Source organism: Pteronotus mesoamericanus, unplaced genomic scaffold, assembly GCF_021234165.1.
Source record: "Pteronotus mesoamericanus isolate MK-2021 breed Mesoamerican mustached bat unplaced genomic scaffold, CSHL_Meso_final contig_20, whole genome shotgun sequence".
In the NCBI taxonomy this organism is placed as follows: Eukaryota; Metazoa; Chordata; class Mammalia; order Chiroptera; family Mormoopidae; genus Pteronotus; species Pteronotus mesoamericanus.
In genome coordinates this window covers 65,760,944-66,049,301 of record NW_026555085.1, presented here as the reverse complement: position 1 = coordinate 66,049,301, position 288,358 = coordinate 65,760,944, and the positions used below count along the sequence as shown (strand labels likewise).

The 288,358-nt window shown below is 38.5% G+C and overlaps 5 protein-coding genes and 1 pseudogene across 6 annotated transcripts; 2 read left to right on the top strand and 4 right to left on the bottom strand.

The window, feature by feature from the left end:
* Positions 1 to 17,201: 17,201 nt before the first annotated feature.
* RFPL4B (ret finger protein like 4B) lies at positions 17,202 to 21,648 on the bottom strand. Its single transcript, XM_054568642.1, is given in 5 exon segments — positions 17,202 to 17,482; positions 17,485 to 17,652; positions 17,655 to 17,807; positions 17,810 to 18,052; positions 21,612 to 21,648. Coding segments are annotated over 5 exon segments (882 nt in total).
* A 44,023-nt stretch (positions 21,649 to 65,671) lies between these two features.
* LOC129066911 (claudin-10-like) lies at positions 65,672 to 69,363 on the bottom strand (annotated as a pseudogene).
* A 15,838-nt stretch (positions 69,364 to 85,201) lies between these two features.
* LAMA4 (laminin subunit alpha 4) lies at positions 85,202 to 216,994 on the top strand. Of its 2 annotated transcripts, none has more exons than XM_054569844.1 (39): positions 85,202 to 85,340; positions 85,543 to 85,887; positions 120,838 to 120,939; positions 125,259 to 125,383; positions 130,701 to 130,781; positions 139,693 to 139,907; positions 141,460 to 141,534; positions 143,330 to 143,481; positions 145,334 to 145,444; positions 151,035 to 151,146; positions 154,113 to 154,280; positions 156,532 to 156,725; positions 160,785 to 160,901; positions 165,235 to 165,383; positions 168,579 to 168,720; positions 169,556 to 169,652; positions 173,987 to 174,103; positions 175,727 to 175,906; positions 178,643 to 178,782; positions 181,815 to 181,988; positions 182,877 to 183,022; positions 183,463 to 183,625; positions 184,453 to 184,586; positions 185,054 to 185,225; positions 187,757 to 187,888; positions 188,985 to 189,127; positions 190,721 to 190,859; positions 191,320 to 191,457; positions 193,133 to 193,266; positions 194,175 to 194,339; positions 195,138 to 195,291; positions 205,414 to 205,601; positions 206,807 to 206,996; positions 207,778 to 207,933; positions 209,138 to 209,297; positions 210,935 to 211,065; positions 212,108 to 212,201; positions 212,691 to 212,810; positions 216,550 to 216,994. In XM_054569844.1, the coding sequence occupies exons 2-39, from the start codon at positions 85,693 to 85,695 to the stop codon at positions 216,693 to 216,695; spliced, it is 5,451 nt and encodes a 1,816-aa protein (XP_054425819.1). In that variant the 5' UTR covers positions 85,202 to 85,340; positions 85,543 to 85,692; the 3' UTR covers positions 216,696 to 216,994. The 2 variants fall into 2 exon arrangements, with proteins under 2 accessions (XP_054425819.1, XP_054425818.1); XM_054569843.1 differs by having other exon boundaries at positions 141,460 to 141,555.
* A 7,188-nt stretch (positions 216,995 to 224,182) lies between these two features.
* On the bottom strand, positions 224,183 to 225,625 carry FAM229B (family with sequence similarity 229 member B). The gene is made up of 2 exons (XM_054568899.1): positions 225,501 to 225,625; positions 224,183 to 224,300 (listed from the first exon to the last, which is right to left on the bottom strand). The coding sequence occupies exons 1-2, from the start codon at positions 225,623 to 225,625 to the stop codon at positions 224,183 to 224,185; spliced, it is 243 nt and encodes an 80-aa protein (XP_054424874.1).
* Positions 225,626 to 237,681: 12,056 nt separating this feature from the next.
* On the top strand, positions 237,682 to 253,491 carry TUBE1 (tubulin epsilon 1). Its single transcript, XM_054568898.1, has 12 exons — positions 237,682 to 237,721; positions 237,821 to 237,894; positions 238,511 to 238,563; positions 240,575 to 240,629; positions 243,626 to 243,741; positions 245,042 to 245,163; positions 248,688 to 248,875; positions 249,091 to 249,266; positions 250,074 to 250,214; positions 251,768 to 251,908; positions 252,818 to 252,992; positions 253,333 to 253,491. The coding sequence occupies exons 1-12, from the start codon at positions 237,697 to 237,699 to the stop codon at positions 253,489 to 253,491; spliced, it is 1,425 nt and encodes a 474-aa protein (XP_054424873.1). The 5' UTR covers positions 237,682 to 237,696.
* A 1,584-nt stretch (positions 253,492 to 255,075) lies between these two features.
* CCN6 (cellular communication network factor 6) lies at positions 255,076 to 270,323 on the bottom strand. The gene is made up of 5 exons (XM_054568897.1): positions 270,270 to 270,323; positions 266,402 to 266,696; positions 262,243 to 262,485; positions 256,362 to 256,555; positions 255,076 to 255,357 (listed from the first exon to the last, which is right to left on the bottom strand). Exons 1-5 carry the CDS (start codon positions 270,315 to 270,317, stop codon positions 255,076 to 255,078), a joined length of 1,062 nt encoding a protein of 353 aa, XP_054424872.1. The 5' UTR covers positions 270,318 to 270,323.
* Positions 270,324 to 288,358: the final 18,035 nt, after the last annotated feature.

Here is a 288,358-nt window from a genome sequence, read left to right as displayed (position 1 = left end):
CTTGAGTACCTGGTGAGGTGAAGACGGAACGACAGGCTCATGTTGTTCCAGTCTTGCTCTCTGCTGGAGATTGTGGGGCAACCAGAAGCACTGGGCGATGAGAGACTCGTGGCTAATCCCCTTCTCAGCCAGCAGTGTGTGACAGCCAGGAAACCCCATCAAGGTCAAGCCTTAAGGTGCTTTCTTTCTCCTGGAGGAATGGTTGGCTCACCACTGCATGATGTTATATTGGACTTCGAACCTCTAGAATGATGAACTTTTACCTCTTAAAATGTTTGGGGCCACCTAGGATTCCAGCCCTCCAGCAGGGACTCTAGCCCACATTTGCTCACTTCTAGTTAAATCAAATAGATAAGCTTGGAAATTTGGACACAAAACATACAGGTCGCTTCTATTACCTGTTAAACTTTTAAAATGTTGCACTCCCCTAAATTTGGTAGAATAGGGCCAGTTGATGATCACACAAGCCTTTAAGGGAGTGTTTATTCCTTCTGATACTCAGTTTACATATTTCACTAACATTGGACCTTATCCCCATAAGAAGGCATTGCTCGGGTTCTTCCAAAGACACAACAGTACCAACATATAGTCAAGGTTTACTCCCATTCCCATATCTTTTATATCTCTTGTCTTTGTCACTACAAAGTTGTAACCCAGGAAGCACCCTAAGGCATCTTGACTTCTATGCCCACCTGTGTCAAATATCTGATACTATCCACTCTAAAAGCTTAATTCTGAAAACCACCATCTCTCAATTAAATTGTCTTGAGTATCCTGCACTCACAACACAGGAAACCGATGTTACATCTTCTGTATTTACTAACCTGAGTTAAATCATGCTTGGACTCGTTTAGCCTAGTTTCTTCTACACCTTGGCAACTGAATATCCATAAAGACTTGGATGAACAGTTATAAATAATTCTTTAGTATAAACAGTCAAATTATTTCTCTCTTGTAAGTCACTGCTTCTGAAATTCTTTCTCCATTGTCTGGTATAGTGTGCCTTTATTTGAAGTCCCTCAGTTTTAACACAGCTCACATCCCACTCAGGGAGGTAAAAAACAGTACTCCCAGATTATAACATCTCTCTTAATCTCTTCTTCCACTCCCTGGACACTGGAAAGCCACTAAATTTAAGTTGCATCTTCATACATTTCTATTCTCACACCCACCTTCTGTTTTATCCCTGAATGTTTTAAATTTCAATCATTTTAATGTGAGTTGAAATGAATAAGATCCTAATGACTCTATCATCTCCATTTATATTAGACAAGTATACAATTCAATCTACATAAATATGCATGATTATTTAAAAGAAAATACTAATGTATTATGCTAAAGAGAATATCTCAAAATGGATATTTTTAAATTTTGTACCTGAATTTGTAACTACATATCACATTTTACACATAGGTGAAATTATCTGAAATCATCAAGCACTCTCTATATTTGGGGTCAGAGAGTTTCTGAAATTTTGAAGTAGAGTAAATCATAACAGTAGGGGGTACTTCTAACTATTCTACATTAATGTTTTTAAAATCCACATCTATCAACCCAAAGTATGCTTTCTTACTTTTTAAATCAGGCATTGGTTCTCAGGAGACTTCCAATAATTCCTAAGCTGTGTTTTAAATTTTGAATATTCAGAGTGCTTATTTATGACTGACTATCATTACCAGCAATGTCAGGTCTGTGGTATCTGCACAGATACACAAATTAAATAATTAAATCTACTTATAATCAGAGTGCAGGAAAGTATAATTCAGTCTTGAGATTTTAACTAGAACAAGCTCTCAAGTGTAAAGGGTAATTCTTATATACGAGGTCTGTCAGGAAAAAGTCCAGCCATTGTTAATATAACAAGAACAATTTACATGACATCGATGTAATCTGGCAGCCAAGGAGGGTGGGCTGGAATGTGCATGGATGAACAATGACGACTGCATTGTAGTCAGTGGGGGTGGTCGATGACGTTGAGTGAGCATGTGTACTGTGTGGCCGTCACATTCAAAATAACTGAATGGGTAGAGCAACGAATCTGCATCAAATTTTGCATTAAGCTTGAACATTCCTCCATGGAAACTATTTGAATGATTCAGAAGGCAGCAGCTGTAGGCAGCTGGTGATTGGCAGCTTCATCAGGACAACGTGCATGCTCATGCATCACTTGTCGTGCAGTGTTTTTTGGCAAAACATCAAATCTCCCAGGTGACTCAGTCCCGCTACAGCTCAGATTTGGCGCCCTGTGACTTCTGGCTTTTCCCAAAACTAAAATCATCTTTGAAAGGGAAGAGATTTCAGACTGTCAATGAGGTTCAGGAAAATATGACAGGGCAGTTATAGCAATTGGGATAATTCTGTGAGGTCCCAAGGTTCCTAATATGAAGGGTACTGAGGCATCACTGTCTTATGTACAATGTTTCTTGAATCTTGTATCTTCTTCAGTAAATGTCTCTATTTTTCATAGTACATGGCTGGACACCTTCTGGACCGACCTCATATGTGTGCATTTTAAATGTGATGAAGCAATTACTTAAACTACTACCCATCATTTCTTAGATTCATGTCAAGTGACCACTGTCTTGAGCCTTAGGAAAATGCTGTTATCCCTATCATAGGGCATTGGCTACTTTTTTTAGCATTCTTAAAAATGAGTCACAAAGACACAAGGTGACTGTGTTGCAGCCTCTCTAGGTGGGACAGGTCCGCTCAGGGCTCAGGTAGACAGAAGAAGATGCGTGGAACCTTGGGGATGCTTAACATGCCTTTATTCAGGAGAGTCACACAGGCACAAGCCCAGTCTGGGGAAATCACACAGACCACAAAGCCTGTATCCGCGCTGCACACAGGCCACGAGCCCATGTGGAGGGAGTCACACAGATCACAAGTCCCTGTCCAAGTGAGCACCCCAACTCCCCACCCCGTCCAAAGCTCCTATTCCTTTTATACTAGCCCCAAACAAAGCAGGCAATCTGGCCAGAAGGTGAAGTAACTATCATGAGCCGCACATGCGAGCCTACGGAAGGCTACAGGCCAGTTTATCACACCCGGGGCTCAAGGCCGTGAGACCCAGGCAAAAGCCTGTGGAAACACTGCTTTATCAGATTCCTCCAAGGTTGTGAGGAGTTGCTCCCTCCGGTTACCCACGCATCTAGGTGAGGGAGCCAGACCGCCTCCACATACCCTACAGTGACTCATCTGAAAGTTGACAGAGAACAAAAAGACAGATGATATAGTTCTGTTAAAGAAAAACAGTTCTCTATAGCCACCAGTAACCTGAGGCCTCTGAAGATCAGAAAATGATGACCTGATGAGCTGCCACGAACTGCCTCATCCTAAAGTGATGAGCTGAAAGACAAAACTTTGGCTCCCAGCAATCAGAATGGGTATATTCTAGAGGTCCAGGGTTACAGACAATATCTGATTTGTTGATATTTCCTATGTACCTACTACTAGAAAAAGACAGTAAAGCCTCGAATAAAAAAAAAAGTGAGTTCTAGTTAATCATGGCAAATCAACTCTAGGCTCCTCTTCCTCCTTGAATCCCACTAGTTGAGAAAGATAAAAAGATATAACCTCAAAGGCAAAGGGAATAGGGGCCAAGATAACCTCAGAGGAAGATTTTTAATAAAACTTTGAAGGTAAAAAATTAATGGATTCAGCAACTAACTGATTTAGCGGAGCTGAAAATTTTTTAAGTGCTTGTAGAAAGAGGATACTGACAGGAAATAAGCCAACATGCCACCACGGCACCCCAAAAAAGTCACAGGGCTTGGTGATACCAGGTAAGTGGTAGGTGTGAAATTGTGCACAGGAGAATTTGTTGACAGTTTAAAGAGAGAGTAGTTGGACTTCCCAGCTCTCCTCTCCAATCAAAGAAAACAAGTAACTGTTATCACTTCACTAATTTCCCAAAAGAAAATGAAAGATTTATTCTTTGGAAAAATGTAAGCATAGAGGGTCCAGATTGAAGAATGCAAGACTGTGGCAAAGTATAAGAATTAACAACAGTGTACATGTTGAACCGTTGGACTCCAAAACTTTTTATTGTGACCAGAAGTCTCTGGAGAAATTGAATAGCTTGAGATAAAAGATATCTACATAGTAATTTTTGGTCTCCTCCAACAAAAAGACTCAGAGATGCCCACAGGGTTCTCAGGTCCTGCCATGTATCCCAGTGGGCTTCCAACTATTTCACACTCTTTTAACTTTTGAAAAGATATGTACCTCGGCATTTAATGTTAATATTAATATTATTAATTCATTCATTTAATTGACATTTAATGTCTTTCTTAATAAGTTTAAACTGTTGCAAGTAATATAATCCATGGTATACTGTAAATATTGACACCCTAAACTAAAAATGCATTATTGTCTAAGATTTCCCATCATAAATTTAAATGGTTAAAATAATCTAATTTTTAGCATATTGCCAGTATTGATATTTTGATATTTTAATATAAAATAAAACTGTTATATTACTCTTAACTGTATCCAATAATAGGCTGTAAAAACAATGGAGGTTTTATATCTATCACTCATTTAGAAAAATACATGAACATGTCCATCTTTAATAGCTAGAAATTTTATGTTCCTTCTCTCCTTGAACTCATATTTCACTCCATAGAATGGAAGATATTTGTGATATATTTATCCAGTAAAAGGCCTGTATCTAAAATGTATAAATAACTGCAAACCAATAAGAAAAAGAACTCAAATGAAAATGGGAAAATTACTTAAATAAGCACTTAAGGTACAACTTGACTGGGCATCAAGAGTGTACAAATTAAACAAATGCAATACCACTGTATACCCTCAGAGAAAGAAAATGTCCACTGTTGGCAAGGAGTAGAGCAATAAAAAGTCTTATACACTGATCGTGGGAGTGTTAATTGATACAAATACACTGGAAAATTATTTGGCAACATCCATTAACACTGAACATATGCCTATCGTATAATCTTATGTACACAAAAGATGTGTGTACATATGTTCACTAAAAAAAAATCTTGTACATAGCAGCACTTTTATAATAGCCAAAAATTGGGAATTACCCACATGCCCATCAAGAATGGGATGAAAAATAAATAGTTGTTATATTCACATAACAGAGTATTATTTAATTATATGGATACTATTCAGAAGGGTCCACAAATGATAGCAATACAAATAATTCCCAAACATAATTCCAAGTGAAGGAAGCCAGATATAAGAGTAAATACTGATTTCATTTATACTGAGTTCTTGATTGTTTCTTATCTGGGTGTTAGTTTACACAGATGAATTTATTTTGACAAAGCTTACAAGACACTACACTTGTAATTTACACACTTCTCTCCATGTGTATTAGGCTCAGATTAAACATTAAAAAACAACTCTGCCCCATGGAGAATGTCTGTAACCTTAGCAGAACATTATAACACATTCTTGAATTGTTTAACATTATCTCTAACAGATGAGTTGAGAGTGTGTGTTTGAGTGGGTCTCCCCATGACCCACAAAATAGCCGTTATCCTCAATTAAGATCGCTAATTCAGGTAAATCAAATATTTAAAGGATCATTATCTGCTTTCCTGATTGAAATCTACAGAGTTGGAAGGCTAATAGCATCAATTAATAGCATCAAAGGTAATAATTTTTTTTTTACCTTGCGTCACCTATTCTTGACCACATACTGAATTATATCCAGATAAGAATGGGAAAGCCATTTTAGGATGTGAGTTTATAAAATCAAATACATTTTTAAAAGTTCTTAACATTTTCAAATATGAGAAACTTAACCTTGACCTTAGGCCCTTTCATCCAGGAGTCTTTTTTTCACATCCAGATGTGGCTATTGCCTGTCCACAGCCAGGCAAAACAATTGCCTGTCCACAGGGGCAAAACAATTCGGCCACTGTTCATTTTCAAGGTATTCATACCATTGATCATCTCCATCCTACACGCTTTTCTAAGCTTGCACTCAGGATTTAGTCATGAACCTTGATTATCTATCACTAAAGTTTCTGGAGTTTTCTGAAAAGCAAGCAAGATATCTGACCCCTTAGCTTTTGCTCCATGCCCCCACAGGGACACTGCAAGGGTTCAACCCAGGCTGAGGTGGCAGTGATGTAGGCTGTGAAGTGCCTTTGGCCACTGGTGGTTCAGGGGTTTGGCTGGGGAGAAAAAAAAGCAGAGAGAGACAGACAGACAAACAGTCAGAGTCATTTGACTCTGAGGAAAGCAAGAGTCTCTAAGGTAATAAGGCAATGGTGGACCCAGGACCAAAGCTTCTAATGCCTGAGCATTTTTGGTCTAGTTGTCTAAACTATATGAGATATATCATTTCCTCATTAGTATATTGGTGGTAATAATACCCAATTGTATCATGACTGTGAACATTTAAACTAAATTGACAAACTTTCTGAACTTATATGAATGCTCCATAATTATTGCCTGTTATTATTCAGTAGATTGCAAACTCCTCGAGACATGGACCATGCATTCAGTTTTGTCCTCAATAACCAGCCCAATCCCTGGCAATCATAAGTGCTGAATAAAAAGTTGCTAAATGACTTAGTTATGAATTAAATTTAGTCTGTGCAACTTACAAACACACACACACACACACACACACACACACACTCTCTCCTCACTTCTGGCAAGGTTCTTGAAGAAAAGTTGGAGGAGTAGAGATAAATTTCAGGTCAGTAACTAAATAGAATAGATATGACAAATACAATGCCATTTGACCGCAAGAGCTCAGCTCATTTATCGTGGCCCTTTCTCTCTGCTTCTGTGTATCAGAGCAGGATGGTTGTTTTCGTAAGTGTGTTAACTCAAAATTAGGCTTATTTGTCAATGATGAATCAGTAGGGTAAGTTCTTAACTGTGTATCTTGCAATTTACCACATGATCAGCAAGAGTCAGGCATTAGTGTCAGAAGGTCAGCGTGCCTATTACTCCACACAACTTTTCATAAGGAGAGCTGGGGAAGGTAAAACACCAAGCTAGACAACTGAGATTATTGATACTCATTATTAAGGAAATATAAATAGGCTTTGTTCTCAATAGCAATTTTAATATAATGCTCACAATATTATTCATTCAGTATATAGTCATGTCTCACTGAATGATGGGCGGATATTTTTGAGAAATGTATTTTTAGGTAATTTTACCATTGTATGAATGTTTATAGGCCATGATGAACAAAACAACATGAAAGTAAATCGAACACAAAAGAAAATTATACAATCCAGACAGGAGGCAAACACCAAATGTATGAGACTGTTACCTATATAACATGGCTGTTGTTTTACAACAAACCTTTTTCATAAGTAGAAAAAGTACATTCTCAAATTACAATACAAAGTATAGTAAATACACAAATCAGTAGCATAGTTACTTATTATCATGAACAAGTATTATATACTGTACATATTGTACATGCTATACTTTTGTATGACTGGCACGCAGTAGGTTTGTTTACACCAGTGTCACCACAAACACATGAGAAATGCATTGCTCTAGGATGTTAGGGCAGCCATAGTGTCACTAGGCCACAGGAAACTTTGAGCTCCATTATAATCTTATAGGACCACTGTCTTATATATGGTCTGTTATTGACTGAAATGTCATTATGAGGCACAGGACTGAATTATCTTCTCTTCAGTGGAAATTCATGTGTTTAATACAATTGTCTTTCCATAGTCTGTGAGCACCCTGGTTTTTTTAAAAAATAATATTATGAAACAAAGTCTCCTGTATAAACACAACCTGTTTAACTTTATGATAGTGACTTTTATTTGTCATTACTTGTTCACTTTTACAGGGCTGGTCTCTCTTGCCCTCTCAATACTACCCCAGAAATCTCTGAGATCATCAGTGTTTTCCATCAGCTAAGAAGTTCCAGACCAATCTTGCATTTTCTGACCCATATTTAGCAGCAGCTACCCTCAACAAAGACCTGATTCATTTTGGAGAGAGACAATATAAAGTTTGAAATCTGGGTTCTAGTCTGCATTTTATATCATCCATACCATCCTCAGCAGTAAGATACCTAATATTAGAATCTGTGTAAGTGATTTTAGTAACACAGGCTTATACTCTATAAGTCAGTACTTTAGCTACGTATGTGAACTAACTGGTATCCATTAAGATTATTATAACATTGGTGTTCACCGTAACATGTTGATTTTCTGGTGGTAGGTACTTAAGTAGGTTCAAATACAAAAACTGCTTCCTCTAAAATGGTAGAAACTCATAGTGTGTCCACATCTACACATAGCCAAATACTGGTCCATTTCAGGATGATTTTTTCCTACATTATCAAGTACAGTATAGAAAATTTTATTTATAAATAGACACTCTGGCAAAATGCCTCTTGGCTCTTAATCTCAGTTAACAAAAAATTAATTCAATAAAATAAAATCCATTCATTTCACTGTTCTTACTAGTACTGGGATGTAATGTCTATTCTGTCCAGTTGACAAATGTATGGAGAGGTCCTGGGTTTCCTTTGACTTTCACTTTGTCCAAAGTAGGAAATTTTATTACAGCCTTCTTAAATATTTTTTAAATATCAGTTATAAATATAGTGGTGAAATTCGTTATTTCATCCATATTTTACACACAAATCCTCTTCTCTATAAAGAATATCTTTTTTTAATTAAGCTGTTTAAGTTGATTCTAATACTTTATACCAAAGGGCCTTAATTTTTAACGTTGGGCTTAGGTAAGTGGCTATTCTACAATAGAACATCCTTAGCACTTTAATCAAGGAAGGTCATGATTAGAAAAGCTGCTGTTGTCTGACAAAAAGCCTACAGGAATAAGAATTCATTGGCACATTCTCAGCAGGGCAAATTGAAAATTTTAATCAGAGACTGAAAGTCTGACCATTCCCAAACAGTAGAGAAGTCAAAGGTAGAAAGACCTTCACCTCAGCTGGGCTCTTTATGGTCTTTTAACTGAATTATTAATGAAGGGAGAAGATATTAAACTCTTATAAAAAAGTTTTTTCATGGATTGTATTGGAATTATTTCTCTCAGACTATCTGAATCTTCTGAGGGATCCTGCTTAGGGCAAATATTGACCTCAGGGTCTGCAAAATCTTGCAAGCTCCTTTGTCTTTGGGATTCTCCCCATCCAAGCAACTTATCAGAACAGCATCAGCTTTTGGAATAAATTAACTCACCCTGTTAGGCTTACAAAAGAGGTCCATTCCCACAAAGTTTTTTGATCCCAAGACCCCTATTAGGAAAAAAATTCTGTAGAACAGAGACCTTAATACAAATGCTTGTAGAAGCCCATGGACAACATAATGGCTATGGTTGGCTATTGAAAGACAGTGGGAAGGGAAGCTTTGGGGAATTGCTTCACATCTGTCCAATTCCTGGCTCCCACGGAGCCAGATCTTAAGTTATCAAATCTTCCTATTTCTCAACAGAAACTTGTTTGTTAATTTTTCTTACTGTAAAGATGTCAATGAACAGAATGGAACTGATCATGCTCTCAGCTCATGACACATGATCATTTGTTCTTTATTTTATTGAGTTTTATCTCCTTCATCCTGTATAATCCAACGTACCTCTCCCTCCCTCCATAGGCTTCCAATCTAAGGTAGTTAATATTTGTACTTTTAATCCACCTTCAATATTTTATTTAAATATGTAAGTATGAAAGTGTCTTTAAAATACAGACACTACTGTTTGTGTATTTTACATTTACATAAATAGTACTGAACTACAAAAATTATGTTTACTCATGTGGCTAAATAATTACTTAGCTCATTCCTTGTGATTGCTGTATAAGAGTACATTTAATCTAATTACTACCTGGTTCTTTGCTACCATAAATAACTCTGTGAAAAACATCTTTATAGCTCTGGCTGGTGTGGCTCAGTTGGTTAGACGGTTGTCCCGTAGACTGAAAGGTTGTTGGTTAAATTCCAGGTCACAGCACATTCCCATGTTGGAAATTTGATCCCTGGTCAAGACACATAAGAGAAGCAATTGTTTGATATTTCTCTCTTGCATCAATGTTCCTCTCTCTGAAAGCGATAAAAAAAATGTCCTCAGGTAAGGGGAAAAAATATATTTAAATATCTCTCGGCTTACCCTTGTGAGAATTTCCATAGTGTTTATGTCCTATCCAATAATTATTTAATTTCACTAAGTATTACCTTATTCCTTTCCAAACATACCAGTTTACATGGCCACCAGCAGTGCATGAGGTTCCTGCTTCCCTGCATCCTCACCAGCATTTGATATCCAACTTTCTAATGTTTTTACTCCTCAGCGAACAGTATATCCAGAGTTTTAATTTGTATTTTGTTGATTATCATGAGGTTAAATAGCTCCTCTCTATATTTTTAACCATTAGAACATCTCAGTCATAATCCTTGCCATTTTTCTATTGTTTCTTTTTCTTGCTTATTTATAAGAATTTATTCTGTTATTCAAGATAGTAATCCTTTGCTGTCACTAAATTTTCTGTCAGTTTTCTTCCAAACTGTCACTTATTCCTAAATTTTGTCTATGGTGTCCTTTATTATCCTGTATTAAGTATTGACTGGAAAGCTAAAATACACATTTTCTCAGACTCTGTTGCAGCTGGGAGTGCTCTGTTAACAACACATTTTCATGTAATGATATACATTATCTTTTCCCTTTATAGTTTATGTTTTGAAGGATTTGTTTTAAAATCTTTCTACATCTCACATCACAAAGAAACCTTTTTGTAATTTCTTATATTAGCTTTACTGTTTTCCCTTTCACATTTAATTTTTTAATCTACTCATTGATCCAAGTTAATTTTTTACTTATCTATATTGTACCTCTTCTATATTCTGCCCAATTTACCCAATATTATTTATTAAATAATTTATCTATTTTCTAAAGATCAAATACCAAGCATTTTGCATGCCTGTCATAATTTTTTTAAAGATTATATTTATTTTATTTTTAGACAGAGGGGAAGGGAGGGAGAAAAAGAGGGAGAGAAACATCAATGTGTGGGTGCCTCTCACATGCCTCCCACTGGGGACCTGGCCCACAACCCACGCTTGTGCCCTGAATGGGAATTGAACCAGTGACCCTTTGGTTCACAGGCCAGTGCTCAGTTCACTGAGCAACACCAGGCAGGGCTGTTTGTTATAATTTCTATACTTTGAGTAATGTCTTAATATCAGTTAAGATTTTTGCCTCCTTGCTGCTCATCATTTTCTAAATTGGCTCAGCTATTTATAGACCTTTATTTATCTATATACAGGGTGGACAAAATTAGGATTATAGGTATGAGTGTGGGAAACAGTGTGTTTATTCTTGTATTATTATTTATTAATTATTGTATTATTTTTCCAACAAACAACTGTAAACCTGCTTTTGTCCCACCCTGTAAATTTGGGAATGACCTTGTGAAGATGAACTCTCAAAGTAATTTTGCTAGGATTTTAACTCAGCTGCCTTGATTAAATTGTCTTATCCATGAACATGATTTAGCTTTCAATTTGGATGGTTTCTTTTATATGCTTTACTCATATGGATATGATGCATTTAAATTAATTCCAAGGTACATTATAAATTTTATTACTGTGGATATAGGAATTAGTACTCAAAAGTATTTGAAATAACTTTTTCACTTTCCTCTATGGTAGAGGTGAGAAGCTAAAACATTCAGCTTTCAGACTCCACTACAGCGTGAGGGCCAAAGAGAGTCTCTGTGAAGGGTTTCCTCCTCCCCCACCTCCAAAAGGCAAAGCCTGAAGAGAAGACACCAAACTAATATCCACCTGAGACACTGCAGCCTTTTTATTAATAATAACTGTAGTTAATATATTTGGACTATATGTTTGATGTAATGATGTATTTTAATGACAGCAAAATCCTGACACTAAGATTTCTTCAACAAAAGAAACTCAAAGGAAAGAGGGGAATGGGAATTTTAGAGCTGTATCAGCTAATAGCAATGTTTGGGCCTTATTCAGATCTCAACTGAACAGAGAAACTGAAAAAAACAATAAATAAGATGATCGAGAAAATGCAAATATTGAATATTTGATACCATTAAGGAATATTTTTAGGTGTGATAATGGTATTATATTTATTTTTTAAGGGTTCTTACATTTTAGAGGTATATACAATGAAATAGTTATATATGAAATGATAAGGTTTGGGATTTCTTCAAAATAATCTTGAGGCCACATCTTTATAATTATTGAGCTTGGCTGATAGGCACATTGTGTTCTTTAAATGCTATCTTAACGTGTATGGTTGAAACTTTACATTCAAAAGGTTATTTTAAAAGAGAATACTAATTTTTTGTTATTTGTATCTTCTGAGTTACAACTATTCTTTCAGGCATCAGTTTTTTTTGTTTGATTTTCATGGTTCTTCTTTTCCAAAATGTTAATCTTCCTCAAAAATGTCTGGTGACCTTCGGCGGCTGTCTGTTTATATTATTAATTAATGACTAAATTGATAACTCAAGGTGCTTGACATGAATTTCCTCTGCTGTTGGTATATCTGGTTAACCTCTTTTCAACACCAAAGTGTTATTCCCCAACTTCATTGATTACATTTATAACCACAAATCAATAACTCTATACATTTTTATATAGAGTGCCAGGAAACTTGGGAAATAAGCCATTTGCACTGAGGGTGTTACAAGAGCCCTATTGATGCAAGAAAGTCCCCTCATGCAAAACATTAAGGTTTCTGAAAAAGAGGGTGTGAAGACAGAGAGAAAACCATAGTTTTTCCTTTATAGATCCCCTAAGAATAAATAGATGATTTAATTAAGTAAGCTGGTTATGGACGAGATGAAAGAAACCTCAAAATAATCTGGCTTAGACAAAAAGTTTAGAAGCAGAACACAGTAGTGTGTCTCTTCGCAGAAGCAGGAGTGAGCAAAGTCTGGATAGAACCGGGCCCTGGACTCGTAGACTCTGGACCTTGAAACCAGCAGGATTACTTTCTGAACCAGGGTCACTGCCCCCCTCTCCTGCTCCCACGAACTGCTGACTTTTTTCTCCCTCATGCTAATCAGCCTTCTCCGCCTGATGGAAGTCATCATAGATGCTAAGTTCCAAGTTTTATTATTTGCAAATTTAATCAATACCATAGGAGGCTTGCTCAGTTTCCAAGGGCTGGATAAGTGGCCTGGCTTGGATTTTTTTTTTTTTAAATCTTGTGAATTTTGGGAGTGTTTTTGCCCCTAAAATTTTCAATGTAGGAAATCACATGCCCTTCAGGTAATGATGGTTTTATCTACCCTTTTCAATAGTTAGCTTTGTTACTAGCTCGTAGATTAGTGCTGTGACACTATGCTTAACATCCAGGTCTCAAAAAGAAAAAAGAAAAAGAAAAAAAGGGGGGAAAAAAGAGGCCTCAACTGTAACATTTTCCCAGTCGGCCAGTATAAATACCTCCACCATGGCCAAGCTGAAGTTACCAATGTCACATTGTGGAAATCAGACTTGGGAGGAGCTGCACACAATCAGTGGTCTCAAGCCCATGCTAAGCGGCATGCAGCACAGTGCTGCCTATGATTTATTTCTTTGGCCTCTATTTGGATAACAACATTAGATAGCAGTGAGCAGCAAGTAGCCTTTTCTTGATTCTGATGCTTTGGCATCCAGTAGCAAAAAGCTTGCATCCTTAATGCTACACTTAATTGTCAGTGAGTCCTTGGAGCTCTGTGTCAGGACTTAGAAAGATGGAGTACCATGTCAGGCAGAGATGCTGGCCAAAGGCGAGGAGGACGTAAATGGCTTCTGCAGTACCCACATCTCTCAATTAAGACTAGTGGTCTCTGACCCCAACTGTTTAAATCAAATGTCTATTTTTATCTTTTTTGCCAAATGCCATAATGGAGAAAGGGGAGTTAATAATTAGGCAACGCACTTAATCTTTTGCCTTTAATCCTCTTAAGTCTTATTTATCCTTTTGCTTCTGTTTCCTGATTATTAAAATAAGGGTATTACAATAAATGCCTCATATGACTTCTGTGAGTTTTAATGATTCATTTACCCAATGAGTTCAGTGCCTGGCACACAGTAAATTTCCAATAAATGTTTTGACACCCACTTAAATATTTGTCTCTATTCTTAAATATTGTGTTAACCAGAGAGAGCATCGTATGGGTTGGCCAAAAACTTCATATAGATTTTTTTCCATAAAATAAAAGACACATTCTTCTTTTTCACCAATAACTTTATTGATCTTGATATTTTGAGTATGTTGGCTATCTCTCACATGGTATAATATTGATTGTTCTCAATGTGTCATTTTAATCTCCATCAACTTCAACTGGTCTACCCGACCATGGAGCATCACCCAGTGAGGAATCTCCAGCACAAAATTTCACAAACCACTTTTGACACATGTGATCAGTCACAGCATCTCCTCCATACACTGCACAAATCTTCTTTTGTGTTTCAGTTGCATTTTTCCCTTTCTTGAAATAATAAAGCATAATATGCCAAAAATGTTGCTTATTTTCTTCCATCTTCAATATTAAAATAGCTACACAAAAATTCACCAATTTTAACGTTTTGTTTTTTTTTAATGCAGACTGATATGACCTCTGTCACAATACAATCTAATGAAATTGTTTCAAATGAAGTTAAAAACAATTAAGCACTACTAGAACCATCTTACGGAAAAAGTCACAAGAACTTTTTGGCCAAACCGAATATCCTATGGTCTATGTCACATTTTAAACATATCCTTCTAGTACTTGTTTTCTAAATTCTCTTGGGGAAAAAAAAAAAAGAAAGGAAGAGCTGTTAAGTTTTGTCGTTTTCAGTGTCTACTGTTTGGTTTTTCGCATGGAACTAAGGAAAAGCGTCCAGTTAATCAACATAACGCACAAAATTAGCACCTTTACCTATATACCTCAAATCCCCTTTCTCCTCAAGGCCTGGCCTTCCAGCCCAGGTGCACACCCTACACAGCACCATGGCTCATCATCAATTCTCTTTCTGGCCACGCCTCCCATTATCTTGCTGACAGCCACTCCTACTTGCTCTCCATGGAAACACCCTTTCAGCCAATACAAAACACCTTGATCAAAACAGTGTACCTCAATTTATGATTGAGGAAAAAAATTAAGAAGACAAACAAAAAATAATTTAAACCCTTCATAGATTGCTGAATAGGGTAGCACTATTTGAAACCGCAACTGACGGAAGAAGCTTCTCCCTCCCAAGAAAATATAGACCCCCCCCAAAAAAAAGACCTAATTTGCCCTACATAAAAAATAAGAATTTGCATTTTCTGAATTTCCTTGGAAGAAGAGGAAACTGTCTTTCTGGATGGATGGGCAGCAGCAAGGTGGTCAAGGAAAAGCAATGGCTACAGTCAGGAGATCCTGATCTGGGCTCAAGCTCAGCTAGAATGATTATGAAATTTTTACAAAACCTCTATTTAATATCCAGGATTTGGCTATATATCCCATAAGTCACCCTAACAATGGAAAACCTGCTATACTCATAGTATTATGTTCTGAGAACTTTAGAGAGAGAAGAGCACATACTCAGTGGGTTTCAATGTTGCCTTCACCTAATTGTGTAGTGAGGGAACCATTACTAACCTCAGAAAACATCCTTGTTCTGCCCTGACCAGTGTGGCTCTCCCACAAACCAAAAGATCACTTATTCTACTCCCAGTCAGGGCCAAGTGTTTCAGGCCAAGTCCCCAGTTTGGGGGGTGTGCGAGAGGCAACTGATCGATGTTTCTCTAATATTGATGTTTCTCTCCTTCCTTCTCCTTTCCTTCCTCTTTCTAAAAATAAGTCATTTCCCTCAACTCATTAGCTAGGAAAATTCTCACACAGTGGAGGGAAGGGCCTGCAGAAATCCTGGCCTGTGCTCCGGAGCTGGTTTTCTTAAAGGGTTCTGTGATCAGAGGGCCGGCAGAGTCCCAGAACCCAGTCCTCTCTTCCACCTCTACCTACCAGCAAAGACCAGAGGGGAAGCAGGGTGCTCCAGGACATGGATAGGAGACTGAATAACGTGGGGGCATCAGCATTCACCAAACTTGAAGACAAAACTTTGGGACCTTTCAAGGTCAGCAACCTCTTAAGAAGCAAAAAACTTCCACTACTTTTTCCTGGTTGCTTCCTAAGAAAAAAAATTGGCCTTTTTATTACAGAAAGTTCCAGAACCAAATATAAAGAAAAACACAGACTTAAATCATCATAGTGAGCAATCCTTTTAACATATACTTTTGGGTATGATCAGGGTATCAGAATTGATGAAAATCAATGTGGGGAAGTGGGGGAAGGTAATAGACAAGAATATCCATACTGCTCTGAGTTTTGTTAACATACTGATCTAATTCCAACTAAGATCACCCATCTTCCTTCATTCTTTTCTCCCTTCTCTTCAGTTATTCCAGGGGTTGTTTGTTTGTAACATAGACATTTAAATTAAATTAAATTGCTTTAAATTAAAATGAAGACAAGAATAATTTTAATCAATTGAAATTTAATTAATTGATTTAAAACAAGAATTAAAATTAAAATACATATGTCCTTTAGTCCACTGGCTTCAAAGTGTTGTCCCCACCAGCATTCAGTTGAAAACTTATTACAAATGCAAATTCTCGGACTCCATCCCAGGCCTACTGAAGTCCTCCAAAGATTCCGTTGCACAATAAAGTTTTGAAATCCGTGTTCCAGTCCATTGTTCCTTAATCCTGGCTGCACATTGAAATAAATCACCTAGAAAATAAGAAAAGTATCACTGTCTGTGTCCCATCTCCAGAGATTCTAATGTGAGTGGTTCGGAGTATGGTTATGGATGTGGGAACTTTTTTAAGTTTCTCCTGTGCTTGTAATTGGAAGTCAGGCCTGAAAACCATTGGTCCAGCTCATTTAAATCATCTGGGCCTTTATGGTCAAGTGTAGCCACTCAAGTGAAATATATTCTTAGGAGTGTGAGGGTGGGAGAGGGGCTAGTCTCCCCGCCAAGCAGAGATTTTTAGGGCCCCTCGCACACTCCCTTTCTGATGCTGGTGGGCAGGATTGCATCGCTCTGACTCCTGTGGCCTTGGTGCTCAGGCAGCTCTCTTCTTCCCTTGTATCTCCATGCCCTTTTCAGGTTCCCCTTCCTCACCCAGCTGTAGTTTTGGCCCCTTATACCAACTGAGATGGGTTAGGATAGGTACTTAGTGGTTTAATCCAAGAATTCTGTGGCAGAAAGAACATCATGAATTTCTCAGGCGCAGAGGCTCAGTGGGCCACCGCTGTCTTCTTCCCCAGGCAACCCCGGACAGAAGAAGGGACGCACGGACTCCAAAGAGATATCACTGTGTATATCGATGATGGCATCATTTCTAACATCAGAAAACTTGATTTCTCCTATCTCAACATCTAGAAAAATTCCTGCAAGGCTAAGACCAGGGTTTGTAGGAATTCTGGTATCTGGGATGGAGCCAAAGTAGACTGCTACAGCCTTCGTGCTGATGGTCCAGAAACCATGCTCTGAGGAAAAAAAATCTTCTTTCTGTCGACTGATTCCTTGCAGACTCCCAGAGCCCACTCCTTCCCTTCTTCCACTTCTACTTCCCAGTAATGGCGACCAGAGGAAAAGTACGAGGTGCTCAGGACACAGGCCACATAGGCAAATCTCTGGGGATCTTCCAATGAGTTGTGGCAGATTTTCCCCAGTGGACTTTTCTTAGGTCATCAGAGAGAACTAGGTGGGAGTTTGCAGTGACTATATCCAGGGTCATATCCTCTTGGATCTTCGGGAACTCATCTCTCATGTGCAGACTTTGGTCCAATAGGAAACAGTGCTGTTTAATGAGAAGTGTGAGTGATCTTGCCATTCTTCCAAAGATGTGTTCTTATTTTCTTCTCTACATATGGGGCAGATTAATTTCAGATCTCTCCCTTCCTGCAACCAAAGTTGTATGCAATCATAGCAGAACGTGTGCCTACAGGAGAGAGAAATGGGATGGGAGAAAAGTTCCAGACAGACTGGAGAGATTGCTTCATAGTCTTCTGAACATGGTTTCTCAAAGTCACTCCTTAGCAGTAAACTGAGCTGAAATGGCCCTTTATTACCTTCTGGGAGCAATCAGGAGCCATCGGTACAGTATCTTCTCTTCAACAATCAGGATGTACCTAAACCCAATACAAAAATTAAATAACATAAGTCTTTCTATAGTTCATACATGAAAGTGACACTAAGTCACCAGAGGATCACAGTAAAGACAAAATCTGTGAGAAAAACTATGAAAACAATCTAAAATCTAGGTGGTCACAATAGAGAGAAATAGGAAAGTGGATATTACCTTTTCAAGTAGGGCAATTTACCTTGTCTGGAGACTTCCAGGTGAAGTTTAAGAGTTAACTATAACTAGGAGCTGAGTCCAATAGGTTCTAGGAGTGCAGTCTCTGGCCCCAGTCAATATTCCTTTGTAGGTTACCTGCAGTTCAAGAAAAATAATTTCCTCATTTAGATGCAATCATAAAGCCAATTCTACCCTACTCATCACAGAAAAGTGACTCTAAGGAGCCCTCAAAATTTCAAAGAAAAGTACCCTATCTGAATAAAACTAACCAAAACCACTGCAAAATGAATCTTATGCCCATCATAGGATCAGTTTTAAGGACAAAAAACTGGGTTACTAGAGCATCCTGGAACTCATCTCCACCCAAAAAATACTTATTAGCCTTCCATGCTTCCAGCCTCAGCTGGACTCTGGGGATACAAAGTTGTATAACCATAGAGAGGACATCTGTCCAGCGCAATGTGGAGTCTTCGGAAGCCTCCCATTTCCTGGTGTGGCCTGGCTGAGTAGCAACAGAGATAATCTTCTTTCTCAAATCCCCTATCACCATTTCCAAAAACACACTGACAAATTGAAATGGTGCTTGCAATCTAAATGTGCTTGCCTAACCTACCTTTGAAGATTATCTAAGAAAACAATTTTGCAGAAGAAAAAAATGCTACATCATAAAAACTTCTGCTTTGCAGTATTATCTATGATCCCAAATAATCTGAAATGATCCAACTATATAATAATGAAAGGATTCAGTTAATTATAACACAGTGATTGAACATTGTAAGTATACTAAAGTGAAAACCCAGAAAAGCCTTGAAGAAATGTTAGGAAGTAAAAAGGAACTCTTTTTAAACCATATACAGTAGCTGAAAACACAGAAAAATACATGTACATATAAAATTGACCTAAAGTTAATATATAAAAATTTAAATGGTGATGTTAGAAAGGAAGGTGAATAAAGTTCCCTGACTCAGAATAAGATGAATTCTTTCTCTCCTGATATCCAAAAGTAAAGGCATTGGAAAGATTAGTTGTAGCAAAGAGAGAGAAATGGAGCAGGGGAAATAGCCCAGACAAAAGAGATCCCTTACCGTGAATTAACAACCTTCAGCTAAGGTGCCTAAGGTCCAAACTCTGTACCTCCACCTCTCCTGTGATTCACGACCCTCCGAAGTGTGTTTGAGCTCAGACACTCCTCATCTTTATAGTCCTGGGGACACAGCCTCCATCCACAATCAGGGTTTGACCCCACTGACTGGACCAACTAAATCAGCAGAATCCAATCAAGTAAACTTAATCAACCGTATTTCTTGGAGAGCTTGGAGCCACTATCTGTAATATGTTTTTTTTTATTTTTCAGTTACAACCGGCATTCAATATTATACTCGTTTCAGGTGTTCAGGATAGAGGTTAGACGTTTGTATAACTTATCAAGTGACCCCCCCCCCATTTCTCTAGTACCCATCTGACATCATACGTGGTTATCGCAGTGTTATTGACCATATTCCTATACTATATTTCACATCGTTGTGATTATTTTGTAACTGCCAATTTGTACTTCTTAATCCCTTGAACTTTTTCACCCAGCTCCCCAACTCCCTCTCTGTAATATCTTAATACCCACATTAGAGCATAGTAAAAGTGAAAATATTTTTAATTTTCAGAATACTTTTTAATTTTCATTAATGCTTCTACGAGGTAAGATTAAATCACAAAACAAGTGTGATTCCCTAGGTTCCTGATTAAAAACAAAATGGACTTTCACACATGCTAGTGAGATAAGAGTCTGCCTCTGGTGGGGCAGGGGCACATGGTCCGCCCTGTCAGGAATCTAAGATCTTTACAAGAGGTGATGTGTTTTTGCTCAAAACACAGTAGGTATTTTTCAAAAGGCAGCAGCTGTAGCGGGGTGGCCTGGCAGCCTCCTCTTCTCTCTAATCCTCCCACCCTCTCTGCTCGCTGGTTGTACATTACAGTGGACACCTCCGTCTGCCTGAGAGAAGGTGGAGGGCCCCAAAGCCTGGTGACAGCACCCCCACTCTCTCCTGTCGAACTCCAGGAAGATAACATTTTGGGCATGGGGAATATGCAGAGTGTTCCACTTCTTCATTTGTTTTATTTTTATTTATTTTATTTTTTATTGTTGACACTATTACAGATGTCCCCATCCCCCCCCCCCTTCCCTTTACCCACTCCCTCTTCCCTCTGGCCATCACCACACTGTTATCTGTATCTCTGTGTCCTGTCTGTCTGTTCTATGGCTAATCCCTTCACCTTCTTTCATCCAGCCCCCGCCCCCCGACTCTGAGGGCTGTTAGTCTGCTCCATGTGTTCATGCCTCTATTTCTATTTTTTCCATTAGTTTATTTTGTTCATTAGATGTCACATGTAAGTGAAATCATATGGTACTTGTATTATTTTTCTGACTGGCTTATTTCACTTAGCATAGTACTCTACAGGTCCATCCATGATTATTTTAAAGACAGACTCTCTACAAAAACAGTTAGGGATGAGTAGATTGTATAGTTATATATTTGCTTACATATAATTTCTACTCCAGTCCCACTAGCGGATCACTTATTTTTTTTTCTTCTGAATTGGTCAAAAATATTGATAGAAAAATTAAATAATATTTACATGTTTTATTGACAAGGTGTGTTCCTATATGTATAACGACAGGCAACAGAATTCTTTACCAGCAGCAAATTATCTGTAAAAATAACAGGCTCCAACCTGAGTCTTTATATAAGTTTCAATTACCTGAGGCTACTCACTCTCAAATAAAGTAGTAATGCTTAGTCACACTGAGTGGGACCACCCTTCTTGAAACGTGCAGGACCAGACCCTGAGCAGAACCCGTAGGGGAACAGCATGAATTTGAGTGACTGCTTAGTGTGCAGAAATAAGGACATACATGTGACCCTGCTCCTGGTCGGTTTACTTAGCAGTTTCCAGAACCAAATAAGTGTTTTCAGATTATCCATATGTTTTCTCCTCTGTTTTAGGGCTACTGAAATATTTTTGTGTAGGTAAGAAAGTCAGAGTCGAAATAAATTTCCTTTCCACCTAATAATCTGACATTTAATGTAGTATCACTTAATGTAGCTTGTAAATCTCTCAGCCAGTGTGAGCTTCACCCCACCCTGGGAATAGAGGTACATCAAGGCAAACTGCCTCCCATCCTGCCTCAGGGTTCTCAGCCTCACGGAGGTCAGAGACTGCCCATCTGGCTCAAGTGAATAGGCAGGGATCCCGGCGTCGGCGTCGTAACTCCCTCCTCCACCAATTTATCCGCGGCTGCCCATCGCTCTTCAGTTTTACACCAAAACCCCTACCACGTCCTTCTGGCTCCTCCCCGCTCTCCAGCCTCATCTTCTGAAACCCAGACGCAAGCCCCCTTTCATTCCTTCCCCTGCGCTCCCACCGAATTCAGGACCGGCTGGTTCTCTCTGACTGGGACCAGCCCCAGCCAGCCACCATCTATCTTTCGGATACAGCTGGGGTGTCAGGTCTTCAGGAGAGTGTTTCCCAGACTAAGGTCAGAAATCCTTATTATACCATCAATTTACCCTGCATCCTTCCTCCATGTAAATTATCACAATGTTAGTTATACATTTATCAATGTGAGCACACAATTCACCTCTGGCTCCCTTACATTAATAAATCACACCTACTAAGCACTTACTGTGTGCCAGGAATTTTTCTCATTTTTCTTACATGTTTTCCAGCACTGATTCCTTGTTGCTTAATGGAGTAAGGTGCTATTATCATCTTTAACTCTTAGGTGATGCATTTAAGTCTTTACTATCCCCAAGCTGTGTGACCTTGGTGTGGTCCTAAATCTCTCTCGATTGCCTACCTGTAGTCATCTTTCACATAACACTGAAAGAAACTTCTACCCTGTTGAAATCAGTCAACTTTTGCAGTTTTCTGTTTTATGAATTCAATCCAATCCTATTGAAGTCTGATTAAAATAGGTGTTAAACTAATTCTTTCAGCTTCTGGAACAATGTATCCATACTATCTTGATAATCATAGTAACATTCAGGGAATGAAAACCCTGGATCCAACCTACATTTTCCATCATATTTTGCATTTTACTGATAGTTTATCACCTGACTGAAGAGACAGGTGTGATTCATTTGATCTTCTGCACTTTTAAAAATCCTTGTCAGAAATTATCAGCTGGACATTAGCTTTTCAGTTTTGTTGTTGTTGTTGTTGGTTGTTGTTGCTGTTGTTTTAAAATTCTATTAGTGAGCTCCTTAGCATAGCATCATTGCATAACAAGAAACAACAATGACTAATTAGAGTCAGCAAAGTCCTATAAACTCAGCAGAGGACACTTCACACAATCAAATCTTTCAATTAATGCTTCTACGAGGTAAGATTAAATCACAAAATAAGTGTGATTCCATAGGTTCCTGATTAAAAACAAAATGGACTTTCACACATGCTAGTGAGGTAAGAGCCTGCCTCTGATGGGGGGAGGGGCGCATAGTCACTCTCATCGAAAGACAGCATCATCTTAGCAGCATGCTGACCATTCTCATAGGGTGAGTTGAAATAAACTAATCAAAATAGCTATCCAGTCTTGACCAGTGTGGCTCAGTAGGTTGGGCATTGTCCTGCAAAGCAAGGTCACTGATTAAATTCCCGGTCAGGGCGCATGACTGGATTGTAGGTTCAGTCTCTGGTCGGGGCACATACGGGAGATAACCAATCGATATTTCTCTCTTCACATTGATGTTTCTCTCCCTCTCTTTCTCTGTCCCTTCCCCTGTCTCTAAAATGAATTAAATAAATATTTAAAAAAATAACTATCCACCTCCATACAAGCCAGCAACACCCCAAGCCTTCCACACAAACATCTATTGAATGTCTACTATTTTTGAGATTCTCTGTTAAATATTGAAGGGATTAAAAAAAAATAAAAGAGTGACACAGTCAATGTCCTGTATGTTACAGCATAATTAAGGGAGTTAAGAGAAAGCTATGAGAAGCTAAATAATGTCACAAAGTAGACAAAACAGCCTGTGGTATGTAATGGACTGCTGGTTACACATATATCTTTTTAGCCACATCTCCATATAGAAAACAAAGGACAGTATCTTTTGGTCTGTTTTTAAATGTCCCTTTTTTTAGAATCCTTATACATTTTAATGCTCATTTCTTAAAATAGCACCAAAGACCTCTGAAAGCAATGTCAACTAATCTACATGAAATTGGTATAGCTTTACTTTCATATGTAAGCCCTCCTCCCACCTAAAACAATTCCAATTATCAATGACTATCCATGACTATCTACAGGAAGTGTCCAAGTATGAGTTGATAGTTTGTAATGAATTTATTTATTAATACAGGTATTCCTACCACAGATAATGTACCCCATGCTCCTACTATAGGTGCCAGCAAGACATCTAGGTGTAATAAGAGGTATCTGTAGTTCTGAAACTCAGAAGGATCTCGGCTACAGACACGGACACGAAGAGATTAGCATGTAAATGTAAATGGTAGCTAGGAGACAGACAAGTGGTTGGGGTGGCCCATGAAAGCTGTGCAGTGTGAGAAAGGAGGGACTAGGGCAGAACCCTGAAGAACACTAGCATTTAGAGCAAGGGGAAAAGCAATCCCCAAAAGAGGTTGTTTCAAAGACAGGAAGGAAAAAGACCCCCTACAATCAATAGCCCAATTCTGGAATCCGAAGGCCCCCAGTCCAATGGAGACAACTCTGAGAATGCCTAGTGATGCAGCCTTATGGGCCTTGGGTGCCAGCAGTGAGTCAGGCCAGGGAAAGCCAAAGCTAGGAGTTCCAGGAGATTGTGGAATTGGCCAGAGTTATGAAATCTAAATGGACAAAGAAGTTTGAAAAAATAAATATGATGTAGTATATTTATCCAAGTGGGAAAGGCCAGGCAGGCCACACACACTGCAAAATAGAGGTCAGAGCAAAGTTCCCAATCTAAGGACACAAATCCAGACAAGAGGGAAGGTTGGCAAAGTGTGAGTGTAGGTGTGTCAACTTAAATTGTATAATCTCAGTGTAATTAAGGGCTGTACACAATTTACATATAACATCTCTTTTACTCTAAGAACTCCTATTCTAGGGAAGTTCTTTTTTTAAAAAATATCTGTTTCTGTTGTAGACCAAGGTCTCCTTTGCTAGTATTTAATAATGAGCAGTATATTAGAAATCATTTCTTTGCTTACTAAGTAATCACTGTTTTAAGAGCTTTAGGCAAAACTACCCAGATGCCTGTCTCTTCTGAAATTAAAAATTTAGCTTATCTTGCATACCCTTTCAGGCTATTGGAAAATGATAACTAAGTTTCAGGTGAAATATTATTCAAAATTATAAAAATGTTTTGTTTTTTAAAAGATTTTGTTTACTTTTAGAGAGAAGGACCTGGTCCACAACCTAAGCATGTGCCCCAGCCAGAAATCGAACCAGCAACCTTTTGGTTTGCAGGACGATGTTCAACCCATTGAGCCACACCAGTCCAGGCAGAATATTAAAATGTTTTAAAGTAATCAAAAAACACAGTAACTAAACATGGCCTTGCAAGTGTATGCCAATGCTCATATTAGTGTACCCATGATGTTGAAAAGTCAAACCACAAAGCCCTGCTATATTCAGCATGTGCTTATGAAATGTCCAGAAGGCTATCTGTAGGTTGCCCAGAGTGATCTTGTTCTAAGGATTAAAAAAATATGAAGCACATGGAGCTTATAGCACATCATATAACTGAAAGATTATGCCATGGATTGCAGAAAACTTTTGAAGTACGTATTTTTTATACTGCATTTTAAAAGCTTAACATTCTTTGGTGTCAATTTGGTGTCAATTTGGTGCAGTTCAAATTACTGCAGTTTACTGTACTGATTCAGCAAAACCAAGTTCTTCCTCGGACTGCTCTGGAAAAAAAACATTCTGGTCCAATGTTTTCCCAGTCAGTAGCCCCTGAAAGACTGAAATACTCAGGAATCTGTGTTGTATACTGCCATCTACCGAGTCTTTTCTGGAACTGCAGCCCCATTATTAACTGGTGGCAAGTAGAAACCCAATCAATAAGCATGACTTTCCTTTAGCTTGTGGGAGGCTTTATAAATATCATTAAAAGATAAAAAATAATAGATTCACACTTATGCTGTCAGATTCATTGAGAGCCACAAGATTATTATTTTAGGAACTTTAGGAATACTAGGGTAAAATTAGATAAGAAATTGTTTCACTGGGAGGAAATCAATTTATAAAATTTATAATCACCTTTCTTGGCATTGCAGAGAAGAGACAGAAAAGTATTCAGAGTTTTTTTAAAAATCAAACTCAAAAGAATACTTTCATTAAGATGACTGAATTATGTATATGTGAAAAGAAAGAAAATATTCATCCAAGTCTGATTTATTTGCTCTTCTACTATTATCAGGCAGCAGTTGTTCAAATATCAAGAGTCTCCAATTGTTCCACTTTCTCCTATTTTTCATCAACTTCTGGTTATTTCTCTGCAATAGAGAAGCCAAAGGAAAGGAGATAACACATAATACCAAATTGTCACGCACAGGCTTCTTAGTTGAGCTTGCAAGCAATTCTGATAGGTCACTGGCGGAAGAGATTTTGAAATTCAAATAGAATTCCATTATGGATTTAATTCACTAAATCACTACTGCCACTAACTGAATACTGGGTTTCAATTTAATCGGGAATTATAATCTGCACCTACTACATAGTCGACACAAACCCTGTACCTAATACTAGTGACCACTGGGTAAGACCAAATTTGCAAAGTGCCAGCCAGAGGCTAAGAAGTGCTGTGCATTAACAGAGAGCCTGTAATGCCACAGTCCTAAATGCATTTTTTTTTCTGATATGATAGGCATGGTCTCATAAAAATTGCTCAGGGTGGAGTAATAATGTAGGATGATTCCTTGAGTGGACAAGTAAGAACTTGGTCCCTGGGAAAGAGGAACAGTGGGGAAGAAAGAGTCACAGCTGCATGGAGCGGGGGACAGCAAGGGTTTGGAAGAGAAGGGAGGAGTCAGTCTTGCTGTATGCTTTGTTCATATTGGTTCTTTCTCTCTTGTTCCTCCGCCTAAAAGACTGACAGGTCTTCATTACGGTTTTTTAAATTTGTTATATCAAAGGAATGAGTTGTTTCATTTTGTTTTTTTGTAAAGAACTTTTACAAGAAAGACTTATTTTTGAGCCTTCAGATCTCTACAGATCTTCCAAAAACCATCCGAACTCCCACTGGAAGGAAAGCTAACATCTGCAAAGGCAGGGTAATCCCTTAGGTAGGGGAGAATAAGGCAAAAATTCGGCGCTGCGGCTATTCTAGCCATTTGTTTCCCCTCCAGACCAACACAACATTTCAGAAAAACCAGCTCCCGCAGAGTTAGAGGAGGCTTTGGACCTCTCCCTGTGACCATCCACAGGTCTCATTCCTCAAGGGATGGAACAAAGTCACCTGACGTGAGATGGGTTTGTAAACAAGGGAAGTATTTCATCCTTTCTCATGCTACAAATATTTATTTATGGCATCTTTCTGAATCGTTTTCAGGAAAGGCAAGACAAAGCAAAATGTCATTTGGGCTCCTAATTTTAAACATCTGCCAGAATTGTGCTCCTACAATTCTGAAACCCTCCAAGCCTCCTGCCTCCCCCTTCGCTCTGCACGTTGCTTGCCCAGGTTGCTCAGCTCTCACAGCTAACCTCATCCTCTGACCACTCCACCGCTGTCCCAGGCTAACGCACACTTTTTCTGGCCCCAACAGCCACAACAACCTCCTAACTGATGGCCTTGCATCTACTCTGTCCCTGTTCCGGTCTTTCTGTTACTGAGACCCACCATTCCCTGCCCCTTGGTTAAAACTCTACAATGGATCCCCATTGTCCTTAAGATAAAGGACACAGTCCTTACCTAGGCCGTGCATTGCCCAGTGTCTGGACATTATCTACATCTTCAGTCTTAGCTCTACCATTCTCCCCTTTTATTCTCCATACACGGTCCTGCATTCATTTCCATGACGTGCCCAGTGGTGCCTCCCAGTGTCTGAGCACGTCTCAGCATGCACTCATTTGGCCTGAGAGGCCCCTCCTTCTCCTTGTCCCTGGTTTATTTCTCCTCATCCTTCAAACAAAGCTTCCCCTGAGCCCAAGCCTAAGTTTCATTCCTTTGATAAACTGCCTCATAAAATCTTATGGTTTTCCTTTGGAGCACTTAGCATGTGATTATTATTAATATTGCATTTTTAATATTACCAAGTAATAAAATTATTTAATGTGATTGTTTATAATCTGTTTCTCCTAGTAGACTATGAGTCTCATGAGGACAAGCGCAGTTTCTGCTTACCTTTATATACTAAGTCCCTGGCCACGGTCAGTTTCAAAGCTGTGTTACCTGTGCAGTCGCATAGGAGGCCTGGAAAGATGCTATATCTGGTTTCATGCTTTGCTGTTACTGTCTTAAAATTCTTAATTTTTTAACATGGTGCTCTCCATGTTTTTTCTTTGAACTGAGGTCTGCAAATTATGTACCTGATCTTGCAACCAGCATAATGCTTGACACATAGAAGGTACTCAATAAATATACCTTCAATAACTAAAGAATAATTATATTTAGAATGATAAATATCCAGGTGACTATGCAACCAATCTTACAAAAGATAGAGACTCATGAATTTGATGTGCAATGGGAAGGCCCTTATCCCTGGGTTCATAAAGCAAAATCAGTAACATATTGAAATCAAAGGCCTCCAAACCCTGAAGCTTGTATCAATCTGAAACTGGAAGAATTTATAGATATCCAGGCTCTTTTGATAACCACTCATCACCTAGCCATCCCTCCATTCATTTTACATAACAATAATTTTCAAAGCTCTCCTATGTTCCACAAAGTTTGATAGATGCTGAAGGTATGATATACAATGTCATAGAATTGGCTCAAGAAACTTACACTCTAAGCTGGTAACCCTACTAACCATAATTTTAATGTGTAGTTGCACTACTCTTTTTTTTTTTTTTCCAAATACATTTGTCTCTGCCTACTGCACTACTCTTGATGTAGGGGAAAAAGAACATTTGAATCATGAGAAGGGAGCCTTTAATTATGCTCAAATAATAAGAAAGGAAGCTAACACAACACTTTGTTTATAACTCTGGTATGCCATACACCATACTTTTTGTAACCTAAGAATAACATGTACGTGCATTTTCTGCTCCCTGCTGGCTCACAGTCTCCTTAGAAACCAAGAAGGCACATTTTACTCTTCCATCCACCTCCCTACTACATGCACAGCACAGTGCCCCGCAACGCATTGTTCAAGTTCTGATTGAAATGAGTTGAATTAGAGATGCTTTTTGCGAAAAAAATATTGATACTTCAAATACAAGAGGCAAAAGACTGAGTGATGGACAGAAAGGAGAGCCTTTCAAAGGTCTCAAAGAGTTGAGGCAAAACTTTAATGTTACCTATCTTGCCAAAAAGCTGCTGAAATCAATTTTTATGGACCCAGGTACTGACTGTCAGATACTCGAAATGACGACCCAACAAAAGAATAGAATGGTCAAATTTGTGACTGAGGATTCTTTTTATTTTTTTTTAAAGTGAATTTATATCCTACTACACTGGATATTTTTAAAGTAAGACACTCTAAAGTTTTGCTTTAAAACCATGTTAAAAAACTGCCACTTGTGAACAGGCCTGGTACCCTAGGCTATTTGACCTATTAAAACACAAAGATTCTCCACTACTTCAGATAGTCATGGAATTTTTCTTTCAAATTTATGAATCAAGGCCTTACTGTGAATAGACAGTGAGGGAATTTTTTAATGAATTGCCTCCCTATTATCATGGTTCATGACTTTTTACAATGCAATTATTGTGGCACGTATCATAACATAATTGAGATTCTAGAAATGGAAATGAGAGGTAATTGAAAGGACAAAGTTACTCAAGAAAATGCAAATGCCATCTTATTTGCAAATTAAATTAAAAATAAGATGAAGTGGGTGTAGGAATTGATTGAAAATTTAATTGAGAGAAACAAATTCGGAATACTTCTGTGAGGGACATCTGTAAGAAATTCTTCTGCCCTGACACACCTTTTCAGATAGTAAAGCTCTTCTTCCTGTTCACTAAAACTTGAATGGGAGCCAGACTAAAGGCAGATCATCAGAACCTGTCAGAATAACCAGATTTATACTCTGAGGCCAAATGGTGAACTTGCGGACTTGCCTGTCTTTGAACCACAAGCAACAGGGAATTTTTCCAATATGAGCTTCTCAATATTTAGGCTAGAGTGTGCTTGTTTGTTTAAACTTTACCTTTAGTCTTTCTCTCTCTCTCTCTCTCTCTCTCTCTCTCTCTCTCTTTCTCCATCTTTGCTGATTAAAACAAGTAAGTTAAAGACTTTTGTCTCTAAATGCCTTAGCATGTGGCTCTTAAGAAAAAAAGCAATTCTCTTTCATATTCATAATATCATCATCACTATCAAGAATCAAGGTGTAAGGGTCTACATTCTATTTGCTTGTCATATCTTTTAAAACTCTTTTATTCTAGAACAACCCAGTACCACTACCACTTTTTTAAAAAAAAGTTTTCCAAGACACGGGCATGTTGATGAGCCTATGCCAGTTGACTTGTAGGCTGTCCCCGCTTCTGGACTGTGTCCTCATGATTAGGTTCAGGTTAAATGGGGTCATCACTTTTAAAAATAGACCACAACAGTGTTTACTGAGCCCTGTATCTTTTAATGACACGCAATTCTTAAAAAGAAATAAAAATTATGAGTTGATCTATTTGAATATATAAAGTATCAAATGGAAGAGGTAAAGAATTGCTGATTTGTTTTAGTACCAGACCCCTCAGGTTAGGTTAAAATAGTATATTCATGAGATGTATGTGAATCTTGAAATTTCCGAGCATGTTTTTAAGTGATTCACCCAGATTTACTCAAAAACTCCCTTTCTTCTTTTACTGAGAGATTTTTGAACTTCAGAATTTAAAAAGTGATTGTTCAGTATCCAAACTCATTTAAAAGAGAAATAGGAGTAGGCGGCACTGTAAAGGAAGAATCTTCATTGCTGGAATAAGAGACAAAATTTATGACTCTCCCACTGAATCCTCAGCCAATTCTGCCCTCCCCAACCCCCACTTCTCCAGAGATTAATACATGCTTGAATTGAAGTAGTCGTTTCCTTCCTTCTGCTCAGTGCCAGTTCTCAGAGGAAAACATCCATTTTGCTCTTTGATTCTTGTAGCCCAGAGACAGCAATGAAAGAACCTGCTGCTTCCTTGAGTATAAGGATTTTATTTGGGGGGCTGCAGGGTGTGTGTGCATCAAGCGTGGGTGTGAGAATGATTTTCCCCAGGGCCAGTTAGTTGGCCTGAAGCCCAGAGTGAACCATTCATCCACCTTAAATTGCACCATGAAACAGAGATGGTTAAGGGAAGTCACTAAATGGCCCTGCCACTTGCTGCCAGTTTTCATTTTGCCTCCTTGATGTGGGATGTCCTAGAAACTGATGCAGTTTTCAGTTGCCTTCTACAGGGAGAGCAAAAAATGCCCTTCTCAGTAGGTCAGTAATCTGTAAGTGAAATAAAATAAAATGTGAATAATTTTACCATAAAAAGCCAGGGTTGGATAGACTCCCATACTCCTATGGTCCTATATTATGAGATGCAAAGATGCCCTCCATTTTTAATCATCAGTCTTATTACTAAGACCTGAGTGAATGGTATAGAGGAATGTGCTTTTGATACAGATGGAATCTATTCTGACATCTGATGTTCTAAACGTGGACCCAACTTGATCCATTTTGATCTAAAAATGTTTACTTTTAGCATTCAAACATCAAGTTGTAAGAAAAAGAAAAGTGAAATAAAGCACATAAATAAACCTTAAACATGAAACCAATGTCTGGAACTGTTTCTAATTATGGACACATGAGTTGAATGCCCAGAGTTGGTGGATTTTTCTTTATGTTTTGTTTTATTTTCTGTTTTTGTTGTTTTTTTTAAACAAGAAGAAAATTTTGATCAGGCCACATGGTAAGGATTTGGCCAAGTGTTGGGTGGCCCATTGGCCTGGTTGCCTGGGCCTAAGGAATTTCTCAGGACAAGAGGTTTTTCAGGACTAAAACCCAGGTGGTCCTGGGCAAATCAAGACAATTGGTCACCTAGCAAGCCTAAAATGTGCACAGCCTTAAAACATGGACTGCTTGCCTAATCAAATTGATCTGATGTTTGGACCAAAGAATTTAGAGAACCAAAATACTCATTAAATAGTGAGCTATTTAGTGAACAAAAAATTTACTAAACAATATCTTAACATTCTGAAAGATTAATAAACCTTTAGAAGAGTCTGTAAACTGATTAAAAATAGTTAAGTTGTACACTGGCTGGTATGGTTCAATGGATTGAGCATCAGCCTGCCAACTGAAAGGTCTCCAGTTTGATTCCCTACAATGCAGCACATACCGGTCCCCAGTAGGGAGTACATGAGAGGCAACCACACATTGATGTTTCTCTCCCTTTTCATCTCTCTAAAAATAAATAAAATATTTTTTAAAAACAGTTAAGTTGTGATTTTAGGGAAAAAATGTTCAGTAGGAATCTGAATATTGACAGAGGTTTTTAATTTTCTAGAATAGCCAAACAAAAATAAAAGAGATATCATATCACAGTTATAAGATTTTACTCATGTATCTGAATTTTATGAACATTTGAGTGGTGACTTGCTCTAATTTATGATGGGTTCCACACATAAGTTTGAAATCAACCTAAAATAATTAAAGTATATATTATTATATTTGTATATAGAATCCACTGAATCTCTAGTAATTGTATTAATTTATGAGAAATAAAGTTTGAACTTGCCTATTTTTTAATCTAATAATGGCTAATTATAAGTACAAGTTAAACCAAAAACTGTGAGTGATTCTAAAAATTTAAGTGCTTTTGAGATGCTTGTGCAGTTTCATATCTTTTTAATTTTAACATCTTTTTTAAAAGCCTCTGTTGGTCATCAAAACTAGATATCCAGTCATTTTAAAACAGCCTTAGATGCTCTAAAACCCTGCTGAATGTTACTGTATAACTAAAAATTTGAACTGGCTCTATTATGACAAATTCAGCAAAGCACATTCTTTCATTTTTCAAATACAGGTGCTTCTCGACTTAAGATGGAGTCATGTCCTGATAAACCCATCCTAAATTGAAAATATAAGAAGTGGAGAATGCATTTAATATATCCAACCTACTGAATATTATAGCTTTGCCTAGCCTACCTCAAATGTGCTCAGAACTCTTATGCTCGCCTGCAATTGGGCAATTATCTTGAGTTTCATCTTAAGAGTAATTGCTTTCCTCTTCTCAGAAGCAATAGATACAGAATGGCATTTTACAAACCTTATTGGATGCTAAAACACAAAACACAATATGCAAAAATGACTGGCAACACAGTACACTGCACACTGTCCACTGTGTACCCTTGGGACCACCTGGCCACACAGGGGCTGTGGCTGGGCTGCCACTGCCCATAATCACAAGAGAGGGTCATACCATCATGTCATTAGTGTAGGAAAAGGCCAAAATTCAAAATCTGAAGTATGGTTTCTAATGAATGTGTATCACTTTTACATGACCATGAAGTCAAAAACTTTTAAGTCAAACATTGGTAAGTCAGGGAGCATATATAGTTCCCAGTGAATTTACAGTTGGAAGTAGGATATCAGTGATAATTTGCAATATCAGCTATTGCAAATTAGAAACTTAATATTTAATTTTGGAATGTGTCCTTATATAATTAAAATAGCTTATAACAATTAAATTTTCCCTTTGAAATGAAAAATCCATACTAAACATTTTTACGTATATTATCTGATTTAATCTTCATAATAATGTGAAATATTACGAATCCCATTTAAAAGACAAGGGAACTAGGGCATAGAAGGGTTAAGAATCTACAGAAGCACAAACAGTAAGAAACAATCTAACTCAAAAATCCTCCCTCTTAATTACCATTCAATCCTGTCTGCAATAAATTTTAAGGGATGGTAGAGGGAAGGGAACCCACATGGAAGGGAAACACAACCAGAGTGGGGTGGAGAGAACCAGGACACAGTGTTGGAGAAACCAAAGGAATTAATAGAGTACATGAAGTAAGAAAGAATAGTCAACTCTACCAAGTGCAACACACAGACCCAGATAGAAGAGGACTAAAAAGCTCAATTGCATCTTGGTTATGAGGGTAGTTTTGATGACTTTAATGAGACCAGTGGGAATGAAAGCCAGATACCTGTATGAGAGAAGAAAGCAGAGCTAGCAGTCTAGCCTAATTTGAAAATTTTAAATTCTCGAAAAGAGGAGAGAGATTTAATGGTGGATGAAGAAAGAAAGGGCTGCAAAGCCAATTTACTATTTAGGAACCTAAGGAAAGGAAGAGGTTTGGAGAGATGGAAGAATTGGAACAATGACTGTAGAAATGAGAGTTCCGGGTTGGCTTGGAGGTCTTGACGTAGGTCCATGGCCTAGAGGACTTGAACTTGAGAAAGATGCAAGATATGCCCTGAAGCAGGAAGACAGGTCATGGAAATCAGTGTGCGCGTGGACAGAGTGGAGCACGTAGGTACCTAGTTAATGGCCGATGAAGGGCTTACCTAGAACCTTAGTATCCTTGGTGCAGGGACATCAAGGCCATTCGCTGAGATAGAGAAGGCACACGAAGCGGGGTCTGAAGAATCCCAGGAAGTATATGGGAAATCTTTGGGGGAGCTCAAGAGGACAAGAACTCTGAACAAGTAAAATCCTTGACAGGAACTTTGTGGACCCAGCTAAGACTGGAGACCAATTTTCGGCAGTGTCCCTGGTCTGCTACATGATGTGGCTTTTCATCCAGAGCGTTTATTGTTCTGAGCATGAGAGCAGAGGAGGCAGATAGATTCAGGACTCAGTTCTGTGCAGCAGTGAAAGGGTGTAGTAATCAAGAAGTAAGATGACTGGCAAAAATCATTAAGATTCTCAACTAGGCTATTCAGGCCAGAAATAAAATGAAATCCTTGGACCAGTTATTAGTGAGGTTCTTTCTTCTCATCCCACATTTTCTAATGCCCCCATTCAAGACCTACTCAGCCAGAAGTGAAATCATATGCCTAGAATATTTCCTAGTGAGTTCAAGTATTTCACAGTTTGGAAGCTTGGCCTACAAACACTGCTCCTGGTGTGTGAGGAAATGAACTTTTAAATCAGATCCTTACAGCAAAACATGAGAAACCAAGAAATGTGCACTAACTTCTACACATCCCACAAAGAAAATGGATGGATATGAGTCAGAATTCAAAACAATATCTGTAGTGTGGTCTTCAGAAGGAATTTCTCCCCCGCGAATGTCGCAGTCAAGAGTGTGTCCAGTTTTGACAAGCACTCGAATGTCACAAGGTCCTCTCTTGGTTCACATCGTTGACACATATGTCATATTTCCGTACCTGAAACAAAAGAATCTTCAAGGTGGAAGAGACGTTTGAGATCATTTAAGCGACCTCTTTTCATTTCCAGAGAAAGGGACTGCAATCCAAGGGGGTAAAGCATTTTGTAGCAAGAGTGGCGGTAAGAATCTAATCCTGCTCTTGTATCCTCCTGTCCCTCACATCAGAATTCAACCACTTTTTTGGTGGTGACGTTTGCTTTCTTTAAAATTACTTAATGATTCTTAATCTGAAAAACTTAAATTTAAGCATTTTAAAACATTTTAGAAGCCACCTAGAGACATCACTCATGAAGTATTTGCAGGCACTGACAACTTAGACAAAAAAATTGTGATTTGCAGGTTTAATATAACTGAAAGCAGGGATTTATAAAGAGGCAGAATATCAGACTAACACCCTTTCTCCAAAACTCACTGAGTCACTAAATTATTAAGTTAACCTCTCTATATCCCTATTTCTTTTTTTGCAGAGTAGGTAGAATAATACTATTTTACAAGGCTTTTATTAAAAATTGTAGGCAAAGTAACTAACAGAGAATATGAAATGCAGGGAGTACTTAAAAGAATAGCTATTACTGTTCTGTTGTTATGAAAAGACTTTGCTTAAACTCTCTGTGAACACAGAGAAAACAAACAGGGATTACTTCCCAGATCAAAAGCTTTCGGGGGGCTCATAGCTGGCTTCCTCTGAATCAGCAGGGAAAACATCATCGCTGAGAATATATTCTTTACATTTGAGACTCAAGGACATCGAGTCTGCAACATCTCCAAATGCTAAGGTTTAAGTTGAAGATGTTTTATTTGCCTTTTAACCACCAGCGCGGGTTGGGGGCGGGGGGCGGTGCAGGGTGCTCCCTGCACTTACCTGCCTCTCCTCTCTGCACCCCCCATCAGGAGTGAGGTGCTCCCAGCCCACCCCACGTCCTTGTAATGCTCACAACTTGCCTCTCTCATAGCACCTAGCACAATTGTTGATTTCTATCTGTCTTCCTCAATATATTATGAATGCCTCAAGGGCAAAAAAATTAATCTCACTCCTATTAGCATTCCAGTCCTTAGACAGATAACAACCTTTTGTTCATGATGAATTAATAATAGCAGGTCCTGCCCAGCCTCGCCTGTGCTTCAGGTCTTTGGAACACTCAGCTTAAATTCTCGATTAGCTAATGGGCACTTCAGCTGATTGAGCTGAGGCCTCTTCACACCGCTCATTGAGGAAGGTGGACAGACGGTCGCACTCTGCTTCTCTTCCATCCAACGTGTCCTGATTCCCATAGCTCCTTGAGCTTCCCTGTCCAGTGAGAAGAAGCTTTGAATAAGAAAGGAATTATAAAGAACCAGGCTGCCTAGCACATATCGCAGTAAAACTTAGGTGTTTTATAGCAGTGTTGAAGAATCTCAAATCCCTCAATATTTCAAAAGGTAATTAAGTTACTAGGTCAGCATGTATTGTACAAGCTGACTCAGGATAAGTTAGCAGAAGGAAGGAAGGAAAGAAGGAAGGAAGAGGGGGAGGGAGGGAGGAAAAAGAAAAAGAAAAATCCAGTTTCTGCCATAAGCGACTTCGTACACATAGAAAGGAAAATCTTCAAAGGCATCAGTCTGTCAGGATCTGTTCTGGAAATGTAAAAAGGGGACACTACTCTCATCTGTAAATAAAGAGTCAGGTAATAAGGGAGAAATGCTACATTTTTATTTTTTCCTAAGGAGGAAAACTAAAGAGAAAGGAATCTTACATGTTGGAGGCGTGAAAAAACTGGAGAGAGGCAGGGGCGGGAAGACTGTGAACTGTGCTGACTTCCAGTCCTGCTGGGAACCCACACGTGGCCCTTTTGCTGCCAGATGTGCGCACCTTTGGAATGCAGCTCTTTTCAATCCTCGTTTTGGACCAAGTTTCACCCACACCCTTTCAGGTGGTGGAGGAGGATTAGAGTTGACACATTGGACCATGGCCTCAGGGCCTGTGGTGCAGCTGAACAAACCCAAACAAATGGGGGGTCGGGTGGGGCTGAAGTGTCAGTTGCTTGTAAGGAGGCCACAGCACACACTGCAGGTGGCTAAGGAGGAGGGCGTCTGCTCACTCTCTCAGAGCAGCCTGTTTAGGTAGTTGTCTTCTTATCTCCCTAACCCTGTCACAGTCCTAATTTTACATTTACCCCATAGTAATTTTTAAATCACTTTTGGTAGTATAGATCATTGGCGTCGCTCAAGGGATACTTCTGGAAGCCTTCTAAAGTCTCCAAAATCTGTAATACAATTAATTACAAGTAATTGTTTCCTCTCTCTCTCCTCCATGAGAGGCTAAGGAGATGCTTGCACACCACCTTTAAATGCCATTGACAGGTGCCCAATTAGGCTCACCCTCAACTAAGGGATTTGCTCCCACAATCCTGCCTTTGTCAAAGCCCATGAAATTCAAATTGATTATAAATTTCGACTTGTCATTAGCCTTCAAAGGTAACTCGTGAATACTAAAAACCTCATTGTTGCCGCCTGTCAGGGCCCTGAGTAATAGTCACCCGGAGCAGAATGGCTGTCTTTGTGTCCCGTGTATCAGGTAAATGCCAATATTTCTGCTCTTCTTGTTTTCTGCATTCATTTATTGATTCATTGTTCAATAAATTGCTTGCTGAGCCCTGACTGTAAATGAAGCTCACAAGATACAAAATTAAATAAAACACAACTTCTTGTCATTACAAACTTTGCAATGTACTGAAATAAGATAAATAAAAATATATTGCAGCCTGGTGAGCGAATTGCTATGGACCAGACTCTTTTTTTTCTCAGGAAGAACAACCTTTTTCTAAGTTATGAGCCCACAGACAAAATAGATTCGAAGAGCAAAATCCTGGACATAAAGTAGATTTCTTCCTGGAACCATGATAAATTATTTTAGAGAAACTGAAAATTGGAAAGTGTTCACCTTTACAGCATGTACCACTGAGTGAACAAACCCATCAGGTGCCAGTGAGTGTGGACTCCTCAGGTGAGAAGCCCTCCTGGGGGACTCCACAGGCAGATGCCAGTCTATGGGCAAGTCACAGACATTAACATTCACAGGGTTTTCCTACAATTTTTTGCAACAAAACTAAGTTGATGTGATTTCTTTGTAAAAAATTAACCCAAGAAAATCTTTTGATAGAAGAATTCACAAGAAATTTATAGCACATTTTTGTCTCTCGCTTAGAGCTCGAAGCTGAGAAGCATTGGTGCAATCTGATGGTTGCAGTAAAGAACAAATACAAATATTAGAATAAACTGTTAGGATGACTTACACTGTACAGTACTTCTTAAATAACATCTTTATTGAGATATAATTCACATATATATACCATAGTTTCACCCGCTTGAAGTAAACAATAGTTTTTAGTATATTCCCAAAGTTGTGCAACTATTACAACAATCAGTCTAGAACACTTTCATCACCTGGAAGAAAAACCCCGTACCCATTAGCTGTCATTCCCCAGTTTTGCCCAGCCCTTCAGTCACAGGCAATCCCCAACCTACTTTCTTTCTTTCTTTTTTTTATTGTTCAAATATATTTGTCTCACTTTTCCTGCTGCCACTTTCCCCTGGCCCACCCACCACAACCTCCCACCTTCAGTCCTTCTCCACTTTGGCTTTGTCCATGAGTCCTTTATATATGTTTCTTGACTTGACCCTTCCCCTTCTTTTCCCCGTTACCCACCTCCCTCCTTCCCTCTTCTTACTGTCGGTTCATTGTTCCTTTCAACGTTGCTGTTTATATTTTTCTTGCTTGCTGGTTTTGTTGATTAGATTCCACTTATAGGTGCTATCTCTATGGATTTGCATATTCTGGATGTTTCATATAAATAGAATCACATAATACGCGAGGGGAGAGGGACGGTTCAGGCAGTAAGAAAGTTCTTGGCAACATGACTTCATTGCTGGCAGCTAACCCATCCCTGCAAAGATCTATATCCTGAATCAGGGATACAAACCTACAAAATTTACACAAAGCAGTATTAAAGGGAATTGAATTCTGCATTTTCTTTGCCTTCCTAAAAGAACCCATCACTCATTCCTTCAACAACACCTGACATGATTTGTCCATTTCCCTCTATTCTATTCTTTATTGAATGAGGGATGGTAGCTATACTTTATTAATGGCACAGCTTGATGGAAACTTGTCTTTGCAATGCTGTCATCAGGACTGGTGTTAGGGTTCACACACCCACTGCGTTCCTGGGAAAAGGAAGGCTTGTTCCTGGCTGACTCCCTCAAGCACAGGGAGGATGGCCCACTATTTAGGGCTCTACACGAGGAGCTCAACAGGTTAATGAGAGTTTTTTATGGAACCTGCTCTAAAGAAGTTTAACACAGTCCTAAAAACATTCCAGAAAGAAAAAGATGGAACCTAAAAAACTGACCACTGACTGATTTTTACTAAAGTTGAACACAGTATTATGTATGTTATATTTATACTTTCTCATCTGTGATGTATATGTTGTTGACATTTGTCCACTTATTGTGCCTTTTATTCTTTTTCGTACTATTTATAGGTTTTAATATGAGAAAAAAATAACATCATTGTCAACTACATAGCAAATACTTTCCATTTTTGTTTGCCTTCTTTTTGTTGTTAATGAAATTACTGATATAGAGACACCCTTCACTATAATGCAGTCAAACCTGTCTTTTCCATTGCAACCTCTGTCATGGACACATCTCTCTCTTTCATCAAACCTTATCTCACAGGTCTACTTAGTGACATCTCATGCTCCAGGGAGGTCTAGAAGGATGAGGACTGAAGGGTAGCTGTTTTATCAAACAACTAGAATGTCTTCGATCACATTTAGAGAAGAATTTCTGAGTTTTGATTCCAGATTGCTAAACAGTAAATACAAACTAATATTTCAAGAACATCTGTATGAATGGAGTAGACACTATCAAGTTTATGGGTAGGGGTGGATAAAGACCTGAGTTGAGGATACTGGCCTCAATCTTTTACTTTGGCAGATCTGATATGTCTTCAGAGAGACAGTGTCCTTTTCTCATGTGGCTATGACCATCCTTGGTGATTAGTTTTGTCCTCAGAAAGTCCTTGACCCTATATTATGTGATTTCTCAAAAAAAGAAGTTATACATCATCATTAGTGGTAACAAATGAGTGTAAAGACTTTGAACCATTTATCCACATCATTTCATTTTAGCTTCAAATGTCAAAATGAGATAGAGAGCTATCATTACCTGCATTTTACAGAAGAAAATGAATTTCAGAGCATTTAACTAATTGACCAAGCTCAGTGTTGTAGAAACGTCAGTGTGAAATATCAGACTATATTCTTATCCGCAGAAATGTATAGTCTTGTGAGTAACATAGACATATTAAAGAAACAGCTAGAAGTTTCTGAAAGAATACACACTAGCATCAAATTAAATACAATAAAATACTATAATGTATGGAACTAATAATAGATACTGAATAGGTAGCTGAGAAAGGGTCATATCAATGTTGGCTGGATATTACATAAGGTTTTATGGAAATATTATTATTTCAAATGAGAGTTGTATTTTAGAAAGAAACATTTCAGACAGGAATATAATTAGAAAGAATTAAGGTAGGCATGCAAGGCCTGGTGTAGGGAAGAAGGGGAGGCAATGAACAAGCTGGCCTGTAGGAATAGGATTGTTAGGAGCCAGATATTAGGCTAGAGAGGTAAAGCCAGAATTTGAAGGGCTTGGAATATCAGGGTGAAACGTTCGAAACTGAATGTTTAAGTGACAGAGAATGATTGCAGGTCTTTTCAAAGGGGAAGGGAATAATTAAAGAAGCGTTTTTTAGGAAGAATAGTATGATAAGATCATGCAGAGCAGATAGAAGGAAAAGAAGGATAGTGGCAGTGAGAAGGAGAGTTAAAATGCTAAAACCACCATGCAGGTGTGAAGTGATGAGGTCTGTGTAATGGCTGTGAAGATAAAGAGCACAAGAATGAATTCAGGATCACAGAGTCTGAAAAGCTACTTCCCAAGAATTGAGTGCCAGAGACTGAAGATAGTCTGATGCCAGTGAATGAGGAGCAGCAAAGAGATACATTTTATATCTAGTTTTATATTTATATTTTCTATATTATATACAATATACACTTTATATGTCATATAACTTTCCATATGTTGGAGATATATTACATTGTATGCATGTATGCGTACACACCGCAGAGCTCCTGGAGCAGGCTCCCGGTAAAATGCTCTTCTCCCCTTCCAGGGCCCAGGAGATGACACAGCTTAGAGCGTAGACGTGGTGACTGGGACTGTGAGAACCGACAGGCCTTCAGATGCAACGAATGTAGGAAATTTTTTTAAAAATTAAAGGCCCAAGAAGTAAAAATCCAGGAGTATTCACAGCTAATGAATAGGAGAAAATAACAAAGGCGATTAAAGGAACAGGGGAGGGTGTAGTTTCCTCTGACAACTGCACAATTACCTCCTAAAGCATTAGGTTTAAAGCCTCATATGCACTGTAAAGGGTGTCAGCGGTGAAGTTAATCGAGAAAGCAGAGTTATTCTGCCAAAGAGACCCATTTGAAAGTGAAATAGAGGTCAAAACCCCACTCTGACATGGAAATTGGAAACTGCCAGATGTTCCCGTGCTATGGTTTAGTTCAAAAAGGGCAGAATTGACAGATTATTAACCATACCAGCTGGCATTGTGGGATTTATGTTTTCTTTGTTATGTGAAATGTACAATCATAACAGAAGCATTAAAAACCTGAATAGGTTCAAGGAAGGGTAAAACAATGTAAATCAAATTTTACTGTAATAAATAAAACTAACAGCAGAGGGCGCCCTTCAACGCCTGGCAAATTCTCTAGGTAGATACACTCCAAACGGAGGAACTTTTTATTCTCTGGTAATTTCTGCCAGCGGTTGAACATTTTCACACACAGGAAGAAAAAAACCAACTACGCATTCGTAAGTAAATCACAAGCCCAATATTTAGACTATCAGGTCTTAAGGCTCCATTCTTTCTTTAAATTTTTTGTACTTTTTGCTAATGAGAAATGTCATCTGAAGTTAATACAATTCAGGGTGATCTAGTTATAAAATGCCTCAAGACAGTACAGTGATTTCTACGACCTTTCTAATGTATTTCAGACTCTTCTTCTGATGACACAGACAGCATCCTTGTAAAACTGCAATATTTCAGCCTATAATCTCTTAATTCAAGCACACAAAGTAGAAAAACCAGAAAGCGGCACTCTGCAACCAGGACTCAAAACAAATCAGGGCCTGGAAAAAAACGACGTCTGGCTGAACATCAAGATGGATTAAAATTAAATCAAAATCCTATTTATATTTTTATAAGATATGTTTAAATTAAAGTACCTTGATTTATAAAGCACACTACTCACGGTAGTAGACTATATAGTTTGTCCATATTTTCAGACAGCTATTTTCAATTTATCATGAAAAATATGGGTAAAAGTAGGCTTTGCCTCAGAATGTTGTCATTTGATTTGAAACTCGTCCTTAGAAAGTACAGTGATTTTTCAAAGGACTGTTTTACTGCTAGTCAAATAGGGCACTCTTTTGAATGCTGATGTATTTTTATTTAAATGCACACATTTGATGGTTTCCTTGGCTTCCAGAAGGTATGCCATTTATTATACCAGGAGTCAGTAAATTTCACCCCTTCAACTCAGGGGCCAAAAACAGCTCACTGCCTGTATTTGTATGGCCTGCCAGCTAAGAATAATTTTCACATTTTAGGTGGTTGAAAAAATAAAATATGTTTTGCAACACAGAAATTATATGAAATTCAAAGTTCAGTGTTTACAAAAATTTACAATTCATTAATAGGAATTTTGTACATATTTATCTTCTCTCTTGTCATATACATACTTATATAATATCCTCAATTTTGTCTCTTGGCCTGCATGGTCTAACGTATTTTATTTACTATCTAACTCTACAGAAAAAGTTTGCCAAACCCTGAACTATTCCAAAACCTAAAACCACTATTTAATGCTTTTTTAGACTCTTTATAAATAATTAAAGACTTTGCCCAATCAGTATTAGAAGCAAACAGTCTACAGTAGGGGTTCCCATTATTATCTGTACTTTGGAATTATCTGGGTAGTTTTAAAAAGTACTGACACTTATATCCCCACTCCCGAAGACGGTCACTTGATTGGTTTGGGGTATCCCCTCAGCAATGAAAGCTGTAAAAGATGCACAGATGATTCTAATGAGCGGGGTGGGAGCCACATGAGAACCTACCCAGCGTGGCCTCGGCCCTCCCTTCTGCAGACAGTTGTTCCTCTTGCTGGTTCCTCAGCACATGGCCCACCAAGCTGCTCCAAACGCTTCAGGCTCTTCATAAGCCTTCCATTCTCGCTCCCCCAGGCTCCATTTCTAGGAACAAGTGACCTCCTCACCAACTTGACTGAGAATATCAAAGCCAAGTCATCACCAAATCTGCATGTATTACTTTCTGAATGTAATTCCTTCCTTAAATTCATTCCCTTCTATTTAACCCTTCTAGAAGGAATATCCTCTAGTCGTGAAAAAGAGGTCTGGAATCAGGCAGACCTGAATTTGAGTCCCTGTTCCTCTACTTACAGGACATGCAACCTTGAATAAATTATTTAATCAGCTTGACCATTAATTTCCTCATTCATCATTAGGACTAAAAACAACACCCACCTCGCAGGGATCTTTGCGAGAGTTAAATGAGATTTGCTTGCTACTTAAAGAGTGGTCCTCAGACTAGCATCATCAGCATCACCTGAGCACTTGTTAGAACTGCAGGATCTCACCTCCCACCCAGACCTTCTGAATCAGAATGTGCATTTTAATGAGATTCGCTAGTGATTTGTATACACATTAAAGTTTGAGAACCATGGTGCTAGGAAGCTTTTCATGTCACTGCACACCTGGGCTGAGTCTCTTCTTAGCCCTCCTACAACAATAGCCGATAGAGATGATGCCAGTGATGGCCTTGATGATGACTTTTATGTACAAAAAAAGATTTTCTTGAGTTAAAAAAAAAAAAATGTTTTGTCAGCCATGAACACGATAATTTGAAGTCAGAAGAAACTAGGGTGTGGAGAGAACTGGTTAAAAAGTGCAGGGTTACCTTGATGCAACTTAAAAAATGAGACTCCCCCTGAGTGTTCATGACCTCATAGCCGCACACCTGGTGAGCTAACAGAGTCTTGTGCAATTTAGAAAAACATATCTCTCTGGGCTCCTGTTGTCTGTTTCAGAGTGCAAAGCTTGCCAAATGCATCAGGTCCTCAGCCAGTTGTCTTTAGGCAGTATGTGGCAAATTCAGAGATAAGATTTGATGAGATCTTCAACTAGGGTGTTGTCAATTGGAATGAAAAGCAAGGATGGATTCCAGAAAATGTCAAATGGTAGAGGACAATTGGGAAAAAGGTAGAGTAGAAAGTGGGCATTATGTTGTTAAGGAAGACTTCTGGGAATAAGTGGGATTTGACTCAGACCCCAAAGGTTTGTATAACTAAGATATGGGAGAAGTAGAATCAAATATTAAATATGTTCTGAATAGTACTGGCATATGAGAGAGATAACATCTGGCCAGGGGCACCAGAGAGCAAAGAGAACAAAGGTCAAGAAGGCAACAGTAGGGTACTGAGGAGTCTGGACTCATTAGGCTATGAATACAAAACCATTTTCTTTTCTTTCAATAACTGTACCCAGCTATGCTAGAACAAGACCCTCCCCCCAAAAACATCTTAGCCCTACTCCATGGTTTTTAGTCACTTTATTTGATTAAGATTTAATGTTGTATCCAATTCATCATGTTCTTCTCCCTTTTCTCAGCCAGGGGCATGGTCTTTTGCAGAGGCCTTGCCCCCTCTTTCTCTTCCCTTTAGTGTAATACCTCATCTAGAGTTGGGGCAGGACTGAATGAGGTTGTATATTTCCCCTTAATCACCACCCCTGCTTGACTGTGGCTCCAACATTCTTCCTTCTCACTAACATGCTCTCTCTAAGTCACAACTCCAAACACTGCCAGGTCCTTACAAAATAGGGTCTCATCCCTGGCTGACCCCAGATGGCATCATTGTGTCACGTTCTTTTGTCCCTCACTGAGAGATTCCTCTAGACACAGTTGCCCTTAAACTTTCTAGGTCATTTCCTAAGCCTGTAACACACACATGTAGGAGCCATCTCAGTGTCTCTGGAAAAGGGGCACATGTCAATGCAGACCTAGTGACCTCTCCATCCAACAGACTCTTTTGCAACATGCAAGTGCTTTTACATGCACGTTTGTAAACACACATATACGCAATGAAGAGCAGAAATGAGCACTCCTCAAAAAGGCTTTTCTTCTCTGATGTTTGATATCAGCAGGGAGTGAGAAATAGTGGAGAGGTAATGCCAAGTCTGCTGGAATAACCCTTCTCAATGAGATTTGCAAGGAGACACCAGGTCCCAGAAGATGCATTTCTTAGAGCTTAGAATTTGGGTCGCGTTCTCAGTGTTGGGTCTTACTAATAAGTCTGGGACAATATGGAAAATCTCACTCAGCCTTGATGTTGCGCTGCTACAAAATCAAGAAATCTTAGAGCAGGGAAGACATTTGCCCAATATCAAATAAAAGATGAGTTTAAATACCAACACCATGATCTTTCCACTGGTTCTTGTTATATCAACTTACCTATCTATAACTTGGAAGCTTTGAACTAGTTGCCTGAAGGAGAGTAAGAGGGGAATAGCCACATCAGCACAGCCACCAGTTTTTCCCGGTGAATACTACAAACTGATACAATTAGTCATAGTGCTGAATGATAAGCTTAACTTACTGGTAAGTTACAAGCACATCAATGTGTTTATGTTGGTTTAAGACAAAAAGTAAAATCTGTTCCCCATTATCCATTGCATCTGTTACCTCTGTTGGTGGCGAAATAACACCAGGTGTTAGACCAGTGGAGTCAGACCAGACCTTGGTTCAGCAATCTCAGTACTTAAGTTCTGGATAAGATAGGATTCAGAGCCAAGATTCAAGCTGTAAGAGAAAGTTTGTTTAGAAAATCACAGAGGTGGAAGTGAGCTGTAGAAGAAATGGGCTCAGGAAACAAGTTCCAAAGGCAAAAGAAGGGCCCTAGATCTTAGGAGAAAGAGAAAAACAAGGAAAACACAACTGAGGGAAGGAGTGGAGAAAGGTGCAGGCTGGCTCCAAAGAAAGAGCTGTGCTGTGTCCTTCATCCTAAGGGCTTTTTTAAAATAAAGATTTTATTTATTTACTTTTTTAGAGAGAGGGAAAGGGAGGGAGAAAGAGAGGAAGAGAAACATCAATGTGTGAGAGATACATGGTTGCCTCATGCACGCCCCCAACTGGGGACCTGGCCCGCAACCCAGGCACGTGCCCTGACTGGGAATCGAACTGGTGAGCCTTTTGTTCTCAGGCCGGCACTCAGTCCACTGAGCCACACCAGCCAGGGCTCCATCTTAAGGGCTTTCAAGGTCAGGGATTTTAGGAGAGTTTCTAGGGGAGGATCTCCATAGACTGTTCATCAGCTTTCCAAGTGAGTCCTCTCAGGGTCAATATCTACTGATTGGTCGGCACCAGGGCAGGGGGTCATTAGTCCATACACCTTTGGCCTCAGTTGTCGAGTTTTGCTGCTTTTCTGGACCTGGAGCTGAAACACATTGAGGCCTAGATGTATTTGATGTGGGTCAGAGCCTCATTGCCCTGGGGGCTTGATGCTGAAGGGCTGTTCTCCAGCCCCCCTCTTTGCTCCTCCCCTGAGGACATCCGGCCTGCATGACTGTTGACATCCCAGGGGATGAAAGGTCAGGGGAGGGTCTGAACTGCCTAACCAGCGACGTGCCGGGGGCGGAAAGGTTACCCGGGGGGGTGAGGTCCTTGTTTTCCCACTTTTGCCCATTACTAGGCACCTGGGGCTTTCTGCACTGGTGACCTTCTGTACCTGGCTCATTGTCCTTGTTCTGCTCAAGTCTGTCTAACTGCCCATCCACCCTCCCCCTTCACCCCCACGCGCCCCCCCGCCCCCCCCCCCCCCCCCCGCCACACACACACAGATGTTGACTTGTTGAATACTAGGGCAAGTGTTAAAAGCCATTAACATTTTGAACAACTAGTAAATGAGAAAGAACTCTCCTTGGGAACACCATTCTACCTACATCAAGACATTCCAACCTATAGCCATGGCGAGCTCTACTAAAGACAGCTTCCTGTCCCTTCAGAAGGGTCAAGCTAGAGATTATCTTAATTAAACATTCACTTTTAAGTTAGGCCAGATCTATACAAGCAAAGGGAGAGAGAATGTTCCATCACTAGCTAAAGCATTTGGTTTATTTCCAATGAACAAACCAAGAGCGTTTGCAGACACATTTAGAGGTAAAAAGGACACTGACTATTTACATACTTAAATCTTTAAGTTACTGAATATTTATGCAATTTTTCATTTTATTGGGGATTAGAAGATTTTCTTGTATGGGAGACATTAGTCTGAGAAAGCCAGTGCAGTGTGGTGTTCAGAATCTGGTCCATAAATTCCACTGGGTCAGATGAAGGTGCTTTAGAGGCAATGCAAGTCAAACATTACTTCAGCAAGCAAGTATTTACTGAACACCTGCTCTGTGTGGAGCTCTGTCCAGGAATTGTACTTTATTACTCAATATAACTTTACCGTGAGCCAGAAGTATTTTCTATCCATGTTTTCTAATAGCACCCTGGAGAGAGATGATGGTTTGGCCAAATTTTCAATGCTTTGTCCATCCTGTTTCTGCACTGGTCCATGCTCAGTAGGTCCAATCTTTGGTGCTTTCCAGATAGAAAATCTCCTATCCCTTGCTTGATATAATTCATTTTGAATTGGCACCAGTTGGAAAATTCTTTTTTGCTTCGCTTAATTCAGTCCCATCTAGATTTTTCAGAAAGGAAGGAAGGAAGAAAGAGAGGGAGGAAGGCTAGGGTTAATTCAGCCCCTAGGTTTATAGCTCAACACATGGCTTTCTGAAGTGGAATTAACATGCCATTTTACACATACTCAATTCTGCAAAGGAAGGAGCCCCAGAGAAATGTTTAAGCATTGCTGTGGAAAGAGCCATCATTATGTATCTCACTGTTGTTAAATGATGCGTTTCCCTCATTTTTATATGTGTCCTCTTCCCCTTGACAAGTGGGGATCAGTAAATATATAATGGATGAATTAAAGAATAAACGTCCAAAGACAACCTGAGCATTTACGTGCCTATCTGCAAGCGCTAATGAGCCATGATACTTGGTAAAAGGAGAGAAAGGCACCAAGAAAAGGACCAGCAGAGTGTTGGTGCTACCCAGGTGAGGCATTTTTGACCAAGAAATATCTTGTACATTTATGACATTTGAAATTTATAGCAGAAACAGTAGAAGTTGCTACTGTAGAAGGTCTTTCTTATGACCTAGAATAATGAAAATTTATCTTTCTTTTTAGAAGTAGCTTAGTCCTACAAAGAACCTAGCAATCAAGTATCTTATTGGGAGAGATTTTTTTTTAATTCAGGAAATAGAAGGGAGAAGATAAGCAGTAGCGAAAGAAGAGAGAAAGATTAATTTCTTGCTTTAGAGCTAACCGGGGAGTACAGAGACATAAAATAAAGAATATGCCTCTAACTTGAGAGATGGCATTACATTTGAACTAATGCCATGTACAAAACATTAATTTTCTCCTAATGTCACCGAGAAAAGACAAAGAGCTTCCAGTGGTTTGGGGGCAGCTCAGTGATGACCAGGAGGCTCCAGTTCATTTGCCAATTTTATTTCAGAAACGAGAGAAGAAGGAAATGAAACAACAAAATTTATGTTCCCACTTGGTCAACAGCTGAAACATCAAGCTCCAGTGTGAGAGATTAATACAATATTATTCTCTGAAGTGTTTTGTTTTCAAATGTGTGTTTGTCTGCTCCGGGGGCACTGATATCTAAGAGAAAATGCAACCATATACAATCCAACTGATGGGCATTGCTATGGTGTCTGTGTTTTTTCTTTAAAACAATTCAGCATAAATAGCATGTGTTAAGTAAAGCCTCAGGTGTACTCTGTTGTCCTAAGCAGAGATCCCCACCCCAGGGATGGTTAGTAAGCTAGTTAGTTAGTAGAGAGTTGGGAGGCCTGCACTCCAGAGGCCAGCACAGGTCTTCAGGTTTCTTTTATTCCACTCATACCAGAGGATTAGGAAATGAGCATAAAGAGTATTGGGAATGGGCTGTTGGTGAAAAACTTAATGGCACTCTAGATATATGGAAGAGCTCAAATAAAATAGTTTCAAGATACTTCCTACCCTAATATAAGAATTTAATGTGACCTCTGGCCTGTGCCCCCTGTCCTATATCCAGTGGAAAGGTCAGAAGACCTCTGTTTGCTTGATGTCAACTCTCAGGGTAAGAGAACCCTCCTTCCAGGAAATCACTGTGTCTGCCTCAACTAAACATCCCATGTAACATGTAGTTGATTAACCTAAAGACCCAGAGCTAGGACCTCCTCAGCCTTCAAAAGCAGAGAAAGGAGCTAAACATCACCTGCATCATACTATTGGGATTTCCTATTACCTACCAAAAATAACTTCAGAGTTGCGCCTTTCCAAAATGGCCTGAGTCAGTTTACAACAGATAAATCATTAACTTTAATAGGAAGAGCTGCCTCTGCTTTCTAATTTGCTTTTTGAATGTTGAAAAGTACAGTGCAAAAGAGTGTTCCTTGAGCACCAGGCCTCTCAAGCCTGACCATTGGCAGTCCTGGCGCTGATTACAGGGACTATCCCTGCTGTGACTTTGGTCTAGTCTTCGTGATCACTGACACAGTTTGCTTCATGCTGCACTCGCCGTTTACTCCCACTCGGAATGCTGCTTTCAGCACTTCAGCCTTCGCTTTTATTTTCCATCCTGCACAGTCTATATGTTCAATATATCTATATATTAATATGCCTAGGATATTAATATGGAAGATTAGTATAATGAGGAACATTAGTGAACACTTTAGACAGAACATGGTCCACTAAAGTGAGCATTGACTTCCAGAAATGTCAAGCATGTAATCAGCAATTCAGCCTTAAGCCGTATTAGATATATGGCATCAACACAGTTTGTGTTCAGCAAATTCATTTTCAGCTGAGACCAAATTGTTTCAAATGGACCAAAACTTTGGGATAGAAAAAAACTTAGACAAAGAGTATTCGATTCAATATTTAGAAGGTTTAATGATGGCAAATTGGCCCATCGCAACAAACACTTTTAAGCATATTTTTTGAGAAGGTGTTAAAACATTTAACCAAGAGTTTTTATTTCTTAATTTTTAAAGCATTGCTGTGCTCACTTAGCAGATGAGTAAACTAAAGAATAAAAATTCCTATGCTCAGTCCTCCAATAACATGAAAGGACAAAGACCAAATGAAAGTGGGGTCTCTGAGTTTATCTTGTTTAAAATCCAAATCATATAGGTAGATATTCTTTAAAAATTAATTAGTGCTGCAGAAATTATAAAGAAAAATATTAGTAACCTGCCTCACCCTTGCCAATAGCCATGCCTGCTTTTCAATGTCACCCACTTCTCATTCTTTTAACTATTTTTTTCTAATATTGACATACATTTTAAAATAATATATACATGCTACTATTTCTAGTCTGTGCATTTGACACAGTAATTTATTGGTTTTCTATTATGGAAGCTGAAGTTTCTACCAGACTCTTGAGCCCATCAACAAGATTAAATTTATAAAAAGAAGTCAGAATAGGAAGAGAAAGAAGATTTGAGGAGAATTCTTTGAAGAAATTTACACTGTGACAACGAATTCTTTTTTCACCCAAAGGGCAGGGGTGCAATGTCAGTTTCAACTTCCTTTGCTTCAAGTCAAAAGACAATGGGCTTCAAAGTAATCATCAGAAGGATTCACACCTGGTCCCTGCAGTGGACCACAGAAAACACGTCTCTAACTTCTGTCCAGGAAATCCTGAAGGGAAGAGAAGCCAGCAGGCTGCTTTGGTAGCAAGACATATAGAGAAAGCTGAGTCTATGCTGGGAAGAAATTGTGCTCCTTTATGACAATGGGGCAAATGTCTGTAAAACTGAGGGATGAGGTGTAGAACCTGTCAGGGTATGGTGGGTAACAACCTAAGGTGACCTCCAATGAGTCATAGTCCCGTACAATCCCCTCTCACAGAATGTGGGCAAAACCTGTGACTTGCTTCTAGCTGATAGAATATGGTGAAAGTGTTTGGATGTCACTGCCTTGAATATGTTGCAAAGGAATGGGAAGTCACTACCTCAATTCGGCAAAGATGATGGAATAGTCACTCCTGTCATTATATTACATTAGATGACTCCCTCTTTGCAAATGGAAGGGAGAGATTCTCCTTCTGTCTTTGTAAGAGTATGCAGTCAAAGGGCCTGTGATAGGGAAGCAGGGCAAGGAACTGCAAGTGGCTTCTAGGAGCTGAAAACGGCCCCTGTCTGATGGCCAGCCAGAAAACAGGGGCCTCAAATCTCCAACCACTCAGAACTGAATTCTGCCAACAATCCCATGAGCTTGAAAGAGGACCCGAGCTCCGGAAGGGAACATCGCCCATCTGACACCTTGATCACAGCCTTGTGAGCAAAGGACCCCATTTCTGACCTATGGAAACTGAGATAATAAATGTATGTTGTTTTAAGCCCCTAAAGATTCTGGTAATTTTTTTATGCATCAGTGGAAAACTAATATAATAAGAATGCTGCTCTGAGGTGATATCAGAAAAGTTCCTGTCCAGAGAACAATGGGCCCTCGAAAACAGGAGGGCTGTGGGGTAATCATTTAAAACCAGAAGCTTATTAAAAATTCTGATTAAAAATCCTGAGTGTCTTGCCACAGGACAACATGAAGTGCCCATTAACCCAGAGGTACCCGATGATGGGAGTCCCCAGGCCAGGGCAGGAGGGGTGAACTGTCTGACAAGTACAGAGAACTCAAACCCACCAAAGGCCGTTCCCTAACCCAGAGTATGTTAATAAAACAGCTACCCTTAGCTGGAAGAGTCAATTTACAGCATTTACCAATCTCTATGATGTAGATACACCTTCCATAACTGATCTCAAGCTACCAACCACTTAACAATCAGCTAATTATTTTCCTGCTATTTAACAATTGGCTCTAGGAGCCAGTGCTCTAGCACCTACTGCTGCCTCAGCTTCCTCCAGCCCCTCCTGGTCCCCCTGGGGGGCCCGGCCAGCCTGAGAGGAAGGGGTGTCAAGGAGGGAGCAGGTACTAGACTCTCAACCACAGGTCCCTAGTGGCGGGGAGGGGAGTGAGAAAAAACTTAACCTTGAATGGAGATTGATTAGTACCTCTGACTGGTCTGTCCAAGAGTTTAGACTCCATGTTTGTGACAGAAGAAATGCAGAACTGCCTATTATACAAGGGTGGGTGAAGGGGCTCACAGGGGCGCACACACTCATACACAAACACTTACAATGTGTGCGATCAAAATAGATTTTCTCTGTAGGTTAACTATTTGAAATAAAGATAAAAATACAGTGCTATTGCTTTCTTTTCTTCTTACTATTTCTTAATAGTATTCTTTTTTCTCAAAATGAATGAGGTTGCTTGTACATTCCAAAGTTCTAAATAGACGAATGAACGATTAAATGGAAAGCTGATTTCCTAAAGTGTTTCTGTTTAAAAGTGCTGCCACTGTGCCAGGAAGCCCCTGCCTAGCACTGTTGCCCCAGGTAAGCCCTGCCTAAAGACGTACCGCCCTGAGACATCTCAGGAGACACCAGGAGAAAAACCGTCCGACTTTAAGGCAGTGAGAAGTGAGTGCCTTCACACACCTAAACAGACCTGACAGCTAAATGGGAAGACACTTCGGGTTAAGCATAAACATTTACTTCAGGAAACTCACAGGATGCAAAAGAGAAAAGACACTTAAATATTGGGTGGATCTGGACCTCTGGAGTCAAGATGAATCTGTGCTATTTCCACCGTATTTCCACTCCTAAATTTGCTGGTGAGTTATCTGGAGCAGTTTGTGCAGCTGCCGTGGGTTTCTCTCCTTTTAGGACATCCGTCAAGGGGTTAAAGCCCTGAGATTTCCCTCCATGTATGCTGAGTTCTGGAAGAGTACCGTTTTGAGTTATATATCAAACGGCTGGATAGGAGCTGTACATGGCAGGTGTTTTTTGTACACATTATTACGGTACTTCCCAAACTAAACTCCTGCCTCCATTGATTCCACTGCTAGATAGAAGGAGCAATGAGTTTCATTGAAATACAGGATCTGGCACAAATAACACCCCTTTTTTAATTACAAGCTCTTTTATTATAAAATCATAAGCATGTAATTCTGTAATATCACAATAGCCCACTCAAACACACCATACGACATTTTAAATGAAATTTTCTAATTAAAACTATAAATTATTACCCCCCTAGTATTACCCTACCAACCATACTCAAGCAGGTGTTACTTCTGTTGGACCCCATATTTATGTCTTCACAGAATTTTTGGACTATGCTTGCTTTAAAATGCTGAGCTTAATTCTCACTTCACTAATAAAATAGAAGCCATTAGAAGGACATTTCCACAGGCTTCTACCAAAATATCTACTACCCATGTTCTCTGTGTTCCCACCTCCCCCATAGATGAAGTTTCCATTTGGAGCGTCAGCCCCTTTCTCTGTGTGCTAGATCCCACCCTTCCCGCCTACCCAAGGATGCCAGCCCACCAGTTCCTTTGTCTATCTCTTCGGCCATTAATTGTTCACTGACTTTTGGATCATTTCTATCGGGATTCAAACATGCTATTATTTGTCCCGTCTTAAAAAGAAAACCATTGCTTGTTTTGATCCCACTTTTCCTACCAACTCCTTTCCTTGGCCCTCCTTTGCAGCAAATTTCCTATCTGTCTCAGCCTCTTTTCTTCATTGTGTCTTGAATCCACTCAATCAAGCTTTTGTCCTCACCCCTCCACAGAGACTGTTCTTGTCAAAGTCATCAGTAATTTCCAAGTTACTAAATCCAATGGTCAATCCTGCCGTCAGCCCAGCATGTGACAAGATTGACCACTCACAGTCCTCTTTATGTGGTTTCCAGGATGACACACTTCCAGTTGTCCTTCTCCATCACGTGTTGCTCCTTCCCAATTTCCCTAAGTGAGTCTTCTACTTTTCCCTGAAGACTTAGAGTTGGAGAGTCCAAAGCTCAGTCCTCAACCACTTCCTTCTCCATCTTCCTCTACTCCCTTAGAGATCTCATTAAGTCCCAGGATGGCCTCATGATTTATATGTCAGTGACCTCCAAATGTATATATCCAATGCAAACTTCTCTAGTTCACATAGACAGCTGCCTCCTCCATATTTTCACTAGGATGCCTAACCTCTCAAATTTAATAGATCCAAAACTGAACTCAACCTTCTCCCAAAATCTGCTCTACCTGCAACCTTCTCTATCTCGCTTGGGGGTAGGGGCAACTTTGTTCATCTATTCATTAAAGCCAAAAACATTCAAGTCATTCATGGCCCTTCTCTGTCCCCGACATGCCTCATACAACCATTCAGCAGATTGTGCTGGTTTTACTTTCAGACTATATTAACACTCTGACCACTTCTCATCAACCGCATTGCCCCTAGATGGATCCAGTCGCTTTCCTCTCTCATCTGAATTACTGTGATAGCCTCCTGAATAGCCTCCTGGTATTTTGCAATACAACAGGCAGAGTAATTAATTTGAAACATAAGCTCTGTTAGTCATCTGTGTAAAGCACTACAGCCCTCAGCTTTCCCCCGGAGGACAACTGCCTCAAGGGAGACACTGCAGGTTCTCCCAGCTAAGACTCGCTTCCTGAGTCGGAGAGGAAAAGCTGCTTCTACTGGCGAAGAAAGCAGAATTTAGATGCTTAATTTCTTCAGCTACATTAGGTCCACCTGCATGTTTCTATCCCAAGTTTCAGGATCTACTACTTCCCAATCAATGTCCTAACTTTAACATAAGAGATCCTGAGAGGTTTGGAATTCAATTTACTGCTTCTGGTTAGCATATTGATTATGTCACATAGGTTTCAATATGCAGTGTTTTGCTTGTCATTAATTGTTGCCTAGATTGTAATTGGGTTTGATATCCTTGTTGAACCAAGCTATCCTGGTTAAATCCTTGTTTGAAAGAGGGCTTTTAAATTCTAAATACATATATATATATATATATATATATATATATATATATATATATTTATATTTTAACTATTCTATTCTTGTTAATGTCTGTTTTTGTTGTCCTGCTCTGAGATAATATGTATGGTTTCTTCTTTCTTGACTGTATTAAGATTTAATTTACATGATCTCTCTGATTTCACTCTCTTTTCAGTATTTTTTTTTTACCAGTACCTTTTTCTTTTTTAAACTTTCTGCCATATGTGACCGACTTTGTTTGGGTTTGAAGCATTGGGTTTTGGTTTTTTTTCTGTTTATTGAAATAACTTTAGAGTGTTTCCGTTTCACAAGAAGCTTGCAAGTACAAAGCGACCATATGAAAATCTTGCTGGAAATGTATAATGTGTAAATTTTCACTTCAAAGCAAAGGGAATGCAACATGAAGATGTGGAAATAATTTTCTCATCTATAAATATTTAATAAGCTTTGGGGTTCATGATTGTCAAGTGGACAACTTACAATATTGTATTTGTAAATAAAATGCACAGGGTTTATGCAATTCTTTGTGTGAAAAGCTGCTCAACTTAACAATTATATTCCTTATAATCAGAACCATTTATGTCTTATTCACTAGTATGCTTTTAATTTTAATTGTAAAAGACAATTATGTCTATGGTCCCTGAACAATTGTTTACTACAAAAAACTTAAAGGTCTGTGTAGGGGAAATGTCATAGGCAGAATCTGCCCTATAAAAAAGTGATTTTGTAACACTGGGAGTGGAGGAAAAACTCCTATGTCACAATTACGCAGCTTCCCTGACTCATTGCATCAGAAACTCCCAGGTGGGGCCCAGGAACGTAAACAGAAAAACTTGCAAATGAGTTTTTCAAGACAGGTTGATAAGCGCTGCACAGACAATGGGAAGTCATACTTTTTTCTTTTTTAGCTTTTATTTTGGAATAATATTTGATTTATGGAAAAAACTGCTAAAGTAATACAGAGTTCCCATTTACCTTGCACCCAACGTTGCCCAATCTTAACATTTTACATATCCATCGAACAATTGTCAAAAGTAGGAAATTAACGTTGATACACTACCATTAATCAAACTACATATCCCATTCAGATTTCACCAGTTTTTCCACTAGAGTTCTTTTTCTCTTCCAGGATCCAATCCAGGGGACCACATTTAGTTTAGTCATTATGTCTCCTTAGTCTCCTCTAATCTGTCAAAGTTTCTTAGTCTTTTTTGTTTTTTATCACTTTGTCAATTTTGAAAAGTACTGGTCAGACATTTTGCAGAACGTCCCTCAGTTTCAGTTTGTCTGATGTTTTCTCGTGATTTTTGGAGAGAATGCTCCAGAGGTGACATACTGCGCTCATTGCATTGTATTAGGGACATAATGTCAAAATCACTTATCACTGGCGATGCCAACCTTGATCATCTGGCTAAAGTGTTGCTGTCAGCTAAATTTCTCCCCTTTGCAGGGATAATCTCTCTTCTCTTCTAATGACAGTTTGTTAGAGCAGAATCACTAAATCTAGCCTACACTGAAGGCAAAGACAGTTAAGCTAATTTCCTGGAGAGGGATATAGTATCTACATCTATTATGGGAATTCTTCTCTAAGAATGATATGCTTCCTCTTCTTTATTTGTATTTGTTTATGTATTTGTTTATTCAATCAGTTCTTTATATTAGTATGAAACCAGGGATTTTCCTTTTTTAATTTTGGGAATTATAATTGATTTTTTTAATTACTCAAATTGTTCCACCTTTGGCCTTTTCAAGCTTCTTCAGGTTGGCTCCTGTGTTCTTGTGACATGCTGTATCTTTTTTTTTTTTTTAATGAATTTTCTTTTTTTTTTTTTTTTTTGTCACTACAAATGCTCCAGGATTTTTCCTTACCCAGGACTAGAATCAGATGTTTCTCCTTGTGTCAGAAAATAACATCTGGAAACCAAGGTCAACATGATGGGTGTGCTTGTTGCTATTGAAGTTTTACTGCTTCTAGGCCTTCCCCAACGACAGAGCTAGAGAATATATACATGTATACTAATTCATGTATACACACATATTTATAATTATTTTTGTATCTATCTGCTTGTTCAAAGACTAAACTAAACATGAGTTTCTACTGATGTTTCCACTCCAATCCTGCACCATAGGGTTTATTCTAGTGTTCTCCACTTCTTCATTTGTAACTGCTATCCCTGACAGTAAGAAACTGGATTTCCATCACCTACAATTATTTACATATTTATTTAGTCCTTTTGTACTTGTAGTTTCAATTACTAATCCATAATTCCATAAGAAATAAATTTACCCACTAAAGTACAGTGTTTATATTCAGTTGTTTTTAGCTTTATGGAACCTAGTAAAAATATTATTTTCCAAAGTTTCTTAGGTCATTTTTTGAACCTCATCAGTTTGTTTTTAAATAATATTTTTTGCCTTATTACCCAAGTAGCATGTGATCCATGCAGAAAATAAGGGCAGATGAAAAAGAAGGAAATACAACTCACCTAAATGCTATGACTCAGCAATAACCTGTAACCACTCTCAGTTTACATAGTCATCTCCTGATAAGATTCGTATTTAAAAAGACCACTCCAATGGCATGGAGAGAATACAGTGGAGGTAGAGCAAAGAAGGGGGCTATTGAAATCGGAAGAGCGAGTTAGACAAATAGAATTATTAGCTGAGAGATGATATGTGACATATTGAGAGTAACAGCAGAGGAGAGTAGATGGATTTGAGAGACATTTTGAGATAGAATTGCCAGGATTTAGGTGAATAATTAAATACTGAAGGGAGGAAAAGGAAGGAGTTGGAGAGCCCTGACATTTTCGGATGGAGTAGATTCATCAACCATGAAGACATTTACCAACGTCCATATAAAACACAAAGCAAGACATAGGTTTTTTACAAAGAAGACAGTAGTTTTATTTTTGGACATGTCGAGTTTGAGGTACTCCAGGTCTTCCAGTTGGAGTAGTTCAGGTAGTTCATGCCCAGTACTCAGATGAGAGAATCAAGCGGGATGAAGAACTCGTACAAAAAAATTAAAATATTGTAGTTCACTCCAGGAGACTGGGTAAAATGACTCAGGTTGATATGTAAAGCTGAAAAAAAGTACAACTAATGCAACTGTAAGCTTTGATAACATTTAACATTTAAGTGGGCAGAAAAAAAAATCAGCAGAGAAGACAAATGAGAGGAAAAAGTGATCCAAGAGCTAAGAAGACAACGGAATGTAAGTGGTGTCTAGAAAGTAAAAAGTGTAGAGAGTTCAGAGGATGGAGTGGTCAATTGTGTCTGTCAATGCCACAGTCAAAAATGATGAGGAGGTGTCTAAGGACTGGAAGAGGCAAGGGATGTTAAAGTAATAAATCAACTCACCTTCCAAGAATATGAAGAGGAAACAAAGCAGAAACATAGTATTGTATCTTGAGAGGAAGTTACAGTAGGTAAGAGATACTGTTTTCTTTCTTTCTCTCCTTATTAGGATGGCAAGGCTGAAGGCCCAAAGGGTTGGAGGTGAGAAAGCTCATAGAAATCTGACTGGGCCAGTTGGGTCTCTTGCCCTTTAGGTTACCTTTCTAGCCCAGAGGCCTAGTGAGGAATTATTGTGAAATGTGAAGAAAATGAAAGTTCTTAGTGTGGGTTAGGTGAGAGCAAAGCTGACAGAAAATATTGTGAGCTTTCACAATTTACACAAGGAGAATGCAAGAAGAAATAGAGATGGTAATTTCTTTAAAATGATGTTTGGGGGAGCTGTTGTCATACATAATTAAAGCAATAGTTAAAAATTCTGGGATTACCTGAAGAAAACTATAATTATACAACATTGTGCATTTTACCTGTGATATCATTTTTTAACTCAGCCAATCTATGAAGTCCAAGTGGCTGAAGAACAGTAATACATTGTGTTTCTTGTAGGTTTCAGATATGTAAGAACCTTGAGTATGGATGGAAATCCAGTTAACCACTGCAGTACTGTGAGAAACATCTAACCTGCAAAAAAAAAAATCTACATTTCATTCTTCACCTGGGAGTAAATGTTCTAGATTCATCTAAACAAACAACTTCAATATTTATTCTACATTTTATAGAAAAAATGTATTGAAAACATAAATAACACTGAACTGAAATATGGGTGGTTTATTTTTTTGAATAACTCTTTAAGAAGAAGAATAATGTTAGTCACAGAAGTTAATTATTTCCTTTTGGATTACAACCTGAAATTTCTTTTGATGTGAACAAAGATACACTATTTACAATTAAAATAAAAAGAATCTTTTAAAGTAAAATAAAAACACTGCTTTGAATCCAACTTTCAATACATATGGAAATTCTATTCTACACTCTGTACTTAGTATACTACTATACTATACCATACATATTATACTATACTATACTCTATACCTACTACAATGTAAATATATTCTGTAGAAGAGCCTTAATGGTAAGGAGTGAGAAACAGAGTCTCGAGTCCCAATCCAAGCTCTGATTTCAAGTGGCAAAATTTTGCCTTCCCCGGATTTCTGTAAGAGTACATTCTGCGCATTCTTTGATTCCATTCTCCTATATTAAAATGTGTAAATCCATTTCCATCTCTGGAAAGCAGAGTGATACAATCTTTTGATGAAGAGACGAAGGCAAAAATAAATTCATTGACTTATCGAAGATAAAGAACAAAGACATCAAAAGAACCAGAAGTAAAATAAAAACTCCCATTTGGCACAAGCAAGGTACAGGGGCTAACGGCACAGGCTGTGAACTCGGAGCGTCTGGGCTCAAATCCAATCTTTGTCACTTACGAGCTGGGCCCCTGGGGCATTATGTAATATAACATCAGTGTTCCCATCCTAAAAAATGGGCTAATCATGGGCCTCACTGCTTAGGGTTCTTGTAAGGATTGAAGGAGTTAATATAAGAAAAGGGCTTAAAACAGTACCTAATACATGTAAGTCTCAAGAAACGTTAGTTGCTCATATTATTTGCATTTTTTCATATTTAACTGTTAAGGCTTTGAATTCCTTAAGTCAAACATGGTATAGAACTTGTGTTCAAAGAGTCATTCAGCCAGGGATAGATCCAGATTTTAAGTGGCCTGAAAATTATACAGTTTGGGAGGCCTTTTTAAAGAACTGGAACACAGAGCACAACTATGAATTATAAATGCAGCAGAGCCCCTGTTAGAAGCCAGGCATTGAAGGAGCCTGTAGTATAAGCATCATTAGCATCCTTATATGTCCCCTGCTGCCCTCCATCAACACATTATAGAACATAGCATGTTCCTATGACTTGGAAACTCTCTTAGTACTCTTGTTGTAAAACAGAACAAATGTAAGAATTCTTCTATAAATCAGCCACAGCATAGTCCTGATTCTCCTGAGAGGTTCTTGGATCCCCTACAGCTCAAGGCTGAGAGACTCACAGAATGCTTGCAGTTGGAAGAGACCAACTCGATGTTTTTATTATTAAAGCATGCTTTATGTGCAGGCCCAGAGGCTAGCTCTGGAATTGCTGGGTCCTGAGAACCAGGAGGAGCAGGCGGGGAGTTGAGAGGCTGCCAGAGAGCAGAGCCCCAAGCAGCTGCGTGTGGTGTGTGTTTAGAGCCAGCATTCTCAGACAGTTTTCTGGGAGGGCTCAAGTTACTGAACGCCTGGTGAAGGTGGCTGGTACTTATTCCAAAAGAATAGAGCTGAGGAAGGAAAAGGGAGAAGATAAGGGTAAAAGAAAAAGAAAGCAAAAGGTATTTCCTGTCTTTCCTCTTGAAAGGCAATGAGGCATGTTCCCTAATGGCTTCCCTCTGACAGGATAAGACTCCCTTGAGGATGTCACCAGCCAGCAGTGAAGGGAGAGCCAGGCCATTGCAGAGCAGGAGCAAACGAAGGCAAACAATCAGGGAGAGACTTTTACATGGGGTTTTTTTGTTGTTTGTTTTCCTTGCAAACCATCCATAACCCTGACAGTTGTCATTATTTATGTACACTAAGCAAGCTTAATCATGAATACACTGATAGAATTTCCTTTCCTTCATAGGGAGGGCAGTGTCAGGAAGGGGGTGGTCTTGTGGAAGAAGAGAAAGAGTAACACTGGAATTATCTTTTATAGCTTATCTGTAAAAACTTCTCCTTTGAAGAAGGCAGTATAGTTCATGATTAACATGGCCTGGCTCCACTACTTTATTAGCTTTATCCTGGACAATGGGTAAACCTTTTTTTTTTTAATCCTCATTGGAGGACGTTTTTCATTGCATTTTAGAGAGAGAGAAACATGGATGAAAAAAGAGAAGCATCAGTTGTTTGCCTCCAATACACACCCAGACAGGTGATCATACTGACCCTGGCCAGGGAGCAAACCTGCAGCCTACATACGTGCCCTGACCAGGAACAAAACCCACAACCTTCTGGTTACAGGATGACCCTCCAACCAAGTGAGTTACACCAGCCAGGAGGGCTAAACCTTTCTTAATCTTAGTTTCCTCATATACGAAATGAGGAGAAACATGGTGCCTGCCCATAAGAATGGGGAAGAGATTGAACGAGACTAGACAAACCAAGCTCCTAGCAAGGCACCTACACCTACTAAGTGCTCTAAAAGTACAGCTATTATTAATATGACTGTCATGCATTATTTGATATTTTCTTAATCCAATGTAGCAATTACTTCACTGATTATAGGAAATATGGTTTAAAGTTTTCTTGAAACTAACAAATACTAAAACTTTTTATTCTTTTTCTTTATTATTGACCTTTTTCTCAAATTGTAGACTTGTTCTTTTAATTTTTTAAATGTGAAAAGTCACTAGCTAAAGGCCCCCAAGTTGACATTTCTCTGGAATGTAGTTATTTCGGACATTTCTTTAAGGAATAATGCTCTTGATAAGAGGATAATGTTTGGAAACTTATCGTTAACATCTGATTAAAGCAGTAGTATATGTTGAAGTTTCAGCCTTCCTGAAATCTACTCTTGGAAGGGCATCTAGACCAGTTATAAAAGAAAGTGTGGCACTTGGACCTGAGGAGTTTATAATTTAATAGAGGAACTGGCTGTACACAGTATCCAATCAATAAATGTAACAGAAGCACATAAGCAAATATTTATACATAGCTGAGCACAGCTGCTTAGGTTTACACAGGTGCAAAATAATGTATCAGAGAAAAGAAAAATTAAGAAAGTAGTGGTTATTACAGTGCTTGGCAACGAGAATGCAAAGCAGTGTAAGTTTTGAAATTGCATAGAACTACATACATGGTCTTCATGGTTGCAAAATAGTATGTTGAGTTTAAGGAAGCTCAGAGACTAGAAAAGAAAAAAAGGAATTCCAAATTACGGGAAAAGCAAGTATAATGGATCAGAAATGAGTGGAGTTGAAGTATTGTTGCTGACAATTATTTATGACTAACATTTGAGCACTTTTGCTTCACAGGAATAGGGCTTTACGTGAATCATCCCATTTAACTCTCACAGCAACCAAAAAAGTCTTGTATTCTTGATACTCACATTTTACAGATGAGGAAACTGAGTCTCAGGAAAAATTGACTTGACCAAAATGTGGATTAAGAGTCAGAAGCTGCCTTTACTTGGATTTGAACCCAGGTCTGTCAGATTCCAAACATGCCTTCTTAACCTGTGTCTCCACTTCCTTGATGAAAAGATAAGAGAGGTAAAAGGGACCATTTTAAAAAGAGATAGGGGGGATGGAAAACTGTTTACTAAGCCCCTTAAAGCCCTAGATGAAGATCATAGGTTTTTGGCCTCTTCTACCAAAGCTAAACTGCGTAGAAAAGGTCAAAATTGTAGATTTGGGGAAGAGGAGCCTTGGATAAGGAGAAGTCAGCAAGAGGGGCACCAAAGGCGCACATCCATCTTTCATCAAAGCATTACTGACAAATTCTTCCTCTACTACTATGAAAGTTGCTTTTACTTGAAAATTTTATCTCCATAACAAACACTGGCATCACGATACCACACAGTAGAAAGAGGGCCATCTCAAATATGCATGTAGATAACCAGAGAGAGCACTGGTTTCCACTTGGTACCTGGACACTTGGTAACTAAACTGGAAAAATACCTGCTCCCCTAATAACTACTCTATCAGGTAATCTGCTCTCAATGAGTTCCCTATACAGCATTCTGTGATAACCTACCTATTAGAATGAGTGTGAGTCTCTGGGGAAGGATGGACCTGGATTCGATAGAGTCAAGGTGTGGACACTTATTGGCTTCGTGACCCTAGACAAGCTTCATAAGTACTGTAGGCATCGTTTCTAACATACACATAATAATTCTACCCTAATATTATGAAGTGGATTAACTGAGATGATACATGTGGAACAGTACAATGCTTGGCCCACAATAAGTGTTCAAACATATTAGTTGTTGTTATTAAAGATACTATAAAACAAGTAATGCTCTTTATAAGCTCTTCAAAGCAGTCAGAGGCTTTGCTTTCTCTTTGCTACTGAAATCAGCAATGTTATTCTTATGTAGGGGATACAAAAATCTGCCATTTAGGGCCTTTGTATTAGACAAGCACTTTTTTGCCATGGGTGCATTTGAGGTCTGTCCAGAAGGAATCCAGTCATGTAATCTGAAAAATAGATACATTTATTGAAGAAGATATAAGATAAGAAACATTGTACATAGGACAATGACAGTCCCCTTCAAAGTGGGCACCTTGGGACCTCACACAGTTCTCCCAGTTGCCATCAGCTGCCTCATTGTATTTTCCTAAATTTCATCAATGGTCTGAAATCTCTTCTCTTTCAACATGATTTTAGTTTGGGAGAAAGCCAGAAGTCACAGGGCAACAAATCTGGCCTGTAGGGAGGCTGAGTCACCTGGGTAATTTGATGTTTTGCCAAAAAACTCTGCCCAGGACATGATGCATGACTGGGCTTGTTGTCGTGATGAAGCTGCCAATCACCAGTTTCCCATAGCTGCTGCCTTCTGAATCATCCAAATAGTTTCCACAGAGGGATGTTCAAGCTTGACACAAAATTTGATGCAGTTCATTGCTCTACTTGCTCATTTTGAATGCAATGGCCACACAGTACACATGCTCACTCAATGGCATCTACTGCCCCTACTGACTAGTACAGTAAAGTTGTCGTTGTTCACATGCATTCCAGTCCACCCTCCTTGGCTTCCAGGTTACATCTATGTCACACAAACTGTTCTTGTTATATTAACAATGGCTGAACTTTTGCCAGACAGACCTTATATAGTATATTGAACTCCAGTGGTCAAATCCTACAGCCTCAAATCCTACAGCCCCAAATCCTGGTCGCAGGGGAGGGGAGTCAACCGCTGCTAATTTGAACATTTCCTCTTAGGCGTTTTTTTCCCCCTTGGCTTCCTGTGATACTCACCAAGAAACAATTGCAACCAGGATCAACAGCACAATTTAATGTTTGGGTGCTGTTCAGTCAAAATGCTGTGGGGGCGCAAGGGAGTATAATCTAGTGCAGCTGTTCATCATTACCCCAAAAAGATGGAGAAGCCTCCCAATTAACCTTCTCGTGTAATAAAGCCAATCAGGACATGAAAACAAGAATTTCTCATTTACTGAAATGATATTTAGCTTGTAATTACTGTCTGGGAATGTTGAACCAGTAGAAAACATTAAGAAAATTGCCCTCCTCCCCACAAATTTAAGCTTGGTGATTTTGTTTTAAAGAAAAAGACCAAGAATGTCATTTGGTAGCCTACGCTATTTTGCCCTGATTTCAAGGTAAAAATAGAAATACATATCTTTTTGTGCAAAATAATATACTTAAAACATATAACTTGGAATCTGAAATAAATTTATGGAGCATATAAATATTTTCATCAGCCTTTGTGGCTTCACAACTTAAATAACAGGAATGAATTTGGAAAATGTATTTTCCTTACATATATGTTTCATTGTTTCAGACAAAGAAAACAAAGTAAATAAAATGCACTGCTTACATAAATAAGGGACCTGTCACACATCACCATAAAAAAATAGGTAAAGCCAGTCAAATGACAGCAGTTTTTGAGATTTTACTGTGCACATGTCACTGTGCAAGGCTGAATGGTGAGAAGATTAAACCTCATTAATTTTATATCTAATAGGCCCTCAGATATTTATTGGAATGAATTGAGTTTAAGGGCATTGAATTGAATTGGGACAATTATGAGACACTGTTACTATACTTAAATCTCTAACCTAGCTAAGGAATTAAAATATAAAAGCATGAAATTTTAAGTAATACAACTAATATTGAAATAATAGTAGACACAGAGGAAGTTGCAAAAATAGTACATGGAATTCCATGAACACTTTACCCTTTACCCAGCCTCCATGGTGGCAACTTCCATAATTGTGGTACAATATCATATTCAGTTTTCATCACTTTTCACCTGCCACTAATTTGCATGTGTATGCCTGTGTGTGCATGTAGTTCTATACAAGTTAATCCTGTGTGTAGATTTGTGTACCTACCACAATAATCAGCATACAGAACTATTTTGTCATCACAAAGAAAATCCCTCAGGCTGCCTCTTTGATATCACACCCACCCCATTCCTGTCCTCTGGCAACCACTAATCTCTTCTCTATTTCTATTGTTTTGTTTTGTTTTTAAATAACCTCTCTATTTTTTTTTTTACAAAACATCACAACAGAAAATGATTAGTATATAACTAGGTAAGAACATTTACATCCATACAATCAACAAATTCTTCAAATTCATGTTTAAAAATTGTTCGAGTGTTAATTACAGGAGGCCCTCAATGGGATTATTTGTGACTGGTTCACCTTCATAACAAACTCAAGACACAGCTTGCAGCAGTGCTCGTGTTAGAAGCATTCTTGTCAAACATTTTCGAAGGGTTTGAGGTTTTAACATCTGCTCCACCGTGATACTTTGTCCAAGAAGACAGAACAGATGTGCCCCCGTTGTGCATGTATCCCATTCTGGGTGTTTTATTGTTGTCACCCAGAAAACAATATTTTGAAAACAACATATTGAAAAGCAAAATATGATGCCACCTATTATGCAGAGTGAGGCTCTCAAGCATCCAGGGAACAGAGAGGCTTCTAATTTATACTTTTGATCAATATAGAGAGGATCAAGGAATTCTGTTGTGATTTTGTCTGCGTACAGGGAAGAACAAGTCATTGAGCAAAGCCCTGACAGTATGAATACAGTCCCAGCCAAACAAGCACTTTTAGCTTTGGCTTTCTCTAAGCCTCTGACTGTAGCGTTCTTCATTCCAAATAAGGCAGTTATGGAACCATAAAAGCCCAGGCTGACAGCAGCGATCCTAAGTCCTCTAAATGCCTGGATGCAACCAGTCACCTTGTGCTGAAGTGTTTCTCCTGTCTGTCCGTGGTTGTAAGGCTTCTCTGCAGCAAGTGTGCACTTGGTTATTCAAGATGATTTCTCTACGATTTAGTTGTAATTCCAGATTGGTCCTGGGAGGAGGTTGGTATAGCTTTCACTTGCCCCTCTACCATCTTGGATCTCCTCTACTGTTTTTTAATTTCAATAATACTATATAAGTAAAATCAGAAAGTATGTAACTTTTTGAGACTGGCTTTTTTCACTAAGCGTAATGCCCATGAGATCCATCCAAATTTTTGCATTTGTCAACAGTTTATTCTTTTTTACCCCTGAGTCATAGCCCATGGTGTACACATATCAGTGTCTGTGTAACTATTTACCCATTAAAGGACATTCAGTTTGTTTCCAGCTCGGGGCTATTACAATTAAAGCTGTTACGAACATTCATGTATAAGTTTTTTTGTCAGTTTAAGTTGCCATTTCTCTGGGTTAAATGCCCAGGAGTACAAATACTGGGTTGTACGGTGGTTGCATGGTTTATAGGAAACTGCCAACATTCCTATTCTCACCACCTATTTAGGGGCGATCTAGTTGCTCTGTCTGCTCTCCAGTATTTTTTTTTTTTATTTTAGCCATTATAGTAGGTGTATAGTGATATTTCTCTGTGGTTTTCAATTTGCTTTTCCTCAATACAGAACTACAATTTAAGAGATGTTGCGGAAGAGTTAACGGATTACCAAATTATGTGGACAAATTTTCTCTTATATTTTGGTAGCTCCCAATACTAATTTTACATAGATAGAATCACCTTAAAAGTTTTAAAACCATCTGAAAGCCCAGACCGTACCTTAAACCAATTAAATCCAAATCTTTCAGGGTAGACCCAGGCATCATTACTTATTTGTTAAAATTACCCAGGTAATTCTAAAGGCAGCCAATGTTGAGAACCAGTGTGGAATGTAATTACTACGTAGACACGGGAAGTCTAATCACACCGAAAGCCCTTTGCTGGCTTCATAGAACATGCACTGTGGATAAAACCAAATCTCATCATTAGACTCCTCCAGATCTTACTTGCTGCCTATTCCTCAAGCCTCATCAATAGCCACTTTCTGTCTCCCATTTTAGCTCTGATAGTAACAAATTATTTGTAGCTTGTCATATATGTTATGTTTTATGCAAAATTTCTTGCAGTTAGAACCTGAGGTGTACAGTTTTATCAAGTAGTCCAAATGATCCTAAAAGACACTGTATTTCCACAAATTACAAAGTGATTTACTTATTCATTTCTCTATTCTCCACTCATTCACTCATCCAACAAATACTGAGAACCTCGTATGTTCCAGGCATATGGTGCAGCGGTGAAAGGTCCTGGCAGAGAAGTAAAGATGTGACAAGTGGGTGAATAAAGACAGGGGTTCAGAGGTCTCACAGAGGTGGCACACAGGTAGAGTCTGTAGATACAGCTTGAACTTGAAGGATAAGTAGGAATTAGTCAGGCAAAGAGAAGCTCAGGGCAAGAATTGAGTTTTTCTAAGAGCATGCTTAAAGGCTAACAATAAAATGAAATGTGCAGAAAAATTTTAAGACTTTTGGTATGGCTGAAACAGGAAGTGAAAGGAATAAAGATTAACAACGAATGTTCAAGTGCTGTAATTATATAACTTTCTCTCATAAAGTAAGGGCAATAAGTAAGAATCAATGGCTGTGATTGGGTTAAGTCACTTTTTTTAAGCAAACAGGAAATGCTGATTGTAGCTTCAAGCGTTTTTTGAAGATTCAATTTGGAACTAGTTCTCACTTCATTAAAGTCTATTAACAGCATTTTTTTTTTAAAGCTTCTGACCCTGGCCAGAGGTGGCTGGCCTCAACTTCAGGGTCAAGAGATTTGCTTTAGGCACTTATTTCAGACCCTAACTTCTGTGGGAACCAAGTAGTCCTCTTAATCCAAGTGTTCATCTCTGATGGAGGAAATTACTCTGCTCCCTAAATGACACTAACACTTCACTTTTCATATACACGTCAGCTGTGCTGCTGAGCATCCACAGCAGATGTCATTTTGCTGCCTGAGTCAGGGACTCAGAGAAGCTGCCCTGGGGATTCAAACATAACATCCAAATTGAATCAATTTAAATTGCTAAAATTACCACAGTACTTTATGGGAACCAAAAGGAGACAATTTCTTCAAATGAATTGCTGAAAAATTTGTCAAGGAAACCAAATAAAATAAAATTTCATTTTCAAAGTATAACTTTTTTTTTTAAAGGCAAGTCTCATCTCACTGGGGAGCTTCATTGATCCAAAATGAGTTTAAGTTCACTTAGGGATATTTTAATTTTATTCAAATTTTGGCAAAATTTATGAGCTACAGATCATTTCCTGCAAATAGGTCATTTGTGTGCAGTCACCGCCAACACTGGGGTAAATTCCATTTTATCAAGCAAAGCTGTCCAGGCTCACGACTTAAAAAAAAAAATTATTCCTGATGCTATGAAGGGACTTTTCTCCTGCTGGCTCTCTGAGAACAATGAAAACATGGTGTCCACTTATGGGAGCAGTTCTACAGCATGAGACCCTGACTTGGATGTCACCAGTGACCAGCTACAAATTAGGGCTTGCCTCTACCATCGCCACTGCTGACATACGGGATGTCCAAACTGGCAAGAATTCTTAGGAGTTTTTTTGAGCCAAACTAACAATTGCCAAGAAGCAAAATCTTAAAGGATTAAGAAAATGCTACAGAGAATGACAGTTTTGCACCCTATTTTACACATTGCAATCAAAGGAGAAGGCGCAGGGAGGGTTACATGAAATTCATTGGTAAGAGATTAGGGAGGTGGGAAGAGCAAAGCAAAGGGTAGTGAGGGGGCGGGGTCCAGGGGTAGAGGTTGGGAAGGGTTCTCGGAGATTGGATAAAAAGTAAGATGAAGAAACAAATACTTCTTTCACATTGGTAGGTACAGGGTAGTTAACAATTAACACAGTAACAGTAACAATGAGAGGTTTTGTGGTCTCTTCTGTGTGCAGTGACTATACCCTGCAGGGGTCTGGAAAAAGGAAATTAGCCTGACCTTCCTAGAGTATGTTATCATAGTTGCAAAAAGACAATAGGCTAAGTTAAGGTAAAGACTGACCTTTGTCAATAAAGAGGCTGGCCCGGGACATCACTACTCACTTTGACTCACTGTTAGAAAGTTTTTTGTTTTTTGTTTTTGTTTTAAGATTTTACTTATTTTTAGGGAGGGGGGAGGAAGGGAGAGAGGAACATCGATAGGAGAGAAACATGAACAAGCTGCCTCCCCAAGGCCCCCAAATGGGGGCCTGGCCCACAACCCAGGCACATGCCCTAAAGGAGAATTGGGGGCAGAGGTGGGGCTGGGCAGCACTCAATCCACACCAGCCAGGGCAGTTAGGAAATTTTTACTTCAGACCATCCCATGTGATTACTTTAGGTCTCTGAGTTTGTAAGACTACCATGCAGGCCTCGCCTGAGCTTGTCGTGTTTAGTATGCAGCCTCTTTCTATGCGTACCACAAAGCTTTAATTAAGCACATTTCTGGACATGAGGCCATGTAGACAGTGTAGCAATGGGGCAGGTCTTGTGATAAATTTGAGGGCCACAGAGCAGAACATCAGAAATCAGGACTATTTTAGGAAATCTAGGGCATACGGTTCCTGCTGCTGCCCTCAACCAATTTACAATCTAAACCATGTTGACATGGATAAGATAAGTTGAAAGGAATATTAATCCTTGTACATGTAGTAAGCCTGGTTAAGAATTTATATTCTCAACCAATTATCTTTTTTCCCCTGTCAGCAATTTGTAAAACCTTTGAAGGCTCAGAGCCGTGATGGCAGGAGACATCAAAAAGGTCCCTCTAGCCAGCATTTCAAGCTGTTCATCTTTGCCACATTATATAACAAAATGGAACACAAAACTCTCTTAACGAGAATTGAACTAGAAAAGGGCGTCTGTGTGTTGCATGTATGGGTGAGTTGGGAGAGGCCAGAGCTTGAATTTAACACTACAGATTCTACCCCATCCTGATTAAGTATCTTAAGCCAATATTCACTCCATTCCTGACTGCCTTTTTCAGAGGGTGACTCTGAGAGGCCAGCCCTTAGAATAGCAGAAACCCTGGTACTTCCCTGAGGACAGCCTGAGAGTAGCAGGGTCTTTCTCTCCTGCTTTTAATACCTGTTCACACAACTTTGGCCTTTGGTTAATATAAAAATAAATAAGAATATCTTCCAAATCACTGCCAACATTGAGGTAATGGGTCTTCCCCAAACTCCTACATTTTGTTTCTTCCCCACCCATCTCAAAAATTAAATAAGACAGGCAGAGGAGTAGCAAATTTCAAACTACCTTTTCCCTTCCTTCCTCCCCTCTTCTCTCACCCTCGACAGTTTTTGAGTCTTCATCCTCTGCCCTAAAAGTGTCTTGTTTCCTTCCCTCCTCCATTGTCCTCTGGCAGACAAAACTATTGAATGTGACTTGAAGAAATAACCTTATATTATGGAAACATCCTTTTATTATGACAGCTGACAACATATGTTAGTATGTGTATTCATTCTTTAGATTGCTATGCCATTTTTAGGACCGAGAGAGGGTTTGGATGCAGTCTTTGTGATATTTTTCAAATTGCATATGCTGGGGAAAAAAGGCAAAGCTTGCCATTTTCCATTTTTGCAAGTTTATGAGGATTAGGGAGTATTTTCTCCACCCATGATTTAATGTGACTTTGAAAATTGCCTGTTAACTCCTAACAAGATTTTGATATTATAAAGCACTACTAATCTCTGAAAAGAAAAAAGCAAAATATGGCTAATTAACAGGATCCCTTTCAGTGAATGGCATCGTACCTTTCCAGGGTCTGGCACAGCAAAGAAAGGAAAAGTGTACTCGTCAATGTGGCCAGTTCAGGCCTTTATGCACCATTGTCTTTCCTCAAGTGTGAGCTTTCTTTCAAGAAAAGGCGTGTTTATAAGCTGTCTGTACTTCTCTGGCCTTCCCTCCCTTTCTCTTTTATAGCCCTAACTCCCCTCTTCCAGAAGAACTAAGCTGCAGGATGGTAAAAGGAAATGATTTCATCTGGGTGGAGAGGGAAAAGATATAACTTTCATCCCAAATTGTGTATGTGAAATGTGCTGCGCAAGCAAAGCTGCTGCTGAGCAGCGAGGGGGCTGTCTCTGTAAGTGGCAGGGCCTTGCTGTTGCAGCCTCCCTGAGGCTTGGAGCAGCTCAGGGTGGGAAGAGGCAGGACTGAGAGCTCACGGTTCCCTTGGTCCTGCTGTCCTTTCCCTCTTGATTCTAGCAGCAACACTTCTCTCTAGAGACCTACAGTACTGCTCTTGCTCCCATAACTTATCGCTCATAAACGTTAGAGAGAGATAAAAAGACTGCTAATCTTCTCTGCCTTGGTCTGTGCAAAATATCTGATTCTTAGATCGTTGCATAATGTCCTGATTCTGAAAACTAATCTAGGAATATATTCAGAAAATGAGATGCTTTTAAAACCTTAGATTTGATTCATTCTGCAATGAGAAAAGCACAGTTAATCCTCAGGGGGGAGAATGTGGCAAGGCATGTGCTATAAACTCACTCTTGCTCTTGTCATCCTTTATCCCCAGCATGCTTCGCAGAGGGGCACATGCAGAACACATCGAAATCGCCTGGGTGTCAGGGCCCCAGGCGCACCCACAATATATGTCAGTGGGATCCCGATGCGCAATAGGGGACACGGAGTCAGCCTCTGGGCTCATCACACCAAGCTTCTGGGGAGTGCAAACTCGGGAATAGCTGTGAACTGACTACTTTAAATAGCAATTTTGTTTGGGTGTGTCTGTGAATCCTTTTTGGATGGAGATTTTTTTAATATTTGCATATATCTCTGTCCTCATAAAGAGTACATTTGGATTATTTTAATTGTTTAATGACCATGGTTTTTACTATAAAACTTCACCTTCTTACCCATCTCTTTCCCTCGGTCAGCCCCTTTTTCCCCCTGTATTTTGTATGTTGCTGTAGAAGCCAGAAGAGGAGACCTGAGAAAAGCTCACTGAATGTATTGATGTGAGGCGACACGGGGCCTTTCAGAAAGCACTGTGACATGCTGAGGGCCATGCCTGTTTTCTTACCCTCGTGTGCCCATGTCCTACCATAGAGTTTGACCCCCATAGTAGGTGCTCAATAAACAGTTGTTGAATGGAATGCTGCATTTTGAAAACATATTGCAGAATAGCAAATATAATGTTAAAAAAATTCACATTTGTTTTATGTATTTATATATTTGTTTAGTATATATGCATATGTTTGTATATGCATGGAAAAAATTCTGGAAGACTACTCAGCAAATTACCGTCATTGCCTTTGGGGAGTAAGATTGAACGGGAACTAGAGGAAGAGAAGTACATGTGCTTTAATTGTAATTACTTCTGCATTCTTAAATTTTTCTAAGCCTTCATTTATAAGCTAATTTCAACATCAATAAAAGAGATAAGATTGCTGGAGAAAAAGGAAGAAGAATGCTGTATGGTGAGTCAGCCTTGGCAAGGATCAAACCCTCTTCTCCCAAAAGGTAATAGTGAGTACTGGTAAAGTTACATAAAAGAGGAAAAACTAGGGAACCCAGCTGTGTGTCCCAATAAAGTAGGAACCAGGGTCATCCATGAGACTGAGAGTAGAGGTGACAGACTGGCATCTGTGAAAGGTGGAGAGGGGTCAGGACATAGATTCAGCTTTAGAGCCAGGAGACCTTGGAGCCACTCACTTCACAAAAGGCTTTGCCAAAGAACACACAGTTTGTGAGTAATGGTGTCAGTCCAGTACAACAGCTCCTAAAAATATGCAAGAAGGATTCAAAACAGATGAATAAATGGGTTGCTAAGCATTTCTGAGGAACCTGGTAAGGTTAAAAGGAAGGACACGCAGTGTAGAGTCTGCACTAAAAACTATGGTGGTCCGTGTCATGCAAAGTACCCTGTGAGCTGGGGCAGAGGAAAGGAGAAATAAGCAAGCTGGTGAGGGGAGATGGTGATGAGTCTTGAGAGGCAAAAAGTGTTTTACAACAATAAATAAACAGAATGAGGAGCTGGAACTTGTCAGCTAATGAGGAAAATTCTGAGCTAACAAAAATGACAGCAAAATGAGAGACTGTTGCATTGACGATTGACAGATGGGCCTTTAGACCGACTGATTCAAATGAGGGACAGGCCTCTCCGTTGCTCCACTTTCATTCAAAGAATCATAAGTATGCTAATGTTATGATTAGGGAAGTACACAGAGGTATTGCTCCAAGTGCAAAGGCAATACCCACCAGCTTAATAAGGCATGGAATAACAAGGGTGAAGCAAAATGTCGGCTGGTTCCCAAAATCATCGGGATGCATCCTGACCTACTACTTTGATCAGGTTTATCCATAGCCTCGGCCCTTCATTAAGGCAGTGGTTGATTAAGGCTAAACATCTTGGCAGTTGTTTCTGAAATAGAGGCTCAGCCCCTTGACCAGCCTGTTGGACACCCTGCTTATATTGCGCCTTCTGCTCAGCTCAAAATGGCTTTTCCCAGACTAATGTCCTGCCATGATGTCCAGCCAGGACAGGGGGTGGACCACAGCATATGATATTGTCCCAAAAGAGATCAGAGGCAACTGTTTAAGTTATTAAAAGGGTTGGGACTAGGGAGACGGAAGGCACAAACAATGTTTTTCTGATCTCTCTGTGATTGCTTTGTGTTTGTTTTAATGTTCCTGGTCTTTTGCCTTTTACTTAAAATTTTCTTTTTCTTTTATAGTTTATCCACATGTCTGCGTCACATGTAGATCAGAAGAGTTGAGTTTGCCTGTGTCCTGTTTTGACCATATGAGCTACTCAAAACTACCTCATGGTCTCAGATTCATTGCTGTTTTATTGGGTTAAATAAGAACATTTTTCATGAAGGCTGAGTTCTACTTAGTCTATGTAATAGATTACATAAAATCTGTGAGTAAATAAGGAATCCAACATCCCAAATTTTGTAATACTAATTCCCCATGATCCTCACCATCTTGCACATAAGCAGGCTGCTCCTTGTTCTATTCAATTTAGTCAGGTTTATTTCTACGCTAGGCCTTGTGCTTACGAACTTTACTACATTTTGTCATAGTTTGCCCTTTTGTTTTTACCAACTGTATTTATACATTTAGCATCTTCACAAAGAGCAAGGATAAAATGATTCACATCTAAGAAAAAATAGGGGCTAAAGGAAATGAATGAAATTCAACTTTTTGAACATTATAACTCAGTAAATATTTTTTTGAATGGCCCTGCAGGTGACTTAAGGGCTGGAAGCAACCTCCCTTTTCTGCCAGTAGAGTCACAATTTCCTGTTGCAGTGTCCTGTGACATTCGCCTGGTCTTTTGCCCTCTCCAGCACTACATGATTTGATGGCCTATTGTTGTATAAGGGGCCAGTGAAGGGCTGTTATAATAGGAGGGTGAATCGAGGACAGAAGACGTATTTCCAAATTCTTTTCCTTTTGTGGTCTCCAGTGGCATTATTTTTTTCTGGGCTACAGTTCAGTATCTGGCAGAGTTCAGAATAATAACTCAATTTCTTTTCCCTTGGTTGCATTTCATTTGTTACATGAAAAAGCCACAGGTTTTCCTAAGGCACCTAAAATATCACTTCAGGCACAAATTACCAGACCGTAGACTTAATTATTCCAGCAGGGGAGGCTGCGGAATAGTCCTCTCCGTGTTGTTTTCTCAACCATCCATCTGCTCCTGGCCATGGCCAGAACAGTCAGAGTGCCTGGGGATCCTTTCTTCCCTAGAACAGGAGAGTCTTGAAGCCGAATGGGACCAGGGCTAAGAAAATTTTAAGTAAAAAGCAAAAGACCAGGAGCATTAAAACAAACACAAAGCAATCACAGAGAGATCAGAATGAAGCTCATCTTGTCTCACTTTTCATTTTATAAAAGGAAAGCATGAAGGCCAGAGAGCTTAAGAGACTTGCTCAAGGTTGTGACTAGTGAGGGACCGCCCTGGGATAAGAGCACCAGGTGTCTTTTCTCCACCTTGTGCCCTTTCCTAGGCCCTCCATGGAACTGATGGTCATCACTCATCATAGTATGTTAAAAGTCACACTAGACATTTCCCAAAGTATATCTAGCTGTATTAAGTATAGCAATGTCAGAGGGCCCATGTCTAGTAGCCAGCTGAAAGATATGCTTATTTCAAGGTCTTTGGTACATAATCATATTCACCCAGGAGACCTCTTCTCTTAGAATACAAACCTGAGTCACAGCAAGCTTAGTTCTTAAATTGTCTGTGCTCAGGTATCCTAGTGAATAAAGAGAGAGAGAAAAGAAGCCTTCGTTTTTATTCGGTTTAATGAATTAAATGTCTCCTAAGTATGCTCCTTCTTTCCTCCTATCCCATACCAATTTTTGTCATTGGTATTTTTGTTTTCTAACAAATATTAATTTAAGAATAGTAAGTAAATTACATCTCAAAATCTGATAGATAGTAATTTTGAATGCTACTCTCTTTATATCCTTGTGACTCAGCTGTGTCTTAATTTAGGTTGTACAAGTAAAAATGTCACAGACTGATGACTCCACAAGCCAGATGTAATGGGAAGAAATCACACCAGGCTGAGAACTCAAAGGTCTGCCTGTGGATCTTGGTCTGCTACTCACTAATGCTTCCGTCTCCCTCAGCTTCAACTTGGATGATGATGTTCACCCCAAAGAGCTGTCAGGGGAATTGTTTGGAACAGTGTAGGTGACAGCATCTGCATATTCAAAAGGATGGAAAATGAAGACCAATGTAAAATGCCAGAGTATTAAAAACCTTTAGCAACTATAAAGTCTGAATTTGAGTGCCTGAGAATACCAGACAGGAAATTGTCCCTTAAGTTATAGTCTAATCCCCTCGACTCATTTCTAGGTACTAATTCCTAGCAAGTTTTACTAAGTCTGAGTTTACACATGAACATTGAAATAGAGGTCTGAGTCAATTGAAAACAGGATTCATACTAAAATCACTTTGGACTGAAAGAGCCAAGTCATTAAGGACAGAGTAGTTGGAGCTGTGAATGATCTGGGGGTGCTAAGGGTTAAGATAAAACCTGTAATAAAGGGCTTAATATTGTCTTAGGCTGGTAATAAGGCCATAACCACGCGATAGCCTGGGTAGCAGCCTCTGTGAGAAATAACAGCTGTTAAATACTATATTGATAATAAAGCGTCTGCAATTAAGTTATAGCTCTGAATACTAAATTGACCGAAAGAATAGTAAAAAATACTTACTGGATTATGCTATAGATAAAAGAATTATATTAATCTTATAATCACTAAATTATCTCTTCATCTTCTAGTTTTCTCCAGGACATATCAGTCATGTAACAACAGCAATAATATGAAAATTAAAAGTAATAACAGTCACAGCAATGAGACCCTCGCACAGGTACTGCATGGAGGAGGTGTGAATGCTCCATGGAAAGTAAGAGTAGTTTCCAAGAGTGCTCTTCAAGTGCACCAGTGTTCCTCAGCAACTCTGGGTCCCAGTGATGCTAGGTTGCAAATTATCTAGGAATTCCCATCAGGAAACCTGACTGTATTCAAAGGTGAGAACCTATATTTATGGGTTAATTTATTAGTAAGAACCTGCATGGATTACAACCCCAAATAGCATAATTGTTTGTTTTTGCCTATGTATATGTGTATACACACATAATACTATTTAATTACTAAAAAGAAAAGAGGCCTTAAGAGCTGGTTTAATAGAAAATATTATCTTTTTATTAAAGAAAATATGTTATGTGCTTAGCTTGAGATAAATATAATTGAAGTCAATGTAGGACTTTTGAGAAAACACATGGGGGCACAATAAAGAAGAAAAGAAGGTGAGAGAGGCAGGGGAAGGAGAAAACCACTAGGGGGTTATTTAGAAGTAGTCAGAATCCTCAAAGTAGAACTTTACTAAGTAATAAAGCGTGTAGTGGATAGAAGCCATCTCATAGGACTTACTGTCTGGCAACATCTACCACTGGCAAAGGAGCCCAGCGGGTTGGGGCTTGGTAAACTTGTGACAGCATGTGTTGGCTGAGAAATACAAGGATCAAACATTGCTTCCTTTCCAGGTCTATCCTGCTCCTCCAAAAGGAAGGGATGACCCTGCTCAAGCTAAAATTCACTTTAGCTTCAAGTAAATATTGGTTTTACAAACTGAGATGTCTGTGTTGCATCTGAATTGCCCCAGGGATAGGAAGCCACGTTTGGGGGACATAATGATGGCTCGTAAGTGTTATCCTGTGTTTGTCATCTGAGCCTAGACTGTTACTGTAGCCGGCGCTAGCTGCGCCCTCTAGCTCCAGCCTCTCCACTCCGGCGTCCCCTCCACATGGTTATCCAATTAATCCTTCTTAACTCTCCTGTGATCTTCTCTCTTCTAATAGTAAACTCTAAAGTGGTCAGAACCAAACCTACCTATTCCATGCTCTCTCCCATTATTCACCCAAATGAGCTTTGGGCGATGCTTCAGTCAGGCTGTCCTTGCCCTGGCCTACATACTCATGTTTTCCCACTCTTATGCCTATGCCCATGTTGGTCCATTTGCCTGACATTCCCTCCCCCAGCGCTCCCCACCTGTCTCCCCACACCTATTTCCTATACCTGTGTGGAGATCCAGCTCCAATCTATATGCAATACCTTCTTTTCTCATTGAGCTCAAAGGGATCTTTTTCTGCTTCTGCCCCCAAGAGCAATGGATATGTGCCTTTCCTGAGCACCAAGTTGAACTGTAGACATTGCTATTACCTACATGTTATAAATCTTCCTTGCTAGGTTATAAGGTCATCTCGTAGTATTGTCCATAGTGTTATGCACAGTACCTTGCACAGTTTGTGCGTTATGCATTATGTAGTATGGATATATTCTTTTTCAAAACAAGTCTTTTTTAAAAAGTAAGGAATACAGTGTAAGAATATGATATAAGAAGAATCTCAAAAAATAAAAACTTGTCCAAAACTAAACTTTTCGTTGTCTCCATTCCCTGCAACCTGCTCTTCCCATGCCCTTCCCATTCTAGTAATGGCAAATCCATTATTCAAGTTTGCTCAGGCCAAAAACATGGACATCAGCCTTGAGTACTTTTTTCTCTCATTCCTCTATCCAGAAAATCTCATTGGTTCTACATTCAAAATAAATCCAGAATTTGATGGCTTCTCACATCTCACATCTAACTAATATCCTGGACGAAGCCACTATCATCTCTTACCTATATTATTGCAAAAACCTCTAAATGGTCTCCCTGCTTCCTGCCTCCTCTCTTTCCCTACAGTCTATTCTTCACATAGCAGACAAAATGAGTCAGATCATGGCACTCCTCTGCACAGAACCCTCCAAGTATTTCCCATTTCACTCAGGGCACATGCCAACGTCTTTATAATTATCTCAACGGTCCTACATAATTTAACCACACAGCCCCCTCCCTCCATAACTTTATCTCCAACTACTTTTCCCCTCCATCAGTTCCTTCAAGCCTCTTCTTCAAGCCCCCTACACAAAGCAGGTTAGAACACATTTTAACCCTCCATTCTGATTACATACCCACCATGGTGACAGCAATTCTTCTCTTAACCCTTCTCCCAAGGAATCTTCTCTTCCCTTTGTGGTGCCATTTCTAAGCTAGTTTCTGAGCCATCCTTTCTTGAATATTGCCCGATTCTTTTTTTTTTAAAGAGTTTATTTATTTTTAGAAGGATGGGAAAGGAGAGAGAGAAACATCAATGTGTAAGCGAAACATCAGTTGGTTGTGTCTCACGTGTCCCCAACCAGGGACCAAGCCCACAACCCAGGCATGTGCCTCGACTGGGAATCAAAACCAGCGATGCTTCAGTTCACAGGACAATGCTCAACCACTGAGCCATACCAGACAGGGCTGCTGCCCAATTCTTAATTTTATCATTTCATTATCAAATTCCAGGAAGTCCTGTTTTATAGTGATCTCATCACTGAGCTTACAGACATTTACACCTCTGTCCTCTGTTGGTTACATTACCAATAAGCATCAAGCATTTCCCTTTAGCTTGATGAAGTAATTATCCCATCGGACTGAAAGAATGGCTGTAGCTGAGGTCATCAATAATCCTGGTTAGGGCCATTCTCTTTCATCTGTGTGTTTCACCCCTTTCTCCATCAGGCTGAACCACTTAGATTGGGAGGCCCTAATTGCAATTATGATTCTCACACACTATTTGAGCTCCCCCGCAACAAGTATTGCCCCTGACCTTGGGGTTGACAGAGCTAGTGTGAGAAGAAAGGGCTTCCCAGCTTCCCACTGGTCTCCTGGCACTGCCCTCGGGCCAGGCCCCATCCACACCAGAGGATCGATCATCTCAAAACTCGAATCCGAATGCTCAGAGCTAGTCACAGCGGCATGTTGGAGTTCCATTGACCTGAAGGAAAAGTACAAAATATTATGTACATTTGATTCATTTTTCTAAGAAAGTAATAGATCCAATGCATAAAATGGACTATATAAATATATTTTATATATACAAAATATATAAACACGTAAAAATAGACGAAACGCACTGGGATAGTAATGTAACCGAAGTCTGAAGATGTTCGCACTCCTACATTCTCAGTGTGGGGAGTCACTGCCCCAGGGTGGTAGGACTCCTAGTGACCGTTATTTCCCTCTCTTTTGATATCCAGGATTTCCAATTACACTATAATTAAAATATCTGGTACATTTTAAATTCTTTAAATACAAATATGATCGTGTCATTCCTGGGCTTAAATTTCTTACCTTAAAAAAAAGTGACAACACGTGTGCGAGGAGGTTGGTCAGAGAAGCAAGCAGCGGAAGAAGGGGAGCCTCCCCTGCCCTGAGGCCTCTCGCTGGCAGTCCAGCGGCGGGAAGGTGAGGCGAAGAGGCCGGCTCTTCCTGCTCGCACACCCCTCCTCTCAGGCCCGGCTTCTCTGTGAAGGACTCTGGGGGAGGTCCGGGCGCCGGGGGAGGGACAACAGCAAGGGTGCTAGGTGAGGATGGGACCACCTAAAAGCTGTTCTTTGCTGTACATATTGTGCCTGTTAATAGATAACACTACCATATTATATACTTTAAAACCAGTTAAGAAGTGTATCTCATGTTACATGTTATGGGTTTATTTGTTAATTAAAAAAAATTGTTCTTCCCTCCATTAGTTTTCTCAGGCTTTTGTTCAGGATGTAACGATGACTGTGACTCACTCCCCAGTATTCAGATTCCATTTTGGGAGGATCCCTGGGTAGCACAGGGGCCTGGACTGCAGGGCAGCCCCGAGAGGCCAGTAGGGGGCTGGGAAGCTTTCTCTTCTCACACAGCTTCCATCACCCGGCCGGGGAGGCATTGGCTGTGCCCTGAGGAGGAGGGGGGTGTGCTCAGCAAGAATTTGGGAATCACACGGCTTCCTCACCCCTCCTGTGGCACCTAGTCTCTGATGCCTTTGTTCCTCTGCATTAGTGGTCCCCTCCTGGAGCACGGTCCTTCCCTCCTCCCATCAGATAGGACACAGCACACTTGCCCCCCTTTTCTGAAACTTTTCCTGACTCCCTCTAACCGAGCCCAGGTAAAGGGCTGGTTCTGTGCATTTTCTTAGCAGCATGCCAGGACTTTCCATTTGAACTCCTGTTAATCACTTTGCATTCTTTACAGGGTCTATTTATGGTCTGTCCTACCAGACTCTTAACTCCTTGAGAATTAGGATTGTGATTTTAATCATCTTCCCCTCAGCATGTAACTTGCCATACTGTGTTTAATAAGAGCTAATTAACTAAATGGATGGATGGATGGATGGATGGATGGATGGCTAGATGGATGGATGGAATGCAGGAAGCACATGCTCAAAGACAAATGAGGCTGTGACAGGCGTCATAATCAGGAGAGGAAGCATAGATAGCTACACACTACCCACATCCTGAACAAAAGCCTGAGAACTGAATGAGCAGAACAACTTTTAGGCACCCTTGCAGGTGCTCCCCCTCAGATCGCCTGAACTTCTGCCAGAGTCCTTCACAGAGAAGCTCGGCCCGAGAGGAGGAAAATAAGGAGAAAAGGAGGCACCGTCTTCCACCTTACCTTCCTGCCGCTTGATTGTCAGCAAGAGACCTCACGGCAGGAAATCACTCCTGCTTGCTACTCTGACCGATCTCATCATGACATTGTTGTCACTAATACACAACCACCTCCTCCACAATCCTCTGGCTAATTATGTCCAATATTAGCACCTAAACATCCAAAATAGCACCTGACTTGACTTTCTATTTACAGAAGGGCACACGGGATGCATTAACAACACCCTCAGTAGGTTCCTGGATGCTGTGGACAAGCCCAACCACCAAGTGCTGAAGGGAATGGGCAGACCTGATAGTCATCTGCTGATAACTGCACTGGGAGACTCAGAAGGGAATTCCAGAAACTTCTTTTGATAAAGGCTTCAAACCACCAGAACTGCTCCTGCCAAAACTAAAAATAGCTTGGTCTAGCAGGGAAAGAATTGGTCTGGGAGTCAGAAGATGTGGGGCCCTCGTTTTGCATGAACTGGCTTAGCGTCCTTGCCAGTTAACCTCTTAGCCTCTCTGAACATCAGAGCTGTCTTCTGTGCACAGGGGATGATGGCGCAGACTCCCTGGGTCCTGCAGTAGGTGGGAGTCCCAAAGAGATACGGACATAAAAGTACTCGGTGACTGCCTGGCCCCAATCTGGGGAAAGAGAGGGAGGGTCACGATAAGACAGGGGCCACCCTGGAGATACTCCCCAGTTGCAGTTTCAGCAAGGATAAAATCCTCCCACTCTCAGGCCTCTGATGGGCTGGGGGTGGCCCTTTGCTGTAAAATAACCACGCTCTCCCTTGCCTGCCTGCCCTATGGCTCTGTGATCTGTGACTGCCTCATTCATGGTTAACACAGGGAAGGCCCACGTAGCAGCCAGAAATACGAACAGCTATTCTCAGCAAGTGGGAGGTTACCCAAGTCACAGGATAAATAAACATGGCTGTTTTTCTTCTTTAAATATAATTATTCTGTTCTTTTTTAAGACTTTAAAAGAAAGTCTATTTAAAGAGTATATAATGAGCACTATTTGCCAACCTGTGTTGACATTTTATTTATATTATTTCATTTACTATTCATTATTAACTCAGTGACAGAAGTATCATTATCCCCATTGTACAGATAAGGAAACTGACATTTAGAGAAACTAAGTCATGTGTCAAGGTTCCAGAACTTCTGTAAGCAAACCTAAGGTTTATTATTTCATACAAAACCCATACTCCTATATATTATGCTGTTTTGCCTCAAAAATAATGATAGTATCTGCAGGAAGAAGATGAGGAGGAAGAGTTAGAAGCATATATTTAATCAAAAATAAAAGTTCGTAGGTCTTGGACAAATATACTGCTATGCACAGTGCCCAAGCCTCTCATATAACCGAGTACACTGCCTGTCGAGCAGAGAGAGGTGGCCCTGGGTCAAATACAAGTGTGATTAACTGACAATTAACAAAGAAAAGGACATTATCCTTCAGAAAACAAAACTGGGAAGAATTTCTGTGTACTAAAGATGTCTGCGTTTGAAGTCAGAACATGATGTATACATTTACCACCATCATCATCATCATTACTGCTTAAAGTTCTTTTAAAGGCAGAGTGGGGCAGGATGATTGAGAATCATTTTTCCTCTTCAGAGTCTGGCCATTTGTCTCCTAATTGTGGATGAAAATGGGGCGACACACTAAACCTGACAAGCTCAGGGGAGGCCTGCACGGCTGCCTTACAAACTCAGAGACTGAAAGTAACCACATAGGACAGTCTGAAATAAAAATTCCTAACTGGAAGCTGGTAATCACATTTTAGACCTGCAGCTTCCTGGACAAAGGTCGATCTTAACTAGGTGAGCCTGAGTATTGTCTTCTTGCATCTAAGATAACATACCTTTGAAATGTCAGTACTCTTTTCTAAACCCCTCAGGGCACACCCACCCAAGTGTCTGAACGGAGACCACAGAACCCCTCATTGTTACCTTATTCCCGAGTACCATCTCTGTGTGATAGAGATGTTCATTATTAAGAATCCCATACCCACCAATGTAAAAGAAGTGTCTCTCCATTTTACTTTTTATCCAATCCCAGAAATTTCCCCACCTTACTTTCTCCAGCCCCGCTAATCAACCACCAATAGATTTCATGTAACCCTCCCCAAGTCTCCTTTGATTCTAATGTACAAAATAAGCTGCAAAACTGACATTCTTCAGAGCATTTTTTTTCAATCCATTAAGACATTTGTTTCCCGGAAATTGTTGTCAGTTTGGCTCAAACTCATAAAAATTCTCTATAGGCTTGGACATTTTTTATAACCAAACCAAACATATTTTTAAGTTCTTTAGCTTAATTTAGTCATTTAACCAGTTTCTATGGAAGCAAATGATCATAATTTGGCCTACTGCTTCATTGCGATACTATTTTTATATCTTATAATGAAAACATTACAAATATTTTGGGATATATGGAAACTTTTGGCTTGTTCCAGCTTCAGCACTTTTGTATCACACTACTTTATCATTTACAAGTAACTTTAGCATCAGATTTACCTGGGTTCTGGAAGTACTATTACCCCTTACCTAATGTGTAAACAATACCTATCTCATGGGAAATAGTGAAGATGAAATTAAATGAGATAATTTATGGAAATTTGGCGTGACATAGAAGGTTGTCAAACATGAGAGTGGCATCTCTCCTCCGTCTGAATTCATGGCCTTTATTTTGTGAGTTTCGAACGGTACAGACGTGAAAGATAATTTAGAATCAGTGAGGTCTGGGTTCAAACCTCAGGTCAGCTTCCTCCCAGCTGTGTGACCTTGGACAAATGTCCTACTCTCTCAGAACTTCCCTTTCTTCTGTGAAAAGAAAATAATAGTCCTCTTTTGCAGGAATTTTGTCAGATACTTTGCAAATTAATGTACAAAGTATGTGACATATGGTTGGTACAAAATAAATGGTGTTTCCTTTATCCTTAGATAAAATGACTGTTGCCCTATAAAATAGAGCTAGTGATTAGGTTTTCCAAAAATGTTTTATTGCATAATTGTGGGTGATGTCAAACACCAGGAAACTTACTTGGGCAACATTATATGGTTGTCTCATCTAATCCTTTTTGTTACATTTCGGTCTGTGGGAATGTTTAAAGCTCTATTATAAAGTCAATGTAAGATGAGATACCCATCAGCTGTGGTGGCCACTGACCCATCCACAGGGGTACCCCAGCATAATTTCACCCCAGTTTCTCCCCCAAAGTCTTGGAAATGTTACAGGGCTCAGACATATGTAGTAGGCATGAGATTACAGGCCAAGAGGAAGAGGTCGGGGCTGTGGGCAGTATATTTGACAGGCTCATACACTGCAAGCCTTGTTCCGGGCTCCTTACAAAGCACCTCTTTAGGACGAAAACAAGATGTTCTTTGTAAATAAAAGTTCATGCATTTGAGTAATGAAGTCATTTTCCAGCGCTGCAGTGAAAGATATTCTTCTCCCAAGCCCTCTGGGTGAGGACGGTCAGGAGGAAGAGGGGTTTGAGAGAAGATACTAGCACAAAGAGTGCAGAAGCCCATCTCTAAAAAATGAGAAACCTTGTTCAAGAAAGTGAGTGTCTCCCCCCGCCCCCCCCCACCCGCCCCCATGTGAAATCATCTACCTCTAGTGCCTGCCCTCAGGGTCCCTTTTCCACCTACTTTCCTACTAACTAAGGGTGGGGGTAGCGGCCCAGAAAAGATCTATAGAGATAAGACATCCCCGGCACCTCAGCTAAATAAATAAGAGATGTGAGGAAGCACTCACAAAAAGCTGAATATTCATCTGGGTTCCTTGGAGGGGCTCCAAACTGAGAGGGGAGGGAAGGCCTCAAGGGAAAGCCCGACCTCAGCGTGTGAAAGGCCAAGTTGGAGTGGGAGGGCCTGAAGTAAAAGGTAAAAAGGGAGTGGTGAGAATGGGTGTGGGAAGGAAGCCAGGACGGCACAGCCCTCAGTCAGACCCGCCGCCGGGACAGGAGGTGGCCGGCACTGGTGGGGCTCGCCCCATTCAGTCTGCCTTTTGATGCTCAGCTTTGAGTTTCATCCATCTGTATGTTCTTCAGCCAGAACCTCTGGGAAGAGAGAGAGAGGCAAAGCCTGGGGAAAGAGAGGAGAGAGTAGGAGGGAGGGAGAGAGGGAGGGAGGGAGGGAGGGAAAGAGGGAGGGGAGAGAAACTCACGCTGACTCTGCTTACTCTCTGCCTTCATTCCTTTTTTTTTTTTTTTTTTTTTTTTTTCCTTTTTTTAACTAAGTTGGTCCTTGGGCTGCCTTGAGTTCCCACATCTGGATACTGCAAATGCAGAGAAGGCAAAGTAAGTGAGGCATCTTCGCACCACGGAGGGTCCCAACGAGGACCGACAGCTGCCGAGCCCCTGAAAGCCCTGCTGGATGTCAGCGGACTGATGGCTTTGAGCTCAGCTTGGTGCTTAGTCCTGCCTCTGGGACTCCTCTGGGTCGCCGCCGGCTCCCGCGCTGCGCACGGGGACGACAACGCTTTTCCTTTTGACATTGAAGGGAGCTCAGCGGTTGGCAGACAAGACCCGTCTGAGACCAGCGAGCCCCGCGTGGCTCCCGGAAGGCTGCCGCCTACTGCCGAGGTACGGTGTTCCTGCCATTGTCACTCTGCTGGGGCACCTGGGCCCTGCGGGCTGTGTGTGCCACACTGCTGTCCTTCTCTCTCCCCTCTTCTTCCCTCCCCCCTCTGCCTTGAATTTCATCTGGATCAGGTCAGTTGAGAAACTTGAAATAAAGAGTTTTACTTTGTGAGATGGATATAGATGTTACGAGTTGAGAATTGAGGCTTTGGAACATGTTACTGTTCAAACTGGTTAAAGTGCATATGTCCTGCCTATTCTGGTTCAGCTTGCTAGACTGTCTGTCACCTGGGGCTGCAGTGACACCTCTTTGACTTTCTGCCACTTGGATGCTCCAGTAGAGTCATTTTTGTCAAGCCACGACACTTAATGCATGTGGCCTGTCACTGGCTTCCTGCTCCTCTGTGATGTTAGGATAGTGGGGACAGTAAGGCAGTACTACCACTCTTTTCGTCACAAACTAAACAGAAGGTCCTCTGCAAGGGGGAAGAGTGAAAGGGTGCCTGTGGGTGATGGGGCACTTAGAAGCTGCTGGGAAACTGCAGGGCAGATCCCTTAAATAGACCCGAGCCGTTATATTCTAGGAACAAGACTTACAAGGAAAATCGAGCCCCATCCCAAAAGACATGCCGTGGATGATCTGTTTAGTCAGAGTTGCTGTTCATTGTAATACCTTACAATAGCTTTTATGTTGAAAACATATGCAAAGTATAGAGACTGGGTAAAAAAGGATGAACCTAGAGTGATTTAAGAGCCCCTGAGGTGAAAGGGACGACAGCATGTCCAGGGCGTGGGAGATGCTCAGCAGGAGGAAAATGAAGTCACCTAAGTTCATGGGAAAGGAAGGAGCAATTGACCTAACAACACACACACACACACACACACACACACACACGCACATACACCCTATAGGGATGTTACATAGGGATGGTAACTACAGAACCAAGGCGGTTATGTGGATGGAAAACATTTCTAACAACATGGAAGTCTGAATTATTGCTATCAATTCTACTAATTATTAGTATAACTGTAGTCATTAATTATTACTGATAAAATAAGGTGCATGAAAATGATCCTTGTCCAGGAATGAGCTCTACCCACACATCCGAAAGGGGAGCACGTGGGTAGGTCCAGAGCATAACAACTTCCCACCGTGGTAGAAAATGCACCCATCATGATAAAGGGAGCAGGGCTCCTGGTCACCATAGCGCTCAGACGGGGGGCCCAGCCAGAGGCTCCTGCGGAGTCCTGGGAAGGCATCACTTCTTTTCAGCCTTGGAATTCACCCTGGGAGGCATGGTCGCCACCTGTCGCTTTGAGCATAAAGAGTCCCTGAATGCAATGCTTGACTTAAGAGTAGAGAGTTGCTAGAAACAATACAAGCTACTCAATTAAACTTGAATTTCAGATAAACAACAAATAAACTTTTGGTTATGTCTCAAATATTGCATGGGACATATTTAAACTAAAAAAATTACTCATGGCATATCTGAAATTCAAATTTATCCAAACATTTTTGTCTGCTAATTCTAAAGAGATAGACATACATAACGTTTTGTAACTTTCTTCCCACAAAACCTAACAAAATAATTATTAGGGAACCTTGAATTTATTAAGACCTTGAGCAATTTCTTATATACTTGTATGTTCAGTAAAATAACAGGAAGGTAGCATGCCAGAGAATTTACTTGCAGATTTTGCAGTTTAATGATCCCAAGTTCAAATTTCGACTTATCTGCTCACTATGTCGACAAATTATAGATGCACAAGTTGCAGTTAAAAAAACTGAGGAGTTATGGGTGTCTACATTTCATACAGTTATTGTGATGAAATCAGGTAAAATATAAAGAATGCTTAACATAGTGCCTGACAGAGTATAAATGCTTTATACATCCTGAGTATTGTTATTATTATTATAAAATACATGGATTATTGGATAAAAAGAAACGCGTGTCTGGGAATATTTCTCAGAACTTTACTTTTTCCTTGCTGTTTTACTTCATAATGCTTTATCTCAGTCTATATCCTTCCAGCAAGGAAGAATGCCCTATAGTGAGTTAAATTTGTAATACTGTCAGAGACTTATATGTTCAGAATGCCAGTTGAGGCCTTTGGTTTAGGGAATCAGAAAGAAACTATTAATCATTCCATGAGGGTCGAAGTAGATGAGGTAGAATGGGTGGGACTGGGGTAATTATGTTCCCGCTGCATAGTTTCACATAACGCCTCCAGTTAGCCTGCGGTCCCACAGGATCCCAACGCCCCTCCATCGGGTTTCCCATGCTCTTTATAGCCAGTGTGGAGACCTTAAGCCAAATATATTCTGGAGATTTAACAACATGATACAACCACCCTACTGAATTGGTTTGGGAGATTGTATTTACATCTACAGAGAATGAGAACACAGACACATATAATACATTATCTGTGAGAGGCTGGAGGTGTGAATGGAAGGATATTCTAAAAATACGTTCACTTTATTTGAATTGGATTTATTTGAATGGTTATTCTTCAATTTCCCTTCAAAACTGAGGAAGGAAGAAAAGTACTAAAGCAAACATGCAGCAGGGGGAGGCACTTGGCAGGAGGCAATCCTAAGGCTCCCAAGCTCCTTGAGAGCAGAGCTTGTGTCCTCTTCACTTTGGGGTCCTCACTCTGTGACATGGATTTCAGCACATTGTGGTGCACAGTGACAGTTAGAGGAACAAATACAGGAAACATGCATTGAATGAAAGATCGGCGAGCACTGGCTGTCCAAGGAGAAAGCCTCCTCCTTTCCTCCCAAAACCAGCCCAGCTCCCCCAGGATGCAAAGAATTTTATAAGAGTAGCACCCATGGGTATGACTCTGTGCTCACTGGGACGATGTTCTCACCTTCTGCTTTTTCACAAGCAATTCACTGAGTCCATTATTTGCTGAATTTATGGTGAGAATAGTGATTCTTAGTAGATGGAGGTAGGCAAAGGAGAAAATAGGCAGTATCAAAAGTATATTCAGTATTCTGATACTGCACATTGAAGAAAATAAAGTCTTTATTATGTCATAATCACTATAGCAAGTAAAACTAGGCAAAAGTCTTCTTGACCATATGAGTGTGCAAAAGAACTGGAGGCGTGGAGATGGGAACAGTCCCCAAGGAGTGGTTGTCAAAGTGTCCTTGGAAGGAGTGACAGTCGGGTCTATGAAAAAGAAGCAGAAGTTAGAAAGGAGGTCAAGAACACTAGGCTAGAGGTCCACACTGCATGGCTGCGAAGAAGCCACACAAAGACTTGGAAGGAGAGTGCGGGGACTCTGCTGGAAGGGCAAGGAGGGAGGCAGGCGGTGGAGGGAGGCAGGCGGTGGAGGGAGGGCCACAGTGCTGTGCCTGCCTTTGGTAGATAATTGAAAAAATAAGGGATGTAATTGACAATATGAGCAAACTTCCCCGAGAGGGGAAAACTGTAATTTATCTCCTGGTAACCTGATGGGTGTTGCTGTTGTTGTTGGCTTCCGTCCAAGACAATCTATTTCACCGTGAACTGATTGTGCCAGTGTACCCCACACTGGACAAACTGACCTACTGAAAAAGAAGCACTATAAACTAGACTAGTTCGGAGGGACTTTTCTTTGGACTCTTTCCACTGTTAATATGTGAGTCCCATGCTTCAGCACATAGGCACCCAGCCACTAAAGCATTGCAGAATGTTTATTGAGAGCCACTTTAGATCTCGTTCACTATCTGCTTCCCTTTTTCTTATCTTGGCCCCTTACTTTGAAAAAGGCCTTGTAGAATCATACTAAGACCTTCAGTCACTGGCCTTGGCCTTCATTTTATACTGCTGTTCAACAGAGCAATTAGGTAATTTGTACCTCTGCAGGCAGTCATTATTTCATTCACTTAATACTCACCCAACAAGCAGGTTTCGACCCTTACCACATACAGAGCAATAAAGTAGGTGCCAGGAGGGACAGAAAGAAGGCACAGTCACTTTCCTACTCTCAAGGAGTAAGCATTCTAAGAAAGAAAAATATATATATAGCCACTATATAAAGCAGAATGAGTCAACCTTCTGTGAGACTGGCTACAACCTCAGTGCCATGATGGTAACATGGAAAAAGTATTACTCCTGCTCTGTACCAGTAGGGTAAAAACCTACTCACCAGAGACCAAAGAAACTTCCTGGAATCATTATTTTAGAAGGATGAGGATATAGTCGTGGTATTGGTAATAACAATAGCATGGCTTCTAGCTAACACTCATTGAGTATTTACCATGTGCCAGACACTGGTCTAAGCACTTTCCATAAGTTATTGCCCTTAACCCTCATGACACCTCACTGGGACTGATACAGTTATTTTCTCATTTTGCAAACATGGAAACTGAGGCACAGAACATTTGCCCCGACACCCTATCCGGTAAGTAACACAGCTACAAAGGAGTTTGTGAAAGTAACCTTGTATAGGAGTATCTAAGAAAAGGCAGTTAGGTAAATAGAACTCTCTACAAACATAATTTCAGTCAAAGTTTTAGGAATTTCTTAAAACGAAGATATATAAAATGTTATTCAAAAAATATTTACATTGTGCTCGCTGCATGAGTAGCACAAGTAGCATAAAATCTTAGGATTACCAAAGAATTGAGGTAACTCACCTTCCTGCCCCATCTAGTAACTACTTTTTAAACTACTACTCAAATAGAAAAGGAAACAATTAACACTTATAGACCTCTACTATGTCGCATGGACCTGCATGTATTACCTTATTTAATACTCATAGTGAAAATTATACCAGTTTCACGATGAGCAAATTGACAGAGATGGCCTAGCAGGCATGTCCAACCTTTTGGCATCTCTCAGCCACACTGGAGGAAGAGTTGTCTTGGACCACACATTAAATACATTGCAACATGTGTAATCACAAAAAAATCTTATACCATCTTAAGTAAATTTATGATTTTGTGTTGGGCCGCATTCATAGCCATCCTGGGCCATGGGTTGGACGCCCCGCGACAGCATGGATTGCTGGTCTAGTCTGCAAGAGACTTACACGAATGTAGTCATTATTGTTGTGGGGTTTCCAAATTCCATTCTCTTTTTCCAGCCTATCATTGGGTCTCCCTGATAGATTTCTTTTTTTTAATTTTTTAACTATAGAACATTCTTATATCTTGTTTTCCTTTTATAAGCATGTTCTAGTATGTTTCCCAGCATGATGCTACCGTCTACATTAGAAGCTCTTGATTTAGATTAATAGGTAGAGAATTTGAAACAAAACCACCTACAGCAATACATGCTTGGTCTGTCTTGCAGAATTTATTATAACATTCCTGGAAAATAAAGAATAGCTTCTGCTCTAGTTCCAGAGTTCTCTGATTTAGCCAAAAGAAGTTTTTTTTTCAGTTGTCATAAGTATCCATAACATAAAATTTACCATTTTAACCCTTTTAAGGGGCACAGGTTACATTCATGCTGTCGTGCCACCATCACCACCATCCACCTTCAACACTTCGTTCATCTTTCCAAACTGAAACTCAGTCCCCATTAAACAAGACCTTTTTATTAACTCTTTCCCCCAGTCACTGGCCACCACTTTCTATCTCTACGGATTTGACGACTCTAGGTACCTCTTATAAGTGGAATCCGCAATCTTTGTCCTTTAGTGCCGATATTTGTCTTTTGTTGGCTTTATTTCACTAGGTGTTGTATCTTCAAGGCTCATTTATGTTTTAGCATGTGTCCAAGTATCACTTCTTTTTAAGACTGAATAATAGTTCATTGTCAGTATATATCATATTTTGTTTATCTCTGTACCTGTCAAAGGGCATTTGGGTTGTTTCTACCTTTTGGTCAATGTGAACAGGGCTGCTCTGCACGTCAGTGCCCACATCTAAGTTGGAGTCACGGCTTTCAGTCCTTTTGGGTACATACCCAGAAGTGGAATTGCTGATTATATGGCACAGAGAAAGCTATAAAACTCAGATTTTATAGAATCCAAAAAAAAAAACAACAAAAACCAAACCTCAACTGGACAGTGAAGGAAACACATCCTGTGCGTGATGGAGCCCAAACAGGAGAGGAAGGGGCGCCTCTTCCAGAAGGGCAGCCACCTCTCCGTGTTGCCAGGTCTTCTGTTTTTTTTTTTTTTTTTTTTTTTCAAGAGCAGAAGGAATCTGGATCCTTAAATGAAATTGTTGATTCAGTTTTTTAAAAATGCTCTGTGGGAAGTACATCTGATGGCCCAATTCAGCCTGAGGGCTGTTTATTTGCAGTCTTTGAATTAAAACGTTTGAAACTCACCTTTCATCAAAGCGCAAGGTGGGCATCTAGCCAGACAAATGTACTGTGAACCCAACTCCAGTGCTTTCTAGCTGTTTGACTTTGGGCAAATTTATTCATCTTTCAGAGGCTCCATTTGTTTGATTGCAAAAGGAACAGGAATGTATTTGCCTTGCAAGATTGTTGTGAAGTTTAAGTGAAATAATACGTCTAGAAGCTGCCTAAATCAAAGTTTGCCCTCAGTCCTTCCTCCCTTCAGCTCCTCTCACCTCCCCTATCTCTTTCTTCTACTTTGTTTTTATCAATCTGCAAGTTAAGATTTGTAGTATCAGTCTATTTTTATTTATTCTGTAAATTGATTACTTTCCATTTTTTTGCTTACAAATTTGTGGATTATCCAACACTGGAGAAGAAAGAGACTGTAGTTCTACATAGTTTTAATTATGATTGTTTCCCTAATGGTTCTTTGAACATAGCCTTCCCTAGCAACAGGGTGACCTGAGCTGTTAAGAGAATTGAGTTTTTCTAAATTCTCAAATATACCTAAAAACAAACAAACAAAAACAAAAATAAAAAACAAACACAAACTATATTTGATATGACAAGGACTCTAATTTTTTTTCTTTCACAATTAAGTTCTCAAATCTGACTTGTCCCAGTTTCTTGAAGTATATAACGTCAAAAACACTCCTCTCCTTTGGGGTTTTTCCTTGCTCAAGCTAATTATATAAATTTAATGATGGCCAGGTATAATTTTGAGACTTTTGATCAATTAGAAACCATTAAAATCAGATTGCCAATACAGGCTTTCGGTTCCAAAACTTAGTATTTGCGAACAATTACTTATCAGATTTCAAAAATAAATCTGCTAGTTCCTCATGGTACAATGACCACATGGAAGAATATTTATATATCTACTCCAGCATTTGCCGAAGAGCAGCACTTTTTTTTCAGAGGTTTCTCTTTTTGCTCCTAGTGTGGTAAGGTTAAATTCTGGGAAATGCTTTACTAAAGGGAAGTTTAACCACAGATGTTTGTAATTCCAACTTAAGTTTCCCATCAAAGTCTTAATGAAATTCAGCTGCCAGCAGTTCGGCTCTGAGTTGGAGTCTTTTTATCATGAGAAACTTGGGAAAAATGGCATTCCAAGCCTGAATGGTAGTGGGAAAATGTTCATCTACAAACCCAAATCCTCTGCATAAATGAAATAGTACATAAAGAGACAAATTCTGTTTAAAAAACAAAAGGAGAGAGGGATGGTTAGATGTACTTTGAGTAATATGCAATATGACCCTTTTTTCACTTCCAGAACTCTCATAGTTTGTGTAATATATTTGGGTGGAAGCTAGCGAGCTAGTGTTTACCTAAATGGAGTCAAGTATATCCACTTATGACCACATGAGAACTGATGAGTTGGAGAAATCCCATAACAGCAACAGCTGCGTTAGCCCAAGTCTCTTGCCTCCTAGCCCTATAATCCACGCTGTATACCACAGTTAAAAAGACCCCTGAGCATAGTGCAGATTAATATTTATTTTGAAATTATGCCCTCCACTATATGGAGTGGCATGATTACTTTAACAGAAATCAGGGAATCCAGAGATCAAAGGTGTTCTTGCTAAAACTCACTTCAAATGTGACTGTTACATGCAATACTTTTGTCTATTTACAGAGTGAATTGCATCATGGCATACTGAATTATTAAAGCTCTGTAAAGCCACATGTTGGCCCCCCAAAATGTGTAATATAAACACCAGCTGAAGGCAAAAGAAATGTCTAGTGAGCTTCATACACTGGGATGCTAGGGCTGTAGAACCATCTAGAATCACAGCAAGAGCTAGCACATATGCAGAACCTTAGGCTTAAAACTGTAGCTGGCCTCTTCTTCCAAAGCAGTTATTCCACACTGCCTTCCCAAGCTTCACAGACACAATGGGTGTGATTCCCCTTGGCCAACGGCAATGTCCTTTGACAAACTAAGAGCACACTCAGTGTAACCCTCCTTCCTGCTGATATGACAGCGGTCCTGGGAGGGTCAGAATGCCTCTGTCATCTGTGATTCTGTCAATCTTCAGGCCACAGATGAGGTGCTAAATGCCTGTTATCTGAAGAATGAACGGAGTCTGAGAGCCAGGAGGTGAACCAGTGTTTTTCTGTGGTGCGTGATGAATTGCCCCTTATGTTTTCTGCCCTTGGAATTGCTGTCTGTCATGATCCATGCCAGTAGAAACCCTGAAGTTCCATTCATGAGAGACAAGCCCTGAAGCCTCTACTGCCTCACAGAATTCAGCATAAAGGGGACCTGTTTGAATGCAGAGCCAGGGGGTGGTTATTATTGGACGTATAACTCTATTGCACCTTTCAGGTTAGAAATTCAATCCCCTGATTTTGTAAGTGAGGGAACTGCGTCTCAGAAGGGGGTAGGGGTCCTTCACTCAAAGACACAAAGCTCATTAGCAGCAGTGCCAGGAACAATGTCTTCTGACTTCCAGCCTCATGTTCTTCCAAATCGTTTCAATGAACATAATCATCCTTAGCTTTAGAACTGGAGATAATTAAATGAAAATATATACACATATTTTTTAAAAGAAAAATTGTTTACTTCTAATATACTATTATTCACTTTACCCTTTATCGTTTCTACTTACCCCTAAGTTGATTTATCAGTAGAAGAGTCTCACTGAATAGAGTGAACGGGACAAGCACTGCACTGTGAGTCTGGAACTACCCAATCTGGTTCTTGGCCATGCCACTAACAACCAGATCACCTTAACCAGTTAAAGGAACTTTGGCAAGTCCCTTCACTTCCCAGGGCCTCAATTTTTACATATTAAAAAGAACAAAACAAAACAAAGGTTACTACTAGCAACAAGGTTCTATAATTGTCTAATAAATAGATCAAAATGTATACTAATTAAAGGGAAGCTGGCTTAAGAAGCAGAATTACTCCGAGTCACAGTTGCTATTCTAGTTAGAACCCAAAGATTTCGGGGGCCAGAGTCTGAGGGAAACAGGCCGATCTGGAGGGAGATGGGGTGTGCCTGTTTCATAAAAATCCTGTTTCCTATTTCTTCACAACCCCAGGCACAGGGCGGAGGATATGGTTTGCCAGTCAGAGCCCTGGCCAAGCCATAGACATGAGCCTCTCCAACATGACACACCACGAGGCTTCCCACACAGCATGAGCTGCAGACACCTAAGGGTGTTCAATGAGTGTCAATAGTCTCCCACTCCAGGGTTCCTAGGTGCTATCAGCCGCCCTATCCAGACCATTCAGGGTGACCCTGAACAGGAAGCTCCACAAAGAGGAACAGGAAGAATGAAAATAGAAGAGGTAAGGGACATGGAGAACTACTGAGAAGAGGCTCATGTTATGTGTCTCATAACAGTTAAGTGGCTCATGACAGAAGGTCCAGAGGGGAGGATATATTTCCATGCAGTGCAGAAGGAAGAGAAAGCTGGTGATGGGTTACTGATTCATTACATACATCCACTAAAATCACTACATTATAGTATTCACAGTACAGCTGTCAAATGAGCCTTCATGTAGATTGGACAGAAAACAACATTTGGGAGCAAATATGTTCAAGGACCTTCCCAGATGTCAGAATTGTGAGTAAGTGAGGGAACCTGCCATGTTGTGTGAATGCCCTGATTTCTACTGGGGATGGGGAAGAGGAGTCTAAACTTCGTGGCTCAAAGTGTGGCTCAAGGATGGCAGCATCAGCACCACAGAGCACGTGTTAGAGACGCAGACTCAGCTCCCACTCCCAAATCAGACTCTGCATTTTCACCAGATCCACAGGCTGTTCATATGCACATTAAAGTGTGAGAAGTGTTAACCTCTAAAATGCAGCTGGACTTGAACTTTAATGGATTTATGGGAAATTAAGAATACAGGAAAGGGAAGCTATTTTGATATACTGTAATTATAGGAAGGCCTAAATATAAAACCATATCAAGGATGTGTGAAGCTAGTGAGGGACTCACAGGCCCACCCAGGTACTAAGTTCTAGTCTCTGGCCTGAAAAGTTATACTTTGGAATTTAAAAAAAAAAAAAGGCCAAAAAACCAAACTTCAAAGCAAACTGTTCCTTCAATGTATCTGAAGAATCTGCAAAGGCTATGTCACTTATTGGCCTGCACACAGTAGGTACTCAGAAGGGGTTTTAAGGAAAACATGAAATGACCAGGAAGATCTTCTACTCCGACCTACTTCCCAGCACCCCTAAACTAAAATACAACCTCGGGAGACCATGTGTCCTTGAGGAGGGGCAGGGCAGGGGCAGGGGAAGAATTTATTTGTGGAATCTGCTTGAAAATAGGGTGTTGCTCAGGCTCTTCAGGGCATAGTAGGATTGTAATGTTTTTCTTGTTAACAAGGGAGGCTTTTTGATTCAAGTTAATGTGTCCTTAGGGAGTGAGGAGTGTGGTCTGTGGTCCTAGGCTAGAAAGACAATGTTAGAAGATAGGGAACAGCTAGTTTCTCACAATGAAGGTTGCGCACGCTAGTCTTCAAGCTGGTACTTTTCTAGAGGAATTGAGATCTGCAGACAAGTGCTCTGAAGTCAAGGTCTGGGCCTCCCCCGCCATCAGAGGAGGCCTTGCCGTTCTCGTGGGAGACCCCAGGTCTCCTTGACACAGCCTCAGCCCCGAGAGGGCCCCTTGCTATTTTATAACAGCCTTAAGAAACAGCAACTATCCTTGAACCCATTCAGAACTGCTAACTGGCTGATTTCAAAGATCCTTTTAACTTTAATTCCTAAGTCCCTGATGAGCACTTGCGGTGCCCAAGGCATTGTCCTAAGCACTTTGAGTATTACTGATTCATTTATTTCTCATAACATGGAAAGCACTATTATCAGGACCATTTGACAGAGAAGGAAACTGAGTTACATATAAGTCGAGCAACTTATCCAAGACCACAGTTGAGGAAATTTGGCTTCAGGCTCTTAAGCTTTGTCCTGTAATGACTCTCTAACATCTATGATTTTCAATCGCAGGGTGCCTTAGACTAGGTAGGCTAACAAAGGTTCTCATCCAGGATTGCAGGGGTCTTAGTAGTTAAGGAGTCTATAAAGAGCATTTAAATTAGTGCTAATCATTAGTCATTTCAGTGGAATCCTGAGTTTACTTTAGAGACTTACTACTTAAAAGAACTTAAGAGAAGGATAAGAAAAGAACTTGAAAGGGAGGAAAAGCAGGACCTCAGGGGACATGGTTAGACAAAGTATGTCAATAGTAGGAAAAGTGAGTGAAAGTTTAGAAACAGTTTTTTTTGAAGTTCTTTTTCTATAAATGACAATATATAGATAAAAAAAAAAGTTTAGCAACAGAAAGGGTTTAACAGACCTAAAAGAAACACAGGCTGTTAACTCCTTTCTTAGGAATTTTTAAGCACTATATAAAACAATATGTCTAAAATAAATGAGTTATAGATTCATTGCACAATGACTAAGAGCTGAGTGCCTAGAGGCACCAGGCAAGGCACCCACGATTCCATGTGGGTCAGACCCAGGAAGCCTCTGCCCTCCTGGATGAGGACAGTAGCTACGGTAGCAGTCAAGGCCGTTGTTAACTGGGGAGGAGGAATGTATTACAGGAGTGGTTCGCCCAATTTTTCATGCCCAAGAATTGCTACTATTTTTTCTATTCCTCTAGGCTTATGTTTTGAAATATTTTGCCTCATGTATAAGTTGGCTAGAACTGCCATAATAAAATACCACAGACTAGGAGGCTTCAACAAGTTTATATTCTCACAGTTCTGGAAGCTAGAAGTCCAAGACCAAGGGGCTCTCGGTGTGGATTTCTGGTGATTTCTCTCCTCCTGACTCCTGAAAACAGATACCTGTTTTCTCTCTGAAGCCTCACATGGCCTTTCTTCTATGGATACGCAGAGAGGGAAAGAAATCTCTGGTGTCTCTTCCTCTATTATAAAGATACCAGTTCTATCGGAAAAAGGTCTAACCCTTATGACGGCATTTAACCTTTATTCTCTCCTTACAGTCCCTATCTCGTACACTGGGCATTAGACCTTCAGCATAGGGCTGGGGGTGGGGGGAGGTGAATACTGGAGTCCATGCCTGTCAAGTAAATTATGTTAATCAACTCATTCTTTTTTAAATGAGGCAAACTAATTTATAACTGCAAAAGAGAGCTTCTGGTAAAATAAGATAATCAGTGTTATTCTATATTAACTTGGATCAAAGAGTAAAAACAAACACAAAATTTCGCATTTCATTTTAGTTGTACATTTTCAAAGAGCATGTCATAATTAATTCTCATTAGATATTTTAAAATAAGAAAAATTGTATGCTGGGCCCTATATTGTCACTTCATATTCCTTAGGTGTCCAGGGACGTTTGATTACTCAGCATTAATTCTCTTATTTTAAAAAAGCTACTACTCCTTTTTTAAAGCAAGTGCCATGTATTCTACAAAGGTGAATAAAAATTATCAAAGAGATAAAACACATGTGTTGATGGTGTAATACAACTAAATCGATGTGTCATAAAAAAAACTTTCAGAGGATTTAGAAGGAAGGTTCACTCCTGGTGGGAAGTTTACAGGTGACTCATGGGAGCGGTGGTATTTTAGCTGAATCTTCAGACTGAGGAAAATTTAAGCTGAGCAAACTAGAAGACAAAGGACACAGGATTTCTTCTAGAAAGGCATGTAGTCTCAGTAGGACTGGACAACAGGGGGCCATTGAAGATTTCAGAGCAGAAAAGAAACTCAATGAGAATTGTGTTTCATCAGCATTAACCTGGAAACCGGCTGTTGGATAGGCAGCGGAGAGCTTTGCATCAGGGTTAACCTATGCTGTACTCTGGAAAGGAAAAAAAGATCCTGGAGTCGTTGCAGAGATTCTGTCAAAACGACTTGCCATATATTTGGAGAGCAAAGATGATGGAGAAGTCCAGGTGTTTGTAGAAACATATTACATCATGGGGGAAAAATCTCTTCAGAGAAATTTTAATGTAAGACCTACTAAATCACTGGCTTTCAAGTTAAAATTTCATGGAAATGCCTCGAGTGTAACTTGGGGTGGAGGAAGACTGAGCACTAGGAAGTTGGGGCTCTGCTTCCTTCAACCAGAGAATCTTTTAAATTTTTGTTACAGATGAGTTCTACATAAGGTTTCACTGGGGTAGGAGGAGGTGGGGGAAGGTAGGGGGAACATTTCTTTGTTCTGAAATGTTTGAAAACTATTATGCTGGGAGCCCGCAAGTTGATACTCTAAATCATGACAGGTCTCCAAAATGTTACTCGAAATCTTGTTCAGATGAGTGTCTCCAAGGCCATTTCCCCAAGGCCAGTACACACACTGCCTCGGGGCCAGTACTCAGTTCTGGTAACTCAGAGCTGCTGATGCTCTGAGCTCCTCTGTTGTGGCTGCAAATATGAGCTAGCAATCTCTAAACAATTGTTGTTGCTCTCCTGAGAGATATTTTTATGCTTCCTGTTCCCTGTCTAAGGATATTTTTGGCCCTTTCCTAGGAAATTAGGAAATTCTATTTTTGTCTCAGTTATTACCTGGGAGGGCTGAGCAAAACAACAAAGGAATTTTGGAAAAAGGATAGGGTGTTAGTGAGTAGACCAGACAACTGCTATCTTTTGATCCTCATAGGGAGTGGTCAGATATTTGCTTAGTTGTTATTTTTCTAAATCAATTGGTTCATCACCATGAACATCATCTTATCCTAAAACCTAAATCACAGTTTCTTACCTGTACCCTGAGCTAAAAAAAAGATTGTTCCTAGTCTCTTTCCCCTCCATCAATACAGTATTATACCTATTTGAGGTCCTTTATCTCCAAAAGTCAAAATGCTTCCACTATAAATGCTATGCCTATTAAAAGGGAGAAAATAAATATTAAAAGCAGTATTTTATTTTTACATTTTCATTTGAATAAAAATAGTAACACCTTAAGCATTTTACAGTGTCTGGAAGGCAAGCTGCAACTTGTTTTATTTTATGACATGTATGCAGAACACCAGGGGAGAACTGATCTTTTGATGAATTAGGAAAGCTTTCTTTATGTCTCAACCCATAGCTTGAAGTATTTAGCATTTAAAAAGCTGTCGATATTGGACAAATGTTATTTACAACTGTCAAGTATTGGAACTTGCATTAACTACTAACTCAGTTGAAAAATAATGTTAATACTTATAAAGCTCCCATGGATTATAAGGTATATTTCTACATATTCCCACCTTCATTCCTCAGTCTTCTCACAAACCAGGTGGTTATTAATCTAATTCATGAAAACATGGAGCTGTTAAATCATTTGCCCACACTCTCATAGCATGTAACTTTATTGAGGCAGCAGAAAAGTTTATAGAATCCTAGCGTGTTAGTATGAGAAGAGCCTAGAAATCATCATACCACTGATGCCATTGAAAGAAGAGAAAACCAGAGCCAGAAGTTTAGTCACTTCCTCAATGTGGTTAGAAGTGGAACCAAAACCAAGTCTCCTGGTGCTTAGATCAGTCCTTTTGCCTTTCTGCATCATACCATGGATGCAGAACAAGTAATAGGGGTGAGGAACACCTGGTGATCTATGTGTCGGGACAGTAAACGAGCTGGAAGAGGCAACAGTATATCCATGTTTACCTTCTTGTTACATCATATGACACCATCTGTGCCAGAGTCCTAAGTAACTTAACTACTAAAATATTAGAAGCTCTCTTGGCCTTTGAGTCATTATGTTTATCCCAATTTTCGATCTAATTTATAACCATATCATTCATGCCTTTTCTTTTATTTCAAAGATTTTTGTTTTGGGCCTCCTATGGCTATTGACCCCTTAAACTATGCTTTGAGCACATCTACTTAGACAGAAAGCTTTCAAGTGCCATAAAATTTTAGAATTTCCGGCTAGAGTTTTCTCTTGGTCATGTAAAAATAAACAACACATCCTGGATTTTAAAAGGAAGAAAGGAAAACAATAACCACTTCAAAAATGAACAATGATGTTTTTGTTTTAAAACAATATGAAGAACTAATTTCAAAAATTCCCCAATCACATCAGGCCAGTTATTCCCCCAACACACCGTCATCTTTTAGGTTTCCACATGAGTTCAAGAAACTCTCCTATCACGTAGCAAAAAAATTGAAACATGAGAAATTAATGAGGAATATGAAATATGTGATAACACCAAATTGGTCCACTCTAGCAGTCACATCCCACTGAAACCTTCCCAACCAGCTTTATGACAAGCCTGAGTTTCAGCATCTCTATTTTATTTGTGGAGCTTTTCCACTGCTGATTTCAAAGTCAGGTCCACTAACTCTTCTAACAGCAAGGAAATACATGATACCTGTTTCTCAAAGAAAATCTGCCTATTCCCAGCAAAGCTACTCATATAGTTCATAAAATCCAGGGACTTCCCCATGAATAACTCCTGCTTAGGTGTTTTCTGAGTCCAATAAAGAATAAGAAATAAGGATTTCAGGGGGTTAGGGCAGCCCCCATATGGTGAGCAAAGCAGGGAGGTTTTTGGAAGGCTGGGCAGCTCTAACGTGCTGCCCACTCAATGACTCATTTTCAAAATGGCAGGCGCTGCCATTCCTCGTTCTCTCCTCTAGTCTCTGACGTGAGGAGGAGCCTCAGTGTTGTGAGAGTACTACTGTATATTTACAGTATTATAATTATACAGTTAAATTATATTATATTTATATATAAAATTATATGTATTTATATAATATATAAAATTATATTATAAATATACAGTATTAAAGGAAATATAAATATCTTTGCAAGATCAGAGTAATAATCTCATTAGGGAAGAATACTCTTTGTAAGGTGCTTAAAATCTCTAGGTTTTATTAAAGGGCTGGGCTCTTTCTACTCTCAAAGAGTATTTGTGATTATTTTGGCAGATGAAGCGCATTTTTCCTGTGACCTGTGTTTTTAGACCTACAATATATCAAAATGTTCAGTGGAAATAAGCATTTCATTGGGTTTGTTTTTTTTTTCTGTAGAACATTTCTTTTTGTCTGCTCTTCCATTCAGTTATTTTGAAAACTAACAAATGTTGGATTTTTTTTTTTTTTTAGTTTTAAGATGTTATATCTTTCTCTCATATTATTTAAACTGTTTTTATTTTCCTTTGATTACACTCTTCTTTAATCTGCTAACATAAGCTCATGTTTATATAGAAAATGTGCTTTCTCCTTGAAGCCATGAGCCATTATGGATTTCCTACGAGGTTAGTTCAAATCATTCTAAGAAATTTATAAATTTTGTCGTGGATGGTGTGGCTGAGTTCGTTGGGTGTTGTCCTGCAAACTGAAAGATTGCTGGTTTTACTCCCCGTCAGGGCACAAGCCTGGGACGTAGGTTCAGTCCCTGGTCCAGGTGCCTTCAAAAAGCAACCCATCAGTGTTTCTCTCTCACATCGATGTTTCTCTTCCAGTCACTCTCCTTTCCTTCCCCTAGAAAGAAAGGAAGAAAGAGAAGGAAGGAAGGAAGGAAGGAAGGAAGGAAGGAAGGAAGGAAGGAAGGAAGGAAGGAAGGAAGGAAGGAAAGAAAGAAGGAGGAAGGAAGGAAGGTTTAAAAGATTTTATAAATTTCAAGAAAAGGAAAAAGACTGAAACAACAGTTGAAGCTTTAAATGAGGACAGTTTTGTGCTCTATTTCAGCTGTTCAAGAACTGGGCTATTGACAATACATAATTTTAAAAAACCAAGCACCAGGTTCTTGTTTTAATTCTTGGTAGGTGCTAAGTCAATTAACTCGATTTTGTAACTACTCAGAGAGCCATAAAACTAAGTACCATTCTTTTGCTCATTTCACTTTGGACAACATAAATTAAATAGCAGAATAAAAAAGGATAGAATAAAAATATTTTCTTTTTATAGTTGAATGACATTCTTTCTATGCATAAATTATAGTTTGGAAATTATTATTGACTTCCAAATTCCTAACTTTTAAGCTATGTGAGTTTCTCATACATCCTGGTGACCACAAAGAACTAATGTGGCTCCTAAGCATATCTAACTCTTATTTTGGAGATTAGGGCATGTCTTCAATATTATCTACAACAGTACAGAAAGAGCAGTGGTATCTCTTCATGAGTATACTATTAAGTCAGAAGGTTACTAAAGAAATCGAACAAGTTTAATTGCTGATGTTAAACTAATCCTTCCAAGGTGCCAGCATATAGGAAAAAAACTTAGGTCCATCTAGCACCTTTATTGAAGGAAATTACCAGGAGAAAAGAATGAAATTAAACAATTAAAAATGCCTTATGCTTTCCAACCTTTCAGCTTCAACTTTCCTCCTTCCAGAAAATCCTGCTAAAATGTCACTTCCTCCAAAGAATTATTCTTCACCCAACCACCCCCATGTTAAAAGTAATATATTATCCTTCTTACTCTCTCAGCATTTCTCTGTGCCTCTCTTACATCACAATCCTTAGCACTTTCTACCTCATATTACATATGCACCTTAAGGCCCACAGCATCCATAATTCATCTTCTGGTTCCCCAAATTGCCTGGCCAAGTGCTGTCAGCATCATAGGTACTCCAAAAAATAATTTATGCATTCCCCAGTTACTTGTTAAATGCTTGCTCTGTGCCACACCCTAAACCGAGCCCCAGGTGAACAGTGGTACATGAAACAGAGATAGAATGAATGTGTGACCATACCAAATACTGAAAGCCAAACAGTGCCGAATATTCTGTTTGTAGAACATATACTACATTCGGACATAATTTTGTCATATAATTCTGATGAACAAATCAGTTCAGCTTGACACCAACAGTGAGCTCTGCACCACAGGCAAGGACGCCTTTTAAGCTAAAAGTGTTGTCTTTCCCACTGTATATGGAAAAATTGACTGTGCACTTTCATGGAGAAGATCTAGCTAAGAAATGTTTATATTGGAACAAGCCCCATCTCTAAATCTGGGCTTGTTGCTGAATGGTATTTTGTTTCCTTGGATCAGGGAAGGGGTCTGGAAACATCTGTAACTAGAGTATTGTTTTAAAATCAGCACACTTTCCCCCCCTCAAATGACAGATAACAGAATTACTTTAAATCAAACACTCTCAGCCTTTCCTATCCATTTCCTTTCATAAATGTGTATTATTTTGTGGTCATTAAAGTGGCAGTGCATAGAATAGGTTGGTAGTACCCCAGGCATTGCCATCTCCTTTGCAGTCATTTTCTTTTCAGTTCAGTGTGTGTCTTTCAGCTTCACTTTTATGAACATTCTGTAACACAATAACTATCTGGATCACAACAGTTATTTGGGAGGAGGGGGAGATTTTAAAGCAACAAACAGATAATATCAGATTGTACAGTGATTCTGAAACTATCCTCCAGAATTTTCACTGAAATGAAATTTGCAGATTATTTACGACATTCATAAAACTGAATGAAATAAAGATGTAAATTAAATCGTATTTTACCAGAATCACAAAATGAAATCTTAGAGGAAGGAAGTTAGGGAGAAAAATTACAGGAAATAATTGCAAATAACAAGAAAAGAATGGAAATTCTGTGCCAGTTCTGAATATCATTCATGTTCTAAAAAGAATGGAAGTAGCTTATGTACACTTCATCATATCGTAGTTAACATTTTGTTAACATAGATTTACCGCTTGTTGGAGAAGCTTCTTTTTTTTTAATATGAGTTCCCCAAATTAAGGAACTTGGTATTCAGAATGGCAACTCATTTGCTTTGCTTCTGTAAACAGTTGGTGTTTGATGTATTTGTTTATGAGCGATTTGACAATGGCCCTGTCAACAGAGACCCTGAACAGACTGCCACTCGAATATGTTGATCTTGATCTGAAGATTCATTCTTCTGAGACTTTGAGGTGTTTGACACATAATAAAGATGTACAATGTGTGTTGAATGAATTCTACTGCTCATGTTTTACAAATAAGAGCACTTGAAGTAGAGTCTCATTGTCATTCGTCTCATAAAATACACCCCTGGCAGTGTGGAAGGTCAACGCACAGTCCTGTTTTGAGCCCAGCACCAACCCTCGGAGGGATCTAGCCTCCCTTGGTGTTGAAGGATGAAGGAGTTAGTTTCATGGCTCAGTCAAAATTGTAGTGATGGTATTTTATTAGTGCAATTTATGGGTCATAGTTTTCCTGTTAGGTGGGACCAGACATGTGTCAAGTCGTCATACATTCTGCCTAACCAGACATCTGCTTCTGATTCATAAGGGGAAACACCTGCACACTTGCTGGTGTATATTTCACAAAGGGGCATCCTTTCCCAAGACTCATTGTCAGATCCCTTAGTGGAACAAAGGAGGTGGCAGGAACATAGCTGGATGTCATATAATCAGCTTTAATGAGGCTTGCCTTCTCTAATGAGTAATTAACATTACTTGCTTTACAGTCCACTATGTCTGCTCTACATAGAAACGGTTAAAAATGGAAATGTTAGCTATAAATTATTATATTTAAATTAAGAATAATTGTCATATGCCAAATCAAGTAATTCTGAGGGACAATGTTTCCTGCCTTGACTGAGCCACGCACACAGAGCAAACCTGAGCAAGGCTTAAAAGTGTTTCCTCTCCCTTTATTCACCCCCACTTTTTTGTTTTTAACCCTCAACCAAGGGTATGCTTATTGACTTTAGAGAGAGAGGAAGGGAAAGAGAGAGACAGAGAGAGAGAAACATCAATGTGAGAGAGAAACATTGATTGGCTGCCTCCCGTACACACCAAGGCCAGGGAATGAAACTGCAACTTAGGTATGTGCCCTGACTGGGAATCGAACCCACAATCTTTCAATGTTCTGGGCGATGCTCAAACCACCTGAACCATCTGGCTAGGACAAACCACTTTCACTTTTTCACCCCCTCACTACCATTTCCTTACCTCTGTGTCTGAGGAGTGGTATTAGACCTTTTGATGACCATGACGGCACTCATCTATTTAAAAAAGGGGAGATGGTAATAATGGAATAACTTTAATGATTTTTGATAAATCTGATAACCCTGAGCAGAGTTGATGTTTATCCCAGATGTGCCTGGGGAAGGCAGAGGCAGACAGTGGGCCTGCTTGCAGCCCCAGAAGGGATGTGAGCTACAGCATAACCCTGATAATTCTCAACATCATTTACTTCTTCCTCATCATCACAAAGTGTGGTTTAGTGGAAAGTGCACGAAGAGTGGCATTAACCTGCTCTACGTAAATGACTTGGTGAGTTTCTTCTCTAGGTCTCAGTTTTCCCAAATTTGAAATGAGAGGTTAGACAAGGTAACCACTAAGATCCTGGCCAGCCATGGAATCCGGTGATTCTGTGATCCAAGATACATTCCATACATATTCACTAAGCACTGGCTTTGCAAGACACTGAGGATATAGTGACAAATCAGACAAATTTAGTTTCTGTTCGTTCCAAGTTAAGTCTTCTGAGGAAGAAAAACAATAAGCCAGTAACCTCAGGGGTCGTTGTGAAGCTGGGTACTGTAATGAAAGAAAGAGTTACAGCTCACTGAAGAGCTACTAGTTAAAACAGATGACCCTGGCACAGACATCCAAAAAGAAGAGAAGAAACTAACAGCTACTGGAGCCCTTCCAGGCCCTTCTATTGGACTGTAGTTGCACAACATTAGTTGATCCTCACAGCCACTTTAGGAGATACTATAATGATCACTACTAGTTTTTCAGAAAGGGAAACTGAGACCTAGAGTTGAATAACCTGAACAAGGTTACCCAGTGGTAGAGCTGGAACTGGAATCCAAATGATCTCATGTTTTCCCCTGTTCTAGTTGACTCCAAAGGATGTAACCCTAGGGAATTATGGCTGCTGTGAGGACAGATTGTAGTGCATCCCATCAATGCACATGGGAGAGGAATCCATGAGGTCTAGAAGCTGAGGGCGGTATATCCTAAATTCAAGCATATTTGGAGAAGTTGATTCATTCATCCAACAAATATTTATTGAATGGCAACATACATAGTTGACAAATGGGGACTTGAATATAAACACACATGCGTAGTTTTCTTAAAATGCCAAAGAGTATAATATTCATTATATTCTGACAATTTGGGGTGCAAATTCTTAAAAAAAAAATACCTGACAGTATGCATTACTGGGGCAGGGAGGTAGAGGAGAGGATTTGTAAACTGTTAGAAAAATAAGAAAAAGAATACATTTGAAAGGCAATTTTCCTCCTGCCTATTTAATGCTCTTAATTTCCTTGATTTAACAATGGATTTACTACATTATATTCAGAAACCTATCAAAATTGATTATTTGAAAGGGATCCTGCCTTTGGGTACTCTGTCAACCGAAGAAGGGAAATATGCAACTTTCAAAAAAAATGTTATAAATTATGATAGACGAACCCAAATATGGTAAGTGTAATCCATCTTTAGATCCTGCAATTTTAATCTGCAGATGGATAGAATTCAATTTGTTAGCTCTTTTCAGTCCCTTATAAGCTATTCCAAAAATATGTCTTATAAGAGGCACATATCTTCATGCTTTGTGCAGACTATAACCCCTAATGAAATTACTTAAAATTCTGTTGTCACCTCCAAATTAATGTTTGGAATAATTGTAGCTGAAAAAGATTTTTTGACTTCAACAAAGAATAGTTATCACCCAAGAGTCAATTAAACTTATATGAAATGTAAAGTTCAGTTCAGGATGTCGGAAGAGGTAATTGGTATGGGTATGGTTTTGCCTGTTTTCAGAAGCTTGTACCTGAGGAAGGCTGAAGAAAAGGACTCTCTAAGGAGGCAAAAAACACAAAGGAAAAACTCCACTCTCCACCAACAAAGAGTGCGAGGACTGGGGCCAGGAGGAAGATGTGATTAAAAAGAAGCAGGATGCAAATAATCCTAAACTTTAGGCCTAGTTCTAGCTTAATCCACAAGCCACAGGAATGTCCGATATCACCTTGAATAATATTCTAACAAAAGTTGACTTTGCTTCTGTTTCAAAGTATAAAACTATCCTAATTGGTAAATTTAACACTTTTTTAAATGAGCCTTCAAAGATTTGGTAGAAGCAACCTGATTATTGGGAAGAGGACTTAGTCTAGGACTGTCTTAGAAAAAAAGCCAATCAGATGTCATTTCACACATCTATAGGACCACATGATTGTCCCCAGATGAACAGCTGGCAGATCCATTATTCCCTGCCATTACTTGAGGATCCCCTCCTGCCACACCCCTGGGAATGAGGGCATGCTGGTTACTCTGCACGCACCGCGGTCCATTCCCACTAGATCCTAGCTTTGCCTGCCTGCCTCTCTTCCTTGCTCTGTCTCCAGAGGCTGACCCTGCGGACTGCAGCACTCAGGCTCCCCTGCTGAGCCAGAAAGGAGGCAGGAGAGGTGGGCCATCTGCCCTGTTGCCTCTCTGCCTCAGCTCTGCCTCTTGGGCAAAAGTTGTAACCTCCCCAAGACTGCAGCTCTCCTGGAAGCCTCTTCTCTACACCTCTGCCCTCTCCCTGCGTTTGTGTAACAAGTGTCCTTTGCTCCCTGGGCCCCAGGAATGGTAGGCCTTTGTCCCCTTTGCTTCTCTACTCCTTGCTCCAGGCTTCTGCAAAACACCCGTTCGTTCTCTTTCTTCATCCTCTTCATTTGATCCCTCTGAAGTCAGTTCTCTTTCCTGCAAGGCTCCTGACTGACTGATGACTGTGTCAATGACAACTCCTCTTTCGAAATCCATGGCTTTTTCCATTTCCTTTCTGGTGGGGGAACCCTTTCCAAAAGCGCCTGTTGCAACCAGCTGTTTCAATTCACAAACTATGTTACTTTTGTGTAAGGGAATAATGGGAAAAGATTATACCGAAAATATTTAGCAAACTATAAGAACAAAATGTTAAATTCCACAATTCAGCTTCATTTGGTTTGAATCATTGCACAGTATTTCTCTGTTTCCCCACTTCAGTTGCAGACCTGCTGGAGAGGGCAACCTCTGACCGGAGCTTGTGGGTCACTCTGCCATGTTCTGCCAATGTAACTGGGGATGGGTGGGACTCCCATTATGCCTGTCTTTGTCCCTGAGGAGACAAGGCTTTCTGAATTTGGACTCCAGCTCCCATCTTAGGACAGAAATCTAGCCTGTAAACCTTCTTACTTAGATTTTAACATTTTAGTTTCTCAGGCATCAGATAATGGGAGTATTGTACACTCTTTTACCTTTGCTTAAAATTAGTTAAGTCCCAACTAGAATAAATAAGTACCCCAGACATTCTCCAGATTGCACAGGTAGCCTGATACATGCTTTCACTGAAACAGATACAGATATGCAAAAGGCTTCCACAGGGGATGAGGCCGCTGCTAGCTGTAAGATGAAAAACAAAGGAAGAACAAATTAAGAAAGGAATGTTCTCATGTTTGCTTTTTTTAACTGTGCGTAATGATAATAATACATAAAGTGAATAACAAGGAAGTTAGGGAAATCATACACAACATCTGAATCTATTGTCAAGACCACATTAGTCACTTCCTAGACATGACATTTTAGAGACCTCACCAGGTCTAGACATGGAAATCCAATATCCAGCCAACCTAAGTGAGATCTCTTGTTTTCCTTTTCTCTTCTCTTCCTTCTTTCCTCCTTTTTGTAAGCATTTTTATCTCCTCCATGTAACTTAAGAAATAAAATATTGCCAATATAGTTGAAGCCCATATACCCTTCTTCAGTCTCATTCCCCTCTTTTTCCCTCAAATGGCCTGATTTCTCAGATTCCCATTTATTTCATTATACTTTTTTTATATGTGTGTATCCCTATGCAATGTATTGCATAGTATTGTTTGGAATGTTTTTGAATGCAATGTAAATATTGTATTGTTTCTGTTCTACAGCTGGCTTTTATCCCAATATTATACTTAAAAGATTCATTCATGACTGGTGATCTTCATTTGTGAGATCTGCCAAATCGCTCTCCAAAGTTTTTACAAGATTTGCCCTCACTTGGCTCACTCATTATAGATTCAAATACATTTTGTCACATATTTTTGCATTTACTTGCTGTTTGCTAATCACTATGATAGGTGATGAGGATACAAAGATGAATAAGACATTATCCTTGTTCTCAAGTTTTTCACAGTGATTTCAGAGAGTCAGGAATGTAAATTAAACATTGTAATAGTGTGTTCCATGTGCTCTGATGAGGTATGTGCAAAGTGCCATGTGAGCACAGAGGATGTGCAAGCAAGTCTGAGACTAAGGGAAGGATTCATAAGTGGTGGAGGGGAGAAAGACACCATAAGTCTCTCTGAAAGTGTGTGCAAATTCAGGGTGGGCAAGATAATGGCTTATTTGGGTGGGGGAGAGGGTAGCTGGACTAATTGGAGCAGAAACAGTAGAGGTTGACCCTAAAGAGATAGATCAAGTTGTATTATAAAAAAGGAGCCTTGTAGGTCATGAAGAGAAGTTTTTTTGTACTCATGTAGTCAATGAATAGAAAACCAAGGGGAGATTTGAAGCAGAAAAGTAGTATAATAAGGTTTTTAAAAAAAAAATTTTGGTAATAAAGATTAGACTGGAAGAAAGAAAGTCTGGTGAGTGGAGACAATTATAATAATCCAGAAGTAAAACACCATTATCCTGAACTCAACTGTGTATTGGGAACAAGAAGAAAGAACTATCTTGGCAAATATCTCAGAGGTAGAGTATAAACTCTATGAGGTACTGGTTTACAAAGGATGACCACAGTCTAACCTAGGAAGAGGGAGTGAGGAACACATTGTGTGTAGAGAGTTTAAAAACAATAATAAAACTTACTAAACTTCAGTCTGCCTTTTATTATCACCTTGTGTCAGCAATTCTAAACAATGTCAGTGACAAAATTCTCCTCCCTGAAAAATCATTTGTTGTCTAAGTTCTAAGCAGTTGTTGTGGTTACTGTTGAATTTTCATAATACAACAAATATGTAAGTTTCAAATGAGCACATTCTGATTACTTAACCTTTAATAAACATTGGATTCTACACAGAAATTAATTCAATGAATTTATAATCCTACAGTCTGCCAACACAAATAGAGGTATGAGTTCAGAGAGTAAATTTATAACAGCTCAGGACTATGTAAGATTTTTTATGACTTAAAACTCTACCATTTGAAAACCATAGATTTGAAATAAACGATGATAGTACCATATTGTAAGTACTTAAATTTTGTCATTCTATGTGCAAACTATTCTTTGATCCCTTCAGGGTTCACTCTTTTGGAAGTATTTTCCAAAACTACATTAATGCAAAACACATTAATGAAATGTAAAAGTATTAATCTATTACTTTTCCCCTTTATAGTCTATAATCTTTATCAGTAACTGGGATATAACATAAAGAGAGAAGAGATTGGGAAGAAAATATGATAAGGTCAGTGTGGGACACATTCAATTCCATGTGCCTAGAGAACTGGAGACAGACTTGCCCAAATAGCAAACACTGGAAACAAGAGTAAGACATAAAAGAGCAAGACCAGGGATATGTGGACAGATTTGGGAGTCCCCAGAGCATAGGTGGAGGGTGAAACTGTGGGAGAGGTCAACATCACAAAGTGCGTGCCCCAAATATATAGAGAGAAAAAAGGGACAAAGAGGTTATCTTGGAGAACACCAAAAGGACAACAGAGGAAGAGAAACAATCCTCTCTTCCTCCTCCCACCATCCTCCCCAAAATACTGAGAAAGATAAGCAGGAGAAAAAACCTAAATTGACATTTGTCCTAAAAAACAAGAGAAGTGAGACTTTTATGGAAGGACTTTCAATAATGTTAAGTACTGGAGTCATAACAAGTAATATTAGAAAAGCTAAAACCACAAAGACATCAGCCACGAGTTTGCCAGGGCAGTTTTGGTGGCACAATGGAGGCAGAAGCAGGACAATAGACAGAGGTGCAGATTGGCATGAAGGGAGCACCACCAGTGTGACTGCGTTCGCACTCAAGAGGCTGGGCTGGGCAAGAAAGGAGAGAAACAAATGGCAGGCAGAGCTGAGGAAAGGTGTTCTTAGAATCTGAGCCCAGGGGACAAAGTGTTATCCAACACTGTATCTAGCACCTAATCGTATTCTGCCTCTTTTCACACTTGTGGTGCAAAGAGATGGATGGTATGTAAGGAAGGCGGGCTAGGTGATGGAACCGGGCCTGCGGCCACAGGTGCATGGGTCCCAGAGCACTAAGAGAGGGTTAGTCTGTCCTAAAATGAAGCACACTACCTTCTCGGAGATGGGCAGAAGACGTTAGGATGAGTCAAGGTGAATTTTGAGAAGAAATAGTGTGTGATCTTACATCCAATGTCCTTTATTTTCTCACTAAAAGAGAAAGCAAGACTACCTCCTGAGAATAGTGGGTGCAGCAGAGATTTGGGGTGCATTTCTCCTTCCTGCTAATGCACAACAGCATCTCTTCAGTGTTGCATAAACGCTGAGTGAGAGCATAAGGAGACAAAGACCCATCCTGACACTCACTTTTGGCTTTGCATCTTGCATGATCCTGGGTGGGGGGAGCACTGAAGTACATGAGGGTTCCACAGGACAGAAGCAGGTGCATCCACTACTGGAAACTAATAGAACACCCCAACCAGAGAAGCTGCCCAAGGAAGCACCGCTGCCTGCCCTGGGCACACTCAAGAGAAGCCATTGTCAATGGACATACAATTAAACACCCCCGCAACTTCTTTTAAAAAAGAAAGGTAATTTAAGCAGATATTTACAATAATATGGCCATTAAATGGCCATGATCAAATTAGAATGTTTATAAAAGGCACTTAACTCGGTGCCTAGTGTCTGTCAATAAATATTAATTGTTATTATTCATTAAAACCCAGAGGAAGATGACAGATGTCTGTTGTCTCACAACATTGATTTGTGCTCTAAGTGGTTAAGGAGTCATATCAAAATCCCTTAAATGCTTGTAGCTCTGAAGCCACATCTCTTCCTTTCTTGGAAATGTGTCCAGGGCATTTGTACTAGTAAGTTAAATTAAACTGAGTCACTTTTCAGATGTTAAAAAAAAAAAAAAAAAAAAAAAATCTGGCAAAGGTTATGTTGTGTAACCATAGCTTGGAAGGCGAGGAGTGAAAAGAACAAGCCAGTTATGTGAGGTGATGTGAGGAAGACCCGAAACAGAAAGCCAGATGTTAGAAGTTGTTTTTTTTTCAGGGAAACAAGACACCACTAAAACCCCATTATGTTATATAAGGGGCAATCATTACTATAAACAGGCAATTTATGTGTTTTAAGTAACTTTTCAAGGAGGAAATTTTAGAATTTTTCATGAGAATTTATTAACATAATCCCGCAAACTCAACATTTCATAAGGGAAGTCTTTGTGGCTTTCCAGCCTTAAACTTTCTTGTTTGACCCTTTTAGCTATACAACTAGAGATAGCTATTTATTAGCAAGCATGGCAAGTAGTTCATCACAGGCTGAGTCTGTTGGTATCTATGGTCCAAAGAAGCATTTGATCAAATACAGGGTTTCAGAGCAGTTATTTGAGATCTTGGAGTGGAGCACTGGTTTTCATGCCTGAGAGAACATACACAAGGCCCATAAAAAGTGCTGAGGAATGTCCACATAAATACAACATAAGTGCCATGATAAATGTCTCTCTACTTTTCAAAATTAGGGGACCTGGTTTAACTGTGAAGGCAGCTCTGTACTCTTCAGAATTCCTCAGGACCTGAATTATTCTCTATTTCATTTAATGATTAAATTGAGAGCTGGAGTGTTTGTGCAAGCTGACCAAGGCATGGCAGACACAGTTCTGAAGCAATGAGCACAAAGGAAGTTGCAAGAACCAACTAGGAGAAATTGGCACCATAGTTTGTGTTTAGCTGATGCCCTAGCTTTACTCTGCCAATTCTAAGAAGAAATACCTTTGAACAGGATAAACCTCTGAGAAATGTTGAAACCACTTTCCTAATCAAACTATGGTGAAATCACTGTCAAACTCTAAAATTTGACTTCATCTATTGAAATGTGGGGAATTTCAATTGTGCAAACAAGAGCTTAAAGAGACCCAGGGGAGATTACGTGAAGAAATTCTCTCAATATTCAAGTAAAATCAATCAAGAAGCCAACTTTTTACTAACTAGAGAATGTTGTGTAATACATTTAACTTATTTTGGCACTTTGAGAACAGCTTTGTATATGAACAATCAGGGCTTGTTAAGCCCTACCTGAAAAAAATATAGAGCGAAAGTTATCAATAGCTTAATTCAAAACTACTTTCCATCCTACTTTATCTTTATTTTTATAAACACAGAAAAAATTGTCTGTGACATGCCTACCCAGTAATAAATGCATATGTATGTTCTGAGAAGTCACTCCTCTCCAGCAAAGGCTAAATTGATATTTTTGAGACTAAAGTGAACTATGGGGCCTACTGGAAGATTCCTAAATACTAGATGAAAGTCAACATTATGCAGGACTCATGGACTCTGAGTAAAGGCACAAAGCTTTGGCTCCTAACTGAACATAATATTTAATATTAACATGCCTAATTTTAAGCTAGCTCATTTAATAAAACAAAAAATGAAATTCGCTAAAATCATTGTTTCCTGGGAACAAGAGAAAGTGGATTCATCATATACAAACAAAAACCTAAGCTTGAAAATGAAAGTTAATCGAATGTGTGTTGTCAAATTTGAAAAATACTAATTTGGAAAATAGTGATAACTCAGACACAACTGAATGAAATCAGAGGGTTGTTTTTTTTTTTAATGCTTTTCACATCGAGCCTCAGTAAATTAAAGCAAAAGTTAATGAATAAAAATTCTAGAAGTCTAATTGAAAAGGCAGAATGAGTCAATATTTATAAAATGTTTGTAGATCCTTGGCTGAAAACACAATGGAAATATCTATTCTAATTATAGGTCAAATCCTATCAGAATAGGCACCAGGATTGTAGAGTATGCTCTTTGCAATGGAATTTCATTTTAATTCATTGTTGTCTGTTGAAGCTGGAGATTAGGGTCTGATAGTCTGGGACATTAAGTACCTACTTAGAGATCTCCGATGTGTCTCACAACCTCAGAGGACAACTTTAGACTCCTCCTAAATCTGGTCAATTTTTGCCACTGTCAGTTATTGGCTAGCTTGTTTAATGAATGACTGAGGACCTCAGATTTCTAGAGAATGCTCTTAGAGCATTTAAGTTATTCAGCCTATCAGACTTTTTAACAGAAATTCTGAAAAGCTCTCAGAAATTTATTGTCTATGCAAATGTAATGGCTTGTGGCCAGTAAAATGGCCCCCCTGTGACAACATGTGGAAAACACAGAGATTTCTGTGAAAGTTTTCCATCTACATCAGTATTACATAGTTTGGTACTCACTTTATTTAGTTACCCCAACTGCCTTTTATAGTTTGCTACACCTAAAGGGTGAATACTGTAATACAAAAGTGCACAATTTAAGAAGGATCAAGCAAAAAAGAAAAAAACAAGAGAAAGAACTCAGGGACATCCACAACAATGTGGTTACTGTAGAGTGGAGAGGAGTAGGCAGAGGTAGAAGAGGAGATGGGAGATAAATTGTAATGGAAAAATACAATAAAATTTTAAAAATCTGTAAAAAGAAAATACAAAAATGTTCAATACAATGACAGTATTATTGGTTTAAGTCTAGTGTCCTCAAGAGGACTTCTTTAAATGAGGACAAAAATGATCAATCATTTCTATAAATGTTACTCTCTTTGTTAAAAAGCAACCTTATTTCATTATAATTATCTTATGTGGAAAAACTAGTCAGCTTTCGCAGGCCTCACAGATCTTAGAATTACTTAGCGAAGACATTGTTAACCAGGAGCAAAACTAAAAAGGTCTCTGCTTTTATTCCTGAAAATATCTACCTTTTAAATAAAAAAGGCCAATTTTACCAGTTCCTATGAAATCTCAAGATGAGATTCAGTAAAATTTAAAGAACTATCTGAGGGGAAAAATGATGGCATTTCTACGTAAAAGAAACAAACTTTAACAGTTCTTCCTAGAGAATACTCAGACTTTCTTGAACTACTTAACAATTGACCACTCTCAGGAATACTCTAAAAGTTCTACAGCACAAGGTTATAGGAATTCACAACAGGCCTTCCCAGAATGTGACACTTGCATGTAAATTCTTTTGAGCTGAAGGCAACCAAGATCCTGCAAGTTCATGACAACATATTACCTCTTCGTCAAAGAATTTAAATTAAGAACCTTTCCCCTAATAAGAATTACCAGCAGAAAGAACTTTTTATATGGCCTATCTATAGGGCAGGGCAAACCTCTAAATGCTGAACACCTATTCTTCTTTTTGTTCTGCGCATGACCTTCCTTCCTTTTTAAGTCCCAAGGCTCTTACATCCTTCCTTAGCTCAGGATATCATTATTGCTTCACTTTTTTCTTTCTGTCTCTGAACCTCTCATGCATGTTGGGGTCTCTTAATCTCATGTGTATGTGGGGTTCCCATACATATGAATGCAATTAAATTTGGTAATTGTCTCTTGTTAATCTATCTCATGTCAATTTGATTGTTAGACCAGCCAGTAGAACCTAGATGTGTAAAGAAAGTTTCTCCCTCCCTCACAAGGTCCAAGGTATCCAAGTGATGGGCTCTAGTAATGGTATCAGAAGCTCCCCACGACTAGGGTTTCCATTAGTCTACATGGTGCGTTTATGTGAATTTAAAAATGGTGACTTACCTCTGGATAGATGAGTTAGAAAATACGATACTTTCAGGTGTACAAAACCCAGCAGGAAAGGAGTTGGCTAGGTTTCCACCCCTCTGCCTCACCCTCTTGGCAGAAGTTGTGTGCTTCACACAACCTTCCTCCTGCCTCCCTTTTTCTTCCCACCTAATGCAGTGTAAGAAACTGGAGCTTTGTCCTCCTTCACACAAGGTCAGAGCTTTAGCCTGGGGAGTGGTTAAGTGGATAATGACAGATTCTCAGAGTAAAGTCTCCTCCTAAACTTAGCATATCATAAGGATTTCATCTTGCACACAGTCCAGTCTATGCAGTCCAGTGGCTAACTGGGCTGTGTTGAGAAAGATTGGAGACCAAATCCAGCACAAGCGGTGAGCAGTGGGTAGATTAGCAGTATAAACCATTGGTTTCCAAAGGCACATATGCTTCTAATTTCTTATGCTAATCCAAACCATTCAAATCACAAGCATTCATTGAGCAATTAACATGAACAAGTCACTGTGAGTGATGCTTTGAATCAGTTCTTCCAAATCTGGTTGCACATTGGAATCTTTGAGTTACGTTTAAAAATACAGATCTTTTGGCACTGATCAAGGTGGCTCAGTTGGTTGGGCATTGTCCTGCAAAGTGAAACATCATTGGTTCGATTCCTGGTCACAACTTGTGCCTGGGACCCTGGGTGGGTTCAGTCTCAGGTCATGGTGTATATGAGAGGTAAATGATTGATGTTTCTCTCTTACTCAATGTTTCGCTTTTTCTTTTTATCCCTCACTTTCTCTCTCTCTCAAAATAAATAAATAAAGTCTTTAAAAAAAAAATACAGGTCCATTGTTTTACTCAGAACTTCATTGAGGTAGTTTACCTGTTGGAAAACTTATGTTCCTCACACTAAAAGCACCAGTGGTATCAGAGTTACTGGTTCAACACACCTGCATCTGCATACATTTGTAGCCATTGTATTCCAGGTGATTTGCTGGTCTCTGTCTTCTATAGTCGTGCTCTGGCCCTTACATATTGAGATATGATGCAAAACCAAACAATTTTCCCTTGATTTATGTGGTATTTGTGTACTTGGAAAATGCACTGCATGTTGAAAGCTTGCAAAAACATTTTGTGTTTAATATGAAAAATGAAGTTAGGTTGTGGGTTCAGAGAAGCAGAAACTACAGAAATATCCTGCCAGACATTCCCAAATATTGAAGGGTGAAAAATAACTAGTTATTGTGTGGGGCTCTCATACACTGCCCCTTGCCCAGCATGCCCTCCCTATGACAAACCACAGTGCCCCACATTCTTCAGAATGTACCCTAGGGCCTAAAAAAACAAAAAGATCTTTTTTAACTTTTCATAAACTAAAGCTATTCTACAATAAAAAAACTTACTAATTATTTGGTTTCTTTTTTTTTTTTAATGTTATTTTTAAAAAATAAGCCTGGATTTAGCCAGGGCGTCAGGGATATAAGGGATTAGCCATTGACATACTCAAAATGATGCATTTATTCAGGGCAAGTTTTCATTTTCTTTGTCTTCTTCAGAAGAAAAAGCTGCAGGAATGCCTAAAAGACTGGAGAATTATCAATTTAAAACAACTTTACTGAAACTTGATTCCTTGAGCCAAAGGAGTTGATGCTCCTCGCTGTAGTTGATGGTACGAGTAGATCTCATGGACTGTTCCCAGGCATCACTGCCAGACTCCCTGCCACCACTAGTGTGCTCTTCTCCTAAAAATATACCTCCAGTCTCTGACCCACTCATTGGAACTCATAGACCAGAGACCAGAATGGTGCTTACAAAGGTTTGTGGGTAGAGGAAATGGAGAGAGGTTGGTTGAAGTATACAAGCTTCTAGTTAGAAGATTAAAAAGTTCTGAGTTTCTAATGTACAGCATTATGATTAAAGTTAATAATACTGTATTAATTACTTAACGGTTGCTAACAGAGTGAATCTTAAATGTTCTCAAAACAAACAAAAAAAATGGAGATTATGTGACATGATAGAGATGCTACCCAAGGCTGTGATGGTAACCATTTTGCAATATATACATGTATTATATTAGCACGTTGTACACATTAAGCATGTTGTGCTTAAATCCACAGAATTTTATATGGCAATTATATCTCAATAAAGCTGGGGCAGAAGAATTAATTAAAATTTAAAATTTTAACACAATATTTATTGTATTAAAAAATACTGATTCTTTGGCTTTTACATCCAAATTACTGAACCAGAGGCTCCCTAGATGTCTGTAAGTTGGTCATTTAGAGAACTTCAAAGTCACTCTTTGGCAGCTACTGAGATGACTAATACAAAGCTGCTCGCTACTTCTATTCGTTTCTCTTATAGTTAAAACTCTTCGAAAGTCAAACTTCAAGAAGAAACATAGTTAACATAATCAAATTACTTTGTGTTTTATGACCAGGATGTATTTTTAAATAAAATAAAGATAAATGTACTTAAACAATAAAAAAAGAGAGAGGTTCACTTCAGATTCCTTCTTGGACCCTTTTCTCAATAACCATGTTTTTGTAAGTGACCTAAATTTTGTCAAGAATAAACAGGGTACAATGTAATGCACTAAAAAAAAAGAAGAAGAAAAAGTTTAAGATACATATATAGTATGTATTCAGAGAAGATACCTATGTATGTATATATACTGCATAACAATGAAAACCTGTGTTTTTATATTTTGAAACAAGTCAAAAACATTAAATTAGATAGTATAAATTAAATGCTTCCAGCTGCAATTTTAGCACCTATCCCTCTCTTTTGTTCTCTGCTGGAAACTAAAATAAAGGATTACTGTCACCCACAAATTCTCCATTATAAATTATAAATTTGTTCTCATTCTTCCTTACTGCCTCTCACTTAGTAAAACAGCATCTCTTTGTCTTTTCTTTATGAGCTAATGTCATTATATTCTATTAAACTTCTTCAAATGGAATATATTAGATTTTAGTCTTAGGATCCAAACTGGTGGTGTTTTCATACTGTGAATGGTGTTTAGTGAATTTTGGGTTTTTTTTTTATTTACAGAGAAAAAAGTAAGAGGAAATGGGTTTGCTCAGCAGTCAGAGGGCCTTCAGTCAGATATAATGAAAAACTGTCCGGTAGCCAAGACGGTACAGACTACAAGGGCTCCACTGGGGGTGGGAGGGTGATATGAAATCTCATACTTTGTAAGTTTGAGGAAACAGCCCAGATTCTTATCAGTCTGGAATTCCTTAGATGTAAATCTGTCTGGTGGGCAGAGGGTAGGCTTCCAAGCCTATAAGGCCATTTCTGCCTTATATCAGTGAGACATTCCAAAGAAACATAAAATATATATCTATAAACCAATTGCATCAACCAGGAACAATCTCACAAAGTTTCTCAGCTGGAGCCCTAGTGACCTTCGGGGAGGGCGAGTCACGGTTGTGCAGGTCGAGCGATGCCCTGGGAAATGGCTTAACGTTGCCACAACCCAGCTGGCACCTCCGGGTCTAATTATCTCATCACTAGAATGAAGGAAGATGGTGTGTGCCTCACGGAGTCATGAGGATAAATGAAATACATGAACAGCATCCACACAGGAACCACCGTTTAAAATTCTAGGATCTGAAAAGATAAAAATTTATAAGAGCACAAGCAAAAAAGAACCCAAGTCTAAGCTGTTACACCATAGCCAATAATTTCTGAAAACACAAATTTTTATAGGGCGCATGATGCAATTCCTAATAGTCATGATTCTGTTTCCTTTTTTGTTTCGTTTTGTTTTGTTTTGGAAGAAAACACTCACATTTCTTCTCTTTTGCTGTTACTTGAAGTCTTCTTGTTCTCCCTTACAATGATGGGATACTGTTGAAGTTACTCCTATCTTCCTGCAGAGCGAAAGAAGAGATGAAAAAATAGGGAATAAAGAAAATTGATTATACATATCTACCACTGAATGTTAGCATATATATTGTAGTATGTTTTGTAAAGAAAGGTTTGGCTCATTTCATAATCACCTCTTCTTATTCCTCTCAGAAAATATTGACCAAAATTGATCTTCTCAATAATGACAATGTTTTTGTTGTGTCTGTTTCAGACATGTGGTGCTGGATTCTTTCTCGCCCACTCAGGAGAATGTTTGCCCTGTGACTGTAACGGGAATTCCAATGAGTGCATGGACGGCTCTGGGTTCTGTGTGGTAAGTCCAGGCCACTTACCACATCTCACATGCTTCACTGGCCCTTTGCATCTCGGGTGGGAATAGAATATTCCTCTTGGACATTGGAGCGACCTAGGAACAAAGTACTAATCAGGCTCTTTTTTTTAATCTTTCGCCTTTGCCTGTAAAACACCTCATATAAACTGCTTATGATTGTAAGTGGCCACCAAGACGTGTGACTGAACATGCACTGTGCACCCAGGGCAACTGCCTTACCACCCTCAGCAGCTGGCTTCCTGCTGTGGGCCAGTGAGAGACTGAGAATAACACACATAGGAGGAAATCGCCCGTCCAAATTCCTCTGTAATAGTATAGTTTACCATATGTTTGGCTTCACTCCACATAAACTGGGAGAGTAAAACAGTTGTTTCATAGGCTATTTTACAACTTATGAGGTAGTCAGGCCTATAGATCAAAATTTTAAAAAATTAGATTTGAACCAAATTACTAATAAAAATGAACATTTTGGCCTTGTGGTCTTTGTAATTCTGTGATCAAGCCCTCAGAAGACTTTGTTGTTGTTTTTTTCTTCACTGAAGTGAATTCTCCAATAGACTCTTCTTCAGAGAACTCTAATAGAGACTTTTGAAGGAAATTTAGAAGGCTTCTAGAAAAAAACTACTGCTACATATTTCCAATTTTCACTGAATGGACCGATAACTTATTTAAAGTGGAAATTTAAAATTTTACCAGAAACAGCTTCTGTAGAAGTTATAGGAGGCATTTTTTAAGACTTGTGCCCTAAGATGTTTTCCTTTGTGAGCTACATAGCAGGAAAATTAGGTTCTTCAAGTTCCTATGAGGCAAGAGGCTTTCCAAAATGGCAAGAGTGTTTTTGCATAAAATATAAGAATAATTAAATATACCTATTTACCTCAGAATTAACAGAATTGCTCTGTTAAGCAGATGATTTTGATTATAAGTGGTCTCCAAGGTATGTGCATGAAGGTGTTATTTTACTTATGATTTACATTAAGATGCAAATGAAAACATTTTCATTTATTTTAAACCTAGCAGTTGCCATTTTTTAGGGACAGAGAGAGTAAAATGGCAAACACTCACCGTTGCTCTTTTTGTGATGTTTGTCTAGTCCTGGCATTTCTGTTTTCCCCTTCCCCCTTCTTCTTAAATAACCATTACATCCAGGATGTCCTCTGTAGCAGTGTAGGCACTTGCAGCTGCCAAAATCTACCCCTTTCTAATGCTTCCATCTCCGGTTTCCTGTTATTTTAATCCCAGTGACATTTGAGAAGAAAATCCCATGGATGCACTTGAACTAATAATGTACAGCTCTGATAGTTTGACTAATTAAAGGCTCTTTGTTATCTGGTTTATTAAAATGCAAGTCAATAGGGACTGGCAAGTCCATTGTCAGGCAGTCAATAGGATGGAATACAAATAAATTAAAAGGAAATAAGTTCCTCCTGCCAGTCCTTATGGAGAGCTATGATAAAGCCACTCCTAACTGACAATGACATTGTCAGAACAGGAGCCATCATGATTTTTCTGTAACTAGACATGACCTTCTGAAGGGGACAGTCATCACGCGGTTCCTTCACAGCACCTGGGGCACATGAGGTCCTAATAAAATTTGGAGATGGGCTAGGGTGCAAACACTTTTATGCACACTCAGGGAAGTTGCCAATCTTCCTGCAAGTTGTTCCAAAGCAGAACATTTTTAAAAAGAGAGAAAGAGAAGGAATAACCATCCTATTCATCCTAACGGTTGTTCCTCCACCCCACTCTACGTGGAGGCAAATACTTTTTCTTCCAAGTTAAAGTAATATATGCCCAATGTAAAAAAAACACACGCACAAACGAAACAACTATACAAATATACACTGTACATGAAATTCAAAGGGAAGAATCTTATTGCCCAGAGCTAAAATATAAATATATTCTTATAAACTTAATTTAGAAAGACTAAAAATGTAATTTGTGTTTAAGCACAAGTGAGGGACCAGAGGAGGCTTGCCAATACAGTAAAACTATGGTTTAAGAAAAATTATTTTTTATTGATTCTGGGTCAGGGGAAAGGAGGAAGAAAGAGAGGGAGAGAAACATTGATGTACGAGAGAAACATCGATCTGTTGCCTCCTGCACAACCAAGCCATATGCCCTGAGCAGCAATGGCAATTGAACAAGTGACCTTTTGGTTTTCAGGACAATGACCAACCAACTGAGCCATGCCAGCCAGGGTTAGAAAGAATATGCTGCCATTTAGTTAGCAAATATATTGTCTATGATATCTGTTTCCTTTCACATCCCTATTCCGGCCATCTGGTCAAGCAGGGCCCATTTCTCAGCCCCTAACTTGTAACCCCAGCTCATTCTCAGTTCTCAGGGAGCCGGAGAAGTTTGACACTTGCTTCTCAAAGTACAATCAAAGCCAGAAGCATTGACGATACTTGGAAGCTTGTTAGAAATGCAGATACCCAGGCAATAGTCCAGACGTCCTGAATCAGAACCTGCATTTGCACAAGATGCCCAGGGCATTCATGCACACACTAATGTTTGAGATGCACTGATCTAGACAGAATAGCTTTTCTCAAACTTCTTTGCCTCATGAATCCTTTACACTTGCAAGAATTATTCAGGTTGCCAAATGGCTTTTGTTCATGTGAAGTATGTCTACCTATATTTCCTGCATTTGAAAGTTAAAACTGAACACTTTCAGTATTTTCCTATTAATATATTTGAAAATATTAATTAATCCATTGCATGTTAGTATTTTATAAAAAATAAACGTTCCAAATTGAAAATATATTTAATGTCTGGTTTAATGGGAGGCAGCTGTATCTCATGTCTGCTTCTATATCAACTTGTGGTGATATCTCCTGTCTTGTATCTTCAGGAGAACTCCACCTCACACATGTGAGAAAACCAGAGTGCAGAAGAAAATAAAATCTTAGTATTATTATAAAAATAGCCTTCACCTCCCTGCATATACCTTGAGAACCACAGATCTAGATGTCTCAAAGTATGTGACAAACCACACCAAGACTGATCCTTCAGGCCTTCCTCCTACATTAAGCTGGTATTGTGGCCAAGTCAGTAAGAAACATCACTTTCTACGTGAAGGAGACACAGCTAGTATCCAAATGTCACCCCTAATACTAATATGCAATCAATTGCCTAGACAGTAGCTTTCTTAACCGCTGGCCAAAGATTAGAATGCTTTCTTCATGTTTGTGAGGTGAGTTTTATTTAAAAATAACTCTTCTCCAACAACATACTTACTGCTTGTTGACATTTTGTTTTCCATTTTTTAAAAGGCAGAGCCTTGAAGGTAAAGAGGTATTTGCAATATCGGAGTCAAAAAATTTCAGAGCAAGTCATAGGCCATCTAGTCTAGATCCTCATTTTACAGCTAGAGAATAGGGATCCAAGAAAGTCAAGTGACTTGTTCAAAATCGACCAGCTAGAAAATTGAAGAGCTGGTCCCTGGTTCCAGCACTCTCTCTGCCCATCTCCCAAACTGTGCATCAATCAATGCCTTTTAGGGAATTTCATTACAAGCCCTTTTAAAGGAGGCAGATGGGGGAAGTCAGTGTTTGTACTCTGAACATTTAGAGGTCAGGGAGATTCCATAGCTTTGCCCTTGAGGGGAATTACCCTTTGTGGCTGCCTTGGCAGAATTAGAGCCCAGACAAGGAATCCAAAGCATCTGTTGAGCCATAAGGGAAAGAATTGGGAGCTAGCTCATTTTTGCAGCCTAATAGGCTTTTCAGGCACAAAACATAGCCTGCACAGATGGGCTTCATCTGTCCAACAAGGACTCAGACAAATTTGACCCCAGTCTACGAGTAGCCCTGCTGGATTGCTTATGGCTTAAATTTCTAGTAGTTGGGCAAGGCTCATTGGTTTTCCCTGTGATGAGAGATTGCCACTAGTTTTCAGTTGCCTTTAGGTTCATATTAATTTCTTTTATTTGCTCCAGACACTAATTGACCAATTTACGCTTTTCCATTTTTCTTTCATTTTTTTCTTCCCCAACAAATATTTATGGACAACTGACTTAGCACAAGACAAACACAGTATTAAGAACTGTGAAGGAACTATGTTAACATCCTGTTGTTTGCATACCATACTTTATTTTTCAGTGTTTCTTATTGATCTATCAGGCAATTTGAACTATCCCCTAAATTCCATTCTATGGTGTGACTTGTACCAACGCACACCATCTCTTCTGTCAAGCCTGACATCCTCTTTGCTAGAAGTATCACTTGGTTAGCAGATTTGCTGTCTATAAAATTTCTTCTGTGTACTTTTCAATTTTCCTATCTTTTGTCTCATAGAACTGCCAGCGGAACACGACAGGAGAGCACTGTGAGAAATGTCTAGATGGTTATATTGGAGATTCCATCAGAGGACCCCCCCAGCTCTGCCAGGCATGCCCCTGTCCCCTACCACACTTGGCCAAGTAAGTCCTAAAGGAAGATAGTCTCTTCTGCTGCTTATCTCCACCCCTTTTGTCTCTATCCAGAGTTCTAAGGTTTTTTTCCGTAGTTAAAACTGTGTACCTCATGTTGATATGAGACTGCAAAAGATATGGGAAAAGTCTCTAGCTGAAATACACTTTCAGGGAAGCTTAAGTATTTGTATTGTAAGTGATGGCTCCATTTCCAAAATATTAGGATGCATAATATAGTTCATGAAATGTCCCAAGTTTTATAAGCAAGGTTAGTCTCATCTTTTCTTGACTGTCCCTTGACCTAGAGAGATCATAAGTGCTAATCCCAACAGATTCATTATAATCCAAAATTTTCAGTGGCAGTGTTTCTTCTGACTCTGACAGAGCAGACATTTCCTTACATATTTCAGCCAAATAGGCTTTTCAATAAGAATTAGAACACAGATAAACAGAATGCATGCTTTAGGCTAATTACCTCATAGAAGATCTCCAAGAAAACTAATTTTCACCTCTGGTTACGTTTTGACCTGAGTGAGACATTAAAAAGACTAGGTATATATCTTAATGGGAATAATGGATTTTTTTTTCAGATACCTAATACATATAAACCTGCTAGTCAAGTCACAGCTAGCTACTGTATTGGCTTAAAAATGATCAAATGTTGAATTAAAATGGTGTAGTAGTGTTTGGTTTTCCAAATAACAAATTCTTCAGTTCTCTGATACTAACTCAGTATCCTACAATCAATTCAGTTCTGGCACTAACGGCCCAGAGTTTGTGCAGCCCCAGAATTTAAGGACTCAGTTCAACTTTAGAAACGAGCCAAAATGAGGTCCCTGGCTTTTCATATTTTTTTTTCCAGTTAACTACAAATTTTAGGGATCCCTCAACCCCACTTAGGTTTAGTAATCATCTAGAATGACACAGAACTCTGGAAAACGAGATTTATTGTAAAGGCTATAACTCAGGAACAGTCCAATGGAAAAGATGTATAGGGTGGGATATAGATAAGGAGACAGGCAGAATCAGAGCTTCTGTGTGTTTACTCTCCAGGGGCACCACCTTTTCAGGATTTCAGTATGTTCGCCAGCCCAGAAGCTCCCCAAACTTTGCTTGAAGAGCTTCATTGAAGTTCCATGACATAGTCATGATTGATTAAATGATTGGTGATTAAACTCAATCTTCAGTCTCTCTCTCCTCCCCTGAGGTTGGGGAGGGATGGGGTTGAAAGTTCCAACCTTCTAATCATCTGGTTGGTTCCTCTGACAAACCAGCCTCCATCCAGAAGCTATGTAAGAGACATCAACAATCACTTTATTATTATAAACTCTGGTATGATTGAAAGGAACTCATTGTGAATGACAAAAGACAGGCTTAAGGTTCCAAAGGTTTTAAGAGTTCTGTGCTAGGAACCCAAGTTAAAAACCAATTCAAATATATATGTTTATATACCAATTCAAATATATATGTGTGTATACATATACATGCACGCGCGCGCGCACACACACACACACACACATATAAATATATGTATAATATATATAATTTAAAATACTTCCAAGTAGATAGAGTAATGAAATCAGGTTAATATCTGTGCTCTGAGATATAATAGCTATATGATCTCAGACGGTCAGACAAGGTCTCACTGTCCATGGGATTTGCAGCCAAGAAGGCTATATTCAAACCTTTGTTCCATTCACTTTTTTTCTTTAGCTGCTCTCATAGAGTTGGACTAGAATAGTATATGGGGACCACTTACACATAGGGTTCTGCCTTACACATAGAAAGGTATATGGTAGCTGTTGGCTTTAGTGAACACATACTTTATAATATTTTCTAATACTTACATCCTGCTTACTCTATGTCAGGCACTGTTCTAAGGGTTTGGATGTAATGCTTACTTGATAGGTGTTGTAAAGATTAAATTAAACAATGCATGTAAGATAAATTAAAAAAAGACCTGAATAACTGCCATGCACACACACACACTTTCTTAAAAAGAGAAGATGACAACCAAATATTCCCCTAATTTTTTTGTCCTTAATTGAATGCCAGTATTGACTAACATTTCACCTAATAGCTTGTGATTTGTTCAAATCCTCCAATGGCTCTGACATCCAGTGAAGAAGTCAGACATTTTACAGCCCCATCTTTCTTTAAAAATCATTAAACTGCCTCAGCCCTTGCTTTGCAGTTTTTCATGTCTGATGGTATTAACAATGTGTGCAAAATTGATGGGACTGAGAGTGACAGTAGAGAACTCCAGCATTATATGTTCTGTTTTTTCCACTCAAGTGTGTCCAATTTATGAGCTCCCTTTGCTTCATCTAGGTATATTGTTGTATTGGTCATTGATATTCTGCTCTCAAACATTAGTCTTAACCACACCTAATGACATATTTAGTATGCTGTTCTCTTATGTGATATAGTCATTTTGTTAAATATATTTACCTCCAGCTTCCTATTAACAGGTTTCATTCATTTGCCCATGTAAACAAAGATGCTATATAGCATTAACAGTTCAAAACAGGTTTATAAGTTTTGAGCTGCGGTTTCTTTAGAAACTAAGAGATGGATTATAAAGGCAATCCCAAAAGCTAATTAATTGTATTGTCTGACTTTTGCACTTCTTATTCCATTCTTATGACAAGACTTTCTTATCTAAATCATCTGACATTAATGTATTGAGATAAGAGACTTTTGGAACCTCATTTCTATGGCCTGAGAAGTTTTGTCTATGTGCAATCAACAAATATCAAGTACTTATTTGCCAGCCATGTGCCAGTCACTGGTGACAGCAGTGAATAGAACAGCCCAAAAGTCCTGTCTCTATTAAGATAGGCCAAAATACAGTAGCATAATGAAGCTCCTAAAGCAACTGACTTTGTCCCTTTTGAGCCAGATTATCCAGCATTTCAGTTAATTAAGAAGCTATTTTGAAGGCTGTTAACTCATTTAAATAACTGAAGCAAAAACTTGCCAGTTGGGTAACAACTTCTTGCCTTGAAGGAAGAAACAGCTTTCATCAGCATCAAGGATCACCATTTCCACCCATGTTCATTCTCTCCGTGTGTGAGTGGATTCCAGTTCCAGAGAACAATTGGAGGTCTTAGAGAATGTGCTCTGCGGTTAGGAACATATTCACAGACATGGAGACTGACATTTCCATAGCACAGATTTAAGGTTGAAAAACCTGCTGAAAATTAACACAAAAACAAAAATGCACCACCTATAAGTAAAGAACATTTGTGGGGATGTGGAGGAATTGGGAAGGATGTGAGACACCTGCCTGTGTTTTGTTCTGGTTTTTTATTTTAGGTGTTTGTTTGTAGTGGTAGTAGTTCCGCTGCCTGAATCTCTTGTGAGGAAAAAACTGGCTACAAAAAATGGGAGTGGAAAAGAGTCTGTGATCATAGAACAGGACAAATTTACCTGGATCCTACAAAAACCTTCGATTTGGCCTTGTTATTGACTTAGTTAACGGATCTCAAACACTAATCAAATATATTATCGAAAATCAAATACACCATTGCCTCTTTCAGCTTTTTAAAAATTCATATTTCTACTTTTTGTAAAAGTAAAACTGGCAGTACTTTTATTTAAGTTCAGAAAGGCACCAAGTACAGCATCTAGATTATACTTCAAAGATCTGCTATTTGAGCCTACAGACCCAGGATTTGGATTGTAGTTACAATAACCACATTAGAAAGCAAGGAAGTAATGTCTGAGGGAGTTTAGTAAACAAACAGTGCTGAGTCTATTTTTCTTTAAGTTCTCTGTGGGTTTCCCAAGAGCAAAAGGCTCCCTTCTTCTTAGAACAGGCGCCATAGTTGTTATTGCGGCTGAGAAAGGTGCAGTGTTTTCATTTCCTTAGCCAACACAGACTTTACTCTGAGAAAAATACAAACAATGAATGCCAATGAAAAACAAAAAGGACCCCTCAGTGGCTGGTGTTGCCTCTGATCTGAGTCTCCCACCACAGACACCAATGGTCACGCAGCTATTCCCAGGGACCATTTGCACAGAATTCATTTATTTATTTTAGGGTTGGCCAGACATCCTCCACGTCTGCTAGTAGCTATGGTAATAGCTCCAATTAAGGAAAATGTCATCTGTTTGAAACAGCAGGACATTAGCTCAAGGCAGACAACTCCAGGCACTGGCAGATGTTTCAGTCCTTCAAGCAGTAGGCACGCTGCTGGGTGAAACATCTTCAAAGAAACATGCATGAGGGTTTGTTCGTGTTCTGGACTCTTAACTGACAGTATTTCTTTAAGTAGGCTGAGGAATAAGGATAAGCAAAATAAAGAGTAAAGACCAAAGAAATTTCATGGGAATGTTTTTAATCAAACTGCTAGAGAAAATAAATTGTGGGTATTACCTTTCACTGAAAAACACATATTGTTTTCTGACTGATTGTATAAATATCTTTAAACAAAGCAAACACATTCATTTGCTTTCCTTCAAAAGCCCATTAGGGTTAAAATGCTGAGACATGCAGGAATGTAAAAACAGCAGATCATACTCCATCAATTGCACAGTACCTAGGCCAAAACTAATTTAACTTTTTCCACCCACCTCATGTGGGCGGATTCATGTGTCAATGTAGAATTTTCCAAACGTGGAGAGTAGTATTTTACTTCCTCTGCCTTAATATTTAAGATGGTTATTTATTCTACTAAACTATTATTTTTATTACCTCTCTGTCCTAATTTTTATTATCTGCAACAAAAAATGAGAACGAAGAATTAAGAAAGGGGTTCCATAGACTAGAATCCTTTTACTGTGGGTCCTATTGCTTGAATACTTGCTTTGTGACTTTGATCAACTAAGCCAGTCCCGCCTTTATTTCCAATCTTCAAGGTACACATAAAAGGAATTAAGGTTCTGTGAAGATTATAGAGTATTCTTTACAATTGGTTCATATCCTTAAAGAGTGGAAGAGATAAATCTAGGGAAGAAAAAAAGGGCAGGGGGACTTTCAAATTTATATACCAAAAGTGATGGGAATAAGAGGAAATTCTCATATAAATCTAAAATTGTGGGCAAAATTTGATCGTTTTATTTGTCTTTGGAATATGTATGGTTTTCTGAAATTCCCACTGCTTCAAGGAAAAATGATGAAATGCCTCTCTGGGAAAATAAATAAGGTGAACCTGGAAAATAGTTTCACAAATGGAGTGGCGTTTTCTGGCTGAGCCTGCTGGTCTAAACTTTCCTGAAAGAAAGAGGATTTATTTAAATAAAGCAAATGACCACACCCACTTGAAGAAGGCCTTATCAATGATTTATGGAATTGACTTCTAATATTCCCTAACAATTCTAGTTTTGCAGTATCCTGCTATAGGAAAAATGGAGCTGTTCGGTGTATTTGTAAAGAAAACTATGCTGGACCTAACTGTGAAAGGTAAGTTAATAAAATATACTATTTTCTGTGTGGGTCAAAGAAAGCTTTCTGTTTCTTGGACTTACCAACTCTGCCTTGCTCCCTTTCAGTAGGCCCTGAAGCATATACTTGAAAGGAAGGAGTAGGGGATGGCACTACAGAACCCCACGGGGCAACTTTCCTAATCCCCTGCCCCAGGAACAGATATAACAATATGCTCCCTAGGGGCCCAGGCCAGGGCTACCTCAGGGCAAATGGACGTGGAAGGAAGAAATGAGTATGTATATTTAAAAAGATTTTCTGTGTGATTTCAGTAACACTTCCCTCTCCATCACTGAGAACCAGTAGTGTAATTAGTGGAGAGTGAGGCTTCTCTGGTAAATAAAAAGTGAATCCTATCCTCTGTTAGAGTAATACATTGAAAATACATCGAAGTGCCCTGAAATAAAATTGAAAATTGAAAATAAATCCTCTCTCAGAGCAATCCACTGAAATACATTGAAGAAAAGCACAAATCTCTTCTTTAACTGATTCTTTACACCATTTCCTCTCCTGAAAAGTAAACGAATTTCATGAGACTTTGTATTTTCTGGACCCCTGTTTGGTATTTACACCTAACTCTCTTTTGGGGGGTTGCTCTGGGCTCTCTGCTCAATCAAGAAAGGCCTTGGTGACTAAGGATCCGAGGCTTCCCACTGAATTATTTCTTGGCAAGACATTTCCCATTCTCCCCACCTGTCAGCTGCTCACAGTTTTCTGTGATAAAATGGCTTTCACTAAAAAAAGTCTCACAGAGAGGTCTTCTCATTTTTAACAGAAATACCATTAACATTGTCCTCATCATTGAGTTTAGGCAGCAAAATGATATATGGTGCCATAAAGACAGGGAGGGAAGGTCCAAGAGGGACCAGCCAAACGTCTAGTCCAACATCTGCAGTGTGCTCTCCTCACAACAAGCTCCCCACCACCCTGAATGTGACCTACTCAGCCTTGGGCTCAAAATGGAACCTTAAATCATAAGCCATCTCACTTCGAAAAAAATAAAACAAATCATCCTCCATCTCTCAAAAAGTTGTTCTGCAACTCTTAATAAAAAGCCACAAAATCTGTGCTACAGAGAAAATCTCTGTACTCAGAGGTCATTGCTATTATGATTATTAAATGTGCAAAATGTGGATAATTTTTTCCATAAAGGGTTGTGGGATTTTTTTTTTTTTTCTGTAAAGGGGGAGGAAAAGTAAAAGCTGAGGGCCCATATTAATTTGATCCTTTAGAAATGATCGGATAGCCTTCAGTTGATTGTTTGCGACACACTCATGCTCTATTTCCTTACTCGGGGACCCAGTAATATGAGGCACTTGATTTACTCATTTCCTGCCTCAGTGGAGGTCTGAGAGAACTGTTAATTAGCCAGGAATGGAGCTTTTTCTCTCTAATGTCTGAGGTTAAACTCAGTTTAGTCTGACATGGACTGAGCTGTATTACTAGATAATGAGTGTTCAGTGGCTCCTGTGAGGGGAATTAATGGCCTTAAATAGATCCCTGTAACCTCAGGCAAGGCCTTCCAGAAGTGAAGTACTCTTAGCCCCAAAAGGTCAGTCCTGCAAAATCACACAGGGGTGCAGCTAAAGGTTCTGTCCTCAACAGTGGGGGACCTGGCACAGGACAGCATGCCTACCTGAGAGGTGGGCTTGTACATTATAAATCGCCCAGCCCACATCAGAGGTTCCTGGGACCTGCCATTACCCAGTAAGGCCAGGTGAGATTTGGTGCTTATGATGGACCTGGATTGATAGGCTGGAGGAGACAGCACTTGTTTGGGAAGTGGAAGTAGACCCTGGCTGAGTTGTATCTCAACTCTAGTCCTTTGCGACTCTCTTAAGCAAGTTATTTTGACCTCTAAGTTATTTCCACATCTCCAGAATGGAGAAAATGAAAATACCCACCTTATAAAACCATTGTGAGGTGATACTGTGAAGTTTTTAGTATGGCACCTGGCAGTTAATAAAGGTTCAATAAAAACTAACTGGGGACAGCACGAGTTGTGGTCATTGTCCAGTTCCCACCACTGGCATAGTGTGTGTCTGGGACATGTTGGTTTATTTCCCTGAATCTCAGTATCCATAGCTAGAAATTATGGCTTTGAAGTAAATGGTGCCTTTTATTGATTGTTTCTTGTATCCTCATTTTTTTTACATTCCTCATCTCTCAGGCTCATAACCATTCTAAGAGGAGGATGTATTTTGTCTGTTGATAGATGAGATAACAGAGGGTAAGGTAGGTGATGGGACTTGTCTAAAGTCATATTACTGCTATGTGGGGGAACCAGGATTTGTACAGTGTAGTTTAAAAATCTGGACTCTCCCTGTCCCTACACCGCTTTTCCCAAATGTCTTCCTATTTTAAACATTGACAATTAATGAATTAGATGACTGCCACGCAGGAGAAAAAGTGTTAACCTGTTACCAGGTTTCCTTCCACAGCAGGCTACACCTGCAAAGGTGCTAGAAGTAAGCGTCCCTCCTAAGGCCTTTTCGCCTGCATTTTGGGGCAGCATCAATTCAAGCAACTTTCTCTCCTCCTTTCCTTCTCTGTTCACCCTCTCTCACCCCCAACGCTTCTAAAGAGAAAGGACTGAGGACTTTTACATCAAAAAGTGACTTTACAAACCAAGGGATTCCTCCTCAAAATGGAAATGACCACACAGCAGATTGGTGGAGTGGGTAGGGATGCAGAAACACCTGAGACACGATTTATTATCCTCAATGAAAGTCAAGGCTGGGGGAGGAGACAAACCTGAAAACCATCCATTACAAAGGCCGGGGGGAAAAGCTACCTAGAAACACAAGCAAAAACTCTTCAAGAATGTAGTGGAAGGAGTGATTTCTTTCCTATGGAGGGCCTGGATCATTTATAAAAGGTGGTCTCAGCTGCTTCTGATTTTTGTTTGACCCTAGGACGGAATGGGGGTATCTGTTTTGAATTTAACAGCCAACTTGTGAAGTTGTCCCAGTTAAACTTCATCTAATCTGTGCTCTCAATGTGTTTGTGAACTTGGGCTTGTCCATAAGACCTTTTCAAAATATGCAGCTGATTGGTATGGGTATCTATTTCAAACAAAAATAAAACTTAGTCCAAACCAAGAACTCTCTGGGTGTTTCTGTACTTAGAGATTATTTAATGGAGGGTTGGTCTTCAACTGATTGTATAAGTATCTCCTGAAAACCTTTAGATTCCTGAGCCCTCCTCAAAACCCCTCTGTGCCCCACTGTAAACAGACCCCTAGAGGTGAGTCGGGGGGACCCGTATTCTGACTGTGCATTGGATTCTCTCACCAGTCCTCTCACTGCACTGTGAACTACTGATGCGCATCAATCTTCAAAACCACACCCCCATAATAAAAAACAGTGTTTTTAAAACTGTGGCTCAAGGACCCTAGTATCTTTAAAAATATTCGTGAAGTTTTATGGGCTCTCAGTGAATATTAATTTTGTGTTTAATGTCAATGATAATCTTGATTAAAAAGTTAACTGAACATGTTCTGGACTTTCTGTACCATTTTATAATAAAGAGCCAAGGAGAAAATAACAGCCAATGGTGTGTCAATGACACAGTACAGACAGCTGGAGGCTGAAAGGCATGACATCAAAGCAAACGGAGTCACCGCATAACACAGGGCAGGATATGCATGCTGAACTCAGACAATCCCCTACCATGTCATATTACAAGTGGCTATTTGCTTGCAACAAGATGTAACTATTATCTTGAATTAATACTGTTAATTTGAATTTGATTAATTTTACAGTTTTGTTTGTTTTACTTAGAAAATTCATCTTGGTTTCCAAGATGTTTAAAAGCCACAGACATAAGGAGTTTCTACCTATGTTTGAAATATTTAAATATTTAAAGATAATGGAAATGAAGAAAGGAATAAGTATTCTATAAAAACGGTTTTTGTATCACAAGGATTCATACCATATACAAGTTTGAGAAACACAGTGTAAAGCATAAAACATGAACCTCATACTGTACTGTGCAAAACAGCTCAAACACATGCTTGTTTTCACAGTGACATTAATATTTCTTAGTTTGCTCTGGCCCCTGCCTGTCTCTTCCCAGAGTCCTTTTCCCACCTCACAATTTAAAATTCACATGTTACACCTGCTACTCTCCAAATCCACTAGATCAACTGTAGAGCTCACCAGACTATATTTAGATGATAATGATAAAAATAATTAACATTTACTAAGTGCCTATTGTCTGTCAGGCACTAATGTAAACACTTTATATACAATGATGCATTGAAGTCTAAAAAAATTCTATTAGATCCATTTTTATCCTTTTTCAGAAGAAAAAAATAAGGTGAGCTACAAAGAGGTTAAGACATTTGCCCAATATCACACAATTTTAAAAATAACTGTACTGTTAAACTATGAGTTTTTCAACAAAAATAGCATCAGTTCTTTAGCCACTCTTCCCCCATCACAGTATCTGGCACATGGTAGGCACTCAGTTACATTTGTTTCAGTAATACTCTTTTTTTTTTTTTTTTTTTTTTTTTTTTTTTTACTAAAACAACTGTCCCTTTCAAAGGCACCACGAAGTGTCAAGTCAGTCATTTCTTCCTGCGTTTGACCCCTCACTTCCCACGTTATGCCAGGAAATGGAAAAGGGTGACCCCATTACTGCCCTTTCACTTAACAGAGGTTCCAAGTAGAAGTTATTTGCTGACACAAACAATTATAAAATGCTCATTATAGACAGGAGTTTTTCAATTTTCATCCCAGTATGAGCTTTCCTGTACCCCCCTAAACAGTACATTTCGGTGATGGTGGCCTGAGATTCAGGACCATGTGGAGGCTTAACCCGTCACACAGGTGGTTAGTGGAAACCTGAAACCAAGCCCAGAGCCCTCGATATTCAACCCAAAGCTTTCAGTTAATAAGCATGTATGATCTTGATGCCCCAGTATTCCTCATTGTCTCTGATGGCAGCTCTAATAGTATGTACCTTTATCCATTCAGTTTTGCAGTGGAGTGAGAGATGTGCTAAAACCATGTGAGGATTTATCATGTAGATCTTCTTGTTTAAAGATCAGAAGAGAAGAACGGGGCAAATTAAAGCAAATCCTAGTGGACCTTGCAACCCTAACAAGAAAGGCTAGTCCTAGTATCATAAGAGATGATGATAACAGTGATAATGATTTTGATGGTGGCCTTGATGATAGAATAGAATAAAGAAGAGGAGGAGAAACAGAAAGATAACATTTATTGAGGCTTATAATGACTCAGGGGTTTATTTTGGTTCTTTCTACAGGCACTAAGTTTGTCAGACTTAAGCTACCAGTTCTGTTATCTGTAAAGAATTCTTCTGTTTGCCCATTCTCTGCTTTGCTCCACTTCCGGATGCTTGCTTTGTGATTTTGATGGGCTACTTACATTTTTCTAGTCTTAGTTCCCTGTCTTTCAGAGAGAAGTAGAGAGCATTTTTATGGCACCTACTAGTAGGCACTTTTGTTTCATCATTTAATTAAATCCCAATGACAGCTACAGAAAAAGATTTCTGTGCCACCTGTGAGTTTTGGCATCCTTAACAAAGGCATTCACTGCCACTTGTGTGGCCCTGGGAGAAGAGGCAGAGGAGAGGAAAAGAGCTCCAAAAATTCCCAAAACAAAAATTATTGGTGAAAATTTAGTCTGATTTCCAAAAAAGCATCCTTTTGTTTTCCATTTTGCCCAAATAACATAATCACTAACTGAAATGACAACACTCATATGTCACAATTGTTTCATTGAGACTGTAAATTTCTCAGCTCTATTTCCCCTGAGTGAATCAAGTCACTAATAAAACTAGGAATATGATTATGGAAGAAAAAAACAAATGGGACCAAGCTGCTAGGTACCAGAGCTCCAATATTGACTCTAAATCCAACCACTGATCCTTTTATATTCTCTTTTATGTCCTCTTCGATGGCAGAAATAGGGTGCATTGATATCATTTGATTATTCAACTATTATAACCATTAATTGATTAATTACTTAATTTATAGTAATGTCAGACTTGTGGAGTAGGAAGAGTGTTAAGTTTGGAGTCCTATGATAGGTGTGAGCCCCGTAGCAAGGAGCAAATTGTTTAACTTCTCCATGCTCTAGTTTCCTTATCTATAAAAGTAGGGGATTCTAGGAGGCTACGAGTCAGAAACGTCACTATATGAACCTATAAAATCTTCAGGGTTGAAGTTTGGACTTCATAGTCCAAAGCCCAGGAGTCCAGAAGTAAAAAACTTCTGAAGTTGGACTATGACTTCAGAGTTACCTCTGAACCTACCACCAAAAAATGTTCTTGAAACTCGAAGTACATTAAAGTAGGTTTCCACTGTGACTGAGATTCTGGCTTACAGAATAGAGATTTTGGTTTTTCTCTCGTGGGTTACCAGGATACAATTTATGGAGATCAAATACAGTGGAATTAAATATAGAAAAGAAAGTAACTGTCATCTAACTTTCGCGAGCTTGAGCAAGTCCCTTTGCTCCTGGGACCTCAGCATTCCCAGCTGCACATTAAGGTGACAGATCTGAGTCTCATTTCAATGAGCCCGAGAGTCTAATATTCTCTGTTTGGTGAACTGCAGCAAAGGTTAGAAATTCAATCCAGCCACATGTTCCATAGAGGAATGATTTATTCTGCCTTGGGGACCAGAGGGCCAGTAAATTAGAGGTGCAAAGACATGAATGAGTAAGAATACAAAACTCATTAAACATTTTATCTTGGGAATGTCTCTTTGTAGGTTGTGTAGCAGTTAAATTCAGCCTTATCTTTATCATAGACCTTGATTTCTAGAGTTCATGACATTATGTGTAATTATGCTTTATTCATTTCCTGCTCTTTCAGTGTATGGGCTGTGTGGTTTTCCCTCTCCCTGTCTCTCTGCGCCTTGCATAAAATAGGCATGAATTGTCCCTCTGTTGGATGAATTCACTCATTCCTTTATAGCAGCATCAGTGTGACCCAGGGTGGAGTGAAGGAAAGAACATGAGGGTCAGAAGGTCCAGGTCTTGCGCTGTGACTTCCTAGCCACATGAGCCAGGAAAACCAAAGTGATCTCTCAAGCTCAGAATGCCAGGTCTGTGTGGCCCACCTTCCAGTTGTCTGTGGTAACTAAGTGAACTCACCTAAGTCAAGCTGTGAGATACAAGGCAAGTCAAGGGTATAAGATTAAACATACACAGTCATAACAATGATAACAAAAAACAGACAAAGAGAGGAATAAAGGCTGGAAGATCATATGCAAAATGCTAAACAATGATTTTTTTAGGGTCTTTGGATTACAGGTATGATTGTTTTTATTTCTCTAGTTTTCAAATGTTCTTAATTATGATTTTATTACTTTAAAAGGGAGGTTTTAAAAATGTAGTGTCTTATTACTACTGGCCAGGTGTTACTGATTTCATTGGAAAGTTCTCCCTTCCTTTCCACTCCCAAGGTCAATGCCCGAGCCCAGGCCCTCTACACCCCACCCAGTCTCCCATTCCAGCCTGAAGCCCATCTTGCACACTGAAGCCAACACTGGCTTCCTTACTTTCATCATACTCCAAACCCTTCACTGGCTCTTCTTTTTCTCTCTCATGTCAGAACTGATTCCCATGCCTGAACTGCAGTCCCATGATGATATGACTGCACATTCTTTCCATCCACTCCCGAAGCATCTTCGGCTCCAGCGAACCAGTCTTCAGCAGTAGTTTAAGGTCCACAGCAGGAAGGAGGCCACAGCCAGCCAGCAAACATGTGTAGTTTGGCTCATACCGTATTCTTACAAAGTTTGAACCAGGCTTTACAAGTTGAGATTTCATATAAAATCCAAATTTCAACTTCTTTCTCTAAAAAGAGAAATACCTGGCAACACAGGTCCTTCCTTCCCTCAAGGCTACAATCTAGCAACAGTTGACAGGAGCCAAGTAGCAGCTGGCCCCTTAGATGGGGTCTGCAGTCCTGCCGCTCACGGCAGGGCCTCTCCTTGCCCACAGGGCACCTTTGAGAAAAACTGAGAAAGGCATTTCTTCCTCTGAGCAGAGGCAGCCCCACCCAGAGTGCACAGGTTGACGAGGCCAGCAAAAGTGGGGTGAATTACCGCCCCTCCAACTAAGCTAGGCTGTCTCATCAAGGACACAGCAAGCATGACCACGGGCACCAGCTGTGTCCCCACAACAAATGCAGCTAGGTGGCAGGCCTCGGTAGGCTCAGTGATCTACAGTGTCAGAAAAATGGCTCCTTAGGCTCCAACTCCGTTGATCTGTGGTACTCTCTGTTCTGCCGTCTGCTTCGTCTCCATGCTGCTTTCTCTCAGTGACAATGTGACTGTCAGCTCTAAGAGCACTACGTAACTCCTCATTCACCTGCAGATGAAAAAAAAACGCCTTCCCGTAACACTCAAACAAGAGCCCTGAGCTTTCCTCTCATTGAACCACTCTTGAGCCAATCCTTTTCAGGTTTAAGTTATCTGATCAACTCACTACAGCAAGGCAAATGGTGCTTTATACCAGTGTTTTTCAACAGAGGTATTATTCACATTTTGACCAGGATAATTAGCTGCGCATTAGTGGTACATCTCATTGTAGTATATTGAGCATATCTGGCACCACCCATCGTATGCCAGCTGTGCACTCCAGTTGTTGGGATGACCAAAAACACCCACACACAAGTCATATCCAGACACCCCCACAACTGGAGGGCTGGCCCAACCGAATGCGCTGTAACTGAGTGAGGAGGGGTGTTTCCTTAAAAACAAAATCTAATCGTATTAGGAAGATGGAAGATGTGGATAAATTCTAGGAAAGCAAACCACAAATATTAACTACTCTCTTTTCTATGTAGGAAAGATAAAAAGGAAAAAAATTATGGCTGCTATATTTTTAACATGTGATTCCCCCTTCAGATGTGCTCCTGGTTACTATGGAAACCCCTTGCTTATTGGAAGCTCCTGTAAGAAATGTGACTGTAGTGGAAATTCGGATCCCAACTTGATTTTTGAAGACTGTGATGAGGTCACTGGCCAGTGTAGGAATTGCTTACGTAACACCACTGGATTCAAGTGTGAACGCTGCGCCCCTGGCTACTATGGAGATGCCAGGATAGCCAAGAACTGTGCAGGTGAGCAAGTCAAAGGTAGAGCTTCATCATCCTTCAATTTCCGCAAGCTATCAGCGCAAATATCTCAGGTGGAGTATAAGAATTGACTTCAGTTAGGCTGAAATGTACACATTTTATTCATACTTTTTCTAATCCATGTGCCACATAGAGTGAAGCTCTTGAGAAGTAAAGTTAAATCGTCTTCCTATAGAAATAAAGGAAGGCTGAGGCTGAATATTTCTTACTCTTCTGTGACTTTGAAGGGAAGAAGGGTGAGGAAGAGGGATTGTACTCTCCTGGCATGCACTTCTTGGAAATGCCCTCACTAAAACAGAGTGCCCCTTAAATAGACTTGAAGAAGTGAAAAGTTTAATGCTGAGAAGGCAATACGTGTGACCTGCAGAAGCCACAGTAAAGTCAACGTGTCTACAAGAAAGCAAAGTGCACAGAAGCATAACGCCAGGGATGACACAGGGAAGAGGGGAGCTCTGTCCATCCAGGCTGCAGAAGAAAAGCAGGCATCAGAAAGAGTGCTGGCAAAATCAAAGCCTTGGACACTGATGTTCTGATTCTCAACATATTTACTAAACTTATGCTTAAATGACATAGAAGCAGATCACTCTTGGAAAAAAAGCTAGTGTAAAAGGCAATACAGCACGATTTTGCTGAATGGTTTAATAAATCTATACTTTGTGGAACATTAAACAGCTGAAATATAATAAATGCTTTTCCCCTTCAGCTAATTTTTTCTTATTTTGTTGTAAGGACAGTTAAGAGGTGGGGGGGAAAGTCACAATTCTATTTCAGCTTTTTTAAACATGGGTAGCGTAGGAATTCCTTTTTAAATATTACAAATTAATTTCTACTCTGGAACTCAGTGGAAAATGAACAGTCTGATGAGACGAGGGTTTTGTTTTTGTTTTTTCCCAAAAGACTTCCTTGGAAAACATCAGTAGATGAAAAATGGGATCTCAGGTCTTCTAAATTCATGTAAATATGTTCCCAGTTCTTTCCACGATATTATTCCTGCATCCTACTGATAGCTTTCATTTGGAGGTTTGGACTCAGCCTTGCCAAGGGTCAAGCACTGCGGAAGCCAAGACTCACTCTTGGGCCTCCTTACTCTCTCCTCGCTGGGCTGCTCCTCCCTCACACCTGGCAATGATCAATCCTGCAGTTGGATTGAACTGGAGGATCAGTCAGCAATGAAGGGCTGGCTTTCAGATTCCGGTTGAATAATGGGCTCCATGATTATCTTGTACCTGGGAAATTTTCCCAGGTCTTTCTAGACTGAAGCAGTTGCACAGTCACGTCAGAACCCCCGCCCCACCCCCACAACAACGGGAGAGGAGTCCTAGAAAGTTTAAATTGCTTTTGCCCCAGGGTCATCTTTGAAAAATCTCACAAGGCTGGGGCTTAATTGGGTGAGGGGCACAATCTCTATATTATAGAATAATGAATCCCCACTGACTAATTATATCTGATAGCCAATATTTCTAGAAACCTTGAGAACATTGCCATCTTTTAAGCATTAGGAAATGAATCCCTAATCTCTTGTTTCTGTTTCCCACAGTGTGCAATTGTGGGGGAGGCCCATGTGACAGTGTAACCGGAGAATGCTTGGAAGACGGTTTCGAAGCCCCTACAGGCATGGACTGCCCAACCATAAGTAAAAATAACAGTACATGATTGACTAACCCCACTTTCTCTAATGTGCTGCAGGTGTAGGATTAAGGAGAGCTATGCAATACCCTCTCTCTAGAAACTGCCTGAGTTCCACCCCAACTTTAACCCCTCTGTGCCTCCACCACATGGACCCTAAACAAAAAATATTCAGTTGTCTACTTGATTCCAATTAGCTAATAGGTGATTTACATTTAAACACCTCTATTTTACAAAACTTATTTTATCAATTCTTTAAATTTAGCATTTTACCTAGTGGGTAAAGGCAAATTCAGAAACACAATTCCTAATGCCTGAGTTTATTTTTAGCTCCCTTTTCTCTTCAGGTCACCAGATAATATGATGTACAGACAATGCTTTACAACTCTGAGAAAATGAGATGCCAGATTTCAGTGGCTTTTCCCAAATCACTCCAAACCTGAAGAGATATCAGATGTAAAATATTCAGGCCTTAGGAAAAGGATTATTTCCTGGATTTCTCCTTCACTCCTGTCAATCAAATCATGAACAGTCCTGATGGTGCAAGGATCTGATGAAACATTTCAAAACAAATTCCTACAACTGGCTTTAATAACTTTTCAAGCATCCTTCAAGCCCTTGGTCTAGAATAGCCCATTATTAATTCTTAGAAGGATGTAAGGAAAGTTTTGCCTTAGAAAGCCTTCTATTAAGAAAGTAACTAATATTTACCTTTAACTAGAGTGGTTTAAAGACTATTTTAACATTAGATACCCCCTCCCCCAAACAAAAGTATCCTGACTTCTGAGTCCCTCTGGACACAAGAGATTACTACTACCAATGAATCACATTTTAGAAGATGGCACAGAGTGTTAGGCACAAGCAGGGCAAAATTTACACTGATGCCATAGGTGGTATCCTAAACAAGGTCACTTTAAGGACATCAAGATGCCTGCCTGGTCCTATGCATCTTCCCCTCCAGCCTGATGTTCCTCTGAGAGTGAATATGAGTAAGACCATGTTAGACTTCATGTAACAAATTAACATATTAACACCTATTAACACTTCAGTCCCATTTATCAGTTCTCTGGAAGAGAGCACAGTCTGGGGAAAAGCGATCGAGAAGAGGAAAGTTTCAAAGGGCGGCCTTGAGAATGTGCCCCACGAGGGCACTGGGCCCCTGGGGGTAATGGCAGTGATCAGAGGAACTGCAGGGAGCAACGAGAAATTGCAGTGACCTCACCAGACAGGAGGTCAGGCCATGGAGAGGTGCTGCGTCACCCCTGGGGTGAAGCCAAGAGGGGGTGCTAGAACCTGGATCAAGGTAAAGAAAGGTGAGAGGAAGGGAGGAGAGCCTAGCAAATAGCCGTCTTCCCCGGTGGGCAGCAAGCAAAAGCCCAAAGCCTGGCATGAAGAAAGTCGTCCCAGAGGGCTGTCCCCACTAAAGAAAAGTGGACACGGCTTCTCCTACCTGCCCATCCCAGATGGCTTGCCCTTTCATGCTTTCCTTCTGTCTCAGTTCAGTGCTCAGTAGTCATGTTAACCTACTTTCCCTGTTACATGTGTTGTTTGCTTTTTGTTATGTTTTAAGTGGGGATAATGGTTGGTGTACAGTTTGTCTCACCTTGGGCTCTTTTCCACTTTAAGTATAAGGAGTAGTTCTATGGCCCAGAATGGCACCTCAAGAAACAAACATGAAGATAGCATTAAATAAGGAAGTACATACAGTGTTCTACTTAAAGCAGGATGCTTCCGAGCTGACTTTTGATTTTCAGGAAATGACGTGTCCGCTCTGCCTCTAGGCTGTGATAAGTGCATCTGGGATCTGACTGATGACCTGCGGTTAGCTGCGCTCTCCATGGAAGAAAGCAAGTCCGGTCTGTTGAGCGTATCCTCTGGTGCCGCTGCCCATAGGCATGTGAATGAAATGAACTCCACCATCTACCTCCTCAAAGTATGCAGAAATGTTGTCCCTTCTGCGTGTTTTCATTCTGGTTTCACAGAGTCACTCCTAATAACTCCTGTCCCTTTTGGTATCTGAGTTCTATGACTATATTACAGTTGTTAGACCTAGGAAATTATGAAAAGTTAATTGTAAGCATGGGCTTCAGCCCAAGCCAAGAGCTGCCATCTATAAAAGAGGTTACTACAGAAAATGAAATGACTAAAAAACTAGTATCTATGTACAAAACTATTGAGGGACTAGAAACACTTATTTCCTTGGTGAAATTGTACATTGGTCATTCAAGTAATTATCACAAACTTACTATTACCTAGACCTCAATTTGCAATGTTTTGAGGAGTTTCTCTAGAAACTTCCCTGTTTCTCTGTTTCTCTATCTCTATCATTCTTTCTATCTCTATCTCTTTCCCCTACCCTTACCTTTCCTTCTCACTGTCATATTTTTTCTCATTTTCCCACACTTACACACACTATAGAATACAACACACTCACATGCTCTGCTTCTCCTCATAGGTCTGGTGGTTAACATCTAATAAACACAAGTTAGAGGCAGGCAACAGACTATCTGCTTGTGTATCTAAGCCTTAAGAGGTGGTTTTATTTTTCTCCCTCTAAATCATGGGCTTCTATCACAACCAAAAGATATTAAAAATAACAACAACAACAATAATAATTAGCTGAAAGAACAATAGAATTAATACCAACACACTTTTTTTTTACTTTGTTAGTTAATTTAGTATAATAGTTAAAAGAATAAACTTCGAATTTAGATTGTTTGCCTTCAAATACGTATCAGGGTCTGACACTTATTAGTTATATAAACTTGGGTAAGTTATTGAACCTCTTTATTCTTAAGTTTTCTTATGTGGAATGAGGAAAATTATTGAACCATCTCATGAATTGTTGAGAGAATTCAATGAATTGATACATGTAAAGTAATTAGAACAGTGCCTAACATAGTAAGTGCTCATTACTCTACTTTTTGGAGGTTCAAATGACATGCACAGCAATTGGCCAAATACGCAAAGTACACAACAAAACAAAATCCACAAAATTGTAGAGCTGCATGGAATCTTAGTGAACATTCTAGTCCAAAATTAGAAATTGTTCTTGTCCTAACTCATCTCTTTGGACATACGAAGGCACTGTTCCCTGAAGAGTCCCCAAGATTCAGGCCCCTTGGTGCCACTTGAATCCTCTTTCCCCAACAGCACAACTTCGGGATAGGTATAATTACAGCCGACAGGAAGGCAGTGCCAAGATTGATGGGCTTACTCCAAAGTAATCTGAGTAAAGCCACAGTTGAACCAAACTCCTCAGAAATGAAAAAGAAAGGGAAAAATGGTCTGAAATAAAGAGAATTACTCTCCTTATACAAAAAAAAAAAAAAAGAAGAAGAAGAAGAAGAAGAAAGAGGAAGAGAAAGAAGAAAGAAAGTATATTTCTAAACTCCATTTATATTGACCTATGTGGACTGACCATTTCTTCCAATGTCTTTCAAGACTAACATCTTAAAGCTCAGACACCCAAGGCCACCATGAGTCTATATTGTGGATTTGGGCAAATTAGAAAAAGGTACCCTTTCCCCTTGGCCAGCACGGTCCACACCTGGGCCTCTGTCTGATGGGCAGAGCCCAAAGGATTTTAGCCCCTACAGCCCTGAGGACCCTGATGCAGATCCCAACCTTCACGCCAGCCTGCAACAGCCTGCAGACCACACTATTTCAGGAATAGAGGTTCACATTCTGCCCTGAGTCCTCTAACACTGGAGGAGTTTTCTGTCTATTTTTACACACCTGGTGTGCACATCTACTGATTATTTTCAAAACATTTTTTTCCACAGACAAAGTTGTCAGAAAGAGAAAACCAGTATGTCCTAAGAAAGATACAAATCAACAATGCTGAGAATACAATGAAAAGCCTTCTGTCTGACCTGGATGAATTAGCTGAAAGGGTATGTATTCAGTGTCAGGGCCTGCCTTCAGAAAAAGGGGTTAGCTGGTGTGAGCCAGCTAGTCTCAAACAACTGAGGCTTAACAAAGCTCAGAAAATATGCAGTGACTCAAGTACCTTAAAATAAATTAAGGGTGTACTTAGACTCTGCTGTTTCTTCCCATTTTGATTGGTTTCCTTAAAAACTGGGTTTTATGGGGAACTTATTTTTATATTTGCTGCTGTTTAATATGGTTGCTATGTTTCAGTTAGGAGAGTTGTTCAGCTGTTTGTTTTAGCATTTTATGACTAAGGGCTACAGAGCATCCAGAAATAAGTTTTACTATATAGAAGATAAAATTTAAATGCTTGCTAAAGGATGCATTACATAATAAAAGGAAAGAAGGATTGTGCTGTGAAAGCAATTTTGCACTTTGATAAGGAAAAAAAATAACTTTTGACCTTCACTTTATACCATATTCTAAAATAAAATTCCAGACAGATTAAACACTTGAGTTTAAATCTCAAATTAACAAGAAAAGAGAACTAAATATTTTTCAGACATTGAAAGGAAATAATACATTTAAATATGGTGTGAGGAATTAAAATTAAAAATGTAATAGATTTGACAAGATAAAAGTTCCACTACCCATTAAAACAGGTAAATAAATGAAAAAGTCAATGAGACTAAGAAAATATTTCCCATATTGAGGGAAATATGACTTATACAATGGGAGCAGAGTCAGTGCAAGAGACTATTAAATACACTCCCCAAGAGCCTAGTGGAAAAATATCCATCCTCTGTAGTAATAATAAAAAAAAATACAATTAAGACACAAGGCACCATATTTAACACATTAAAATGTTTAACACATTTTTTATCCTTGTTCTGCTCCAGCAGTGCTGCCCAGAGTACTCTGGAGTTTCTGCTTATCTATACTGGTGTTTGACATAAACTGGTGAAGTGCTTTTCAAAAACAATTATCATTTTCTACAAAAATTAACTCTGATCATCTCTTTTGACCTTGGAGCCCTTAAACTTCTAAGCGATTAAGCTTCTAAAAATGTTAATTGCTCTAATTGAACCCTTGGAAGATTCAACTACTTCGAAATGCATATGAAAATTGTCCTTGCTTCCCCTGCAGTGCTGTGTGTTAATCCAACTATCAGCATTTGAAAAGCAGCGAGATCTCTTAAGTTTCACAGAAGATACCAAGAAAGAAATCTTCCTGAAAAGTGCACTGTGATTTCATTTTGGTATCACGGTTGGAACTTGCCAAAAGTGTCTCAATTCTTGAGGAAATGTTTTCATCAAGATTAGTTCTTCCCACAGCTCAGACTCAGTGTAACGAATCATTTTGTTGTATAGTTTTTCTACTTTTGATATAAGTTAAACGCAGGCTCTCATAGGGAGAAATAATGCAAGCTTGAAAGTAACATCCCAGTAGCAAAGGCTTCTGGACAACAAGAACATACCGCCAACGCAGGAGGTTAATAAGAAAGCTACTCGAATGGACACCCAGCAGTTTCCATTGATTCTTACTGAAAATATGTCATTCTGACTACAACAGTTCTGATGGTACAAGAGCCTGCTGAAACATTTCAAAATAAATGCAGTTTGTCATGAGGACTTCTGAAGCATCCTCAAGCCCTTAGTCTAGAAGAGTCCACAATTGATTCTAAGAAGGATTTAAGAAAAGCTTTTTCTTAGAAAGCTTTCTATCAAGACAGTAACTAATGTTTGGCTTTAAATAGTGTGAAAGATTTTGCTGTACGTTCCCACAGTGATAAAAATCACACTAATGCTACCTCTTGAACTTGAAAATACCTCTGTATGCAAATTACCTGTCACATGAATCTCATGTGGCCCAAATCTCACAATTTACATTAACCTAAAGTTATTGATTTTATCCCAATATCCACATCCAAGTCCTCTAGCCCTTTGATAGGAAACCCTATAGCCCTTTTCTACCCCCTACTTCTGGGAACCCCCTAAAGGATGCCAATGCATTCGATGAAAACAGACCTTTAAGCCCCGACCTGTGTGGCTCAGTTGGTTGTAGTGTCATCCTGTAGACCAAGGAGTCAGAGTTCGATTGCTGGTCAGATCACATAACCCAGGTTTTGGGTTCAATCCCAGGTCGGGGCACATACGAGAAGGCAACCAATTGATGTTTCTCACATCAATGTCTTTCTCTCTATCTCAAAAAGCAATAAAAAATGTCCTTGGGTGAGGCTAAAAAAGAGAGAGATTTAGGAATGGAAGAAGAGTAGGTCACCTCCGCATATCAAAAGCACCTGAGCTTCATTTCTGATTCTGACAAAAAGGCAAGACAAAAAATAAAAATATGTTTCAATTCCAAAAGAATTACTTAATACCTGATACAAACAGTTATTATGCTAGGTGCTAGAGATACTGAAATGAATATAGTAAAACCTCAGCTCTTAACTCACAGTCTAGTAGAAAAACCAGACATATTAAAACAAAAAAAACAAAAAATTATAACAGCATTCAATAATCAAGGTATGATACAGCCTAAAAAGATAACTCTAAGGAAGAAATAATGAACTGATTCAGCAGGGGTTCTTTAGGGAAGACTCCCCGAGGAAGACGAGCATTGCCCCATGCACTGAAGAATGACTGGGAGTTTATCAAGTACTTCCAAGTAAGGGAAAATTTCCACAAAGCAGAGACATGTAAAGTAACACTTTGTATTCTTGGCCTTGGCCTCTGGAAAATTAGTTTAAGACTAGGAGCAGGAGATAATTCTAAAAAAAATGTTCTCAGAAGCCAGATCATAGAGAGCCTTGCACACCATGCTAGGAACATATGAATTTCATCTTGTGGACTTTGAAAGACATTGAAGCGTTTACTTAGAACAATGAACTCATCAGATTTGGAATTTCAGAAGCATTCCTCCTCAGTAAGGGTGCTAGACTGGCAAGTAAAGACTCTGAAGATAGGGACACAAATTAGGAGACTGCTCCAGCAGTCTAAACAAGAGAGGCGATTGCTACCTTGTCTTCATGTGAAAAGAATTGCAGTGAAGAAGGATCACTGCAGACCGTGGAAATGGAGACCAGAAAGAGGGCCAGAATGGCAAGTAGAATAAAAACAATGTGGTGACCAAATTGGATAGGATAAACAGGGAGGAAAAGCTCTGGCTTGGAGAAATGGATGACTAAGACTAAAAATACATAATGGATTACCCTGGACATTTTAAGAACGAGATATCTGTGGATGAAGTCAGAGATTTGAGTCTGTTGCTCAGGGAAGAGATCAAGGCTGAGATGTATTTAGAAGTCTTAATGTTCAGCAGGTAGGAAAATCCACAGACTTAAGGATCACTGTACAGACTCTGAAATTGCACATCAAGATCCCTACTATTGTTTTGTTCAAGAGTGTCCCTGTTTGCGCTCGTCTCCGAGAGTGATTATTAAAAGTTCTCTCTTTCACTCTCAAAAGTGTCCCCATTTAAACAAACAAAAAAAAAAATACACACCCTAGACAGATTTGAGTATCATCCTCACTTAATGTGGTGGATTTTTTTTAAAAATTAGTATTCTAGGTACACTACTCTTTATGCACTTGATGACAAAAACTTCTTGTGACTTTTATATCAAATATGTACAAGGAGAATTCACTGTCTAGGTAAGTAAATGATTACTCTGTTTGCAGAGTAATCATTTTCTGATTTATGGTTATGAAATAATTTTTTAATTTCAGCTTTTCTTAAAGTAAAAGGCACATGTTTTACCATGTGCCCACATCACTAGTTTCCTTCCATATCAAAGTTACAAAAAATATATAACATTCACATAAGGCATTACTATATATTATAGCCAGCAATTTTGCAGTTTAAAGTAATGGATGTTCCTCTTTGCCCCTGGGTCTTTTGTTAAATATAAATAAGCGCCCTCTGGTGTTTGTCAGAAGGAAGAAGTTTTCTTAGAGATAGGACATCCAGCTGTCTCTTATTGCTTCAATTCAAAGTTTCCATAATAAGTTAAATGAACACATTAATAGCAACAGGATTTTCCCTCGAAGGAGGAAGCCAAAGTACAAAAATGTGATGTTGTGCTCTGCAAATGTAACTCAATTTAAACCAGATCAAAAATCAACTTGTATTAATTTTTTTTAATGTTCTAAATGGTTGTGTTTATATTTTTAAAAAGTAGGCTGAGGTCTACTCATCAAGAATAATATCCATCTTATTTGCTGCATCATCTAATTTTAAAATGACCACAAATTTTGAGTCACTGGAAGACATTAGAACAAGCTAAGAGAAAGACGGGAATTGGATGAAGGAACACCCTGACTCAGAATGCGATGTCCGTTCAGAGGGCCCACTGTTTAGGAAAGGAGCTTCGTGTGGAGGGGGTTTCAGACTTGCCTGATAGAGAAGCCTCTCGGGCTTATGCTTGCCATGATACAATTTCTGCATTCTGTTTCCTGACTAAAAGCCACTTGCTTGGATTATGCCTGGGAAGTGTAAAAACATTCCAGGTAAAATCATCACATGATTTTCTAGCTAAAACACTGGATGAAAAGAGAAAAGTCTGAAATGGCTACTTCCTAGTCCTGGGTACACTGAGCAATGGGTCTACCGGCGCTCTGTGTGGCGCATCACCCTGCAGTCCGTCCAGGTACCGCAGCCCTTAGTGACAGAGCTGAGTTTAAATTAAAAAAAAAAAAAAAAAAAAAAAAAAAAAAAAGGACCAGATGAAACAATTGGGCATCTCCCAAGTGCCAGACTAACGAAGTTCTCCTCCTCTTAAATATAACCCATGAGTCAATCTTCTAATGCCAAAAGGAAGTACACATCCCCCATGCCTTGCATACTGACCAGTGTCCTGGCCTTGAACCATTTCTCGGATCAGCTCTGTCCTTACACACACGGAGAAATACATACACACACATGCACCCCCACACATCCTTTCTTCAGAAGCCACATTTGAGTTGGGATTTCATTTTAACAAACACTATGTGGGAACTCTGAAACAGAAACTCCCAGTTGAGAGAATGGAGTGAGCTTTTCGGAGAAGAGCCCCGTTCATTCTTAGCCAAATCTGCTTGAACAGTTTTTTGTGCACAAGTGCCATCGAGTGTTGATGGGAATCTGGAGTGCAGCACTGAAAACAGCGTTTATTTTAGTGAGCGTAACCCTTTGAATTTCTGTGTTAATTCAGTTTCCCCACTGGTTGGACCACCCAGGAGTCCCGGGATGCATGGAGCATTTCAAGATCTGCCTACTTTCTCAACAATTTTCCCTTTGAAGCTTTAAGGTCTTTAGTCAGCGCAATGTCAAACTGATCAGCACACATGGAAAATTTCCTAGTGTGGCATTTTGAGATACAGTGAAAATTCAAAGGGTAAATTACCTATAAGAGCTGGTCAGTTTGGATTGAACTGTGACTGATGGCATAGGAATAGCATCTGATTTTATAGCATTCTGTAATCTTAAAGCTGGTCATCACATCAGCCTTCATGCATACTTTCTGAGACCATTTTATATGTTGCAGAATACATTATGCCCACCCACCCCCACATACATGTATACAATATTTCCTTCTTGTAAATTTAATCTGGTGTTTACACGGATTACTTATAGGAAAGTCAAGCCTCAAGGAAGAGCAAACTGGCTCAGAAGGAAAGTATGGATACCATTAACCATGCAACTCAGCTTGTGGAGCAAGCCCACGACATGAGAGATAAAATCCAAGGTAAATATATCCCTTTCTCATTCAGTTCAATGTTGAGGAATCATTCCTGTTATTAACAACAATAAAAAAAATAGCAACTGTTAGCGCCTAAGATTGTGCCAAGAACTGTTGTGGGGGTGTTACAGGTTTGAGCTTATGTAAGGTCTGCCTTTCAAGTTTGTTTATCTGGGATTTCTGAATACTCATCCTTGCTTACGTCCTATAAATTTTCAAAAATAAATGTACAGAATCATTCACTTTCCAGGCTTTTTACAGAAGTGGAATGACAAAATATCTTTTTGGCAGAGGAAATCATATGCTATGGTGTCTTTAAATGCAACAGTTGAATAGGATTCATGTTTTCCTTGATTACTTGATTAAAAAGGCAAAAACACTGCCTTTAGAGCATCAGGAAACTGTCTATTAACCCAGAAAGCCCTGAGCTGTCTCTGATGCTCTTTCCCAAGAGCCAGGTAGACAACATGCCCTCATCCCCAAATCCAGAAGAAAAGCAAGGCAGGTGGGGGCAGGGGGTGTGATATTTCTTTGCCCTAAAGCTTTGTGGTCGATTTTACCTTCCCTCTTGAGAGTTCACTTACTTGTGCTCTAACCTCTGGTAAGTACAGGTTGCATTTTAAAGATTATGTTAATAGCACATTGAAAACAAGGCTTCATTTACTTTGCCAACAGAATTGCCAACAGAAAACAGGCAATTTTGTTTGTTTAAGACAAAGAAATTTATTGGGTTATAGTCTGCTAGAAAACGGTGCGTGTGTCTTTCCATAGCTTTTATTATCTCACATATTAAGAGCTAGATGACAACACCAAGTGTATCTCAGGGCACAAGGCAGTAAAGGGACCCACAGTGGGAGAGCCATATCCTTACACTGAGGTATAGGGGTATATTCCAAGAAGATGGATACATCAAGCCAAAATTAATTATTTGCTGTATTTCCTTCGGTGCCTGTAATGCACAATAAAGACAAACAGCATACATTTGCAGCACCCCACTGCCATCATCATTACTGCATGCTCTCACATCTACCAATAAAATAGTCTTTTCCTATAACATTTTAGAGTTAGTATTGATTTGTTCTAAAAATAAGATTGAACCTAGATTAGCTGACCTCATCTAATTAAGAAGTAAATGTCCCCTCCAGGCAACAAATAAAACCAGCATCCCAGTAAGCCATTCAGAGAAATAATTCACCTTTGCTTTTACAACTCAAATTTTTATTCTAATGTATTTTATTAGGAAAGTTTCTAAGCCCTCTATTTGACCCTTTAAGTCAGTGATTTTCAAACTTTTTCATCTCATGAAGCACATAAACTAATTACTAAAATTCTGCAGCCCACCAAAAAATTATTTTTTGCTGATCTGACAAAAAAAATGGGTATAATTTTGATTCATTCACACTAAATGACTATTGTTGGGTTGGTCATTGTCATTTTTTTTAATTTGACAGTGTAAAGGGAACGAGGTCAATGTCCCTGGCTAAATAATCGAGTATTGCATATTTTAAAAATTTACAGGACACCGGTCAAAAATCACTGATTTAAGCATAAGAAAGGATTTTAAAATTGTGCAAGAATGTAAATGGGAAACAATTTTTATCAGTTTTTACCATTTTATAATAATGTATGAACACTCTTCAAAGACCAAGGCAAAAATACTATTGTCTACATTTCCTTTTTCTAACTTCCACCAGAAGTAGTTAAAATAAAACAGACCAAAATTGTAAATATAACATTTTCATCAAAACTAAAGAATTTAGCCTTGCAAGTGCTAGTTTTAAAGGCAGGGTGGGGGGAATCTATGTTTATTTTATTTCAGTAGTTAGTGTTTTAGACTTTCTTGAAAAGGGAGTTTTTAATCCCTTCATAATTTTTTAGCATATCTTGATGTCCCTATAATGTTCTCAGTAATATTTCTAGCATTAAAATCTTTTTCCTCATTTAGCTCCCTTCCTTCCTAATTCAGGAATGTTGCACAACACTAGTAGTGTGTCATTCCTATTCCCAACCAACTCTGAAATAACTACTGGTGACCTTCAAGCTATTAGCCATATAAAATACAAGCCCTTATTCGGTATGATTTATGTGAAAGCAATGTTTGTCTGGCCAACCACATAGATCATCATAAACCACAGACATATAATTTCGTTTATGTCAGAAAGATAAAATGCTTCCTGGGAAGACAAGGTGGAAATTACATAACTTTCAACTGATGATATGTAATAGAAACAGGGAATCAGAGAACTACTCAGCTCTGCTAGTATTTAGACAATTCATCCAGTCCCTCTGGACCTCAGCAGCCCTTCCAGTTCTAAAATTCTCTATCCCACTTTTGGGTATGAGGTGAAAATGATCCAGAGTCAAAATGGCACAATCTTGACAAACAGTCATACTACAGAAGGCAAATAGCAATTGCAAAAAACAAGCAAACAAAAAAATGCGTATGAGAAAAAATTCACAAACCCTTATATTATATCTAGTCTGTGAAACAAAAGAAAAGACTCAGTTGAACAACTGTAGTATACTCTCATTTTGGCTTAAAGCCTTGATAAATCCTTGGCTAAAGTATAATTAATATCTCCAATGCATCCTACATATGACAGGAGATATCGCAGAACATTTTCTCCAAGTTTTGTGTGACTTAAAAATTAATGTCTTTGAATCACTGTGGAAACCAGATACAGCTGAAATTAGGGTCAGCTTCGTATTAATCCATTCCCATTCTGAAGACACTAAATGGAAAGCACAGAGGAGGGATTTCCTTAGGTTTTACTGCTCCCTGTAATAAACACAGAACGCAGAGGCGCGTGTCAATATTTGCATTGTGTACGTCAGTATGCTCTCTTTGAATGAGCCACTCTTTCCATTTTAGGACCAGCCCTGCCCTTTGCCCTCACTTGCCCATATTTTCAATGTAAAAAATCCTAGTCATCTCTCCCTGCTGCCTTCTCTCATTATGTCTTTCCTTTCAGAGATCAACCACAAGATGCTCTATTATGGGGAGGAGCAGGAGCTTAGCCCTGAGGAAATCTCTGAGAAGCTGGTGTTGGCCCAGAAGATGGTGGAGGAGATTAGAAGCCGTCAACCATTCTTCACTCAACGGGAGCTCGCAGATGAGGAGGCAGATGAAGCCCATGAATGTAGGTACATTCAATGCCTGGAGCCCAGTACATGTCTGCTTTTTTTGTGGGTCCAGGAGAAGACACTGAGACACAGAGCAGCATTTAGTCAAAACAACCAATTTGCAATATTCAGAGTTGTTTTGAACTTATCAATCGTTTCAGGGAATTATTCAAAACAACTTGACTATATGACCACAGTTTTTACATCCAGACTCAACCTTAAGCCTTTGAGAAACAGAGGAGGTTCCACAAGGAATCTATCAAACTTTTACTCCTGAGGAGAAGAAATCTGGACTTAACAGTCAGTGAAAATGTATAATACAGGGGAAGGAAGGCTATTGGGAACCAATTCACTGAACTACAGTATAGAAAATTATGTTGAGGAGCCAGTAAATCTACAAGTTCAGCAACATTCATGTTCTGAAGTCCATGAATGACTTTTAATGAGTTTTAACCTCAATGGGAATTTAACATTTCCTTTAATGATGCATGTAGACATCAAATCACAGTAGTATTAGCAAACTTCTAGGTTGGTCCCTGTATCAATTGTCATATAATCCATTACTGTCTAAAAACCCACCCAAACATATTCACTTAAAACAATAACCATTTATTTGCTCATGATTTCATGGGTTGGCAACTTGGGCTAGACTTAGCCTGGACAGCTCATCTCTGCCCCATATGGCATGGTTGAGCTCACTGACGTGTCTAGGGCCTTACCTGAGATGGCTGGGCCTCTCCCTCTGTGGCTTAGCCTCAAGGAAGTTAGGTGGCTGCCTTCCAAGAGGTCAAGAATGGGAAGCATGAGGTCTCTTGGGGCCTATCCTTGGAACCCAACAATGCCATATTCATTCTATTGGTCATGACCGACCCAGATTCAAGGCTGAGGAAATGCACTCCACTCTTGATGGGAAGAGTTGCAAAGCATTTGTGTACATTTTAATTCACACAATTAACAAAAGAAGTCACAAGTTTACATATCCTATTTCAGCTGTTGTTGTTATCTCAAAACATTAAAGTCATCAATAATTCAAAATTATAGTAGTTATTAACCCCACCTCTAAATCTCACTATTTTATGCATTAATAAAAAAGCATATATATTATTATATTACCAATTTGTTTTTTAATATATTGGTCTCCTTTTTAATTCTATGTATTTTATCTTATGCATTTAAAAAAACATTATAAAAGGGGGTCTAAGGGTTTTACTAGATTACAAAGGGCCCTGTTGCACAAAAAGGACTAGGAACACCTGCACTAGACCATTTCCCTGCAGTTGTCGCTGTCAATTTCTGCTAACAATTAATATGAACCCTCAAGAAGAGCATATAATCCTTGACATAAAGGTATATTTTGACAGCAAACAAATAAAGTCATAGTAAAACCGAAGTAGAATCCCAGGTCCCATTCCCGCATCAGCATGAAGCCGGCAGTCAGGGAGGCTGACACTCCCGCTCACAGCCAGAGGCTCCGTGCTCCTTGCTGTTTTTGGAATGTAACCAGGCTGCCCCGGGGAAATGGGACCCCTCACATCTCCCACTCAGCCACCTTCCACCTAGTGACCGCGTCTTCAACCACTTTCTTTATCAGCCATGAATTTGTGTCTTCTGCTCATGGTGATGAAAGAATATCAGTCTGTCCTTGTTCCAAAACAGGAACAAGGACAGACTGATTGATATTCCATGGAGGAAAAAAAAGTTAAGGTACCTGGTCGATGCATGTAACTTTGGTCAGAGAACTAAGACAAACACAAAGTTTAAGAATATACCATTTGCATTTCATCCTCTTTCCGCCCAAAATAATGATTTAGGTTTGACCTAAGGGAGCTAACTAAAAACAGTTATGAATGGAGAAAATACAGAAAATGAATGGTTGTAAACATTGTTTGTCAGTAAAAGACAAGGTAATTTTGGATATTTTAATAGTAACACTGTAATATATCTAAATCCCACTTATAGGGTAAAATTAGGAATAATCTGGCCTTTAATGAACATAGTATAATGCCATGGTTTCCACATAAAACAGAAACCTCAGCAGGAAAGCTAACTTTCAGCTGACTACCCTCCAGGGGCTCTCAAACCCTACAAAACAGTATTTTTTCTTTTTACTTCAAATATAAAACATGGGCTGATTTTTGAACAACACTGTCAGTCTCTATTGCTAAAGAAGGCATAGCCTGACCAGTTTGCATCTCTGCTAAATGCTTGATGGAAGGGGAGGAGGCAGGAGAAGCCCAGTCTGAGTTTCCATGTCATTTTTCTTCCTAGTGTTAAGCCAGGCTGAGAGTTGGCAGCGACTACACAACGACACCCGATCTCTGTTTCCTGTGGTCCTGGAGCAGCTGGACGACTACAATGCTAAGTTGTCAGACCTCCAGGACTCACTTGTCCAGGCCCTTGACCATATCAGGGATGCAGAAGACATGAACAGAGCCACGGCAGCCAGACAGCGGGACCACGAGGTACAGCAGACACGCGACCTGTCCATGCATTTCAGGCATACACGCAACACAACACAACACAACACAACACAAACACAACATAACAGAAAGTTGTCCTGAAAGGGCACAGTTGGCATACAATTTTTTAAATACTGGCACATTTAAATATTCATATTTTTAAAATATTTGTACATTTTCACCACGGTAATTTGTTAATTAGATGCTTACACTTAAAATCAACTTGAAACCATTAAAATTGTTTAGATTTTGCATTGATAAGAATGCAATGGTTTCCTGGTGCGTGGGTCCTCATGTATGAATGTGTTGCTCTTGCAGGTATTGACTATTCTTATGCCTAACTCTTTTTTGTACTGAGAGGATTCGAATACCAAAACAACCCAGAACCATGTCCCTGTAAGGATATGTGTAATTTTTGGAAAGGCCATGATAAGTAAATCTCACAGCTTGGCTGATCGACAGCTGCACACATAGGGAGTTTAATTCTAGCCAAGGCCATGCAAATACAAAGAAGTGAGGAAAATCCCAGATGTGTGCATAGCTTGCAAAGGCAGCCCGTCGGGGCCAGGATTTGTGCAAGCTCGCTAGACCGAGGCTAAGGACTGCTGCAGCCACATGTGCGCGCCGAACAATGCATGCCCTAGCACCACCACCATCGAGAGGAGTCCTCGGAGAGAAATATGTGCATATTTTGACATACTCTACAAATATTAGAATGAAAAAATAGGAACCTATGAGCAAATTCATTAATTCAGTTATGTTGATCTATATGGTCAGCCAAATTGACTGAAATTAGGCTCTCTTACCTGATTTTCAGTCATCGCTACCTCTCTGTAAGTCCTTGTAAAATGTCCTAAATAAAAGTGAACTACATTTATCATCACTATTTTCTAATAGTAGCAATGCCTTGGTCAATAGTTTTTAGAATAGTAACGGTCAAGATAGCATTCTTTGATAAGTAAATGCATGATTATCATATGTAACAAAATTATAAGTGTAACACAAGATAATAATTGCTTCAAGTAATTTCAAGAGAGTTACTGGGACTCATCCTTATTGTTGAATTTCCCTTCTTTCTTACCTCCCACATCTAGTCGGTCACAGGATCCTGACAATTTTACCATCGGATTATTTTTAGTTCTCTTTTCTATTTTTCTACAACTTCTCTAGTGTGGACTTTCATTTTCAACCAAAATAATCTCCTCTCTCTGCTCCATTTTTGCTCCCTTCCAACCTGTCCTCCCATCCAGCCAGAGTGGCCACCTAAAGAGCTGGCCATTGTTGTCCTTCTGCTCTTATGAAAAGTCCTCATTTTCTCCTTCCAGCCTAAGCAGTGCCTTTAACACTACAGCTTATCAACTTTTCAACCTTTTGCATCTCATCACATACATAAACTAACTACTGAATTTCTTTGGCACACCAAGAAACATATTGTTTGTTGCCAATCTGGCAAAAAAAAATAAAAGTATAATCTTGATTCATTCAAATGGTTATTGTGGAGTTGGCTCTTGTCAATTTTTTTTTTTTTTTTTTTTTTTTTTTTGACAATCTAAGGGAAAAGAGGCGAGTGCCCCGGACTAAATAGTCAGATACTACATGTTTTAAAATTCTTGCAGCACACTGGTTGAAAAGTGCTGATTTGGTGAATCATAAAATAAGTTTTGAGTGCTTATAACCGGAATTCTTTTAAGGAAAAAAAAAAAGAAATGAAACAGAAAATATCTAAGTAGATAACTTATAGTAAGGTATGATTTTATCACATTTCTGTTTTAGTTAAGTGTGATTACTGGATTGCAACATATTGTAAAATATGTTTTTTATTGTGGATCATGGTTAAAAAAATTTGAAAGACATTGTCCTATAGGATAGTCTAAGCTGTTTCACGTGACATCCGGAAGTCTCTCTGATGGCCCCTTGGCAGCTCCTCAGCCACCCCTCTTGCCATCTCCTTGCTTCACATGTTCAGTTCAGGCAGTATCACTCTACCAATAATCCCATATGCCTGAAAAGCAGACTTCTTTTCTTCCCTACTGGATAACCCCAGGTATCACCTCCTCCGGGAGGCCTGCCCCACCCCGCCAGGTTAGCAGGAGCTCCAAAGCAGCAATCCCATAGCATGCCTTGTGCTCACCTTTTTCTGTATTGTGACCAGTCTCTTAATGGATCTATCTGCCCCACTCAGCATAAGTATTTTAATTTCCTCAATTATAATAACCCCAAAATTCTAGTCTTTATACAAAACCAAAAAAATCACTTTAATGTGTGCCCACAGAAGCCATACAACTAACAATTACATATTTATTTCACTCTCCTACACCCAATACCAAAGAGTAGCAGCATGATAAAAATCTTTATCAAATAAATTTAAGATTCTATATTCCAAAAGGAGGTTAAATACTCTTTACAAAACACTGTTTAGAGATTCTCATAAACTTAAGCTCTGCCTTCCCAGGACTGTTTCTATCATTTTTTTCAAGGACAAGGAATTCTCTTTTTTAATACATGTGAAATGGATACTGAAACATGCAGAATAGTACTAATTATGTCATTTTCATAACTACTTGTTTCTAAAACTTTCTTGTTTTCAAGTTGACCATCTTTCTGTGAGAATATCTTTACTGTTTCAAAGTTAACTTTACTCATTCTGTCTAATGTTACTGGGGAAACCCTTTAACTTGAAGCATGTCATTTTCTGGCTACTACCAATCAGCTTATCATGCAGTGCCTGAGCACATGGCTTTGAAGTTTGGCTATGACCTCAGGGTGTTAGCAGTTGTTCCCTTAAGGTGACCCAGACACAAGGGCTTCCAGATGGGGTCATATCTCAGACTCTGTAAAAAGAAAGCTCTTCTGAGAGAGCTAAATCGTATCAACGTTTTTTCTCCTCCTTTCCTTATATACTTTAAAATATTGCTTTTGTGCAGAGCTGTATAACTACTTCTCCTGGTGTAGATAAGAGTAATTAACCTCAGATAGTCACACGGTATTAAGCTTGATGGATATTGAGGGGAAATTGATTTTTTTAATGTTCTTGCATTAAGAGGATGTCCAAATGAGATTCTTTCCTGTCCCTAAGACCTATATCTTCCCCTGTAGCAACACATTTGGAGAAGATGGACTCCATCTTCCTTTCTGCTAAATCAGGAAAGAACTCAGGCAGTAAGAAAAACATTAAGATGAACTTAGAAAGTTTTAATGTATATCCTGCTATATCTGAGCTTCTGTAATTCTTTCCAGGATGTCCTAGATTAATACCATAGCTTATATATTTCAACCCCAATTTAAATTATTGTTTCTAAAGTAATTTCAAGTCATTTTTTACTCATTGTAAAATGAGTCTTTCACTTTTCCCTCTTAAAGTTTCGTTCTGTGTCACTCTTAAACCCTAAACTCATTGGAAAGTCCATATTTCTTCACAGTCACAATATTCCTGCCCAATAGTGAAGGTGGAAATTAAAGCATTCATCAATAAATATATAGCAACTTGGGTGATTTCCCTTCTCGAAACTTCTGAACATTTGACATAATGGGCTCAGAGCAGCAGAAAATAAGATCACAATTTTGTGCTTTGATAATAAGGCCATTTTAAGTTTTATACAGGACACTAAGATTGTTTTGTCTATGCTTTATTCCTATCCTAATGAGCTGTTTGTGCCCCAAGTTAGCACATGATAAATATTTTTTTAATTAATTCACTTTCCTGTTATTGCAGGTAGAGACCTTATGTTCAATCCTGTATTCATAGTTTCACTTTACATTTATGAAGAATCAAGTGTTAACTCTGAGATGATGATATTTTAAGTAATAATCACAACCACATCTTTCAAAGCTCCCAAGATGCTTCCTTTTGTTATCTCCATATCATAAGTGAGAAAACTGAGCATTCAGAGGGTAGAACTCCCCCAAGTCACTCAGCAATTAGGCAGGTGGTGGAGCTGAGATGAGAACCCAAGTCTGCCTGAGTGCAAAGACACCAAATTGTCTTTGACATTGACCACTCTGTCTGATGTTTTCTCTAAAGCCACCTTCTCTCCCTCTCTCCTTTGCTCTTCGTTCTTACAGAAACAGCATGGCAAAGTGAGAGAAAATATGGATGGGGTGAACACTTCCCTGAGGACATCTTTGGACTCTCTGATAATCCCTCGGCTGACCCTTGTAGAACTTGATGATATAATAAAGGTAAGGATGCATGTACCCCTGTTCAGGTTCGTATTGATAGCAGATTAGAACAACAGCTCAATGTGACAGAATAATTGAATCCAGTTCAAATCTATCAAGTTAGCTGGCATTATGAAAATAAGATCAGGTGACTGAATTTTTCAGGTTTTTTTTTTCATTGAACAGTAGCCATTAGCCATGTATGGCTACTTAAATTTAAATAATTTAAAATAAAATAAAAATAAAATTTTAATTCCTCAATCCCATTAACCATAGCTCAAGTACTCAAAAGCACCACATGTGGTTAGTGGCTACTATATTGGACAGCATAGATAGCATCACAGAAAGTTCTGTTGGAAGTGCAGCTCCAGGTATATCCTACTAACTCTTTACTCACAAGTTGTGTGTGTAATAAAGTTGGCAGTCAAAAAATAAGTCACACTTCTTAAAGTAGAAATTTTCCAATTAAATGTAGTGAAACAAGCTGTCACCAGATTACTCTTAGTTCATTTTTACTACCTTTGAAAGGATATCATTTTAAAGTTATCTGACCAGTCCTGGCTGGTGTGGCTCAGTTATTTGGACCATCAGTCTGGAAACTGAGAACTCATGGGTTTGATTTCCAGTCAAGGCACATGCCTAGGTTGCAGATTCTGTCCCTGATCAGGCCAGGTCAGGGTGCATATAAGAAGCAACCAATCAATGTTTCTCTCTCACGTTGATGTTTTCTCCCTCTCTCTCTCCCTCTCTCTAAAATCAATAAACATGTCCTTGGGTAAGGATTAAAAAAAATTATCTGATAACCTTCTCATTATTTTAGTACCAAGCTCCCTGTCTTCCTCGACATCCCTACTCCCATTACTATCCTTAGAGAGGTCGAAATCCAGAGGGATGAGCCCACCAGCTCCCAGACCTCCAGCTCCTTGAAGTTCTGTCCAAAAGTTTTTCCTCCCATCCACCTCTATTATGCCAGTTATGACCATACCCAGGTCTTGTCATCAATAACAGTATCTATTCCCAAATCCCAGTTTCAAGCACCTCCTTCCTGTAACACTGTGTCTTATCTCACTTACTCTACAACACCCACCCCAACAATTCTCTGGCCACGTGGAGACCTTCTCCAATTCATTTATCTTTTTTTCATATCTTCTCCTCCCTCTGAACGGCTAAAATTATCAATATAATCATTCTTTGCAAATACCCTAAACTTCCATACTATGCCCCTACTGTCCTCACCTGAGAACTCTAACCCCAATAAACCCAAGTACCCCCAGCATCATGGCCACAGCAGTGCAGCCAACATAACTGGTGGGAAACCCACCCCCTGTTCTATCAGTCTGACCAGTGCATATGCTTCATGCTTCATTAAAAAATTAATAACAAAGAGAGCTCCCCTCATACTTCCTCCCCAAATCTACCAGCTCACCTGCATCTGTACCCAGACTTCTACCTTTCTTCCTGTAATAAATAATAAAGTGTCCCTTTTCCCATCATAGTCTCATCCCTCTGCCTATTTCCTAAATCTTATCCTTTCTCACTTTGAAAACAGGATAGCAGGGTATGGCTCCCAAAACATGCCCTCTCTCATCTGATTCACCCAATTCTTAGCCTTCACTGGATCATTGCTGCCAACATACAGACATGCTCTAATATTCCTTATCTTTTTGAAAACTAAAAAGAAAAAAGCCCTGTGCACAACCCCTTTAATGTCTGCCTCATTACTATTCTCAGGTTCAGAGAAAAATATCTAAAGTCATTTACAGTTGCTGTTTCCACCCCCTAGCCCCACATGTCTACTGTACCCAACTCACTCCAAAGGGAGTCCATGCCCCTCTGCTGAGGCTGTGCTTGGCCGTCACCAGCAACTTCAACATAGCCAAAAACCATGGTTGCATCTCTTTCGTCAGCATTCTCAGCCCTGCACTGTTAATCTTTCCTCCTCACTTAAAGATCCTGTCCTGGGTCCTACAATACCACACTCAACCTGACTCTCCTCCCACCTCATTGGCCATTTCTTCCCAGCCTCCTTTGCTGGCTTCACCACTGTACATCCTCTCTGTGGTAAATATTTCGGTCTCTACAGGCCACTTACAACTGCTTTTCCTTATTCTTTTCTTGATTTTTGTTTGTTGCCATATTTTTACAACTTTTTAAAAATGTAAAAACAATTTGGACTTTGGGCCATGTTTGGCATTGGGCCAGACTGATCATTGCTCTGGATAATAAATGGCTCAGTCCCTTTTTATCCTTTCAGTGCTGGGCCTTTCTGTCTATTGATACTGTCTTCCTAGTTAATCCCATTGAATCTCATGACTTTATAAAATAATTATGTGCATTATTCCACAATTTATACCTCAGACTCCGATACCTTCATCAAATTCCAAACTCTTAAATCCAAATGCTTACTTGACGTTTTCAGGTAAGAACTCTGTGGCTTGTGGCAAAACCACAATTTCACCTACCACTTTGATATACAACAGGCATATCAAATGTAAATATTCTGACTAAAATCTCCTTTATTTTTCTAGTCTCCCTCACCTCAGTACATGGCACAACTCAATAATGCAAATCAAAATTCTGGAATCATTCTTGAGTTCTCCTTTCTTCTCACTCCCATTTCAGCAAGACCTGTTGCCCCTGTCTTCAGAACAAATGCTTACCCTCTTCTCTGCTGCTACTCCTTAGTCTAAGTCTCCTCATCGTCAATGTGTTCTACCTCTTACTGATGCATTTGCCTCCACTCCTGCCCGTCAAGACTTGTCCTCTGCAGTAGCAGAACAATTCTTTAAATACATAGTCAGATCACATTATTTCTCCTACATAAAACCTCCAGTGAGGCTTAAAGTAAGAAACAAACTCATTTTACTACGGCCCATGAGACCCTAAGTGATCTGGCTCTGGCCCACCCTTCTGACCTCATGCCCCACATTCTCCCTCACCCACTACACTCCAAACTGTTACACTCCAACTCCTCTCTGTTTTTATAACTAGCCATGTTTTTTTCCTACTTCAGGACCTTTTTACCTGCTGTCTCAAAATTTTCAGATGGCTAGTGTCTTTGTGACCATTCAGTCCAAGGGGGCCTCTTACTTTCCATCACTTTCCAACCCATCTCACCTGTTGTATCTTACACACTAGGCATTTACTCCCTGACATTACCTTGCTCACTTATTTTATCACTTGTTTATTTTCTGCATCTTCCCACCAGATTGTAGATCCTTGAGAGCAGAGACTGTGTTCACAGATAGATATTCAATCTCTTAAAAGAGTACCTGGCACATAATAGGCACACAATAGATATATTTTGAATGAATTAATGAGTAAAGATAGAATGTCCATGGCATTTTTTATGCTTATACAATTAAAAATATTCTTTAAAGTATTGTTCCCCAGATGACCAACAAAATGGCTAAAGGTTTAATGATGCCTCCTTCAAAATAAACCCTCTATGCCAGGAAGTGTATTACATTCTGGGAATGCAAAAATAAACTAAACATAGTTTCTGTCTCCCAGGATTGTGTGACCTGATGAGTACAATATTGAAGTGAAAGGATTACAGTAATGAATTACATAGATCAAAAAACTATGTGACCACATTGAACTCACCCTGGGGAAGTTAGGGATGGCTTCATAAGGGAAGTGATATTTGAGATGAGCGTGGAAGAGTGAGTAGAACTTTCCCAGATGGATGAGACAGAAAAGAAGGAAACAGTATTCCCCAGACAGGGAAAATAGTATGAGCAAGGACACAGGGGCCAATGTAATGTGGTAAAGAGTAGTAAGAAATGAAAATGGTATGGGAGGAAGGGGTCAGTTGACAAAGACATGCTAAAGAATTGGATTTGTACCTGCAAACCAATGGCTGATTTTGAGAAGGGAAATACATAATCAGATTAGCCCAATAGAAAGATCAGCATTCCTGCAGGATGGGAGGGACTGAATTTGAAGACTAAAAGACTGGGCTCAGAGAAAGGAGTTAGATTTCTTGGGAAGAAAAGGGCTGAATCAAGCCCTGAGGAACACCAGCTCTGAAGGTCTTCTTTCTGGCCAGAGAAACAGAGGAGACTGACCAGGAAAAAGCAGGATCACAGATGCTAGCTTGGTTTAGTTTTCAGATCAGAGTATGTCTGAATACTAGGGAAGCAATGTGTAGAGAACAAGAAGTTGAAGATGCAAGAGAAATAAATAAATAAATATTGATATCTACTTATAGTATTGTAGGCTCATGTTGACCTGGCCTGAAATGTACTGAACTGCATAATGAGGAAGAATAGAGATTATCCTTTGATGCTCCCTGGGAAAAATGTTTTAAGTTCTTCTAAATGAAATTGATTTTTAAAAATATTTTCTTTAGAATGCATCAGGGATTTATGCCGAAATAGATGGAGCCAGAAATGAACTACAGGGAAAGCTGTTCAACCTAAGTAATCTCAGTCATGATTTAGTCCAAGAAGCTGTTGACCATGCACACAATCTTCAACAAGAAGCTGATGAGCTGAGCAGGTAATATTCTGGTTTTGGAAATGCAGTTATCTACATGGGCTGAATAACTTATTTTTATTCAACTCTATATGCCAGATATAGTGTTAGCAGGTTGGTTTGAAGATTGGGTTTTTTTTGTTTATTTATCAATGGTGAGCCTGAGAACCAATAATTTTTTATTGTAGTTGGTTTTGGGAAGCAGTTTTTCAATTTAAAAAAATAATCTGTCTGATCACAGAACTGTGTTTGGAGTGAAGGGGGTTCTGTTTCACAATTATTTATAGAATGACCTAATGCATTCATTTAGGAGCATAAATCTTGCAAAAAATGTTATCAAATAAATCAGATCCCTTTACAATGTCTAAGTCTATCATCATCCCTTGTTTATTTCATAGGCAGTATAGTTTTCCACACTTAAGTGTCTTAAGTACAGCTCGTTGGAGGTTGGCAATGCAACTGACTTCTGGTAAATACACTCAAAACTCCACAGTTCCCAATAGGATCTATTTGATCTCGACACCTGTTAAGAGAAAAATCAATGAACAATTTTCCTCACAGCATTTAGAACAAGAGTCATGAACCCCTTGGGCAGTCAATTAATGTTCATTTAAATGTGCTGAAAGATTAGAATTGAATTCATGACCCTGAAATAATAGATAAATAATGAGATAATTTGGGAGAAAGGACTGCAAACCTGGCAATTAGAAACAAAAATCAGTAAGGTCATGAACAAAAGAAGAAGCAGTAGTAACTTCTGTTCAAAACTTAATTCATCTTTTTATTCCTGATTGTCAAAAAGTTCAAATATCTTTTCAAATCTCCTGAGGAGAGAGAGAGAGAGAGAGAGACAGAGACAGAGAAAAGTCACGTAAAGTCTTGGTGTATGAGATGGTGTTATATCCAGCTCTGTATCATGCTCCCAGGAAATGTTCTTTTGATGAAACCAATAAAGTGGAACTTGGATAAAATACTGCTTTACATGATATGCTATATTGGTAGAATATTATTTTTGAGATCCATCCTGTGACACTCTTCAACATTCTTTTCTCATCATAATAACCATCCTACTAACTGGGATCCCAGCACACACCTCTAAATGCCACTCTGCAGCAAGCAGTGCTTTAGCATAACTCTTAAGTTATGACATGCTTTACATGAAACAGGATCAGGAACGTCAATCACCCTGAAGTCTCTTTTGTGTTTAGGATATTTCTGACTAAATATATGCAGGGAAACATCCAAATTTGTAGACATGTTTCCTTCAAAATGTGAATTTTGCATACTCCATGGTTTGCCTTTCATGTTTCAAAAATAGATAAACATAATTCATCAAAAAGCTTCCACTTCAAAAGCACATTTTATTTTGTATATTTATTTTGCATATTTTGTATACCTGTTTTGTGCCTGTTTAAAAAAGCAAGTAACAAAGGCTCTGTTTCAAGCTCTTTGATATGTCTTTTTGCCACTCTTGCTAAAAAAATTTTAATATATTAATAAATAGTTGTAGCATTTTATTCCTTTTAGCCCTTTATTTTAAAACTTCCTCAGGTTTTACTTTTAAGCCATTTCTAAGAACAGAGGGTTGTGGGGAGGAAGCAGCAGCGAGATCAGAATCACATCCGCGGAGCAGGGCAGCCTTATGGCTTTCATGGGCCCTACATACTTTTGCCTTTGTGGGCCCCTTCCTCCATAAAAAGGTAAAAATTATATGTCATCACTGCATTCATATAAAAATAAGTGGAAACATTATCCTCATTTTTTCCTCTGACTAAAAAAACTAAGATGAAGACATTTCTGTGGGCCCCTACTATGCCTCATGGATAAGTCAGCCCCACAGCAAAGGAGCCAGAGTAATGATGGCCTTGAACACCAAAAGAGAAGGGAGTAACAGAGGATGTCAGCCTGAGTCTTAGAGAGCATACAAAAACTGAAATTAGATGCAGGAGACTGAGGAACCATTGACTGAGCTCAGTAGGTCAGTGCATTTAAAGAGATGAACCAGCATGAGATCTGATATCTCATATACTGGTCACAGAGAATCTTCTGGAAGTTCCTGATGAATTAAAGGATGTTGCTCATCAGTGTTTGTAACTGAGGGAAAAAAATGTGGAACTGGTAGATTTAAAACTGAATAAAATTGAGACAACTGAGCATGAGCTGCAGGAAAGGGGGTGGCATTTATGTTATAGAGGAAAAAGAAGTATTTGTCAATAAAATGAATTATTGACTAGTTTGAAACTAGAATTCAGGAAATACCTTGCTATATAAATAAATCTTGATGTTTACCAAATGCCAGGCATGGTACCAATCATTTCACATATTTTATCCCTGTTGTACGTCACACCCATCCTCTGAGGCATATACTGTTATCAGCACCTCTATGAGTGTCCAGTGCATGACGGGTACTGAATAAATGTTAGATGAGCCTTACAGAGGCCAGAAAGGGGCAAAAGAAGAGAACACAGTGTATAGGGCAGAGGTAGGGGAAGATAAGAATGGAGCCGCGCGCTTGAAGGAGGGAAGCGGGGCCTCAGGAGTAAGACACACCTTATCAATGTGTGCCTTGAGCAAGCACTGTACCCCCTCTCAGAGCCTTAGCTGCTTCCCTGAAAAAGGAATAACAATGTCTAGGCCACGGATGTGTTAAGAGCATATATATGCTCCGTCCATGTATTTCCCCTTCTTAAGGAAAAATATGATCTGTAATATAAGGGAAATGGGGTCATATGAGAAAAGAGGAGAATAAGGTTGAATAAATAGTGAAACCAGCTAACACCTAATACTGTGCTGGGGTTGTGCACCCTCTCTGAGACCTCTGGTTTCTTCTGTAGAGAGGGAGATAGCAATGCTGATCTGGGGAAGTAGTAGATGGGGATGGTTGTGGTTTCATTCCTTTGCCTGACCACCACCCCATAAACTCTGGCTTGAAGAGGTGTTTTTAAAGGCTGTTTTTAAACCGTTTCCTTTTTTAGTGGCTACTGCCAGGCAGACAGCTGCCATGGAGCCAACACAGAGCGGTTTTGGAGTCACCAAAGGCAGAGGAATGCAAAGGAGATGTGCCCCTAGGAAAAGAGGTTGGGAAAATCGTCTCAAGCCAGGTGACCGAGAATAACAGGAAGGGCCTGGGGCCCTGGCAGTGTCCACTCAGCCCTACAAATGGCCCTGTTTCCCAAGGAAGTAAAATAGAGAAATAATGACAGGTTTGTTCATTAACAGGAATTTACACAGTTCAGATATGAACGGGCTGGTTCAGAAGGCTTTGGATGCTTCAAATGTCTATGAAAATATTGCCAATTATGTTAGTGAAGCCAACGATACAGCAGAATTGGCTTTGAACATCACTGACCAAATTTATGATGTGAGTGTTCCCTTATTGAAAGTTCATTTATATGTTGCCTTTTCCCAGCTGTGACTTTTCTGTTTTCTAATGTCATCTGTTTAGCTCTCAATGCAACACAAATGGCAGAAAGAGCAGAACTAAGAAAAGACCATTTTATTTATGTCATGAATGTCTCAACAGTGTAGGCTCTTCACGATGTGTCCTACTCCAGACGGCAAATGCCACTTTCTTGGGCAGTGTTTTTTTAAGCCACCATCACTGAATAAAACATATTTAAGGCTAGTTCTTGATGATGGAGAATATGCTTTATGCATATATTCAAATTTTTTCTTTTTCAATTTATTTCCAAATTACAGTTGACATGCAACATTATATTAGTTTTGGTATAAAACATAGTGATTAGAAATTTATATACCTTGCAAAGTGATCAACCCTTTAAGTATAATACCCACCTGGCGCCATCCATGGTTATTATAATATTATTGACTATATTCCCTTTACATCTTCATAACTATTTTTATAACTGGCAACTTGTAGCCTTTAATCCTTTTCGCCTTTTGATTTTTTTCAACTCAAAAATTGTTTTTTGCTGACCTCTACATGACAAGCACTTTGATGAGGCCTCAGCCAGGCACTATTCCTGGTTCACTGAATTTTCCTTGAAAACATTTATCTTGAAAATGCCAAGGATATTATTGTCTCATAATCACTTTGTCCTTGGTTTTAAGCTATGAAAGTGAAGCTGTATGAATTTTGGTTGGTATTTAGGAGATAAACTGCATCATTTAAATCCTAAAATCACAAATAGCTCTTCTGCAATCATTCTTACTTTCTCCACTCAATTCCTTTGTAGGCCGTGAGTGGAATTGATACGCAAATCATTTACCATAAAGATGAAAGTGAGAACCTCCTTAATCAAGCCATACAACTGCAAACAAAAGCAGATTCCAGTAAGTATCTTCACTTTCCAAGCCTCCTTCTGGTTCATAGCTGCTTCCTCCTTTCCTACAATATTCCTGCATGTAGACAGATTTCAAAATTCTAATATTAAAGAACAAATTATATTTCAACTGAATTATACATGAATAGTTTCTGCTCAGAGTCAAGGTGTAATAAAGCAAAGATTAGATATTTTAAAATAAAGTGCATTTAAAAAAAATCCTTTCATACAACAAAGCACGTGGTAGATATTTTTTCTTTTTTTAAATATTCACCTGAGGATGTATATTTATTGATTTCAGAGAGAGAGAAAAGGGGGGAGAGAGAGAAACATTGATGTGGGAGGGAAACTGATCGGTTGCTTCTCATATGTGTCCCAGCCAGACATGGAACCTGCAACCCTATAGTGCACAGGACAGCACTCCAACCAATTGAACCATGCAATAGATATTCTTGCTAATCAAATAGACTAATTAATAGAAACTTACCATAAATACTAATTTTACAGAGATAATTCCATAAACTACACTTAACAATAAAACTATATTATGTATAATTCATCTTTTCTTGGACAGTTCAGAAGGTTCCATAAAATTTTACCCATGATGACTCATTAAGACCATCGCTATGAGAGCTGGGAGGGTAGGGTACCACTAAGCTGTTTGGCTATTTGCACTTTCTTGTAGTTTTTCTTCAAGTTTACTGTAATTAGGACAAGCCTAATGACCATAGAGAAAGAAGCACTTTCAAAGGTTGGTGTTTGCATCTGCTAAAGCAAGTACTGCCAAGAGTGAGAAGAAAGGGAGAAAAAAAAGCGAATAACTTTAGTCAATTTTGAATCTTGCAAGTTACTCTTAAAAACAATTGAATTGATTAAGAATTTCACTGAACATTATTCATTTCTGAAATAATGAACTCATTTCTAAGGATATTCAGGCATTGACTAATGAGATTGGAAATCCATTATCTAGATAACTTTTAACTACCACCTAAAAACAAAGGCCAAGTTTGAAACTGAAAACTTCATGGAATTTTATCAAAGTAATTAATCTCAAGTTCAACTGTGCTTCTTATTTTTTACAAAGAAATACATAGAAAATAAATGCACTTGTTTTTCATATGCAGAATATTTAACTATTTAATTACCATAAGGCAATTATTTATTTATGTTTCTTGGTAAAAAAAGATGATAAGAAATGTTATTGTTTCTTAATTCTAATTAATTATATGAATCCAGTCTTTAGAACATACCCTTTAAAAAAGAATTAGAGTAGTAGCAGGAAAGAATTCAATTTGTAGTAAAATATTTTAAAATAAATGTTGCCCTGTCTATGTATTGCTTTTGTTTCGTGTGATGTGAAGACAAGAATATGCAGATTTTCATGATTCAATGACTTAAATAATTTATACTGCTCTGTAATTTGCAAGGTAATTTCTCAACCTTGTTATTATTGAATCTCATGAAAACAATTTTTCAATTTTGGGAATATCACTTCAAAGTTCTATATTTTATATACAGATAAATCACTCTGAATTGGTCTCTTTGAATATATTGTAGATTTGGTCATTTATTTCATGATCTTGTTTGGTTAAATCCCTTCATTTAATTATTTGTAAAAGGGACCCTGAAGGGCAGTTAAAACTGTGTGGTTAAGAACTTGTCTCCCTTTAAACACTACACATTTAGGATATAAATCTAAATTTTCAAACTGAACCATGTTCATCTACTGAGTTACATTGTAATTTCAGATTACTTTTAATTTATATCCAAAAGACTTTCAATGATCAATCATCTTTATTTTCCACCTTTCCTTTTCTTCATTGTCTATAGAAAATAGCAATCTATAATAAACTCAGGAAGCAGCTATTTAAAGGAATCATCTATTGAATTCATTTGTAAAATAAAAAAAAAGTTTATGTAAGTCATAAGTTCCAATTAGGACACACTATTTATCAAACATTTCTTCTTATAAACACCCAGCCCAAAATAGATTTTCGTTCTCCTATTTTTATCAGGAGCTTCAAATACAGAGTTAAATGTGTTCTCTCTCAGCATATCAGCCAGTGTTTTCTGCAGTCATGGGACCTAAAAAGAAGAACTAAAAAGACTTTTTGTACCATAATATTCAAAAAGTGAGGCTAAACAGGGGGAGAGAAAGTGCAATACAACTACAAAATATGTTAAAGTCCCTCCTTGAATTCTGGGAAATTCTCGGGCACAACCCAGAGGAAATAAGAAAGAAGTGCTGGTACTTTCATTACATTGTACTTGGTTACAGAATCAACTAAGCACCACCCATTGTATACCCATTATACACATGTGGAGAGAAAAGATAACTGAACAAAAAACCAAGCACACCAGATTATACAATAGAAAAGAGTAAGTACACCATGGGAGAGTATATATTTGTTTATAAGCCCATTGGAAAGAAAGAGAAGAGTATAATGGGAAGTGAAAAAAATATTTTCTGTTTATTGAGAAGCATAAATTTCTTGATGCTTTGTAAAGTAAACAAAGAACAAACCCAACATTTTTTGGGAAGTTGATTCTTCAGTTCAGATGACAAGTTTTATTCCATCCTAACTTGTTTGGATTTGGTCCAAGATAACCCAGTTTAGAGACTATGTTGCAAGCACACTTTCAAGAGTAATTTTTGAGAAAAAGACTGTCAAAACAGATACAAGAACAAATAGAAAATCTGATAGACAGTATATACATTCATAATGTATAATAAATATAATCAGTAATTAAACCTTTCCCATAAAAAATTCTCAAGGCTCCGATGACTTCATCAATGAATATTTTAAACTTTTTAAGAAGGAATAGCACCACTCATATATAAAATCTTCCAAAAAGTAGAAAATGAGGAAATGCTCTCTAACTTGCTCTATGAAGTGAACAAAACTTAGATACCACAATTGCACAAGGATATTATGAAAAAGGAAAATCATAAGCCAAATTCTCTCATAAAGAGATATGAAAATCCTTATTAAGATATTAGCAAATACATAAAAATGACAATACATGACCAAGTGAAGTTTATTCCATATTTCAAGGTTAGTTTAACACTTAAAACATCAATAGTAATTCACCACTCTTACAGAATATAGAAAAAAATTTATATGACCATCTTGTACATGCAGGAAAGTTATTTAACAAAACTCAATAGCCATTCATATTCTTAAAAAAAACTCATAGCAAAATAAAAATAGACTTAAGCTTTTGTAATATAATAAAGAATAATAAAAATAATATTAATACTAAAATGTTGAAAGTTTTTTCACCGAAACTAAAAGCAAGACAAGGAAGCCCCACCAGTTTAGTTTTATGTACACCAGTTAAAAATTAACTTTTTAAAAATAACACCATTTGCAATAGCGTAAAATATCTAGCAATAAATCTGATGAAATATGCTAAGATCTCTACATGGAAAACTATAATACACTACTGAAAGAAATTAAAAAAGTTCTAAAAAAATGGAGATCAAAATCAAAACTTAGACCTAAAGATGAGTAATTAAAATTGTATTAATTAAGAAGACTCAAATTTGTAAAAATGACAATTCTGAAAAATTCATCTATAGATGCAATATAATACCAGTTAAAGTACCAGCTCTATATGCAGAATAGTTCTAGAGTGTCTATGGACATGGTAGGGGGCAAGAATAGCCAGCACAATCTTAAAAAATAAAAACAAAAAGGAAGACTTAAACTACCAGTTATTAAGATTTATAACTACAGAAATTAAAACAAATACAAAAAAATTATGGTATTGTATTATTTCTTTTTACTAAAATTTAAAAGCAAACACAACTAACAGACAGATACAGGATTCAGAATAGTGATCATCTTTGGGTAACCACGGAAGGCCCAGGAAACTATAATGGTGCTAATTATATTCTATCTTCTTGACCTGGGTTCTAATTATATTTCGTGTTTGGTTTGCGAAAATTTATCAAGGTATGCATGTGTAATGTGTGCCCTTTTCAAGATGTATAGTATATATCAATTAAAATTTTATTGAAACAATTCAGATAAAAGGAATTATTCTTACCGAACCAGTCATCACCATAAATATAGTGGCTCTTTTCAGCTGTTTATCAATTGTGCTGCTAGGTGTTATTAGTCACAACAGTGCTATATTTTTCAAACAAAGAAATTAGCCAGTATCTTTACACCTTTTACGAGTCACTTGATGGCATCTGAAATTACTCTCAAGCAGCTTATGTGTTTCCTGCACTCCTGTACCTCTTATTTGAAATGCCACAGTCCAGAATTAGTGTTCTATACCCATGTCCTGTTCAGAATATTGCAGATGACTCCATGCTCTGCTTCTTCTCCGCAGGCAGTGATGAGGCAGTGGCTGACACCAGCAGGCGTGTGGGTGGAGCCCTAGCAAGAAAGAGTGCCCTTAAAAACAAATTAAATGATGCCATTAAGCAACTACAAGCCACAGAAAGAGGTAAGGATCATGGATAGAACTTAAGTCTCATCTCTTTGTTCACTGGTATTAAGATACACCTTTGAGGAAGGAGTAGGTGATTCCTTGTTTACTGACCTTTTTATAAATAAATACTGGTTTTGGTGATGAAAGAAACTATATTCATCACACACACACACACACACACACACACACACACACACACACACACTCTCACACACCCAAAAATAAATTCTGGAAAGTAATTGTAAAGGTTGTAACCACACCATGGAGGGGTGACCACTAAATTTGAATTTTCCTCCAATCATGTGTGTACATGTGTGTGTCTGTGTTTTCATAGATCATACTGTTTATATGTATGGTTTGGTAACCTACTTTGTTGTAAACATCCTTCTCTATTAATAAATATGCCCTAAAATGGTTATTGGGTTTCTCTGGCCCCAATTGTAAACAGCTGCCCTCTGTTATATGACACATCATTCTTGTAGCGCAAGCAAGGAGACCAGCAAGCCAAATAGAGAAACAAGAACATTCATCTTGCCTAAACTGAGACTACAGTGGTATTTTAGAAAGACGTGATTGGAAGCAGATGTGCCTTCCTCAGCATAGTGAAAGTTAAAACATGACCGCTGGATGTGGATGCTTTACTACACAAAGAAAATCCAGCTACACCAAAGCCCTGGCCAGGAGGGTGTCATACGTTGAGAATCCCTGTTGTCAGCGCCATCAGAGCCACCACATGCTAGGCTCTGGACCTTGTTTTACATACATTATCTCATGTGGGAAAGTGTCACCATTACCTTTAGGCTGATGTGAACCTTGAGGCTTGTCAAGGTTCGAGAACTTGCTCCAAAAGGCACAGTTCCAAAAAGAAGCATACCCAGAAGTCAATGCTACTTTCATCAGAGTTCCAAGCAGTTGTTTTTCCACTTTAAAAAAAAGATTGAAACTACCACCTCTCCTGACTGATTTTTAATTGTTTGTATTACAGAAATAATTCATGAGCATTATAGAAAAATTAGAAAATATAGATAAGGGGAAGGAACAAAAGAATAAAAGTATTGTATTTTCTCATTACCTAGGGAAAAATTTTTGTTGTAAACATATTTTTATTTTAAATATATAGATTTTCAATAAAATTTGAGTTTCACTAGATATGCACTTTTGAAACTTGCTTTTCTTATTCAAAAATACCTTTCCTTACTGATTTACTCAGTACTAGAGCATCATTTTTATGGCAAAAATTGTTCCACCTAGAAGAAAGTGATATTTGCAGTAAATTTCAGACTTAAACATTGTACAAGTTAACTCTCATATGCATTTTCTGTGGCTTTCTCTCCAGGACTCTAACCTAAAGAAATACTAATTACTGTTTTTTTGAACTTACCTCTAATTAGAAAATGTTTTAGGTGAGCTACATAATTTTAATGAGACCTTACAGTCTTTCAAGCTCACTTATTAATACTGCTTACAATATTCTTGTGCCCCTTAGTTACACCATAATTAACATATATTTAAAGATCTTAGTTTGGCTTAAAAGCTCAAAATTTAAGATCTGTTTTACCCATTAATTAAATGGATGTTAATATTCCAGCAAATGTCCTACTTCTCTGCAAAATGAATGTCTCTGTGCTCTGTGTGAAGGTGACACTCAGCAGCGCCTGGGTCAGTCCAAGCTGATCACCGCAGAAGCAAGCAGGACCACAATGGAAGTCCAGCAGGCTACCGCCCCAATGGCTCACAGTCTAACCAACTGGTCACAGAATCTTCAAACTTTTGACTCTACTGCTTACAACACTGCAGTGGACACGGCCAGAGATGCAGGTATCACTTAGAAATTTCTCAGTTTGCATCCAATTGAGGAATTGGCCATTGAACTCTACACATAGTCCATTAAGAAGCAATTTTCTTCATTTGGGTCTCAGATTGGAATGCTGTAGAAGTCACCTTAGAAAAGGAGAAAAACTTTTTTTTTAAAGATAGATTTATTTATCTATCTATCTATCTATCTATCTATTTATTTATTTTAGAGATAGGGGTAGGGAGAGAGAAAGAGAGGGAGAGAAACATCAGCGTGAGAGAGAAACATTGAGCCGTTGTCCCTCACACACATCTTAACCAGAGACTGAAGCCGAAACCCAGGCATGTGTCCTGACTGGGAATAGGACCTGCGACCCTTTGGTCTGCAGGACTATGTGCAACCGACTGAGCCACTCTTGCCAGCGCAGGAGAAAAACTTTGCTCAGTTCATCTATCAATATGTGTGTGTGTACACATGAAATACATATATATTTCACATAAACACTAAATAGATTGGTTAAAAGTCATAATTATTTTCTATGTGAAATATGGTAGCACAATATTTTTATCAATGTAAGCCTGATCCTTTCAGGAAGGTCAGTCGCATGTTAAGGTAAATAATCTTCTCAATCTTGCTTTTAGGAAAAAAAATTACTAAATGGTAATGTTGCTTTTTGCCTATTCCAATAAAGCAGGTTATAACCAAGTACTGAATATGGCCAAACATAGCTGAAGCTTCTCACCAACAAGGACAGTTTGTTGGACAACTTGAACACAAATTTATAGCAATGAAAATAAAATATTTTGATGCCTACCTAGGTAGATGCCTACCTAGATGCCTACCTATGTTTAAATCACATATTACTTGGGAAATTTTCTTTTTTCCAATTTCTTATTTTTATTGCCTTAAATATAAATGTCTTTGTCATGACTAGAACTTTCTGTTTTTGAACATGGTTTAATTTTTTTGTGTTTTTTCTATTTTAATTTTATTTTTTAAATCACAGCGTACAATCTTAAAAAATACAAGTGTAGACCTACTCACTTTAGGTCTACAACATAGTTCATCCATGGTTTTGCAGACCATATTACCTTTACTTCCATCTGAATTAAGAAACAACTTTACTAAGGCATATATGATCACTAGAAATTTGATCCAAAGTCACAAATATCCATTCCCGTAACAAGAAGACAGCTTTTTAATATTCATCTTTTAAATGAGTTCTTTCATGTAACCACTCAATTGCTGTTAAAATTTGATCTTTAAAAGAGTTGCCTATATGACATTCAGCATTTACATTTATAAAGATATTGCCTCAGGAATATTTACTAAACCTGTGTTATATTTTTCCCCTTCTTTTTCAGCACTCTTTGTGATTTCAGTAAGCATTCAGAACTAGCACTAACTGAAACTGTTTCAAATTACTGTGTTTTCCTCAAATAGCATTTTGTGATTCAAAACAAAGTAAATGAAAAAGCGTGCCATAATATCAGGAACTTTATAAAGACTCTCATATAAGGTGGCTTCCTTTCTCTGAGAGAATTAAGAGCAGGAGAACCTCTTCATATACAATTCCATAATCAAAATTTAATGTAATACTTTAAATATACTTTATTACCCCTAATTTTTAAATATAACTGTATTATAAAATGGCTATTGTGGCCAGTGATCCAAACAACAAACACTTACCTCTGTATTAATCAATACAATAAACTGATAGTTGCTATTATTTTACTTAATCCCATTCATTGTGCTGGAGAAGCATCTTGTTTCGTAAGTACAGAAAAGAGATATTTCCTTGGTCCTTACTGACGTATTTCCTTGGTCCTCAACCTGAGTTTAATTTGGTTTCAGTAAGAGGCTTGCTCTTGTCCGGCTGCTAATACTCAATGACCATGGCCCCGCCCTTTAGTGGGCGAATACTCACGACATACTCATTTCGAGCCCACGGCTTCTCAAACACTGGTGTGCATGAGCATCATCTGTGCCCCACTGCTGGCGTTCCTGATTCAGCAGGTTTGGGGTGGGGCCAAACAATTTGCATTTCTAGCAAGTTCCCTGGTAAAACTGACACCATTGGTCTAGGAACCACATGTCTAGAACCACTGCTCTAGCTCATGAGACTTTGGACAAAGGTATGCCATTCTCTGTGTTTGGGGGTCCTCTCATCAGGCTGTATCCTTATGACTTATGTTCCCTTCTACGTGCACATGATACACCAAACACAAAAACAAAACATAACCTAAAAAGTCAGTATGACCTGCTGGTACCATCACCCTCATGAGGCCCATAGCCCCTGACTTATCCACCCTCACCTTGGCACAACTGCCACTATTCTGGGTGCTCCCTTGTCTCCCTCTTCCTCTGCCTCTGCCAGGACCATTGCAGCAGCGGTGTGAGGTGTGAGTGAACGTCCTGTAAAACAACCTTCCCCCCTCCTTCTATCCAGCATTGTTTAAAATGTTATATCAGTTACATCAGGAATGCAAACAGAACCTGTGCTATGTAGTGAAAGGCACATCTGCATATTTGTTGTGGATCCTGCTGTTTAGATATGTACTTTATGAGTCAGCTTGTAAAGATAAAGATCACAAAATAGGAATCGATTATGCCTGGTGTTTAACTGTTAATTTGGCAGAAATAAAAACAATTTCTTATAGTTCTACCAGAAGTAACATGTGTTTGTCTCTTCACCTGATTCCTGAAATCTAGTTAATAATGAAATATTTACTCAAGTGATTAATTTTTATTAACTGCAGTAAGAAATCTGACCGAGGTTGTCCCTCAGCTCCTGGATCAGCTTCGTACAGTTGAGCAGAAGCGGCCTGCCAGCAACGTTTCCGCCAGCATTCGGAGGATCCGAGAGCTCATTGCTCAGACCAGAAGTGTCGCCAGCAAGGTAACCCATGAAAAGTGTCATCATCATCAGTCACTCGGTGACAGTGAGAACAGGAAGAGCAGCTTCCAGCGCTGGGAATGTGTCCAGTGTATTAACCAGCTCTGTAGTTCTCAGCTCCCTCTGTTCATCAGAATCATGTGAAGAGTTTTGAAAACTAAACCCTTTCCTAGTCCCAAGCTCAAAGCTATATATCAGGCTCTCAAGAGAAGGGGTTCAGCACCTGTATTTTCTTAAAGCTCCCAGTGATTCTAATGTGCAGCCAACATTTAGGACCACAACTTAATCTAGTCAACAAAGCTCATGGAGCAAAAGAAATTTTAAGTAAAGCCACCACAACAAAAGACTCAATTATTATTATTATTCATTATTTTAGCAGTTGTTTTAGTGCACTCACTATAAGGAACAATCTTGCCCATTCTACTTTTTCAAAGAATTTTGTGTTACAACACAGAGGATATGAAGTTTTTACTGACCTCTCCACAGGCTTAACTGAGGAATCACATCCCCCCTAAACAGAATAATCTCAATGAAGACCCTGTTCTAAAATGCTTATACAGAAGCCATATAGCAACACAATAACTAGCACCACATTGGTAGCATGATACCCTGACACGACAATTAACATTTGCAGTGTGGCAAAACAGGGCTTGTTCTTGGCCTCCTTTTTAATTTGTTCTTTATTGATTTATAGGCCAGCGCCATTTTTTACAGCCTAATTATATGATTTTATTTTTTCAATTGATAATTTGCCTGAACAGACTATTAGTCCAAATTACTGACAGAAATAAGAGTTGAAAATCAACTATTTTGTAACAAGAGAGATAACGATTGGTAAATATACTCATCTTTTAAATGATATATGGTAATTGATTCCACACCACAAATTACCTTTTTTAGATACTTTGGAGAACATTTCAAAAAAGGTTTATTGTCAAGAAATGACATTTCCAAAGCTAAGTTCTCTGTGAGTACTTTCTCGTAATTTTATTCATATGGAGTAGAACTTGGGAGCCTTAAACATCTAAAATCATTTTCTAAAGAGTCTTGGCAATGACTTTGGAACTCACTAAGCTCCTCAAAGTGAGATGCTTTCTGTGCAGATGATACATCCTTATTCAGCTTTCAATGTTTACATTAATTCCACAAACTGCTTGATTATTTATCGAGATGTATTGATGTTTACTCAACTGACAACATAGGACAGCTGCACTCTAAGCACCTGGGAATATAATCTTGAGCTCACTCACCATCAGTATTAGCCAAATCAATATTAATTAACTGATGTAGATACATCCAATCCTTCAGAAATATTTACATAAGTGGCATGGATATACACAGTCTGTCTACTTCTGAATACTCTGAAAATCACCTCAAATCAGACTCATTTAGCATATCATATTGGACCTCTTAAAAATGCATTTACTGAATTTTGCTATGTTGTGATGCCTTTCTGAGAATCATTATGAAGAAACATACTAATGAACTCATCCTTAGATTGATTATAATGAGAGAGCCAGGTCCTTGAAAGCATTTTTATACTTATCATCTTATTTCATTCTCACAACAAATTTCTTGTCCTCATTTTACAGATGAGGAAACTGCAGGTTAAGTGACTTGTTTGTGATTGTATAACTAGTAAGTGGCAAAGCCACATTTCAAGACCCTGTCTCAGACCTCAGAGCTAAGTCCACACCCCTCCTAACTGTCCAGACTCACCCCATGCTCTGCTTCTGAAGACCCTGGGGAGAAATTCCTATCTGTACTGAGTGGGGAGACTGTCCCACAGAGCTGCTCCGGGTCACCACGGATGGGGAAATAAAATAAGCCATTAGAGACACTCCTCAGTCTGTCAGGGAAAGGGAGTAGCGATTCCCTCTAGTGGAGAATGCCCCGAGCCCCTATGCTCAATGGCTTTTATTTGAAAGGGTTATCAGTGGAGGCTAGGTAGCAGGAATGTACAAGTAATCTCATTACATGAGTATGTTAATGTTTACAAAGAATAGGTGATGTTTTGAAGAAGACAAAGGACAGGAACACACCAATTTGCATAGGTCCAAGATGAGTAAGTATAAGAGCACCAAACGGTTTAGGGTCAGGGTCCATGAATAATGTATATTTCCTTCCCAACGTGAACTGGTTATCATAGCTTTGAGAGAAGAACAAAGCATTCTTCAAGGAGTGTAATTTACTTCTAGGCCTGATTTCCCCTGGGAATGCCCAATCCAGTTTAGGGCTGTCTCTAGTATTGTTTCAAGCCTGAGCCAGGTGGGCGGAACCAAGCAGCCAAGAGATAAGGAGACTTCTTTCAGATAGAATGAGGACTTCAACCATAACAAAGCCAAGGGGTGAGGGTCTTTTGCCCCTTCTCCATATCCCCCATGTCCTTCCCCGATGGTCCCTATGCGACTGTGCCTGTCTTAGCTTGCCCCTGCCATCGAGGGGTCTTAACCATCATTGACTAACCAGCCATCCTCCAGGACCAAGCAGGTGATGTGAGGGAGGCAGAGTCTGTGTCCCTGCCAGGGGAACAGGTTTTGTCTCTTCAGTGGCCTATTTTCCCAAGGCCTCCTTGCTAAACTCCAGCCTTGGGGCCCTCTCTCCTATCAGCTAAGCTATAGTTCCAGAAACCAGGTGAGACAGTTCCCAACACGGTACTACTACCCGAAATCAGGTATACTTCTCCTGAGCAATTCATTGTTGTTAATCTTATAGACCCTGTGAATTGTATAACTGACTAAGTGTCCCTTCAAGCTGCTTAGTTCACCCTGACCAAGTATGTAGTTTAATGTGGAATTCCTATTTATACTCATTCTTAGACTTACTTTGTCAACCCATTTTAAATGTAAAATATTACATTACAATCCACCTTAAATCCTTTCTCCGATGAGGTGAGAACACAAATAAAGAAAGGCGTGGAGGAGACTAGAACTCAGAAGAACCATCAGGAATGGGGGAAGCCCACTGAGAACCATGGGAAAGCACTATGCCCATTTCTGCAGCGTACTTTTAATGGAATAATTTTGTAATTCCAGATCCAAGTTTCCATGATGTTTGATGGCCAGTCTGCAGTTGAAGTACACCCTAAAACCAGTGTGAGTGACTTAAAGACCTTCACGTCCTTGAGCCTGTATGTGAAACCTCCTATGAAGCAGCCAGAACTGGCTGGGACTGCAGACCAGTTTATCCTATACCTCGGCAGTAAAAATGTAAGAATGTGAAGTTTTATTTATATTTTTATTTTTATTTTTCAATTACAGTTTACCTTCAATTTAATGTTTGTACTAGTTCCAATTGTACAGCATAATGGTTAGACAATCATATACTTTACAAAGCATTCACCCTGACATTTCCAGTACCCACCTGGTACCATACATAGTTAACACAATATTATTGGCTATATTCCCTATGCTTTATTTTACATGCTGTGACTATTTTGTAACTATTAATTTGTACTTCTTAAAAAAAGGGAATAATATTAAAAGGAAAACTAGGTGCTTCTCCCTTGCCTTACAACAAAGCTACCTATGCCAACAACGAAGTTCCCATTCTGGTAACTCAAAAGGTATAGATTGTTTAAATGCCCAGACTATAGTAGTGATTTAAAGGCAAGTAATTTTTTCTGTGTAGAATACTTAAGGGCTTGGTTCATATCAGCCTCACACTGCTAACTTTGCAGTGTCTCGATGTAGCATTTCAAAGATCTTTAGAATACAGAAGCCTATTACATTTAATGCTGAACTCTGTTTGAAGATGCATAGCAATTGGTATAGGAAGGCTGCATCATGTCCCTGGTTAACTAAGCAAGGTTAGCACACACTCCTGGCAGCCGCCAAATGTTCACAAGCCTGCAGTTGCTTGCCTCTCTGTTCAGGTGCACTTGGACAAGCCCAGGGGAATAGCAGACTGATACAGTCACAGGCAGGTGGGAAAGGAAGAGGCACTGCCCAACCTAACAGTAACTTTGGCAATAATTCACCCAGACATACCTTGATACAGCCAAGCATTGGAATTGCTTATTGCCCTTTAAAGAAATGAAAACAAATGATAATATTTATTCATTTGAATTTTACTTAAGCAACTTCTTGACATTTCAGGCCAAAAAAGAATACATGGGTCTTGCAATCAAAAATGATAACCTAGTGTATGTTTATAACTTGGGAACTAAGGATGTAGAGATTCCCCTGGACTCCAAGCCTGTCAGTTCATGGCCTGCTTACTTCAGCATTGTCAAGATTGAAAGGTAACGTGAATCCATGACACAGGGCTTGTGCGCACATTTTAGAAGACACACACACACACACCACTTGCAGTCTTCCTGTTGATGCTGTAAATAACATAAATAACATTTTCATCTATTCTTCCTTCTCATCCTTCCATTATTCCTGTACTCCTTCCCAAACATCTTAGTGAAAAAACAGAAGGTTATAATATATAGTCATCATTTTTAGACACAATCTGATTATTAGATCTTTTTATCTGGCCAATCCATGAATTAATTCAGAGATGGAATGTCCTTTCTGCCCTTCCCATTGATTATTGACATTGTATAAATGCTTATGAGTTTGACAAAATCAAATCACCAATTCTGTGACCAGGTAACATTAACATTGTGACATTAAAAATATGTATTTTCTATAAATTATTAGGCTAATAAAGATTGTAAATTCTTGATCTCAACAGGATAGGAAAACATGGAAAGATGTTTTTAACAGTCCCCAGTCTCAGTAGCACTGCAGAGGAGAAGTTTATTAAAAAGGGTGAATTTGCAGGGGATGACTCCTTGTTGGACCTGGACCCCGAGGACACTGTGTTTTATGTGGGTGGCGTGCCTTCAAACTTCAAGGTAAGCTCTCCAGCTATATTTTGGCTTATTGCAAATCTACAATAATTGTTTTCCAAAATCCACAAGCACTACAATGATTTGGGGATTGGATAACAACCTTGATATTTTAAGAAAGAGTTTAGCACAGTGGGTAGTAGGATTCTGAACCAGAATCTATAAATCTGGTCTCTGCTACTATGTCAAATGCATTCAAGCTATAGCAAACACTTGAATATCAATTCATGTCATTCTGATACATGCATATGTAATTACTACTACTCCCGTTTGTACCTTATGGGTTTGTATCTGATCTTCAGGTTCACAGATGACATTTTCAAAAACTTAGTTATTTCAACTAACATAAGCACAAAATAAAATATGAAGGAGGGGGTGGGATCTAGTGGGGAGTGTAAGACCTGATGAAAGGCAAATAAAGGAAAGGCCCAAGAAGATGGGGAGTCAATCTAGGATTCAATTCCAGGACTATTATTTACTAATTACAGGCACATTATTGAGCCTGAGAATTACTTTCTTTTTGTATAAGAACAGGAGTAAGTACTTCAGAGCTGGTGCGAGGATTGATTTTATTCATGAATTCACTGCCCAGTGGGTGACTGGAACGTGGTATGCTCAGTAAATACTACCCACTCTGCTAAGACATGTACAATTGAAAAAAATTATGGTTTATCTAAATGGTTTGGCATAGAGTAGATACAACTCAGGGCTAGAATGATATCTGTACCAATGTGTAGGTCTCGTAGACCTACTCTTTGTTTAATTTCCTGTTCTATGTCATCCTGGTGAAATATGATCATGGGACAGTTGACGATGCTTTTTCTGTTGCACAGCTTCCTGCCAGCTTAAACCTGCCTGGCTTCACTGGTTGCCTGGAATTGGCCACTCTGAATAATGATGTGATGAGCTTGTACAATTTTAAACACCTCTATAATATGGATCCCTCCAAATCAGTGCCCTGTGCCAGGTAAGGAAGAGTTGAGTACTAAAGACTTTGAGAGCCATGCAAGGCCAGCAGGTGAGTCAAGTATGGATCCATATCCAAGCTCTCAATCTTTCCTTTGGGGAAACCGGTTTTGAAGCTGCATAATAGTCATGCCTGCAAAACACTTTCCAGGTTTTCTCTTCCATAGATGAACATGAACAGTTATACAAAGTGTTAAACAACTGATTTGCAGCATTGATTTAGGATTCCAGAGACTGGGGTCTCTCTGGAGACTTCTGTTGTCTTAGCACACAAGATAAAGAAGAAATCCATTAAAAAACAATTCATTTAACTTACTTTTAAATGCTTCTTTATGTCACCATCTAGATATCATGACTTCATTTAAATGCTGGAAGGTCCAAGGAAGATGTCATGAAATGGGTTAAAAGGGTCTCACTTGAAAACCATAACATTGCAATACTTATTTGATCCTTGTGTTTTTATGTCAGAGATAAGCTGGCCTTCACACAGAGTCGGGCTGCCAGCTATTTCTTTGATGGCTCCAGTTATGCCGTGGTGAGAGATATTACCAGGCGAGGGAAATATGGTCAGGTGACTCGTTTTGACATAGAAGTTCGAACACCAGCTGACAATGGACTTGTACTCCTGATGGTCAATGGCGTAAGTACAAATAAAAAGTCCTCAATCTTCTCTTTTATTTCATTTACTTTCTGCTATGCATATTTCTAGGAACCTTCCAAGGTTGCATCAAGTCATCCAACTGAGGTTTTAGTTTAGAAATCAAAATTGGGTTATTTTCTTTAAGGAGGAGATGTCAGCAATAAGTAAAAGCAGCTCTGAAATGCATTTCCCTGTGCTGCATTTTATTAAATATTAAATGTATATTAAGTATTTCCTCTGTAATACACTGAGGAAATTTTTAGAAATCAGTGCCAAGATAAAGGAAAGCAGTGTGTCTATAGAAGTTTCACACTGACTTTTTAAATCAACTGCCCTAATCAGTGAAAAAAAATTTGCATGTCTACTATATATGAATGTTTATATATATATTTCTTTATTAATAATACACACATACCATATATGAATATAATATTCAAAATTGGGAATAAAAGACAATTTATATAAAAATATTGAATAAAAATAAACGTCATTTTTAAAATAAAGATGAAATTAAATAAACTTATTTTTATTTGTTAATAATATAAAATTATTATTAATAGCAGTGCTTAAGCAATGTAATTAAATATGTTTAAATATTTTTGAAAGTCTCATTAAACTCTTTGTAATAGAATGATTCAAAGGTCTTGTCCTAAATCCAGTTTATTTCAATATTAAGTTTATTGACTATTATAACTAGACAAGATATCTCCTAAAGATAAAACTGTAAGAACTATATCACTGGCTTTGCTTACTAAATCATACTATTTTTCAATTTAATTCACCAACTGGCAAATTTGAAATTTGTCTGGTACATTTCCAGCTTTTCTGATGTCAGTCTTATAAGCTAATTATATATTGTGTCATTTTTTACACTTTAACAAGAGAGTTCAAGACCACTAGAAACCTTCATCTGAAATATTTTTGAACAGCTTACAAATTGTTTTCCCGAAGTGTTTTAATAGTGCAGATATGAGAGTTTTTATAAGAAGGACGCTCACTGTGTTCACAACAAGTTCAGTTAATAATAGAAAAATTTCCAAACATATTTTTTAAAAACCATCTCTCCAGTGTATAACTTTCTTAAAAAAAAACGCTTTACCCTCTTATCCATTGTTATAATACACCTACCTTGAAATCACAAATCAAGCATTTTTTAAAATAACTAGTAGGTTTCATACTACTGAAAAATATTTGTCATCACAAATAAAGGTGAATAAATTTAGAATAATTCATTTTATAAAGAAAAATGTGTAACTCTGTAAATGACAGATTCTTAATAATTTGCAGGATGTAATCTGCAAATACCTATATGTCTCAAAATATTGTCACTGACTGTGCCTCAATAGAAAATCATTGTAAATATTCTATCATTTAAGTTATCTCACCTATAAATCCATGTAACCAAGCACACTGCAATGAATTGCAAAAGGCTAAGAGCAAAGAAATGGGTGAGGGACCACTGCCAGCCTTCTAGTGTGGATCTTCCCTCTTAAAGCCTCATGTAAGATGTGAATCCCATGAAAATCCATCCATAGAACAAAGTGAAGGTCCAGGGTCAATCCATGTATTAAATATGAAAAATTAGTTTCTCATTCTATGTCAAAGTTTTTAAATGAGTATAAATAGAAGCTGAAATATTTTCTTTCTGTTCCTGAATTGATTGTTTTCCACATTTTCAGGAGTATACAAACTCCACTCAGAAGATCAATTTCTGTAAAATAGGGACTTTACATAATACCTTATTTTTCAAATCCATTGAATTCTTTTATCTATGAACTATCTTCTGAAACAAGCAAGCCTGACTAGTAAGTTACTTGAATATTACAGAATTACTCTGGTTCTCCAACATCATGTGGTCCAAGTGCATAACAATTTCATATTTATTTATACAAATTCAGTGCTTCAGAATAACACAGAAGTGGCCTTCTTTTTTATATCCATATTTGCTGATAGTTTTTTAAGGTTCTTTTTGGCACACTTTGGAACTAGTTTTAAATATCATCAATGTTCCTCTTAAAATGAAATGCAATCCCATCTATTGGCTTGCTATAACTTTCAAAAATTGTTTGAAGAAAAAGCAGTTGAATACATACAGCTTATAATACTCTGTTCTCAAAATTTTTTTTAAAAAAGGAGACTTGACTTAGGTGGTGAACACACTAGGATGTATTATGGAATTCTATACCTAAATCTATATAATTTTATTAACAAATAAATTAAATAAAATAAAAATTAATAAAATAAAAATTTTAAAGGTCAATAAAGTAAACATGTAATTTCATTAATTCATAGAGTAAAAAGCAACAGAAGATAGTAGTTTTAAATTATATATAAATATTAACATTTTGTTATATTAATATGAAACATAACCACTAAAGTGGATGTAGTTGTAATTTTAAGAACTTCATGAGATATCTTTCATCTTCAAATAATTTCAGTTATAAAGAATATAATATTATTTCTCAAATTCAGCAAAACCTGCACTTTTGTAATAGCCAGATGTTCACATTATAACTTCCTTTTCTCCACAGAGTAGGTTTTTCAGCCTGGAAATGCGCAATGGTTACCTGCATGTGTTCTATGACTTTGGATTTAGCAATGGCCCTGTGCATCTTGAAGACACTTTGAAGAAAGCTCAAATTAATGATGCAAAATACCATGAGGTACAAATCATTGCAATTTGAGTAGTTACTCTGTTTGATTTGGTTTTGTTTGAATTTGATCTAATCGGATGTTCAACTGAGATAGGTGGAAAAGTAATTAAACTGAACACCTTTGTATCTAATGACTGACTGAAGGGCTTTCATCTACTTAACTCCAAGATGACAACTGCTTTAAAAAAATTGGTTATTTTTGTCATATTGACCTTTCTAAAAAAAAAAGTCACTGAAAAACTCATTGAGGTTGCTTTATTAACCAAAAACCTCCTATTATGCTCAATATCTTGATTACAGTGACCCTCTATAGAATCTTTCTATACATTTGTTGAAAATGCCAAAGAGTAGATATGTAACCATTTGTTTACTTATCCTCTGAGCCCCACTAAATATAAAAAGAGTAGATATAAGTAGAGAATCTTCTTCTAAACCATTTATCCAGAACTTAGAAAATACTAACACAGTTTTTTTATAAAGAGATCACACAAAAACTACTCTTTAATCTTGAAACAGATGTGTAATATACTGATAATATTCTTCATCTATTTTTATTAATAATGACTTTAAATCTACAATTTAATAAAATGTTTAAAAGGCTTAATATCTTTGCAGTTGCACTGAAATGCAGAGAGAAATAAAAGGCTACATTTCTCTTCTCAGTAAGTCTATAGCCTTCATGAGAGTGGTTTACAATAACAGGTTATTTTAACTATTTATCTGACTAGCATTTTCACAGATTTGTTAAGGCTTCACACTATGTTACCAAAAAATAACACCTGGTAATATTCAGCCTTGGGTCTAGAAGGTACCTGTTTATAGTTCTTTCCCAAATCCCCTCAAAGGGGCCAAAGAAGTCAATTGGTCTCATGACAAATTTTCCCTGGGCTAGCTCCTTCTCCATATGGAAATCCTTCTTCGAGAAATGTGAACTTCTGCATGTCTGTGAGTGAGAAAGGAAAATCTATCCTCCATTTTGTAAACAAACAAGCCTAAGAACATGGAAGTCCAACTGTTTTAAGCAGAATAGTTAAAATATACAATAGTCTTCAAAAAGTTGATTGTTAAACAGTGATCAAGTGTTACTATGCATTATATCTCCCAGATCTCAATCATTTACCACAATGATAAGAAAATGATTCTGGTAGTTGACAGACGGCATGTCAAGAGCATGGACAATGAAAAGATGAAAATACCTTTTACAGACATATACATTGGCGGGGCTCCCCCAGAAGTCTTACAATCCCGGTAAGTGTTCTCTGTTAAGTGGTTGCTGGTTCCTAACAATGTACTGGTTGAGTATTCAACACCCAGGATAGATCTAGTAAAAGGTTTAAGCTCACCTACTTGCTACATCTATGCACGTGCATAGGCAAATGCACACACATACACACATTTATGCCCCTTTGGGCTCTCTGCAGCCAGTCCTCATGACCCCCTTAAATTAGTATCCACAAGATGTGATCTATGGGTTTCTTTAATTATGTCCCTTTACTTTTGTTTTAGTCTTATTTTAAACTTATTTGAATTCTCAACTAGCACCTGAAGGTCAGAATGTTAAGCTTATCCAAGCAGTTGTGAACTACATATGGTGAAACATTATTCTAATACATTCAAAAGTTCACTGTCTCATTACAGTCAATTCATAGCATCAGAGACCTCTAAGACTGAGAAACAACTTTAGGATACCCCGGTCCAATGGTTCTCAACCTGGATTCTCTTTAGAGTAACTTGGAGAGCTTTTATAAACACCATTGTCCATGACCATTCTAAAAAATTCCCAATGCTCTGGGATAAGGCCACAATATAATGTCAAAAAATAAAATAAAATAAAATAAAATAAAATAAAAATTGAACTTCCTCAATCAGGCAGTTCTACTGTGCAACCAGAGTTGAGAAATGTTGATAGAGTTCGCCCTTCATCCAATACAGAATCTCTATCTTTATTAGCCCTCACACCTCTCTTCGAATAAATGTAGTGATGTCTCTATAATTACCTCTGAATGCAAAAAGAAATCAGTTTTAATGACTTCAATTTTCTTAAAGCTTTTCCTTATACTGAATCACAACTAGTTCCATCCCCCTTCCATGTCCCAATGCTTCATATGTTTAAAAGGCTCCCCAAGCTTCCTCTTCAAACTAAATAGCCTCTTCAATCTTTCAACTGTGCTACATTGGACCTTTACCCACCACGGTTGCCATTATGTGCACCCCAATCCATCCACCATTACAGCCCTCCCCGTATGATCTTGTTGGTGCACAAAATAGGGACCTGCTACCCCTTAGTTTGGCTAGTGTTCATCTAAAATACACTGAAGACATTGTAATTTGATTAAAACTAACTTCATTTAATATCCAATAACATGTTCTTGGGCACTCGTATATTAGGTATGATAATAGGTAGTAGGATTACAGTAGAGAAAAATGCCATCCCTTATCTTAAAAACAAAGGATTCCTTACTTTCCTAATAATCCCAAGACCCAACATTCACACTAATTTTAGTTGATTATATTGTGTGGCAAATTAAGCCAAGAAGATAAGTTTATGACCCAAGTGGATTAGTGGAAGACCAAAGACTGTGTTAAAATCCTCACTTACCATAAGAAATTAACATAAGACATAAGACATAAGAAATTAATGTTTCTTAGTTTACTTTGATAGCTTATGCCATGTGAAATTGCCAAGAACTGACCATTTTTACCTTTAAATAAGTCAGTTATAAATGATTGTAAATAAAATTAAACTGCATAGCCTACATATGTAGAGTAACATCGTCATCACAGCTAAAGGACATATATATAAAGAAGTACATATATCAGTAAAAATTAATTGTTTTTCAGGACTCTAAGAGCACACCTTCTTCTAGATATAAACTTCAGAGGATGCATGAAGGGTTTCCAGTTCCAAAAGAAAGATTTTAATTTATTAGAGCAGACAGAAACCCTGGGAGTTGGCTATGGGTGCCCAGAAGACTCTCTCGTAAGTACCAATCAGAATCTTTGTAATAATAATAAATAGACACATTACTCATCACTCCCAAGAGCTGTAAATCTCTTTTCAGCTTCTTTGTAGTTCTACGTACATCTTGGGTCCTTTTTGGAACCAGCAGAAAGAATCATTAAGCCAGGAAGGCCTGTGGGGTTTGTCTGTGGCTGGTCCAGTTGCTTCAATTTTCCAGGGTTGGGGCTTCCAAAGCCCAGAGAGGCTGTGAGAGCATCGCTACTCACTCAGGGTTGAGGGAATAAAGAAGTTGAAACCCCATCTGTTAGAGGAACACAGAAAGAGGGTTCACATTGCTTGAATTCAATTATAAACCAGAAGTTTAACAAAAGACTATTAATACAGAAACTAGCAGACAAGACCTTTGGTATGTGAGAAATTCCCATTTTAAGCATTTGATAATTATCACCAACACTAAATTCACTCTTTCTGCACACAGATATCTCGCAGAGCATATTTCAATGGACAGAGTTTTATTGCTTCAACTCAGAAAATATCTTTCTTTGATGGATTTGAAGGAGGATTTAATTTCCAAACATTACAGCCAAACGGGTTATTATTCTATTATGCTTCAGGGGTAAGTATTTGTTTTACGCTGAGGAAACTTCCTTGTGATATTTGTTTTGTCTATTTAAAATACTTTTAAGCACAGGAACAGTGATTTTTGATTCAGATTCATTTTGACTCACATGTACACACACAGAATGCCTCATTACATACACTTTATAAAATATTATATATATTGTACATCAATGGTTCTTAACCTGGGATCCATAGGCCCACTCCTCAGGTGTTCATGAAAAGAACTCAGAAGGTCTGTAGACTTGGGTGGGGTAAAATTGCACCTTTATTTACTTTAACTAAAGTTTAGCATTTTCTTCAACTGTGAATATTGGCAACAAATCACAATAATGTTGGCAATACTTATAACTTTTTCATTAATAGAAATAGTACGTATTTTTCATTTCACATTTAAGTTATCACAGATATCTCAAAACATTTTTGCTCATAGCTACTTCTAAATTACAGTAGTTATTAGATCTGATACTAGGTTTTATTATTGATTGCCTTAATAAAGTACATATATTACTATATCACAGATTTATTGTTTTAATATTTTGATACTGTATTTCAATGTAATTGGTTTCTTTTGTGTTGCTACACATTTTCCTTTATGCATATTAAAACACTATTTCATGAAGGGGTCCATATGTATCACCAGACTGCCGAAGGAGTCCATGGCACAAAAGATGTTAAGAACCACTTTATGTTAAGAACAAACATACATGTGATTTAATTTATAAATTGCTATAAAGGATAGCAATCCTCTCTTTTCTTGTATTTGCTGCAGAACACTTGAGCTCAACTTAAAGATATATTGTTTTAAGAATAAAATAAGATCTGTTGAGATTCAGTAATCTTAAAATTCAACTGATTTGCCTCTGAAAAGGTCATCACCAGTAGATACACTGATGGACTCCATGATAATATAACTTACAACAGCAGCTTTTACTTTTCATACTTACTGCTTTGTACCTATTACATTTATATTGAATTTAATTTAAATCAGTAGCATCTGTGAGAATTTACTCAAAGCACATTGTAGGACCTCTGTCACCTAACCTGCACAGGTTACACCTGGTTGATTAAATAACACTTTTGGTCCCCCAAAAGGTAGTTGCTCGCTGGGTCAACTGTGGAGTTTGGTGCCCATATTGGGGAAGAGAAGCAAGATATTATGTTGCCAATATTTGAAGACAGGCGATAAGCAAATTCAGAAAAAGAGATGTTAACCTGCTTTTTAAATTATTTCTCTCCTTCCTCTATAGATGAAAAGTGAAACATTTAAAAAAGCCAAACTAGCAAATTAACTTTTGCCTGGTCACCCAGCTACAAGGTGACTCAAATACTGCCTTGTCAAAAGGGATTAAAAGTGAGACATAATAGAGTAGAAATGCCTGAGTTAGGAAAGTGACATTAGGAAAACTCTCAACATGACAAAGTCACGGGAAATTTTTAGTTCTCAATATAGGAAATTTCTTTTTCCATTTAAACATGTCTTATTTTATAGGTAACATCAGCAACAAGCAATTAAGGATTTTGTTTTTCTTGTTATTCATAGAAAGTATTTTACAAGCAAACTTCCTTCACACTGGGTATTCTTTTAAGCAATAGCATTAAGTAAATGTTAAAAACATGTTTATCTTCTGGATACGTGGATCCCTGCTTAAAAACCTGTGCTTGCCTTTCAGTCAGACGTGTTCTCCATTTCATTGGATAATGGCACCGTGGTCATGAATGTGAAGGGAACCAAGGTGCAGTCGACAGATAAACAGTACAATGACGGGCTGCCCCACTTCATCATTACCTCTGTCTCACCCACGAGGTACAGCTCCTCACCACAGAGTCCTTCCATTGGATGGCTTCATATGTAGGGCAGGATTCTGTCAATGACCACTATGAATAATAGGCTATCCTATTGCTTTTCTAGAGTTTTTTTTTTTTAATGTTGGAAGGAGCTACTTGCCTCCTTTTTTTAAAAAAAAAAAATTGCTCTTAATTTTCAAGACATGCGAAATAGGTCACCATAAAATTACTTAAGAGGAATATAAAGGTTTTTCCCCTGAGTAAAATTATAGGCTATAATCTCCTCAGGAGCGGTGCCTGAACATAGTGCTTACTCATGGAGGGCAGTGTTTTGCACATAGAAGAAGTTCAGCAAATAGTGGCTTCATTTAGCTTTAAATTTGGCAATTGAGAATGCTACACTATGACCCATTGTAAAATCTCTAACTTTATCTTTAAAATGCGTAATACTGAATTTCATTTCCATAATAAGAAAACTTTCTGGGATAAGACATGAACCTCTGTTGTAGACTTCTCCTACATGTCCAATCCCATGGAGCCCTTCCATCATAGGAAAATATTCATACGCCTTTTCTGGACTCCATTTCCAATCAGAATTAAAACCATTTAATGTACTTTACAGTGAAAATGCTCCCAAATGTGTTTAAATGATCACCATGAAGTATGTTCTTTTATTTTCTATCAAAAAGAAAAAAACGATGCTGATGACTAGTCATCTTCTTGCTTTTATGAACTTAAATTTCAATCATGGTTTGGAAGGTCTTTACGGTGCATAGAAATATGAATCATTTTATCCTAAGCCTCATATAGAGTCTAGAAAATTATTGTTTTGTTTTTTTTTTATCAGATGTTCCATTAAATCTGCAACTTTGAACTCAAGATAGAATGTTAGCTGTTCGGTGTGTAAACAAGCTTTTTCCTTTGCAGATATGAACTGATAGTAGATAAAAGCAGACTTGGGAGTAAGAACCCCACCAAAGGGAAAGTGGAACATACACAAGCAGATGAAAAGAAGTTTTACTTCGGTGGCTCACCCATCAGTCCCCAGTATGCTAATTTCTCCGGCTGTATAAGCAATGCCTACTTTACCAGGTATAATATTTTATTTCTTTTAAATCTGCATGATTGATAAAGAAGATCAAGTCAACAATGAAAATATATACATCATTAAAACAGAACTATGAGATACATGAGAGGCATTAGGGTAGTAATTAGAAGCTTGCAAGTGCTTGAGCAGCTGACATTCTTGGGTTTGTAATTAGATTTTCTTGCCCTTTAATTTCTGTATGACTTTGGTGAGGTAGCCTTTTTTCTCTTCATCTGCAAAATGCAGATAATAATAGTGCCTGCCTGGTACACTTGTTATGAGGAATAAATGAGATAATGCATATAAAGCACCTGACATACAGCAAGCTATAAATATTAGATGTGATTATTTCTGTACTTCTTACTAATGATACAGTACAAAGCAACATACCCAAACCCTTGTTAGAGGTTTAAGAAAGTGTTCTTAATGTAACGCAAGGCTTTAAACAAAGCCATTAATCCAGGTCCTTAACAAAGACAATGAGGACTCCCTGAGTACAAGAAAAAATCAAGGGAGGAATTTAATACAAAGATTAAGTAATACAAAGGCGGCCCCAATCGTCCAGAGTGTGGTAAGGGAAAAGATGTTCACTGTCACAATGCTGGTACCAGGTACAAAATTATTAGTAAATTGGTTAAAAGATCATTTAAAGGATTCTGATGAAGACAGTGGTTGATGGATAAAGATCCATCGCACACACACAGAAATATTTCATTGCTAAAGCTCTCTGACTTCCATAGTTTTCACCATGTAATTCTGAACAGTATTGTTAAGGCTTTTTTACCCCATTCTTACAAACATAGGTTGGACAGAGATGTGGAAGTCGAAGATTTCCAGCGGTATTCTGAGAAGGTCCACACTTCTCTTTACGAGTGTCCCATCGAATCTTCACCATTGTTGCTCCTTCACAAAAAAGGAAAAAATTCCTCAAAGTCTAAAACAAGTCAGAACAAAAAGGTAAATGATAAAATGTGCCAAGTTTTCAATTGCCCTTACATATTCCATGAGCACAACTTTAGACACTGATGCTTTGTAGAATCTACCCTAGTTTGGAAAGATAAGAATCTTGTAATAGCAAATATTCCAGTTTCCGAGCTTTATTGCATCAGTTCTTATTCCTAAAGACACAGTTTAAATCACCTTTTACCCAAGCTTCCAACTACTTTTCAATAACATGGTTAAAATTGCTCCATACTTAACAATTTTTATATATTTTACTGTTAGTACTATATTCTTTGCTTTTTCCCTAGTATTCTTTGCTTTTTTGTAATACTCTCAGGCTTTTGTCATGGAAATTATTAAAGTTTCTGATCTTACCTTGTTTCCCCCTCTTTCTTTGACTTCCACTGCAACTACTCACATGTACAATTGATCTGTGTCATCAACTAGAGCTGTTCCATTATCAAAATCTTGAGTTTTTTTAAATATATTTTATTGATTATGCTATTACAGTTGTCCCAGTTTTTCACCCTTTGCCCCCCTCCACCAGTACCCCCTGTTCCAGCAATCCTCCCACCTTAGTTCAAGTCCATGGGTCGTGCATATAAGTTCTTTGGCTTCTCCACTTCCTTTACTGTTCTTAACACCCCCCTGTCTGTTCTGTATCTACCAATTTCTATGTCTTAATCCCTGCACCTTTTCCCCCATTCTCATTCTTCCCTCTCCCACTGATAACCCTCCAAATGATCTCCTTATCTCTGATTCTTTTTCTGTTCTTTTTATTTTTCTGCTTGCTTTTTTGCTTACATTATCTTTTAGATTCAATTGTTGATAGTTGTGAATTGTTTGCCATTTTAATGTTCATAGTTTTGATCTTTTTCTTAAATGAATATCTTTAACATTTCATATAATAATGGCTTGGGGACAACGAACTCCTTTAGCTTTCCCTTGTCTGGGAAGCCCTTTATCTGCCTTTCCATTCTAAATGATAGCTTTGCTGGACAAAGTAATCTAGGCTGTAGGTCCTTGCTTTTCATCACTTCAAATACTTCTTGCCAGTCCCTTCTTGCCTGCAAAGTTTCTTTTGAGAAATCAGCAGATGGTTTTATGGGAACTCCTTTGCAGGTAACTAATTTCTTTTCTCTTGCTGCTTTTAATGTTCTCTCTTTATATTTAACCTTTGGCATTTCAATTATGATGTGTCTTGGTGTGGTCCTCTTTGGGTCCAACTTGATTGGGACTCTCTCTGCTTCCTAGATTTGCATGTCTATTTCCATCACCAAATTAGGGAAGTTTTCTTTCATTTTTTTTTTTCATATAAGTTTACAATTTCTTGCCCTTTCTCTTTTCCATCCAGCATCCCTATGATCCCAACACTGGTATGTTTGAAATTGTCCCAGAGGCTCCTTCCCCTGTCCTTGGTTTTTTGTTTGGTTTTTTTTTTTTTTGGAGGGGGGGATTCTTTTTTCTTCTTGCTGTTCTGGTTGAATTTTTTTTTATTCCTTATGTTCCAAATCATTGATTTAATTCTCAGCTTCATCCATACCACTGTTCATTCCCTGTAAATTTTTCTTTATTTCACTTAGTGTAACCTTCATTTCTTCCTGGGACTTTTTCATGCTGTTGAAGTACCCAATGAATTCCTTGAGCATCCTGATCACCAGTGTTTTGAACTCTGCATCTGATACATTGCTTATCTCCATTTTGTTTAGTTCTTTTTCTGGAGTTTTGTTCTGTTCTTTCATTTGGGCCATATTTCTTTGTCTCCTCATTTTGGCAGCCTCCCTGTGTTTGTTTCTATGTATTAGTTAGAGCTGCTTCCCTGTCTTAGTAGTGTGGCCTATTGTAGAAAAACCCACCCATAAGTTGGATGAGGCAGAGCCTTAGGTAATCGCCAGGGTGGGGCAACTCATGTGAACCAGGTTGACAGAGTCTCAGATAAGGTGTCGCCACTCTGTGGCTATGTGTCAGGGAAGACTCAGAATGAGGACAATGCCACTGCCTCTCCTCTGGTGTTTTGTCCAGGAGGAAGCTGCCCCCCCACTCTATCTCTGATGCAAGACACTTCAGTTTCTCCCCATATGCCACTTGTGCCCTTCCAGCTGCTGCCCTGGTGCTGGAGCTCAGAGGGAGTGAGTCTGCGTAAGTCCTAAGTCCATCACAGGCCCTGTAAGAGGAGACACCTGAGAATCCCACAGTTTCTTCTGCAACCCCAACCCCAGCTGGTTTTTACAGCCAGGAGTTATGGGGACTTACCTTCCTGGCACTGGATCCTGGGCTATGTGGTCTGGTGTGGGGCTGGGATCCCTCACTTCCTAGGTATTCCTCCCAATTTTTATCCACCATATGTGGGTATGGGACCACCCATTCTATGTCTCCATGTCTCTGCCCTCTCTGCCCATCTGGATAAATGTAACTTCTTTAATTCCTTCATTTGTCAGACTTCCATAGAGCTCAATTTTCTGATGATTCTGGATGATAGTTGTTTTGTAGTTTAATTGTAATTTTTACTGTGATTGTGTGAGATGGTGAGCCATGTTTACCCACACCCCCATCTTGTCCAGAAGTCCAAAATCTTGAGTTCTTAAATTGCATTTTCTACCATCCTTTCTCATTCTTTTAGCCTAGTCTTTCCCACCTACCCCTTTCCATGCGATTTTAACAATGTACTCAGGGGCCAATGTTCCCACCCTGGTCCAAGTCACTATCATCTCCCATCTTAATTACTTCAGTAGCCTCTTAACAGATCTCTTTGCTTCTATCTGGTTCCCCAACAGTCTCTTCTCAACACAACAACCAGATCCTTATCAACATATCTTGTTATGTCACTCCTTTGCTCAACGTGGACCCCAACTTCACTCAGAATAAGTCCAAGTTCATACAATGTCATAAGAGGACTTATATTATCCAGGTCTCATTCCCTCACACACTCTTCTTCCCACACTGATTTACTGGCTATTCCTAGAATGGACCATGTGGACTTCAGCCATAAGACCTTTACTTGAGCTTTCCTCCTGCCTAGACCACCCTTTCCCCCAAATATCTGCAGACAATTCCTTCTCCTCCTCCTAGGATTGCTCAGTTTTCATCTTCTTAATAAGACTTAATTTAACCCCTTACTTTATACTCCAGACTTCCTCCTGCTTTCCACAGAACTATTGCCAGTGACAATGAAGTCCTTTCACAGAGTCACAAGGAAAGCATTCCAGGGCCCCATGTACGGGAAGTTGTGATGTTGCAGTAAGGTTTATTGAAGCAGCTGAAGCAAACACAAAGCAAATACTGGGTGTCTCATCTCCATCTGTCTCACCATAAAAGAAGTCCAGTGTTATCTCCATCAACTCCAGTACAAAGGCCAAGGTCCGAAAGTTCTGTGTCATTGGTTCAGTCCATTCCAGGCTTTGTTACCATCTGGCTAACTTAGTCTGTGTCCCAGCTGTGGTCCAGCTGGCTATGTGCCAGGCCTGCACAGTCTGCTGTGGGCCCCAGGTGGCTGCTAGGGCCACATGGCTGCAATGGAGAGAAGTTGTACCAGCAAATGGAGCAAACATGCGTTACTGAGTAAGAGAGAAAGAGCTCCTTTGTTAAGCTGGAATTATATTATCTTGGGTTTGAGAAGGACCGGGTGCTTCTTTAAACCAATCAACATCCCAAGGTCTTGTGGGCTTGCATTGGATCCTCCCCCTAACCAATTCATATTCTAGATCTTCTAGGGTTCTGTGTTCCTCATCCAATCCAATCCTTTTCCCAGGCTAGACAGGCAAACCTTTATGGTCACCATCTTAGCTGCTTCTACATATGCCTCAAAGTGGAAGTACCTCCTCCTGCACCATGTTGGCTTCTACTGGGCATGTGTCCAGGTTGGGAATTTCTCCTTTATTGTTTTATCCCTCTTTTCAGTAATCTTTGGAGAATGGACCAGTGGTTCCCTGGGGAATGTGTGAAGATGTAGCTTCCTAGTGAAGCAGGCTTAATATTGAATTCAGCTTCATAGTTTATTGGCTTCTTATTGCCTGATTCTTTTTGCCCGTTTGCTTTTTTAATATCTAGCTACTTACACTATTAGTACTACTGATTTATTTTACCTTTTTCTAGTTGTTCTTTTTTCTATAGTACTTGTCACATTTTAGTTGATTATGTACTTTATTATGTTTATTATTTATTGTCTGTCTCCTTTGCTAGAATGCAAGCTACTGTTTTGTTTGTCAATGTATCCCAAGAGCCTAAAGCAATGCACATAATAGGTGTTTAATAAATATTAGCTGTCTTCATCATAAGAGTTGTGATAAGAATTAATGAGTTAATGCATGAAATGCTCTTAACACAGTGCCTGGCATAGAGTAAACATTCAGTAAACAAGAGCTATTATATGTCTATAAAGTCTCATGAGTGTTTCTGAAGGTCAGTTCCTAAAAGTGGAATTGCTTAGACTAAAGGAATTACACTGTCACAAATAGCATTTGAAAGAACCTATTGTCCCTCACAACTGCTAACACTGGATATGGTCAAATTTTTATAATTTAGTCAATTTAATGGACAAATATGACATCTCATTGTGGTTTTAATTTGCATGTTCTTGAACTCTAGTAGGGTTGAGCACATTTTCAGGGGAAGAACTGACTTCTTCCCCAAGGCTGGCTTTGGAACCATCCACAGAGGGGAGTATGCTCACCAGCTTCTTGCTTCTGATGGTTTTCCACTGCCCATGTGTTTCAGATTATGTAGAACACTTTTTAGAATCCTATGAAATTTCCCTTTGTTTATATATGATTCTTTATCAATGTTAATAATTTTGTTCATGTAACATGAAATCTTAGAAGTTTTTCCAGATTCCTTCCTGAATTTCACATGGAAAATTTTATAAAGTGATTCAGACAGACAAGTAAATTTATTGTTTTTTATGAAGGATTTTGCTAAAGGATACTTTAAAGAGTTTTTCAGAGAAGACTATTAAATTATAATGGAATCTTACTGCCATTTTTATATTTTCATGCTGAAAGTTTTATTCTGAGAATTTTTTAGCTGAGCACTGGTCAGTGGGTCAGAGAGAGCAGGTTCATATCATAGGCTGATGAGGAAGATCAACCTTCTAAAGCAAACACAGGTTATCCCTTTAGGTGAAGACAGTTTTCAGTATGAGACTATCTATAAAATATAATTTCCTAAACAAATATTCATAGCCTCAAGGTTACAATCAACAGCTTTTGGAACTATTAACACAAATTTTTCAATATTGTTAAGAACCTCTTAGCCTTTATGGTAAAAGTCTTAGAAACTCAACTTTGTAATAAGATACAGAATCAGCATAGATCTCACTTGTATTATTTAGTAATTAAAGTGTCAGTGTCAGTGCTAATCTTCTCCTATATTTGCCCCTGTATCAATAGCTTCTTAAATAGCTACCAAGAAAAACTAACTTGTGGCCTCTGGTTTAAATTTTTATCAAGGCGAAATGATAACAATTTGGGCTTATAATAATTTTTTAAAGATTATACTTATTTATTTTTAGAGATAAGTGAAGGGAGGGAGAGAGAGAAGGAGAGGAACATTCATGTGAAAGAGAAACATTGATTGGTTGCCTCTTGTACACGCCCTGGCCAGGAACCAAACCCATGACTCAGACATGTGCCCTGACCTGGAATGAAACTGGTGACCTTTCATTTTGCAGAATGACGCTCAACCATCTAAGCCACACCAGATTGGGCTAGGTTTATAATAATTTACTTTCACAATAACTTTTTAATATCCCATTTTATACATTTATTATAATACATTTAACCACTAATAGACTTTTAGTTGTTTCCAGTTTTCTCTCTTTTATGGATGAGGATCATTGTACATTAATCTTTGATCACATTGCTGAATAAATTTTTAGGATATATTCCTAAAATCATAATTACTGGGTCAAAGCAAATTACTTTCCAAAGAGATAAAAATGATTTTATACTCATTAGTATATAGGAGTACCTGTCTTACCACGTATGTTCCAGCCTGAAAGTTTTTTGTGATTTTTATGTTTTCAAATTTAATTGGGAAATTATCTCCTCATTTGGCATTTAATGTGATAATAAACATTTTCTGTATTGTAATAGATATCCTTCTGGGGTACCTGGCCAACTACTCCCTTCTCTGAGAACTGATTCTTTACCTGCCAGGGAGCCCCAGTGTTTTAGGTGTGTGACCTCGTCTGCGTTGATATAAATGACTGGACTAAGGTAGATCATGTCAGCTAAGCTGCACCATCAGTGTCTCTTTTTGGAAACTCAGAACCCGGAGACACAAGCCTAGGCTGGTTATTGAATAGAAAACATGTAAACCAAAGAGCTCTGTGTTAATCATAAAGCAGGGGTGTCCAGCCCGCAGCCCACAGGCTGCATGAGCCCAGGATGTCTATGAATGTGGCCAAACACAAAATCATAAATTTACTGAAAACATTATGATTTTTTTTTGTTTTTGTTTGTTTGTGTATTTAATGTGTGGCCCAAGACAACTCTTCTTCCAGTGTGGCCCAGAGACACCAAGAGGTTGGACACCGCTGAATTGTACAGAAAAAGAAAATTGCTTTAAAGAGAAAAAGGCAGAAAGCTGTCTCACAGATAAAAAATAACAAACACTCTGAGAAAAACAAAGCTGAGATCCCAGAAACACCCATAAAAGGAGTGCCTTGAATCTTCCTAGCTTTCTAATTCCTGATTCTTGCCCCCTGGTAGGACCCCACTATACTATCTTCTCTTAGATTATGTTCTTAAGATACTCCTATATTCCTATAATGCATTGCCTTCTTTTTCTTAAATAACTTAAATAGTTTGGCTGTTACCTGAAACAAAAGGATCTTGCTGAATTGACATTAGTACCATCAGTTGGATTGCAACTAATTGACCCTCAGAGAAATTAATTACATGGGTAAGGACAGAGTCTAATGGGGTTCAGTGCAAATCCCCACACACATAACATTTTAGGATAATAAACTGTCTCTGTATTATATGGTAGTGAAGTGACTGATTAAATTATAACCTCCTTTTTTATTATTGTTAATATTCAGAACATATATCCACAGAGGATTTATAGTATTTGGTTGCCATGTATAAAATATCAGTGTTCATTTATTTTTGTAGAAGATAAGAGACAGAACCTAGTCCATGTTTTTCCACGTTGAAGCAGAAAAAGGCAGGGCAGATAAATTGAAATTGTCGTGGTCCAATAACCCCATGCTTTTCTGAGCCCCTGTAGTCTAAAGTCACTGCTGCTCTCTTCCTGCAGTTAAGTGGATGCACTGACCGTGACAAAGTGAGATCATCTCCATAGGAGTGGAGACAATGAGGAATAGCTAGAATTGGAGGAAGCCCCCAGTCCCCTACCACCCTCTCACCCCCACCCTCCAGGCCTCAAGCAAAGCATTTCGTGTGCCCTTTAATGAGACAAAGATGGTCATACCTCCTATTATAAGGCACGTTGCTTCACTAAGGTTGGAATACAGCATGGAGTTCAGGGAAATTTCCCAAGATATATTAGAGGAAAAGTCTCCCTGAAGCCCTACTCCATCCTATCCTGCCCACTCATGGCTTGAAGCTAAGGCCATTATTCATAGGTCAGGGCCTGGGCAAAAAAACATTGCTAACTGTGTGTATTTCCTCCGCCCACGAGAGAAACCTTGCTTCCGCAGCAGTGACTCGGGATCCGAGTCCTGACTACTCTGTGAGGAAGGGAAGCGGGGATGGTGGAACTTTTCCTTAGGTGGGCTCTTCCTTAGGGTGGGTCTCTGAGCACCACCTCACTCTCCCTGATCTAACCGCCGCTGTGGGAGTCCCCAGTGCCAGAACCAGACTAAAAACTGCTGTTGTTAGAGCAGAGCACTGGCACAGCTGGTCCGCCCCCCTGCCCTCTGCACTTGGATTTTGAGAGTAATTCTGGCTTTTTCCTGAAACACTGATTTTTGGGGGAGGTCTCGTCTTTGCCCATGTAAGAGTAAGAATTTTATTGTCTATCTGTTCCAAACTGTATTATATCTTCTGGAAATTTTCATACTGCTTTGTTCTTCTAGTAGAAACCCTCTTAGATTTCTAGGACTATGACAGAACTATTTTTATGTGCGTAGTTCTTCTGACATTTCAATGGGAATTGGGGAGGGGTGGAGACTGAAGATGTGTGTTCATTTACTAATCTGGTACCAGGATCTTTTTTTTTTCCTATCCAGTCCTGTATCTCACTCATCCTGGCTCTTGCTGCATCTTCTAGTTCACCCTCCTACCAAACATTTTCTGCCATTCTTATGTTACAAGTTTTCTTCTTAAGTGAGTCAAATCTGGCGACTCTCTGCCTTTAAAACCCTTGTGACTCTCCATCACTTAAAAAACAAAACCCCATCCTCTAGCAAGTCATCTAAGATTCTTTCTATCTGGCACCAACTTGTCTTCCAGTTTGCTACTTACATGCCTCTTCTGTTAAATAGATTTTCAGTTTCTTAAAATACAAGAACTACTTCTCACTCACCTTTCTATTCGCTACCACACTCTGCCCATGGAAGCTTATGGAAACATTGATTTCTTTCTCCTTCACTTCTACCTACTAGGTAATCAATAAACATTTGCTTGAATAAATGAATAAATGCCTGAATTATCGTATTTATTTGCATTTACTTTTGCTTCAGAAAGTAAAACTAAATAACCATTAAATAGTAACCTATAGCTTCACAACTCTAAATTTTAAAATGAGTGCAATTTTAAGAGCACAAGATTTTTTAAAATTGTTCTTTATCCTTCACATAAAAGTTCACTACATATTTTATCACAAAAAAATATTTTTTTTAACTTTTTTTTTATTTTTCAAATACATTTGCCTCCATTTTCCCGCCACCACTTTCCCCTGCCCCACCCACCCCCACACCTCCAGCCCTCAATCCTTCCCCACTTTGGCTTTGTACGTGGGTCCTTTATACATGTTCCTGGACCTGACCCTTCCCCTTCCTTTCCCCATTACCCCCCTCCCTCCTTCTCTCTTGTTTCTGTCATCAAATAAGAAGCTTCTGCACAGCTAAAGAAAACATCAGCAAAATGAAAAGGGAACCAACCATATGGGAAAATATATTTGCAATGATACCTCGGACAGGGGTTTGATCTCCAGAATATATAAAGAACTCACACGACTCCACTCCAGGCAGACAAACAATCCCATTAAAAAAATGGGCAAAGGGCCTGAACAGACTCTTCTCCAAGGAGGACATAAACAGGGCCCAGAGATATATGAAAGGATGGTCATCATCACTAGCCATCAGAGAGATGCAAATTAAAACCACAATGAGATACCACTTCACACTGGTCAGAATGGCCATCATAAACAAATCAATAAACAGCAAGTGCTCGTAAGGTTCTGGAGAAAAGGGAACCCTAGTACACTGTTGGTGGGAATACAGACTGGTGTAGCCACTGTGGAAAACAGTTTGGAATTCCCTCAAAAAGCTAAAACTGGAACTGCCTTTTGACCCAGTGATTCCACTGCTGGAATTATACCATAAAAATCGCAAAACACCAATTCAAAAGAACCTGTGCACCCCAATGTTCAGAGCAGCACAATTTACAATAGCCAAGTGTTAGAAGCTACCTAAGTGCCCATCAGTAAATGAGTGGGAAAAAAAATTCTTAAATATTTTGAAGATGTTCCTAAGTATTTCAATATGCTTATAATTATGTATAATATGTATAATTATGTATAAATAATACAGCATGTATAAATAATAATGTATATGTGTTAAAGTGATATTGTTGCCCATAGTATGTGTATTTTATTCATTGATTCTTTAGGGTTATTTTATTGCCAACTTTTTTGTTTTTCACCCTTGGTTAAGAAGTGCATTTAATTTAAATAATAGAGCCTTATCCCTAGAGCTTCAGTTTAACCCTGCTATACTACCATAGACTAGAATTTTGAATTTGTTAACATATTATGTTGTGGCTAGTTGCTATTGCTGCAGCCACTGCTGTCATTTGCGTATGGTGGTAAGCAGAGATACTATTTCATTAATTGGAAATGCACAAATAATACCCATGTTAACTTTTTTATTGTTGTTGTTGAGGAAATAACAAATGAGTTTTTCCTACTATTATGTCACTTTTATCCCTTGATATTTATTTCCTGTTCTTACAGGGAGAGAAAAACAAAGACGCACCTTCCAGGGATCCTGTTGGTCTGAAATTCCTAGAGAGGAATGCCCCAAGAGACTCACACTGCCACCTTTCCAACAGCCCTAGAGCAATAGAGCATGCCTATCAGTATGGAGGAACTGCCAACAGCCGCCAAGAGTTTGAACACTTAAAAGGAGACTTTGGTGAAAAGTAAAGTAACACTATTTTTCCAGAAACTTAATACCATGACTGGGCTTCACTTTTATTTGCCATGTATCATCTTTTTCCTTTGGTATTTCCTCTCTGTACCACTTTAGTCATAGTTTTACCCTAAAAAAAAATACTAAATAATACACAATTTATACTTTATGATAAATTACTTTCTCTGACCTTCTTCCCAAAAGTAAGGTGCATAAGGCAGCATTTCTCCTAGGAGTTTGTTTTGTCTTACCAGAAAGAAAAGACAATCAAAGAAAGAAAAATGGGGCAAATTTCAAGGCCTCATCTAACCTTAATATCACCTTTCCTCCCCCATACAAATTGCTTTCAGATTATAAATGGGAATGCTCCTGAACTGCTGGAAGGTTGATAAGGAAAGACACTGAAAAACAAATAGGCTTCCCCTCTGTTGGCCCTCCAGCTACCTCTGAAACCCCTCATCTCTTTCTGGTATTTCACAAATCTCTAGATTACTTAGTATTATTAAAGTTTCTTTTAAAGTGTTAGCACCTAAATATTCTTATGTAGGTCTTCTATATAGCTCTTTCAAATACTTACATAGGAAGTGCATTCAGTAAGGAACCCCTCCCTAAGGCCTTCTAATTTGCCATTTACCTATTGGCAAGACCAGTATTTTGTATTCTTCAAGAAAAATTTAGAAGTTAGCCTAATAAATGTATCTTATCTATGGCCTAGAAAGTCTTAATTTCTAGAAAGTTTTAATTTCTACATAGTTTGGTGGCTGTGTTTAACATGCGATATCCATCAATTAATTTTTACTGAGGAAAAAATGAATCTGTATTTTAGAGAGTATGCAAATCATATTGTTTCTAAGCAAATTTCCATATACATATTAATTACTCACTAGCATTTTATCCACATGAATAAGCTTCCTTAACATAATGGATTTTTGTTAAACTAATTGCAACCACATTTTTAAAGCAAGTCATGATATGATCCTTAACTGAAACAACACTTCCTTAAACATGGAATGTACCTCTGCTGTAAAAGGAAATGGGAAAGGATTTACATTTTTGAACTAGCAGTATTTACCCAATATTCATTAATAATGCTAAGGGATCATTAGAAGTAACACTTATTGAGAACAGATAAATGGCTACTTATTGCTTTGGGAAGTTAAAGATCGCCGTCTGTCTCAGTTTATAGGTGGTAATCTTTTTCTTTTCATTTACCAGATCTCAGTTTTCCATTCGTCTGAAAACACGGTCCTCCCATGGGATGATTTTCTATGTCTCAGATCAAGAAGAAAATGACTTCATGACCCTATTCTTAGCCCATGGCCGCTTGGTTTTCATGTTTAATGTTGGCCACAAGAAACTGAAGATTAGAAGCCAAGAGAAATATAATGACGGATTGTGGCATGATGTAAGTTGAAGGCAGAGAATATTATTATGGCAAATACCCACCACTGGCAAATGGTCTGACACTAATGCCCCACTATGGGTTTCTCTAAAATCATCTATTTAAAAATTGTTTCTATATGCTCAGAGTTCAGTTTCAAAAACTTTTATTAACTTCTTATAAAAATCCTGAAGCACATTATTTTAAAAGAAATACACACTGAATGTAATTTTTTTTTTTGACAAATCAACTTTTGTATTTTAATGCAATTATTTTGACAAAGAATCAATGGCCAACCTATACTGAATTTTGTTTTCTAAGGATTTTTCACTCGATTTTTTTTCTACTGCCTATAATGTTCTAAATATTCAACAATTGGTGAATGTCTTTTATGGGATAAGCTATGAAGGATATGAAGAGAGAAATATATCTATTAGGAAGACAGGATATAACAGGGAGAACTACCTAAGTATTGAAGCAAGTCCATATGTATGAAATGAAAAGACTAAGCAATGTAAGCTGCCTTAAAATAAATTATACTAAATTTAGGAGATAGCATGTGGGCTAGCCAACTGGGAAGAGCGCTGTTAAATATAAGCTGCATTCAGAAATTAAGCCTGTGACTTTCAATCAAGCTTTAAAGGAAAAGACAAATTCCTGACCTTCAGAAGAGGACCACTTTTTCTAAAGAACTGCTACAGATTTTTCACAGTATTACAATAGTAAAGTTGGGAAGAGAGACAATATAGCCTTTCCCCTAATCCTGGAATGTACTAGATGTGCTAGTTTCCTTCTCTCTATCCAGGTGATATTTATTCGGGAAAAGAGCAGTGGCCGATTGGTAATTGATGGCCTTCGAGTTCTAGAAGAAAGTCTTCCTCCTACTAGAGCTTCCTGGAAAATCAAAGGACCTATTTATTTGGGAGGTGTGGCTCCTGGAAGAGCCGTGAAGAATGTCCAGGTAAGCCAGGTTGTGACTAGGTAGAGCCAGTTCTTTTACAGCTGGAGGATCATTTAATCCAGCCCTCATTTTATCATTATGAACCTGGCTAGAATGAAGCTATAGTTCAGCTGGAAATGAGATATCAAAATGAGTGTTGTCCTATGGGATGTCTATCAACCCTCTGGCATTACAAAGTTAGGCGTGATCTTTTGATTCTTAAGGTAGAGGTAAGGTGAAAATTTTTCAGATGTATAAATTATCATGAAAATGCACTCAATTCAGCAAGTACCCATACTTTTAGTGTAAAAAAAAAAAAAGTCATTTCATTATGCATTATTGAGTGAAAAAAACCTTTCAGGCAATTATGGAAACTATGATCTCATTTTTGTTTCTTACACACACACGCACACACAATTTATAAATGTGCAAAGAAATATGGTTACCACTGGGGAGAAGTGAGGGTATAGTAAGAAACATGTTATTTTTATAATTTAAAAGTTTAACATATTGTGCTTTTAAAAAACTAGCAATAAAGGGAATACATAAAAGTCTAAATTTTTCTTACTTGAATATAGTTTTGACTTTAACACAGAAAGTTAATACATTTCTATGACTCATTAATATATGTGTATAAAGCAAAAAAGGGGAAGCAGGGTTTGTGTTTAATTAGATTTTAGGTAAGTAGCCCTAATTTTATGACAACCTCTTTAAAAGATTGCAAAAGCAGTGTGAAACCAGTTATCTAAATGGCCCAAGTTTCATGTCCTGTGTTATGATACACGTTCAACCACAAAAACAGCTAATGAAGCCAGAAATGCAATCTTTCTGTTTACTTAAGCATAGTACAGATTTAACAGTTAAGAAGTTCACTAGCCCTCATCAGCATTAGGCGATCTTGGGCATAGCTAGCATTCTTGAAGGAAAAAGAACTAGGATACTTCTGATATTCAGTTTGAAAACCACAGCTGCAATCTATTTGGTCATGGCACGTGTAAAAATTTTCATAGCTTAACTACTGCAGGCTGACATTAATCAAATACAAAATTCCAGCTTCAAAGAATCAGTTAAGAAGCAACTACCTCGAAAAGCATTGATCATTGACCTAGCTAAGATAAATAAGGAATTACTTGGTTTCTTTCAAGACTCAAATCCTTTCTTTCTGATTCTCTTCGGGGCATCTGTGTTGAGAAAACGGATTTTAAGAACTGTCTTCTTCTCTCAGATAAACTCAGTCTACAGTTTCAGTGGCTGCCTCAGCAATCTCCAGCTCAATGGGGCCTCCATCACCTCGGCTTCTCAGACATTTAGCGTGACTCCTTGTTTTGAAGGTCCAATGGAAACAGGAACATACTTTTCAACAGAAGGAGGATACGCAGTTCTAGGTAACAATGACTTATGCTGAAAACGTGAATCATTGCAATATTCCTTTCAAAACAGCCTCTTTCCATATGGACCACTTTCTCCCTTTCTTCTACTCCAAACCGGACACCCGTGCCCATGCCTGTTTGCTTTTCCTACCAGAGCTTCTCCAGAGCTGCCAAACCTCTGGTTGTAGATCATTTGGACTCCTTTAGAATGTGCTATGCTGCCCTGTGGTCCGATCCATTTCAGCTCTCAGACACCTTCTCTAGGTCTTTCTCTGCTCCCTCCTAGCATGCAGGACCCCTTGTCCCTACTAAAAGAAGTTCCACTTCCTCCCTTGCCCTGCAACACCACCAGCAGACAGCAGTAACCTGCAGAAATTTTATTTCTGAATTTTTATTCTTCCTGACTATTACTATCTTGCTCATTTAACAGCTTTTATTATATGCTTTTGATATGACAGTTCCTCTGCCAGGTGATAGAACATAACAGTTCTAAAAATAAATAAAATCTTAACAGACTACACACAACACCATCCAATAAATTGCAACAAACATTCTTTAGCACAACCGTTAAGTGTGAGCATCAGGGTAGGTGTTGGGAAAGAGGATAGAAAGGAAGGTATAAAATGTTCCACATGTTCCCTGCTCCCCAGACACTTAGGTACTTTGTACATCCCCTGAAAAAAGACATTCCGGTGCAGCCTAGTGTACCTTCTTAAACCACTACCATGTCCATTAGAATAATCAGAGGAAATATTTTCACTCCTGTCTAGCTCATGGTTTTCCCTTCTTTTCCTTTTTCCCCTACTAAAACACCTACACTCACATTTCTCAGCCCTTCATTAAATTTCATTGATAAGAACTCAAAGACATGGACAACTTAAAGTGCATAGCAACCTGCACAATTTATGTTCTCCATAAACATTAACTATTAATAGCAGGAAAAATTAAAAAGTGATTTATAAGGAGACACATCAAGTGAATGTTATTAAGATGTCCCAGTTCGTAATGAGTCTCTTGGAGTGAACAGCTCTTCTTAAGAATTCATTTTCTTTCATCATTGCAATAGAAGTCCCTAACTTCCTTTGCTGATCTTACCTTCGCTTTTTTATAAGATGCTCTGCAGCACTGAATCAGCTATCTTTTGTTTAAGAATTGTTTTTATAATACAGATCTGATCAAGTCAGTTTTATTGTTCAGTGAACTCAAAATAAAGTCTAACTTCATACGGCACACTGAGCCCGTCCACACACCCCTTGCCTCCCCCTCCCCTTACAGGGGACAATCTGGCCCACTGGCCTCCACATATTCTCCAAACACAGCAGCCTCTGTGCCTGTTGTACCCTTCCCTCCTTTCCCACTTTGGAAATATTAAGTCGTCCTGCTAGTCGGAATCAATTCCTTTTCCCCGGTGCTTCCACAGCCATAGTGTATTTTCAGCATGCTGTCCCTAGCCCGCAGCCAACAGGAGTGATATTCTAGTATCTCAGTCCTCCACAGAGCTTTCCACAGTGTGTCTGACATGGAAGGTGCCACTTGCAACTTGCCTACTGAAAAGTGCATCCAACTTTCAAAAACATGTTATGACAAAATCACCCCATAGTTACAAAAATCGTGTTGCTGTTCTTGAGACCTACTTCTCTTTCTTTCTACAGATGAGTCTTTCAACATTGGATTGAAGTTTGAGATTTCCTTTGAAATCCGTCCCAGAAGCAGTTCTGGCACCCTTGTGCATGGTCACAGTGTCAATGGGGAGTACCTAAATGTTCACATGAAAAATGGGCAGGTAGTGTGTTAAAAATTGTTTTAACAGTCTGTCTCTTATGGACCTTGGATTCTAACGGTAAAGCAGATTTACTTTACAGAATGATTTCATTAATTTTTCCTAACTGGGGGGAAAAAAAATCAGGGAAGCTATAACCTGAAATTCAATCAAATTTATATGTCAGGAATTGATTTGTTTAGAAAGAGAGCCATGAAAATGTGGCATAGATTTAAATGAAAGATCATCAACTATAATCACATAATTAAAGGGTTTTAATGAAAGAGTTAGACCTTTTTTACAACAAGTGGAAGCAGCAAACATACCCAACCATCAAAACCAACAAACACTAAAACAACTATCTATTGTATAATCTATGTTTACCAAATAAATGTATATTATTTTTAAAGCTAGAAATAAAAATTGTTATAATTAAACACCACTTTCATTCTAAATTACTAAAGAATATTCATGAGATTATTCAAATATTAGAAAAAGCAACATATTGTATTTTTATTGGTGTCCTTAACTTGATTGATATATTAACTGATTTTTGAGTTCTGCTCTTGTTAAACTATATAGGAATAAAATAAATCCTTATATGTGTGAAGTACTATTCTAAATTCTCCATATGGATTAGCTCATTTAACCCCCTCCTCAATAGCTCTGTGAGGTAGGTGTTATCATCCCTGTTTTACAAATGAGGAAACCCGCACCCCATGGCAGTGCTGGCATATGAACACAGGCAGTCTGGCTCCAAAGTCCAAGTTCTTCACGATTACCATACCTGCTTTGTAGAACACCTTTGAAAATTAAAGGAATTAATTCTGTTATCTTACTATATCTCTTCCCATCTCTCCTGCAATCATTTTGTTCTCTGTCCTCGGAGCATTCAGTTTAAACTATTCCCACAGCCTACTGCAGAGTGACCCCTTGTGTTCAAATTGCAAAGCATGTATGGATGTTTGTTAAAGTATCACTTCCCTGTGAATTATTTAAAAAGTTTGGTTTCATCACGATGAAGAGAAATGAAATTAAGATATATAATGTACCTGGTCTGTTGCAGGTCATAGTGAAAGTCAACAATGGCATTAGAGACTTTTCCACCTCAGTAACACCCAAGCAGAGTGTCTGTGATGGCAGATGGCACAGAATTACAGGTGAGAAGAGCTGCAAGTCCCAGGTTTTCTTCATAAAGTGAGTCTGCCCACCCACCTGTGGGATGATGTTTGGCGGAACTAAGACTATAACTTACATGATGGGATAGATGGTTAATGTGAGTTTAGAATTAACCAAAAGGAGAATCAAATGTTACTATACTAAAATGTGTATCTTGAATCCACATGTGTTTGAAAAATCTGAATGCTGCCAAAATAGTCTTGGGGAGTTATTTAAGTAATACATAATTTATGGGACAAAAATATGGCAGTACCTTAAATATTTATATAAAAAGAGTATCTTAAATATCTCCCCTTTTAAAGTAAAATGTCACAATGATTGCTTGGCTACACATTGATGTTTTCAATGATAGAGAAGAAAGTATGGGATTTATTCTGAATGAAGGCTACTATTGTGATAAATTAGTCCCTTTCATGTGAAAATGAATCCCTCCAGGGCCACCAATGACCAGTCTTTGCCCTGTATTCTAGTTATTAGAGATTCAAATGTGGTTCAGTTGGATGTGGACTCTGAAGTGAACCATGTCGTTGGACCCCTGAATCCAAAACCAGTTGATCACAGGGAGCCTGTGTTTGTTGGAGGTGTTCCAGGTAAGAGCTGTTTAAAAAGGACAAGTTCCAAACCCCAAAAATAATAAGTTCTCATCATTGTTGTTAACAATATTAAGAATTGAGCTGTGCGTTATCATAATTTACCTAATAACTCTAAGGATTTTATGTACAATGTCCTTTCATGGGAAAAAGTATACTGACAATCGTGAACTAGACCCCAGCATTCTAATCAGTAAATATTACTCTCCCTCTGCCAGATTTGCCTATTTTTTGATTTTCCCTTTACATAGCCAACTCCAATACATACAGTGAAACACTCTATTTTATCTCTGACACAAAGGAAACTCATTTTCTAACACTGCTCTTGGGTCTGAGAATCTTGGAGGACTAAAATTTTGCCAATAATCATTTCCCTTGCTTAGTAAAAAAGAAGAGAATACACAAGAATTCTCCCTGTCCGAATTAGGCTGAATTTCACAAACAGCTGTTCCCATGTAGTGACATTTCCTGAGAGAGGTTCCCAGCTGCAATTCTGAAATTATCATTAATAACATCACCACTGCTGTCTGCCAAGAATGGTGTATAATCCAGGATGATAAGAGGAGGACACTTACAGACACCCCACAATTGTTTTAAACTTCAGATGCAAGAACCACGACCTTTTATTGACTGTGTTTGTTTTTGCTCATTTCACTAATTTTCAAAAACTAACACTATATATAGCTGAAGAGAAACCTATAAGAGGAAGATAACCAAGCTTTTACATTTGCAATTTTGTGGGAAGTTTGAGGAAAAACATGACTTTTCCTTGCCTCCTAACTAGATTACTTTAGACCCACGTAAAGACAAATAATGCTTTTAATAAGTGAGAAACCACACATAAAATTATACATCTGATTTTGGGTACATCCAACATCGTAATAAATAAACTCACCTCCGCTTAGTAAAATGGAAATTTTTCAAACACCAGTATTGACAATGACATTAACTCACTGATAAAAGAAATACTTGGGACACTCAGAAAGCAACCTTTCCTCTCCTTTATTTTCCCACTCCCTTCCCATCTCCATTCCTGAATCTTCTTCACCTGCTTCGGGTTTCCATTCCGAAAGGGGATCTTGGCAAAGGCCACACTGCGTTCACACAGGCACCATGTAGAAAATGTGTCACATCATTTCTTACATTGCTTCACGTTGCTTTATTCTAGAAATCACACTATAGTTTAAAATATTTCAAATTTCCTGAGGGCCTACAGGATCAAACTGAGCATAGTACACAAGGTCCTTAATCATTGGGCCCTTCCTTGCCCCAGCCTTTGGGGTCTTCCCACGCCATCTGGGACTTGCAGTTCCCTGAATGTTCAGTGATACTCTCTGCTCCAGGCCTTTGCACAAGTTTACGGGGCCTCAGTTTCTGGAAACTGTTGTTCTTTTTTTCCTCCCCTAATACCTTGCAAGAAACAAGTTCTGCCACTCCTTGCCCAGTGTAATTCCTTATTGAACTTTAGGACTCAGCTCAGACTTCTACCTGCACACACATGCCCCTCCTGTCCCTAGAATGTGCTATGCATACCGCTGTTACAGTGTTTATAACAGAATGTTGTTGAAACTAAATAAATAGTATGCTCCCTGCTGCCAGGGAACTTGACTTCATTGAACACACAACAAGTCTATTAAGCACTGTGCTAGGTTCCAGAAGATGGGCAAAACAAGCATGGCCTTCCTCATGGAAGTTGTGATATTTGTTCTTTACTTTGTGTTATGTCATGCAAACATTTGACTCTTTGACTTCTGTTAGTTTTTAAAACCTGATCTCAGCATTACATACTGCCATCATCTCTCACTACACCGGTTGTTAAGCTCCACAGACTGGGTAAACAAAATGACCCCAGAGCCAAATTCAGCCTGCCTGGGACATACAAGGCATAGCAACTTTTAGCTAACGAGCCAGCAAGCAGAGCTAACAAACCAGAGGGGGCCCAGCCACCAGCCCACAGCTTTTAATTCCTTCTAGGAATCATGCCAGCAAACTTAGAACAAAAACAATTATAATTTAAGATGAATGTCATTAATTGCATCATTTTAAGCTGTTCAAGATTAACTCCACCAAAATCACATTAGAAACTGGGGCATTAAACAGAAGAACTAAAGGAAATGAGGCATAAATAAAACCCCTATATGGACTGAATTCTCTTGGAATCCCAACCAGTTCTCTTATACCACATAGAACCTTGGTAACATTACTTCTATTAATAAAGTTAATGTATTAAAAGTCAATGAGCTATACACCAAAATAAGTCAACTTTACTGCATCATAATTTAAAAATCAAAATTATGAAAAATTTAATATAGTCCACGAAGGAAAGAGAGAGAAATAGAGATCTGACCATTCCTTCCTCTACTGAAAATCCTGCATTTTTCTGTGTATAACCAAGCTTTCCACCTGAGGAATGTTAACTCTTAAAATCACATGTTGATTTTATTAACCAATTACGTTAGGGTTCTGGAGCACTTTTTTGTCATTACCTACAATAAATTGCATGGTGAAATATGCACACTATAATTTCTGTATGAATGATTTCCTCTACATGACGTGTCTGCGAACTAAAAGGTTGTAATCTTGAACAGAATCAAAATCCATGTTCTAAAACTAGTCTCCAAAATGGGCAGCAGAAATAGGTGTGTCTACTCTTATAGTCTTTCCTGTTCACTCATTTTTATTCTGATAATGTACACTGAACAGGCTTTAAAAATATATATAGTCATAGTAATCTAGAGAGAGAGGGAATTGATCTTTCAGGCCCCTTTCAAATCTAAAGCTTTATAATTATCATTGTAAATATGAAATGCTATTTCCATGATTTATTTTCCGTATAAAGCTTCTGCATTTTCTTCATCTACATTGCTTAGCAAACACAGCTGCTTGATGTTTAAGTTGCTGTGCTGTTTTATGTTTCCTCCTGACTTACTGATTTCTAAGTGTTTTGCATCTTTTATCTGCTACTGCTCATGTAGCTATTTGTACATAATAATCAGCTTTGGCTAAATGAATTTTAATTTCATGATCTTTCTAAGCTCTCTAAGTTGCTTTAAATTCTGTTGCTTCTATCATCCCAGCATATTTATTGTGTCCATGCAATTAATAAGCATAAGGCTTCTTCTAGCTCTCTAATTAAGGTAAGGGAGGAAAGTTCTCCCAGCATACCGCAGGGCACCTCTGCTCACACAAAGACCAGGCTAGTTATCATTATCCTATTTATAGTTCTTAAACCTTGAGCTCAGAAAAATTAAAATGTGGTTTATTTGAATTCATTATTTTCTCATTATATTTTACGAGCTTGGCGAAAATGTGGAGGCTTAAGGGTGAACAATAATGATACGAATTAAACAGAAACATTAACCAAGTCCAAAAATAGTATGAAAGCTAAAATTTTTCCCCCCTTCTCAGCAACACACACAAAATAAGTGAGGCTCATGTGGCCTCCAAAAAGCATAGGTAGATCCTGAAAATCCACTGCTGAGGCTTTCCGAGTGACAAATTCCAGCCTTGGAAGACAGCTAAAACGGACTTAGAAATTTGACCATGAAAGACATGGCAAAACTTTGTAATACCACATGTTCAAAAGCAGGTTATTTTCCTGAGAAAATCAGTAAATAACTGTATTCCATTTTTGACATGTAAATCATCTTGATGTGGGCAATTACTATGTATATTTTTACCATGAAGTAATTTCTGCGCTTGGAAGGCTTCAATTGCAATCTTTGATTTCTTTCTTCAGAGTCTCTGCTGACCCCACACTTGGCCCCCGGCAGACCCTTCACAGGTTGTATCCGTCACTTTGTGATTGATGGGCGTCCAGTGAGCTTCAGTAAAGCAGCCCTGGTCAGTGGCGCTGTGAGCATCAACTCCTGTCCAGCAGCCTGACACAACAGAGTAAAGGCGCCCAAGTACAAAGTTCTCTAGAGCACTGACAGAAACACAAAGCCGGCCGGGAGGAACGACAGCTCTTCCTCCGGCGGAAGCTTTCAGCTGGCGGGGCAGTACTTAAATGAATCATCAGGGACTGGATGTTTATTATTTCTCATTTGGATTCTTACCTTGGATTCAAACTGTCTGCAATGTATGAAAATCGAAAGAGTGTTAAACTTACTTGTATTGTATTACTTCCTGCTGGTGAAATTACTGTTCCTGTTTCTAATAAAATAGAAGGGATTCTAAATAAACACTGGCACACATTTTTAAAGTGTGGGTGAAGTCTCAGATTCATCTTTCTTTTGAAGGTTACTTTCAATCTATACCAAAATATTTTTGGTATACTTTTCTTTATCCTAGAAAGATTTTTCTAAATTACATAAAATCTAAAATTAGATGACAGACTTGCTTTTAGCACTTTTGTTTGGTCAATCAGTACAGGAAGAATATTTTAGGTTTATAGAATTATCAAGCTTTAATAAAGCAAATTGAAGTATAATTCAACTTTTTCTAGATAAGGGAAAAAGAATTAAACACTTTCTTCCTTATTTCCTTAAAATAAAAATAAAACTGTACATAAGAGGAGTCTTCTATAAAATCCTGGAAGACATTACAGCAGAGAAAGTAGGATGAAATAAATTTGATTTCAAAGTATAAAAGTCCTTTTACTAAAAATTTCCCCACATGTCTGTAACACAACTAGTCTTATTTCTAAAATATTATAATCTTGTTTAGGTATATATATATGTAAGTAAAGACTAGAAAAAGAAAAACAGGCTTGAACAGCAGGCGGAATACTAAAACACAGAAACTGAAATAAAAGAATTATGCATGAAAAAATAATCAAACTTGAAAACAAAATGAGAGAAAATAGCCCCTCCTATCAACAGCATAAATGATATGGAAAAAAATAACTCTGGGGGCAAGGAGAGGGGATGAAATATTTTGAAGAATTACTAAGGGAATGAAATAATCTCTTACTTTGAAATGTTATATATGTACACTTAAATTTCCTTGCTACCCTTCTGTCTCAGCCACATTAATAATAATGTTGAAGATATAAATAAAAATAGCTAATATTAACTCATAGAGGACTTACTAAGTGTCAGGTTCCATGATTAGCTAAAGTTAATTTCATGTGATCATCACACTAATCCTACAGGGTAGCATTTGCAGATGAGAAGCCTGAGACTTAGAACAGTAAAGTAGCTTGTCAGTCGTCATTCAGTCAGACTGAAGAGCCAAAGTTTGAATGAGGGGCAGCATGATTATCCCCTTGCTTTCTGCTTCCAAAGGACGATCTGCCTTCAGGCCAACTCTTGGCTAGTCTCTAAAACTGGGATCACAAACCCAAATGTCTATGCAGCCACCGAAGTACCATAATGCAGCGAAGCTGGTGGGGGTCTGACTGAGCAAACCAGTGAGGCACTGGCCATGGCTGCCTAGAAGCACATCAGGTGTTCAACACTGCTGACAGTCACCATGAAAGAACGTAAGTCTTTAAGGGCCAGAATATCCCAAAGAAGCTGGGGGGCGGGCGGAGTGGGAAGTGGAAATGGCCTGATTTTTGAGCTGGTAACTAAATTAAAGCAATAGGAACCACAACAGAAAAACACCAGGCTGACCAAACAAAACCTTCTGTGCATCATATAACACTTTTGGGCTAAAAATTCTGAATCCAAGAGTCTCGGACCTTAACTGCTGCAGATTGAACCCTTGCTTAAAATACACTAAACCCTCCCAGTATTCACTCGTTAAGACCTAAGCAGTAAGAAGTGGCTCTGACACCGCCTGCCATTTTCTTTTCCAGAAGAGTTTCCTGAGGCATTCTGGAAGGTCACTCTATCCCCTCATTCTCAGCAGGAGCACAGAGTAAACTAATCAAGCTGCAGACCCCGCCTGGACCTCCAGCAGGCATGCACACAGACTCACACATACACAGACTAAAACCACAAAAATTCTTCTACCTTCTCCAAAATTTATGAAGGAATTTGCAGAGTTAGAATTTCACATTCTTATGCTTGGCAAATGAGAATCTACTGGCCCGTGTATCTCTTATAACCACAAAGTGACTTTCTGAAACTTTGAATTTACCATTTATAAGAGCTTGATTCACTTCTTAGATGGGACCCTCATCTTCTCCAGCTTCTCTCTAGGGAGAAAAAAACTAGAACTTTTTTTTCTTTCAGTTAAACATAGGATATGGGAGTTCATATAGAAAAATATGGGTAGGGTGCTCCTAGTAATTTGGACCAGTTGTTTTCTTGGTCCCTGCCAGTTCAGAGCCCCTCCAAAGTGCAAGAGGCCTCCCACAGCCCCGGCATGAGGAGCAGCACTAAATGGGCCAGTGTCCCACTCCCTCCTCTCATGGCCACAGCTGATTGGATGAGGGAACCACTCTATAGATTCCCAGTGAAGCAGCACCCCATTATCTGGTGGTATGAAAAGATGAATTCCAACAGCTGAATATTTCCTCTTGAAATTCTGAATTGGGAAACATGGAAAGAATCAAGCATTTAGCAGTAAAAGGTAAAGTCAAAATGAAACTATCTGAAAGTATGGTTTTAAGTGCTTACCACGTGCATGTATAGACACACACTTCTTGGAAAGCGTTTTCCATTTTGTAGACCTAGGAGAATATATCAACCTGCCTTTTACAAACCATCTCAGTTCTAAGCCCAGAGTTTGTAGGGGCGGGAGGAGGACGTATTTCAGAAGATACTGGAATATATTTGTTTTCTGAGTCCCCATATCCTTGTATGTGACATAGTAGTATAGGGTGTCCAAGTAATCTTTCTCATTTCCATAAATTGGTGACTATAGCCTATAGCTGGCACCATAAGACAATAAATATAACACATTCTAAGTTCACTTAACTGAAATGTGGAGCCAATCCCTTCTCCATTAGGACTCAGAGAAGCCATGTTAGCACAACCAGCAATGTAATACTGTATTCCCCCACGCATCACACGTGCACACGCTCGTACACATGCACGGTCTAGAATCTAGGAAGGCAACAGGAGGAACTATTCAGAATGTAAGCTCTACAAATTTTTGTGTTATGCATGGATGTGTTATAAGAGCCTAGAATAGTGTCTGACATGTAGATACATACTCAATAAATATACTTGTTGACTAAATTTCAGGAAAGCAGTGTTTTCATAGAAGTTGCCCCTTCGCCTCACCTCCATAGGCAAACACTTAGAAAGTGCCTGGAAGTCTGAGGAAAATAAAAACTAACATTGACTTCGCCAAGTGGATTCCCCTGACTTTCCTGAGAGTGTGGAGAGAAGGCAAGCAGTAAAAAATGGCACAGCCCATAGCAATACAGAAGTACTCCCTCATGTCTTTGGTAACATTTAAGTCCTGAGAAGTCTCAAAAAGTAGGAAAGAGGATTGGCTACCATGGATAAGCCAGAGATTTGTTTGTGTTTTTAATCATAGGACACCATTCCCAGGTGACACTGTTAGGGGGCAGGATGGGGTGGGCAGGGGGCTAGCTGAGATTGAGAGATAAAAGCCTGGTAAGATCTGCCAAAGCATGGGACACAGGGCAGCGCACACCTAAGAGGAATGTAGCATGACACTACCCATCAGAAGGAACAGTTGATTCCCTCGAGAAATTTCTAAAGTATACTAATGGTGTCTGCTTAGCATTGAGTCCCAGACATAGTGAGTTTAGAGTGAGCTAAATCAGCTGCCTCAGCAGGCCATGTTTTCAAATGATCATGTCCTAAGACAGCTGATTAATGAGCTGATGTCAGCCTAGAGGAAGGTTATAAAAGAATGGGGCCATGGGATTGCCCTCAGATCTGTTTTTAATAGTCCCTTATAGAAAGATCACATCTAGGAATACAGTGACTGTGGGAAGCCATTTGTTCAAGTCAGAAGCTTTAGAAGACTAAAGAATCTAATGATATTTTTAAAAAATCCCATTTATCCTTTTAATGTATTTATGATCTGTAGTAAAGTCCCCAGTCTCATTCCTGATATCAGTAATTTGTGAGGGTTTTTCTGATAATTCTGTCTAGATGTTTGTAAATTTTATTGCTCTTTGTAAAGAATCAGATTTTGGCTTCATTGATTTCCTCTAATATTTATCTGTCTTTTATTTCATTGATTTCTGGTCATATCTTTATTATTTATCTCTTTGAGTTTAATTTGTTCATCACTCCTCCTACTTTCTTACAATAAAAGCTTTGATCACTGATTAGAAATGTTTCTCCTTTTCTAATGAAAAAAGAAAAAGAATGTTTTCTATACACTACTAAACTGCATTCCATGTATTTTGATATGTTTGCATTTTCACTCAGTTCAAAATAGTCTCTAATTTCTTCATTTCTTCTTTTATTCATTGTTTATTTGGAAGTGCATTATTTGATATCCCAATATTTGGAGATATCCCAGATCTTTTTCTTACTGAGTTCTAATTTGTTATGGAACATACTTTGCATACTCTGCATACTTTGCCTGCTTTCAATTCATTGAGACTTGTTTTGTCCCATACATATGGTCTGTTCTTGGTAAAATTTCCATGTGTGCTTGAATAGAAGTACTGTTGCACTGTCATTCTTCTACCAGTGTTGAAAGATGTTGAAATCTCCAACTGTAAATGTGGAGTTTTTTCAATTTCATTGCTTTTTTTATTCATGTACTTTGAAACTCTACATAAACATTTAAGATTGTTTTGACCCCTTTGTCATTATGAAATGTCTCTCTTTACCCTTGGAGGTGTTCCTTACTCTAAAATCGTCTTGTCTATAACTAGTAAAGCTACTCCAGCATTTTTGACTGGGAAGTCTTGTCTTCACAATATTTGATGATTTTAAAGATACTGTCCCATTGTGCTTTTACTTGCACGCTTTCTGATGAAAAGTGTGTTCTCATTTTTATTTTTGTTCCCTGAATGAATATGTCATTTTTCTCTGTCAGGTTTCAAGATTGTTTCTTTATCACCAGCTTTCAGATAATTTAATTATATGATTTGTGTTAGTTCTGTTTTATACATGTTTATTCTCCTTATGGTTGGTTAAGCTACTTGGATCTATGAGTTTATAGTTTCCATCAAATAAGAAACAATTTGGCCATTATGTCTTCAACATTTTTTTATCTTCCCCCTTCACCTTCTGGGAAGCCACTTTCAAGTAGGCAAAATTAGGTTTATAATTGTTCATACAGAATATAATACAATACTTAATAAATAATAATACAAGAATAAAGTATTTCATGTACTCACAACTGTAAACCTACTTTTGCTCTCATGCTGTATATATTAGGTTGCTTCATATTGAAATACAATATTTATGCTGTCTTTCAGCCCTTTTTTGTTGTATTTTACTTTTGGTAATTTGGAACTATGTCTTCAAGTTCATTAATATTTTTTTTCCAGTATCTAATCTATTTTTAATACCATTCAGTTTATATATTTATTGCAGATATTGTATTTTTCATCTCTGAAAGTTCAAGTTGGGTCCTTTTTATACCTTCCATTTCTCTCCTCATCATGCTTTTATCCACTGTTGTATCAATTGTAGTTGCTTGTCTGTTAATGCTATCATCTGTCATTCTGAGTCTGTTTCTGTTTACTGATTCTCTTGACTTTAGTTTGTGTATTCCTTCTTTTTTCCATATGTGGTCATTTTTTATTGGATGCTGATCATTGTGAATTTTACATTGTTCATGCATGATTTTTTTTATATCTCTTTATATTTTGAGTTTTCTTCCCTCCTTGGATGCAGTCCAGTTACTTGAAAATAGTTTGATCCTTTCAAGTTTTGCTCCTAATGTTTGTTACTGCAGGTCCAGAGCTGCCTTCCATCTAAAGTTATCCCCAACCTCACAGCCACCCCCACTGAAAAAATATCTTTCTGACATTATTTCTCACTTACTCTACTCAATGCTCCATGTATTAAAAGACCTTTCCACTATGCTGGAAACATATATTATTCCCAGCCTTTTACGAGCTCTGAGAACTTTTCATCACTCCTTCTCCTGTCCTGTTATTCTTTCCCCAACATTGGTCAATTTCTTTTCTGGATTTTGTTCTCTTCCTTTAAGGAGAATTAAATTTTTATTTGGCAGATAATTAAGTTTCTTGGGGATCACCTTGATTCTCTCAAATTTAATTTTTAAGCTTTGTTAAAGTTGGTATACATCAGCTTTTAGTCTAGTGCTGGTTTAGACCTCCTGCTAAGGCATGGTTTTTCTGAGGTCTCTCCATGCCCCACATGTTTAACAAGGTGTTTCCACTCTGGATGATTGGAATTCAAACTCCTCCCAGCACTGTGTGACTTTTTCTAGTTTATACAAATGGCATCTATTATTACATATATTTATTGTTATATATGATACATGAAACTCAGAATTTCTCCACTTACAAATCCCTGGCAGTTTTCTTTTTCACCTCATGCAGTACTCATGCATCTATATCCATATAAACTAATAAAATTTTCATTTTAAAAAGTGTATATGTATGTATACCTTCAGGAGCTGCAAGGTAGACAAGAAACTAGAGGAACTGTACTAAAGACTGATGCTAAAGTCAGTCTTTTGTAGAAGATCATTTCATTGGATGGATGGGGGCAAACATCAAGAGGAAAAGAAATCAGGCTGAGTTTCTTGGGACTATTGCAATAAGAAAAAGAAAGCCATGGAGAGCTTGCCTGGACCTCACAGCTAGCTGATCCTTAAGTCTAATCCAACAAAGATCCACCTGAGTTTCTCAGTACCAAAGGTAGATAATTTCAAGATGACTGGCTAAGACTTGAGAGATACACTGTAGTGATGGGTCATCATTTTTCTGGAAAAAAAAAATGGGGCTAGAACCATAAGCTTTACTTTATTACATTAAATTTAACCAATAACCTGAGCTCCCATATGCGAGCACTTTATATGCTTTGCAGATTAACCATGGACAAAGAACTTTCTTTGGTCTTGGGTATCCTTCCAAAATGCACACTCCACCGAGCTCCATTTCTCATCCTATATAATTATTCCTGAGCAGAACATTATCAAAAGATATCAAGCCAGAAACTGGCTTAAGGTATTCAAGTGAAAAGACTAAGCTAAATAGCAACTCGAATATAAACAAAGGAAATAGGCATAGAACACATTAAGCATTTAGAATGGGCCCTTCCTGATTGATAATCAAGGTGGAATAAGCATCCAGAATTATTATTAATGATCCACTGTGAGCAAGATGATCTCTAAGGTACTTTCTAATTGTGAAATATTATTCTGTCTTATCGATCAAAAATAACTGATGGCTTATACTACACATGTTTTATAGACTATATTTCTGTCTTTTCCTACTAAAAATAAATATTTCAACTGTTTTCATCATCCAAAGCTGCCACCGCTTTTATTTGTTTACCAGATCATAAGATGATACTGACCCACTACCCTTGACCTAGTCAACCTCTACAAAAGACTTAATGATGCTATTTAGGGTGCATTTCCTTGCTGCTTTGTGCAGGTAGCTTTCGCATTGTTGCATAGACAGTAATGGGAACATCAGTTATTGTCAAGCAATGACTTCCATGGCATCTTCGGAGTTGCCTAAATAAAAGAGCAAATGTGACATGTAGTTAGATACTAAAAAGGAAACTTTTTCAGAGCACCGAAGTTTGCATAAAATGTTCAACTGTTAAATAATTTTGACATCTTCTGGATGTCACAAAGTAATTATAACACAGTGGCACTGATGAGACAGACATTTTAGACTTATGGTGCAAGGAAGTTGTAGTTATTGCCACACATTTAATCACAAAAAATTCATAAATACAAAGATAACCCTCCAAGTGGTCATTTTGAAAGTTATGCCATGATTGCTAAATGACCAAAAATTTAAAAAAGGAGGGGGGTGCATATTTGTAAACATGAGCATAATACTAAGGCAATTCATACATATATGTAGCTTTAAATCACTTTAGTTAAGCCTATTTAAAAACTAGAATATTTGTGGAAAATATAAAAGTGAACATACTATTTCATATACTGTTCAAATGTTAATGGAGTTTCATGTTTAAAAGAGCCCTTAAGTGACATCTAGTCCAAATATACATCTAGTGCTTGAATTTCCTTTCTAGCATTTCCACCAAATAATTATGCAACATTAAACATTTCTAAAGACAAGTGTTCAGTACTTCCCAAAACAGCATATTGCATCCATGAATAACTCTGATTTTGAAAGTACCTACCTTATTAAGCTTAAATGTGTGTTCTAAAATTTTCAAGCTATGAGAAACCTACAAGGTAGTATTGGATGTTTTACTATGGTAAATGGCAGAAAAGTGGAACAACTTATAGTTTTCTTCAATTTTGCAAAAATGATTTTGTTTTATAGAATCTTCACACTCTATATCATTGCCTGCCAAAGTCAAAGTGACCCTAAATCTAAGGTCTGGGTCTTCATATTTTTAGCCTTATGCCAAGAATAGTACCCTGCACATAACAGCACTAAAGGTTTGCTTGTTTAATTGAAAGTTATCTAAACATGAAACAATCAACAAAAAAAACCCCAAAATTTGTTTTTTAGAAAAAGGATTGTCCTATCATTAAGACTTACAAAGAGTTACAGAGGTATAAAATACAGACGCTGTGCTAAGAAAACCTGAGGTCTGTTAATACCAATTTAGTAACAGCAATGTTACGGGCTTTTTTTTTTTTTTTTTCTTGCTAATATTGAACATCAGCTAAAGCTCACAGCGGTGACAGCCATCACATATTTCCTCAGCTGTCATGATAAGAAGACTTTACCTGGTTGGTGATATCTCTTTCCCATTACAGGCAGCACTGGACCTCAGCCCAGGTCCCAGCCCAATTGTAGAATCTCCTCCTTCCACTGGAAACCTCCGTGGCTGGGTCCCAAACCGAAAAGGCATAATTCACTGAAAACCTAGATTAGAAAGCTACAATAATGGATGGGGGCGGGGGGTGAGTTGTCCTCAAATAGCTGTTTGGAATTTTTAATGTTAATATTGATATCTTGTTACAGGTATATTCCCACATTCTGAAAATGACCTTAAAATATCTATATCTATCTTTGTATTTATATCTATAAAACGGTATAAATACTATATTATATAACTCTTCATCACATACAATGTTGTCTTATAACAAAGACAGAACAGGCACTAGTTAATAAAAGAAAACTGTGTCCTATGGTTAACATCACTGAAGCCCATTTTTGCTGTGTGAAAAAAATTCAGTTTGCCTTTATAGTTATTGCAATCAATATAAGCTGGAGCCCTTATTCTGGCCTCCTACTGCCTCTCTGCCTATCTAAGCCCTTACCTTCCTTTGAAGTACAGCTGAGTTTCTCGTCACCATGGTATCTGCAGCTAACCCTTCTCTTCCTGGTCATCATTCATTCCCCATTGCCTCTCTATATTCAGTGTATTTATTTAAGAAATTGTCTTGGGAGAGTTGAATTCACTATGTGATCTTAGGCAAGGGTACTTAATTAAGCATGCTTCCCAAGGATAAATTAGGAATAATAATAGTATCTACTTCCAGGGTAGTAGTGAGGATTAAATAAGATAGTACATGTAAAGTGCAGTACCTAACACACAGTGCTCAATAAGTGTTAACTATTATTATTCAGGGGATGCTACTGACCACTATTAAATATATATAATATAATCTATATGTAAAAATACACACACACACATACAGAGTTATATAAAATAAGCTTTTTACTGCCTCTGCTTGGACCCCTTCCCCACTCCAGTGCTCTCACCCTTTACTTGTTAGAGCCAACTTATTCTTTAAGTCTGAATTCATAATTCGCTTTCTCAGAGGAGCCTTCCATAATCCCCTCCCATTATATAAGTTTTAATAGCATTCTTTATTTGTTTTGTAACAGTTATCAACATTCTAATTCAGGATTTCTCAACTGTGGCACTATTGACTTTGGGTAGGATAATTTTTCTTGAGGAAGGAGGAGACTGTCCTGGGCATTATAGGGGGTTTTGCAGCATCCAAGGCCTCTACCTACTACATTGCAATAGTACCCCTCTCCAAAATTTCTGACATTCAAAAATGTTTCCAGGCATTGCCAAATATCATCTAGCAGAGAAGAAAGGTGGGAGGTCACCTTCTGTAGAGAGTCAGGACTCTAATTTTTTTGTAAATATTTTGTTTAATCATTGTACCCACCCCCTATTCCATGTCTGTTTTTGTCACCATTGGCTGACTCCTTAATACCTAGAACACTGTTTGGCACATACTGGGTAATTAATATCTCTGTCTCATAAAAATGTGCATGTCTTCAACAAAAGACAGGAAAAATGAAAAATGTCTTACAATTGTATCTCGTGTCCAGTTCAATATTCTATGCCTAGTAAGTAAATGTTTATTGTGACAATGATAAAACTAAATTAAGAAAGTTTAAGAATGTGATTATTATATAATGGTTTGTATAGGCTGGTGTCAATTATCAAGTAAAAATATCACACTCAATGACAAGTTAGTAAATTCTATGGTTTAGTATAACTATCTTATGTAGAGATTAAGTTTTAGCTAATTTGGTCAAGGATACATAGACTTACCAAAATAGGCTGAGTCTGATTCCTGTAGAGGTGAATAAATTAGTCGCTTCTACTGACCTTCCATAGAAGCCTGAATTGCCAAAGGAATGATGATCAAATGTTCCAGTGACACCCAGAAATTATGACATCAGAAGATTCTTTTACATAGTTTCCTACCTGCTAAATAATAAAATATCAAAATTTATAGCTCCAGCAACAACCTGAAATGTAACTAAAAATTATCTCCAAAGTATATTTGAAGGTTTTTTTCTTGTTGTCACTGTCTTGTTTTCTAACAATATACAATATTTTAATCTGTGAATGAATTTATGTATACCTATGTTAGACCTATAGTCTAATCAGTCTGCATAAAATCTCATGAGAGCCTTCTCACTTTATATCCCATTTCCTTCCTATTTTCTAGACTTTCTTTTAACTGCGAACACAAATTATAAATTCGATCTACCTATATCCTCATCCCATTTCAGTGGCCTCAAACTACACTTTCACTAATTTCTCTACAGCTTTGACTGTGTATGATTCCTTACAGCTCTCTCTAGTGCCTGGACTATCTCTTCTGTTTCCTCAAAAGAGCCTTGAAATTCCCAAATGACAGCGATAATAACCATTGAGAAAGGAAGAATACATCTTGCACTGTCCTTTCCTGTTCCCTGGACCCTAAAGTTCACTGTTCATAACATCTTTGCCAAAGGAATGGCAATCAACTGTCTCAGCAACACCCACCAATTATGACATCAGAGATTCTTTCACATAGTTTTCTACCTGCTAAGAAATAAAATGTCTCAATTCTTAGCTCCAGCAACAAGCTGAAAATTATCTCCTGGACTTCCCTCCCTCTCCCAATTTCTATATCAATAGTAATCTTACTGAATGTAATACTTAACACTTAAGACAGAAATTTATTCTTCAATTAACCTTTTTTAAAAAATTTTCCTAGCTGATGACTGAACTATTAAATGCTAGTGAGCATTTTTTATATTTAATGAAAATCTTTTTTAATACCTGCATTTAATGTTAAGTTCCCACTGCTCTGTTTTCATATGATTTATGTTATAGGAGATTGGCATCTTACATAATTAAGTGAATATTAGACAAAAATCTTACCTCTACCTTCTTTTTCTTACTAGGGTGCTATCAGTGAATAGATGGTCACAGTTTTAGCTTAGAGCAGATATTTTACTGGCTGTGTCACAGTATGACACATTGAAATAATTGCTGGCCATTATTAGCTAATGTATCCATCATTGGGACCTAAATATTTGATACTTAGGATGGCAAAATTTTTTAATAATTTACATTTTTTAGTGAATGTGTCAGTGAGAAAATAACGGATTTTGGCATCAGAATTAGGTTTGAGTTGTAAGACCATGTTAACTATGAGACTGAGCAAATCACTAAAAAGTTTGTCTGTTATATAGTATTAATTCCTTCATGTAGAGTTGTTTTGAGAAATAAAAAATCTAATATGTAATAAAGCCAATGTCTGGGATATGAAAATTAAATCAGCACATCCTCTTTTTGCATTGTTCTTGAAATCAGAGTGTTGAGGCATGATTTCACTTTTTAGGGATCAATATATCTTTAAACTACAAAGTAAAGTATCTGCATGTGGAACATTCTTTAATTCCTCTTACTACCTTTTTTTTTAATAGATAATTTAGCACAAGTTGTACCAAGTTTCTTTTTTAAGTAAGGGTGATATCATGAAACAAACCAAACATGAAGCTTTCCAGCACTCTATTTTCTGTATTTTTATACAGAAAACAATGTATAAAAATACAAAATGAACTTGACTCTCCAGAAGATCTTCACAGAGAAATGAAATGAATTAGTGAAATGTAAATGATGGGGAAAGAAGATAGTGAAATCTCTAAATATTCTCCTTAATTCTCTTAAGCCCAATAATAACCTTTCAATCCTTAGGATAATGATTCATGGCATGCAGAAAAAGATTGGTATGTGAACTAGTCACCTCCTAAGAAACTAGATCCATTATTAGCATTCATTCATAAAACAAGCAATTACTGAGAATCCACCAGCCAGGCGTGTGTTTAGTGCTGAAAATAAAATATTGATCACAATAAACACATTGTCCTAGTGGAGTTTACAGGTTAGGGTAGAGTAGGTCCTTGACTTGGATATCAAACTAAATCTAAGGGACAAGTAGGCATCAACTAGATGAAAACGGGTGGGAAGAAAAGACGTTGAGAAAGGTGGGGAGGGGACAAACAGAGGAAAAAGCATGTGCAAAAGTCATCTGCCAGTAGAGAAGACAGCAGACGATCTGAACTAATAACAGAGAAAATAAAGAAATCATGTCAGAAAGATAAGTCGAAGCTAAATCATGCTGGAACATAAGTCCAAGTTTAAGATTTTAGAATTTATCTTATGAGCAGGGGAACCCCCAAAAGAATATTAATGTCTCAGGAAACACATTTAAGTTTCACTGATTTTTCTCTATTAATTTTCTGTTTTCCATTTATTTGATTTCCACTCCAATCTTTATTATTTACTTTTTCAGTTTCATTTCAGCTTAATTTGTTTTTCTTTTTCTAACATCTTAAAATGGAAACTTAGGTCATTGATTTGAGATCTAGCTTCTTAACATAGGCATTTAATTTTATAAATTTTCACCAAAGCACTACTTTACCTTCATTGCACAACTGTACTGTGATTTCCTTCATTTAAAATTTCCCTTTTGGTTCCTTCTTTGGCCTATGGGTTATTTAGAACTACATTATTTTGTTTTCAAATATTTAGGACTATTCTACCAATATCTCTGTTATAAATTTCTTACCTTCCATTGTTGTCAGAGAACATTTTGCATGGTTTTAATTATTTTAAATTTATTGACCCTTGTTTATGGTCAGAATACATTCTATCCTGGTAAACATTCCACATACACTTGAAAATAATGTGTATTCTGCTGTTGTTGGGTAAAATGTTCTATACATGCAGTTGATTCATAGAGTAGTTCAAGTCTTCTGCATTCTTACTGATTTACTGTGTACTTAGTTATGAATTATTGAAGAGAGCTCCAGTTATAATTATAAATTTATGTTTCTCCTTTCTATTCTGCTAGTTTTTGTTTTATATACTTTGAAGTTCTGTCATTAGGCACATAAATATTTAATAGTGTTATGTCCTCTTGATGAATTGAAATCTTTATTATTATAAAATATCCTTCTTTATCCCTCTTAATATTTTTCACTCTAAAATATGCTTTGTCTGAAATTTATACAGGTACTCTTTATTTATTAGTGTTACCATAATGTATTTATTTTTTCCAGTATTTTTACTTTTAACCTATTTAGACTTCATATTCATAGTGGCTTCTTAATAAACAGTATATAGTTGTGTTTTGCTGTTTTTATCTATTCTGACAATCGCTCATTTTTAATTAATCAAATGTTTTTGTTATTTACATTTAAGGTGATATAATTTAAATCTGCCCTCTTGATATTTGTATTCAATTTGTGCCATCAGTTTTTTGTTTACTTTTTAAAATTATTCTGCTCTTTTGAAACAACTAAGTATATTCTATGAACCTATTTCATCTCCATTACTAGTTTATTGTTATACAACCTTTTGTGTGTTGCTTTGTTTTGTTTTGTTTTTTTGTTTGTTTGTTTTGATTATTTTCTTTGATTTTTTATATTTTAATTGTTTTTTCTTTCTTTCTTTATTTATTTTTAAATACATTTGTCTCTGCCTCCCCCCCACCACTTTCCCTTGCCCCCTCCCTCCTTCCCTCCCTCAGCTCTTCCCCTTTGGTTTTGTCCATGAGTTCTTGCTATATGTTCCTTGACTTCCCCCTTCCCTTCCCTTTCCCTGCCCGCCCCTCCCTCCTTCCCTCTTGTCTCTGTTGATTTCTTTTCCTTTCAGTGTTGCTGGTCATATTTTCCTTGCATCTTTGTATTGTTGGTTAGGTTCCGCTTATAGGTGAGAGCATATGGTATTTGTCTTTCGCCCCCTGGCTTATTTCGCTTAGCATAATGCTCTCCAGTTCCATCCATGCTGTCGTGAAGTTTAGTAGTTCTTTTTTCCTTTCTGCTGCATAGTATTCCATTGTGTATATGTACCATAATTTTTTGATCCAATCATCTACTGATGGACACTTAGGTTGCTTCCAACACTTGGCTATTGTAAATTGTGCTGCTATGAACATTGGGGTGCATAGGTTCTTTTGTATTGGCGTTTGTTTTTACTTTAAACTTTACAGTATATATTTTAACTTTTCAGCCTGCCTTCAGTAACATTATACCACCTCACATATACTAAAAGAATCTTACAAGAGTATATTCCATTTCCCCTTCCCCTTCTATTATTTTTGTATTATTTTGTCATGTATTTCACTTATGCCTAGATCATAAATCCCACAACACATTATTAGTTTTCCTTTAAGCAATTATCTTTTTTAGAAAAGACATTTTTAAAAAATATTAAATGTTTTATATTTACCCACATATTTATCATTTTCAGTTTTTTTAATCCCTTGAATGGGTCTAGATTTCCATCCAACATCATTTTACTTTTTATCTATTTTCATTTAACTGTTTTGTTGTCCTGGTGAGCAACTCATTCAGCTTATGTTTTTCCTTCATCTTCAGTTTTGAATATTTTTGGTGCGTATAGAATCCTGTCGACACTTTTGTTTTATTTTAAGTACTTTAAAGATTTTATTTCACTGTTTTCTGGCTTACATTGTTTCCAAGGAAGTCTGCTGTTATTCTTATCTTTGTTCCTCTATATCTAATGTCTTTTTTATCTGGGTACTTTAAATATTTTCTGTTTATCACTGATATTGAGCAGTTTAAAATGTGCTTGATGTAGATTTATTTCTGTTTTCTGTATCTAAAGATTCATTGAGCTTCTTGGATCTGTAAGTTTATAATTTTTACCAAACTTGGAAACTTTTCAGCCATTATTTTTTCAAGTATTTCTCTTTAAGATTTTATTTATTTATTTTTAGAGAGAGGGGATGGGAAGGAGAAAGAGGGAGAGAAACATCAATGTGTGACTGTCTCTTGCGCACCCCCTACAGGGGGCCTGGCCCGCAATCCATGCATGTGCCTGACCAGCAGCAACCCTTGAGTTCCCAGGCCAGCGCCCAATCCACTGAGCCACACCAGCTAGGGCCCAAGTATTTCTTGTTTCTCCCTCCAAGAACTCCCATTACATGAATATAAAGCTGTCTGAAATTGTCCCACAGCTCACTGAACCTCCTTTTTATTGTTATTTTTTCCTCTTTTATTTTAGATAGTTTCTATTGCTATGTCTTTTAGTTAACTACCCTTTTTTTTTTTTTGCAATGTCTAACCTGCTCTTAATTCCATCCACTGTATTTTTCATTTCAAACATTGTATTTCTTATTTCTAGAAGTATAATTTGTGTCTTTTATATTTGTCTTTTCTTAATATTTGTATGCTCCTTTCTACCTTCTTGAATATAAAAAAGTATATAAGTTGTTTTTAATGTCCTTATCTACTAATTCTTTCATTTGTGCCATTTTTTGGTTTGTTTTTACTGGCTTATTTTTAAAAATCTCATTATGGAGTATATTTTTCTACATCTTTGCATAGCTTGTGATTTTTTATTTCATGCCAGACATTGTAAATTTCACATTGTTGAATGCTGGATTTTACTTTTAGTCCTGTAAGTACTTTCAAGTTTTACTCTGGGACACAGTTATTCGGAAACAGCTTGGTCCTTTAGAGAATTGATTTTGTAAGTTCTTAGGCTAAATCAGAACAGTCTTTCATCTATTACTAATTTTTCTCTGCTAATGAGGCAATACTCTCCTGTGTATTTAACTCAGTGATCCCATATATTACAAGATTCCTCCACTCAAGATATTGGGAATGTGAACTAGTCCCAGCGCTGTGTGAATCCCAGGAATTATTCAGCCTGCTTCCTTCCAGTCATTCTTTCCTCAGCCTTGGATAGTTTCCGCACATTTGTACTGATCAGTGTTCGATTTAAGGCTCATGAGGAATTCCCTGAAGATCCCCAGAGCTTTCTCTTTATAATTGCTCATTTCTGGTACTCTGCCATGAAAATCTAGCTGCCTTTGTCCAACAGAATTCTCAATCCTGTTCCTCCAACTCAGGGTAGCTACTGGGCTGTGTGTGGGCTCTATTCATTAGAAAGAGGTCACTAGGTCCAGCCCAGACTCAAGGGGAGGGCGCTACACAAAAATAGGAGACAGAGATCATTGGGTGCCATTTTGGAGTCTGCCTAGCAGATGCTGTGTTCTGATGTCATGTGCAGAATGCCTGTGGTGCACTTACAGATGTTCATCAAATATTTCTGGGTTTCTCTCTTCCAGGAATTGCAGTTTCTGGCCCCCTTATGATTATGTGGAGCCCATTGACTAGTTCAGGCCAGTGAGTAAGCAGCAGCCATTAAATGCAGTGCAAGACCCTCCTGAGCTGTCTTTCTCTGTCACAAAAACCAAGAATGAACCAAATAGTGGTAGCTCAGTAACTTAAATACCAGAGTGAGGATAACATAAAGCCTAGCCCCCAGACACCCTCCCCTCAATGGACATGTATAATGTGCAAAAAAAATAAACATTTATTGTTTTACACCATTGAGATTTGGGTGTTGGCTGTTACCACAACATAACAAAATTTATCTTGACTTATGTAGACTTAGTTCCAGACTTAGATACTGCCATAACAAAAACGTAAAATATATTTGTCATTAGGGCAAGTGGTCAAGCAGCAAATGACAAGGAAATTGCTCTTAGAAGCTGAAAGGATAATTAGCTATCTGTTATTCAGTGGAAAACCTATTGAAAAAACCTTTGGAAAACTTTGTGATAACCTAGAAGGTAAATGATTTACTAATGAACTTTAATGCTAGGTGAAGAGGTTGGAAGTATGTCGGTAACATTTGGTTGCTGTTGCTGTGTTTGTCGAGTTATATGTAAAACAGATAGTTTTAGAAGACTATACTTTCAGGGATCATTTCTACAGTTCATTAAAAGAGAGAGGCTCAGAAATGTAGTGTGCAAGCAGAATAAAAATGAATAGAGTGCCCAGAAATTCAAACTATATTTTAATGACTCTTTGAAAATATAAATTTTTGAACACATTTATTCCCTCTCGGAACTTTGTAACTTTTTTTTTTCTCAGTATTTCCCAGTACTGGACATGCTAGACACAAGCTTAAATAAGCTTAATTGTTTTTTCTCCACGCCCTCTCCTTTTGTTTCTTGCCTGGATTCGTGAGGAATTCTCTCTTTATTCTTAAAATTGAGTAACTTAACCAGGACATATATATATATATATATATATATATACACACACTCTTGTAAGAGATTTAATATCTTTGTCTTTTGCTTCATTATATTCTCTTTGATTTTCTCAAAGCTTTCCTCTATATCAGCAATTTAAATTTAAGCTCTCTAGTCTTCTTCATGCTTCTACTTACTTCCTAGTCCTTTAAGGTGTTCTGGCCTTCAGTTAATTTCCTTTGCTCTTTTATCTCCATTTTAGTTCATTTACTCATCAAATATTTATCGACTACCTACAGCATACCAGGCAATCTTCTAGGTAATAATGATATAGCAGTGAACAAAACAGACAAGATTCAGCCCTCATAGACCTTATGTCTTTAAGTCCCTGCATTATTGAATTCATATTCTTAAGTTCCTCTAAAGCGCAAATGATATATGGAGAATTTTCCTCGTTTCCCCCTTAGGTAGTTTATATCTAGGTCATGTACTTCATCCATCTTTTGAATGCTGTTTTCCTTCCTTCTTCCTCCCTTCCTCCCTCCCTCCCTTCTTTCCTTCCCTTTATAGTAGTAGTCTGTATAATTCTTAATTTTTTTCTCTTGCTCATATTTAACATGAAATTCACCCAATCTAGTTTTGTTTTTGTTTTTGTTTTTTTTGGTTTGTCAGTCAGTTACTGCTCCAATACTCTTATTTTTGGCTTCAACCGAAAATATTTTTCTTGCTCAAAAGACTGTGGATAGTCTCCTATTCAGCTCATTTCCACCTGCCTCACCTGGGTTTGCCAACAACAAACAGGACTCTGCATCTCAATTTAGATTCACTCAGATATGATCCAGGTCTTCATTATTTTGGAAACAGCAACCAACTGAGGCAGTTTTTCTTCGGAGAAACAGCAAAGTCCAAGAGACAAAAGCACATCTAAAACTGCTTCTAGTTTCAAAAATAATAATAAAAAAATAAAACCCCTTCTAGTTTCATACCGGATGTTATTCTATTAGCCAAAGAAGCCACATGACCAAACCCAGAGCCAATGAGGCAAAAATGTGTACTCTACCTACTCTACCATACCAGGAGGCTCTGCACAGCAATGTGCAGAAAGGATGGGTAAAGAATTTAGAATAATTCAATCTAGTATACTCTACTTTTGTGTGGGTAAATTTCTTTGATGTTTTTTCCATTTATCTGAAACCTGTTCTTCCACTTACAGCTAGAGTGTGAAAGATAAGTCATATTTTCCTTTTCATAGTGTTTCTATCAGAGGAAGTATTATATTAGCAAGAATTCCCCTAAACTGTGTGTAGCTTTTCAGGATGACCTGGCTTCTTTCTGCTGTTCTGAGAGTATGTTGAGTATCTTCAATGAGGTCTCAGTTCATTTAATTAGGAGTGAATTCACCTCCAGGGCATGCTCAGATTTTTGACTTCAGTGTGGACTCCTGGAAAATATAAACTCTATCTAAAATCTTTTTCTGCTTCTACTGAGGTACTGAAGTGGTAGTATGTAAGGTTCTACCTTTAATCTTAAACAGAATTGCCTCTCAGTCTTATTCTCTCCAGAATAAAGTTATTAATGAGACTTGTTAGGGCTTTTTAATTTAACTTCATTCCCATCTGAGACCCCTGGGGATAACGACTGGGAGAGAACCACTGTATGAGCAGTAGAGCTCTGCAGAGGCCAGAACACCAGAGAAGATGGCACCATAGTTCACCGACTCACACCTACAAACATCACTTCTACAAACTGAACCAAACTTTGCAAATTTTGGAAGCCCCCGACTCTGGGATTTCAGCATCAAAATCTAAGTGAAGTGTTGGAGGTGCCAGGCTGCACCTCCACCACTACCTCCACTGACTCCATTCTCACTAATGAGTAGTTAAGAGTAAAATCCAGCAATTGCAAGAAATTGATTAAAAGTTGCCTATTAATAACAAAATATATAAATACTAAGGTGAAAAACATCCAAATATAAACGTGGGAAGCCTCAACACTATGAACCACCATTGCAACTTGAAACTTACTAGCTATCAGAAATATGTGGTGACAACTACTATTTGTCCTGGTGGAGGAATAAGGTGTTCCTTGTACTTCACAGTAATTGCACATAAACTTTAACTTTTTTTTTTTAATGGAAGGCTTGCTAGAATGTTGTAGCTCATCAGAATTTTTGTGGAAAATATTAATTTCATTTTTAAAGTGCTTGAGTTGTTCATTGAAATCTGGTCTAAATTGATCACTAAGGGTTTAGAGTATTCAATGTCTGACAATTTTAAGGAATTGGTAATTTTAAGGAATGCCTTATTTTTTTATCTTTTCCTCCCTTCTCCCATCTAAGCACTGTATATGAATTAAATGCCTAGTACTAATTTCATCTCTTTTAACAGTCTTCTATTTATTCATTACATCCTCATCCACTGAATCCTGCTGCACTTACAGTCAGCACCACAGAATGAGCATTGCGTGTATATCTTCAATTAAGTTGTAAGTTTCTTGGAGCTGAGAATCTGTTTCTAAATTTCTTTTGAATCCTCCAGAGGGCCGATGAGTTAATGTTGGAAGCCTACAGCTTCCACAAACATTGATCGGGTCTCTTAAAGCGCCGCTTTGACAAAGTGTATAACCACCTAGCTTCGGTTGCACCTTGCCACTCCTAATGGCCTGGGTTTCTTTGTGCTCATCGACAATTTTCCTTTTCTATTAGAACAAAGGGCTTGTTGGAAAGAGACACCAACGCGGCGTCCCGAGGAACCTAAATGAACAGAATTTGACCCACCGCTCAGGGCGTTGACCCTGTAAACGAAGGCTAAACCTCTAAGGAGGGCCCATGAACAATTTTAAAGACGCAGGTTTAAAAATCCTAGTTAAAGCTTAGTTACCCGCCAGTTACCCGGGCCTACGGTGCGGCAGACGCTAAAAGATGTTGACAAGGCAGCCTGGATCTACGGTCCGAGGCCCAGTCGCTATGGTAACAGTGAGACGCAGGCGCACTTGCGGCCTTCGAGGGCGTTAGAACCTAGAGAAAAGCGGGGCGACGGCAGCGACTTGCGGCAGCAGAGTGACTTACGGCTGACCCGCCCCCTCGGGAAGCGACGGGGGCGGACCAGGGGAATACAAAGGCCCGCGCGGGCTTCTGAAGGGTCCGGACTAGCTGTCCCGCAGTATGACCCAGTCGGTGATCGTACAGGGTAAGCTGTGCCGGGAGGGTGAGACCCAGCCCGCGCTGAGCCCCAGGGCCTTGTTGGCCTCCTAATGTCTGTCCCTATCCTTCCTCTCCCTGATCGCAGTCGGCCAGTGCGGAAACCAGATCGGCTGCTGCTTTTGGGACTTGGCGCTGAGGGAGCACGCCGCGGTCAACCAGGTACCAGCCCTGCCTCCGGACAGTCTCACTCACCAGTCACAGCACGATTTACTCTATTGAGCTTTTACCTGACCGATATGCGCTGTCTGCGATCTTATCAATGAAGGATAAACTGGTTTTTAAACGTATATTGGCGTTAGACACATGATAAACTAAACTGGGAAGAGACTTTTGGTCTTACGTTTCCCCTAATTCTCAGGGTTTCATCTTCATCAGCATTCTTGTGAAGACCAATGTGATAGTAGTATATGTGAAAGTGCAGTACTTTGTAAAATAGCTAACGTGCGGTATTCCTAGATTGTAAAATAGGTAACTTGTGGTACTCCTTCATTTAACCAATCGGCTTTTAAAATGATCAAAAGAATTCAGAAAAAGCTTCCATTTGATTCTGCATTCCTATGAGGACGTCAGCACGCTTCCTTGAATTTAAGTCAAATCTCAGATTTACTCTTCTCTAGATTGGAAAAATCAGTCTAAACATTTTATGATAATTTGCTTTTACTTATCATAGCCACACACCAGCCATTACAGAATTGTGGCTTTGTTAAATTGAAACGACTTCGTTTGGTAAAGAGGCAAATTAATCAAATGCTCTAAATATTTTCTTTCTTTTTAGAAAGCAATTTATGATGAGGCAATAAGCAGCTTCTTTAGAAATGTGGATACCAGGTAAGTTGGGGCTAAAGTCTATTGCCTAGGGCAGTGACTTTCAGCTGGTGCTGTGGCACACTGGTAAGCTGCAAGAATTTTTAAAACGTGGAATAGCTGACTCTTCAGTCAAGGGCACTGACCTCTTTTCCCTTAAATTGTCAAATAAAAAAATGACAACAGCCAACACAACAAGAGCCATCTGGTGTAAATGAATCAAAATTATACCTTTTTTTTTTTTTTTTTTTTTTTTTTTTTTTTTGCTTGATTGTAAAAAAAATACATTTTTGGTGAGCCACAGAATTTTAGTAACTAGTTTAAGTGCCAGGAGATGAAAAAGGTTGAAAGTTACTGACACAGCATAGTGATACTTTTCATGTCAACAGATTGGACAGTTCTTCAAAGGACAGTAAAAGCAGAGTTGATAACTGTAAAGTTGTCTGGCTTTTTTGTTTCTTTTTCTCATTAAAATCATATTTCTCATTCTCATATCATTCTTCAGAACAGGACAGCAGGTTTTCTTTTAAGCCTATATTAAGTGACAAAAAGAACCTTTAGTATGCCACCTTTTAACTTGACCTGTAAATAAAGTTTCACTTAAAAGGAGTGCTGGAAGATGCTCCTTGGGTATTTTGTTAATTCATCTTGGCTAACTTTTGAAAGAAAATTATATTGTTTACATTTATGTTAATGTGGTCAGGAATATTTGCTCTATGAATAGAATGTGCTGAAAGGGAGACAATTATCAGATTACCTTTGTTTATTTAATAAAGGGTATATGTAATTATATATCTTTATCTGAAAGTAACTCGACATTCAAGTTTTGTTCATAAGCTTTTTTTTAATCCTCACCTGAGGATATATTTATTGATTTTAGAGAGAGAGAGGAAGGAGGGGGAGAGAGAGAGAGAAATATTGATGTTAGAGAGAAACATCCATTGGTGGCCTCTTGTATGTTCCCCGACTAAAAATCAAACCCACAACCTTTTGTTATATGGGATGATGCTACAACCGACTGAGCTACCTGGCCAGTCAGGCTGTTCATAAACTTTTAATGTTAAATTAATAAGTTCATTTATCTTCAAAACACTTAAAGCTAAACTGTGGTGGGCTTGAACTGAAAAATACATACTTAATATCCAGTTTTAATATAATTCAATGAAAATTGCAGTTCTAACTTGAATTTGTTGGTTGGGTATCTGAGGTAGTTATCTCCAAGTTAGTCTTCAACTTGGTGAATTCCGGATCCTGACCCCTAGGCTTGCAAACTTGGAAACATTGTTGATGCCTTGAATATGGGTCCACTGTTATCTAGTACAAGCAGGTACACCAAACTAAAAGCAGAAAGGCAATGTCACAAAGCCTATGTCACCTCTACTCAACTCTGCCATTATAGTGTGAATGCAGGTAGTCCATAAACAAATGGGTTTAGGTGTTGATACCTGTTTAACTGTAACAGCAAACCTCATTAATGGTGGTTTAAATGATAAAGGTATCCAGTGATCTCAGATGCAAATAAATCAGGAAATTAGATGTTCCAGGTTTGGAGAAGTGCCTTAAAGACCAAGATGCTGCCTGTCGTTTCCTTATTCTTAGTGTGTTGACTTTGTCTTCATGTTTATTACCTTATAACTATGAAATGACAGCCTCCAGTCTAGGAATCACATTCATATTCACATTCAAGGTGGGAAAACAGAAGAATTGTCAGCAACTGCCAATTTTTGGCAGCAACTACATCTCCTTTTTATTAGAAAAGCTTCCCCAAAATACTCTCTTATGAGCCAGAATTGAATTATATGGGCAGCACTAACTACAAAGAAAGCTAGAGAAGTAAGTATCTCACCTTTTTAACCTAATGGGAGGTAGGCAAAGGACACAATTTAGAATAGTGACTCCATTGGTATCTGTTTTGTCTGCCTCGCCTGGCCAATAGGTAGCTTTATTATGTAAATAGAAGTTAACTTTATTACCTGATAGTACTAATAGCCATGGAAGATCTTATGGGTTTTTTTTCTCATTTTTTATTTTTCAGAGTTGGTGATGGTGGCAATATTTCCAAGGGGAAAATTTGTTCTTTAAAAGCACGAGTAAGATATACACACTTGGAATCTTATACCACACATGTTTTTAAAATAACTATACTTCTGAAACCATCATGACAATAAAATTTAAATTTAACTTCTCAAATTAAAAAAAGTATTTACTAAGCCACATGTAATATAAATGTAATTAGCAGACATAAGTGTCTGCCTGCAATTTTAGGGAGACTATTTTTGTGCTTAAAGTAAAAACACTTCATATTTACCACTTTTTCCTAAATCTTTCAGGAGAAATATATGTCTAGATAAATTATGAGCTCTTTCTTAACTCTAAGCCTGAAATACATAATAATGCAAGTTAATTTTTCCTTTGAAGATAACAGTTTATTTGCTGCTTTTACAAAGCATGGACTTAGCCATATTGTAGTGAATAACCTTGTAAGACCTCCTGAACAAAAATATTTTGAGTCAATAACCCATATTAGTCCTAATCTCATTTCCACAACACTTTTCTGCGATTGTTTGTCTCGGACAAACTGCTTTTTCCAATTATTGATTAGTAACCTTTGACTTTAACAAAAAAGAAAGGCACTTTTGACGCTCTGGAAGTGATCGAGACAGTAAGGATCAGATGTGGGGTACTGGCTGAAAGAATGAAAAGCAATAGTCTGGTACCTGGGAACCATTTTGTATCTTTGATCTTTTACATCCTTGGAAAACAAATTTAGGGCAGTGACTGTGTACTTGTAGGCTGTTAGGTTAATGGATTAACACTTGGTATACTCCATGCCATAGACAGTGCTAACATCCCAATCTAATTCTTACACAGAAAAAGAAATGTTGACATTTCCTAGACCACTCCCAATTTGAGCTCTTTCCCACCACCATGTCCGCAGGCAAGGCGAAGGAAACACTGTTGGAAGAGATAAATCAGTGTGTTTCTGTAGACTTTGATTTGTCCTAGAAGGTAGTCTTCCATTTTTCCTTAGGGGTATTGGCATTGTATGGCTATGATCAGTGAAGAGCCTAGGCTTCAGGAGTTAACTTGGTGGCTGGGTCCCTCTACTGTGTCTAGCATCTGAAGTTAACAGGCAAATACTCAGAATTGTGTGCACCCTATGTTACAATTAAGGGAATGCTGAAACACCAGCAGGCTGTCCCCAGGTGGCTCTGGAAGAAAATGATGAACATCAAATCCTGGAACAGTTGTGACAGCAGACCTTGGGTGGCTAAGTGAGAAATTGAAAGTAATTTCTCCTAATTTTAATTAATTTCCAAGGAAAGATTGGCAGAGTTATGTACTATGTCAGGGCTTTAATGTTAAGTGACTGTGACAGTGATAATGCTATCAAAACTGGCTTTAGGAGGTGCTTGAATGTCAGTTTTCTGTTTGCTGCTGCTTTTGCCAGATTGCAAGGTAATGGAGGGTATGGCTTAAATATGTTTAATCTCACTCACCATTTCAGAGACAGTAACTAAATGGTATTTCTTCAGACCCAAAAAAAAGGTTTAATCTTCCACAAATGATTTCAATAAATTTATTTCAGAACAAGGTCAGTATATAGTAAAAATTGCATATTCTTAAAAATCCCTAAAATTACCGGCAAATAGCCCTATATTGTCTTGTCTATGTAGAGTGTATCTATATTTGTATATGTAAAGGAGCACATTTGTAAACAATTTTTGTCTTTCTAATATACTGCAGTAGTACACCAGCACTGTGTCAACTATTATACAATTAAAATATAATATTTCTAATATACTGTGTAATGCTATTTTAATTGCCAGCTTACGGTAGCATCATTAACTACATAAATAATTGAATTCGCAAATTGTAGCTCCATTGGAGTCAGTACTCTAGAAATATCAAACTTGACTCTCCTGCTCCAATAAGACGGCAGAGCATATAGTTCAGTGGTTAAGAGTCAGTATTCGGCAGCCAGGCTAGCCAGGTTTGAATCTCAGCTCTACTACTTACTAGCTGTGTGATCATAGCCAAGTTATTTAACTTTTATAGACCTCAATTTCTTCAATGTGTAAAGTAGGGAAAATTATAGTACCTACACATAGGGCTGTGAGGATTAAATAGGGTGGTACATATAAGTACTTAGAATAGTGGCATATGTAGTAAGTGCTTAACAGTAATGATCGCAAAAGCTAAAAATGCCCACAAACCAAGCACTTTTCTCTGTGACAATGAAGCGAAGTGTTAATAGCTTTATGGTGTACCCTAAGATTGTTTCAGAATTTTTTTTTCCAGCTTCTCTGTATTTACTTAACTACTTACTTTTTCACCCCTTTCCCTTATTGTAGAAAATATGGGAAGTAAAGCACAAGACAGTGGGGGTACAGGGTTTATAATCCCCCTGCCAAGCTATCCCTGCTTGCATTTTGCTGTATTTCCTTCTAGCCTTTGATTCTTTTCATAGTTAACTCTATGTTTTATATTCTGGTGTTCCTCTTAGTAATAGAGGTTTTCTCCTATGTCAGTAAAGTTTGTGGTAATATGTTAGAGTGTGAGTTACTTGGGGGGAAGGACCCTGTAAGCACCTTTGACCTCTACCTAGTGCTTTGGCTTTGCACAGTTACTGGCTTGAATTGAACAATTTCCGTGATTCAAGCAGCATGGCTGCTTATAGTGAGCAAATACGTTAATGCACCCTCCGTTGAGCATTTTCTCTGGTTAAAGTTACCTTATAGATCTCTTGAGACCTTGTTCTCAAGAAAGTTACAGTCACATAAGCACATGAATAAAAGAATAGTTAGAAATCAGTTGAGAGGATTATTCAGTTCCTTTTTTCTCCCCCTACTTGGAGTAAGATAAGAGCTTAGAATCCATCTTTTATTGGATTTCACCTTTCAAGCAGAGCGAAATTATTTTTTAATTTCTATATCAGAGACTACATAAAGATTCAAATAAAGATTTGATTAAACTTAGATTATAAAAAGAACAATGCAGCTTTTAGCTCATAAGTTATTTTCATGTACAGAGTGACTAACTCTAAAGAAAAATGTGCTAATTCAAATTTATTTCTCTTCCTCAGGCTGTCTTGATTGACATGGAAGAAGGGGTAGTAAATGAAATTCTGCAGGGACCTTTGAGAGATGTATTTGATAGCAAGCAGCTCATCACTGATATTTCTGGCTCAGGGAATAATTGGTGAGAATATGCTGAACATTAAAATGGAAATGTCATCTGAAAAAAAATGAGCAATATTTCCTTCATTCTAATAGGTTCTGCTAACATGAAATCAAAATGCAACTTGCCATACCTAATTCTAAGCCTTTCAGCCATCGTCTTTTCCTTGATAAATGATAATGTTCCATAATTCTCAGAAGCCACCTATATCCTAGTTCTTTCTCATTTTTTTAAGAAAAAGATGAATCATGAAAAACTGATTTGCTAAATTCCCTCATTGTCAATTGATTCTTGCATAATACTAAGTAGTGACAAAAGTTTTAAATAGTTTTATAAACTGTTCACTTACCTATACTGCTTGACTCTATGAAGTTCCCCAGTTGGTCAGATTTAATAGAATTGATACAGAGATGCAAGCCAGACCAGTGTCCCAGCGTTCAGGCTCAGCCTGAGGCCCTGTTTGGTCCTTCAGTTACAATGGCTGTGCCTCCTTAACGGGAGAAGAGCTCCAACAACGATCATTTAAAATTTCACATTGAGAGTGTTTTTTGAAAATTAAGCAGCTCCTCACTATTTGTAAATCTTATATTTATTATTTTATTAATAGCTATTTGCAGTCAGTCCCTCAAGTTCATAATGTGTAGTGATGTATAATTTCACTAAAGCATGAATTCGAATTTGAATCTTGTGTTCTGGGAAAGTCATTTGGGGAGAACCAATCGCTAAATAAGTCAGTCCACGTGACCACCCAACTGGCTTTTCTCCAGCTGTTGAATAACATATTCTGTAACTTTTGAGGTACACCTGACTGCACGTTGTGGGAATATCATGCTTATTTTGTAGTTCATCATAGTGATACTTGCAAATTTGGGCAGGTAAAAGGCTAGCAGATTCTCATGAGTATCAGTTTTCTCTTGTATGTTATTTCATCTAGTAATAACATGATGTGAGCAATGTTTTTTTCATTTTAAACTAAAATAGTTTAAAATTTTTTGTCTTTCTAAGTTGGCCACATTCTGCTTTTTAATATATAAGTCACCGCAATCAGAGTTCTTTAAATGGAAATGAGAAAAACTGTAACTAAAATCTTTTGTTGTAATTATAGCTTAAGAAAAAAAATGAGAAATTTAGAAAACCATAGTTTAATATCCATTGATAATGATCTATCTAATTAGTATATCTGAGGATTATACATACATAGTTGCTAAATTTTTACCTGATGTCTTTGAAATATCATGATTTTTTTGATATGAAACTAATCAGAAATCAAATCTTGAAATAATGCAAGGAATTTTCTTAAGTCTGTATTCTTTTTTTTCAGGGCTGTGGGGCACAAAGTTTTTGGCAGTCTTTACCAAGAACAGATTTTAGAGAAACTCAGAAAGTCGGCAGAGCACTGTGATTGTTTGCAGTGCTTTTTTATAATACATTCCATGGGAGGAGGTAAAGTTATTCATTTGTTTGCCAATGTGAAACATTGACAATAACAATGTGAAACACAATAACAATGTGAAAGTATAGTTGGGAATTCATTTGCAAACTTAAGTCTTGTTTTCCATCCTATGCCTGATAAAGAGAGAACCAGTAAGAGCATGCGTGTTCATGAATGTATGTACATAACAGCTTTTTATCTTAAATATCAAAATGTGTCACTAGTACCATTTTTAAAAAATCCTTTTAAGGGTCAATAGAAAAAAAGTAAATAGAATGGAATCTGAAATATTTCTTCTACCTTTATTTTATAAATTTCCAACTACATTTCAGTTTATATGAGCTTCTTGGGAATGCTGACTTTCTCCTAAGAGTTTGCTCATGCAATTCTTTATCCTAACTACAGCTAAGTATTCCTGGCATTTTCACAGGTATGCTTGCAAAAGACAATCAGTATCTTTTTCTATAACTATCTTCAAAACTGTGTTGTGTCCAATAAGTAAAATCGTTTTAGTGAACTTTAAATCATTCCTCAAATGACAGTTAATCAACTTGGCCTACAATAAATGATCTGCATTGCCCTCTTTCCCCGGGGGATCCTACACTGTACAAGTGAAGTCTTTTTCTTCCCTATTCCATCAAATAGAAACATCATAATCTGCTAATTTCATAATAGGATTAGGTGATTTTAAAAGGAAAATTTGCTATGTTTTTTTATTCAAGCTAAGATTAAGAATTTATATTCAGCAGGTTATGTACAGTTGACAAAAGTCTATACATATCTATTATTCAGTGTGATAGCATTTTATAATTAAAGCCACAATCACTATGTAACCATGCCTGTAGAAGACCATCATAACCATTAAATTAAGAAACAAGTTTTTTATACTAGTATAAATAACATGCAAGATTAAGTTATTTTTTAAAAAACAGTTTGATTTATAGCTCATTATGGTGCCTTTTTAATCCCTCTATTACTCAAAACCCCAGAAGATTATAATTTATAATTTGCTGAAAATGACAAAAACAATTTAAATAATACTGAAGGTTAAAAATGAAGTTCTCCTTTCCCACATTCAATCCCTAGTGTCTCTCCTCACAGGTAATTAAGTTGCCAGTGTCATCCTTCCAGCTATTTTCTATGCCTATTAAAAGTATGTGTGTCCTGTATTTTTACATAAACAAGATTATGCAATGTGTATTCTGTAATTTTTTCACTGTATGTTTTTCCCAAATGTCTTTCATTATCAGCTGTCTCATAGAATTCAATTGCGTAAATAGGTAATGTTAAAGTCAGTCCTCATTGATAGATGTTAATTTGTTTATGGTGTTTAGTTATCACAAACAATCCCCAGTGAACATCTGGCACATACGTTTCTGTTCCTTTATGCCGCTATAGCTGTAGGAAATATCCCTAGAAAGGAAAGTGAGACCTAAGTACATTTTAAATTTGGATTGATTACTAAATGTCTTCTTACATTATTGCATGAACCCATATTATTAGCAACAATTTATAAAAGTTTATTTCCCCATACTTATCACCATCACTGAGTATTATGAGATATAAATCTAATATGTTCAAAGTTATATTATTTTAAATTGCATACCTTTAATTAGAAGATAGGTTGAGCATCTTCACATCTATTTTCCATTTGGTTTATCTTGAGTTAGATATTTATATACTTAGCCCAGTTTTTTAGTGTATTCCTGTATTTTTGGTTGGTGATTTGTGAGACCTCTTTACTAAAGAAAGTTTATCCTCCATCATATGTGTTGAAGACTTTTTCTTAGTTTGCCTTTTTATTAGTTTATGGGTTTTTTATATATGTATAGAAGTTTTGCTTATTTTTCATGGAATCAAAATCATCTCTTCTATAATGGCTTTGGTTTTGTATAATGCTTAGAAATTACTACTTATTAAAGATTAACCAAAAAGATCTCCCTCACTTTCATCTAGTATTTTTAACATCATAGACTATTACTATTTATCTACATGGGTTAGAGCATTGCCTTTTAAACTTCTTTTTAATCAGAACAGCAAGAAATATATTTCACGTCAAAACCAAACGTAAAAACACAGACACAAACAGAGGGGTCAGAAAATGTTACTTACCCACACTACATGCAACACATTGATTATTTCTACTGTTATATTTAAGAAAACAAAATAGTGGTCCTAACCTAATAAATTAGTTCCATAGACCACTATTGGTTCACAACCCATAGTTTGAAAAACACCGGCTTAGAAAATTCCAGTTTTATCTCTTTAAAGTTCTTAAAAATGTCTGAATTTATATAAATGTAACTATGTGTGCCAGAAAGTTATCTGAAGGGAATTCCTTGAATTTCTGCTTTTAAATAAATAGTAAAAAGAAAAATTTCCTACCTGAAAATATTTGAAATTCAAGGTAGTAATGCTGAATTTGAAACAATTTCAACTTAGTGTTTAAGTTGCTTAAGTTGTGATAGTGTTCATCATTAAGGTTGTTGAGGTCTGTCCAGAAAGTATCCAGCCACATACTATGAAAAATAGAGACATTTATCAAAGAAGATACAAGAGACATTGTACGTAGGCCAATGATGCCTCAGTCCCCTTCAAAATAGGTACCTTGGGACCTCACACAGTTCTCCCAATCGCCATCAGCTGCCCCATTGTATTTTCCTGAATTTCATCAACGGTCTGAAACCTCCTCCCTTTTTTAAGGTGATTTTCATTTTTAGAAAAATTAGAAGTCACAGGGCAACAAATCTGAGCTGTATCAGGGCTGAGTCACCTAGGTGATTTGACATTTCACAAAAAAAACTCTGCACTAGACATGATGCATGAGCAGGCAGGTTGTCACGATGAAGCTGCCAGTCACCAGTTGCCCATAGCTGCAGCCTTCTGAATCATTACAATAGTTTCCACTGAGGAATGTTCAAGCTTAACACAAAATTTGATGCAAATTTTTTGCTGTACTTGCTCATTTTTAATGTGACGGACACAGTACACATACATGCTCACTCAATGGTGACTTCTGTCCCCACTCACTAGTACAGTGAAGTCGTCATTGTTCATGCCTGCGCATTCCAGTCCACCCTCCTTGGCTGCCAGGTTACATCAAAATTGCATAAACTGTTTAATTATTAATTTTTTTAATTAATAATGGCTGTACTTTTCCTGGACATACCAAAAATGTTATGATAGTTTTCATTTTTTTAAGATGCCTAATATTAAGTGTAGGCCTTAGTTGAATTTTTTATCCTTCAGTTCTTTCGGCATCATATAGATACAACTTAATGTGAAAAAGAGTGAAACAGAAAACCCTCCCAAACTCACAGCAAGAGCCAGAGCTTGAATTCAGAACTATAAGCCTCACTACCCATGTTGTCTTTGTTTCCTTATCTGAAATTAGATGAGTTAATATACAATCACAGGAATATGTTGAAAATTAAAAGTTCTTAATATAATTTCTACCAAAAAATAAAATTCCAAATTCCTTATGATTATATTCTGAACCATTTATGCTGTTTTCTCTTTGAAATTTAACCCTCAGGAACAGGATCTGGACTTGGCACATTTCTTTTAAAGGTGCTAGAGGATGAATTCCCAGAAGTATACAGATTTGTGACTTCAATTTATCCTTCTGGTGAGGATGATGTCATAACTTCACCTTATAATAGCATCTTGGCAATGAAGGAACTCAATGAGCATGCAGACTGTGTGTTGCCCATTGACAACCAAGTAAGAAATGACATTGTAATTCATGAACATATTGCCTATACAGTCATTCCTGTGTTATGCTTACATGTTTATATGAAACATTACTTCTCAGCCTTCCCGTCTAAGAGAAAAAATAAGTTTAAATTCTTTTCCTTTCTCTTCTTCCCTCTCTGGTAGAACGTCGTCTATATCCACTCTTCTTAATAGCTTCTCCCCCATTGTTTTTCTTTTAAAAGTCTCTATTTGACATCATTAGCAAAATTGACCTCATGGTGAATTCTGGAAAGTTGGGTACAACTGTGAAGCCAAAGAGTCTGGTTACTTCAGGTGCTGGGGCTTTTAAAAAACGACAGGAAAAGCCCTTTGATGCAATGAACAACATTGTGGCAAATTTGCTGCTTAACCTAACAAGGTAATCCTAATGATTGTATTCGTAAGGACAGGACAGTTTAAAAACTTCACTGTGTGTTTGATGATATTTGTAATAGCTTTTTTTTTTTTTTAGTTATTCGAAGTTGTCAGAGCTGCTTTTGTTTTTAGTTTGTCTTGCGGTTTCAAATCTTAGAGTAATATATCAGGATTTTAACTTCCGTGACTCCAAATGAACATTTCCTTAGGTATATTACATGGAATGTTAATAGGTGTTAATGTAATAAAAGGTTTTGTGGTAGGTACACTTGAGAAACACTTGGTTAGACAAAAGTAAACATTTTTTTGCTGTGGAATGTCTTAATCTTTAAAACCAATTAATCTGCACCTCCTCATTCGCTGATTCACAGTATTTCCTTGACTGAAGATTACTTTGACATTATTATATTCCAAATTATAGAGCTTATTGAGCAGATGCCTGAGGAATTTAGTAAAGATTACAGAATAAATAATCATTGACCTGTCTATGTTTAACTCAATCTTTAGTCTGTTTTTAGTAAGATATTTTTATATATGTAATGAACAACTGTAATACTATGTTGGTTATACTTCAGATAAGCCAGAAATAAGAGTTGCTAAAGATGTTATGTTATACTTTAATTATATTTATATATCACATTCATGATACTAAATTTCACTAATACGGTGGGGGGGAAAGTGTATGTTGTCTACTAAAGAACAGAGTTTGAAAGTATTTAAGAAAATGCCTGCTGAATATAAATCAAGCTACATCTAAAGTGTGTAACTTTACAATTAAATTTTTTCTCATGCTTTAATGTTAATTTTTTAGCTCTGCGAGGTTTGAAGGATCTCTTAATATGGACCTTAATGAAATCAGCATGAATTTAGTTCCTTTTCCTCGGCTGCATTATCTTGTGTCAAGCCTAACACCTCTGTATACATTGGCAGATGTTAACATTCCTCCTCGAAGGTAAGCTGTAGTAACTTTATTCCAATTACTTGAGAACTTGAGTTACCTTTTTAAAAAAATTTAAGAAAAAAAGTTTATAATAACTGTTTCTTCATATGATTTTCTTTGTGAGAAGTATATAAAATACAGTTGATGACAGCCATTTTTCCACTATATGAATGCTGCTTTATTTAGAAGTCATTATTTAAAAAAGTCAATATTAAACTATTTGAAATTAAATCTAATTAATTAAATGTTTAAGCTTATGAAAATTAATAAAGATATAAGATTTAAGGGCTTTGAAGTTTGACATACTTAAGTCTGAATCCTAATTCTCTAATAGCAAGTTTGCCACTATTTCTTAGTTGTTCTCATCTGTAAAAATGAGAGTCTGAGTACCTACCTCATACACCTGTTGGGTGTATTAAATAATGTTAGTTCTGTACCTAGTTCATTTTTAGCAAATGAAAACAGTAAGTACATGAGTGTGTATTTTTTTTGAAATTTCATATTTCTAACGTAAATAAAGGTAAGTATCCCAATAATTATTAATACCTGCTTATTGGTTTTTCTATTTTATGACAAAAGATAAATCAAGAATGAGTTTGACCACTTGTTGTTTAGCAATTCTTAACCATTTCTGGGTTTCCTTGACTCCTTAAAAATGCCAGAAAGCACAGACACACCAGCATTTTGAATACAATAGCAGGGGATTCATGAATGCCCCAAAACTCACCATCTCCTAAGAGAGTTCTCTATCCTCACTGTAGATAATCAGGATAGAATGTAAGCTCCAGGAGAGTAGGGAATTTTCTGTTGGTGTTCACTGCTGGGTCTCTGCACTTAGAACCAAGCCTGGCATATAGAAGATATTTAGTGAATATCTGAATGAATAGGTAGCGTAGTGCAAATTCTATGGCTCTTCTCAGACTTGATGCAAATTCAGCACACAGAGCTCTGGCTAGAATTGTCTAAGGAACCTGATCATATTTGTATTGAATTAATAGGGCCATACTAAAGACCTGCAAGGCTGTGAGTTGTTAGATGTGAACTTCATCAGTCACTCTTATCTTCCCTTCTTTAACTCAAGGATTAAAAAATGGAGTTAAAAGACTTCATACACTTAAAAGTCTTCCTTTTCAGGAACACTACTATAGTTTCATCTTTGATAGTGAGCCTAACATTGTCCTTTGATAGTCTGCTCTTGATTATTCCTAACTAATTTATGATGTATTTTACAGTGATAAAGTGATCTTCTCTTAATATTTTAGGCTTTTAATTAGTTTTGATAGTTCTGATACTAAGAAGCAGATAAGCATACTGAAATAAGTAATAATGACACAAGTTCCCATCAGTACCTCACAGAGCTAACTAATGATACAGTTAACCTTTGGTAGGAACCTGAAATCACCAATTTATTGCAAATTTGTATTCCAAAAAAATATATGATTTCCTTTCTTCTCATATTCCATAAAAGACTGCTGAGAAAATTATAGCACAGATGATTACTTTCCGTTTTATACAGAGGAGAAAGATGTAATATTTTGTTTAAACAGTGCCTCTAATTGTTCTAGGTTGGATCAAATGTTTTCAGATGCCTTTAGTAAAGATTACCAGCTAATTCGGGCTGACCCCAAACACAGTCTCTACCTCGCATGTGCCCTCATGGTTAGAGGAAATGTCCAGATTTCAGATCTTCGCAGAAATATTGAAAGGTATGATTTTTATATTTTTTTATTTATATATATATATATGTATTTTTTTTTTAAGATTTTATTTATTTATTTAGAGGGAAGGGAAAGGAGAGAGATAGAGAAGGAGAGAAACATCAGTGTGAGAAAAAAACATCGATCAGTTGCCTCTCTCACACACCCCAACTGGGGGCCAAACCCACAACACAGGCATGTGCCCTGACCAGGAATAGAACCCGTAACCTTTCACTTTGTGGAATGATTGCCAAGCAACTAAGCCGTGCCAGCCAGGGCAATTTTATACTTTTTTCAAGATAATTAGTTATGTGTATTGCTTGTGACATTTGTAGCATAGTAGTTAGGGTGGTCTGTGTTCAAATTGTAGAATTGCTGCTTAAGTAGAGTGTGACTTTGACCAAGCTACCTAGCCTCTGTTAGACTTATTTTCCTCAAATGTAAAAGAAGAATAACAATAGTACAAAGTTGTTATTTACAAGTACTAAATTATATGAGATGTTTTATTTCCTCAAAGTGTTCAGAAAATTTAACTATTATTATTATGTTTATTACCACACTATTATCAGTACACTTCTAAGTTTGTTTACTGTTTATTGACAGTCTATTTTTAGGAAAACTGTTGAATTACAAAGAAAATTATAATACCTTCATTTCTTTTCATCCCCAGGTTTCCAATATTAAGCAATATGTTTAGCTTTTTGAGTCACCATCACAACTAATCTCATGTCTTCTTACTAAATCTCCCTTAGTTAACTGTTAGATTGTACCACAATACTACTAGTTGTAAAAAATAGATAACTGCCATTATAAACTAATGGTTTCATTAGTAGTGTTCTAGTTTAACTAATGTGGGCTGCTATAATAAGGCAGACATTTTTAGTACCTTAAATCTTACCTTAAGTTTTTGTGTCTCAGATTAAAACCTTCTCTACAGTTTGTCTCCTGGAATCAAGAAGGCTGGAAGACCAGCCTGTGCTCAGTACCCCCAGTGGGCCACTGCCATTCATTACTAGCTTTAGCAAATAACACATGTGTGAAACCTACCTTCATGGAACTGAGAGAGCGATTCATGAGGCTCTACAAGAAAAAGGTAATTATTTGTAACAATATGTGTTTCTTCTGGCGATTTAAAATATATTCCACTATATGTGTTTATTTTGTCTATTTAAGATGTATTCCCAGAATTATGCTGTTACAAATCAGGGTTCTCCTATCTTCTATATTCTTTGTGCTAATTATAACTGAAGAGGATAGGCTTACTAAGACTATCTAAATGAGAGATCTCACGAGTTTATGGGATTTGAGTTCTCATTTCTTTTGTAAACCTGAGTGACCTATCATTTTAATAAAGAATGTTTACTTTATAGGGTAGTTGTACATATTAAATTTCCTGAAAAGAGTCGACATAATTCAGTTTTTTTAATTTGTAGGCTCATCTGCATCACTATCTGCAAATTGAAGGGATGGAGGAAAGCTGTTTCACGGAAGCTGTGTCATCTTTATCAGCACTCGTACAGGAATATAACCATCTGGATGCCACGAAGAGCATGCCTGTGGAAGATTTGCCTAGACTGAGGGTAGCTGTGTAAAACAGAAACCCAAAAGATGCTTTCACTTTTTCTTAAATTCACATTGTTTTTTTGTCACCTTACCTTTCTGTTTCAGAATCTTTGTGATTCAGAAAGCCTGGTTTGAATTTTTCATAATAGGAAGTATTTTCCTCGGAAAGAGTAGTTTCATTTCATCACCAGTTGTTGATAATACCAGTGTGTGAAATTAGTAAACTTAGTGCCTTAACTTCAAATATTGTCTTCGGAAAATTCCCTTTTTCTAAAATTGAGAGAATAGAGTTCTTCAGCATTTTACTTTATTTATAATCTCATATTTATGCATTTATACAATAAGAATCATGGCCTCAATAAAAATCTTGTACAGATATATTTTTACATTTATTTATAATTTATGTTTTCATATTCTGTTTAAATTCTTCTCACGTTTTAAAAATAAGTACAGGGAGTTGAAGACTGCAATATAAATGTTTCTGTGTAATATCCACTACAGGGATAGGTTTTATTACAACTACTGAGGTTTTGTTTCTTCTTTGGATAACCTTGTTTGTATGCACTCAAAAGAATCACAATTTACGTTTTTAATATGTATTTATTAAATTATTTTTAAATAATGCTTTTTTATTAAGCTAGCTGACTTTGTAATAATAAATTTCTATTTTCAAACAATGCTACTTGTTATTGTTTTGCTTGTCATTATTTATGCAAACAAACATTACAAAGGTTTATATCTTTTTCCAAACTTTACAGTAAATGGCTATCATAGTCTAGTGAAAGTGTTCCAGTTACTATAATCTCCACTTTTAATCTTTAACATTTATTTATCTTTAATCTCAATTTATATTTCAAATCCATATGTGGATTTATCATTTCTGGAAGTAATTTTTAGGAACAAATTATTTTCAAGCTGAAATAATTTGTTGTGTGCTTTCTTCAGTTCCTTTTATTTTCAAAGTAAGGGTAAGGGTGCTCTTGGTCTTTATCTTGGAAATTTTTTTTTGTAGTACTTGTTTTAAAAACTTTAAATTACAGTTTTCAACAGTAGCCAATGAAATTCCATTTTCTGCTTCCTAAGGAAATCTTAATGAACTGATATTCAGAGTAGGGCAATGGAAATTATAAATATATATACAGTTTAAGCATATTCCTATTTAAGAATCAATCTAGAATCTTGCTTACCCTATGATTATCTGAATGGAAGGAATCTAGGTTACATTATTGAAGTACAGATAAAGTATTAAATTTTAATATGCTTTTTATATATCCTCAAAGTATTCCAGATTATTTTATAGAACAAAATATTTCTCTAAGTTCTGTGGTTTTTCCATTATATATGGAAAATGTAGGTGGAACAAAGTATCTTTGTAGTATATCATAAGATACATTTGAAAGTAAAAGTTCATTTTTTTTCATATTTTTCATATATTTGTAGGAGAACCTTTTAAGAAGTTCCTAATGCCTTAAAAACAATCATCTGTCAATAGTTAGGCGTTCTTACTATTTTAAACCATTAAGGTAGTTTTCACCATTTTTTTAAAACCATTCTAACTTTTTGATGTAATGACCTGATTGAGTAAGTTTGAGCTTTCCCCCATGTGCTTAATTTTATAGAATCTTGAGCTCAGAAAATATGTCTCCTGGATCTCTGCAGTTTCTTTGACATACACAAGATGTGATCCACAGCATCTTCCATTTAAACGACCCTTCATTTGGGCAATCAAATTGAATGGTAATCATTTTAGACTTGTTGGGAATACAGCATCTCTTATCCAGACATATTCCACAAAAAGTAGGTTTATAACTCTGAGTGCTTGAACATCCAGAAAAGACTAATTTTTCTGCTTTGAAGAGTTGGAAAGTAGGTTGGCACGTTTTTCCTTTGGGGATCTAAAAAGATACATAATAGTATTAATATTTGATTATAATAGTGATACTAAATAGAACATTTTGTAACAAACATACAAATTATTTCTAGCACATTAATAGTTGCCATTTAGTAACTTTTGGCACTTTGTTTTCTACCTTTAGAATCTGTCCCCAGGGGTCTGTCTGCCCTCCATCATGTTACAGGGTCCAGTCCCCAGTGATTTTTGCTACCTTTAACCTAGCTCCATTATAAATGAAAATATCAAGAGCCATGTCTTCTTAAATGTTTATTTACCTACAAATTAACAAATTCCCTTACACAGCTCAGACACTTTTGAGTGGATGAATAGGTGAATAAATATCATAATCCCTTTAAAATTGAGTTGTTCTAATAGGCAGTAACTTCAGGCTGAGAGGGATTTTGTGGAGTTTTTAAAAACTACTCGATGGCCATCTTGTATAGTTACAGAAATAGGACCAACTCTAGTTACACCAAAGAATATTTTATCATGGTCTTTTGGCAAGTTTACCAAGCCAGCATTTAGGAAATGGTATGGTTCCCTTTCCAAGTGGGTGATATATAACTAAGATCAGAACTTCTCTCACATCTATGATATTTATAATTATGTAACAACCAAAATCTGTTATCCATTGGTTGATTTCACTACATAAAATTAATATAGAAAATTTAGAATCCAAAAAGGATCTACTTTTAAAAAACAACACACATAGTAGGATACTGCAGCAATTCAAGCTGATCATGACCCACACTATTAAGCTGTTAGAGTATCTAACAGGTTAAATTACCTCTCTGCTTGGTAAAATTCCCCCCATAAAGTGCAGTTAGAGCAATACTGCTTTCCTTCAAGATAGTTTGATTCTAAGAGGCATAATATGATGATTTTATAATATGGTGATGGATGGGACCAAACACCATCCCTCCAAAACACACATACACACACATACACTTTCCAGGAGTCTCTTAATATTGAATTATAATGATGTTAAATCTAATTAAACTTTACCTTTACTGTCTTTAATATATTACTGTCACAAGGCTGAATATAACACAGTCTTCTCTCTTTTCTCATCTGACAGTTGTTATTTTCATTGGTTACCCTATTAGAAATTCCCATCCCACATGTTCTGGAGCAAGGGGTCCACTTTGTTGCTTGCACAAGACATTTTCTTTTCCAAATAAGTGGGAGATTCCTATAAGCTAAGATAAAGGGGAAAAGTACATATGTATACACATATATGTACTCATGTGGATAGATAATTTTTAAATCCTTTTAAGCTAGTAATAGATCCAAACCTTTGTGTATATATAATGTAACTCAGAATCAAATAAGCTTATGACCTAATTCATCATTCTCCCATGCCCCAAATTACTTTCCAGTCATGTGTTATGTCCAGTTTCTTAGGAGGAATAACCTTTTTATCTTTGAAAATCTGAACAAATGTACCCATTTGCTGCTTTCTGCTTAACCCATCCTCTGAGTACTAAACCTTCGGTTCTGAGGGAAGATGGCTGCCTCTTCTTTGGTTCTTGCCTCATGCTTGCTATTTACAACAAACATTAAAATAAACAGGAGGATTAGGGAATTTATGATATCAATGGGAATGATGTGGTTTCAATGTTAAATTTCATGATATGTTAAAAATCTAAAATAGAAAAGTTATATTTAAGAATTAAACTACCAGTGAAACCAGTTGTTTTTCCTCCACTTGTTTTAATCTGGTCTTTTATAAAATACATTGCACTTAATAATCTTAATACTCATATGCTAAGCCATGGCAAATATGTAACCTCTTTTATTCATTGAGCTTAACATTCCCTGCGATATTGACCAGCCATTTCAAGTCACTTATAGAAACAGTTGGAGAATGAATGGGTTGCTGGGTTTATGGATGGATGGGTGTATGGGTGGATAGATGGAGCCCCCTCCATGGCTTGCTGCTTAGGAGAAACAAAGGTGAGGAAGGGGATGAATAATGAGAATATCAAGAAAATATAAAGAGAGCATAATATTCTTCCATCTTGTAAACCCATTGGGAGCTTCTTGTTCTGCCCATGAATGAATCTGGCCTTTGGTTGATTTGAAGCAAACTATAGATTGCTTTACTGTCTCAAAACATTTCCTAAAATGGATGCTTTGGGAATGAGGTTGTGATGTGAGTTTGCAGTTGAACACTGCAAAATCCTGGCTATGTTACATCAAAATGTCAATTTGAAACTCAAAAAAGATTCCCCCCAAAATGCCCTCTTGATAGGAAATATCAGTCAGGTTGAAGTATGTGTTATCCTTAAATAAAATTATCCTTTGATACTGTTTTCGGTGTTATTACAAGAGGATCTTGCAACTGCACGTAGAGCTGAGGGAGAGGAAGCAGAAATATGAAGATACCTGGAAGGTAGACAACAGTTTAAAGACCTCAATGCAGGAAGCGGGTTAAAAGCCTGGCACACATCTGCAATAAATAAAGGTAGGTTCGATTATTGTATCGCCAATAACCCCATTTAAAGTTAAGCCAAGAGCAGCAGTTCAGGAATTTGCTTAACATTCATTAAAAAGCAAGAAAACTCTAAGAGATTTTTAAAGTAAAAGTTTAGTGTTGGGTGAGCAGTGAGGAAAGCATGGAGCACCATGTCATTGTGACCAGGCAGAAGCTAGATTCTAACCATAAACCATCTAGAATTAACTGTGTATGTAAATTACTATCACAAGTATATTTTAAAGTGTGTATCTGTCACTGTGCTTAATTTTAAAAGCCAAACTCTTGTTTGGGCCCATAAATGTAGTTTTACAGTTAAGGAGAGGAGAGATCCTAGACTAAACATATACTTCCTTAGAAACATAGCTAGGCCCAACTCTCAATTACCAGAGAGATTTTTTTCCTGTTGTTTTGGTTTTGCTTTGTTTTGTTTTTGTATCAAAGCACTAACCACTAAGAATGTCTATCTGTCTAACCCTCTAACCAGATTCCAAATGAATCCACTGAAACTGCTCTCATTCTACAAATCAGACCAACTTGAACTATCTAAAGGTCTTTACTTATTGCAAACTGCTGCTCTAAGGTAGTCTCTCTCACCAAAGAGGTTCTGGGAACTTATATTGAGTCACTCAGATCCAATTTAGATAAATAACTGTTATTGTACATTCTAAAAACAAAGAATAATTTGGCTTGTAATTTCAGAAATGTTAGAACAGCAGTAGGGTCATGCTGTTAGCTGAATGACTATGTATGGTAAATGCAAATTCACTACAACCTATCCCATTTTTTTTTTTCAAATTAACTGGCAAATTAAAATCTCTGAGGATGTTCTTTGCATGTTCTTTTTAAATTTCTAAAACTCATTTATCTGATTAGAGTTGCTTTTATTAATTATCTACATGATACATGAACTTAGGAGTTTTCAGCATAAATATTCTGTATTTCCTAGGCACCTTCCATTCACTAAGCTCTAAATTTAAAAAAAGGGCGGGGGCATTGATTTCTGGATGAAAATACAGATGTGAATAACTGGGCATCAGTTTTGCACTTTTTAAGTCCTTCCTCATCTGTGCTTCATATGATGGCATTTTTGAAACTCCTGTCTCCAAAATACCCTGGAATTGAAGTAAAATGCTAACTTAGAGCAGGCCAGAAGACAAAGTTCATGAATGTACTCACACTAAATGGCCAGGCATTCAAGATGAGAAATAAAGACTCTCATTATGTGTTCTCCACTACATATATACCTGGGTAACTTACTTAAGAATGCCTATGTGTGTGTTTATTCAGAGTAAGAGGTTGGTAATTAAAGGATAATCTTATATCGGTTTTCTACTTTCAGAAATATTTATAAATTAAAAACATGTTCTCAAATATTTTTAACTAATAGACTTTCATTTTGGCTTTTATCACATAGAAAAGTTGCCTTTGAAAATTTTTAGAACTGGATGGTTCACACTTCTTGCCTGTAATGTAACAATACAATTGAAAGTTTTTCCAGGGTACATATGAACAACATTTGGTCAATTTTCCTGAGAAGAGTTTGAGTGGGAATAAGCAAAGTAAGAGTTTTACTGACCAAGTAGAGCTTTTAAAAACTGGAATATTTTAGGACTACCAGTCAAGACGGCAGCACAAGTAAGCACGGCTCACCTTCTCACACAACCGCATCAAAATTACAACTAAACTATACAACAACCATCACATAGAACCATCAGAAATTAAACTGAATGGAAGTCTGACAATATGGAATTAAAGAAATCATATTCCTCCAGACTGGTAGGAGGGATGGAGATGTGGAACAGTCTGGTCCCACATCCACTTGTGGAGGATAAAAATTTGGGAGGGATATCTTGGTAGCGAGTAGTCCCAACCCCATATCAGGCCCTCCAGACTAGAGTTCCAATGCCTAAAAAACAAGTCCTCATAACTTCTGACTGTAAAAACCAGCAGGTATTCAGTCAGTGAAAGAAACTTCTGGAGTTTCAAACAGCTCCTCTTAAAGAACCTACACACAGACTTACTCAAACTCACTCCGTCTGAGCTCCAGCACCTGGTTAGCAGCTTTAAAGGCCCCAGTGGCATACAGAGAGGAACTGAAGTGTCTGGCATCAAGGTGAGAGCTGGGGGACAGCTTTCTCCTAAAGAGAAAGGCAGGCAGAGGTCATTGCCCCTCTTCTGAATCCTTCCCTGACAGAGCAACAGAGCCAGCAGGCAGGTGACATGTGTCTTTCAACCTGACTAACATTGTCTGTCCCGCCCTGGAGATCCTCTGGAGATCTCCTGAAACTCTGTCCCACCTAACTTACAGGCACACCCAAACTGTTACCGTTGGCTTTTCCATATGAATGGCTGCTTTTGCAACTTCCCAAATACTCCCAAACAAGCAACAGCCAGCCTCAGTGAGTCCCCAACCCCCGTACCTCTGGATAGGTGGCCCCAGGCCCAGCGCTAGCAGCCGCCAGCCTCGATTCACAGCTTGGTTTCACCCAGGAGTCTCCAAGCCAAGCACAAGTAGCAGCCATCTCAGATTGCTGTATAGCTCAGGTAGAGTGGCCCCAAGAAAAACACAGGTGGGGGCTGACCTTGACCTGCACCACCCAGGAAACCCCAGGGCCTGTGCACCCAAAGGACAGTTATAGACCATGTCAGAGCACCATCACCCTGTCCCTGCACCACCGATCCTCCATGGAGGGCAGAGGTTGGTGGTCAGTGGTCATAGCCGGTCCTTTCAGTCCCTCCCATTGACCTGCCAACAGCAATCAGGGCTCAGCTACAAGAGGTGGATATACTCAGCCCACATGGAGAGCATCCCTCAAGTACCCAGCTTTAGTGACAGGGGAGGCTATGCCACTGAACCCTACAGGACACCTACTACATTAGGCCACACTACCAAGACACAGAGTCATAGCAGCTCTACCTAGTACATAGAAACAAACATAGGGAGGCTGCCAAAATGAGGAGACAAAGAAACATGGCCTAAATGAAAGAACAGATCAAAACTCCAGAAAAAAACTAAACAAAAGGGAGATAAGCAATCTATCAGATGCAGAGTTCAAAGCGCTGCTTATAAGGATGCTCAAGGGATTTAGTGAGGACTTCAATAGCATAAAAAAGATCCAGTTAGAAACGAAGGATACACTAATTAAAATAGAAAACTATTTGCAAGGGAACAACAGTAGAGTGGGTGAACCAAAAATCAGTTAATAATTTGGAACATAAGGATGCAAAATACAACTGATCAGAACAAGAAGAAGAAAAAAGAATCCAGAAAAACTAGGATAGTACAAGGAGCCTCTGGGACAACTTCAAGCATTCCAACAGTTGCATCATAGGGGTCCCAGAAGGGGAAGAAAAAGAGCAAGAAGTTAGAAATCAATTTGTAAATATAATGAAAGAAAACTTCCCTATTTTGGTGAAGGAAATAAACATGCAAATCCAGGAAGCACAGAGAGTCCCAAACAAGACAGATGTAAAGAGGCCCACTTCAAGACATATCATAATTAAAATGTCAAAGGTTAAAAAGATAAAGAGAATCTTAAAAGCAGCCAGAGAAAAACAGTTAGTTACCTACAGGGGAGTTCCCATAAAACTGTCAGCTGATTTCTCAAAAGAAACTTTGCAGGCTAGAAGAGTTTGGCAAGAAATATTCAAAGTCATGAAAAGCAAGGATATCTCAGCAAAGATATCATTTAGAATGTAAGGGCAGATAAAGAGCTTCTCAGACAAGAAAAACCTGAAGGAGTTCATCATCCCCAAACCATTATTGTACAAAAAGGGACTTATTTAAGAAAAAGAAGATCAAAATTATGAATAATAAAATGGCAATAAATACATACCTGTCAATAACTGAACCTAAAAAAACAAACTAAGCAAACAAGAACAGAGACAGAATCATGGGTACAGAGAGCATTTTGATGGTTTCCAGATGGGAGGGATGTTTGGGGGGATGGATGAAGAGGTGAGGGGATTAAGAAGTACATACAGGTAGTTACAGAAGAGCCATGGGGATGTAAATTATAGAATGGCAAATGGAGTAGCCAAAGAACCTACTCATGACCCATGGACCTGAACAATGGTGTGGGGATTGCCTGAGGTTGTGGACAGTGCTGGGTGGAGGGGGGCAAAGGGGGAAAAACTGGGACAACTGTAATAGCATAATTAATAAAATATAATTAAAAAATAAAATAAAAACTGGAATATTTTACTGAAAAAAAATCTAAAACAAAGTTTTCTTTTCAGGTACTTAGACTGTACGTGCCTGAAGCAGAGACTAAGATGGCACCCTCACACTAAATCTTACACCAACTACCAATCATAAGTACTTACTGAGCACCTATGGTACACGAAAGGAACATGAAGTAAAGCCGCAACAAGTCATACTTGAACAACAGTTCTACTTATGAGCACCTGGCATTGTTTTGTAGGTTGTTGAGGGCTGCTGTTGTAATGGGCCCAGGCCACAGTTTGATTGAGGAGACTTCTTTCCACCTTTAGCCCCAGAGCAGTGGCTGTCAGTCAGCTTTGGTGTGAACAAAGGTGTGCATCCAATGGCCCCACTCACACAGAGGCAGCTAAACAGGGGATTGGGCTGAAACACTTGGCCATTATGATAACGTATCTTGTTGAACTCACAGCCCACAGCCACGAGGTCTGAAAAGAGAAAAGGAAAATTGCCAAAGAAGCCAGAACTGATGGTCTAGACCTCCCACTATAAGCCACTGAGGAAATATCTATCTCCTTTACATAATACAGTTCTCAATTTCTTAGGCCTCATCAGGAACCCCCTTCAACAGAACATCTGTAAAGGGTGAAAATGAGACATGATTATCACATTGTAGGCTGTCAGCCTCAAATGGTCACTTCCAGAATTAAGACCAAGTACAGGCCCTGTTCTGGAGTGAAGTTAGTAAAAAAAACCACGATGAGCATAGCAGTGAGATAAAGATCGTAGATCTGAGAGATGGGCTTGGGGCTGGTGAGACTGAGGTTTCCCCAGAGGTCCAGCAATAGCCTGGGATATATTCTCAGCAAGTGAAGAGACATGAATGGCTGAAAGCAGTATAAATTGGTCAACTACAGTACTGCGTGGTAACTGATTTTTTTGTTGTTGTTAAGAGAATTAGAGGAAATTTTCTCTTCCTCTGAGGAGATTCTTGATCTGGATGGTCAGTTTTCAAAGGGTGGCCAATTAGCCCTGTGGCAGTGCCTGAGGCCCTTTCAGAGAACCTGCGAGGTCAGAACTCTTTCTGAGTACTCAGATGCGAATAACTTTTTTCACTGTATTAATATTTGCATCGATGGTGCAATAGAAATGGTGTCTAAAAATGCTGTTGGCACCTTAGCATGAATCAGACTGCACAGGTTTAATCCCTGTATTTTTCCTTGCTGTGCACTTGTACATAAATGCACTTTAACAAAAAAAAATTAAATAAAAAGCTAGTTTTAATTAAGAATGTCCTGATGACACAGTAAAATTAAAATTTTATTAAATCTTAACCATCAAATACATGTCTTTTTAATATTCTTTGTGACAAAATGGAAAGTATACGCAGAGCATCTCTGTAGATGTTGTACCAAAGTACAAAAGTTACCTTGAGGAAAAGACCTGCACTGTTCTTTGAGTTGTGGGCCAAACTAACCACTTTTTCATGGGAATTTCACCAGAAGAAATGACTGGCAGATAAACCATGGTTATTCAAACTTGGGTATTTGCCAGACATTTTCTTGAAAATCAACAAAGCAGGTCTGCAACTGCAAGGAAAACAACTGACAGTATTTATTGTTAATGATAGAATTCAAGCTTTCAAGCAAAAATTAGAATTTTGGGGATTTTGTATCTACCCCTGAGAATTTTATAGCTACTCAATATACAGAACTTTCTGACCAAATTAGGGTTGATTAATGTGATTTTTTTAAAATATTATATAATTATGTATATCATTTGGAACTTATAAATAACCCATTGTTCCAAATTGATATTTTCCAAATAACTGATGCATAGTACAAAATAATGCATGCATTAAAGATGCATTCCAAGTAGGTCTTAGATAGACCAATGTATTTTAATGTCACAGAGTTTGACATTGATGTGGTTTTAGATTCCATAATGTAGTTACTTTTAAAAAACTACTACTTTTCAAGTTTTAATATAATATAAAAAAAAGAATTTCACAATTATCTGAAAAGTCTGTTAAAATATTCCTTCCTTTTCCAATAATATATCTGGGAGGCTGGATTCCCTTTCATGTATTTCAACCAAAACATCATCTAGCAATAGTTTGAAAGCAGAAGCAGATGTGAGAATCTAGCTGTGTTCTGTTAAGTTAAGCATTAGATTTATAAAAATGTAAAACAATCCCACTCTTCTCACTAAATTTTTCTTTGTTTTAGAAAAGATATTTTTTCATAAATTATATATCATTCCTATTAATTTACAGTGTTTTTGTTACTTTTTAAATTAATTAGCAAATATTTTTAAGTTTCCAATCTACTAAATATCAATAGAGATAACTCACTTAAACAAGAGCTCTTTGGGTCCTTATTAATTTCTAAAAGGAAAGGGGGGGATTCTCAGACCAAAATACTTAAAGCCATTTCTCTAAGCCCTGGCTGGTGTAGCTCAGTGGATTGAGCACCAGCCTGTGAACCAAAGGGTCACAGGTTTGATTCCCAGTCAGGCCATATGCATGCGTTGCAGGCCACGAGACGCAACCACACAATGATGTTTCTCTCCCTTTCTTTCTCCTTCCATTTCTCTAAAAATAAAATAGATTTTTTTAAAAATCTTAAAACCATTTATCTATATCATTGATCAGCAAATTTTCTGAAAAGGGCCAAATAGTAAATATCTTAGTCTTTACAGACCACTCAGTCTCTGTCATCACTACTAAATTCTGCCATTGTAAAGCAGCCATAGACTGGCTGTGACTGAATGGGTGTGGCTGCAGTCCAATAAAATGTTATGTAAGAAATCAGGTGAGGGCCATGATTTGCCCCTGAGCTATAGTGTGTGAACCCAGTTATATAGATCACCCCTACCCCCAACCTCAATGTCTGTGAGGTGTTAAAATACTCATCATAATATGTGGAATTATTTGTGAAAAGATCTGTCTGAAACAGTAAACTCTGCAAGGGCAGGGCCTGTATCTCTCCACCCTCGCCACAGCCCCCACCCGCTGCGGTTGTATGTTCGGCTGTGGATCACTAAGTATTGGTTGGGTTAGTGAAACATCCTGCCCAGTACTGTTTGGAAAAAGAGTGTCCTGAATGCCAGAGGCTGGTAGGTCATGTTTTCCTGCTGAATTTCCTGAATAATAAGTGACATTTTTGAGAGTCTACTGCATACCGGATACTGTGCTAGGCATCTTGGGTTTTGTGTCCTTATTTTCATTTAATCATCCTGGAAACTTTATAAAATAGGATGTATATATAATGTAACTAAGGCACAGAGAGGTTAAGCAACATAACATAACCAAGGTCACCCAGCCAAAAGAGCCCAGGCTTTGAACCCAGAGCCTATATCTTAACCACTATAATATAGTGCTGATGAGGGCATCAGGCTATCAGACCTGAATGGCTCTACACATTCAGCCCAGGTCCAAATGTGTTCTCATTCCATGCTCACAACTAAACTTCGGGGAGTAATTTACCTTCCCACTTGGACTTTTCTACAAAGTGACTATACTGCTCAGCTAACATGACAGTTTCTCTTCCCTTAGAAATTTCTTTCTTTTTTTTTAATTTATTTACTTTTAGAGAGAGGGGAAGGAAGGGAGAAAGCAGGGGAGAGAAACATCAAAGTGCAAGAGATTCGGTTGCCTCTCATAGGCCACAAATGAGGACCTGGCCTGCAGCTCAGGCATGTGCCCTCACTGGGAATCAAACCGGTGACCCCCAGGTTTGCAGGCCGGCACTCAATCCACTGAACCACACCAGTCAGGGCAGAAATTTATTTCTTAATCCTAAATTGGCATCCTGAATTATTATCAAGATGTTGTAAGTTTAGTTGGTCTCAATCAGACTCCAGAGCTAAGGCCCATAAAGCTGAGGGACAGGGTGTGATTTGGGGTGCCCCCACCTTCTTTTTTACAAATCTGCTTCAGTAAAAAGTACAGTAACTTGATGATTAGTTGGGAAGGCTGAGATTAAAGCAGCATGTCTGAATACTAGATATACATACCTATATTTTAAGCAGATTACTTTTTAGTTACAGAAAAGGTTGAATTTGGATTGCTTTGGACAGTATTAACAAAAGCTGTCATTTGTGGCACTTTAAGAAATTGGACTCTATATAATTTCTTGTATTTTAATCACTAAAAGCAATTACATGAGAAGAACGGCAAGATCATTTCAATGAAATTAAAATAACAGGTTTCTGAACATGTGTAAACATCTGTTAATTTTCACATGGTATCTAATATGACAGAGCCAGTCCCATTGGTGCATGAAAACTAAAGCCACCTTATAGTTGGTCAAACTAAGCTGATTATTCCAAACAAAAGGTTGCAGAAAAAAATATCCTGTTTAGACTCAACGTTTTCCAGCAGATCCAGAAGAAGACACTTACATGCACACACTCCGGTCTCATACCTAGGCCTGTCTGCTGAGTAGTCACAATACAGCCCTTTGTGTGGGTCGCAGAGGTCAGCTTCATTGCAGATGTCCCCTGGTTGCTTGGCACAGATTTTACAGCATCCACAGCCATCCCTCACCAAGCTCACACCAGGTGGACAACTGGGCTTCTGAGGGCATTTACAGGGCCAGTGACAAAACTGTCTACGATGATGCACTTCTGATGCTTCTCCAGGCCTTCCTTCAGAGGTCATGGCTAATGACCCAGTGCCCTGTGTTCTGCAACAGAACTGCATTTGATAATAAAGGTGATGTTAGAAATGATTCCTCAAACTAATTTCCCGGGTTTTATAGAAGTAGAAGATTTCCACTAAATTGGTAGAATACAGTGTGGTAAATTATAACAATAATCTATATCAGTATTTGACACAATCACTCTCACCTTAAGCTTTTCTTCCCTGAGCTCCCAATACATCACTTTCTCACTCCTCCTTTCTCACTAGTTTCTCCTTCTCAATCTCCTTTGCTGGTTTCTTCTCGTCCTCTTCACTTCTTTCTCTCTCTCTCTCTCTTTTTTTATTGTTGTTCAAGTACAGTTGTCTCCATTTCCCCACCACCACTTTCCCCCACCTCACCCACCCCCACCATCCACCCTCAATCCTCCCCCCCTTTGCCTTTGTCCGTGGGTCCTTTATACATGTTCTTTGATGACCCTCCCCCCGCTCTTTCCCTCATTATCCCCCCCACTCTGGTTACAGTCAGTTTGTTCTTTATTTCGATGTCTCTGGTTATATTTTTCTTGCTTGTTTGTTTTGTTGATTAGGTTCCACTTTTGAACGCATCATCCCCTCCTCCACCCCTGGACAGCTTCTCCCAAGCTTAGAGTTAAAAAGCTCAGAATCATCCTGGTCATCTCCCTCTTCCTCGTTTCCCACACCCATTCAGTGACTAATCCTGCTTATTGTCCTCCTGTTCCTAGAACTAGTCACTCTTCCCCCACTTTTTACTGCCACTAAGTACTACTGCAGTCAGTTTGTAACTGGTCTTCCTTCCTCAAGAATGACTTGGCAAACAAATGGGCCACATTGTTGCTAGAGGGTGCTTTTTAAAAAACACCTGATTTTACTATTCCTCCTCCTAAAAGCCCATCAGTGGTTTCCCACTGTCTGTAGCATACAGTTCAAGCTTCTGAGAATGATGTGCCTTTCTCTCTAGCCTTAGCTCTCAATGCACTCTCCTCCTATGCCTTCCAGTTTGCTAGACCCACGAGGCTGGTTTTCTCCTGCATGGTTTTCCTCATGTTGCTCCTCTAATGAAATGCCCACTCCTAAAACTTCCCACGTGGAGACTCCTGTTTACCTTTCCAGCCTTGAAGCATTTCTATATAATCTCTGAGGTCACTAGGTAACACTTGAAAACCAAGGATAAAGAGAAAATCTTCAAAGAAGCCTGAGAAAAGGAAAGCATTTTATATAAGAGAACAATAAAAAGAATGAGATCTTACTTCTCATCAAAAGAAGAGAAAGATATCCTTCAGTGAGATAATCTGTGATACATCCAGACAATGAAATGTTGTTACTCAGTGCTAAGAAGGAATAAGCTATCAAACCATGAAAAAAGTGCATATTACGTAGTGAAAGAACCAATCTGAACACTCTACAAACTGTGTAGAGTGTAGTATGATTCCAAATAAATGATATTCTGGAAAGGCCTAAACTACAGAGACAGTAAAAAGAATCCATGGGTGCCAGAGGTTGAGGAAAGGGGTAATTAGGTGGAGCAGAGAGGCTTTGGGGGGCAGTGAAAATACTCTGTATAATAGTGTAATGGTACATATGCGTCATTATACATTTGTTCAAACCCACACAACATACAACACCAAAAGTGAACCTTAAATAAGCTATGGACTTTGGGCAATGATGTGTCAATATAGGTTCATCAGTTGGAACAAACGTACCACTCTGGTGGGGGAATGTTGACAACGGGGGATTCATGTGTGGAGGCAGGGGGTCTATGTGAAATCTCTGTACCTTCCTCTCAAATTGGCTGTTACCTTAAAACTGCTGTAAAAAAAAATTACCTTAACAAAAAAATTAAAAATGAGGAGAGAAACAAAATGCCCACAGACAATGCTGAAAGAACCAAAAACAAAAACACCTGACACCCTGGAATTCTATCTCCAGTAAAACTATCTTTCAAAAATGAAAATAAAAGCAAAGACATTTCCAGATAAACAAAAACTAAAAGAAATTTTTGCTAACATGTCTGCCTCACAAGAAATACTAAAAGAAGATCTTCAGTCTGAGGGATATTACAATAGACAGTCATTCAGAAATACAGGGGGAAAATAAGAGTCCTGGAAATGACAAAAATGTGGATAAATACAAGGAATTGTATATATCCTTTTCTCTTTTCTTGAGGCATTTATTGTTTTCCATGTCAAAACTTTAAAACAAAACAGTTATCAGAAAGGTGCAATAGAAAATGAGAGTATCAACAACAAAGCTGAGCTTTAGTATAGCTCTGCCTCCTCAGATAATGTTCTATCATTTGTTGGCTCTTTGAGCCTCAATTCTCCCCTGTAAAAATGGGGTTAGTAATAACCACCGTAGAAGGTTATTCTGAGGATTGAGCTAATGACTAAAGTGCCTCGCACCGTGGTTGGCACTTAAGAGATGTTCAATACATTGTAGGTATTATCAGAGCTTTCAAAAATTCATAATCACAAAATTAACCAAAATAGTACTTCTCGTTGCTCTATCTGTAACAGATTTTGACCTTTGTTTTAGTTCTTTATTTTGGACACAGGTCTCTATGTTGTAGCTCTCAACCCACAGTAACAGCAGGGCTTTTCTCAAGAACGGCGACATAGAGCTAGGGAGTCAGTCTGACTTCCCCCGGGGAACTGTGCCCCTCTGCATAGCAGTGCCACGGAACAAACTGTACCAGGGAGATTCTTGCTATGATGCTCTTAAGATCCTAACTCTCTCCCTATATAATATAACAATTTTTAACCCCTCTTTTCTAAGATACATCTACTACTTACCACCCCAGTCAAGTATTAACTCAGACATGTCTATGTTTGCTAAATCACCAGGTTTCAAAATCTCTGTCTTCTATGCAAGCAATAACCTTCACTATGTAAATAAATCCACAAGTAATTCACCCTGTTTTAATCTTCTTATTAAAAAATACTAAGACAATGAATCGATCATATTAAATTAAAATTCCCTTTGGTCCGTTGCTTGAAATATTTTAAAGTCTCCATGAACTGATTCCCTTCTATGAAAAGTAAGAAACACATGCGTTCAGAAAAGACAAAGTCATAGAATGTTTTCAAAATATAAATGTTTGCCCCAAAGTGCTCCTTTCCTACGGGAACCAGCTTAACTGAAGAAAGTGGTCAAAATCATTTTTTCCAGGGGCTCTTTGCACATTTTGTTCACGACTATGGAAAGTTGAGCCCCAGCCTGGAGCCCAGATGAAGAAGCCCTGTTCACTCCACTGCGCCAGGCAGGGTTGCTGCCTCCCAAATACGCGCTGTGTGTTATACTCCAGTAAAAATATATACATTACTAAAGTTTTGGAGCTGTTCAAACATATCGAAGGTCGGATTAAGTGGCATTACCTGAAAGGGAAAAATGTTTTCCACTTCTTTCCTGAAGCTAATAAACTGAAACGGAACTTTATTTGGAGAGGAAAATGGCTCCCTATTTCTCATGAAGTAGTTCCAGAAGGAACTTACCCCCTCCTCTTCCCCCATCTTCTTCTTTCCTATTTTTGACCTGAAAAAAAAAAAAAAAAAAAAAAAAAAAGGACTGCTGTAGTCTCCTAAAGGGAAGGAGTGAGGAGAGAGAACTTACCTGCGACAGACCAGTGAGGAGAAAGGTAGCAAGGAGGAGGCCCTGCATGTTCCCAGGACCACGCAGCACAACCAGAGATAGGAGCCCCGGCGCCCTCTGGACCGGCCACACAAAGCTCCCCTCTGTCTCCTCAGCAGAAGAACTCAACCCGCCTCCACCTCCCCGGCCACCGAGTTTGTGCTCACACTCTCAGACTCAGCTTTGGCTTTCACAGATCTGTTTTAATACCCTGTTTACTTTCACAGGACTCTTCTCATATTTACCTATCCTGGAGCGTGTCATGAGGGTGTGAGCACTATCCCCCAGGGGACGAAGAAGGGTAGATCAAGCGCTGGCTTGTTTTTGAGGACAGATTCTAGCTGTACCTAAAGATCAGAGTCTGCCTCTGGCCAAATGGTGAGGTTAGATGCATCCACTTTCCTTACCCACTGCCTCTGGGGCCGGGGGTGCCCTGCCCCTGGCCCGCCCCGGGCTGCCTCATTTTCCCACCTTGCTCTTAGCACAGGGTGCGGGCCTGGCCTCCGCAGGCAGGACGCCACCCCCAGCGGCTCCGTTCTCCCTCCACATCAACAACAGTTTTCCAAAGGCCTGTCCGGGCTGCTCCAGCTTCTGATTCTCCCCCTGACACCCCCACAGGGCCCTGGACTTTACCTTTGTCTCATCGCATTTCTCAAACCAGGAGGGTTACGATTGGGAAGAATGTAGATGGAACAGGTACACGGTGGGGCGTGAGGGCAGGGGGTCTCCACACTACATGGGTGGCCCAAGAGAAGCTCCTTTCTGTGGCCACATTCCCATAACAGATGAGAGTAAAGTTAACCCCACTTCTGGGAAGTTAAGATAAAACAATAATGCTAGTGTCAATCATCCATTTAACAAAATTGAGATTTAAGAAAACTTATTACAGATTTGTACCGCTTCTCTTTTTAATTCTCATGTCGCTGGCATGTGTGGCCACCCCATCTCCTCCCCTGCCTGGCCCTGTGTGACCTTTGCTTATCCCACTTAGTCAGCCTTGGTCTTCATTGGTGTATCTTGATACGTATCTGTGAAGGGGCTTTATCTTTAGGGCCAAGTTTTTGGTGTACGTTCCCACCCCCCTCCCAGGGCTTATTTCTGTTCCCTTTGACCTGTTACCTAGCTGACCTCTTCCTGTTCCCTGACCTGTCCTGGACTCAGTGTTCACCTTGTTTCTGTCCAAGGCAGTCACGGCTGTATAAAGTCAGTGAGTAAAGTTCACTCAGGCCCGAGCTGAGGGTCCAGGGAAAAAAGCAGGGCTTTCTGCCAACAACAAGGAATCTGGGGCCTTGGAGAGCCAGGGACTCCACAAAACATGCAAACAAACTCTAGGCAGCTTACCAAGTGGTTAATTAAAGCGTAATTATACATACCAAACAACAAGGAATACCCAGTGTAGGTTTATGGTGTCACCTCCTTATCCTGCCTCCCTAATAAATAGAACGAAACCCAAGAAAGGCCTAGTGAAACAAAATGTGTCTGTTCTGGTCCACCCTGATGAATTTCTTTCTAGTTTAAAGTCCATTTGATCTTTAGGTTCCCAGCCTCCATCATCCAAACAATACACGGTCCAGGAGGACGGATCCTTTCTCATTCCTCACTGGTCCATCAAAAGCAGAGGAGTCTTAGCCCAGGGCTGGTGTATTCATCAACTACAACTCTCCAGTCCCTGCCCTCATGGTTCCAAATGTGATGCTGCACAGGTCCATGCAGTGTTTGAACTCAGGAGATTCATGACCCTCCTTTTCGTTCCCTAGGAATATGGGAGGTGGCAGCCATTGTTCTGGAAACAGCTTCCCTCATTCTGCAGTATCTCTGCCACTCACCATCCTGGCTTCATGGTTGGAAAGGAACATCTTAGTTTAGAACTAACTTATAAAACCTCCCCAGTACACAGAATTGATGGGCTCTGGGTTACTTACTGTCACACATGTTTAGACATCTCCAGCCACAGATGTGCTCTTATTAAATTATTTCAAGCCTACCAAGGATGGATTGAGTGAATATGACATTTTCAGAGGATGGGACTGCCACCTTCCACTTTAGACAATAAGAGCAACTACAGCGTACATCCTGCTCTAAGCACTTTCCTCTATTACATCATTTAACAGAATGTTAATCCGTCCAGGAACTCAATTCAGGAATATTCAGTTTGTGATGTATATTCTCAAGTAGACATGGTACTGAGCATAACTAATATTTACATCATGTTTTATGGTTTACAAGGAAGTTTCATAGGTATTATCTTTTTTTAATTTCGCAGCTCAGTGGGGTAAGCAAAAGCAGTATTACCATTCTCGTCTAACAGATTAAAAACTTGAAGTTAAATATTGTATTTGGTCAATAAAACATACTTAATCCCTGCCCTCTAGAGCTACGTAATCTACTGGGCGAGAAGGCACTAAACAAATAAAGACACGAAGTAGCCAAGATTAAATTGAACAAAGGCCAATAATAAAGAACAAGAAACTGGAAGAAAGAAAGACAGATAGGAGCTAATTTAGATTTGGGAGCACAGTGGGCATCTGTGGGACGTGTCTCTTAGGGAGTGGAGAGATCCAGTGTGCTCTTTCCACTGGCAAAATGCTCACCTCTGATGGTGACCACCTCCATCTGCTAAAAGCACATCCCAGGGCCCTTCCCCTAAGAGCCCTGAAATCACACTAAGAGAAACATCATCACAGGGAGAACACTCCCTTCTCCTGGTCGGCTTGGCCGATTGGAGCAGGCAGAGACCAGAAGCCACACCCTTGTCAGCGCACTTAGCCTGGGATGAGTTTTCCTTTCCTGTCCTCTCTTCCTTCTTTTCCTCTTATAAGTTGTGGAAACAGAGCTATTGTTAGCCCTGAAAAGAGACAGACGTTGTTGGTGTCGTAAATCCCTGAGGGTGTCCCATAAGGGAGGGGCGGTATTTGCAGCAGTGACACTAGAGCTATGGTACTGGGTGGGCCAGAAACTTTTCTGGTTTTTTCCATGTAATAAAAGACACATTTCTCACTTTCACCAATAACTTTATTGATCTGGATATTCTGAGTACATCAGCTATCTCCCACATGGTATAACATTGATCATTCTCAATTAACGTCTCGATTTGATCACTATCAACTTCAACTGGTCTACCCGACCATGGAGCATCGTCCAGTGACAAATCTCCAGCATGAAACTTTGTAAAACACTTTTGACACATTCAGTCAGTCACAGCACCTTCTCCATACCCTGTGCAAATCTTTTTTTGTGTTTCAGTTGTGTTTTTACCGTTCTTGAAGTAATAAAGCATAATATGCCAAAAATGTCACTTATTTTCTTCCACCTTCAAAATGGCTACACAAAAATTCACCAACTTCGATAGGTTGTTTTTTTTTTTTTTAATGCATGCTGGTATGACAGCTATCACAATAAAATCTAACAAAATTGTTTCAAATGAAGTTAAAGTCAACTAAGTAGTATGAGAGCCATCATATGGGAAAAAATACTGAATGAACTTTTTGGCCAACCCAATTGTACTAGCCCCTACCAATTAATGAGTGTTCCAGGTGGCCCATCATTGTGCTGAGTACTGTGTATGTATTGACTCATTGGAAACTCACAGAAACCCCACCAGAAAGGTACTGTTTTTACCATCTTTGTTCTGTTAATGAGAGGACCGAGGCAAGGCCACATGGATAGCAAGAAGTACTGTAGAACCAAGATTCCAAGCACTTAGTCCCCTGCTCTGCTGCCTCTCTGCATGACCTGTCATTTATATCACGATCTGTAGCAGGATGATTTATTTTACTAATTTGAATTGTATTCTCAGTGTTTTTCTTCTTCCTGCTCTCTTCTGTAACGTTAAGTTAGTGAGGCCTTTTATATTTCCCTCTCTCCATCCTCCAAGCATAAAAAGCCGGCATGCTTTGTCTTGTCTTTTAGGGAAGCTTGATCTCACCGAAGAGGTGATACTGGGAGGGGATGGAGGGGAGGGATTTTGAGGTAGCCGAGGAGGAGGAGGAAGAGAGTGAAGCCGTGGCTGGGTGAGGGCTGGACACTCAGGCTGCCCCCATGGCAGTGACAAAGCCCAGAGCGACCCAGTATCAACACAGTGCTCCCAGGAGACGTACCCAAGTGCCAGCGTTCCGCAGTGGCAAGCGCGAAGGAACTCTGTGTGCGTGCAAGGCTTTTAGTGCCTGCACACACATGGGCCATCAGGGTGTGGGCAGAAAGCTCAGACAGTGAAGGCCAGAGAGGCCTGGTCCTTTCCTAGGCAGCAGAGAGGCCTCCCAGGTTGTTGTTCAGCCTCTGCTGGTGCTGGCGGTGTTATGGGGGAGGGGGCGGTGGTTAAGCACCAATGATAGCTTCGAATAAATGTATCTGCAGATGGAGAAGGGGGAGGGTGGTTCAGACCCAGGTTTCATTTTAATTTTAACTTTAATTAAAGATTAATTAATTAATTAAAATTTTCATTTTAATTAGAAGAAATGACTGTTTCCTACAGTCTTGGATTTGTGGAATCGTAGTTCTACTTGCTACAAAATACCACAAGTTTCACAAAATCACCATCCTCCTTAAGTGTATATTCGGTCCTGAAAAATCACAGGCCTCAGATCCAAAACCAGTTCTGGGGACCTCTGTCCCATCAACTCGGGCTCTCTGTCGCCTCCTGGGGGGCCTGCAACAGGTCTCTGGTCACTCAGGGACCTTGCAGCCTGGTGGCCAGGACAGGCCCAGCGGCGCTGAGGGACATTTGCATGGCAGCTGCTGATAAAGTCTTGCTGATGACTTTAAATGACTTCTTTAAAATCACCCTATAACTTCCAAAGCTAAGCATGTCTATAATTCTGCATACCTTCATTTATCCACTGCATCTTTTTGTGCCCATTTTCTGTTATCAGTTATTGCACTTTTCATTTACCTTTCTCATGTATGTACATCTTCTGTTAAATGCATCTCCAATTTTTTTCTTTTTTTTTCTTTTCTTTTTTTTTTTTTACAAAACTCTAGCCTCAAGAACTGAACATGATTTCCGTGACACAGGCAGGACAGCAGAAGTCTATCTTCTCTTCTTCCTCCATGAACTACGAGCCCAGTTAATCAGCACCTGTGCATTCTCGGAGGGGCGGCGCTCTGCGCGCGGCGGCGCTGCCAATGCCCCCACTTCGGAGAGAGAGCTGACAGAGTTGCCAGGCTCTGCTTGGCCTCCCATCCAGCTTTTAGTGAACCAGGTCCAAGAACGAGCAGCCCCTGAAAACCACAAAAGCCCGGCCCTGCCATCTGCCTGGGCCTCAAAACAGAGTCTCCTTGAAAAGAAACAGGTGCCCTCATTCCCAGGGCATCAAAAAGTCAGGCTGTGGCCCAAGAAAAACAAGGCCAAAAACCTCAGAGGGGTCTAATTCACTCTGTCGCTTGGCCTTGTTAGTCTGGCTTGCAGGGGGAGCACTGTGTGGGAAAGGGGGCTGAGTTAACCAGATGCAGGCATTGAGAACAGCCACAGGAGAAGCAGGAAGGGAGAGGAGAACACGGAATGTTCCACATTTCCATTTTGGGGAGGAGCTCATCTTTCAGGAAAGGAAAAACATACATAATGTGGTGTGTCATTTCTGATCTTAGAAATGATTGCATGTGTGAATCATAATCCAGTCAGATGGCCAGCCCCCCTGGCAGAACGACAAGTACGCTGGACTCGGAGCCAGAATAACCCAGCTCGCATCCAAGCTCTGCTACTTAGGAGCTCGCTGACCTTGGGCAGTCTCCTCCAGGTCTCCCCACCTCCAGGCTCCTTAACCCCTCCGATCCATCCTCAACACTGCCGCCAGGTTTACGTTCCTTAAACACAAATCTGAACACGTCACTCTCTTACTCAGAACCTTTCTTTCGCTCCCTCTTGCATGTTGAATAAAATCCAGCTCCTGGGTGCATCGTAGATGGCCCTCTGGGACGCAGCGGCCTCCGCTCGGGCCCCTCCGCTCTTCAGCGCGGCGCCCCAGCAGCACAGCACCGCCAAGCAGTGAGTTCCCCCAGCCTCTTGCCTTGGTTGATGCTCTTCTACCAGGGCAACCCTGCCCGCTGGTCAGCGGTCCTGCGAACCATCCCTTGAGAAGCCTTCCTAACCAGCACCCCAGTAAAGTTCCTCGAGCCCATTGCGCATCACCGCTGGGCTTTGTAAAACCTCTACTTCAGTCACGTGTTTCTAGGGAGGACTGCCTGGTTTAGCTAATAAAAATAATAATGGTAATGATAAATGCCCAGTTCAGTAGTTTTAGTATCGATATATAGCTGGCATACATATACAAAAACATTATTTGTTGTTAACCTAAAACTCAAATTTAACTGGGCATATGTGTACCTGGATTTTCCCTACGGGCCTGAGTTACGTGAAAGTGGAAACAGATGAGACCTGTCCTGTCGGTACAGCCTTAGTACCCACTGGCAGGTGCTTGATAATCTGTATTTACTTTACATGATTAGAGCTTGGAGTTTCTAGCCTTAAAATTATTCATTTTACAGGAAAATGCATAAACATTTCACTCACCTTTTCTTTGTCTTTCAACATTAGATCTACTTTTGGAGGCTGTTACCCCAAGCACAATCTCTATGAAGTTTCTGGCTTTCCAGATCCAACCTACAATGAACACCGACGGACTCTAGATGGCGCAATGGACTAACGCACTGGCCCCACGGCTCCCGGGTGCGGGCGCTACGAGAAGAAAGAGGCTGGGGTTCTGCCGCAGAGCCCTGCATTATTGATTGTGATGCTGCGGCAGAGGTGGGAGGAGTCCGCCGCCATCTAGCCTAGTCTCCTGCAGCATCTGGAACGTCCCTTCAAGAGGCTTTCCCCCCTCTGCAAAGTCTTCTAAGGTGTGAGGAGAGAGTTCTCTACTGCACGCATTGTTTCTTTCATTCATAGGAAAATCGGACTTTCCAATAGTCAGAATCATCTTTATTTCACATTGTCATTGTGAATAACGGCACCAGAGTCGCAGCTGTACTTTTAAAGGCCACTGCCTTTCAAATCAACATCAATTTAAAAATATTACCGAGTGTAATTAAAAGGCAGTAAAATCGTGTGGGGGCGGGGGTGAGGGTGTTCATCACTCGATCAGAAAACATTTTTACATACAAAGATGAAAATGCTTTGGACGTGAAATAATTTCATTGTATTTATTTAACCATCGCTACATTTTCAGCCTGAATTGCAATCAGAAATCTGCACATCCTAACAAAATAGATGCTCTGAAACTAATCCGAGGGTGGGGCTTCCATGTGATCCATGGGTGGCATCCCTCCCTCGTGGCCAGTAGAGGGCGATAATGTATTCAGACAAAAGGGGAATCACACAAAAGATCCAGATATGCAGCAAACATTCTATTGTAACATGGGAATGTAAAATGTATATTCACTCACAAATCTTTTTATTGGGCAATGTCTTTTCTTTGAATATGGATTTTCTTATCAGAGTGCTGTGCTGTGCCCTTTCTTTGCAAACCACGTATATAATGCATCCTCAGTGTCTCTCAATGGGTTTCCTTAGTGAAATGAAACTTTAAAGACAGTGAAAAGCTTCTTCACTCAAGAATCCTCCTAGACGCTGTACCAATTGATAACCATCACATATAAGTCAACAACGCTTTTTAAAGTGACTTTCCTTCATTGAGTATTTCCCAAGCATTACACTTCATTCTCATTGATAACACATCCCTTTTTCTTTGTGTCCTCATGTATGACTGGCTTTAATATTATTTGGTCAAATTGTGTAATTATCAAAATACAATCAAGGGAAATGAACAGTTAGGAAAGAAGCAAACAGCACACTGTGGGCCAACCAAACAGTAGCCTCCTGTCGCAGCGGCCACCAGTCCTCAGAGGGCACCGGCCTCAGTGTGTTAGCTGGGGCAGCTGTGAGAGAATTCCAGAGACTGGGTGGCTCACACACGACAGAAGTCTATTTCTGACAGTTCTGGAGACTGAAAGTCTGAGATCAGGGTCATGGCCCACTTCCTGGTTCAAAGACAGTCTTCTCTCTGTACTTTCATACGTTGAAAAAAAGGACAAGAGAGCTCTCTGGGGTACCCCTAATACCATCATTTTAGGGGTAAGGATTTATTTCAACAAATGAATTTTGAAAGAATACAAATATTCAGTCTATTACAGTTGGAATGCTACACACACACACACACACACACACACACACAAAGAAGTTAGTTAATCTGGCCAATGAGTTACAGGGAGAGGCCAGTTAAGAGAGCTTTTATGAGAGCTTCTTGGAATTCAGAAAAATGATAATCATTTTCCAAAAAGATGAAAAAAATATATACTAATCTACCACTTAACCAAATCCACAGGCAATGTAATGGAGTAAATTGCTAAATCCCATGCCATGCTAACTTGGACCTGGCAGAACAAAACTGGGCTCACTCTCATGCCCCGAGGGGTGGTCGGTTGGTTGACGAGGCCTGTTCACAAAGGATTCCCCAGAGCGAGTCTCAGGTCAAAATCTCAGAGTGTGGAAAGCAGCTCTTCAATCCCGGCTGCGGCTGCTGGCATGCCATCTGTGACCTGTGCCATCACACAGACACCATCCTCAATGGTCCCTCAGATCTGATGTCCAAACTTATTATATAGATCCAGTTGCAGCAAACAAGAATTTTAGTTTTAAAACCTAGGTACACAAGAAATAGATGTATTTTAGAATTCCTTAAATAAAGTTATGATAAATGCCACTCTAAGTCCTCCTTCCACTGACCTCTTGAGAAATTGAATCGTAATCATTATTGGGTACCTGCTCCATTCTGGTTTGTGTCGGGTTCCAGGCATCCGCAGCCCACAGGCCACATTGTCCCAGACCCCATGGTTCCTTTAGGTTGGAGCCTCCGCTATTTCTTAACCATTCTTGGGGCACAGGAATCATTGGTGGGTTGACAGGTCCTGCATGTGGAGTCTGATGTCTCTGGTTAAGGTCACTTCTAGGGTTATTCTGCCATTGCCCCAGCACACAGGCAAAGAAGGAATGGTGAGAAGCCTTCACCATGACAAGACCTCTGACTGGTCAGTTGCAGGGGGAATCTTTCCCTCACCACCTAGCTGCCTCCACGACATGCCTCTTTCTTTTCCCACTCTAAGGGAGGGTTCACTGTAAACAGTGGCAGCTGCAAACCCTTTCAGACAGGCTCACCAACCCTTCAGATCCCAAGGGGTGGTAGAAACAGTTTGGGATTGGCACTGCCTGGAAATAAGTTTTATTCTAATGCGAACAAGGTAATGGTAAAGATTCAAAGCAGCTTTGAGCAAGAATATTCTGTCTTTTCTGGACAGTTATAAAGAGAGGAAGGATGGAAATGTCCCCACCATGGGTGACATGGATTTTCTGCTTTTGGGCTACTGAAGCATTTCCAAATCTAAATATTTCATTTTATTAACCAACATTTCCAGGCAGTAGTACATTCTCTCAGTCACACCTCCAATTAAGCAAGTACATTAAATTTTCAGCATCAGCAGCAAATGTCCCTCAAGACCCCCCCAAAACAAACAAACAAACAAACAAAAAATGCCTGTTACAGTTGTACACCATTTTTACTATAGAAAAAAAGTATCTCAGGTTTATCTGATGTATAGGTTAGTTTTGAGGAAATGAATATGGGATCAAGTCAAAAAGTAATCAGCAGGAAGCATAATGGTGGGAAAGATAACTGGAACTCACAGCTTCTGGGAGTCTGCGGATATTCCAGGGCCAGCAAGCCACCCTTAGGGAGCTCATTATTTCAGAAGACAGTCCATGACATTGTTGGGAGCCTCTGCAGCAGAATGTTCCGGTAGAATGTTCTTCAATGATGGAAATATTGCATAATATAGAGTGATAGTGTGCTTGCTGTTGGGCACTTAAAATATGGCTAATACAAGTAAGATATCAATTTTAAATTTTTTAAATTTTAATTAACTTAATTCAAATTTAAACAGTCACAGGTGGCTGGGGGCCAGCATGTTGGACAGCATAACTCTGTAGTCATTTCCTCTATTAATTTATGATTTATACCTCACTTCCTCCCATAAGGGCTTTAAGATGGCCTACCAAAAAATCAAGCACAACATGAAACAGGAAAATTGAAAAAAATTTAACGATTAAAAAGAAGGTAAAAGAAGAAAGCAGTTCTGTAAAAGAGAGCAGAGAAATACATGTTCCCAGACACATGAATGAGTTAGTTATTACCTTTAAAAATGAAATTTATTTCTAGATTGCTAGAAGTAAGGCAAAAATGAAAAGTCACATGGGAGGCAAGGTTGAAATTTGTAGTTAACAACTGTTTGGCTGTGAGCAACCCTTATTTTCTGGAAAAGGTTGACCTGCCCCTGAAGCCCCCAGCCCTCACAAATCTCACCTGCTTGGTTATGGCAGAGCCACTCAGGATGACCCTACTCCTGGCACCTAACCTAGTGGCAGTGGTTGGCCAGTTACAGTCGTCTCCTTTAGAGACTGCACTTGGAGCATAGGAAGATGTGATCTCGTCCTGAGCTGAAAGACAGCAGAGGTGAAAACTGAAGGTCCGTGGAACTGAGGGGCCGAGGATGGTGGTCTGCACTGAGACAGGAGGACCCTCTGGGCTGCTTCTTCTCCCTTACTAGTTGTGTGACGTTGGCCGCATACCCTAATTTCTCCAGACCTCTTCCTCTGTGGACTGGGAGTGATTTTAGTTCAGATTTCACAGAGTTGCTGTAAAGTATAAATGCAAGAACATAACAAATGCCCCAAAGATATTACTATTAATTCTAATAATATTAGGGACAGAATTTCAGGAGCATTCAAGTCTCTGGATTTGTGTCATTGCCAAAGCCTAACTGGTTTTCAGCCCTTGGGCTCCTCCATATTCTCAAAATAATATCTCTGTTTCCCTTAAGCTAATTTGGGTTGGGTTTCTGGTAACTGTGTTAAGCAGAGTTCACCATTTTAACTGGAAGTCTAACTTGTCCTCTTTTCTAAGTAGAAGCCAGGAGTACCTAACCTTCCACAATCTCCTACCACAGGCAAGGCACATGGACTAGGGGGACTCACACAGACACAGTCTGGAAGTTACTATCCTCAGTAAACATTCAGTGAGTGGCTGCCCAACACTCACACCCTCTCCTTATTTGGGAATAAACCTTCCAGGAATATTCATCTTGGTGGGAGACAAGGCCTACCTCCTACTACAGGAACTGAAAATTGTCAAATGACACTTTCCTCCACTCCATGGCAGCCACTGTGTCAAATATGATCTGGGCTGGGCTGATTGAATGCTCCTTTGGAAGGAGACCACCAACATGTCATCGTGACAGCGGTGTTGATGTCCAGAGCCCACCTCTAAAGAGGGCAGCACCAGTGTTGACCAGATGGCTCCTGCAGCATGACTTTCACTGGCTCCCCTTGCCCAGACTCCCATTTTTCAAGCCTAGTTTTGCAAACTTCCTGTCAACTATGTGAGCTACCCAGTGTGTTTCCAATGAATTCCTTCTCGCATAAGCTAGCTAGGAGGAGGTCTTTGGGTTGTAACCAAGAAACTTGCTTTTTCCCTTTCACCCCTTTGAATAATTCAGTGACCAAAAGCACACATGGCTTGCTCTTGGTCTCTTGCTACATTGCAATCAACTAATATTATTGCCCCAGTCCCCAAGGTGGGCACGTTTCTATCAGTTGTTCTACAAGCTTATGGTAAATTGACTGCCAGTTGGCTACATTTGGCCAAATTAATATTACCATGGCACGGCCTGTCATGGAAGAGTCTAGAAGAACTGTGCAGGTACCGGACACCCTGCACTGCTCCCAAAGTTTCCAGTATCAGATTTGAGGCTGATGATATACTCTAGAGAGAGGAAAAACTCAGAATGACCGAATTTATACACAAGTCAAATTTTTTGTCTTCTATGTAAAATGGACATGCCAGCACATTTTATAACAATCCTATCATTTAGATTAATAAAACAGTATTCTCTATGGGTAAAGTATTATATTTTCACTTTCTACTATAAAGTTCTTCCTGGAAACTTTTAGTTTGACAGTCTATTCACTATGGCTTTTTCTCTGAATTTTAGGTGGACAAAGGCATGTGTACCCAGGGCCTAGGACAGTTCCCAGAAAACAGTAGATACGAGTGTTCGTTGAACAAATAAATAAGAGAGCTAATTAATGAGTCAATGCATAAGCAGTCTACCAGAGTGGAATGAAGAGTCAGCCACTCGAGTCTTCCCACATCCCGCTTGCTCCTCTCCCTGCCCGCCCCTCTCCACCAAATGACAGACATTCCGTGAGCTCAGTAATGGAGAAAGAAAGAGCAGGGCTGACGATCCAGAACATCCTCTCATTACAAAAGTATGAGACTGTTTTGGTCTGTTTGTTTTTCATTGTGAGGAAAATTCACAATTAAATCCTTCTGTCAAGGTAATAAGCACACCCAGTGGGAGACTTGGATTCGAGCTGTAAGACAGTCATTGATGGGGCAAGTTGTGACCGTGTACGATGGTAGAGTTAGATGTGTTAGCACAAGCCCTAGCAGTGGAGAGTTCACCTCTGGCATTTGAGGGATTCTACTTAACTCTTCTCTCTTCATTCACCTTGCTTAGCTCTCCAGGAACACCTGGATAAGCAGAATATTCTATATCAGGCTCAGGCTCATTTGGATGATCTGACTAATCTCTTAGAGCCTAATTTCTGATTTCCCCCCCCCCCCATCTTTATTTAATCCAAAATTAAAAAGGAAAAGAACCATTCCTGACATCATTTGTCATCTATATAAATAAAAATGCACTTCTGGTTTTTCTGCTTTGACCACATCAAAGGAATGCAGCCAGACATATTTTCACCAATTCAAGATCTCCTTGCTTAAAATACTAACTGGTCTTTGAAAAATTTAATTTGAGGGCCCTGGAGGGCTCCTTCAGGAGATAGGCAGTCACCGTCCAGGGTAGGAGAACTGAAGTATAAGAGGTCAGGGTGACAGGTGATGGAGAGGGATATGCCCTTGACATTAAATGAATGAAGACCCAGCCACACAGGTAGACATGCCAGATCACAGGTTTTAAGTGCAAAAGCGGAGCTGCTTTTCACAGGGCAACTCTACCTCGATCAGCACTTCTCACACAAATACAAATTGCACAGGGATTAGATTCAGGACCTGGGTAGGGCCTGAAATTCTGCAATTTTAACCAGCTCTGGGGCGGTGTCAGTGCTCATGGTCCTTAGATCTCTCTGGAGGTAGGAGGCTCAAGTCCAAGGTGAGCAACACCGTTACATATGTAACAGTGGCTGACAATTTCCCGGAGCCATTCTGGTAGAGTAGATACACTCAGTAGAGAAAATCTACAGTATAGAAGAAAAAAATTCTTTTACATATTCCCATTCCCATTTCCCCGAAGCAGCAGCTCTCAAGTTGGGCGGCAGTTAGAATCATTTAGGGAGCTTTAAATATCCCAGTGCCTAGGACCCACCTCAGACCAATGACATCAACGTCTCCCGGGTAAGACCCAGGCGTCAGGATGTTTTAAAGCTCCCCCAGGTGATTCTAGCGTGCGGCCAGAGTTGAGACTGGCTGCCCAAAGCGATCCTTTGCTGAGTCATTGGTATTCACTGCCAGCTCGACCTCTCACTGCTCCTTCTCCTTGCCTCCTGTGCTTGGACCGGTGCTATGCTCCACCTGCCTGTGGAGCCAGGCAGGGTCCCCACCTGAGGTTTGGGAATAGCAGCCATCAGCCCATTTGCCACGGAGAGTTCATCTCTCTGGCATCCAGGACTATGTGTGTTCTCAGAGCTGACAAAGGCCGTGCTGTCTGCCAGGGCACGGCTCCCAAAGTCTGGTCTGCACAACGCACATTCCACAGGGATGCTAAATGATGCTATTTTAGAAGGAAAATAAATGTAGTTTTATTAAAGTAGTTAGAACTAAATAAAGTCAACCAGATTTATTTACTTTAGGACTCTTCAGATCTTTTAGTATTTAATAGGCCAGTGTACTGATCCCCAATAAGAAGATATGGCAGGCAATATTTTCCACAATAAATTTGACCATAAAAGCTTTAAAAAAAAAAACCCAGTAAACAGGCTTTGAAATGTACTGCTGCAGGGGATAATTTAAATTTTAAACTTTCCTGGATAAGTTTCCTAATATTTTCAATACTGATGTTATCATGCATGTGTTTCTCTCAATTGACTAGTGCATTAGGGGTAACTACCTTATGCTATGTGTTATATCAGGTACCGGGAAGTAGGAATTTGGTATCTGAATTACATGAAACAATTAGAGAATAGCTGTGCTTTACTGAGTTGTGTTGTTGAAATACAATAAAATTTAATTTAGTTAAAAAAAATAAAGGAATAGTAAAAAAGAACTACCTAAGGCAAGAAGATCTTTGTAGAGGAAGTGATATCTTCCTTAAAAAGCTTGAAGAATTAGAAGAGTAAGATTTAGATAGATATTCAAGAGAGCAGGAAAAGCAGCATGAAGCAGAACCTGAATGCAGGCAGGAGTGAGGTGGGATGTGAGAGGGGGCTGGGCTTGAGGTGTGAGGGACAGCGAGAGGACCCGCCTGAACACAGCAGCAATGGGAATGCTCAGTGTATACGAATCAAGACTCTTCCTCGTAAGGTGATACCCAATTTTCCCGGTGAGATGGGGATTTTTAATCATTTTTTCCATAGCCAGCCTGAACATACAAATGGGTAAGAATGTAGATGAAACTGGTCAATGTCTTTTTGCAACATTTATTAATGTAGAATCCTTACTGTCATAGGGCGAGTTCTCTGGAAGCAGATGCTGAGAGGGAGTTTGGGGTGCAAAATATCTACAAGAGTTCAAGACTTGTGAAAAGAAAGGGGAAGAAGCCAGGCTGGGCAGAGAAAGATGTTAAATTGTGATACAGGCCCAACATAGCTTCTGCCAACACTGTAGGAAGCTGGGAGCGAATGTGGCCTCCCAGCATGACCCCAAGTGAAGCCAAAGTGGTCAGGCCTTTGTATCTGCACCTCCATTGATCACTGGATGGGGCTACCGCAGGGGTGACACTCACATTAGGCAGCAAGTTGGTCCTTAAAGATCTGGGCAGCATGTCTGTGTCTAATGCATGTGCCTTTTCAGAACCAAAGCTCATATAACATACAGGAACTGCTTTTCTCCATTCTCACTTCTTATAACCCAGTTTCTTAAACGCTTCTTACATATCTTCATATGCCTCATCATCATCACTTAGAGCTGTATTTTGAGTCATCCATCACAATTTCACAGAGCACACCATCTTTAGCATCATCTTCGGTGCTGGATATTCCACATGACTTAAGCCCATGTGCAAAGTTGTTAGTAAATGTTTTATCCAAGCTGCCAATTTAACAGTTCCATCCAATTAGATCAGATTTTTTTAAAAAAAAATCTTTTTCCTATATTTACATATTCATGATCTCCACTAAATAACCTCTTGCTGTATTTTTCTAAGTAATCTTTAAAAAATCACTTTAAAAAATCTTAGAAATGAGGTCATGCTCCCAGAAAGAATTACTAAATGATGTTAAATTTCTTTGTTTACATGTTTTTTTTTAAATAGTTCTAACAGGTAACCTCAATAAGCATCACAAACTAGCATTAGTCTCATATGTGTTTTCTAGGCAGTGATTTTTGTTTCTAAGAAAATAGTTGAGAAAATAGTCACATCACAGGTGTTCTTCACAAAAATCACCAAACTTTGTAAAGACTTAAGTATAAAGTGGCTTTTCTCTTTTCCGAGAGATGATACTTTCTCTGAAAATGAACTATCATGGGGGAGAAGTCTTGAGTAGTATTTGGGACATAAATGATAAGTTCGTTCAGGTGACAAGAGGCCCAGTCTCAGAAGCTTTCAAGTCCAAGGGGAGAAGTTGAGGTGGAATGTCATCAAGGTTCTGGAGAAGGGAAATGGCCTGATAAATGTCATCTTAGGAAACTCTGTGCAGCTAAAGAAATTTTCAAGATGTGCTTGGGGAAATATTTTGGAAACAAGAAAGTCGTCTAACAGCTGTTTATAACCAGAAGCTGTAATAGCCTGGACTACAGGGATGGCACAGGAAGTGAGGGGGAAGAAGTGAGTGGAAAAGCTTTTCTAGAAGAATTAATGACCTTGGAGGTGTGGTGGACATTGGGATAGTAGGAAATTGAAGGGTCAAACATGCCTTTAAGTACTTCAACACTTTAAATATGTAATTGGTGTATTCTTGAGGGGTGGTTTTATAACCCATTCTATAACTACAAACAAACTTCTAGTAGATGGATTTCTTGAAAAGCTTTAAGCCACAATAGGACCCAGTGCCTACCGTCATCAAAATCAGTGTTCTTCCTCGACTGCCAGCACTGCCTGCCCAGTATGATGTAGTCGCAATTGGTGTGCGCAGGCACCTAAGCTGATTCCAACCTCTGCGTTGGCCAGGACCATAGGATTATCACTGGCCTCCCATTTTACTGCTTTCCTGGGCCAGGTTTTTGTCTTTGATCCTGCAACCATAATGAAGGAAGTTTTTACTTGAAAAACCCAAGGATTGCACTTTTATATTATTCTGATTCTTCCACAGGTAATCATGCTTATTGGTTATCATGGTAAGCATGGTAGATGTTCCATAGAATGTAGGTATTGACAGGCTGGTCAGGTGGTTGGTTGGCTGAGACTCTCTACAGAAATCTAGGCTGCCTCTAGCTGTTGTTCTCACATGTCCACCCCAGTGCTTCTCAAACTTTAATGTGCACATGAATCACCTGAGTGGTCTTATTAAAATGTGGATTCTGCTCCAGCAAAATTGGCATAGGGGCTGAGATGCTACCTTTCTAACAAGCTCCCATGATGACTATGTTTGCGTAAAAGACTCCTCCCTATCAATGTAGCAGTGAGCCACTGGGAACTGACCACGCCTGGGAGTGTGTGCAAATATTCTAGATCATGGAGGTATCCATGGGGAATCCAGAAAAGCCAGGAAGCTAAAGGCAATAGGACTGCAGAGCAGTAGACATATCTGCAACCCTCACCTGAGAAGCCCTGCCCGCCAGGGTGTGGATGCTATGTTGACAGCGAAATTCTAGGACTGGGAGAAGCCTGCAGAGCAACTGTCAGTCAGCAGCCTCTTAGAGGAGGCCATGGAGGAGGTGGTACCAATTTTGGCAAGAATGAGGACTATTTTATTATGGAGAAAACGCCCTAATTATGCCATTAGAGAGCTGTGTGTGGCACATTCCGGAGCCTCCACTGCTCTCATAAGGATTCCACTGTTAATTTCAAGAAAAGAAAGAGCAATGCAACTTTCTCAACTCCCACACCATTCACACATTGAATTTGTATGCCAACTCAAAGCGTGCCCACTGGAAACGAAAACAGAGTTAAAGCCAACCCTTAAACTGAAGCTGTCCGCTACAGAGATATACAGGGGAAGGACTTTGTTCCCTTTCTCCCATTTCAAAACACATTTTTCTCTCTGCTGGTTTTAAAATTTATGTCAGACATACATTTGCTAAATCAAAATTACCAGAACCTCAGTAGCTTAACACAGAGCCTTCCACATAGTAGGTCCACGTTTGTTTATTGCCTGAGTGGTCTTTTGAACACTTTATGCTCTATCTAAAGAAACAGCATCCTGGGTGAACAAAACCACTCTCTGGGTGCTCCCCAAGTCAGTCAGGTATCGTCCCTCCCTTTTGAAACGTGAGCAGGCAACACGGATGGAGCTATTAGGTCACTAGAGACTGAAGGGAAATGAGACAGCAAATCCGGCCCTCGTTGCTGGTCCACTTCAGCCAACTCTGTCCTGGTGGAGCACCAAACTCTATAGAGTAAGGGCTTGCAAAGTCTCCTGACTGCAACTCTCAGTAAGAAAAATATTTTACATCACATTCTTACTCTTTCTCTCTCTCCCTTCTACTCTCTCCCTCTCTCTCTCTCTCACACACACACACATACACACACAACTCAAACAAGAGTTTCATGAAATCATAGTCACCCTCATAATATAAAATATGCCCTGTATTTGAATGATGGGCTGTTCAAATGCATCATTCAGGCAATTCCTTAAACCACACCTTTTTTTCATGGATTTTTAACAAAGAAAAATATATGGCAGCTTTTTTCTGATC

Excerpts from the sequence above, each read along its gene's own strand:
- LAMA4 (XM_054569843.1), top strand. The coding sequence starts at position 85,693 with ATGGCTTTGAGCTCAGCTTGGTGCTTAGTCCTGCCTCTGGGACTCCTC. Across the intron at positions 156,726-160,784 it reads CCAGACAGCGGGACCACGAG|AAACAGCATGGCAAAGTGAG; the intron begins GTACAGCAGACA and ends TCGTTCTTACAG. Across the intron at positions 191,458-193,132 it reads TATTCTATTATGCTTCAGGG|TCAGACGTGTTCTCCATTTC; the intron begins GTAAGTATTTGT and ends CTTGCCTTTCAG.
- FAM229B (XM_054568899.1), bottom strand. The coding sequence starts at position 225,625 with ATGCCTTTTCGGTTTGGGACCCAGCCACGGAGGTTTCCAGTGGAAGGA. Across the intron at positions 224,301-225,500 it reads AAAGAGATATCACCAACCAG|GCAACTCCGAAGATGCCATG; the intron begins GTAAAGTCTTCT and ends TCTTTTATTTAG.
- TUBE1 (XM_054568898.1), top strand. The coding sequence starts at position 237,697 with ATGACCCAGTCGGTGATCGTACAGG. Across the intron at positions 240,630-243,625 it reads TTTGTTCTTTAAAAGCACGA|GCTGTCTTGATTGACATGGA; the intron begins GTAAGATATACA and ends TCTCTTCCTCAG. Across the intron at positions 250,215-251,767 it reads GTTAACATTCCTCCTCGAAG|GTTGGATCAAATGTTTTCAG; the intron begins GTAAGCTGTAGT and ends TAATTGTTCTAG.
- CCN6 (XM_054568897.1), bottom strand. The coding sequence starts at position 270,317 with ATGCAGGGCCTCCTCCTTGCTACCTTTCTCCTCACTGGTCTGTCGCAG. Across the intron at positions 262,486-266,401 it reads TGAGACCGGAGTGTGTGCAT|ACCTCGTGGCTGTGGGCTGT; the intron begins GTAAGTGTCTTC and ends TTCTCTTTTCAG. Across the intron at positions 255,358-256,361 it reads ATATATTAAAGACAGTAAAG|ATCCCCAAAGGAAAAACGTG; the intron begins GTAAAGTTTAAT and ends GTATCTTTTTAG.